Below are 265,948 nucleotides of genomic sequence, written 5' to 3' on the forward strand. Positions count from 1 at the left end.
TCCTTGTGTTTTATTCTGTTTTCCCCAGCCCGTTATGTCTGTGTTCTCCCCGTGCTCTCTCTCCTCCTGTTTGAACCTCTGTACTTCCTGTTTTACTTTGGGACTCCCGCACCTGTATACGTCATGTTATGTTCACCCCGCCCTGTCTCGTTATGATTATCAGTGTCACCTGTGTTCCCCATGTGCTCCCACTTCCCTCGTTAACCCTCGGTGTATTTATGTCTGCGTCTCCCTCAGTTCTGTGTCGCGTTCTCCCTCATGCTGCGTGGATTTCCCTGTGTCTCTCTCCGAGTGTTAGTTTATTGTTCCCAGTTTAAGTTTTGTATTTCCTGTGATCTGCCTTCCAGCATTAAAGCTGTGATTTTGAGTTTATCCCCTGAGTCCGTGAGTTTGCATTTTGGGTCCTCATCCTGCCTGCCACACAGCAAGCCATGACAGCCTTGAGTTTTCAGCAACAGGAGGTGAGTCCTAATGTGCAGCAGGCGACAGGCAACAGTAAGTGTATTACACCATCACCAACCTCTACCTCAGCATCACTTACCGACCTTCATGCAAAACCACCTACTGATCGTCTTGATCATGTGATAGCCCTGTTAGAGAAAGTCCTGGAGGGACAGCTTCGACAAGCAAAGCTGCCTGCTAAAGATGATGTAAGGGTTCCCCGGAACCAAACACACAAAATTGTGCCTTGCGTGATTTGTGTTGACACTGAACATTCTACATATCACCACTGTAGAGCCCATCAGCTATGTTTCATCTGCCATGCTGGCGACCACACACGGGCTCAATGCCCCAGGGCCGTGTCTGTCAGAGTGAGGGGGCCTGAATCAGCCACCCAGCAGCTGGGAAACTAGATGGCCTACATGTGGAGGGGGCAAGTGTTAGGCCTGAAATCGCCCCCAAAGAGGATGATTTTGATGATTTAGAATCTGTATTACACACTGTTTGTGAGGAGCGCCAGCTAGGCCGGAGACCCATTCTTCAGAACACACACAGACTAAAACAGCATGATGAGCTGTTCTATGAAAATGTGACCCTGGGTGGCAAAGTGTCTGTTAAAGCCATGCTTGACAGTGGCTCTATGGCCTGCACCCTCAGCACCAATATGATGCCCCAACTATTACATCATGCAGTGCTGCAGACCCCCACCTTGCAACCCACGGATGTCGTCCTGATTGGCTGTGGTGGTTCGAGGACAGTTCCATCAGGTGTGTGTGACATTACAGTGGAGATATATGGCTGTAAAGTTGTTGTGCCAATGTTGGTGATTGCAGGGCAGAGTGAGGACCTCATTTTGGGCAGTAACCTAATGAGGTATCTGGGTAATCACCTGAGGGAAGAGGGACATTTAGGAGAGGAATGCAGCAAGACTCTGAGTGCGGAAGAACAGCTTAATAAAAATCTGCTGAGTTCAATGTCAGGAGTGGTGGCCCCAGGGCATGTTGGTGATAAGATCAGAACTGTCAAGCTAAAGAGAGCTGTAACATTAGAGCCTTTGACAGAACACCTTGTTTGGGGCAGGCTGCAGCTAATGAATAATGGGGAAGTGGGCAGTGCTGTCGTTGTAGAGCCCACCGGGTCAAAGTCTGGACCGAGGTCAGTTATGGTTGGGAGAACTGTAGCGCATCTAAACAGTGATGGGTGGCTCCCTGTGAAAGTGCTGAACCCCTTTGACAAGCCGATAACACTGAAACGGAACATGAAGTTGGCTGACGTGTCCCCCTGTACAGCAGTGGAGAACTTCAGCCCCACTGGCTCCTACTTGCAACAGAACATGCAACGGTCTACTGGCTCAGCTTGGTGCCATGATGAGCAGAGTCTAGTCACTGATGTTTCCACTTTGCCAGATGTTTCACCCTCACAGGAGGTGACAAGTGGTTGTAGCCCCCTACATGCAGTGCTGCAAAATCTGGGGCTGTCTGATATCGACATTGATTCATGTGCAGTTTCGCCGGCTGGCAAAGAAAAACTGGTTGGCCTCATAGCCCAGTTTGAGTCTATCTTCTCGAGAGACAAGCTGGATTGTGGCAAGGCTGCCTACATCGAATTCGAGTTGTGGACGACAAGCCATTCCGGTTGCCATGCCGACGTGTGCCGCCGACTCATTATGAAAAACTAAGACAGGCTTTGAATGACATGGAGGAACAGGAAATAATTCGGAAGTCTTGCAGTGAGTTTGCATCACCCCTGGTCTTAGTTTGGAACTAGTCCGGTGAGTTGAGAATCTGTAACGACTTTCGCTGGCTTAATGCTAGAACTGTCAAAGATGTTCACCCACTCCCGCATCCGACTGACGCACTGGCTGCTTTGGGAGGGAACGGATTGTTCTCCACAATGGACTTGACTTCGGGTTATTATAATGTGGAGGTGCATGAGGAGGACCGTAAGTACACGGCATTTACGTCTCCATTTGGGTTGTACGAATATAATCGTATGCCACAAGGACTGTGCAACAGTCCGGCCACCTTCATGAGGATGATGCTAGGCATTTTTGGGGATCAGAACTTCCTCAGTGTGCTGTGTTATCTTGACGATGTTCTGGTTTTTGCCCCGACAGAAGAATTGGCACTGGAGCGCTTGCATATGGTGTTCCAGAGACTCCAGGTTCACAACCTTAAGTTGGCTCCAAAGAAGTGCCATTTTCTGAGACAGTCTGTGAAATTCCTGGGGCACATTGTAAATGCTGATGGGATACAGTCAGACCCTGACAAAATAGCATCCATTACATCCCTTGCAGAGGCAGACCTTATGGAAGAGGGTTCGAGTGTCCCATCCCAACAGAAGGTCCGCTCATTTTTGGGGATGGTAATGTTCTACCAACAATTTATTGAGAACTGCTCATCCATCGCAAAACCTCTGTTTCGGCTGACATCTGGGGATAAAGTCCCTTGTGGTTCACGGCGAAAGCACCGGCTGGTGCGTACAAAGCTGTGTGAGGAGGACTGGACGGATGAATGCAGGGCAGCTTTCAATGAGCTGAAGCAGGCCTTGTTGGATCGAGTGCTCCTGGCCCATCCTAATTTTGAGGAGCCCTTTTTGCTCTCTGTTGATGCCTCCAGCAGTGGCCTTGGTGCCGTGTTGTTGCCTTTGCCAGTAAGACACTCAATCATGCACAGTCCAAGTACCCAGCGCATAGGCTGGAGTTCTTTGCATTGAAGTGGGCGGTGTGCGACAAGTTCCATCACTGGTTGAGGGGTCATCAGTTTACCGTATGGACGGATAATAACCCTCTCACTTACATGCTTTCTAAGCCAAGACTGGATGCATGTGAGCAGAGGTGGATCGCAAAGCTAGCGCCTTTCAAGTTTGACATAAAGTACATTCCTGGTCCTAAAAATGTGGTTGCTGACGCGCTGAGCAGGGAGCCCTTCGTGCACCCCAGGGCCTCACACCGTTTGATAAGAGTTCCATATAAGGAACTTCTGGCAGAAGCAGAGGCAGTCGCCACTGGTGGGGTTCAGGAGGCCTTCAGATGGACTGTTCACTCAGCTGATAAGGCCTCAAGCAATGACCAGCCTGTTGTTTCGCAGTGCACGGCTGTTGCACAGACAGGAATGCTGATATCTTCTGAGGTGGGAGCTGTCTTCCAGGCCCATAGTGAACATGAGTCCAGGGTGTGGCCACATGCTCTCCTTCTGCCCCAATGCTCTCAGACTGTGCTTACGCCAAACCAGTCTGACTCTGAACCCTTCTTGCGTGATGACCTAGTGGGACACCAGCGGCGTGATGATGTGCTGTGCAGAGTGATCTCCTATGTGGAAAGGGGACGGAGACCCTCGAGGAGGGAGCGGGCAAGTGAACCGGTTGATACGAAGAGATTTCTAAGGGCTTGGGACAAGTTAACTGTGAGGGATGGTGTGCTGTATCGAGTCTCCAAGAAGCCCGTCTCAAAGACAAAGATTTATCTGTATGTTGTTCTGCCAACCTTGCGGCTCGCTGTACTGAAAGGCGTCCATGATGAAGCCGGTCACCAGGGACAACAACGAACACTTTATCTGGCCAGGCATAGATTCTACTGGCCTGGTATGGCCAAACATGTGTCAGAGTATGTACGGTGCTGCAGAAGGTGTGTTGTTAGCAAGTCGCCTGAGCGAGAGCACCTTTGGAGAATATCAGAACATCAGAGCCTCTTGAACTGGTCTGCATAGATTTTTGGTCTGCAGAGGATTCGGCGAACAAATCACTGAATGTGCTTGTGGTCACAGACCACTTTACTAAGATGGCTCAGGCCTTTCTATGCCCCAATCAGTCTGCTAAGGCGGTGGCACACCAACTCTGGCATAACTACTTCTGCATCTACGGCTTTCCGAAACGCCTTCACTCGGATCAAGGAGCTAATTTTGAGAGTGTGCTCATTGCCGAGCTATTGAATGTGGCAGGTGTCCAGAAGTCTCACACGACCCCATACCATCCAATGGGAAACGGCTCCTGCGAGAGGATGAACCGTACCTTGGGCAACATGATTCGTGCATTACCCCCAAGAGCCAAGCAAAGGTGGCCTGAGGCACTGAAAGCTCTCACATTCGCCTATAACTGCACAGTCCATGAGACAACTGGCTATGCGCCATTTCTGCTGATGTTTGGCAGAGTGCCAAGACTGCCGATTGATGTGATCTTTGGCTCTGTTATTGAGCACCAAGACCTCATGAACTATGATCGATATGTCCAGACATTGAGGAGGGACCTCAAAGAGGCCATGGATTTGGCGCAGGAGGTGGCACGCAAAAATTTGAAGCATCACACGGACCTCTACAACCGGAAAGTGCGGGGAGCCCCAGTAGCGATTGGTGATCACGTCCTTTTGGCCAACAAAAAGGGACGTGGCAAAAGAAAACTTGCTGATCGCTGGGAGAGTGTTGTCTATACAGTTTTTGACAAAAATGATGAGAGTCACACCTTTAAGCTGATGGATGATTCCACAGGGGAAGTGAAAGTTGTGCATCGCAACCTGATAATGCCAGTGAACTTCCTCCCTCTCAGTGGTATTTCAGTTCAGGATGATGGAGATGAGCTTTCTGAGTCTGGCTCGCTGATGGTTGGATGCGACGGAGAAGCTGTCTGCAACTCATCAGTGGGCACGGCTGAATACAGGACGAGAGCTTGGGTGTCTGACTTACCGTCTGCAGTGTCCAGCGACTCGCTGAGGACAGAGGTTACTCAACCAGAAGGCAGCATGGTGGATCGAGAGCTTGCCTGTACCAGTGTCCCCCTTGTTGACACTAAGGAGCAGGTAGATCAGAATCAGAATCAGAATCAGAATGGGTTTATTGCCAGATGTTGAGGTTTACAACATTAGGAATTTGCTGCGGTGCTTCAGTGCAAACAATAAGAATTAAAGTACTATGTAGAAAGAAAGATATGTGCATGATATATACATGAGAATAAGAATTAAGAGTGCTACGTAGAAAGATATATACATGAGTGCAGGTGGTGATCAGTGCCAGACATGAAATGATGCAGTGACACAGCGTAGGGTCATGTGTTAGTGGCGGGGACAGTCATGTGGTTATTGTTCATGTGTCCAACAGCAGAGGGGAACTGTTCTTGTGGTGAGAGGTTCTGGTGCGAATGGACCGGAGCCTCCTGCCTGAGGGGAGCAGGTCAAACAGACTGTGTCCAGGGTGAGAAGGGTCAGCTGAGATCCGGGCTGCACGCCGCAGTGTCCTGGAGGTGTACAGGTCCTGCAGAGATGGGAGTCTGCAGCCAATCACCTTCTCAGCACAGCGCACAACACGCTGCAGTCTCTGTTTGTCCACCTCTGGTGGTCAACATTCTGACCTGCTTATGTCTGTGGCCCCAGTTGCAGCCTCCTCTGTTTCGGAGTTGGCAGCCATTACTGACAGTGACCAGGACAATGAAGCTACGATTGAGGGTCATGTCTCAACCACAGTTGTTCCACCCAACGCAGACCCGATTGATGTTAGCAGGATGGTGGGGACCCGTGCTAGATCGAGAGTGGGACGGTTACTTAAGCCTGTTTCCAGGTTGATTGAAATGATGCATCAGAGACCTGTTAAAGTTTAAATATTGTTGATAACTGTGAGTTGATTCTATTGTTGTTGAAGTGGGACTTTGATCTTTAGAATTGAAACTGATTATTTGTCGTTGATTTTTCTGTGTCGGAGTGGCGTACAGTTATGATGTGATGAAATATGTAACTGGCATATTTTGTTCTTTTTTGGAAGGGGTCTGGCCAACTTCTTCTTCTACTTCCTTTGGGGATAGTCCTCTGACTGAATTTTCTTTGTGACTGTACGACCTGGTATTACTGAACAGATTTATCACATGCTGATAGCTGTGGATTAGCTATTGGATTTTTTTTTTTTATCTTGTTCTTTTTTTTTGAGGATTATTGGGTTTTTGTCCTCTGTTTGTGTTATGGTGACTGTGGTGTACCTGATTTTTTTTTTTAAGGGTGTTTTTTGTTTGTTTGTGGTGTTTGTTTATTTGAGTTTGCAAGTGGAATTCAGCAGGGGGGGAATGTAACAGTGTTTATGTGGTATTATTCCACTTGCCACAAATATCAGTGTAATGGGGAAACAGCGCCCCCCTCTCGGTGTGGCTGGTTAGGTGAGGCTGGCTGCAGTAATCGCTGCCAGTCTGCCGTAGCCATACGAGAGGTGAGTTGTATTGTTCCGCACACGATATAGCTAAGTAGTACAGACACATAAACATGTTTGATTAGCTGACGAGCACCGAGTGTAATAAGTGCTTAGTGGACACATGTCCAACACCAGTTTTATGTACTTTTCATTTGTTTATTAATGTGTGAAACTGTATGCTAAAGCGGAATGCTAATGAGATGTTCTGCCGTAGTGTGCTGTGCGGAGTGGTGTATGGCGAGCCTGTGCACTGATAATACACCGTTGTTTCCATTCAGGTACATCATTTGTTGTTGCTGTTATTTTATTGTATATTAGAAATTGTAATATTGCTGCAGTAATCACTGCCAGTCTGCCGTAGCCATACGAGAGTGTGCTGTGCGGAGTGGTGTATGGCGAGCCTGTGCACTGATAATACACCGTTGTTTCAATTCAGGAAATAAAGTGGCAACGAACGATCAGAGACTCCTTGTCTTTTTAAAAACACTACACAACGCAGAGTCGAGGAGTCTGTTTGGGCCGAACTGTTGCAGCGGGATGAAGCAGAAACCGGTTACATACGCACTCCTTGATACACAGAGCGATACAACCTTTATTCTTGAAGAAACTGCACAAGCTCTGCATATCAAAGGTGAATCGACTCAGCTAAAGTTCACTACCATGTCTTCAAGAAACACAGTTGTGTCCTGTTGCAAGCTCTCAGGTCTACAAGTCAGAGGGTGCTACTCAAGACCATTTCCCTACCAGTAACATATGCCAGAGATTGTATACCTGCAAACCGAGATCACATTCAGACATGGCCTCATCTCAAATGCATTGCAAGTGAGATCGCTCCACTTCAAAGCTGTGATGTTGGTCTGCTGATTGGGTAAAACTGCCCCCAAGCACTTGTTTCTTGTGAGGTTGTGTCTGGAAAGGAAAATCAGCCGTTCGCACAAAGAACTGATCTGGGATGGAGTATTGTGGGTTATGGAAATCCATGTCTCGATTATGGACATGCCTTCGAAGTAAGTCACCAAGTCATTGTGAAGGAAGTGGTGCCTGACATTCAGCCCTCTTCAAACCTCACCAACAAGGTTCACTATGTCTACATAACTCAAATAAAGGAAATGATCTCTTCCACAGAGGTCCTAAAGATGTTGGAGTCTGACTTTGTTGAGAAACAGCAGAAGATACAAAGGTCTCTCAAGAAGATCTCAAATTTTTAACAAAGATAAGACTGCCATTAGGCACAAGGAGGATGGTCATTTTGAGATGCCACTCCCATTCAAGAGTGAAAGGCCTAACCTGCTGAACAACAAGGCATGTGCTATTCATCGTCTCAAATGTTTAGAAAAAAGGCTCAAGAAGAACAAGTAGTACTACATGGACTATAAGAAATTCATGGATGAGATCCTAGCCCATGGAGATGCTGAAAAGGTCCCAGAGCAACACATTGTCAAGACACCAGAGCCCTATTTCAGGAAGCCGGTTTAGAAAACTCAGAGTGAAAAACGATACTCGGGGTTGAGTAACCCCGAACTGTCCAACTCAGAATATTCGGTTTCAGAAAGGCTGATAACAATTAGTTCAGTCAACGTGGAGTTGCTTTAACCCCAACCCAGTAAACACCAGTATGTGGGCCCCACATGGGCTATGGGGGTTCCAAGTGGGGATGGGCTTACAATGGGCATCCAATCTGGGACCCACCTGGGTTAGCCAGGTAGGACCCACCTGAGCCAGCCCAGATGGGCTATGTTCTATGGGCACCATATGGGTAACATATGGGAAGTTGCATGAACAGGCAACTGAGTTTAATGACCTTAGTTAAGTATAATTATTAGTCATGTGTAAGTATAAACATGAATTAAGATGAAATAACTGATAATAAATTATGCCACAGGCAGCATATGTATATTTAATTAATAACAAAATATACATATAAAATATATTAATATAAGTGAAACACAAAGAACAGATATGACTTAAAATTGTAAGACGCTTAATAAAATAAAATAAATGGTTTTACATTTGAGTGGGAAAAAAATTTCACTCCATGTAGGAGGGTTAGGGTTAACCCTTTTTGAAATCTCGCGTTATTTCATGAAATATCACGAGGTTTTCTTGAACCCGTCCCCCCCCCATTCTGGAACATTCTTCATTTCGCGCCCTTGGACAAAGCTGACAGTTAAGCTGACAATTTTTGGATTAAGTGCATCTTTGAGCTATGAACTTATCTGCAGTAAGGGTAAGAACTTTTTTGACTTAATTTGAATCCCTAAGTATAAATGAAATGTTTACAAAGTTATGATGCTGCAAAGTAATGAATGGCACAAGTGCTGGCAAACTTTTTCCTAGCACTCAAGCAATGCTAAGCTAGTTGAAATTTTTACGTAATGTTGGATTTAGCCAATTTTCACAGTTTGAAAGCATTTTCTGGTGTCCTGTATACTGCTTAACTAGCACCAAAATTAATTACTGCGTGTACTTAACATCAAGTTGTACTTAAACGTTATCTTGGTTTTTCTCTATGATTAGTATTAATAAAGGACTGTATTAGACCAATTTAACGAAGTTCTAATTTTTTAAGAGGAATATGGGAGGGTATTTTCACTATCAGAGCAACCAAAATTGCTTTGGTGTTGTCTTTATCAGCTTCATTCCTCACCGCTAAGTGATGAGGGTAGGCCATGGCCATGAGCAACTAGTCCCCAGCTTTTGCCCCTGTGTCAGGAGCATGCACAGCAGTCAGAGAGGCAGATCAGTGAGCACTCTATTTCTGTAGAAGACATCATCATTTTTCTTGCCATTGTTTTCATTTTTCCAGAAAAAGCAAATAAAATATAGGTGTTCTTGATTTGTTTGGGTTTTTTTTTTCATACACATTTCATACACATTCATGCAACTTTATGTGTGTAGTTGTTTTAGTGAGAACTTAATCAGAAATAGTGTACTGACTCTAGAATCTGCCTCTCACTGTTGTGCAAGCTCTGTACATGAGGGAAACTGATTATTTAAGCAGAACTGATCGGTCTTGTTAGGGCCACAGTGCCAACTCCTTTTACTATGATTGCTGTGGCCCTCCTTTTTTCCTTTTGTAATGTATATTTGGCTAGAATCTACACATTTATTTATTTATAAAAAAGAAAAGCAATTGCTCTTTGGATGTGGTTCTAAAGATCTGTGATCTTTAAGTGTTTGTCTGGTGCCTGATTTGTGCATGTGCACTGTTATTTTAATTTGTTTCATTATGGCTTAAATTTGTTTGAATTTTGTGCATGCTCCTTTATCAACCTTCCTTCATGGACAGCTTGTGTGGTTATTGGCCAGGAGGGTTTGCAATGATCTCAAAACTTGAGATGTTTGTTGTTTTGATTATGACTTGGCTGACTATGGCTACTTATAAATTGCATAGTCACACTATTACATTAATATGTTATTAATATCTGTATATTGGTTTGATTTTGCTGTTGGACAGTGGAGTGAATAGTAGCAAGGGTTATGTGTGGTTTATCTCTTTCTTTATTTTTACAGACTTTGACATAAGAAGCAGTGTATATTTCAAAATTCATTTATATTCAAAATTTGATTCATGCCAGAAATATACTAGTAGGAATCTTTTTTTGAGTTTGTAACAATTAGAATTGTTACTTTATAAAGCGATGTCAGGGTCTTTTATTGTAATACAACAGCTTTTAAGGCTGGTGTAAGCATCACAGCAGATGTCTTTATGCCAAAGTAACTGAGGATAAAACACAGAAAAACATGAAGGAGATTTTCCTGGAGTGGCTTTTTAAATCAGATAACCTTAGAAATATTCTGCAGTTGAACAAAAACTGAAGAAAACCATGAATCAATATATGAACATTACCTGATGCTGCTGAAGTAAAGCAGAGCAAAGTTACAGAGGTTTTATTAGAGGTTTTATTAGAGGTTTTATTAGAGAACAAGCTGAGTTTTTTGCAATTTGGCATAATTTGGCACAAAAAAACAACTGACAACAGCGCTAAGCACAACCGTACACTGATGTATAATAAGCAAGGGAATAATGTGGAAAACAGATTTCAGATGGGGAAACTTTTCTCGAAGTACACTACGAGAGAGCTGTGCAGGAAGTGTGATTTTTCTTTTTTTTTCTTTTTTTTTTTAAATTGTGGTGAAAACAAGACAGCAAGAGGGAATTAATGACAGTATTTATCAAATATGAAGCGTAGTTTGGATCTTCTTTTGCTGCTGGTTCAGTTAATTTTGGTTGGAGAGTGATGAAACCTGCATCATCAGAATTAGTGAGCTGTCGGCTTTCAGCCCTGACGGAGTGTCAGTGTACCTGCCCTCGGCGAAAAAGCTGACATCTCACACATTTTGATGCATCGGTTCCGCGCTTTGTGTTTACATCTTTGTTCCTATATTTCTAATACACAAGTGACAGCCAAATGCTAAAGTGAATGAAATTTAAGAAAATGGCTTTATTAACCACGATTAATAACATGTAAATGTGCTTTGGATAGTTGTCAGGCCCCAATAATATTTCTGAGTAAGGACCTGTTGATGTAGTTAGTGTAACCTATCCAAGCTGTTACCCAGGTGACTGAAAAATACTACATTTTATCATTTTTATACATTTTATCTTTCAGAAAGCAATGGAGCAATCTGAGAGGACAAAGAGAAGAAAAATAGCTGCGAAAGTTGTTGAACATTTACGTCTCGTTTCACAGCAGAATGAGTTAGATCATCATCAGGACTTAATTTTTTTTCTCAGATTCTTTTGAGAATAAACCCCTTGTGGAAGAGTACCATGATTGCGATGAACATGCTGGAGTCAGTTCACAAAATGAACAATCTGCAGACATTTTTTATGATGCTTTGGACTTTGACGTGTTTCCTGAAGACTCTGAAAGTGGGGTGTCTGAGTTTAATGAATTTGATCTGGACGATGACTGTTTCGATTCTGATGCTTTTTCAGACACACCAGATGATACAAAAGGACTTGCAGAGTGGGCTGCAGAATACAATGTGTCACATAATGCTTTGTCTGCCCTTCTTAAAATTCTTAGACAGAAAGGTCTTAATGTACCACTAGATGCTCGAACATTGATGTCAACTGCCCGCAAATGTAATGTGATAAATGTGGCTGGGGGATCATACTACCATTTTGGTTTAAAGAATTCAATTGTTGCAGCATTGGAGCTTTTAGATTTTGATTTAAAGAAACTAACAAACAATCTAACACTTAGAATTAATGTTGATGGTCTACCTTTATTCCGCAGCAACAATGTTAGTCTGTGGCCTATTCTGGGTAGAATCAAGGAGATCCCAAATTGTGATGTTTTTGTGATCGGGTTATACTCAGGTACAACCAAACCTTCTAATGTACAGGAGTACTTGAATGACTTTGTACAAGATGTAAGGGCAATTATACAAGATGGAGTTCAGTATAATGGTGTCCATTTCAGTGTTGCTGCTCCAGATGCATTCATTTTTGATGCACCTGCTCGTGCTTTTCTTAAATGTGTGAAGGGACACACTGGCTATTATGCGTGTGAGCGGTGCACTCAAAATAGGGCTGAACGATATATCGCATTTGCGATAATATCGCGACATGATCAAGTGCAATTTTCTAACCGCAAAGGCTGCGATTATACTGCGATTATATTATACAATTCATGGGCTGCATCCTCCTGAGGCCGCATTTGTAGACCGATTACGTCACAGCGACGCGCCGAAGGCTGTCCAAATTACTACCATATCCCAGAATTCATAGCGCGGCCCAGCCAAACTCCAGTTTCCAGCAATGGCGGCCGCTACTAAGTTTTAAAATTACTCATACTAATCTTTCTGGGTCACAAAATAAACTTTTAACATATTTTCAGGCGAGAAAGTAGTTGTGTAAACATCAAATATCTGCTCGGTTTATCAAGATATCCCATATTTGCAAAAGTGCTTCGACGTTTTCAGAGGCGTCTGCTACCCACCAGCTCGACAGCTAGCCGGGAGCTCGAGGGTTACTGATGCGGCCGAGAACGGCACAACTCCCGGCACATCATTTTCAGATCACCGCGGAGTTTCGCTGCTCGGGTTAAACGTAATATATAAGTCACTTAGACAACCTAAAAATGTTATTGTTGGGCTTTTTTCAGTGTTTTGTTTGTTCGTGAGTAAATCGGTTTGGCTGAGATTAAAGTTATTAGATTAGATAAAATAAAACTTTATTAATCCCCCGGGTGGGTTCCTCCTTGGTTTTCACACAGCTGACTAAACATCAAACAGAAAACTTATTAAACAGAAGTATGAGACAGTCGAGAATTTACACCAGTGTCTGGTTATATTTTAGATAGCAAGAAGCAGACGGCCGAGTTTATTAAACTCCACCGAGACAGCGGTGACGCTAATCAGAACTAGCCTTCTGATTAGCTAATCAGAAGGCTAGACCGTCCAATTTCACGCCTTTAAACTTTAAAGGCGTGTTTGTGTGTGTGTTTATACAATTGCTATTATGTTTGCACTTTATGTGTAATGTTACTGACTGCAGAGATCAGTAAGATGTGTGTATTTTTTATTTATTAGTTTTATTTATTTAATATTATTTTTTAATTGAATGACTGTCTAGTAGTTCACAGATGTCGAAAAACTGAGTGTGGTAAAGCCACTGATTTTTTTTTATGTATATTTCTGCAATCTGCACATTGTACTGACTTTCATTTTAATGTTTACACCAGGGTTCCTTGCCAGCACTTTATGCTCAGATGTTTGTAAGCTAAAAATAAACTATTGTGTATGTTCAAATATACTGTTGTGATTGAAGAAGTTAAATAAAAATGTCAGTCATCAATTCATGCATCACCTCATGTCATCATAACAGAGGTCTGTCTTCCAGGAAAGAACAGTTTAAAATTAATGTAATATAGTATTGGCCATACTATATGATGTATTGCTTGTCTTTGTTTAATAATACAGAAGACAAATACCTTAAAAAAATAATCGCATATCGCATCGCAATCGCAATATTGGGGCAAAAAATCGCAATTAGATTATTTTCCATAATCGTTCAGCCCTAACTCAAAAGGGCATGTATGTGAATAGGAGATTGTGTTTTCCTGAAATTTCTGCTGAGAAAAGGACTGATGAGACTTTTCGTGCTATGGCCTACAAAGAGCATCAGGTTGGGGTGTCACCTCTGAATGAGTTGGGTGTGGGACTAGTCTCAGGTTTTGTGCTGGACTATATGCACCTTGTGTGTCTGGGGGTAATGCGAAAACTTATTTATCTTTGGTTAAAAGGTCCCCGAAAATGCAGACAGTCTATGCAAATTCTAACCGTGATTTCAGCATTCATGGTTTCTGTCAGGCAACATTTGCCTAAAAGTTTTGCAAGGAAACCAAGATCTCTCCTTGAAATTAGCATGTGGAAAGCAACTGAATTGAGACAATTTTTGCTTTACACAGGCCCAGTTGTTTTATTTAATAATATACCAAGCCAAATGTATAGACACTTTATACTTTTATCTGTATCTATAAGAATTCTTCTTAGTCCTGATTTGTGTATTGAGAACTGTGATTATGCAGAGGATGTTTTAAAGCAGTTTGTGAAAGATTTTGGTTCGATTTATGGTCTTGAATTTGTTGGTTATAATGTACATAATTTAATACACCTAGCTGAAGATGCGAAAAAGTTTGGACCTTTGGACAGTATTTCCTGCTTCCCATTTGAAACCTTCCTGGGTAAACTGAAAAAGATTGTGCGGAGGCCTCATAAACCTGTGGAACAAATTGTCAAGCGCGTCTATGAGACGCAAAGTATTCAGAAGAAAAGAAAAGAGAGGATGTCTGTTCCCTCTCCTCTTAAACAGCCTCATAACTCTGGACCAATAACAAGTGATCTTGGAACTTTTAAGCAGTACAGAAAATACACTGATGGACAGACATATGTTTCTTGCTCCATGGGAGATAACTGTTTCAATGTAGGGGGAAAAATTCTTATTGTGGCAAACATTTTACAGGATTGCCAAGTTGTCAAAGCACTGTGTCAGGTCTTTGAAAACTGTAATGCCTTTTTCAGCTATCCATTGGACTCAACATGCCTTGGAATTTACTTTGTTTCAAATCTGTCTAAACAAATGAATCTTGTATTACTTGATGAACTAAAACAGAAAATGGTGCTTTTGCCACTGAAGTCTGGATATGTGGCATTGCCACTGCTGTACTAGTTGGCTTCTTTTTGCTTTCTCACCAGCATGCATCCATTTGCAGTTGTTGATTTTCTGGATGGTGGAGGTGTATCCATAATTCCTTGCAAGTGGTTTACAGGACCAGCGGAAGATTCTTGTTTCTGGCCACCAGGGAGAGTCAATATCAATAAGGCTGTAAAGGATGGAGTTACTCCAGATGCAAACTGGTCACAGTACAGAGTTCGCATCTTGGGGAAAGCTGGTAAGAAGCATTTTTGTTTATTGCTACCAAATATTCTGTCATTAAAGACAGAACAAAAAATTTCCCTGTAATTTCACTAACAACATTTTGTTGATGTATGTCAAAAATTTACAGAAAACTATGAAAATGCCAGGGTGAAACTGCGGAGGTCTGAAGCAACCTCTGATCTGCAGACTGAGTCAGATTCTGGAAGCAGATTGGGAAAAGGGAAGCGGAAAAGGAGGTAATTATGTTTCTTTAAAACGCCTTAAAAGCAACAATTTATTGTGGTGATTATAAGAAAAACAAAAACAAGCTGACAGTATCTTTAGCAGACCATTACTGCTCACCAGATTTAGATATGATCTTAAAATAGCACTTTGTAACTTTTTGACTTTTAAAAATCAGTTTTAGACTCCTTTTGATGCCGGACTATACATTAATGTTTTTAGTTTGTAGGACTAACCAGTAACTAAATTGTTTGTGGGGTTTTTTAATATTTTTTTAAATTCATTTTAAGGCCAGTGATCCAGTCAAGCTCGGATGAGGATTGGGACAACGCTGCGGAACAGCCAGAGACCTCATCAACATCAGCAATGGAGAATAGACATTCAAGTGAAACTCCCCACCAGAACGTCACTCATCCATTTGTTCAGCTACCACCACCCTCAACTCCTTCACCTGTGGTTTCACAACCAGTTCCAAGACAACTTGTACAAGCCACCAATACCAGCATGTTTGTACGTGTTCTAACCCTCCTGGAAGACATTAAGGAGACTCAGAGGATCCACAGTCGAATGCTACAGTCTCTCCTCAAACAACGTGATGGACCAGTTGCTGCAGTATTACCCGAGGGTGCTGTTTTTCCTCTCCGGACAGTCGCAGACGTGGAAGCACTGGAACAAAAACTGATAGACCCTGTCTTCCTGAAAGAAGTGGTAAATAATAATGATGTAATGACAATAATTGATTAATGCCTCAATCTGCGTTTTATGCTAGCAGTTATGATTAAGGAAAGTTGGTGTTTGTTCAAACATGGTCAGTGCAATGAAGTGGCGGAAGGTGAGCTCCACAAAAGTTGCTGTTTTTGAAAATAAAATAAGTTGTACTTTACAAGTTGTGCCACGCCAAACCTTAAGAAATTACTTTTGGTGGATCAGTCATTTAGCTCTTTGCATTTACATCAGACAGTGTTTGACTTTGATACTTAACTCTTTCTCAATCAAATAGCATCAAAATTATTAAGCCTAATTACTGTGTAGCTGTGCAGGTTTTCTTTTAGGTGTGACTGATGGTACTACTGTCGGTAAAATTATTGTCCTTGTGTGTCCTAAGGTTGCTGTTGTGGCAGAGATCGGAGGGAGCACTGTTGATGAAGCCACCAGAAGAATGATGGCCTTCATTATGGACAATGCTCTTTCCAGGCAATATAACTTCGTTGGGCGCCATGGAAAGCGGGAATTTCGAGGGCTTAAGATTTTTGAAGTGCTATATGGTAAGCTCATTAGTTGTAAGATATTTTGTTGATGTTTGAATAACAGATGCTCATTTCAGCTGTAGTCAGTCTTCCAATCAATTTATCAGAATCAGAATCAGAATCAGAATACTTTATTGATCCCTGGGGGAAATTATTTTTTGTTACAGTGCTCCATTTTAAACCAACATTAAGACAAGACAGACAATACGCTAACTAAGAATAGTACAATATATACATATACATACATACATACATACATACATACATAAGTCACTTATAAATAAATATTTGGAAAAGAAACATGTGTAGTTGTAGCAGCAAACAGTGTGTTAAGTGGATGCGTTGTACAGGGAGATGGCCACAGGCAGGAATGATTTCCTGTGTCGTTCAGTGGTGCTTTTCGGTAATCTCAGTCTCTCACTGAACGAGCTCACTGATTTAAGGTTTTAATACTTTGGTTCTACATTTATGTGAGATCTTATGCCGTGTCACAGTATAAATATAAGTATGTAACAAAAAAAGAGAATTACAGCTGTGTCTTTAGATTCAGTAATATAGTCTCACTTTCTTGTGGTCAATATCTGTGCTTTACAGGCAGCTTGAAAAAAAATGCTCTTACAAGCCAGATTACCAGAAAAGAGGCAGAAAAGGCAGCATCCAAGTGGTTTATTGGTGCAAGAGATAGAGGAGGAAATCGCATGGCAAGGGCACAGTGTCGCGTGCAGGAGAGGTATACCTTAGTGACTCGGTTTAGATAGACTGTGGAGATTAAATTAATTACAAATACTGTATTATTGAGGGAAATTATGTTTGGGTTTTTTATGGGGGGGGGCATCAGCTCATGTTGTTCTGGAGGGTGATGGCTGCTGCCAGGAATGACCACATATTTCTCTCTGGTTTGCAGCATACTTGAAGACAGCTCTCACGAAACCGTTTTTTGGTTCCTCACTGTGTTACGGTATGTGAACAATTTCCAGTTATGTTTAGCAGTTTGTGCAATATTCTTCTTTGCACAATCAGCTCCAGGAACTCCAGCCAGTCAAACAACTTGATCAGCACAACTTTCAAAACAACTCCAGTAGTATTGCAAATCTGATGTTATTTGTGAAAAAATGCACTTTTTTTTTTTCAGGACCAATGGATCACTGAATGAGTGAGAAGCTGTGTTTCAGTGCATTTCTTTTTCGTTTAAACTGTATAATATTGATTTGTTATTGTTTTGTGTATACTGGGGACCTTTTTTGTCAACATGTTCTCTAAACAAAAAAAAAATTTGTATAGTATATAAAAAATTACTGTTATACTGCATACTGTTAAAATGTCATATTAATCAGTATTAATAAAAAAGATAAACTGACTTTGTTGTACAGGTGATTTAAATTTTAGCTTACTGTAGTATCCAAAATCCCATCTGGGCAAGCACACTTGGGGCCACCATGGAAACTGAGGACAAAAGTAGCTGGGTCCCAGGTGGGTAACCCAGGTGGGCCCCAAATATCAGACCCGCTTCTACCCATCTTGGTCCCACACTTGTTTATTGGCTGGGCCTGATTTGGGGCCCATCCAGAGCCCGTCATTAACCCATCTGGGCAAACACACTTGGGGCCACCATGAAAACTGAGGACAAAAGTAGCTGGGTCCCAGGTGGGTAACCCAAGTGGGCCCCAACTATCAGACCCACTTCTACCCATCTGGGTCCCACACTTGTTTATTGGCTGGGCCTGATTTGGGGCCCATCCAGGGCCCGTCATTAGCCCATCTGGGCAAACACACTTGGGGCCACCATGGAAACTGAGGACAAAATTAGCTGGACCCCAGTTGGGTTTCCCAAGTGGGCCCCAAATATTAGCCCTGATGCTCCCTATTTGGGCCCCACGTATGTGTGTTGACTGGGAAGTTAAGCGCGCGCACGAGGATACATAAAGCCCTGATTAGTGGAGCACAGATTAAGCGAGTCACCATGGAGACGGAGGGAAAGAAGGCGCGGTCAATGTATTTTACAGCGCTTGAGGCCGAAATTCTGATGGCAGCATATGCCGATAACATGCAAATTCCGCAGAAAAAAAGTAACACAGCCTCAGCTGCAAAAGAAAGGGAGGATGCATGGCAAAACATAGCCGACAGAGTCAATGCGTGAGTGTTAATTTAAACATTGATCTAGGGATTTCCACCCATTTAACACGTTATTTTATTATATTTTATTTTATTTTGTATTTTATACATTTTATTTTGTGACGTGATGTGAGCGCAGGTGCAACCCAACAGGCCCCAAACGTTCCTGGCAGCAAGTAAAAATGAAATATAAAAATATAGTCCAAACAGGTAAGGTGTAATTGTATTATGAGCCATAGTGCTTGGTCTGTTTGTCCGATGTAAATCAATTGCAGTTAGAGGCTACATTAATTTTCTTTCTGTAAGCACTTATTGAAATTATCTGAGCACATTACAAGTACATATTTGCTTACTCTGTATGCTCAAATGTGACCCGTTATAGCCAACAGGAAAAAAAAGCGGAGGCCCGAAAAACAGGTGGGGGTCCTCCACCACCACCACTCACAGAGGCTGAGCAGTTGGCTTCCACATTTGTGATAATGTTGGCAGCATCACATATGATCTTCACAGTGCAGAGAACACAAATTAGCATCCATTACTATAATGAAATAATTTGTTAGTTTGAAATGCTACAGGGAACTATGTACCTGTGCATTAATGCTGTGGAAAGACTTCCTGTTCACATAGTCTCCTTCATTTACTGAAGGAGCAATGATTGGAATGTGAGTGCCATCTATACAGCCAATCACGCCTGGGAACCGTGAGAATAAATGTAAAATTTAAGTAGTAGTTCAAGTATCACCACATCATGAATTAAGTTTCGTTCATCCTGATACCTGCAATTTTGTGGAATCCCTCTTTGATAAATCTTGTGGGTCTATGACCGGGGAACACCACAAACGAGTACAGGAGACGTTTCAGTGCAACTGTAACATTCCTGACTGCCCGACAGACGGTAGCCTTGGAAACGTGCTCAGCGTCACCAATATTATACAGAAAGCTCCCGTTTGCAAAAAACCGAAGTACAATACAAATAATATGTACAGAACTGAGAGAATGTCCGTGATGTGTCACATGAGCAATATTAGGCCTGAGGATTTTATTCAAATAAATTATAGATTGTGCTGAAAAACGGTAACGTTCACACAGGAGATCATCAGGAAATGATAAAATGTCCGAACGCGCTCTAATCACTCTCTCCCGGCGGAGAGCTCTGCGGAGAATTTGGGCTTCAACATCTACTGGCTCTTCAAGGAAGGAGCACGCCATGTCTGACACTTCCTACAGTCAGGTTTCTGACAAAGAGGCGGAGAAAGTCAGGGTTAGTTGAAGTAAACCTGCTAGGGGGCAGGTTAGCTTCACGGAGTGTGTCGTCATAGTAACTCACTCAGAATTAATCTAAACTCGCTTTGTGAAACCGAAAACCCAGAGTTTTCATTAACTCAGGGTATACTTACTCAGAGTTTGCACTAAACCGGCTTCCTGAAATAGGGCCCAGCTTAGTACATCCCACACCATGGTGTGTATCATCCACAAAAACCTGGAAAGATTCGTATCGTCTTTGATGCCTCTGCCAAGTTCCAAGGCACTTCACTAAATGACCATCTCCTGACTGGTCCAGAGCTAACAAACACCTTGCTCGGAGTCTTGTGTCGCTTCCAAAGAGGCCCAGGGAACTTTCATGTGTGATATCGTTCTACCAATTCCATGTGCATGCTTGTGACCACGATTACCTATGGTTCTTGTGGTGGTAGACCAGTGACCTTGAAACTCCATTCACTGTCTACGGGATGAAGGTACACTTATTTGGAGCAGCATCTTCTCCAGGTTTTGCCAACTATGGCCTCAAGCATCTTGCAGTTGAAGGAGAAGGAAGTTTTGATGAAGAAACCATCATGTTCATCAAGACCAACTTCTTCATTGAACTCTGACTAGCAAGTGTTGACACTGAAGATCAGGCAATACAGCTTGTTAATGAAGCACGCAAACTCTGCAGCACGGGGAATGTTTGTGTAAACAAGATCCAGCGCATTTTCCCCCTTCATCGCAAATATCATTTTGATGTAGATCCACGTGTCCCATGGAAGCTGGTTCCATAAAAAATGGGCTGGAAAACCGAAGGCTCTGCCAACCATTCTACTTTTAAATACTCTGGGAACAACAAGTAAGCCTGCAGTTCAGAGGCGAGCTGCTCTAATGGGGTGATATGGTACTATAAGGTCAGTAAGATAAGATGGAGCCTGATTATTCCAGAAATTGTATGTGAGGATTTTGAATTCAATTCTGGATTTAACAGGGAGCCAATGAAATGAAGTCAATATAGGAGTTTTTTTTGGATCAACTGAAGACTTTAAATATGAGGTGAATTTACCTAAATTGACTATGTGCACGTTAGCATATGCTACTTCCGGTGCGGAAACTCCTGTGGGGAGCTTTGTTTCCGGTGTCCTATTTGCGCCCTGTTTATGGTCCAAAACAAGTTAAGCAAATGAATGAATTAAGCGGCGATTTACATTTCTATAGATGTCTTGGGCATTTACACAATATATCTGTAAATGATGTTCATCGACTTGTCGATATTTTTTCCCCGCGCCTCAGGGCAAAAGAGAAAATGGATTCAAATGTTATATTTCTCAGCTGTCCCTCGTTTATCGCGGGTGTTATGTTTTAAAAATAACCAGCGATAGGTGAAATCAAGTAGCCAATTTTATTTTTTGACGGTGCAAAACGTTTCGTGGGCATCGTGGACATACAGTACTGCACTTCAGAGTCACACTGCTAGTGATCGATGCAGCGATTCTGTACTGTACAGGAGAGACGGCACGGATGAGATCGTCTGCAGCGATCAGGACGCAGGACACAATGTGACGTAAGAAAAAATAAGCATGCAAACTTGCACTAAAAAATCTGCGAAACAGCGAGGTGAAAGGTGAACCGCGTTATTAGCGAGGGACCACTGTAATTTTTAAGGTAAGTCACAACATACCCTTCGTACATACTAATGTATAGAAACCGTTACCAGCAATCACTCATTTTTGTGTGGCTTTTTTCACGGTTTGTTAACATGCTGTGTAGGTGTGTACTTGACTAGCTGATCTCGACATAATGGGGGAAACATCTGGTTTGACTATTCTTGTCCTGTAGTTTGAATGCTGAACATTTTCCTGTTTAAATCATAAGACCAGTCACTATACAGAGATGTGCTTCTGAATGTGGACGATGTGTCTTCTGCATGCAGTAATGCAGTACTGCTTGTGTTGAGTGATGTAAACAACTGATCGATCTAAACTCTTTAAACGTCAAAATTGATCATTAGATTTTTTATGACGCAACAGTGGTGAGTGTTCCCACCTTCTCCTCTTTGTAACTTAACGCGATCTTTCCGTTTTCGAGTTTTGGACATGATTTTGGAGTATATCTTCGCAGTAGCGATTGACCGCAAAGTAAAGCTACTGGAAATGTACAACCCCACACCCGGTCTCAAACCAGGAAGTTAGCATTTTCTCGAGCACAGGGTCAATTTCCAGAGAAAGAGATCTGGAGGGTGCAAAAATTGTTTGTCACTGTTTAACTGGAAGACGTTATTAGTCATCCAATGTTATTATTTTCAAGACAAACCACAGGGAATTACAAAAAAGACTTGTCATCTACAGTATCAAAAGCAGTACTGAGGTCCAACAGAATCAAGTCTTCACAACTTCCTGAAACTATTTTAAATGACAGATCATTGGTCACATTCAACAAAGCTGTTTTAGGGGCATCAATGCCTCTGAAGTCTGACTAAAATAGTAATTATCATGGTCCTGAGTCTGATGACTCAGTGTTTTGTTTTTCTTTATATTATTCTATGTTCTTGTTTATTCTGTTATATCTTTTGTTAAGGTTTGCCATTTGTTAGGGTTTTGATCTATGCCTGCCTGCTCCCACTTCTCTGTGTTCCCTCTGTCTGTCCATGGTGTCACACTGTCTGCTTGTAAATCTATCTGGTAAGTTCAGTGTCTTGTCTGGTTCTCTGTGTCTGTGAGTTTCCTGTTTTATTCTGAAGGTCTCTGTCTCATGTGAGTGTGTCCAGTTTACGTTTCCCCTGTCTCGTCAGCTCTGATTTCTCCCAGGTGTGTTCCCCTCTTGTCTCTCGTCCCTTGATTACTGCTGTGTGTATTTAAGCCCTGTGTGTTCTCCTGCCTGTTGCCGGTTCATCTGTGTTATTTCCCTGCATCATCCTATGTTGGTTTCCTGATTCTCCCTGCGTCTCCATTTCAGGTCTGCTTGTGTTAGTTTTTCCAGTTTAGTTAATCTTAGGTCAGCACTTGCCACCTCCTTTGCTGTTTGTTCTATCACCGTCACAATACAGCTCACTCTCATCAAAGTCAGTGCTTGCATCTTGGGTGCTACTTCCAACCTCCCCTCATCTGCCACTGCGGATGTGACAGTAATAGTATCTCATTTGAGTTCATGAAAGCAGCAGTAGTGACATGACAACTTTTTCCATTATTTTTCACATGTGTGGTAATTTAGAGATAGGATGGTGTGGGTTTTTATTTATTTTGTTTAAAGGCTGACCTTCTTCAGATACTTGATTGAAACTAGCATCTACACTATCCCGTATGATATGAGAAGACCCAGCATCACAGGGGCAAAAGGGGATTTTCTTGCACAATGTCCCTCAGCTCAGACGAAAATACCTTACAGAACCAGTTGAAGGTGAGTCAGTGCAACACCCAAGGAAGAGAGGCTGTGACCGTTAATCTTATCTTTTCAATTTTATCTATGAAACAAAACCAATAGATGCTTCAGTGACTGTAAATATAAGAGGTTTGACTGAATTGATAATGCTTGACGATATCTTAGATCTGTGAGAATGTGCACTGATGCATCAGCACATTTAATGGAGGTTGCAATGGGATTTTGCCAAAATCTTTCCAAATGCAGTGAGAGGTAATTATGTGTTTGGATATTACACAGAGCAAATAGCGAGCAAAATAAGCTCACAACAGGAGAAGGCAGCAACCGCAATATAAATATTAACTGGGAACCTACAGTGGCTTGCAAAAGTATTCGGGCCCCTTGAACTTTTCCACATGTTGTCACATTACAGCCACAAACATGAATCAATTTTATTGGAATTCCACGTGAAAGACCAATACAAAGTGGTGTACACGAGAGAAGTGGAACGAAAATCATACATGATTCCAAACATTTTTTTAATAAATGTGTGCGTAAATATTCAGCCCCCTGAGTCAATACTTTGTAGAACCACCTTTTGCTGCAATTACAGCTGCCAGTCTTTTAGGGTATGTCTCTACCAGCTTTGCACATCTACAGACTGAAATCCTTTCCCATTCTTCTTTGCAAAACAGCTCCAGCTCAGTCAGATTAGATGGACAGCGTTTGTGAACAGCAGTTGTCAGATCTTGCCACAGATTCTCGATTGGATTTAGATCTGGACTTTGACTGGGCCATTCTAACACATGGATGTGTTTTGTTTTAAACCATTCCATTGTTGCCCTGGCTTTATGTTTAGGGTCGTTGTCCTGCTGGAAGGTGAACCTCCGCCCCAGTCTCAAGTCTTTTGCAGACTCCAACAGGTTTTCTTCCAAGATTGCCCTGTATTTGGCTCCATCCATCTTCCCATCAACTCTCACCAGCTTCCCTGTCCCTGCTGAAGAGAAGTCCCCCCAGAGCATGATGCTGCCACCACCATATTTGACAGAGTGTGTTCAGAGTGATGTGCAGTGTTAGTTTTCCGCCACATATAGTGTTTTGCATTTTGGCCAAAAAGTTCCATTTTGGTCTCATCTGACCAGAGCACCTTCTTCCACACGTTTGCTGTGTCCCCCACATGGCTTGTGGCAAACTGTAAATGGGACTTCTTATGGTTTTCTGTTAACAATGGCTTTCTTCTTGCCACTCTTCCATAAAGGCCAACTTTGTGCAGCGCATGACTAATAGTTGTCCTATGGACAGATTCCCCCACCTGAGCTGTAGATCTCTGCAGCTCGTCCAGAGTCACCATGGGCCTCTTGGCTGCATTTCTGATCAGCGCTCTCCTTGTTCGGCCTGTGAGTTTAGGTGGACGGCTATGTCTTGGTAGGTTTACAGTTGTGCCATACTCCTTCCATTTCAGAATGACTGCTTGAACAGTGCACCGTGAGATGTTCAAGGCTTGGGAAATCTTTTTGTAGCCTAAGCCTGCTTTACATTTCTCAATAACTTTATCCCTGACCTGTCTGGTGTGTTCTTTGGAGTTCATGGTGTTGTTGCTCCCAATATTCGCTTAGACAACCTCTGAGGCCGTCACAGAGCAGCTGTATTTGTACTGACATTAGATTACACATAGGTGCACTCTATTTAGTCATTAGCACTCATCAGGCAATGTCTATGGGCAACTGACTGCACTCAGACCAAAGGGGGCTGAATAATTACGCACACCCCACTTTGCAGTTATTTATTTGTAAAAAATGTTTGGAATCATGTATGATTTTTGTTCCACTTCTCACGTGTACACCACTTTGTATCGGTCTTTCACGTGGAATTCCAATAAGATTGATTCATGTTTGTGGCTGTAATGTGACAAAATTTAGGAAAGTTCAAGTGAGCTGAATACTTTTGCAAGCCACTGTATATGATAGAATAAGGTCAAGAGTATACATGAGTAGCCTCACTTATGTTGGAAGGAATCAAAGCAGTCCATTACATAACAGAACTTGTTGACAATGGGTCTACTAGGGCAAAAAAGTTTAAAGCACTGAAACTTTACCACTTATATACAGAAAATATGTACTCCATCCATCCATCCATCCATCCATCCATCTTCATCCGCTTTATCCGAGGCCGGGTCGCGGGGGCAGCAGCCTAAGCAAAGAGGCCCAGACCTCCCTCTCCCCAGCCACCTCCTCCAGCTTATCCGGGGGAATACCAAGGCGTTCCCAGGCCAGCCGAGAGATATAATCTCTCCAGCGTGTCCTGGGTCTGCCCCGGGGCCTCCTCCCGGTGGGACATGCCTGGAACACCTCACCCAGGAGGCGCCCAGGGGGCATCCTTGTCAGATGCCCGAACCACCTCAGCTGGCTCCTTTCGATGTGGAGCAGCAGCTGTTCTACTCTGAGCCCCTCCCGGATGGCCGAACTTCTCACCCTATCTCTAAGGGAGAGGCCAGCCACCCTTTGGAGGAAGCTCGTTTCTGCCGCTTGTATCCGCGATCTCGTTCTTTCGGTCACTACCCACAGCTCATGGCCATAGGTGAGGGTAGGGACGTAGATCGACCGGTAAATTGAGAGCTTCGCTTTTACACTCAGCTCCCTCTTCACCACGACGGACCGGTGCAGCGTCCGCATCACTGCAGCTGCAGCCCCAATCTGTCTGTCGATCTCCGGCTCCCTTCTCCCATCACTCGCGAACAAGACCCCGAGATACTTGAACTCCTCCACTTGGGGCAGGAACTCATCCCCAACCCGGAGTGGGCACTCCACCCTTTTCCGGCTGAGAACCATGGCCTCAGATTTGGAGGTGCTGATCCTCATTCCCGCTGCTTCACACTCGGCTGCGAACCGTTCCAGTGCGAGCTGGAGGCCCTCACCCGATGAAGCCAACAGAACCACATCATCCGCAAAAATCAGAGATGAGATTCTGAGGCCACCAAAGCGAAAGCCCTCCGCCACTTGGCTGCGCCTAGAAATCCTGTCCATAAAAATTATGAACAGAACCGGAGACAAAGGGCAGCCCTGGCGGAGCCCATCACCCACTGGGAACGAGTCCGACTTATTGCCGGCAATGCGAACCAAGCTCTTGCAACGGTTGTATAGGGATCGAATGGCCCGTAGCAATGGGCCAGACACCCCATACTCCCGCAACACCTCCCACAGGACACCCCGAGGGACACGGTCGAATGCCTTCTCCAAGTCCACAAAACACATGTAGACTGGTTGGGCAAACTCCCATGCACCCTCAGGTATCCTCGAGAGGATAAAGAGCTGGTCCAGTGTTCCGCGACCAGGACGAAAACCGCATTGTTCCTCCTGTACCCGAGGTTCGACTAGCGGACGAACTCTCCTTTTCAGCACCCTGGCATAGACTTTCCCAGGGAGGCTGTGGAGTGTGATCCCCCTGTAGTTGGAACACACCCTCCGGTCCCCCTTCTTAAAGATGGGGACCACCACCCCGGTCTGCCAGTCCACAGGTACTGCCCCTGATCTCCACGCAACATTGCAGAGGCGTGTCAACCAGGACAGCCCTACAACGTCCAGAGCCTTCAGGAACTCGGGGCGGACTTCATCAACACCAGGGGCTCTGCCACCAAGGAGTTGTTTAACTGCCTCAGTGACCTCACCCCCGGAAATTGGCGGGTCATTCCCCTCATCCCCAGACTCTGCTTCCTCCTCGGAAGACGTGTCAGTGGGATTAAGGAGGTCCTTGAAGTATTCCATCCACTGCCTGACAATTTTCTCAGTCGACGTCAGCAGCGCTCCGCCAGCACTATACACAGTGCAGGTAGAGCACCACTTTCCCCTTCTGAGACGCCTGACGGTTTGCCAGAATCTCTTCGAGGCAGTCCGAAAGTCTTTTTCCATGGCCTCTCCGAACTCCTCCCACACCCGAGTTTTTGCTTCAGCCACTGCCCGAGCCGCATTCTGCTTGGCCTGTCGATACCTGTCGGCTGCCTCCGGAGTCCCACAGGCTAACCAAGCCCGATAGGACTCCTTCTTCAGCCTGGTGGCTCCCTTTCTCCTCCTTGAATCGCTACCTTATCGTGGTGGAGGGGTTTGTGTGTCCCAGGGATCCCAGGGGCTATGTTGTCTGGGGGCTTTTGCCCCCTGGTAGGGTCTCCCATGGCAAATTGGTCCTGGGTGAGGGACCAGACAAAGAGCGATTCAGAAGACCCTTATGAAAAGGATATCGAGGGAACAGTTTACCTTGCCCGGGATAGGGTTACCGGGGCCCCGCCCTGGAGCCAGGCCCGGGGAGGGTGCCCGAGGGCGAGCGTCTGGTGGCCGGGCCTTAGTCCATGGGGCCCGGCCGGGCACAGCCCGAAGAGGAGACATGGGCCCATCCTCCCACAGGCCCACCACCCGCAGGAGGCGCCATAGGGGTCGGGTGCATTGTGTGCCAGGTGGCGGCCAGGAGCGGAGGCCCTGGCGGACTGACCCCCGGCTGCCAAGACTGGCAATAGGGACATGGAATGTCACCTCTCTGGTGGGGAAGGAGCCTGAGTTAGTGCGTGAGGTTGAGAGGTACCGGCTAGATATAGTCGGGCTCACCTCTACGCATGGCTTGGGCTCTGGAACCAGTCTCCTGGAGAGGGGCTGGACTCTGTCTCAGTACAAAATATGTACTCATATTGCAATATTTTTGTGTGAAATACAGAAGATGGTCAGAAATTGTTATTGAATAAAGAATTTTATAAATGAACCCATTGTTCCTTCAGTGGGCTGGTTTCAGTCATTATGCAAATGTACTGTTTATAAGATTGGGGAAACCTGCAGTCAGCTGAGACTGAAGAAGTCACTTGGATGAGTGACAAAACGTTTCTCCCACTTAAAAAGCTACGTTGTGATGAACAGAATCAACTTTTGGAGATAAATGAATGTGCTTCTTCTCTGTGAAGACCTGAGGTTTAAAAGGGCTTCTCTCTCTTCTTTGTTCCAGGCTTGTGGACATTACACTTGTCTTTAGGTTACCTTGTCAATGCTGAATCTGTTTGGGGCTTGTGATAGCCTAATTGAAGAGTGGTGTGAGTTTATGGCTTATGCTTCAATTATTTTGTCTGTTGCCTGGTCTCTAACTATGGCTGTTGTCCATAGTGCGGATCAAAAGCCAGAATGATGCTGCTGATATTAATTATTGCTATTTAATATTATTTTGTACTTACAGTGTATGTGTGTGTGTGTGTGTGAGAGAGAGAGAGAGAGAGAGAGAGAGAGAGAGAGAGAGAGAGCGCTATGATGCACTAGATGACTTTGAGTCACCCAGCAGTTTCAGTTCTGTACTGATATAACCTCCCCCGCTAATTCCAAGTAAATGAACACTCTTCATGAACTCCTAACTTCTAATGAACACTAAAAATGTTATTGCTAAAACTTCCAATAAATATATAAGAGCTGAAAGTGTCAGCCTCCTTTAACTGCAAATCACTTTTTCCCTCCATCTTTACTGGATGGTACATTTAGAGGTTAGACTATTAGACCTTGGCAATAAGTCACTTAAAGACCTGTATGGTGATGATTATTTTGTTTTTGTTTTTTGTTCTTTGTCTGGTAAATTTGGATTACCTAAACATTTCTTTGACTCTCTCTGTTTGTATGCTTGCTGCTCTGTGTGTGGTTACCTGCTTTGCAGGGGGGAATCCTCCTGGGATCCCCAGCCTCTCCTGCACACACCTGAATCAATCAAGAACCTGTGTATCACCTGTTGGTATTTAAGGTGGGTCCTGACTTACAAGTCGTGTCCAAATTCATGGGCTGCATCCTCCTGAGGACCCGGCCTTCGCGGTCTACGTGGGTCGTGTCCTCAGAAGGTCGGGTAGGCCGGAAGTAAACGTCTGGGGAAATTGGATGGTCTAGACTTCTGATTAGCGTCACCGCTGTCTCGGTGGAGTTTAATAAACTCGGCCGTCTGCTCCTTGCTATCTAAAATATAACAGGACACTGACGTAAATTCTCGACCGTCTCATACTTCTTTTTTATCAGTTTTCTGTTTGACGTTTAGTGAGCTGTGTGAAAACCAAGGAGGAACCCACCCGGGGGATTAATAAAGTTTTATTTTATCTAATCTAATCTAATAACTTTAATCTCAGCCAAACTGATTGACTCACAAACAAACAAAACAAAACACTGAAAAAAGCCCGACAATAACATTTTTAGGTTGTCTAAGTGACTTATATATTATGTTTAACCTGAGTAGCTTAAGTCCGCGGTGATCTGAAAATGATGTGCCAGGAGTTGTGCCATTCTCGGCGGCTTCAGTGACCCTCGAGCTCCCAGTTAGCTATCGAGCTGGTGGGTAGCAGACGTCTCTGAAAACATCGAAGCACTTTTGCAAATATGCGATATCTTGATAAACCGAGAAGATATTTGATGTTTACATACCCACATTCTCGCCTGAAAATATGTTAAAAGTTTATTTTGTGACCCAGAAAGATTAGTAAGAGTAATTTTAAAACTTAGTAGCGGCCGCCATTGTTGGAAACTGGAGTTTGGCTGTTTCCAACAATGGCCAAACTCCAGTTTGGCCATTGTTGGCCTACCATATTCTGGGATATGGTAGGCCACGAAGGACACACCCGACCCATCCTTCAAATTCGGGGAAAAGGAGGACGCTGTCACTACCCGATCCGTACCGGAAACCCGATCGGTACCCCGCATGCGCGAAAGATGTCTACTTCCGGTCGAAGCGTTTTACGATAGTTACAGGTCAGAGTATCTGTTAAGATGTTAAGAATAATAACTATCTCTTAAAATGTTTCCAATAATGAAACATTTCAATATGATGTAGACAAAAACGAAAAATAAAAAGATAGTTATGGATCAGAACTCACCGATCCTTACTGCGCATGTGCAAAGTCGGACCATACAAATCGGGTCTACCCGATCCGTACCGCGCATGTGCAGGGGTTTTCTTCTTCTGTTCGTTTAATGAGTTTATTCCCCAGTGTACGAGGATACTGCCGCCTGCTGACCGATCGAATGAACCATATTGTAAACTGAATTAGCGTCATTACAAACGTGTGTTAAATTTGATTTAGTGATAGTCGAGTGTGTTTATGCTTGTCTGTGTGGAGAAGATTGATTGGAATAGTGATGGTGATGTCTGCTATCACTGTCAATTGTCAGTAAACACTTCATCTGGCTGATGAATCTTCACGTGACATATTACAAAGTCTGTATTATTAACTCTGTAATTAGGCGCCATTCTTCTTATTTTACGGCGTTGTTCAATCGGGGAACGCTCTCTGTTGAGGAGAAAAGCATAAATTTGTTTGTATACGGATTATCCATTGTTTAAATGTCCTGGTAGTCGAAAAGGAGGCAGAGCTGTTGAGAAATGCTAGGAGCTAACTGGGCACTAACCGTATCATTGAAATATATTGAATGTCGCAATGTTGGCAAAGAGAGGAAGTGACGTAAGATTTGCACATGCGGGGTACCCATGGGTTTCCGGTACGGATCGGGTAGCGACAGTGACAGTCTACAAATTTGGACAGCTTTCGGCGCGTCGCTGTGACGTAATCGGTCTACAAATGCAGCCTCAGGAGGATGCAGCCCATGAATTTGGACACGACCTGAGTGTTGTGTAACTGTGGTAGTCTTTACTGTGCCTGTCTGTAAATCTTTGTTTCCAATTTATTTGGTGAAAATTTCTAATGTGTCTCTTCTTGTGCGTAGGACAGCGCAGCGGAGTTCTGTGAGAGTGCTGCTTGGCCAAGTTAGGCGATTCTGTTCGAGAGACTCAGAGGCTCGGGGACTTGGATTAACTGAACCTTCCTTCCAGTGGATTTTGTACATATGGGACTTTTGAACATAGCACTTTAAGAAAACTTTGCATGTAGCACTATCTGCACCAACACTATAAATAAATTCACTGAACCTTCATTCCTGAGTCCTGGGTTTGAGTCTGGCAAAACAAACCATAACAAAAATAGTCTAAAGTACACAGCAAATCCAGCATGTCCAAATTAACACTGTCGGATTTGATTTCAACACTATTAAAGTGTCTATATGGGTCCACACCAGAAAATGTTAATTTAACTCTTTTTGGAGAGTTGGTACGTTAACTCTGATTTAGTGTTAAACACCAAATCTGTCTGGAGTTGATAATTTAACACTTGGTGTTAAGAGTTTATATATTAACTCTCAAAGAGTATTTTAGTTTAACTACGTAAGAGTTATCTTCTAATTCATTCTAAAAAAGCGGGAATTTTACTGTTCTGAACTTCTAGAAATTTCTTTTGGAAATAAACATTTACTAAAAAGATGCAATGGTTTTTGAAAAACATTTATTCTGAACTGTGCACCACAATTTCAAAACATTTTCTGAAAGATGTAACAGTGTACATGTTCTCACTTTCATTAGAATTGTGTTTATCAAAAGGTCTGACATGGTAAATGCAAATAACAGCATTCTCAACACTTATTGCTTCAATACAATATGCATGTCCTTCATTCATCCCTTTGTGGAACTTCAACGCACTTCTGCTCTCCCCCATATTCCATCTTCACAAGCATATCCTGTGCGGAGATTGAATAAAAATTAGTTGACACTAATTAATGGCACAAATAATCCAGTAAACAATTGCAGCACAGTAGAAAAAAAAGGAATCCTCTTTGAGCCATTACTTGTGTAAAGTATTTTCCCAAAAGACAAAGACACAGGCAACAGGTAATACTGAACTAAATGTAAAACCTCAACCTTTTTCATTTTTACCTAAACCGTGTGCACAAAACTCTGGAGGGATCTAAATGCTAACGTAGAATCCAGTCAGGACGTCTGCTACTGCTGTTTGCTCGGTTTTTTTTATGGGCGATCGTTTTCAGGCTTCAAGTAGCACCATTATACCAACATTTCACATTCTAGACATTGTTTTAGGTGTATTTGACCAAAAATTTGACTGAAAATTCACATGCAAGCTTTTTTTCAAGGCTGTGGTATTTGCCCGCAAACAATACCTTTCAGCTAGCTAAAACAGAATATTATGCTATCACCGAGCAACATGGCTAATGCCTTTCACACAGCTTTGTCTCAACTCCAAAGAGCCACAGAAGTAAAAGCTAATAACAATTGAAACAATCTTTGAAAAAATGACTTACCAAGCATGGCAAACAACTCAAATATGTAGAGCAAAATGTTCTGAAACGGCTTCACTTCAGCTTCGATTGGAGCCGTGCTGGGGGCGGAGTCTGTGAATTTACTCTGTTGGTGTCATAGCCCCTGTAGGAGTTCAGAATTAAGAGGTCAAGAGTTAATGTTTCCATTGTAACACCTCCAGATTTGACAGAGAAACACTCATTTTTAACACTCGATTTTAACTACTATCATTTTACACCTCAGAGTTACATTAAAAGAATGTGACTCTGCTTAGAGTAAAATTAACTCTACTTTTGCAAGGAGACTATTAACACCAAAAAATTTAACACTTTTGAATTTGCTGTGTAGTCAAGTACTGTAGAGCAAGTACTAAGGAAAGTGATAAGTAGACAGAATCAGCAGACTGGTCAAATTTATTTATCTCCTGGCATCTCCACTCTACCATCTCAAAACAACCCCGGTCGTCAAACTCTCACTTGATTTATACAGACTTTATACACACCTGAACATCATTAGTCTCTACCATTAAGAAATAGGTTAGACCAAACAATACAATCTAAACAAAGAAACAGGAGTAAGATTATTTATCCAATTGACAAACTCATTTATGCAGCTAAATGGTTTGAAATGTAAAACACTGCATACAGTACAACTCAAGAGGTTACTTTAAAGTAAATAAACAGTACTATACAAAAGGAAAAACCCTTCATTTGGTTGTACCCAGTGATGCAGTTAATGACATCATGACCCACACACGTTTTGGATATAGGACCAGAACAAAGGAACAATCAATGGTAAGTTTAACCAAAGCAACATAAGCAAACATAATTTACCAGAAAGTTATCTGTCAGCAGAAGAAAATTCAAATCACCTGATGGTTCACTAGTATTTGCTTTAAAAGCATATGCATGGATGTAAACTGTAACATAATGCTACCACAAACAAAGTTACACCAGCAATGTCAAGGTCAAGCCTACCACTTTTTTCCACAAATACCAGCAAGCAATTTGCATATTTTTTGGTTCAGGCCAGCTTTGTAGCCTTCTAGGAAGAAATCTTTAAAATCTTTTTCTACATGAACTGGGAAACAAGTTGTACATAATGCTCTTTTTTTCAGACCATTTCACCAATAGCACAGCTTCATCTAAAGAGTTTACAGTTCAGGACCCTTTAAAGGCCAGACTTGTAATATTTTATTATTATTATTAACCTTTATTTAACCAGGAAAAGTCCCATTGAGATTAAAAACCTCTTTTGCAAGGGAGTCCTGGCCAAGAGGCGACAACACGTTGAAATTACAAAGTTACATACATATTATAAATAACAATTACATTTTAAAAACATTTTTCTCTGGCTCTCTCAATCTGGACTTAAAAGCATTTAATGAAATAAGATCTGCTATCTTCCAGTCTTTTTGCATCATGTTCCATGTGAAAGGGGCAGCATAAGTAAAAGCCCTCTTTCCCAGTTCAGTTCTGGCAAATGGAACATTGAGCAATAAAAGATCGCTTGAACGCAGGCTGTAAGAAACAGTACTTCTCCGTGTGAGCAGATCGCAAATGTAGGTGGGCATTTGTCCAAGCAGGGCCTTATAAATAAAGATGCACCAGTGAGCAAACCTCCTGGAGGACAACGAAGGCCATCCCACTCGAGCGTACAGATCACAACAATGGGTCAAGGCCCTACAGTTTGTAATAAACCGTAAGGAGGCATGATAAACTGAGTCAATCTTATGAAGACACTGGGCGGAAGCATTCATGTACAGCAGATCACCATAATCTAAAACAGATAAAAATGTAGCATTTACAAGACGCTTTTTTGTCTCAAAAGAAAAGCAAAATTTGTTTCGAAAGAAAAATCCCAATTTTAGTTTGAGTTTTTTCACAAGATTGTCTATGTGAGGTTTAAAGGTCAGAGAATCATCAATTAAAAAGCCAAGATATTTATACGTATGCACCACTTCTATGAGGTTTCCCTCAAGAGTGGACACCAAGGGGACAGTTTGAGGAAATCTCTTCATGTTTGAAAAAAACATTAGCTTTGTCTTTTCAGCATTGAGAACCAATTTCAGCTCCAGAAGTGTGTGCTGAACCACGTCAAAAGCTTTCTGCAACGATTCTATTGCCTTTTCAAAGTTTGAGCCAAAGGAATAAATAACTGTGTCATCAGCATAAAAATGCATACTAGCATTGGACACATTTTGTCCCAAATCATTTATATACATGATGAACAGCAGAGGTCCTAAAATTGAACCCTGTGGCACCCCAGTGTGAATATTCAAAAGTTCTGAGCACAGATTTTCACATTTAATGCATTGAGTCCTGTCACTCAAATAATTAGTAAACCAGGAGACAACATGTCTAGACAGCCCCAAAGAAAGAAGCCTATGCTTTAAAATGGCGTGATCCACAGTGTCGAAAGCTTTTGACAGGTCAATAAAGAGAGAAGCACAGTGCTGTTTTTTATCAAGAGCAACAAGTATGTCATTTATCACTTTTGTGGCAGCCGTGACAGCACTATGCTGTTTTCTGAACCCAGATTGTAGTTTTGAAAGAACTTCATTAGAGTACAAGAACTCTTTTAATTGCTCACTGACGAGAGACTCAAGGACTTTTGCCAAAACACACAAGTTTGATATTGGCCTGTAATTAGTCAAAATGGCCGGGTCGCCTCCTTTTAATATTGGCGTAACAAAAGCAGACTTCCAAACAAGTGGAATTTCTTTATTTTGGATTGAAAGATTAAAAAGGATCGTAAGAGGTTGTGCAATGTAATCAGCTGCTATTTTCAGAAAATAGGGCTCTATTAAGTCTGGCCCTGGGGGTTTCCTGTGATCTAAGGCTTTAAGAGCTTTATGCACTTCCTGGACAGAAAAAGGAGAAAAATCAAAAAGCTCCCCAATATATGTTTGGGGTTCTGTGCAGGGAATCATGGGGGCTGCTCCAACAGAGTTAAATAAAAAACCAGTAGCTACAAAGTGCTTGTTAAAGCTGTTTAAGACCTCAGTTCTGTCATAAACTGGGACAGAATCTTTTAAAATGAATTTTGGAAGAGCCTATTGTGCAAATGGAAATCTCCCATTATTCCTATCATGTTTTTTTCGGAAAATATTCTATTAATGCAATGCTTACCTTTGATTACATTTGATTCTTGATGTTATACTGTATATATATTATTTGAAAATTTAATGAAAAGAACAGTCACATTTTGATGAGTACTGAGGTGCAGCTACAGTGGGGCAAACAAGTATTTAGTCAGCCACCGATTGTGCAAGTTCCCCCACCTGAAATGATGACAGAGGTCAGTAATTTGCACCAGAGGTACACTTCAACTGTGAGAGACAGAATGTGGAAAAAAAAAATAAATCCATGAATCCACATGGTAGGATTTGTAAAGAATTTATTCGTAAATCAGGGTGGAAAATAAGTATTTGGTCAATAACAAAAATACAACTCAATACTTTGTAACATAACCTTTGTTTGCAATGACAGAGGTCAAACGTTTACTATAGGTCTTTACCAGGTGTTGCAGCTTTTAGGCAGGGATGACTCCGAGAGTTGCTTTCTCACTGCATATGCTTTATTTCACAATCAGATCGATAACAAAAACATACAGCAGCTCCTCTCCAACTCCTAGCCCTTCGCTGCGGTGGAAAAAAGAACGACTCCAATCCCCTTCAAGGAACATACGTACAAAAGAGTTTTCCTGACACACCAATGGGGCGTTCAATGCCATCTTGTAAATATGAGTACTCTGGCAGAATAACAGTTCAAATGAAAAATACACCAGAACAAACAAGCAAACAAAAAAAGAAGTGTAGGGTACCTTTGAACCAATGACCACCAAAGTATAACAACAATACTTTTTAACATAACCCGGCCCCGTCAATATGTGTATCTCTCACACAGGTTTGCACACACAGTAGCTGGTATTTTGGCCCATTCCTCCATGCAGATCTTCTCGAGAGCAGTGATGTTTTGGGGCTGTCGCCGAGCAACACCGACTTTCAACTCCCGCCACAGATTTTCTATGGGGTTGAGGTCTGGAGACTGGCTAGGCCACTCCAGGACTTTCAAATGCTTCTTACGGAGCCACTCCTTTGTTGCCCGGGCGGTGTGTTTTGGATCATTGTCATGTTGGAAGACCCAGCCTCGTTTCATCTTCAAAGTTCTCACTGATGGAAGGAGGTTTTGGTAGGGGTGGGTTTTTATAATCGATTCATCGATTAAAATCGATTCTGGCTTGGATAACGTAAAATCGATTCATTAAAATCCTGAATCGATTTTTTTAATATAAATTTATTTTGCCCGAAATGCCAGAATCTCTGGTGACATCTCACAAAATTTCAAGAACCACCAAACAGTTAAGACAGTAAATGAGAGCAGGTACACGGATTCTGCACATAGACTTAAACACACAGCGCGACCCGCGGATCAGAATCAGTGAGATGTCGCCTTTCTCACGGTCGGGGCTGAAAGCCGACAGCTCGCTGATTCTGATCTGTCGGCGGGTCCGCGCTTTGTGTTCACGCCCTTTATGAGCCGATTCTAAAGCTGTTAGTTTGATCTCTCTCCAAACAATATTGACCGAACCAGCAGCAGAAGAAGATCCAAACGCTTCACATAAACATCGTCATGAATTCACTCTGACTTTTACTGTTTTGCTTCCACCGCGATGCACAGCTCTCTCCCTCTCTCTCTCTCCCTCTCTCTCTCTCTCTCTCTGTGTACTTCAAGAACAGTTTCGCTTTCTTCATTATTCGCTTGCTTGTTACACAAGTCTACTGTTGTTTACAGCGCTGTCAGCCGCTGTTTTTTTCCCTTTTACATTCTTCCGAAAAGAAAACCTCATTTCTGCTGTTCAATACTGAACAAATTTAAACTTTTTAAAATTATTCAAAATGCAAAACGCTTAGCTGTGTCTCTAATAAAACCGCTGTAACTTCAGAGGTGATGTTCATATGTTGATTAATGGTTTTCTTTCGTTTTTGATGTACTGCAGAATATTTTTATAAAATCCCAGGCCAGGAAAACCACCTTCATGTTTTTCTGTGTTTTATCTTCAGCTACTTTGACACAAAGGCATCTGCTGTGATGCTCACACCTTTGATAAAGTCTTGCGAGTGTCAGCTTCCTTTTTATAGATACAAAAATATGTAAATGTACTGATCTGAATTATAATATTTCTGACTGTCAAAATTTCCCAGATTTAAATCGAATCGAATCGAATTAAATCGAATTAAATCGAATTAAATCGAATTAAATCGAATTGTGGATCGAATCGATTCGGGACCTTGTGAATCGGAATTGAATCGATTCTAGAAATCAGTGACGATACCCAGCCCTAGGTTTTGGCTCAAAATCTCACGATACATGGCCCCATTCATTCTGTCCTTAACACCGGTCAGTCGTCCTGTCCCCTTGGCAGAAAAACAGCCCCATAGCATGATGTTTCCACCCCCATGCTTCACAGTAGGTATGGTGTTCTTGGGATGCAACTCAGTATTCTTCTTCCTCCAAACACGACGAGTTGAGTTTATACCAAAAAGTTCTACTTTGGTTTCATCTGACCACATGACATTCTCCCAATCCTCTGCTGTATCATCCATGTGCTCTCTGGCAAACTTCAGACGGGCCTGGACATGCACTGGCTTCAGCAGCGGAACACGTGTTACTGATGGTGACCTTTGTTACTTTGGTCCCAGCTCTCTGCAGGTCATTCACCAGGTCCCCCCGTGTGGTTCTGGGATCTTTGCTCACCGTTCTCATGATCATTTTGACCCCACGGGATGAGATCTTGCGTGGAGCCCCAGATCGAGGGAGATTATCCGTGGTCTTGTATGTCTTCCATTTTCTGATGATTGCTCCCACAGTTGATTTTTTCACACCAAGCTGCTTGCCTATTGTAGATTCACTCTTCCCAGTCTGGTGCAGGTCTACAATACTTTTCCTGGTGTCCTTCGAAAGCTCTTTGGTCTTGGCCATGGCGGAGTTTGGAGTCTGACTGTTTGAGGCTGTGGACAGGTGTCTTTTATACAGATGATGAGTTCAAACAGGTGCCATTCATACAGGTAACGAGTGGGGGACAGAAAAGCTTCTTACAGAAGACGTTACAGGTCTGTGAGAGCCAGAGACTTTCCTTGTTTGAGGTGACCAAATACTTATTTTCCACCCTAATTTACGAATAAATTCTTTACAAATCCTACCATGTGAATTCATGGATTTTTTTTTCACATTCTGTCTCTCACAGTTGAAGTGTACCTCTGGTGCAAATTACTGACCTCTGTCATCATTTTAAGTGGGGGAACTTGCACAATCGGTGGCTGACTAAATACTTTTTTGCCCCACTGTATATGATGATTTATATCGTGCATGTGATCTACATTTCTTTTTTTCTTTTCTTTTTTCTGTTTTTTACTTTCTAAGCATAATTCAACATAATGGCTGAGAAAACCCATATGGAAAAGATATATAGAAATGTTATAAAGTTTGTATCTGTCTTGTGTGAAACTTGTATGAAAAGCATATAAGAGTGAAAACAGATATAAGATCCCTTGAAAAATTATATAATGAAACTTGTATGTTTTGGATACTTACTAAAACAATGTATGAAAGTAATTAGAAAGTGGCCACTTTCATGAGTAATCACATATAAGTTTTTACTATTTCTTTTTCACATGGGAAGCACTGGGAGACTGAGAACAAGATTGCAACATTATTTACAGTTTGGCAGTAAATCAACATGATATCCCAGTGTGTTAACATTTGCATGTAAGTCAGTGGGAAAAGTAGGAAAACAGGAGTTACAGAACCACAGAGAACAGATCTGAAGGGAGTAGAGAGCAGTGTTGGTCAAGTTACTTGAAAAAAGTAATCAGTAACTAATTACTGATTCCTCCCCCAAAAAAGTAATCCCGTTACTTTACTGATTACTTATTTTCAAAAGTAATTAATTACTTAGTTACTTAGTTACTTTTTAAAAACACGATTTACAACCTGAAGAGGTGATAAAGTGATAGATCTTTCAGCCCAATTCTACTTTTTCTACATAATCCATCATACAAAATGTAATCAAATGGAAAAGTCTCTTTTTTTAACTTGTTTTATCAGTTTTAATCTTTTAACTTTATGCATCAAGCAAAACATTTAATTATATGCAACATTCTCTGACTTGAATAAATTAGTTTAACATTTAAACCTATTTTCTACACATTCCAGCACATAAAATAAAATATTTTTTGTGTTTTCACTCACTCTTTCAAACAGATGCAAGTAAAACACAGCAGAAAATAAATAAAGTCAAAGACTCAGCGGTCCTTTTGCTCTATTTTCACCTGTAAAGCAGGAGCAGGGTAGGCGGAGGGTTACCCTGGTGCAGGTGTGCTGCGGTCAGTTGAAGAATCCGCGCGAGTGTCTCTGTGAGTTTCCCATCACGTCGTAGCTACTCGGTGCTTGCTCGGAAGTTTAGGGGTTTTTTTTCGCTGTAAAAAGAAGTTTTCTTCCCACGCACGATGGACGCTAATGTTTTTGTCACTTTTTATGGAATCAAACTCAAAGTAAGGTCAGTACTTCCACACTTTAAACGCTGCACGCTCATACTCTCTCCCGCACTCGATATATTATCCATTGTTGATCTGCAGACAGCTGCTGTCACCAACGTCGCACTTGCTTACGTCACTGTCTTGAGACATTCTCGCAAAAAAAATCACGGTTTTAGTAACGCAGTAACGCAGCGTTCCTACGGGAAAGTAACGGTAATCTAATTACTGATTTTGCAATAGTAATCCCTTACTTTACTCGTTACTTGAAAAAAGTAATCAGATTACAGTAACGCGTTACAAGTAACGCGTTACTGCCCATCTCTGGTAGAGAGTTAGGGAAAGTCAAAGGGGGAATAAAAAGCAGCTGTGTAACTGGGAAGTGGTGTGACATTCGGTATGTCAGCATAACTTTCATAGGCTAAGATCAAATATCTGTTGTTGCTTTTGAAATCACAGTCCTAAAAAGATGTGACTGTATTTCCTTTATTCATAAGCCTTTATTCAAAGCAGCAGTGATGATACAAAACAAGCACATAGTACATTTTTTTAATTGTTAACTTTGTTACTGTGTTTAAAACTAAAATACTAGTTGTTCTGCAGTCAGCTCAGAAGAAGCATAAATGACTATGGTTATACACCAGCTAAGGATTTTTCTTGAAAAGGGCACAGTAAAAACTGTTTAATTTTGAAAGAACATAATTGCTTTCAGCTGCTATAGAGGTATTCAGTAAATGAGACAATCCTAATGGTATGCATCTTTGTCCAAGAGGTGGCAATCTCCTTCCATTGAAAATATAATCTCACTGTGTGCCATAGTCTACATGACACAATCCAAGAAATTCTCCTTTTTGCTTTACCCTGCAATGGACAATATACCTGAATAGACTGTACCTGTTAACCTCTCACCCTATGACATTTTGGGCAGGATTCCAGCCCCACCATGACTCTGCATTGGATAACCAGTTAAGAAAATGGATGAATAGATTTATTTTTCCACAATTTTTTCCTGACATTTCAAAGGCAGCAAAAATGTCCTTGACAAAATGTATGGTATGTAGCACAGCACATGGAACAGTCATATGTGATATACAAACCATTAAATGCCAACTCTTCTAATAAAGTTTTAAACCCATTTCATGACTTGCTGTTGTGCTCTGTCCTCATTGCCCACTATCTAGTCCCTCCTTACCGTTAGTTAATAAGGTTTATCCCCACAATGTATTAATAAATGAACATGTAATGTATATAAGGATATATTTTTAAGGAAATACAAACACAGATAGTTCACATCAATAATAAGAGAACACAGTTAAGTGCTGTAAAGTGAAAACGGGTATAAACAATCCTGCTTCTACACCTTCAAACAAAACCCAGTTTATGTTCTATAACTGCAGTCTGTGCTTCTATTTTCCATGTGTCTATCCTCTGTCCATCTTAGCCAAATCAGGGAAGGTATATTCTTCAAGGTGTCTGCCTACAGAAAAGAAAATGTTCATGTTTTAAGGGGAATACTATTTCACTTGGCTCACAGAAAAAAATGTAAAAAAAAAAATCAAATTTTTTTTGATTAATTTGAATGCAATAAAATGACCAATTGTATATTTTTTTATTCTTTCATTAGAACCAACAAAAATGTAGGAGCCACTTCCTGTTAACAAAAGCAAAAAATGGAAGTGACACTCCTAGTGACAAGTTAATCATTAATGATTAACTGTTTTCCTGGTATCGTGAATATCTTCCTGTAATTGTATATGTTAAGGGGAAGTGGGTGCTTTTAATTCCTTTTGTAAGAAATTGAACCTTTTCCTGATCCATGACTAAGCATGCAAACGCAATAGCCACACAAGGTTTCCAGTTCACCCTAATGTAAAAAATGAAGGTGGGGTTGTGTTAAAATATGTTTCTCAGTCATTGCAGACATCTTGCTCTCCCTGCTTATCCGGATTCTGAAAAAAGTAATATGCTTCTTGTTTAAATAAGGTTTTATATGCACTGGTATCTACTAACTCCCCCTCCCTTTCCAAACGCCTTCGATGCTTGTTTCCTGCGGGGGAAGACGGCGGGTATGCGTGCCGCGCTGAAATGGTAGCGCTGTGTAGGACGACTGCTGTGTTCCTTCGGATTACCCCCCACCCCCCTATCCACCCCTGTGGCCAGTCACGTGCTCTAATGTTGTGATGTGGACATTAATGTGCTCTCTGTGCAGAGGAGTTTTTTTTGTTTCCTGTTCTCATGCTGTCCTCCCATAGGTGCCCAGCGTGAGAAGAGGTCTCTTTTCTTCCTCTTGTACTTTTTCCCATTGTTGTGTAATTTTTCAGTGTTTTCTCTGCAACGCTGCCGATCTCCGACTGTATTCCCATGTGATATCTTTGTTGTGTGTGTAAGTCGGGGGGGGGGGGGTACTATTCCTCTGCGGGGCAACCTGCATATGGCCAATAAAGCATTCATTCAATTCAATTCAATTCAATTCAATTCAACAGTTACCAAAGTACAGTAAAGTTACACTCACGTAATCTTTTTACTTTTAAGCACTTGTTTGACCCATGGAGCATTGGGGTCCAGACAAATCTTTTGCCCCTCCTTCTTGAGAGTAGCACTGCAGGATCGAAGACAGATACGAGACGGCAGATATATGCATATGGTTCAAGTGTTTTATGAGGGCAAATCAATAGAAATACTTACATAATCTCAGTGCTTTTGCAGTAGGAGTTTGCAGGGTAAATCTCCACGGTGCTTATGAAACGTCCAATTGGCCTTTTCTCCTTAAAGAGGCATTGGCATCTAGGACTGATACCTGAGGCTTTTAGATAAGTTAGAGAATGATTTTAGTGTCTGGAGACAAACAAGGTAAGGCAAGCATCTATTGCAGGTTAAAATTCACATGCACGTGACAAAAATGAAAATTCTGTTGCTGCCATTAGGTGTCAAATGCACATTTCTGAGCAATAAATGTTTTGTATTTTCATCAGTTGTTCAGCTATACTTACCTCCATGGATAGTCAGGAAAACCAGGAGTGCTACAACGATGGTAGACATTTCTTCTGCAACTGACTGTAAACTAAACTATCTAAGAGATACGATATATATCTGAAGAATATGATTAGTGAGTAGACTATCAGCTCAGCCCTCTTCTTTGAAAGATTGTGATGAAGTCTGCTCTGCAGACCCCCTTTCTCTCTTTGCTCCCTCTTTCCAATGAACTCTTTTTTCTCCCCCCCTCAATAAAAAAAAATGAGAGCACAGAATAAGAATCACATAAGAAATACATGCTGCAGCAGCAGGCTTTTGGCAAGGAAATACCTGGACTCTGTCCCAAGATAAGTACATCGCAAGAGAACTGATTTCCATGGAAAAAGGTTTTTTTTTCTTAAACCTCTTAAAGCCTTGTCCCAGTAAATGGTACTAACAAGTTATCTGGAATATGGATATCTGTGCCAAACCAAAGACTTTGTATTTGTCTTTCTTGTCTTTGTATAATTTGTGTTGCATATATGCATAAATAAACATAGATCATAACAGTTTCCCTCTATAAACATAAATAAAACTAGCACAAACCTGTTAATATTCAGCCAGATATATGTGTGAAGGCTTTGCAGATACCAACTTTTCAAACAGAAGGTGCTTATGACAAGCCAGCAGGCTTGCCCTGGCATGACATTAAAGTCAGAGGGATGCGATTTCACATGTGAAATTGTACTTCGGGACCATCCCCCAACAGATATCCAAGATTAAAGTATTCATTGTTTATGGGTGAGAGGTTGTACAATTCTTTATTTGTTAAACATCCTGACGTTTTTCAGACTATCCAGGGGATGTTTACATTTGAGTCTCAATGGAGGCAAGTTATATTGTAAAACTTCATCCCATCAGCTTGCAGAACGCAAACAATGAACAATTGGCCAACAGCAAGGAAATGATTCAGTCCTTGTTTTCCCAGTTCAGGTTTTTAAGTCTTACCATGAACCTCATGGTAATTTGGGGCTTTTAATGATTTCTTTGAACTGTTATTTTTTCAGGGTGGAATGCTTTGGACGCCATATATCTTTAATTACTTTAAAATTCCAGAATTGGGTGTATAGGATTTTAGATTTTTTTTCTTTGGGGGGGAGAGGGGGGGGGGGGGTTCTCTAATCCACACAGGCTCAAATATATACATACACCCCCACTAATAATTGGTTAAATTTTTCCAAGTTGCACCTTACCAGGTGCTTTTGTGTCCAAGTTTTAAACTATCTGGGTTTTGATTTGAGGTGAAGAATCTTGGAGGTAGTCTTTCTCCTTTATTACTTCATCTAGTTTGTTGTACCAGCTTTAAGCCTTGGTGGTTCCTGGGGTGTTTCTGAACATGCTAACTAATCATCTCTTGTATTCTTCCAGACCTTGAAAAAGTGATGACATATCAGAATAACTTGTACTTATGCACTACTGTTTGAACTGATGATGGAGAGATCTGCAGTTGTTGGCTCCAAGAGACCTTCCCAACTTATCCTTTTCCGGTTTTATTCAGTTCTTTTTACTTTCCCAATGTTGTGTTGGTCAACCAAATAGGTCCTGTCAAACAAATCCATTTTTAATGCTGGCAAACAGAAACTACAAGTCGCATTTAATCATAATCACTAATCACAAGTTAATAGGCATTGTCCTTGTCAATTTGAAAGACACTGTTGCACTTTCAGCGCCACTTATTAAAATATTTAAGTGAGTGTATGTATATGTTTGATCCTGAATAATTCTGACTCTGTGTGGACTGGAGAAAATCAGAAAATAAATTCAAACTTGTTCAATCAAAATTTTTTTAGTAATTAAATATGTACACTGTACAATCACTCCACGCTGGAAAAAGAACAGTTCAAAGAAATCCTTGTTGCCATGACATTCATGTCCATGATGCGTGTATATACACACACTGTATATACTGTGTGTATATATCTTTGAGTCTATGAACAGGAAATAGATTTCCTGCATGTTGTCTTGACTTCTTTCCAAAATATTTCATCTTTCTACATTGCTTTAACAGTGAAAAGGTGCAATGTCAGCATCTATGCATTTAATATACATGTCTACTATACTGATAAAATAACAGTTTAACTTTTTACTGTATTACACATTTTCAGCATAAATGGAAATACAGTGTTGACAGTAAAAACAGTCTGCACAATTCTAAAGAACTTAAAAGTCAATATTTGGTTTAGGTAAGGTAAACCTTTATTCTTCACACGACCTCAACTTGCTTAGGCAAGCTTCCTTGCTATTTCTTTTCGTTAATGAAATGACTACAGGCTTCTTGAAGGACATTCAAAGCTCTTCTTTGGATGTTAGCTGCCTTCTTTAAAAGTCTCTGTCAAGGTAATCCCACACTGCTTAAATCATGTTGAAGTCTGGCTTTTCAACCCATGACAGATTATGTTCCATTGTGTGTTTTCTATTCAGTGCCTTTTGTGCATCAATAATGTTTTGACAGTGACGGTGATCACTGACACAGCAATCAGATGAGTTCCAGATGTTAGTGAATGATGGTTTATAATCTGATGTTACTTTTTTGCATTCATAATTAAATGAATTTTGACAAGATTCCCAAACCATGACAAATCTTTCAGCAAGTTTTAGCAGTGGCTGTTGACACTCACTTCACAAGACCTGTTGCCACTGAGTTTGAGTCCGTTCTTGTTTATTTTGGCACAGCATATTAGCCTTTTCTTCCCGGTTCCCCTCCTTAAAAATGGCTTTTTAACTGCCACACTCCCACTGAAACAATTTCTGATGAGACCTCAGGGAATAGAAGGGACAGATATATCTTGCATTCCCTTTGTCTTTTTTTTTTCGTGATTTCTTCCTCTATTTCTTTAGGGCATGGCTTTCAGTTACTGTTTATCTGCAGTAGATATGTGTAGTTTTTTAGACCTGGCATGTTTTGTCCTCCACTTAACAAATTTCCTTAATTTTTTGGTGACACTCTCAGCACACTCTAACAGCACACTGAGATATGCCCCAAACCAACTAAAGTCACAGAGCAGGGTCAGTGGATGCTTAGGTGCATAGTACATGATGAGAGAGTTTGGCGTATGTTACGTTTCGGTGTTGTCAGTGTGTTGTTTTTGGCGTGACTGTTATGTGTTTCCTGTTTTACTTTGAAAGTCTGTGTTATCTTAGTGTTTTCAGTTTACGTTTCCCTGTCTCGTCAGGTCTAATTTGCCCCAGCTGTGTTTCCCTCCCGTGGTCCATTCCCTGATTGCTCCTTCTAGGTATTTAAACCCTGTGTTTCAGTGTGTCATGGTCGCGATTTCCCCCGTGTTGTAAATAGTTTGGTGTTTTGTTGTAAATAAATAGTCTGTTGTAAATAGCTGTGAATGGGTTTGTTAATATTTTCGTTTGAGACACCTTCGTTTTGGGATTTTGGTGGAGAGCTTTAGTTTTTTTCTCGTGTGTCTTTTTCTTATTTTTATTTTCATACGTTGCACGCCGGTTGCCTAGGCCGGGGTGTAACATATGGGGGCTCGTCCGGGATTGCCTTCGCTGGGGGGGTCCGAGGACCGCCCCAGCCTTTGTCGTCTGCTGGAGGGTCCGTGGGACCGCTCCAGCCTTCATTCGCCTTCGCTGGAGGGTCCGAGGGACCGCTCCAGTCTTCATCTGCCTTCACTGGAGGGTCCGAGGGACCGCTCCAGCCTTCGTCGTCTGCTGGAGGGTCAGTGGGACCGCTCCAGCCTTCATCAGCTTCGTCCGTCTTCGCTGGAGGGTCCGTTGGAGGGACCGCTTCAGCCTTCGTTTGTCTTCGCTGGAGGGTCCGAGGCACCGCTCCAGCCTTCGTCTGCCTTCGCTGGAGGGTCCGAGGCACCGCTTCAGCCTTCGTTTGTCTTCGCTGGAGGGTCCGTGGGACCGCTCCAGACTTCATCCGTCTTCGCTGGAGGGTCCGAGGCACCGCTCCAGCCTTCGTCTGCCTTCGCTGGAGGGTCCGAGGGACCGCTCCAGCCTTCGTCGTCTACTGGAGGGTCCGGGGGACCGCTCCAGCCTTCGTCGTCTGCTGGAGGGTCCGTGGGACCGCTCCAGCCTCCACCAGCCTTCATCCGCCTTCGCTGGAGGGTCCGTGGGACCGCTCCAGCCTTCATCCGCCTTCGCTGGAGGGTCCGTGGGACCGCTCCAGCCTTTGTCGTCTGCTGGAGGGTCCGTGGGACCGCTCCAGCCTTCATCGGCTTCGTCTGTCTGGATCAAACTTTTCACTTGGTGTTAAATGTTTGATTTTTGGGTGGGGGGAACTGTTACGTTTCTGTGTTGTTTGATCGGAGGGTGGTCACCTACATCTATGTCATGTTCGAGGACAGTAGTGCGAGACGGAGTGTCAGCGAACAGAGATGGGTAATTATTGATCAGAGAACACACATCGGTCTGGGCAGCCTCATCTAAATGTTTTAGGTGAGATTTCAAATTATCCATTATTTCAGAGTTTCTGAGTCGGGAGCAACCCTCAGCACAAACGAAAGCTAAGCCATCACTTTCTGGGCTATACTGAGACGTGGATGCTGGCACAACTACCGACACGGCAGACAGCGCAGCGGGGGATGAGGAGGAGTTTACACCTGCATCACGAACAAAATAAGGCTTCATCAGATTAACATGACACACACGACGCTTTCTCCTACGGTCTGGGGTACCTATAACATAATCTGTGTCACTCAGTTTCTCTTGGACAGTATAGGGCCCACAGAACTTTGCCTGGAGAGAGGATCCAGGAACGGGTAGGAGAGTCAACACTTTGTCACCCACTTCAAATTTTCTCTGCACGGACTTTTTGTCGAATTTCCTTTTCATTTTTTCCTGAGACGCGGAAAGAGCCTCGCGTGCAATTTCGCATGCTTTATGCAGACGCTCCCTAAAACAACTTACGTAATCTAATACGTTCTGCTCGGGGGTAGCTGTGTCGGACAGATATCTCTCTTTAAGCAGCCGCAGGGGACCACGCACTGTGTGTCCAAACACCAGCTCTGCGGGACTGAAACCCGTGGACTCCTGCACACTCTCCCTCACCGCTAGAAGGAGAAGTGGCAGACCTTCGTCCCACTCTCTTCCTGACTCGAGGCAGAACTTCCTCATCATGGCTTTTAAAGTCTGGTGGAAACGCTCAAGCGCACCCTGTGATTCGGGGTGATATGCACTGGATTTTTGATGCTTGATGGATAGCGATTTTAAGACCTGAGCGAATATCTTGAACATGAAGTTAGACCCTTGGTCTGTTTGAACTGATTTAGGCAAACCGAAAAGGGAGAAAAAGTTTACTAATGCTCTGACAATGGCTTTGACTTTGATAGTGCGTAACGGAATAGCCTCGGGGAAGCGTGTGGCGGCGCACATTAAAGTCAAAAGGTACTGATGTCCTGACTTGGTTTTTGGAAGCGGACCTACACAATCGATGATTATGTGCTCAAATGGTTCGCCTAAGGCTGGGATTGGATGCAATGGAGCAGGAGGAATAACCTGGTTGGGTTTTCCGCTGACCTGGCAAACGTGGCAAGAGCGGCAATATTTGGTCACATCAGTCTTCAAACCTGGCCAGAAAAAGTGACGCAGAATACGAAGGTAGGTTTTCCTAATTCCTAAATGTCCAGAGAAACTGTCATGTGCTAGGCTGAGTACTTGGTGTCGGAAATTTTGCGGTACAACTGCTTGTTGAAATACGTTCCAGCCAAGATCACTAGAGGAGGGAGGATTCCATTTGCGCATTAACACATCATTTTCAATGCTGTAGACACGGGGATTCTGATCGCTTGAATTTGCGGCATACGTTGCACGCCGGTTGCCTAGGCCGGGGTGTAACATATGGGGGCTCGTCCGGGATTGCCTTCGCTGGGGGGGTCCGAGGACCGCCCCAGCCTTTGTCGTCTGCTGGAGGGTCCGTGGGACCGCTCCAGCCTTCATTCGCTTTCGCTGGAGGGTCCGAGGGACCGCTCCAGTCTTCATCTGCCTTCGCTGGAGGGTCCGAGGGACTGCTCCAGCCTTCGTCGTCTGCTGGAGGGTCAGTGGGACCGCTCCAGCCTTCATCAGCTTCGTCCGTCTTCGCTGGAGGGTAAAAGAAGTTGACTTGCCTGCACAGAGTCCTGACCTCAACCTGACTGAACACCTTTTGGATGAATTAAAGAGTGGGAGCCAGGCCTTCTCCTCCAACTTCCTTGTCTGACCTCACAAACGCACTTGTGGAACGATGGTCAAAAATTTTCATAAACACAAATAAATTAAACCTTGTGGAATTAAAAATGGGATGCCTCTCAAGTTCATATGTGTGTGAAGGCAGATGAGTGAATAGTTTTGGCAATATACATTTAGTGAATGTGGAGGTGATTGGAGTTGTTTTAATGTTTGAAAATATCTATTTTTTATTATATACTTCACTTAGAATGTGGTAATCTGTAAATGAAAACACACAATTGGTGGGAAAATCAGTGAGCTACATAAAGTTGAAGGTTTACAGACATTCCTACTATTCATTCTGAGGAAACATGACCATATATGTCATTTTTAAGCACAGTTCATCCCACCCCAGTTGTTGTCAAATCTCAATGAATGTGCCTGCTACCAGCATGCACCAGCATGGCAGCAAGTACTGTAATTCAAGTAGATAGTGAGATGATTCACAAGGACGCAAAAACTGGAATGCTTGCATAAAAGTTAGTAGAGTTTATTCTCACCTCTTAGATACCTACACTAAATGGCACTGCAGTTTCATCCAATATTTGTTTTGTCATTTCAAACCTGGCCATTGTGAGTTGACAGTGTGAGTCATCTTTTAACAATAATTCCAAAATAGGTGTTAAAAATAGTTCATCATTTTCATTATCCACCTAAAATGGTCTGATTTCATTTATTCCATTTAGGGGAATTTCTTTGCTTCAACTTCTAGCTTTAGGTTCAAGATGGGCCAACATGAGGTTGTGGAAGTTTTGTTTTGTGAAACATGCTGTTAGTTTTGTTATACTTCCTCTTAATTAAAAGTCTAGTTCCTGTATTTTGTGTGTGTGTGTGTGTGTGTGTACATGTTTAAACATCTTTGTGATGGCAGAAAATTAAAGTATTATGCCAATGAGATGTCCTCACTAATATACGAAAGTACGCTCCTTAAAATAGGTTTTGCTTTGCAAAATGAAATCTTGCATATAACAGTAGAAATATTTTTTTTCTTTGTTGTGTGCAGGAAATATGAAATACTTTAAATGCACAGAACTCAAACTCAAGCAATAGACAGTGTTTGGTCACTCATATATGTATAAATATTTCTTTAGGGGAATTTCATGGAGCCAGATGATGTAAACTGTCATTTGATTTCTAACATTTGCTGGTGGTCACATGCCGGATATCATCTTTTCTTCACATGTCTCACTACATATGTTAGTTTTAATTTCAGCATCGTAATGGTTAACTTAAAAACTTTCCATTGAGGTCCATCACATGCTCTGTGTTTAACCATAACTGCTTTCCCTTTCTATATAGCGAAGGTGGGTGTGACCACAAAGGGACCATCGGTTAATAGGTTTATAGACCTTTGGTCATTGCATCCAATTTTTCCAAAAATCAATTTTAAAAAACAAAACAAAACAGAAAAAAAATTCATTACAACTAATATGGAAATATCTGTGCCTTTAAATGACAGACTTTTGCCCTCTGAAAGAAAAAAAATCTTTAGTCAGCATTAATTTGTTAAGTGAAGCAACAGTTAAAGTCTTTTTCTCTTGCTCAGACTTCCTTCTGCTTCGTGAGAATGATTGAATCGACGTCATGTCAGCAGACATGTTTGAGCTAGATGAGATTGCATCAGACTCAAGTCCAATAACAACTTTTGGCAGCTCACCCACTGTTGCTTCAGGAACTATCAGTCGCATAAGTAATAAACTGACGATCGTGCCTTCCAAAATGACACCAATGTAATCTAGGGTGCATAAACGCCAAAGGTTCAGTGTCATCAGTTCTGGGAAAGGATTTTCTGTCTCTTTTTAACATATATGCATTTTTTTTTTTACTATAATGCATATATGGCATGTGTACATGATCAACATATTCACAGTATACCCACTGTTGAAATACAGCAGGTAGTTAGCTTTTCTTCTTAAGGACTGAGTGAAATTAAGTTGGCAGTTAATTACTGAGGAGGCAATTACCATCTCATATGGAAAAGAAATGAAATTCTTTAAGAATAAAAAATACTGTAGCTCTTATAAGACTTGATGAGCGAATGTGATACTACATTTTACTTAGGAATTTAGCCACTTTTGCATTTTTCCCCATTTTCACTTTGTTTTCTATGAAAACTATGCAAATAGGTAACTTTCATGATGACTGAGTATGTGAGAGACATGCCAACAAACGGAGGCTAACATTCATCAACCAGTCATTCAAAAATTACATTCAGGTGTAAATTATATTATATCTGTGAATCAGTCACCACTTGGTCAATCTTTAAGCTTCGTGCAAGAGCTGGTGCAATACAGGAATGCAGACGTAGTTGGTTAATGAAAAAAAAAAAAATCTGAAGCATTCCTGTGGCATCAGTCGATTATCACAGAGTTTTAGTCACAGTGTTTTTCCACAAAGGTGATATATGTGACAAATCTTGATAAATCAGACTATTAGAGCTCTCAGTGTGAATTCCCACACCGGGTCTGAAAGTCCACTCTTGCGCAATCTGCAAGAAGTGAGTCATTTTCAGTTGGCTTTAAAAGCTGAGCCTCTTCAGGGATAGAGTCAAACAGCAGAGCAGCTGAACTGAGAGAAGAGAGGGGACCGGGAGCTGAAAGAAAGACAAACAGACTAGAAGAAAAAACAAACAGCTGTTGTAGATTAGCGCTTCAGGCTTCATCAGCTTTCAGAAGAACATTGTTATTTTTCGTTGTTAGTTTTTACAGAATTTCTAAAAGGCAAAATGATAAGCAACAGAATCATTGTCAGCTCCATCGTGGTGCTTTTGACCCTGCTGGCCACCTGTGAAGGTATGTTTTTTTTTGTCATTTAATGGCTTAATTTAGCAGTAACAAGCAATTTTATTCATGCTATTCTTTTTCATTGCATTAAATGTTTTCAGCATGCACTTTGTGACCATGTGCAACTGCTTTCTTCTTACAGGCATGGGAGTGGAACTGCACTGCCGTTGCATTCAGACAGAAAGCAAACCTATTGGCCGCCACATCGAGAAGGTGGAGTTGATTCTTCCCAACTCCCACTGCGAGGAGACGGAGATCATGTAAGAGCCAAAGTCTTCTTTCCATCTCAGTAGTGATAATTTTGCTTGATTTTGTCACTGTGATTTGTTGGCTTCAACACGAGTTCTCTATCTAAACTTTAGTTTTTTTTCACTGATTTGTGTTGCAGTGCCACACTGAAAAGGACAGGTGAAGAGGTTTGCCTTAATCCTGAGGCCCCCTGGGTCAAGAAAGTGATCAACAAGATCATGTCCAGGTAAGATTTTACCTAAAAGTATGCCAACACAGCAGTCTTTCTTTTAATAGGAAATAGAAACTAAGAAATTATCAAACAATGTTAAAATCCACTTTTGACACACAAATTAATTCTTCTTTACTGTTTCTTGTCCAAGCAGCAGACCCTGAGCTGAAGAACTGAAGCGACACAAGAGATGTGCTTCATGAACGAGCTGTTTTTTAACCAACAAAAATCACTGAAATCACCGTGTTCCTTTCACGAGATGAATGTCATCATATGCAACTAGCAGTACCACTCGCCTGAAAACCTGTTAAAAATGACAGAATTTTGATTGAAGTGTTTGTATCAAACACCTTATTTTTTTTACTTCAGTATATGTATTCTCCATGTATTCTCCTGTCGTGAAGAAAGGGAGGCTACCTATTTCCCTGTGTGTATGTATTTATGTATTTATGATTATAAGTGCTTAATTTTTTTTCTGTATTTATGAAATAAAATGTCAAATAAAATGTCAAATTGAAATAGCTTGTTTGCCCTTTCTTACATTTTATATTGCAAAACTGACAATATCAATAATAGGAGCAGCCAGATATTGTAAATATTCTGTATGGAAAAACACCCATTCGATGATATAGTAACATATATGACATACATTACATATTTTAATAGATTGTTATTACTGATGCATATTGTGTCTAAGTAATTATTTACTGTTGTAACTAGTTATAGTGGACCTACATTAAGTAGTCCACTGATTCCCACTTATGGCATAATACATAATAATCAAGTAATTGGCTTTTTGTCAGACCATGACTAGTTTTTCCTCTTTGGTCCTAAAACTGTAATTTTAGAGGGAACATCTATTATTGATGAGAATGTCATGAGGCCATCTGTCATCTGAAATGTGACAAGGAGATCCACCGATACAATTTTTTTTTTTGTTGGGGTCACAAGACAAAATTACCTCAAAAGTTAATTGACTTCACAGGTATATGTGTTATAATCTGCTTTTCAGGGCATGCTCACTTTTGCCAAACCACATTCTTGCTTTTATCTTTGCCTTTCTACTGAACACATGTCCTTGGATTTTTCTTCCTGTTGTTATTATCTCACTGACCCAGAAGTTCCCATTTTTCATCAGCCCCTCCTGGTTTCTAATCTCTGCTGGCCTGCATGGTAAATGGCCTGTATTTGTATAGCGCTTTATTAGTCCTTAAGGACCCCAAAGCACTTTACACATCCAGTCATCCACCCATTCACACACACTGGTGATGGCTACATTGTAGCCACAGCCACCCTGGGGCGCACTGACAGAGGCGAGGCTGCCGGACACTCGCGCCACTGGGCCCTCTGACCACCACCAGTAGGCAGCGGGTGAAGTGTCTTGCCCAAGGACACAACGACCGAGACTGGAAACCTTCCGATTACAAGGTGAACTCCCAACTCTTGAGCCATGATCGCCCCGTGCATAACACTTCCTAATCAGCCCTGATTTCTTATTTTATTTTATTTTTTAATTCAATTTTTAATCAAACAAAGTGCATATTTCCCATAGCCATGTAGCCAATTCCAAAGAAGTGAAGTTGATTCCAAGTGTTGAACTAACACGTGGTATTTTTCACTAGAATTCTCAATAAGAGCAAAACAGATGTGGATGGAAGTGAAGGGCCAATAACAGGCTGAAAAAAGGAAAAGGGGTGGCCAAATCAATACATTCTTTTAAAGAAGGAAAGTACTGGTCACCTCAGTGACACCAAAAGGCCTGAAACCTGGCAGAATACAAATAAAATGGATGCTTTTGGTTATTACATACAAAGCCAGAGAGACTAACAAAGAAGCTGCAGCTAAAAGTGGCTGCAGCAAAGGCCAGGCCTAGCAGAGCATCTCACGGAATGAAACAAAACATCTGGAGATATCCATCTGTTCTAGGCTTCAGGCAAAAAGAGACTGCAAAGAATTTCATTCGAAGCATTGAAAACAATCCGTATATTAGTTTTTCCAGTTTCAGTGTTGGGATAGGCTATCTCTTAGGAGATAGTACAATCCTTGGCTCCTTCATACTTTGTGTTAGCATATACTTTGGAAAGGTAGTGAATATGAGTTGGATAAGTGAGAAGGAATGGTTGAATCAAAATGTGAACATACATAATGAGTACTGTAAAATTTTAGTTTCATATATCAAATACTTTTCATGATTTTTTAAAGATAACAACCCACTTTCAGGTCTCTTTTTCAAACATTGAAATGTCAGGCTATGTTTGAACGCGATTATCTTAAAACTATTAAAGATAAAGGTCTAACATTTTCACTGATGTACAACAAAATTTTGAGTGCTCTACACCAACTGTGCATGGAAAGAAAACATATAAATAACAAGACAGCAAGAATATGTAAAAAAGAGGAATATATATACAAAACAAGAGGAAGCCACACAGCAGAAAGGCATTAGAGGATAGTTTACAAAGTACTTGAAAGTAGTGTAATGGACTCGGTCTGAGTCTGTGTGTGAGTGACCTGAGTGATGAGGGTTACTCAGATCATGGCTCAGATTAGTGAGTGGGTGGCCAGGGGTGGGGTGTGGGGGGATAGTCTTTCCTGACATTATGAGTGGTCCAAGGGAAGAAGCTGTTTTCCAGTGTTGAGGATTGGGACCTGATTGACCTTAGGCGCCATCCAGAGGGCAGCAGGTCAAACAGCTGTTGCGTGGGATGCACGGGGTCACCTGTGATGACCCTGGTTTTCCTGAAACAGCAGCTTCTGGGAGGTGCAGCCAATGACTCTTTTGGGTAGCAGCAGCTTCTGGTCCAGGTTATTCTTCCTCAAGGCACAGAGGAAGTGCAAACGCTGCAGGGCTTTCTTTACCTGGTGTTCTGGGTCCAGATGAGGTTGGTGGAGATGTGAGTACCCAAAAAACTGAAGGTGGAACTTCCACCTGTTTGGTTCTTTGCCTTATCTAACTGAATTTAGACCTTTTGGTGTGTTTATTACCATCTCAATAAACACGCCAAAGATCTAAATTCAGTGAATTTCTGGATTTGTTTGCCTAGTTACCTCTGTGGTTAAATAAATCATTATATTGCATTAGCTCTGCCATCTTTCCCCCATGTACCGTCAAGGCTGCTAGCAGCTAGTAGCATGTTAGCAGCCCTATAAATAGCATCTGTGCAGAGTAAACACAGAAAGCTTCCTTCTGGTTAGTTGTATGATTTGTTTGTGTCTGTTTAATACTAGAAGGCTGTTGCTTATCTTAAATCACAGCATGTGCATCTATCAGGATTGTTTTTGCTACTTGTTGCCCCCCATACTAAGACAGTGACTTCAGCAAATTCCACTTACAATATCTGAATCGAAGAGTGCAGTCCTAGGATCAGCTGTGATACTGTGCAGAACCCTCTAGCTCTGTATGCCTATGCAGGGCTTGTGTGGGATGTAAATAGTAGAGATGGACCGATCCGATATTACGTATCGGTATCGGTCCGATACTGACCTAAATGACTGGATCGGATATCGGAGAAAAATAAAAAATGTAATCCGATCCATTAAATATCACGAAAGCACCTCACAAAACTTGCAACACGCCGTAACTCACCTCAGAACGTTAGCATGTCGGAGCAGTATGCATCACGTGATAGAGCGGCTGTGGCATGCGGGACCTGTGGTCTGGATAGCATTTGGAGCTTCGCTAGCAACCCGGCATTTCATCTCCGACAAAGTTATCCCCGAGAGAAGTAAAGCAAGTGTGTAAGTCCATCTCTGAATGTTTGTAAAGCATTCCTGCGTTAAGCTTAACGAGCGACTGCCTCTCGCTCTCCGGCTGCTACTTCAATCGTGAAACTGCTTAATGATCAGCTGATCGGCTTTTCTGTCGCGAGTCTGTCTTTGTTTTTGGCCCACTTTGCACCAGAAAGAGGAAACCAGCGGCTGAACAACAGCAGCACGTTTAAGCTTGATAAGCTGTTGTTAGAATTTATTTAATATTACTTTCTACTAGTGATGGCCCGCTTGAAGCTGACGCTCCGGAGCGTGTGTCGAAAAAAACAACACACTGGTTCAGAAGCACTGTGTCGAGGCTTGCTTCGTTTGGCAAAAGTCACGTGACCAGTGACGTCCGAAGCTTCATTACGCACGTAACTGCTTCGGTACCTGATTCAAACAGATATAAGGAAGTGAATCATCCACGGGATTCGTGGAGTGTGTTGATGGTGACAGATAGCGACGAGGTGATCATTCCACTGACAGATATGGAGCCAGCGAGGAAGAGAGGACGTTCTGGCGTGTGGAAATATTTTGAGTTGATTTTGCTCAGTTCATTTTATCTGCCGAAGTGAAAAACTTGAAATGTCCAAAATCATGTTTTCATAATGTAAATATCATTACAGCATATGACTTTAGGAACACTTCCATGTGAATTAAAGCTGATGAAGACTACAAAAATGTATTTGACACTATACGTACATGACATTGCTACACAGTTTAGAAAATCATTTTGTTTATTGTTTTTAGGTGATAGTCTGCAGGACCCAGGAATACCTGCATATCTACCAGCTTGCAGTGTGGTTCCTGCACTCCACAGCCTCTTCTGTTCCATGCAAGTGGATTTTCTCCAGGGCAGGAGAAACTATTTCTAAGAAAAGAAACAGACTCAGCCAGCGCACAGTAACACTAATCCTCTTGTTAACTGTAAATAACAAAAGGGCTACCTTACATTGATCATGTTTTTACTTTGCAAGTTCTTGATTAGGGGTGGGTTTTGATTATCGCTTTTCTGATTACAATCCATGCTAAATTGAATAAAGTGATATTGATTCATTAAAATCCTGTGTCGATTTGTAAATTAACGTTATTATGCCTGAAACGCCAGCATCTCAGGTTAAACCTCACAACATGTCGTCAAACACCATGCAGCTAAAACAGTAACTGGGAGCAGGTTTACGGATTCTGCATACAAACGTGAACACAGAGCGCGGACCCGACGCGTCAGAGTCAGATTTTGGTGTGTCGTCGGGTCCGCGCTGTGTTTGCCTCTTTTTTTTTCGCTGGCTTCTGCAGCTGCAGGTTTCATAACTCTCTGTTTACATCTCTAATTAAGTCTCACATGTGTCAGCTTTCTTTTAATAGATACGAAATTATGGATATATACTGTTAAATGATCAGACTTGTAATATTTCTTACTGAGGCAAAACTTTCCAGATTCCAATCAAATTGAATTGGATCCTGTATCGAATCAAAATGATTCTACAAATCAGTGATGATGCAGCCGTACTCAGCTTCCTAAGCATTTTCCCTTTCCAGTTCACAATCAATCCCACCCCTAGGTCAAAAATATGTATAGGACAATTGGCCTAATCTAATATTTTGTATGAACCTGTCCAGCTGTCCAGTGATTAAACGACAAGTAGATGGAGGCAGGACTTCACAGCAGGGGCATACTCCATAATGTGCTGTGCATTATCATATGTATATTATATATATTGCTCACTTATTGTATTTACCAACATCAAGGAGTTATGAGCAAAGAAAGGCCACCATAGTGCATGTTTAAATAGGGAAAGTTTATTGATCAAAATGTATTACGCAAATACGCATTACATTTTTTTCAGCCCCCCAATCGAGAAAACAAAACCAATTACATGTTCAAAGCAACGGAACGGTGGCCCAATATCAGAGAGAACTCCACTCTTGAGTGAGCAGTGATAATTGAGCAGTCCGTTTTATTTTGCAGATTCAAGCTGCTCTTCAAAATTTTCACCACCAGATGTCACCGGAGAGGACTGTGTTGAAAAGCTTCGAGTAATGAACCGTTTTTCAATACAAGCTTCAGTGCTTCGGAAAGCTTCATTTGGCCATCACTACTTTCTACACCAGGATCTTTTTCTACGTAGCTGACGCTGGTAACTGTGCAGGGGCGGATCTAGCAAAGTTTAGCCAGGGGGGCCGATAGGGCATTAACTGGGAAAAGGGGGCACAAAGACATACTTTTCTTTCTTATTCTCATTTAAAATGTCTAGCTTTTAATAAATAATTATCTGACACACAAAGTTTTAATTTGATGTAAAATGAATAGAAGTCAATTACTGTATATAGTGACTATTAAGTCTAATATATATACCCTAGTAAGCTATAGTACTTTTTCCTTTGGGAAGGTACCATCTGTGCAGTCTGCAATTTTGTTGAAGAAAGATGTTGAATCTATTTAATATTTCTTAAAAAATAATTGATTTCTGTGCATTTTTTTTCCACACTGCATCAAATTAAGGTTGATTACGTCGATTAAGCATCATGAGGTGGCGCGTGAGGGGTGGTTCCCTATTTTTTATTTATTTATTTTTGTTGTTGCTGGGAGTTGGAACCCTATTAGTTAGGTTGCTTAATATTTACGCTAAGTACTCTTTAAAATACCAGAATAGGGAGGATGGTGTAGGTCTAAGTTTATTAGATTGATCAGTATTGCTGAACTATGAAATATTTTTTTTGTATACAGGTATAACAGAATAGCTTTAGTGTAGTTGTTGTTTTAAACTTGAGTATGAACTTGCAGACTTGCAAAATGCAGCAAGATATTTTAAAAAACAGTTTTGTTGATTAAAAAACACTATATCGGATTCATATCGGTATCGGCAGATATCCAAATTTATGATATCAGTATCGGTATCGGACATAAAAAAGTGGTATCGTGCCATCTCTAGTAAATAGAAACAAAATGCCAACCAACCATCAGCTTCACTTTCCTATAATCTGCCAGCACTGTCACAACTGTTTTGCCACTGATGCTTCACAATTAATCATCAATAAATCAAGAATGTAAATAAAACAGAAGAAGGGATGATTCAGTTTCTAGCTTATGTATGACCTTACATTTCATTTGCGCGATTTTTTAATTTCAGAAAGGTTTTGCAGACACGCCAAAAATACTCGTGCATCCAAATGCTGTTAATATTTACAACGTTACATTTATTAATGTTGTTATTTTTGTTTGCCAGTGGCTTGCGTGAGGATGCAGGCAAAGGGGCGGGACTGAGCGCACAGCCGGGGGTAGGTGCGGTAGTGCGGCGTACGATGCGTGCAGAAAGACAACACTTACAGCACAGGACACACAAAATGCTGCGTCCACGAGCTGTAACAAGCCGCTGGATGTGAAGAAAATAAAGGACCGGCTGACGATAACGCCTCCAGATTGAGTACGCTCTAGCAGGCTGCGTTTCTGCCGCAGAAATCATTCCACTAAAGCTCTTGTCGATGCGCTTTAGCTCTGCATGAGTCCCTTCGTTTGGTTTGCAGGTTCAGAACAAAACCGGGCGGTGCTGACTGTGTGTGGTTTATACAGTTTGTGAGTGCACCTTATCCGCGTCTCCGCACAGTCCTTGGCACCTCCTTCAGGATGGCGTTAACGATCTGCACGAGATTCACTGACGAATATCAGCTGTTCGAGGAGCTGGGGAAGTAAGGAAACGCGTTCTTCTTCCTTTTTGTTTCAATCATCTGGCATCATCCCTTTTGAAATGTCAGCTTGTTATGTAATAGGCCGCCTTGGTTTAGGGACGCGGATTTCAGGCTGAGTGTGTTTTTGTGAGTGTGCTTGTGCGCGCTGCTGATAAGTGCGGCGATGAAGCCTGATGCAGAGGGGTAAAACACTCTGATGTATATCATGCAGGCCTGTGCGATGGGATCCTATTTGTTTTAATCCAACATCTGAAGCCCTGCTTACGTTTTGTGCTTACGAAAGAAGACGCGTATGGAGCGTGTCGTCATCTGCCTCTATCCTGTGCAGTCTTTGATGCCTCGACCTTAGAGGTTCCACAGCAGGGCGAGGACCTTTTTTTTTCTTTGAAAAGCGAAACCAGGGAAAGATGCATTACTGTGGGTGAAAGCCTGAGATTTGCTAAAACACCCCTCCCTTTCTGCCTCGACCCCCCCCATTCCAAAGCCGCCCTCCTCCTCCTCCTCCTCCTCTTCCCTCGTGACAGAAATACACACTCAGTAATGCGACAGCAGACCATGTAGGCGAGATGGAGATGACACACTCCACAGCCAAGCAACCGAACCGTGATCACTCTTAGACCCAGGCAGGGAATTCCTCACCATTGAGAGAGAGCGAGAGGTGTGAAAGAAAGATCCACGTACCTGCATACTTGTGCACACATATGTATATGTTTTTAAGGTGGCTGGCTTGGTTTATATGAAAATATATGTGTGTGTATGTTTGTGGTCATGCAGCTGACTGACCTGCAGTCTGGTCGGCACCCAGTAGTCAGTGTACACAGTTCAAGATGTCTGAAACCAGCGTTGAATTTTACTGACAGCAAAAACTGTATAAGAATGTCCTCCCAGTAGCTCTCACCGAGTATTTTTACTGGAAGAGTTGATCACTGAAAGGAAACCTGGATTTCAAGTCTCCACCGAAGCCACAGCTCCCTTCAATTATGATCCTCTGCAGTATTCATCTTACACCATCTGGCATTAATAATGCACCCGTATTGCTTTCATATTACCATTTAACTCACTGATACTTTAAGCACAGTTTCACCCACACAGGCATTAGACATCTCTCTACTGTCTGTTTACAATACAATGATAGCGTTCCATTAGACAAGTTAGTAAAGGGAATATGGCAAAAAAACCCCACAACAACTCAGATTTGGCTGTTAAAGGACCACACGTGCCTGTCACAGTTTATCTATTGGACTGCATAAAAAAAAAAAAAAGTATGTATATCCCCTTCCTGTTCAAGCATCTTTTGCTGTGTAAGCCATCACAGAAAGGATTTAAGTTTGCTTTAATGTCTGTTAGTTTTAAGCTGCATATAAAGTATAACAGTCTGTTATTTTACACCCATGAATTGGATTTACATCGATTTTCAGGTAAAGAAAAAAAAAAAATTTTATATAAAAAATGGTGACGTCATTTGCAAAAAAGTGCGTTGTGATTGGGATGATTGGAATGATACATATAAACATTTCAGTTCAATAACAAAAATACATTTTAAATCAAAAGCACTGTCCTGTCATTGATGGTAGAAGTCTTATATCCGTTTACTATCTTCTGTGAACTTCAGTGACATAGAAACTCCTATCTGAGCATTTCTTCACCAAGACAATTTTCATCTTTGTTAAGCATTTTTACATAGTTACACAATAAGATGGTCCATACCAGAGACCAACAGTATATTACATTTATATTTGGAACTATATATTTTGAAGAACCCAAAATATCATGGGAAAGTGTTCAGTGTTTAACCCAGAACCGCATTTCTGCTATTGCCTTTTATTTTCTCTGAATTTAGTAACTGCAGGCAGTTTCACTCTGCAGCTACTGTATATTTTGTCCCACAGGACTGTATAGATGCACTTGACATATGCGTGCAATAGTGCCACGCGACTTAACCATACTGGACAGTCAACTAAAATTCTTATGTAACATGTCATGCTATGATCATTTCCTTCAACAAATCCCTATAAATTAGAGGTAAGCTTTAGTGGCAGGCTGCGCTCTCAAGAGGATGTTAGATAACATGTTTATGGTACACATCACTATATACTCAACAGCCAGTCATTAAACACACCAAAGACAAGAGTCAGCTCTTTCTTGTAAAACTGATTTCATCAAATCACATGATGTACAATTAGCACTAAATTAAGTGAAAGGCCAGAGTTCTTTTGAGATAATGGCTATTCTCAGCATCATCTTGGCAATACTTACTTACTTCTTACTGACTCTTACTGACGTCTCTGATGTTATATGGAATTAGACAGGAGGTTTGGTACGAAGGAGAACATTTTATTGTTAAGAAAAAGCATAGATAGACAGAGAAAAAGCTTGAGTAGCAAAGCCGCAGGCATGGCTGCAGTGCTGAGCAGATCTGAGGCAGGTGGACCACTCCTTGGCTGCATTTACAGATGAGAGATGCAGCACTCTGCTCCTCTCCTTCAAATATAGCTGACCTAGTTTTTTGATCTTCATACATGTGCCTGAAACTCCAGAGCAGCACGTGACTGAAACAAAAGAAGGCTAGTTGGCATGTCTGCAGGTGCTAACGGGTGTGACGGTTTAGGGAACGTGTACTGCAGGTGTGGTGTGTGAGAGTGAGTTACTGCTGCACCTAGACTTAGTACTACTAACTAATTTACATTGAAATTTCACTATTGTTTAATTAACTTAACTATAACGTCAGCTGGATTTTTAATAAAGCAAGATTATTTTAGTCAGATATATTTGCAGCCTTTTTCAGGGTATCTGGCTGACATTCATAGGCTCACTCAAGCTAGTCTTTTAAAATTAAGCTCAATTTTTCTGAACTTGTTTTGTTGTATGTTGACTGGTATGGATTATATCTCTTATTTTTACCTGTTGAGAATAAAAACCCTAAGTATTTTTGTGTGCATGTCCATTTTAGGGGCGCCTTCTCTGTGGTCAGGAGGTGCGTAAAGATCTCATCTGGTCAGGAGTATGCTGCCAAAATCATCAACACTAAGAAGCTATCTGCCAGAGGTAGGAACCACAAACATTTTCAAGCACATACAACAACACAAGCTGAAACATTCCCTGAGTGTTACTGACCTATGAGCTGAGCATTGCTCACTCTGAAACAGGCTTTAGGACACATGTTTGTGTGCATCTGATTAAACTCAGTGAGTGACTGACAGACAGTCACACAGAAGGGAAGAGACTCATCTGCATTTTGGATAGTTATGTTTTCTATGTTTGTAGAAAAAAACAACTGAATACGTGTCAAGTGATGTGTCATGCTGTAATTGTTCTGTTGCACTTTTTGTGATGTACAAATTCATATTTGTCCTCTAGTTTCTATGCAAATGTTTGTCCCATACAACCTTGTGTGTACGTATGTGCGTCCGTGTGAGTGTGTTCCTTATTGATTCAGGGCTCTGGCTGGTCTTGTTGTCCCAGGGGCAGATCTCTTGTGAAGCCGACCCAGTTCTTTCATATCCATCACTGTAATTGTAGCTGCTGGCCTGGTTGCCTCAGGCTTGGGATGCAAACATACACGCTCACAAACGTATGCATGCGCAGCCACATATGTGACCCAGGAGCCATTAAGAGTCTATCTGTGATTACTATCCAGTGATGTGTTGTGCTTTTACAGTTCCATTTCTTCAGCCAATAGATTTTGTTGCAGTGTGCTTGTTTGTGATAATCAGTGACTGCTGTCTACTACAGAAAATGTCAGATTTATGTATATGTGAACCATTCTTTCCAAACTACAATTTAGTTTGCAATAATTTACTTGAAATTAAACTGACTGGAGTGCACATGTTATATTTGTGTATATTTTGACTGTGATGAATCAAATGTGTGGTCTGTTGCTTAGGACCACCCCTAAGTAAGTCAGAAGAGGCACTAAGTTTTGATTGGTTGTTGAAGGATAAAAGCAACTCACTGGAAGTAAACTGCTTGTTGGACACACTTTGGAGCTGACAGCTAGTTACTTTCAGACTTTCCAGATACGGTTGCCTAGGTGCCCCAATGATGTATTTACTGTCATGTGATATGCCAATCAGTGATATCCTGCACTCTCATTGGGGGCTGCCTCAAATTTAAGATAGATGTATCTTGGTGTCTACCCATAACACATATAAACCTGTGTAAACAGTTTTCTGATTTAACCTCTGTAAACACTTTTGTAAATCTTGGTCATACTGTGTTTCAAAATGCAGGATTATCTGTAGTATGGTCACTGGCAGATGACTTATGTAGTAAGTCCCGCTCTTGCTTGTTACATCTAGTTTTCTTAAGCTAAGATGGTGACAGTGAAAACACTCATCTCAAGATTTCAAAACGGGACTAAAGAAACCAGTGGACCAGTGACACCATGGTAACTTTCATTCTGTCTGTGTCACCATATCCATATCACTTACTAAGCAAGCAAGGGAAGTAGCAGTTGTCTAATGAAATCTTAAAAAGGACATGTTTATATATTTATTTTGAGTTCTTTTTTATTTTCATGCCCATTTGCATCTGTCCTCTCTATTACTGCCATCTTGTGGCCACAGTTTGCTATTGTCTCTGGAAGCAGGATTAAGCCCACTTCACTACAATGCTACTAAAATCTGTACAGGGCCAGTGTTTTGAAGACATGGTCTTGTTCTGTTAACAATAGCCTGAGATCGTCAGTTAAGGGCCCAGCAGCTTTTTCTGGTTGCTTGCGCCTACAGAATCAGAACAAGTACAAGTTTTCCTTGCATGTTTGCAAAGGTGGTTATGTAAGGTGTAAGGAGTTATAGTGTAGTGTGAAAAAAGTTTTTCATAACTTCTTTTGCAGAAAGCCTTGATAATGGACAGAGGACATCAGCTGTTGCCATCTCTGGTTTAATAAAACAAGTTTAACAAATTAAGAACCCAGCAGCTCTTTCAGAATAACATGTATGTGAACTCACAGGGTTGACAGAATAAACTTTAATCAGCTGTTTTGCATTTTTAATTAATATTTTGAATCCCTCAGTAGATATTGACGGTTTACCATGTCAGACAGTGCAGACAGCTGTCATTTAAAAAATAAATATATATTTGATATACTGTGTTCCTGAGCTCATTAAAAAACGTTTATTTGAAGATTTGTGGTCCTTATTCACAACCACACTACAAAAATGTGATTTTATATACTATGAATCATTACATTAGATTAAATAGAGAATGAAGTATTGAAAATGAGCTGAGACTTAACCATCTGCAAAAATAATATTGTTCCATAAAACGCGATGGGGAACAATTTCTGGGGAATATGCGCTTTTTCTTTTGGTTGTTTGTTGATTGTATGACAATAATTGTGTTTTATGTCTCGTGAGGTGTTTAGTGTTTGCTACTACCTTTTACTAAAGGAATAGTTCTATAACATTTGCCCGCAAGTCAAACCACTTGTCATCGTTAGCTAATAGTAAATACTTTGATGATGACTACAGAAGTTATATTTTACACTTCTTCGACCAGGAAGGCGTACGGAAAGGTGCAGGATGTTGTTGGTTTACATAAAGGCAGGTAGCAGACAGGCAACACAAAACAGTATTGACACATAATTTTTAATGACAGTTTTGCTGCCATATCATGCTGTCAATATATAACATTTAAAATTGGTGCCTACTGTTATTAGATAGTAATTTCAAAGGAAATCCAAGAATTGTATCATTTCCAGATGACATGCAAACACTACAGACAATCACTTCTCTTCACATTCAGTGACTTAAAACCATACCAGTTTGTATCTCATACATGATGTAAGACTGTCATATTGTAATATCACTGCTAGAGCAACCCCATGCATTTGCATTCCCTAGTGCGCACAAGAATGAGACAACCCCGGGCATGTCTGAGAGCAAGATGCCCTCTGATGATGCTATACTACCTAAAAACCGACCAACCCAAAAAAAAGTAAAAGAAAAAAACACTAGCACCTGGTGTTGTGTAACTCAACTGTAAGCAAATGACTCAACCAACCTGATTTTCTTGAAATATCATAATAACAAGTTGATCTACATATTGCCATTTGAAACATGCCAAAACTAGCCACATAGGTGCTCACTCAGATAGAATATGCTCAATATTAGATAGACAGTCTCCTGGATTGTTGTTGCTACATTTTTCATTATGCATTTACTGGTGCTGTTCATTTCCATAAAATGTACAGTGGGGCAAAAAAGTATTTAGTCAGCCACCGATTGTGCAAGTTCCCCCACTTAAAATGATGACAGAGGTCAGTAATTTGCACCAGAGGTACACTTCAACTGTGAGAGACAGAATGTGAAAAAAAAATCCATGAATTCACATGGTAGGATTTGTAAAGAATTTATTCGTAAATTAGGGTGGAAAATAAGTATTTGGTCACCTCAAACAAGGAAAATCTCTGGCTCTCACAGACCTGTAACGTCTTCTGTAAGAAGCTTTTCTGTCCCCCACTCGTTACCTGTATGAATGGCACCTGTTTGAACTCATCATCTGTATAAAAGACACCTGTCCACAGCCTCAAACCGTCAGACTCCAAACTCCGCCATGGCCAAGACCAAAGAGCTTTCGAAGGACACCAGGAAAAGTATTGTAGACCTGCACCAGACTGGGAAGAGTGAATCTACAATAGACAAGCAGCTTGGTGTGAAAAAATCAACTGTGGGAGCAATCATCAGAAAATGGAAGACATACAAGACCACTGATAATCTCCCTCGATCTGGGGCTCCACGCAAGATCTCATCCCGTGGGGTCAAAATGATCATGAGAACGGTGAGCAAAGATCTCAGAACCACACGGGGGGACCTGGTGAATGACCTGCAGAGAGCTGGGACCAAAGTAACAAAGGTCACCATCAGTAACACACTACAACGGCAGGGAATCAAATCCCGCAGTGCCAGACGTGTTCCGCTGCTGAAGCCAGTGCATGTCCAGGCCCGTCTGAAGTTTGCCAGAGAGCACATGGATGATACAGCAGAGGATTGGGAGAATGTCATGTGGTCAGATGAAACCAAAGTAGAACTTTTTGGTATAAACTCAACTCGTCGTGTTTGGAGGAAGAAGAATACTGAGTTGCATCCCAAGAACACCATACCTACTGTGAAGCATGGGGGTGGAAACATCATGCTATGGGGCTGTTTTTCTGCCAAGGGGACAGGACGACTGATCCGTGTTAAGGACAGAATGAATGGGGCCATGTATCGTGAGATTTTGAGCCAAAACCTCCTTCCATCAGTGAGAACTTTGAAGATGAAACGAGGCTGGGTCTTCCAACATGACAATGATCCAAAACACACCGCCCGGGCAACAAAGGAGTGGCTCCGTAAGAAGCATTTGAAAGTCCTGGAGTGGCCTAGCCAGTCTCCAGACCTCAACCCCATAGAAAATCTGTGGCGGGAGTTGAAAGTCGGTGTTGCTCGGCGACAGCCCCAAAACATCACTGCTCTCGAGAAGATCTGCATGGAGGAATGGGCCAAAATACCAGCTACTGTGTGTGCAAACCTGGTAAAGACCTATAGTAAACGTTTGACCTCTGTTATTGCCAACAAAGGTTATGTTACAAAGTATTGAGTTGTATTTTTGTTATTGACCAAATACTTATTTTCCACCCTGATTTACGAATAAATTCTTTACAAATCCTACCATGTGGATTCATGGATTTTTTTTTCACATTCTGTGTCTCACAGTTGAAGTGTACCTCTGGTGCAAATTACTGACCTCTGTCATCATTTTAGGTGGGGGAACTTGCACAATCGGTGGCTGACTAAATACTTTTTTGCCCCACTGTATATTATATGTTACACAGTGCACATTAAATGTTTAGTGTTATACTCAGTTATTTCTCAGTTCTTAAAGTCTTAAATTAAAATGCTCATCGAATTCTTACCCAAAATGTAATATTTAAATGTGTGAGTACTGACTGAATAGTAACTAAGAAGGTTAGTATGTGCTCTATCTGTCAATCCATCTATCTATTGCAGCATATCTCTATCTTCTCCTCCATATCCTAACAGTCTTTTGCACGTTGCTGAGTGTAGTGTTTGTAATAGACACCTTGGGAGACGGATCAGTGTCTTGACACTTGCGTGGACAGATTTTCCAAAAATACTGCAAAGAATTATCTCACCACTTGTGCATGTGGGTCTCGAAGTGCATACGTACTTGCCCTTCCTCTTTCTTATGTGTGTTCATATAGAGGTTTATATACTCTGCATGCTGGCGTGTCAAATATGGACTTACCCTCTTTCCGCGATAAGCCCTAGCCCTTTGCTGCTTCTAGTTAAGTAGGCACACATGTGGTGGGCCTATTGAACCAGCCAGATTCCTAAAATCTGCAGTCCTGATTATGCAGCATTTGATTTAGAGCAGCAGATGAGTTAGTGAATAAGAGTGGAGAAACAGAATGGAAGAAAAGGAAAGGAAGCAGAGGGAGAGAGACAGAAAATCAGAGTGAGATAGAGAAGATGGTCAGTCAGTATTTAAGTGTGTGTTTGTGCATTCTGTATTTCTCATAGCTAAAAGCTTGCCTAGTTGTGTTGGTTTGTACTTTTAATTTTTAAAAGATGTGCTCTTGGGTTGTCGATACTGATATCCAAGTAAATACTTAATATTCAATGCCAGTTTTGATATCACAGAGGAAAAATGACAAAAAAAATTAAACTAAAAGTTGGTTAAAAAATATATAGATTAGCATAATACAAACAAACAAATTTAAGATTCTTTTAGGTAGTGCAAAAAACCCCAAAGTATTGTCATTGCTGATCAAACAGAGTTGGAAAGGTAGACTGCCTTTGTTTCTACTTGGTGCAGACTTTTCTCACCTTCGTTCTGGTACTTTCAGAGAAACATGACAGTTTTTAGACAAAAGAGAATGTGATCCTGTTAAATTACCAGGAGCCTGTATTAAGGCTACATACTGGCAGGATTGATAATCTTTGATGCCTATTTCTCCATGTTAATGTTATTAATTTATTATTAGTCATAGCAATTAGCCGCTGCCTTAATCATAACTTAACAGACAGCTAATGGTGCTATCAATTAACTGCTAATAGTTAAATTGCAAACATTAAATGTTATGATACTCAATTATCATATTCTTGTTTTAAAACAATAAATTATATATTACAAAATAAGTCCATACTTCCCAGTTGATATATTTTGTTATGTATCTATAACCATTTGCACACTGCCTTGGTCACTGACAATGTCTGTCATGTGACACTGTTTGTGAACGACTGTACTAAATAGTAACGTTATACTATTATTGGTTGTGATTACATACTATTTTTTCAGACATACAATCTCACAAAACGTGTTCTTTAAATGTGCACAGCATGGTGATTTCAAAAGAAGTGTTACTGTAGCCAGTACAAAAATGCTATGTTGCAGAGTCTGTCGTCTGCATTGCATTTTGAAAAGTGTAACCACCCCTGAGATTACTTTTGTCTCCTTGCTGACACCACCATCATTGTACTTGAAAATGTTGTAGGAGTGACATCACACTGTCTCGCTGTCTTTCTTCCTCTAACTCAGATGTTTTGAAATTTGAAACCAATTGATTTAGTGAGAATTGGTACTCATTAATACCAATGCAATTGGTTGGTATCTTTAAAAAATACAGAATTTGGCACTCAAGCTAATCAGGGGTTGTGTGCTTTCAGCTTTGTTGATATAGAAATTTTACAAAATTTTTAAGTATTGATTGATACCCCAGTATGCTCATTGCATTGTTTTGAGCATGGCATGGTGATAAGGAGATGGGCTGTGAATCTGGAAATCATTTCCAGCAAATTAGAGATGGTGGTTTATCTTCTTCTATCTTCTTTCACCTGGCACATGTTTGACGAAAGTCTGTACTATATGTGAGGAGATGACAATAAAGAGACAGCTGAGCCATTTGACAAAAATAATCATAATAATAAAAAAAAGAAATTAATCAATAGGTCTGTAGGACTAAAAACAGAGAGAAAGGGGAGAGGACTGTGGTTAAGATACACAGATATGCACGCAGGAGAGAAGGAAAGGAAGGAGGGATCAGTCAGAAGAAGGGGATCACATGACTCACTGGGTACTCAAAGGCTAAAAATATATTGCTTGTGCTCTCACACCCTGACATACACTCAGTATTGAAAATATTCTTTTTTTCTGTTTTTTGTGAGTGTTTAGCTGTTTGGCAAATTAACAAAGCACTGGACAGCAAATGTGTGTTTGTAGATCCCACTTTAAGTCTTAGTTTTAAAAATATTTTTTCCTGTATAATAATGCATCAAGTTATCAAATTAATTTGATGCATTATGCCAAATTTCTTACAGAGCCGTCTGCCACATACTGTATCATGGACCTTATTATTCAAATGTGTCCTACCACTATGAATAGACATTAGACTGATGGCAGTCATCAGCACAGAGTCTGCTCTAGATTTGCAGGTGTGAAACGTGAACCAACTTTGTCCATTAAATTCAATGTATGCATTCAGTGAAAGTGAAAAATAAGTGATGCAGCTCTCACTCTTTTAAAATCACAAAATTTTGACTTAAGGTTAAAAAAATGTTCAGTACAATGTGTGCAACAAAGCAAGGGTATTCTTAGTTACAGATTAGATTACATTTGAATGCATCGCCTACCTCCCTCCTTTTCTCTGTGCTTTTATATGTTAATTTTTTTTCTTACTTTCTCAGAGTCTTAGAATATTTAGTCTGAACTCCTGCTGCAGGTAAACTGTGTACGGTTCATATTGTTACTGTCCTACTTCCTACAAAGAGCTGTTGTGTGACACTGAACATATTTATGACCATTTAGTCATCGGCCATGTACCAAATGATTTCAACATTGACAAATTGAATATTGATTCGATTGTCACAGACATAAATATATTTAAACAATCTTAGAAGACAAAATTCATAATAAAATATGTAAAAGTGTGCATTGTAGTTCAAAATGATGTCACTTCATAGATGGATTAGCACAGCTGCAAAGTTGCAAATGCATTTTCTACTTTTGGCATAGAAAACTGTACATCTGTCATGAGTGTATTGACACTGCCTCATTGCATAGACAGTTGAGCAGAAGCATCTACTACATCACTTAACCAGCAGTTTCCTTTGAAGTGGCAATTTTAGCCACACTAAATGCTAGCCATGACTGCGTCTGAACTATAGGTCCTGCATTGTTATTGTCTTCAGTAGGCCTCATCAGCAGTGTTGTGTTAAGCCATGCTTAACTTGCAGGTGCTTTTTCAGTTTGAAGTGGAGCACTTCACAGCCTGGAAATACTTATCACCCAGACACAATTAGCATTTCGCTGTGATGATTTTGACATCTCTGGGCTCACTCTTGGAGATAGAGTGAGGAGTTCAGTCAGTGGAAGGTCTCATAGTAGAGGAATTGCTCCTCCACATTGAAAAGGCAGTTCAAGTGGTCCAGACATTGTTGCGAAATCAGTTTTACCCCGGTTCTTTTATTCGTCGAGGCATCCAGAGACGGCACCGGAACTCAGTAGTCATTTCACAAAACCTTTATTCATCTTTATTCATCTTCATTTAAGCATGCACTTCTAGAAGGGAAGACGAGGCCGGTGTGTCCCTCTCCAAATCTTCACTCCTTTGTCTGTGAAACACAGTTTTGTAGGGGCGACGGTGTGCTGCAAACTCTGTGTCTGTGTCTATGTGCACAAGCACATGAATGCCTACATGTGCGTGTTCCCACGTGTCTATGTGAGTGCTCGTGTGTGAGTGTGCGTGTGGATGTGTGTGCGTGACAGTTAAAACACTGTGGGTGTAGGTGACTCCCTAGGTCATAAAACCCATCTCCCTTCCAGACCACAGTTATCCAGTTACAAATGTTGAGACCCCCACCCAAACATTCTCTGGGGAATTTCCACTCAGCATTAACTCCTCTCTGTTTTACTTTCACAGTTCAAGTGGGGGAGGGGTCTCCTACAATCTACTCCTAAGTTCACAACACAATGAGGCCTTTATTACATTGAGGGCAGTGTCAATGTCTCTACAATAGTTCTACATTCTATGTTAACACATTTCTAAACTCTAAAATAAGCTAAACACTCCTACAACTTGTTGCACTTTGTTCCAAAATTAAAACTAGAAAAAAAGACATTCCAGTGTTTTTTCCCCCAGAAAAAAAGTAGCTCCATTAAATTGCTTCTCTTCTACATTAAAACTATTGCTTCCCTAGCTAATAAAAACTGGAAAACTGGATGGTTCAGTCAAGTTCTCTGTGGGTGTATTGGAGGCATTGCAGAGAAATGCAGAATAAATTAGGTCTGGTAGTTGTATTAAAGAATTTTAAGTGTTGACTAATCTTTTTATGCTGTTTCATGGTTCACACAGATTGCACATATGTACCTGCACACCCATTCATGTATTTATATTTACTAATATATTTCTTACAAAGCTTGATCATATGACATGCATTGCAAATGGAGAGCTGCAACTTTTCTGTTTAATTTGTATTTTATAAAATGTATAATTTTTTTCCATGGGGCTTTTCTGTTTCTTAAATAACAGGTCAGGTTATATTATTCCTGTTCTTGTTGCAAAAATTAAATTCTCAAGTTGAATCTTTTGTACTGTGTATTTTGGTACCTTGGTGCTGCCAGTTCTCCTGAGCTGCAGGACACAATTCCTACCGCAGTACTGTAGCTGTAATCAAAATAAAGAATGTGCAGCACAGTAGGGCTTGATTGCTGCAATAAAATGGGGTCTTTGTCTGTGATTATAACTAGTATTTTGAGAGTCTCTCCTTGTTGAGGTGTTTTCAGAAAATGCAGCTCAGATTAAACCACTTTTACACATCAGTCTAATGTGTGTGTGGTATATCTCTGCATTACAGTGTATAAGATAAATGCAGACATTACCGTATGTTACAAGACTCTTGGGGCAGTTTTATCTCTTGACACCAGCCACCTTTTGTTTCTCTTCAGAAGAGAAAGCCAGGGAGTTATCAGTTTCTTAATTCTTCCTCTATTGCAAACTAACAGAGGGTGACGGTGTCTCAGCATCCTGGATGGTTTCATTAGATCCCTGGGAACGGTATGGAAGAGGACTACTTAGCCGCTGGCAGCAGAGGATGTTACATTCACTCCACTACATCTTTTTAATTAAAACTCTTAATTAAATGGAGCAGCGCAATTCCAGGACCCCGTTGCGGTGTGTCGCTGTCTGTGTGTGTACATTTGTGTGTGGTTTGAACATTTGCGTCTGTATCAGCGTTAAGACTTCAGAAAACGTTTGTCGTCGTTGGTGGTTAAACTATTGATTGTTTAATAGGGTTAATTGAATATGTATTGGCATTTCCAGAGGATGGTTTCAGCTGCTCATTTTTCTGACCAACACTCAAAACATCCAAAGAGCTATAACCAACAAAATTTGGAATTTTTACTTAATTGATTACCTAAGTTTTTAATTGATTATCAGAATTTGTTATTGTTGACTGGTATATAGAATTAGCATATTTTATACTGGTAACAGCAATATTTTTAGCCAGTAAGGCAGGACATATGTATAAATTCCCCAGATATTTGTAATGATCATTGCAAATATAAGAAATTAGTCTTAAGGATGTTATTTCCATTATAAACTGGCATATTATCATCGATAACTGCATCACTACTTATTCATGACTCTTTTTTTGGTACAAAGCTAGAGTTAGCTAGTATTGGTTCTTTTTTTAGCTTAGGAGCCATTTTCTGTTCAACCCACTTCCAAAAATATTTTGATATTAGCTCCCCTGATGACTGGCAATATATACTTTGGAAAGAACGGGTCAGCCAGTGTGCTGCTTTTCATACTTGCCCTATCAGCTACTGATAAAGTTGGAGAGTCACCATGCAAAACTGGAGTCTGAGTCACATTTGATGAAAGACCACTCAAGTGACCTTTTAGCTTCCCAAACATGCATGATACCTAATTTAAACAGAAAATGTGTTTTCACATATCAGTTTTGTTTGTTTGTTTGGTTTTTTACATAAAAGCGCCTACAATAATTTATTTTGAAGGATAAAATGTAAAAAAAAAAACAAAAAAAACATAACAATTGTCATGGATGCCTTCCATTATTTTTTTCCTCATTTGCATTTTGCACTCTTACACAGGCACACTATACTGGAAATATTCTTTGTAGGCCAAAACTATGTATGAGCCAAATGTTAAATAAGTCTTTTCTTTTCTTTTCCTCCCTTGTAATAGATACTACACTCTTTACATGTAGCTACTAGTGCTGTGGTTTTACTATGACATAAAGGTCAGACTGTCAATACTAGCCTGTTAATTAAGTCACCGCTTAACACTGAAGTCAGTAGTAACATTAACTACAGATCTACATGTAATGAAAGTAAAATTACCTCATACTTTATACAGAAAACAGAAATGTTACATATCAAGAAGTAATAGTTCATCATTTGGAAATTGAAATTGTAGTTGTTGTCACCATGGATGCAAAAACATCGAGGATGTAAAAAACTAAAAAAAAAAACCAATAATAATAAAACTAAGCACAGAATGATTTCACTTAAAGATTCATGCCATGTTCTCAGTCTGCTTCTGTTGCTGTGAAGATGGCTCTATTTAGCTTTTTAGTTTCAAAGCTGACCTCTTTACCTTGTTCTTTTTAAAATGTTTTTATTTATTTATTTAGTTTTAATAAAAATGTTTGGATGTGTTATGTTGTCCCAAAATTTGCTTGTGTTGGACTTGCAGGATATCAAACTATAAAGACACTCACAGAGAGAGCACTATACTGCTGCAGTGCGGTTGCAGATGTGACACTTCAGACACAGACTGAAAAAGAAAGAAGCAGCAGTGGAAAGAAACAAAGTGGGGTAGAGGTGGAGGTTCACTGGGGTCTGCAGCTGGGTGAACTGAAGATGGGCTTGCTGTTGCAAATGTTTTTGTGCCTTTACTGTAGGTTCAGTGGGATTTTTACTAATCACTTTGGAAACAATTCATCAAATGATACTTGCTAACCTGTCGATCGTATTTACCCCAGCAACCCACTGCAACCTACTGCTAACGGTTGGTTCTTTCCAACTTGCAACTGTGTCCATTTAACGTAAGGAATAATAATACACAACTCAAGCAACTGAAGTGTACAGGTAATGGAACAGAAAGAACAACTCAGAATGAAAGAACACATGGCGACCGTGGCTCAGGGGGTTGGGAATCGCATCTGTAACCGGAAGGTCGCCGGTTCGATCCCTGGGCTCTCTGTCCGGGTCGTTGTGTCCTTGGGCAAGACACTTTACCCTACTTGCCTACTGGTGTTGGCCAGAGGGGCCGATGGCGCGATATGGCAGCCTCGCTTCTGTCAGTCTGCCCCAGGGCAGCTGTGGCTACAACTGTAGCTGCCTCCACCAGTGAGTGAATGAATAGTGGAATTGTAAAGCGCTTTGAGGTTCTCGAAAAGCGCTATATAAATGCAATCCATTATTATTATTATTATTATAACTCTTTGGTTTACAGTCATACCCTTTACTAATAGAAACCTGGAGATTACAGAAAATGAGCAAATGCACAACACAGCAGACAAACTGGTTATCAGCCAGTCCCCACTTTGTCCAGGTTGAAGAGCTGTGTTTCTGTACATTCCCTAGTAACAAATTAGCATATTTATACATTCACTTGGCAGCACGGTGGCACCGTGGTTTGCACTGTTGGCGCACAGCATCAGGCCGGGGTCTTTCTGTGTGGAGTTTGCATGTTCTCCCCGTGTTTGCATGGGTTCCCTCCAGGTACTCCGGCTTCCTCCCACAGTCCAAAGACATGCAGTTTGTGGGGATAGGTTAATTGATAATTCCAAATTGCCCATAGGTGTGAATGCGAGCGCGAATGATTGTCTGTCTCTGTGTGTTGGCCTTGCGACAGACTGGCGAGCTGTCCAGGGTGTACCCCGCCTCTCGCCCTATGACAGCTGGGATACGCTCCAGCACCCCCCGCGACCCTGAAAAGGAGAAGCAAATGGATGGATGGACTTTTGAAAGAAGTAACTTGTGATCTGTTCTAAAATGGTGCAAAGCGTAGGAGGCCTAATCTGAGCAGCATACTTGGAATGCTAATGATAGAAAATTGATTATTTACGACATTAAGATTTATGAAGTGACTAATACAACAAGTCAGTATTTTTCTGTAGACTGAAAAGGAGCTGACTGAAAGTCTCCTTGCATCACTCTACATTTGGGGAGATTAAATCTATACCTATAGCAATACATACTCACCACAAACTTTTAAGATACTGTTTCTGTTGTAAATACCTTAAATAGATATTTCAATCTTTTTGTGGCTATTGCACTGTGCCATGGAAAAATATAACAAATTTGTTGGATTGTTTTATGAGACAAAGAAGTGCATTTGGTATTGAAGAGGAACACGGCTACTTTTCAGCCATTACAAACAAAGTAGCTGTATTTTTTTCTCACACCACAGCTAATTAAAGACAAATTATGACAGTTAAAATAATAAAAGTAAAAGAGAACAAAAAAGAATAGGTATGTTTTTGTATACTTTAAATGAAGTTATCAATCATCGTGGTCTTTATTGTGCCAGACAGAGAAGCACTCATACTTGGACACTTAGAGACGGTCAGCCCAGATCAAGCCAAGAAAAGGTCCAGACAGGGTTGAATGAAAACAGCTGACCGCACATTCACATTTGTTGGCACAGTTGCTTCAGTTTTAACCACATAAGCAAAATTACTCTCACTAGTGTCTGTGACAGCAGGACTCAAGCTTGCGCAAGCAGAGTTGAGTATTGTGAGGCTTTGCAGCCAGTCATAACTGATTGTTTGCGACATTTTGAGAGTCAGCTTTTTTTGCAGCTACAGTCTGAAGAGTGAATGGGTAAAATGCGATTTACTCATGCATTAAAAAATAAAAACACGCTGTTATGCCAGTGCAGGCAGTCACACCTGTGCTCGTGCACTTTTGTGCTCCAATCCTGTTAACTTGTATGAAGCTTGCAAAAATGAGAAACAAGCTCTCAAAGGAAAACCAAGTAATCTTGTGGACTGTCTCATTCTACAGTTACTGTCTGCAGTCCCTCAACACTGAAGATGTTTGACATTAAGGTTTGATTTTCTGCTAAAATCAACAGCATACTACAGTACAGTACAATGCAATACAATTTTATTTATATAGCACATTTAAAACCAGGGGGTACACCAAAGTGCTTCACAGTAAAAATAACGGTAAATGATTACACTGAACAGTAAGTCATTAAAACAAGGTAAAATAGAGAAAGTATAGAAAACAAACAAAAAGCAGTAAGTAGAGATAGGGAGAGATCATGATAATTCAGAGAAATGAGTAGCGATACAGCAATTAATGTGCGTTGAGAATTAGTGAACCGGAAAAAGCCAGGTTGAATAGGTAAGTTTTCAAGCGTGCTTTAAAGAATTGAATGGAGTCAGAGGCACGAACGGTAGCAGGAAGACTATTCCAGAGGTTTGGTGCTATAGAGGCAAAAGCACGATCACCCCTAGTCTTCAAACGGTGCCTGGGCTGGGCCAGAAGTAACTGACTGGAAGATCGTAAAGAACAGTTGGGAGTATAGAGACTGAGGAGGTCGGTGAGATAGTCAGGGGTAAGGTTGTTTAGGCATTTGAAAGTAAGCAGCAGAACTTTAATAGGCAGCCAATGGAAGTCAGAGAGCACTGGAGTAATAGAGCCAAACTTTCTAGTTCCGGTTAGGAGACGAGTCGCAGCATTCTGAACGAGCTATAATCTTTGGAGGTGAGCAAGTTGGAGTCCAGAGTACAGCGAGTTACAATAATCTAATCTGGAAGTCACAAATTCATGTATCACTTTTTCAGAACGAACAGAACTTTGTTATGCTTAAGCTCTTTTGCATGTGTTTGTTGTTGCATTTTTCTCTAATCTTGTAGCTGCTGAGGTTTCCAATAAAAAGCTACAGTTTTAATATTATCAAAAAAATATATTATCTAAATGAACGCATCCTTTGCAGACAAATGTTCACTACTCATCAATCCTTAGACTATCTGCACTTTTTCTGTGTACATAAGCATCTTGAGACTCAACTGTTGCATTACAGAATCTGTAAAGCTCAATTTCTGACTTTCCATCCTCATCTACAAGACTAGACGTGTTTAAGTTAGGAAATAAGCATACGTAGCTCTAACTGTATTTCTGCAGAGATTTAAAGTTGTGTGTGAACTCTCAATATCTGCTATTTGCATTCAAGGCTGGTTCCACTGCAGAGGAGAGGAGAGGCCTGACGCTCTGATTGGTGCGTGAGTTGCTAGACAACAGATGTCCAGCCGACTAGGAGGTGGACTACCTGTGGAGGAGGGAGAGAGAGGAGAGAGACAGAAAGAAAAGTGGAGGTGGAAAATGATGAAAAAAGGGAGCGAGGCTGTCATATAACAGAGTACAGTCGATGAATACTGCAAATAAAAAAAATAAAAAAAATACAACCACCCTGGCACAGCCAAACATGACCACCTATTATGGAGCATTATGGAAGAATGGTTCAAATCATTTTCAGAGTTTGATTTTTTTTTGAGGTCTGAAAACGTGCTGCAGTCTTTCCTAAACCATGTCCTCAGTATTGCTACTAGGTATGGTATAATTAGGTCAGATAACTTTATTGCTTAGTGTACAAAGAATAACACTAGATTGTGTGTTAATTGTAATATAATGGTTACATAATGGCATTAATGCATTGTGCATACTATCATTTTAACAAAAGTTCTGCAAACATACTTAAAACTATGGGTATTGTTTTATTTTACTGGAATTTAACAATGTTGATAAAGCAAAGTACAATGAAAAGTAGTCCGTTAAATTCCTTAAGAACAGCAAATTGGCTGTTGTACCAGTGTAAAATACGCTATGATGCTAGTAGACTTAAGTGATGTACTGTAAACACAGGTGTATTATAAAAAACTAAAAATGCAAATGTGAAAATTAGATATTTGTGAGTAATGATTCTCTCAATATTGGCAAAGGGAAGACAAAATGTGTTTTGTGTTATACTGACACAAAAGGATGTGCCATTCAGCAACATAATAAGGCAAAGACAGAGATGGAGAGATTAGTGACCTTGCTCAGAGAATCCTGCTAATCATGCAGTAATGGCTAGGCTGCCCTTGTTTCTGGCGCTGTTTGTGGGCTTCTGTGCTGTTATGCTTGTCTCTACAGCCGGCAGTATGCTTCAGCAAAATTGAAATTGGCATGTTCTCAGGGGCATTATGGCAGACTTGGAGCCACACAGAAGAGCTGCAGGAAATTCTGCATGCAGGAAGGCATGCAAGTCCTTTCGGAAGTTTTTACACAGTTTCATCACCGCCTCTGGAGCCAATATGACTGTTGAAAGAAAAGAAACAGCATTTTTTAAGTTAATGAAGTTAATTGTGGCTGTTCTTGGTAATTAATGCTTGGGCTGATGGACGAGAAAGCTTTTTTGCAACAGTAATCAGATCAATTCATTGTAGACCTTTTTGTAGTTTCATCATTTTATCTCTTCTTCTTTTGCCTTTAAACATTCTTTTTTTTGTAGTTTTGTCTGTTCATGCTATATATTTTATTCTGGATTAAACTTTGTCACTAGGGCTGACAAACATCTTTGTCACCTTTCTTTGGGGATAAGTACTTTTCTGTCATAATATGTTTTATATTGGCATTTTGCTGCATATTTGAGTGCACGCCAAGGTCCGTCTCATTTAAAGCTCACTAGCTTTGTTGTTGTGCTTGCCTATTGTTTTCCTATAGGTGCGTTACACTGACACGAAACAAACAGATACCTGGACCTATAATGAGAACAAGCAGCCTAGTGTTCTTTGCTGGTCTTGCCTCTGTGCTGCACTGAGCCCACAGTTTCCATAGCACCAAGAAGAGAAGAAGAAGGAGGCAGATGAGAGTGAAAAATAGGCGTCCTATTTTATTTTGGAAAAATGTAGAACCTCCTGCTCTCTCTCTCTCTCCCTCCTGTCCTGAGGCAAAGCTGAAATGGGTCGCCTCAGCACCGGATTGTCTTACTCATTGCAATGACTCACTTATTCTGAATCAGAGTCACTGGACATTGGGTTTCTTCTGACAGAGAGATTTGAGTGTCACTTCATGTTTGCTAAGTCAGATAAAATCAGTCTGAGCCTCAACGAGGAGAGATATGTTATGCTGTCTGGGTTGCCATATTGCCTGTCTGGGATTTTTGTTGCAGTACAGTTAGATTGCAGTATCTAATACCTGCTGCTGTTCTATTCTTTGCTTCCCAAAAACCGTCTTTTCCCCCCCGCATAAAATTTGGTGGATTTCATGTAAAGAAGCATGTACATGTTCTCCCAGCATCAGTTAAGGGTCCACTATTAAAACAAGCTCACCAAAAGCTGATGTTGTATTTAGGTGGAACATTATAGTCACTGCCGTAGAGCATATACTTCTTTAAGGTTTCGGAATATGAGTGAAATCGTTTTATAGTATGCATAATATTACTGTGTGTGTGGAAAAAAAAAAGAGTCACAGTTTATTTTAACCTAAAGCACTTCATTACAGTGATGTAGAAATCTACAAATATCATAAAGTTTCTGATTAAATCTCATCATTGGTGTAATACAGAATTACATAGCTGTTTTTGTATTACTGATTATATATTATTTCAAAATACCCTTTGTCTGAAAAAAGGGGGTAGAAAATAAATAATTTTAACATATTCTATCCAGATTAATTGTTTAACACAAATTTTAATTAAAAACATGAAGAAAAAAACGGTATGAGATTTTCTTTTAAACATTCAAAAGGATTACTGTATAAATCTATTGTATGATACATCTGCAAAACTGCAGCACAGTGTATATTTTGGGAATACAGATTTCAGATTTCCCTCAGGGCACCAAAGAGGACCTAAAAGTACATTGGAGGAGCTTATGCTGAGCCCGACGCGAGAGGTCAATATGAATCCTCTGTGGCCGTTCACTGTGTTTGTTGTTCACTGCCGCCTGCCTGTTTGTGGCATATTACCGAGCACATATCAGGTCACATTATTTTTGTCAAGCATTTCAGTTCTGATAAGGAAAAGAGCCGGCTGACACCATGCCAGCACACACACACACACACACACACACACACACACACACACACACACACACACACACACACACACACACACAGACAGACAGACGCTAACAACCAAATACTGCAATGTGTCCTCCACTGAGTCAAAACTAAGTTGCATCCAACTTCACGTTCTATTATTTATAAAGCCAATCACAGGAGGGAATCATGAGTAGCATTAAAATAACCCATCTCTGTGTTTGTGTCTCCTCTATTTTTCTTTTAGATCATCAAAAGCTGGAGAGAGAGGCGAGGATTTGTCGTTTATTGAAGCACCCCAACATCGGTGAGCTGTGTCCTAAATCTCGGAATACACACACACACACACACACACACACACACACACACACACACACACACACACACACTTGTGCAAATTAAAACAGGTCTTTTCAGGTCTCTACTGATTTCTGCTAGGGATATTCATGTTCTAGACACAGTTACGAGAGAGAAAGGAGGAGAGACCACGAAACCAAGTGTGTTTGTGTGTGTGTGTGTGTGTGTGTGTGTGTGTGTATGTGTTCTAGTACGGTATGTAATGATTATGCTGCACCTGTGTGCTCTTGCAGCTGAGTCATCAAAAAGATACACCAGCCGTACACCTGCTCTCTAAACCTTTACACCCCTCTCATTAAACCTCTGAAAGAAGTGGTCTCTCCTCCTTTGTTTTCACATTTATAGACACATGCTCTTTCTTCCCTTCACTGCTGTTGTTTCATATTTCTCTAATAATTTCTTTGTAGTTTTCTGAGATGTACTTGCTATTTGAAATTTTGAGAGCAACAATGGCGTTAGGTTTTTGATCCTGTGGCTTTGAAATCAAGACAATAATATATAATATAAGTCAAACTCTTCTAATTTCCTAATATTGAAACGCAGTGTAGTAATGCTTTACTTTCTAACAGTAACAGTTTACCTCCGGCAAAACCAGGCTCAGAGAAGGGGTGGTTGTCTGCCGTGACTGGTTGAGGAGAGTGAAGGAAGACAGGATAAAAGTATGATTCTATGCAGAGAGGTCTACTGAGGCCATAGTGAGTGAGAAAGGTGACTGAAGAAGAAATACTCAGTACATCATGGGAAACCACCAGCAGCCTACGCCTATTGCAGCATAACCAAGGGAGGATTCAGGGTCACCTGGTCCAGCCCTAACTATATGCTTTAGCAAAAAGGAAAGTTTTAAGCCTAATCTTAAAAGTAGAGATAGTGTCTGTCTCTCGAATCCAAACTGGAAGCTGGTTCCATAGAAGAGGGGCTTGAAAACTGAAGGCTCTCCCTCCCATTCTACTTTTAAATACTCTAGGAACAACAAGTAAACCTGCAGTGCGAGAATGAGCTGCTCTAATGGGGTGATATGGTACTACAAGGTCATTAAGATAAGATGGGGACCGACTGCGGCTGCAGTGATGCGGATGCTGCACCGGTCCGTCGTGGTGAAGAGGGAGCTGAGTGTAAAAGCGAAGCTCTCAATTTACCGGTCGATCTACGTCCCTACCCTCACCTATGGCCACGAGCTGTGGGTAGTGACCGAAAGAACGAGATCGCGGATACAAGCGGCAGAAATGAGCTTCCTCCGAAGGGTGGCTGGCCTCTCCCTTAGAGATAGGGTGAGAAATTCGGCCATCCAGGAGGGGCTCAGAGCAGAGCTGCTGCTCCTCCACATTGAAAGGAGCCAGCTGAGGTGGTTCGGGCATCTGACAAGGATGCCTCCTGGGCGCCTCCTGGGTGAGCTGGCATGTCCCACCGGGAGGAGGCCCCGGGGCAGACCCACGACACGCTGGAGAGATTATATCTCTCGGCTGGCCTGGGAACGCCTTGGTGTTCCCCCGGATAAGCTGGAGGAGGTGGCTGGGGAGAGGGAGGTCTGGGCCTCTCTGCTTAGGCTGCTGCCCCCGCGACCCGGCCTCGGATAAAGCGGATGAAGATGGATGATGGATGGATGGGGACTGACTATTTAAGACCTTGTATGTGAGGAGCAGGATTGTGAATTCAATTCTGGATTTAACAGGGAGCCAATGAAGGGAAGCCAATATAGGAGAAATATGCTCTCTCTTTCTAGTCCCTGTCAGTACTCTTGCTGTAGCATTTTGGATTAACTGAAGGCTTTTCAGGAAGTTTTTAGGACATCCTGATAATAATGAATTACAGTAGTCCAGCCTAGAGGTAATAAATGTATGAACTAGTTTTTCAGGGTCACTCTGAGACAGGATATTTCTAATTTTAGAGATATTGCGCAAATGGAAGAAAGCAGTTCTACATATTTGTTTAATATATGCATTGAAGGACATGTCCTGGTCAAAAATGACTCCAGAGTTCCTCACAGTGTTACTGGAGGCCAAGGTAATGCCATCCAGAGTAAGTATCTGGTTACATACCATATTCCTAAGATTTTCAGGGCCGAGTAAAATAACCTCAGTTTTATCTGAATTTAAAAGCAAAAATTTGAGGACATCCAGATATGTATGTCTTTAAGACATTCCTGCAGTTTAAAATAATTGGTGTGTGTTATCTGACTTCATTGATAGATAAAGTTGTGTGTCATCTGCATAGCAGTGAAAATGTGGATACTGTATTGTTCTTTCTTTGTCATTTTTTTGTGTTAAGTCATTTTTTGCTCCTTTTTAGAGTTTGTTTTTTTTACTGTTTGGGAGTTGACACACTCTCTAAAGAGATGGTATTTTCAGGGGGGGGTGGGATGGGAGGAGAGAAGCTGCAGAGAGGCATGTAACAGTGCAACTCTGCTTCCTGGTCCCAACTCTGGATAGTCACGACTTAGGGGGTTTAATAAATTTGGCCAGATTTCTAGAAATGAGAGCTGCTCCATCCAAAGTGGGATGGATGCCGTCTCTCCTACCAAGAACAGGTTTCCTGCCAGCAATTTAAGGAGAACATGTGGTCCCAACTACAGAGTCTGACATTGTTTTGGCAAAGTTGCACATGATTCAATATTAGTTCTAGTAACCTTCAATTGACGTAACTGGGTGTCATAATTGCCGTGATGTGAATTATAATTTTACTGAATTTATTTTTAGTATTGTAAAGATTTTCATAGACATATAGCTACTTCCAAAATAATTTAGGTTTTATTATGGGAAAGCGAGATTTCATCAAACGACAGCCATCACTATTGACAGCTTTACTATGAAAACTTAGAAGTCATCTATTATTAGTAACATGTTCTGAGATGTTTTAAGTGTTATATTGTAACTTTGTTGACACCGCTGCACACTGCTGGTCTGTTTCTGTTGGCTGATTTTTCTTTTCTCTGTCACACTTTTCTCTCCTTTTTTTTATTTGCGCTCCTCCACAGTAAGACTCCATGACAGCATATCAGAAGAGGGTTTCCACTATCTGGTGTTTGATCTGTGAGTAACACTCATTCACACATTCTGTCAATTCTCTTCACCATACCAATTTTTATATACTATCTCTTATTAATGTTAACACCCTGTATAGAAGAAGCTCAGTTTTTACTCTGAAAGCCATGACCACTGGAGGGGAAAAAAATTCAGGGTTAAACACATTCAAACAAGATATCTGTAAATACCCAATTATATTAGAGTCCACTATGTTAAAGAATTATTATGGCAATTATTATGGCACCCTTTTGTTAGAATGCTAATAGCCAGTTACTGTAATTTGGTGAGTTACTTGCAAACATTTTTTTTCTTATTTTCGTTTGGAACGTTCCACATTCCAGTATAGCATTATTCAGCTGTCTGTGAAGGTTCTCAGTCATCCAGGTCATCGTAGTCAAAGGAGCTTTCAAAGAATAGTGTCTGGACTTCTTTAAGTTGCTTGAAGATGTTTCACCTCTCATCTGAGAAGCTTCTTCAGTTCTGAAGAAGCTTCTCAGATTGTTCAGCTGCTTGTTAATGCAAAGGTCTGAAAGATGATTCAAGTGGCTTTCAACATGGCACAGTTATTGATCTTAGAATTTCAGAAACTGCTGAGATCTTGCCACAAAACCATCTATTGGGTTTACAGAGAATGGTCCGAAAAAGAGAAGCTATCCCTTGAGCAGCATCAGCAAGGCCCCCCGAGTATCAACTGATATAAATGCGAAACCCAGCTAAGTATCTTTGCTAAACAATTTATCCATTTATGACCACAATGTGTCCATCCTCTGATGGCTGCTTCCAACAGGATAACACACCCTGTTAATATAATCTCAAACTCGTTTCTTGAACTTGACAATGAAGGGCGTTCACTGTCACCAGGTCCAGTAAAACACCACTGGTATTTGGTGGAATGGGATATTCACATGATGATTGTACAGCTGACAGAATTAAGGCAGCACTGATGGCAAAAAGGGGTACAGAGTCGATACTACCGAGGTGTAATAGTTGAAGTTGCCAGTGATTTTTGTAATTGAGTCCATAGAAAAAATGACAAGTCTGTTTCAGTTTTCATGACAGCCAGAATCATGAATACACTAAATAATGATCTCATTCTCTCTTCCCAGGGTGACAGGAGGGGAGTTGTTTGAAGATATAGTAGCCCGGGAGTACTACAGTGAGGCTGATGCCAGGTAACACATACACACACACGCTGCTGAGCAAAGCAGCCATTATGCATCTCTGTCTGTTACCCGAGAGAACAACTGTGTGTGCCTATATGTGTGTTTGTGTGTCTCACATATGGTTGTCTCAGAGGTGTGATATAGTTACCTTGTCTCAGGGATCTCGGAGTTATTTATAAAGATGATTAATGACATAAAGCCTGCAATATTAATCATACACAACCTACCTAACACTGCCAGCTTTATGCTGAAAAGCTGCATCTCGAGGGAGAAAGAAAGGGGTGTGTGTGTATATCTATGTCTTTATGTTATGCATGTCTTTAACTTTAACTTTTTGCAGAAATAAGTTCCCATCATGAGGCTTAATATCACATAAATCTCACATAAAAAGTTTGATGACGAGAACAGTGTTATGAATTAGGTTATTCTTCTCTTCTCGGTTATTTTCCCTAGTATCCTCTTTTAAAATATATTTTTTCTTGATTTTTCCCCCCTCTCTCTCCTTTTAATTTGATCCATCTCATTCCTCCACTTTCCCACCCTCAGCCACTGCATACAGCAGATCCTGGAGAGTGTCCATCACTGCCACGTTAATGGAATCGTTCACAGGGACCTGAAGGTTTGTATGACCACAGACATTGCTGCAACCTTGTTGACCAAACAGACAGACAAAAAGTCCTGACTTGGTAGCAACAGAGAGAAAATTCCACTTTGTCCTTTACATATTTTTTTTTGCTTCTTTTATGTTTTGTTTTATAAAATAAATAAATTAAATTCTCCATTATCAACCTTCTTAATTATTACATTGTTCATTCTTTCTTTTGAAGGCAATAAAAGTAATAAAAGGCAATATATTGCAAATATTTGATTCGAGCCTACCAGATTCCGACACTTCTTCTTGCCTGCTTGTCTTCTTCTATGTTAAGTTAGTATGCGTGGCTAGTACCCCCCTGCCTGCTCGTGTAGAGAATGAGGAACCTCTTCTAATACCTCTAATATGTTGAAGACAGATTGAAAGTATGTTGACGTTATCATGGCAGTAATTTTGTGAGATGTATGACTGTGTAATGTAATGCAGTGCTGGTTAAAAATAGAGGCAATCACAAGACAGACACTCAGAAATGATCCCCATTCGCATAGTTATGTAAAAAATTATGTTGAGATGTGAAAATTTTTTTTAAGGTCATGACTATTCCAGTGGTAGCCCGTATTCTCACAACTTTCCATTAGCATTTTGATGTTAAGCAAAGAGGCAGGAGAATGCTAAAAAAAAGCTGTTTTCAATGTGACTAAATGGATTGTGAGCTTGTGCCTGCAAAAACACCCCAGAAAGAATAACCAAGTTTGAGATTTCCATTCTGTGACTAGGATTTCCTTTGCTGAAGCAATTTCAGGTTTTTACATGCTTCAAAATTAGGACGATTTATTCATCGTTATGTTAATCGTTATGTAGCTGTGTCTAGTTGTCAGTTACTGTCTATGTCCTGTTGAGTCATACGTCTGCCATAAAGTGACTGCTCACAGGCTGCCTGTGTTTTGAGTCTCTAAATGTTAGGAAATGCATTATTCATTAGAGCACACTGTCTAACTGGCCTTAGGTTAGCAAAGACCTTTCTGCACCTGCGCCTTTGTTAGTGCATATGTGTTTAAATGTGTGTGCATATATGTGCATGCTGTTGGCTTTCATAAATTTATGATGGTGCTAAATTGTCTTAGTGTGCAGTGTGTGTCATTATACATATGTGGCTGAGAGTCACTTGTTTTTACACCCACGTCTCCTGTTCCACCACAGCTGCCCCCTGTATCCTTCTCCCTGCAGTGTGCACTTTGTTCCTGCTCATGGATTCTAATAGTAGAGTGTTTTTTTAATTTACACATCACCTCTACTCCCTTTGAATCCATGAGGCTGGGGGAGCAAGTCCACAGCTCCAGTGTGAAACATGTCCGTGGTCACGTAGAGATCTGGTCCCGTGCACATTTTTGTTCTCTGTCATTGATGTGGCAGAAAGGGAGTTGCCTCAGACACTGATTTAAGAGCAGCTTAGTGTCACTGACCTCTAATGGCTTTGATTGGGATTGCTATGGCTAATCTGATCTTAGATCTGTGTCTGTGGGCAGCTTGTTCCCAGAGCGTGTGACCTCTCACCTCTAACCTGTTTGACTCCGCCCCCCCCAGCCTGAGAACCTTCTATTGGCCAGTAAGCTGAAGGGGGCGGCGGTCAAGTTGGCTGACTTTGGGCTGGCTATCGAGGTACAGGGGGACCAGCAGGCATGGTTTGGTGAGTATTCATCCATCCATTTTCCAACTTGAAATAGCTGATTGGTCAAGCAAGCAATCAGTAATGATAAATAATATTAAGTCAGCCATATAGATGTTTGACAATGTTAGGGAAGTTTTGGGGCAATACTAATAAAGGGGGATTTAGTGTTAATCTGTTGAGAATCTCTTTAATCTCGACAAGTAGGGGCACATACACCAATTGGTTTAAATGTCCCATAGAAACCTTTCGTAGGCTTCTTTTTGTTCATGAACTGGACAGCATCCTGGCCAAAGCACAACGTGATAATAGATTTCATGTGACATATTGGAGTTATTCAGTTTTCCAAAGAACACTGTCAACAAAATATTTGGCAGGAATAAAGAGTTTCACACGAACCACCCTAAATCCACAGAGGGTAAATGGCAGCCAAAGCCTTGACTCCTTGTGAATAAAAATGTTACAACAGATGTCTCTTAGCAGAGTCTCTTATTCAAAATAAGAAAAAGTGAAATTTCAAAAATCAGCATAAGACAACACTCATTGTCTCACAGTCATTTTACGGCCTGCACCAACCTGCCTTTCCAAATATTCTTTCATATTACTCCTCCAGGTTTTGCAGGCACCCCAGGCTACTTATCTCCAGAAGTTCTGAGGAAAGACCCATATGGGAAACCAGTGGACATGTGGGCCTGTGGTAAATAACATTCAAATTGTCTCACTGTAGCTGCTTGGATCTAATACTGGGTCCAAAGACATCTGTTTTTTTTTTTTTTTTACAAGGACTGAAACTTTAAGTTGTTCTGAGTGTTTTGTGGAGTGCTAAATAAAGAAACCTCATGTTGTTTTTTTAAAATAAACAAATAGTATCTGAGTATAAAGATCTAAAATGCATGGGTTTGTGTGCATGTCACTTTGTTCTAGGTGTTATTTTGTACATCCTGCTGGTTGGCTACCCTCCCTTCTGGGATGAGGATCAACATCGCCTCTATCAACAAATCAAGGCTGGGGCCTATGATGTAAGCATATATACATCATCCAAAACTGAAAAAACTAAATGGTAAATAAAGTCAGACAAAACAAAAAGTGACATTTTATTTTAGTTAATTTGCACATAGGATCATTTCATCATCTGGCCATCTGCTCAGTTTTCCTGTAGCATCATTGGGAGCTCAGGACACAGCCACTGTGATTTTTGAATTGGTATAGGCCTTTAAAGATTTTTCTCTCCACTAATATAACATCTGAAACCTGAAATTGAAAATTGGATAATAATTCTGATGTTATCTCCTCTCTTCCTGGCTTGCTACAAATACAGAATCCTCAGAGCTCTGTAGTTTTGTATTTGTATATATGCTGTATATATGACACACTTTTTTTTTTTTTTTTTTTTACAGTTCCCATCACCGGAGTGGGACACTGTAACTCCTGAGGCCAAAGATCTAATTAACAAGATGCTAACCATCAACCCCAGTAAACGCATCACTGCTGCAGAGGCCCTAAAACACCCCTGGATCTGCGTATGTGGCAAACACACTCCCAGATGTTGGAATATTTGCACAAACACACACACACACAGATGCACACAGAAATTAAAAAAAAAAGCATGAACACACACAAAAGGTGACAGTTGCACTGCCCACAAAATCGCAGCCATACATTCTTCTCACCCATTGTTTCCATTCCTTCAAATCCTCTCATCTTCTCCCTGCAGCAACGGTCCACTGTCGCTTCCATGATGCACAGGCAGGAGACTGTGGAATGCCTGAAGAAATTCAATGCCAGGAGGAAACTCAAGGTGAGACTTCTGGCAGTCCTTCATGCTTCTGTTTATATAGAACAATCCATCCAGCCATTTTTTCCTCTCCTTTTCTGTTTTCCTTGCTCAAGACTTCTCACTATAACTTAAAATGATTGCTTGTTCTGTAAAGCCTTCGAGTTGTCCTTTTGCTATGCTGCTCTTTCTTGCTACAACCTTTTAATCAATCTTTCTTTCTTTCTCTTCCTTCCTTTCGCCCATCATCATTTCCTTCTTCTTTCCTTCTTTTCTGTCAATGCAGGGAGCAATATTGACCACTTTGCTAGTCACAAGAAACTTCTCAGGTATGTCTTTCTCAGCATGGTGTCCAAAACCTGGTTTTCCCAAACATATTATGTTAAAAATTACAAGCATTTGTCCTAAAAAACAAAAAAAGAAGAAGGAAAAAACAAAACTGGAAGCTAAAAAGGCGTTACAGCTGTTAAAGAGATCTTTAAAAAAGTGGGAATTTATGAACTTATCCATCAGTGTAATACCTGCAGTAGAGGATGCGGACATGAGTACTGGCAAATTAAAACTATTATGGATGAGATTAACAAATTACTGAGGTGATATAAAGCTATTATACTGCTTTTTTTTAATAAGCTAGTAAAGTTTGATTAAAAACAGTAATGAGCAGAACCTGCCTCAACTTTAAAACTTTAAGGGTTTAAAGGGTTAGATTCAATCTAAGGCATTAAAACACCAAATTCACACATTAGTATATATTAACCAGTGAAGACAGTGGTAGACCAACGAATCAAGAGGTAGATACATAGAGTATAAATGGTTGTAACCAGCCTTGTCTACAGCAGGATATTGGTGATGGTATCGGAAGTACTAGGGGAATAAACTATGAATGTTGTAGGTAGTACACTGACTATGGATAACTATTTCAAGCCCACTTAAACTAACCTGAATTATTAAACCTTAATAACTGATAATAATTTGGTTAAGTACTCTCTGAAAAGTGAATCTTCTGCTGCTTACACCATAAAAAGGTAAAATATGGAGAAACTCTAAGTTTTAAAATGAAATAAAATTGAATTTTAGAAGACTTTAAAAAAAGAAACTAGGCATAAGAATGCCATTGCTAAACACGAGTCATTTATATTTTTCAAGCTGTTTTTCTACCATTCTCTCTCTATTTTGACGCCAAACTTTTTTTTAAATATACATTTCTTTTGACCTATCTCATATTCTTCATGCTCTTATTAGACTACTTTTGCTTTTCATTCTACAGTGAAATGCATTTGTTCATTTGTGTCTCTTTTTATTTATCAGTTTCTTCCTTTTTCAATTTTCTTTCCTTTTTTGTTTGAATTGTGGTAACCATTTGAGGTAAGGATTTTTGGAATGACAGTGAAATGTATGAGGTTGAGCCCAACCAATAAGCACTGGCATTTAGGTCTTATTTTTCATTTAGAGTCATGTTTCCAAAAATGTTGGGACACTGTGTAAAATGCAAATAACATTTTTTTATATATATAACTGACAGTAGTGTAAAGATGTATAAAATGTTAAAGGTGAAAAATGTTGTGTTTTAGAGAAACGCATCCAGATCACATTGTTTTCAGGAAAGTTCTTGCTTATTTCAGAAAGACAGCATCTATTACAACACCTTCCACTTGCTTAGCTGAGCTGCCTGCACTCCTGACATGTTATCCACTGAAAACCTCTGGCATATAATCACATAAGAATTCAACACAAGAAGCCAGAAACTGATGAGAAGCTGAACTCATACATTAAGCAACAAATAGGAAAACATTTCACCTTCAAAGCTACATAACGTCTCACTCCTCCTCAGTTCCCAACTGACATCAAATTCCAAATAAGCATATGCTTGTAATAAATGAAAAGCAATTTAAAAAAAATTGTCAAATTGCCTTGGTATTATTTTCAGTTACATGTGTAGTCTAAATGATTTGTTGATAATTTAATTCTGGTTGTATTTTCTGTTTATACTGTGCCCCTACATTTTTGGAAATAGTGTGGAATAGCCAATCGCGCATGCATGAAAGTATGACATTTGGCATTTTAAAGTGTACTACAGAATCTCATCCTTGCATAAGTGCTAATTTACAATCTCAGAGAAATTTAGAGAAAGATGCAGCCTGGATTATTGTAATGCAGTTTAGTGTTAAGTTTCTATGTAACATCGGAAAATAAAGTTAAGGAATAGTGGTGGGAGCATATGCGTAGGTGCAAATATACAAGTGCATGGGTATGTGGGCAAATGTCGACTTAGGAATGTTGTGTGTGAGCCTGTTGGAGATAGTTGGTTAGATTAACCTTTTCATCACCTGCTATATATACACCCAATTAACCACCCACCCTTCAGCCCTGACATGTGAGTAAGTATGTAGTAGGATAACAGCCTTGCAGAAGTTATGTTATTTGGAGCTTCAGTTGGATTGCATTATGGATCTTGCAGTTGGATCTTGCACCTGGAGTTTGGAGATAAGCACAAATTGATATGCTTGCTGCATGTTTGTGTAGCCTCTGGCACAGGACTCTCTTGAACCTCATACTGAAATGTTGTCTCTGTCTTTCCTTCTACAGCAGCTAAGACTTTGCTCAACAAGAAGCCAGATGGCGTTAAGGTGAGCTGCTTTGCACAATGAAGAAAATGCTTTGTTTCTTGCATTATTTTTGTTGGAATGTTTAGTGTCTGAGAAGCCATATTGATTATTATTACTACTGTTATTATGCATTTTGCACTTAACAACATTATCATTCAGGGACAGTCACTCAAAGATGTGGGAAATGGGTATTATTTTCTTAGCTTTCCTAGTTTTCTTAGCTTGTTCGTAGCTTATGTTTCTGGTCTCATCATCCTCTTTTTAAATTATTGATCTTTTTAGTTTTTGTATTTATTGAATTTACCTAAACTCATGTTTTCCATAGTCATTTATAGTGTTTCTTTAGAGTAACATGATGCTCTAGCATACGTGGTTTATCAGTGTGCTTGGTATCAGAGCACATTAGGTCAAAGGTCAATAACAGTCTCCCTTGTTGTATCATGTGATCTAAGGCCGTATGTCTTGGACACAAAAAGCACAAAAAGGAGCACAGCTGTCAACTGATCACCACCTAGGAGTGAGCCAGATCAGATGGTGAGGAAGGTTCTCAGACAGACCTGGAAAAACCCAAACGACTAGTGAGGGTGAACTGGGAACATCTGGTTGAAAGCCCCTGTGTGTAGTGCGTTTAAATCTGGAAGGATTCCTCTTGCTTCCCAGAGAGTCTGGAGACACAGAGTCCGAATGAGCCTTGTTAAAGATTGGAGGCGGAGTGTAAGACAGCAGGAGGCGGGGTTTCCATTTTCAAAATGAGGCACCGGAAATTGTTCTCCAGTTATTGGGGTATCACACTGCCCAGTCTCCTGGAGAAAGTCTATAACAGGGTGCTGAACAGGAGGCTCCGGCTGATTGCTGATTCCATTCTTCACCTTTGCAAAACTTTCAAGAAGGATCATGGGAGTTTGACCATCTTGCGTACATGGGATATTTTGGAATGTATATGTACATTGTGGAAACTTTGAAAAGGTTTACAACCAGGCCATCTGGTATTTGTATGAACAAAGGATGCGCTGTCCCCGCATTCTTCACATAAAGTCAAGAATGATCTCAGCTTTTGTTGGGCTCTAGGGTTGCCCCCTGGCTCCAGTCCTGTTTTTGATTTTCACGAATAGGATTTCAAGGCACACAATCACAAGCATTTGCTCTGGGAATCTCTAATCTAATCTGTTTGCTCTGTTGGCTTCATCAGAGTGTGACCTTTAGGACACATTAGAGTTTGTTTGTTTTTTTTTTCCAGCTGCCTCTGATGTCTCACATGTCATTATGTTAAATCCTTTTTTTTATCATCTCCATAATTTAGTTTTGCATGGTAACATATAATAGGAACTGAAATTAGAGCTTTCAAACAGAAGAGTTGGGATGATCACTTTGGTCTGTAGCCGATGTGAGAGAGTGTGTGTGTCTGAGAAGTGTGTATGTGTCATGTCCCTCCCCCCTACACTGCCCCCCTGCAGGTCAACAACAAAGCCAACACAGTGACCAGTCCTAAAGACACTGGCCCTGCCCCTGCACTGGTATACACACACATTCTCATCTACACTCACAGCTTCTTTCACAAAACTTCTATATGTACCTGCCTCACATCCTGTGGAGGAGGTTCAGGTTCACCCTTTCCACATTGTAAGATCATATTCTTTTTGATCTCAACCTTTGATAAGAAGATTTCAACTTTTAAAAAAGACATGTAAGGATATTGTAGTAACGTGGGGTGAAATACATGTCTAGCACCAATAATAGACTATCCCTGAATGAAATAGTGCATATAGACCTTTGTAACTGTGCAGCATGTCCCAGCTCCAGATTTTTTCATCAAGCTATCTATGAAAGATATTTATAATTCAGATTGATGTATTTATGAATTCATTCATCTGAATTAGCAGTGCATGCATGGGATATATACCGCTTGGCCAGTTTGGATTTGCTGAATTTATGCACCGTTAATGTTGGGTTAAAGCAAGTTAAGTCTTTATATACACACGCACACACACACACGTTTGGATTAAGCTCTAATGAACATGAAGTTCTGTGGTTAGGGTAACCTCTACCTCAACCCCCCCACTTCTTGTGTTCTTGTATTTCTTAAGAAACTCTTCTTCTTTTCTTGCTCTTTTCATTTGTACCATGCATGAAGTCCTTTCATGTCATTGTACTGTACATCTGTTAGATATGCAATTAAAAGTAAAATTGCTGACAGTAATCCACATGTGCATTTTGTAGGATTTGTTACTGGCATAGTTGGTCTGTGCATGACTGTAAGGATTGTGAGGATAGTTGTTCTTTGGGCATGGTGTCTGCTGTCTACGTCAGGCCACATGACTGCCACTATGCATGATGTCAAAGACTTTCTGTCCTCCCATTTGCTGTCAAGTTGATTACGCATGAACACATGCACATGACATCTGTCTTTCCTCTCTTTCTCACTCCATCATCACACACACACGCCCACCCCCAACACACAAACACACATACACACTCACACAAGGCCGCTGATGTTATAATCTTATGTAATCTGGGTGAGTGATTAGAAAGACTGAGCTGGTCACCAGGATCAATTCTACAAAAACCCAGACATGTGATTACCAAGTGAGGGCACTGGCTAGGGCTGCTGAGAGAAAATCAGATGCAAAAAAGACCACACAATACAGAAAGAGTGGAAAGAATGAGAAATACAATAAACAAGAAATTGACGCACACATTTGAATTTGGTCTCAGATACATTGTGATGAATAGATTTACAGATAGACAAAGTTAAAGATTGTAATGAGTAATTGATGTAAGTGGTTGGCCATCTTCTTGACCGTCAGTTTTAGAAAATACACAAAATACATTTTCTTCAGAGGTATCTGCCCAATCATAACTTTTCTTGCATTGTTGAAGTATTTGCTCCCACAAGTGCCTATTATATGTTTTTCTTAGGAACCACAGACAACTGTGATACACAACCCTGTGGATGGAAACAAGGTATAACATAAACAAAGTTCACTTTCACTGATGGCTACATTTAATATTAAGTCTGTTTGCTCCTGTACTATAGACTTTCTTAGTAAGAGCTAACAGGAATGTTTTCCAATTTACCAACAAGAATAAAGCAAATTTGCTCATAAATCAGAGTTTATGAGACCATTTAGCTTTTAAAACTCTCCATTTAAGACTTAATTGTATTACAAATGCATGTTGCATGATATCATTAAAGAAGCATGTATTATGTGTCCATAATCTTTTTGTCATTTTTGTCAGGAGTCAATTGAGAGTGCCAACACCACCATTGAAGATGAAGATGTGAAAGGTAGTAAAAACTGTATGGTTTACAGACTTGCAGATCTCTGCTACACTGGTAATGTTAGTCAGTCCTCATGATTTCCAGTCAGACTGGTCACTCCCATCTGTGTTTTTCTACATCCTGCTTTGTTACGCAGTTAACAGCAGGTTAACTACTCCTGCTCCCATTTAGCTTTTAACTCTTGCAAAATGGAAATTGTTCTGTTCTTTCGTTGTCTTCTCCTCCAACTGCATCCATGTACTCCTAGGTTAATACAAAAATGGGAACACATGCTGCTTTTGTGCCCACCATTTTATGTTTTTATTATTAAATGTTTCCACTCAGCATTTTTTTTTACTCTCCTTTTATGTGTTTTTGTTGAGAAAATCTTTTTTTCGCTATGTCTCTCACCATACATGATTATCTTTGTTACGTCTTCTGCCCTTTATACACACTGGACACCCAATCATTCAATCATTCAATCATCCCATCTCAGCCCTTCGTCTGGGCAGCTTAGTGAGTGGTATCTTGAGTTCTAAGAGCCGTTCCTCACAGATGTCTGACTCAAGACAGACTCCCAACTCCTCAATTCAGAGTAAGTCCTCCACAATGGGGAAGATGCCCTATTTTGCTTACCCAGTCATCCCTGTGAGGTAGTGTTCCTTATATATAAAGTGTCTCAAATGCCATGCTCGTGATGTTCAGATCATATCCTTTTCTTAGACCACTGGGTGTTTGCAGTAGTCTGTGATTTAAGAAAGTTACTCCTCAGTGACTATCCCTTCTTCAATAAAATGAAACCTCTGTTTATGACCCTATTTGCTCCTTTCGTCTGAAGGTGAAGGACTTCTTACAGTTTTTAAAAAAAAATATTATTTAACATGTCTGTTGTTTCACAAATTGAGTAATTTTTTCAATATCCCCCAGCCTGCACCAATAACAATAAAGGTAACTGTCAATATTACTTAGTTTAAATCGCTTTTACAGCAAATACTTGCATCTGACATTGGTTTGTCTTGATTCATTTGAGCTTTGTTGGGTGAAATATATTGTCATCCTGCATTTTTCCTGCCTGATATCACTATTAGTCATGGGAGGCTTTCTTCCAGCTTTTTTTTTTTTGGACTCAGACATGAATGATCAAAAATGTTGTGAAATCCTTTCTTGAGCGCCTTCCATTTCTAATAACCTTAAAATCCTGCAAATCCGTAGAGTAGAACTCATCTGAAGCTGATTTGTAGCTGCACTCTGAACATTTGCCTGAAATATAGTAACAACACATTTATTATGCCAGTTTAGCTGATGATTTTCTGTGATCTTGTGTTTTAGCTCGAAAACAAGAAATCATCAAAGTTACTGAGCAGTTAATTGAATCTATCAACAATGGAGACTTTGAGGCCTACGCGTAAGTTCCCTTCTGTTCACGTTTTCCCAGTAACATAACTATAATGTGTATATAATGTGGCCTAATAAACACAGACTCTCTTCCCGCATTTAAGTCACAGCTCAAAACACATCTGTTCAAACTGGCTTATTCGCTTTAGTGCTGATTTTATCTGTTGTCAAGTTCTGCTTTGCAATTTTAACTTATTGTATGTATTCTATGACTATTGCTTCTTTTATTAATTCTGTTCTTTTGTAAGGTGACCTTGGGTTTTTGAAAGGCGCCCTCAAATAATATATATATATATATATATATATATTTATATATTTATTAGGGGTGCAACCATACACAAAATTCACGGTTCGGTTCGATACTTTGGTGTCACGGTTCGATATTTTTTCGATACAAAAAAAATGTTCATGCCTTTTTAATTTGTCATTTATTAAATTTTCACGGCACATTCCGCACCACATCTCTGTGCGTTCATCATTTGTTTGAAGCCAGCTCACCTCCTGCAACTACTTTTCCGAGAATACGCGCTTCTTTTGTGGTTCGGACTCCTTCTGACATTTCTTTGGAGGTGGAGGAACACCAAAGTAATTGCTTAAAGGAGCTTCTTCGACATCTTTAAAATAGTTCTAAACAAATGTCTGTCCTCCTCCTGAAAATCGGATGTATGCAAACACGCTTTGCAACTTCTTATCTTGTGCCTGTTTTTTATTTTGACAGCGAATGCACACCTGCGGACCACTTATGTGCAGCCCTGGTTATATAGCTCGTCATATTGCAGCCACAGAAATTATTTTGTCCATGAAACCATAAAGCTGCACTTTCTTTTTGCCTTATAGTCTGATTTGTCATAACTTTTCCGTTTTGTGGTAAGCTTTTCTTTGGCTCTCACTTCTTCACCCTGACCTGTCTTATTTGGCTCAGCAGAACTAAAATATTGTGGCGAGCTCAGACAAGGAGGAGACGGAGGTATCGTTTGGTCTTGCTTCCCGTGAGCTAGCCAGGGAGCACAGCCGTTTATTGACATCTGCAGAAGAACACTGCCGCTAGCTAACTGCTCAGCGCGGCAACAGCACAGCAACAACAACAACACACAGGGCGCCCTCTGACCCCGGAAGGACACACTGTCGCAGCGAGAGGGCGTCACCCGTCACTATGGCAACATAAACAAAACATAACTGTACAAACAGAACCCCGAACAGCCCTGACCCACTACAATATATATCCTGCTCCTTTTACACACGCACTAACATAACGCTCAGCGATTCTCTGCGCGATCAACCTCTCACATGTTTAAGCTTGCTGCGGGAGATTTCACTTGTCATGTTTGCATAGTAAGCTAACGATTGATAAGACATGTCAGAGAAATTGGTGCGCAAATTGTCATCACTCACCAATCAGTGCTGTCGCTCTCTATACACAGTTTGCGCGATTGCAAAGTGAAAGCAAAAAACAAGCGCAAATTCAAACGCGATTTCAATATGTCACATATTGACAGTGGCTCACTGATGCCAATGACATAATTACCCAGCTACATTTCCGAAAGAATGCAAAAGCATTGACATATATTTTTCCTTCCTACGATAGGCCGACGGACAGGGCAGAGATAGATTTTGGTAGCCCGACTGGAAAAATCGCTAGCCCCAGGACGTCGGGCATTCGATTTTGCGAGCCCTGTATCTGATTGAGGAATCACTCATCTTTGGAAAAGAGAGTTTATTACAGAGAAATGTCTCTTTCCAAAATAAAAGCTATACTATACGCTTCTTCTGGGCTATATTCTCAGCAGCATATTAAACATATCAGGTCCCCATAAGGAGAATCATGTGCTAACGGCTGTCTAAATGACTCGGGTAAAGTTTGTAGCATGCGTGCTTGTTGTTTTTGTCTGCTTCCACTTGTCTTTGCACTAGGATGATGTCGGCGTAAATGTGCAGTCATATTTGTTGTGTTCCCACTAGTGCTGTCAGCGTAAATCTCGTTGAAATGACGTTAACGCCACAACACGGCAAATCTCCGTTAACGAGCTACCACGGATCGCCCTTGCATGGGGCTGGACGGCCAACACGTTAACGAGCTAACTGTGCTAACACACTAGCTCCCACCCATGTAATTGAGCATTGCCTGGCACATCCAACATACTGTTTTACTTTAGTCCATGACGCGCTTACCTTCAGGGTCATACGTCACATGAAAACCAAAATAGTTCCAAACGCCAGATCTGAATGAGGGTGGGGGAGGTTCAATTTGCCATGTTGCAAGGAGAGCTTAACTTCTGTCTGCTAGCTTGCCCTGCACTCAGTGAATCTGCGTTTGACTACTCCGCCTAGGCTGCACTGTCGAGCGCTGATCCACTGAGCGCTCAACACAGACAGCATCGTCAGAAGGAAAGTTGATAAAATAAATTAAAATTTTATTTTGTATTGTTCGATACATATGTGTACTGAACCGAAAGCACTGTATTGAACGGTTCAATATCGATACGAGTATCGTTGCACCCCTAATAAATAAATAAATATATATATATATATATATATATATATATATATATATATATATAATTTCATAGACTTATTTGCTTGTCTTCTTTGCTGATGCTACATTATGTTTCTGGTGGAACAGGAAAATTTGTGATCCTGGTTTGACTTCCTTTGAGCCTGAGGCCCTGGGCAACCTCGTGGAAGGACATGACTTCCATCGCTTTTATTTTGAAAATGGTAGGTTCAAGACGATTAATTCTAACTTTAGAAAAAAAGCTGCTCTAGCAGTATCTTGAGGACTCATATGGAGAATTGCCTGCAATTTCTGCATTTCAAAAGAAAATCGATAAACTACTAACAACCTGGGTAACATTTGACAAATTAAAATGGAATTAGAAAGAGAATTTGCAGAATTAAAAAGAGAATTTGAAGAGAACTTTTGCTTATGCAAAAGATATCTGCAACTAAAATCTACCAGCTTTTAGTGTAAGAGTTAGAAACAGCTGGCTGACCTCGAATCAGCATTTGATACTAGGAGTAATTAAGGATTATGTTTAAGTAACAGTACTGGAGTCTTTAACCTCCTAGGACCTGGTGTCCACATATGTGGACATCACATTTTGGGTTGTCTAGACCAAAATACAAAATTTTGCTCTACCAGGGCCTGATATCCACGTACGAGGCCATTCTACTGCCACTGTTCTATCAAAATTTAAAACGAATGTCCTCATATGTTGATCTCATTTTTCTCAGAAACAAAAGTCAGGTAAAAAAAATCTGGTAATTCTTTGTTTTTACATTCATCAGGTCCCAATCAGCCCAAATAGCAAAGAGAAATTAAAAATGCATACCATGAAAGAGTTCGGGTCTTAGGAGGTTAAACACAGAGAGTTAGTATAAATATGTTTGCTTACATTGGTATGACAAGATGAATGAACTAATGCACAAGTCGTTTATCTCAGTCACAGTCTGGAGAACTGTTGATTTTTCAGCAGGGGAGAACTTGCATGTTTACATTAAATGTTCTGATGAAAACATATGGTTGAAGAGACCAAACACAATCAATATACTACACTGGAGGAACAAAAAATTTCATTTTGTAGTTTGTTTTAATACAAAGTCGAACATTAAGACTGCTAACTAATTTTTTTGAATCTGCATTCTCCATCTGGTGGTTACTTTGCTGCTGGAACAGCTAAATTTCACCAATGAGGGACAATAAAGGATATTTCTATTCTAAATAACTGCAACTACTAATCTGAGCTGTCAATAGAAATCCCTCTTTAGGGAGCTGATAAAACAGAAACAAGCCAAATAAAAAAAGACCTTGAGGAAAACAAATGTATGACATATTAATCTTCTTTTCAACATTCACACTATCAAGTACATCTATGCATGTCAACACCAGTTCATAAATTTGTAAATAGTTGACTTAAGCTTGTCAAAATGATAAATGTGTGCACAGAGCTATGGAAACTTTTATTTGGAGGACATAATGCACAAAAAAGGGATAATATGATTAAGATACCTAAAATAACAAAGTCCAGTTCACAACCAAGGAGTTATTCGGATTGTTGAAAGACAATATTATAGGAACATTACTGGAGTTGGACTGGATTGTTTGTCCTATATCAATATTTAGTTCAGTTTGTTCATATTTGCTGCTAAACTACAAGGGCATTGACTAACCTTGGAGCAAAAAAAAAAAAATCACTCATGAATAATGACTGCTATAAATGGCAGAATGTCCTCAGTCTGGGTAAAAATAGTTCAGATAAACCAGATATGCCCCAGAAACCTCAATCACTTGGCAACCCCATGCTTGTCCACTATCCAGCATCAACATATGGAGACTTCACTTGCTCTGATTTCATATCAGTTAATACTCCAAAGAAGAATCAGCATTTTGTTTTTGATGCAACTGTATCTGCTGTATAATATTAACATAAAAAGGAGCAATTCTTAGCCAACTCTGTGTGGAAAGTGGGGAAATACTACCCATAACATTCACATATTGTGTGGCATCTTTCTCTGTTTCATTTGCAGCATTGTCCAAAGGGAATAAGCCAGTTCACACCATCCTATTGAACCCACATGTGCACCTTATTGGGGAAAATGCAGCATGCATTGCCTATATTCGGCTGACCCAATACATGGATGGCAGTGGCATGCCTCGCACCATGCAGTCTGAGGAGACCCGAGTTTGGCACCGCCGTGATGGAAAGTGGCAGAACATTCACTTTCATCGCTCTGGCTCGCCCAGCATCCCCCAGTAAGAGACAGTAAGAACTGCAAAGCTGAAAATGTGTTTTAGGAAAATAGATGTACCACCTGACTAATGTAATGCAGCTGTGGGCTCCGGGGTATGATCACTGTTGGCTGTTGCACCTAATCAATAGAGGGCACACTCTCTGTGCTTAACCAGCCGCATAGCTTATTTCAGTCAGTAATTATAATTATCTGTTTAAACACTTAAACATCTGTTTGACATTGAATTTATTTTTTAATTATCAAACATTATTCAGATGAAGTTGTAGGAAATGATATTACAGAATATAACCAACAACGATCGTGGAATTATGCTTAGAAAAATGATTCTGTTTATCTGCACCTATATTCTTCTACTCTTTTAAAAATTAAGGTATGAGGTTTCATATACATACTACCATTGTGTGGAATTCGAGCTCAACATATTCAACTTCAATTCATGTTTTGATCAAGCTGTAGTACATTGGTATAAAACTTGCCGTTGTCCAATGTAGTGGATGAGACAAAGAAACAGAAAAGGGGCAGTCAGAAAACCTTGAAGACTGTTTTACATATGCACTATTGCATATATAGTATTACAACAGAAACGGCGAGAATGGAATTATTAAGTAGAATATGAAAACGAAGCTGTCGTAGTACTTTAAGCAGGAAGCATTCTTTATATTTCTAGATGTTAAATGCTTACCTCTAGAGAAACATTCTTGCTTCTGCTTGGTGAAAAAAGGGAGGTAACCAGGATGAGCTGTTCGATGAAGTGTGCGTTCTTTTGTGATTCAGCGACATCCTTTTATTGTTAGAGCAAAAATAATTATACCAGGCTTGGCATTGTCGCTCTTGAATTTCCCCGAAGTTTCCTTACTCCTACTAAGATAAAAAATAAGTACCAGCTATCACTTCACTATTGAGAAAGCAGGGAATTTCTGTATTACGGTATGATGTAATATTAATTTAACCACAACCCCCCTCTATGTCCTGGGCTTCCTACTCTATCACTTTATCAAAGCTTCAAAGCCAATATTTGGTGTGACCACCTTTATTCTCCAACACAATCTGAACTGTCTTAGCTAGCTTTCTTCTAATATCTTTAAGTGGTCTTCAGGAACTGTTTTTCCACAAGGCTCTCAGTAACAAAGTGCCTAAAGATACAAAAGTTAGTTCTTTGTTCATTTCTCTGTTATATGTAGACAAACACTGGTTAGTTAATTCTGTCAGCAAGGTACCTTTTTATGAATGAACAATTCATAGTCTCATTTGTGTGGCCTAATAAGTAAACACAAATCAAAATAAACCACAGCAACAACAACAACAAATCATCTTCTGAAAGTGGCCAGGTCGAATAACTGTGCAAAGAAAACAACTGAAAAAACTTCAGAAAGCCAGGAGAATTATTGCTAAAGACCAATTTGGAAAGAAAGAAAATCTGGCTCCATGGAAGCAAAATATTATAAATGCATGGTGGCTCTATATGTTTGGACGGTATTGTAGCTAGATTATGTAAACCAGTGCTACGAGCACCGGTAGCTAAAAAGTTTCTGAATGATTTTTGATGATTTTTTTCTTTCTTTCTATCTGGGAAGATTAGAATAGTTTATAAATCCATAAATCCATAAAGCCTGTTTCAGTTTAACCGTTGTTTTTAATTAATTGCATGCTCAAAAAAACGTTTTGTCTCACTACCATTTCTTCTTGTTGCATGTTGAAGCTCTACTTGGAACCTTGTTAAGATCCAACCATGCAAAATATGATTTTTTGCCATTTTCAAGTGTTCTTAAACTTTTGATCGGGGCTGTTTAATGCGCTGAAACTGTAGTTGTATAACATAAAATATCACCTTAAGCATTCCGTGCAGACTTTCTTTAAAAGTGAAAGAACTCCTGCTGATTTGTTTTGAATTGAGAGCCTGGGAAATGTTCACTTGGCATGGCATGATCATAATATCGTGTATAAACTGTTTGCTTTGCAAAGGTTAAGTATAAATATTGGCATTATATTTGAACACACCTGTGCAAGTGTCTTGTTGGCATTTCTGGGATATTACCAGTAAACAGTATCGCAGAGCTGTTTGCATGCCAGTACCATGCCAGTACTTTTCACTTTCACTGATGTGTGCTTTTTATTTCATGCCATTACATGGCTTAATATGTTTTCTCAAAAGAGCCTTTTTATGCTGTCTTGTCAGCAAAGATTCACATGGTTGCTCTCTGTCTTTTCAGTTAATGGAACATCAACATGTGGTCACATAAAAAAAAAGAAAAAGAAAAAAGAACCCTCATCAGCAAATCTAGTGGAGTTCATGACTGCTCTTTGACCCCTCCATAAGGATATGACATACCACAGGAAACAAGTATTACTACATTTTACTGTTATGGCATTTTATTAATGGACATCATTCGAAACCACCACTGGGTGGCTGCACACCGTATTTGGACATTATGAAACAAGCATATTGAGAAAAAAATCTTTTTTGTTTGTTTTTTTAAGATGTTTTGGTATGCATTTTAAATATAAAATAGAGATGTTTAAAGATCTACAACTGTAACCTCTCCCCAAAAAATAGTTATGTATTTTTATGTGTATTTATGTGTGTGCAATTCAAAAACATTTGGAAGATCAGAATGTTAAAAATTGAGCTTGCTTTAGTTCTGGTGATGTATATACATTGTGATTGTTGGTTTAAAAACACAAAACACAACAAAAACAAATACTGAAATTGCTATTCTTGCTATCAGAGGACTTAAGAGTTTACGTAAAATCCAGTTTATGAGCTACATTTATGTTTGCTATGAGCTAAGTCATACTGTTTAAATTGTCAGATTTCAATCTATAGTACTAATTTAAATGTAAAGAAAAGCAGAGCAGCTTACACTTGCGTTGAGATATGTTTGCCTTTATATAAGTGAAATAAGAAATAAGAGAATGTAGCATATATGTAATATATGAAAATCCAAGACTATTGTGTAGTGCATGGTGGGGGGAGGGGGGTGTTATCGTGCTAAGATCATATGAAACTATTATATCTTCTGTTTGATTTGTCAGTCACTGACTTGTTTGTTTGTATTTGTTAATGTTGTGCATCAGTCCTGTCCAAATGTTTCTAATGTCCTCCAGCATCATGGAACTGTTGTAAAAACAATAACATTGTTATTGTTACCATCCAAATATCGGAATCTCATATCTAAGAGGAGGAGAATAAACTCCGGGTTGCCGAAGCACCACTTACATTTTGTACAAAAAATAAGACGAAAACAAGCTCATTTTTCATAACGTTTGTACTTGTATTGTATAACTGTATGTAGGGTTTCTTTTGTCATTTTATTCTTGTCATATCAGTGTGTTATTTTGCCAATTGCATAGAGGTGGTGCAGATGATGAAGATGGCACAAAAGCACTAGAAGGTTTGCCTTCTGTCAAGTCAAGTGATACAAACTGGTGGTCGGACTAATAGGTCTGGAAGCACTGTAATGAAAAAGTTGCACCAAGGCAAGAGGATGGTATCAGAAAATTGAAGGAGAGAAAGTGCAATGGACTGTAATAAATGTTGGGATGTCTTCCTTGGCGATCAGTGCTTCTGCTAGCCAGTGGTCTTACCACTGCAGGACAATGGCAGTGTCTTTGTCATCCCTACTGTTTGCTCTTTTCGACTGATTTGTCTCTTCTTTTTTAAAAGGGAAAATATGATAAACATTTCTTTCGACAAAACGTATGATGTCAATGCAATGCACCACTCCTTATCTGGTGTGTAACTGTTGCCAGCATGGCAATGGATGGCTTAACATGTTTAAGAAATAAATAAATCAGCTAAAATATGTGATAATTGATGTGTTTTAATTTTATTTTGTGTTATTTTGGTATTGATTTTTCATGCATTTGTGTCCTGTGGTTTGGTCACTGTGTGATTAGATTGCTGTGCTTCAGAAATGCTAAGCCCAGACCAGGCTATATTGTTGTGCCTGATTATTTGGATATTTAAAGACTTATATTACATTTTCATGTTTAAACATACTCTGAAATACAACATGTACAACCTGGGCTCTGGGGAGGCCAATCCATGACTGATAGTGTGCATACGTATCTTTTTTCTACGCAGGTATGCTTTTACTGCATTAGCAGTGTGTTTGGGATGATTTTCCGGCTGAAAATGATGCTGTTATTAATCAGATGCTTTCCAGATGGTATTGCATGGTGGACCAAAATATGATTGTTCACAATTCCATCAATTTTGACAAGATCTCCAACAACACTGACTAAAATACAGCCCCAAACCATGACAGAGCCTCAGCTGTGTTTTATAGTATGACTGTAGACAATCACTGTTATGACGTCTTCTTTTGTCCTGATTCCTCAAATTTTTTAAGGATACATTGTACACGATGTCGAAATATGCCAAGTGTTGAGTTGATGGCGCTTTGGGAATCACCTTGTTGTTGCAAAATTACCATTTACTCCTCAAAGTGTTATCTTTGGCTATTTTTTGTATTCAACTAAAGAAATGGAAAAGAATTATGTGCTTTTGCTAGTAACAAACTGTCTAAAGATGCAGTTAAAAATATGTTCTTTGCTAATTTGCCTGTTTTGTGTAGATACAACACTGGTTGATCCTTGTAGTTAGATGCCTTTTTGTGCATGAATGATTGATTAAAAAAATATTCCCCTGAAAATGGTCAGGTGTGAGGACTGGACTGAAAATGTGTGAGAAAGCATTTAAATATTTAAGCTACCAGGTGAAACATGTGTTTATGATCAATAAAGTTGGATTCTACTTACCTTGGTAGTATGGAGGTAAAGTGTATTAAATAAGCAGTTCAACCTTAAATGACCTCCTTGGATGAAGATTTGTTAACCTTTCAACCCTCTTACCATCAACAAGTTCTTGAATTCACTAGCTTTGTCGGGCTATTGCACAAGGACAACTGCAGGGTGCTAAACCAAGGAAAGGATCTTTAGATCACATCTCCAGAAGAGTGCATTTCACACAGACCTGAACATGTGTCAATTAGGCAAATCAATTTCTTAACCCACTGTGATGAAAGCTGTCCTGTTTATAAACCATTTCTTCCCAAGTAGCTGATTTGACTCTTAGTACACATGGGTGCAGATTTATGGATCATTTGTAATACTTTTTAAAGACTGGAACTGTGTCTTTGAAAATGTGTAGTGTGAGGTAAAATTCATGCAACCCATTTATCTTGAGTTTAAATGGAAATCTGTTTCTTCTGGGTTACCCCTGATGCCCAGCAGGAGGCAGTACAAACTCTACTAAGTACATGTGCCTAACATATCTTTATTATAAAACTGATGGGACTGGATGTAGCAGGAATTAAAAAAGACAATTTTTAAGAAAATTTTTCCTTTGTCACAGTAGAAAAAGTGTAGTGTATTAGACATTTTCCCAACAAACAAAAGCTCCCCAGTTCAGTTCTGAGACATAAATCCTTTTGGAGTTAAGTCAGGAAGAAAATCCAGCATGATATTCATGGTCAAATATGCAGACAAGGCGCCCTCTTGCAAATAAAGAAGCAGAGTAAAGTAGTTTCTAGAAAAGCACAGATGGAATTAATAATTCTCAGTTCCAGTAAGCTCTGAACTTGGTTATGCAAGACCTCCCCTGAGACACAACCATCAACAATACACCCAAGCTACTATTTTGGCATGTCAAAATGGCCCATTTTACAGTTAAAAGATGTAATCAGATACAACACTGCACATTTGTAGATTTTTATTCTCAGCTATAGATACACTGCAGCCATTTTCTTTTCTGCATTCTTGACTTTTGATACAGTAATACATGCCTTTATAGATATTTATTTATATATGCATTGTATATGTATATAACGGGTCATCATCACAGAGAAGGGATGCTGAGTCTTCAAATTAAAAGCATATCTGTCACAGTGAATCTCCACTAATTTGCATTTTTTTCTCTAAATCACAAAATAAACAGTGAGAGTGAGAGTAAATACATTGCATGTTGTAAATACAAACAGTAGCGATGCTCCGAGCTGTGGATAATCATATATTTAAGCTCTCAACCTGCTTTGTTACAGCAATCCCTCCACAATGAGTATATCCCTGTGGCTGATATATTCTGTACCTTGTATTGCAGTGCACAGAAAGCATGGAGGTTTCCTCTTCTGAAATTCAGGAGTGCAAATGCTAATTGTGTAAAATAAACATTTCTTTTCTTTGCTGACAGAAACTGCTACACATCCTTTAACTACATACGCCGAATCATTCACTCACACACATAACACAAAACCGCCTTTATCTACTTCAACAATCGGATTCAAAAGATAAACTAACAAATCTTTACATAAATAAAACACTGAGTGTCATCATCTTACCGCAAATGTAATATTAGAAAACTGGGATTATTTCATTTCCCAGTGCCAAATCCTGAGGGGCTGAATTATTAAATTAAATAACTTCTCTACACGAAAATGAAAAAACAAACAAACGTCAGCAAACAAGTTAAAATCACCTACAGAAACTTTTGACCAGCGTTCAGTGTGGTATTTAACTCATCAAATGCACAGACAAAATCAAACCTAAAGCAAGTACAGTTACACCTGCACTCATCACATCCATACTTTAAAAGTGGAGGTCAACAATGATTAGTTGAAACATAATAATAAAGAATGAAAGACAGACACACACACACACACACACACACACACACACACACACACACACACACACACACACACACACAAGGTAAAGAAAAGCAGAAGGGCAATCCACACAACGACAAAGCAGTCAAAGCTAGGATCAAACTGACAGATGTTGATTAGTCATGCCTGTTAAGTTCACATGAGTGATTATTCATTCCTAGGCTACAGATGTCAGTAATGTTGAGATTAAATAGAATATATAATTCCCAAAGACAGAGTACACATAGTCAACACGAAACACAACAGCAGCAGTTAAATTCAGTGTCAGTACAGTCTGATTTTCTGTTTGTGATATCTTGACCATCTGAATCAAAAAAGCAGAGGCTAGTACAGTGAGTGAGAAGTTGTTTTTTTTCATAAAGGATTATCTGTGAAAGTTGTGAGAGGCAGTGCAATGTGAAATATCGTCTTTCAGTCCAAGCACCTACTCCAAGAGCAGTACCAGTGTTTTTAAGTAAAATGTACTTCGGAGGTTTGTGAGTTATTTGATGGGGATAGTGTCGCTCTGTTTTCTTTGAGTGTTCTGTTGCTCTACCACAGGATAAGACAAACCTATCAGACAACTTAAATCAGAAAGTAAAACAATCAGGAGATCAACAAAAGGCTTTCTTTGGTCACAAAAGGCAAAAAGATAAAAAAAATAAAATAAAGAAACTCAGAAGTACTTTGAAACCACACAGGGAAAAAACTCCAAATCAAGAACTAAAGATCATCTTCCAGGTCCTAAAGGGGAAGACTGTGGTAGCTTTGAGGTGTGTTTGTGCACACTAGGATTGCATGTGACTAATGCATAGGACTAGCAGGGATTTTAGCATGGGCACAACGAGGGAGTTGGGCAGAGTGTTACTCAATCATTTACTCTTCCTTCCTCCTCATCATTGTTCTTTTCTTCTTCGTAGTAGTAGCGGTGAAAGAGCTGGTGGAGATGCTGTTGGAGATCACGGGTTTTTGATCCTTTTCTGGGGTGGTCCACTTTCTCTTGAATGACCTGTTTGCGCTGCCCAGCTCCCTCAACCACTGTTCGTGTGAGAGTGCAACCTTTACGCAGATGGGCCCTGGACAGGTAGCAAGAGGCAGGGAGGGGAAATAGATAAAGAAAGATAAATATCTTTGAAAAAATTCACCTGTGGAAAATAAAGTAAAGGAAGAGCTATAGTTACAGATATGTTATAGGAGAAAAAAAAACCCCACACAGATTAGACCGTGTAAATCCAACATTACATTTTTGGATTTACACAGTTGAATTGAATTCAGGTTTACTTATAAAGTGCCAAATCCCAACAACGATCACCTCAGGACACTTGATACTGTAAAGTAAAGACCCTATAGTATTCTGGAGAAAACCCCAATAATCAAGTGACTCTATATCACCCACATGGGGGACGAAATGTGAAAGCTTTTTTAGAAACTCTAGAAACCACAAATAAACCTGCCGTCTGAAAGCAGAAGTGCTCTGTTGGGATAATATAAAACTGTCTGATGACGGTATGATGAAGCCTGATTACTCAAGATTTTGTATGTAAAGAGAAGGACTTTAAATTCAGTTGTGGACAGTGAGCCTGAGAAGCAGTTATGGGAGAAATTGATCTCTCTTTCTCATCTCTATTAATACTCGCTGCACACATGCACAGCAACTTCATGGTCTTGATGCATGCTCGATCGTCCAGGTAAGGAAATCCCCACAACTTGATTCTGTTCATCTGGACCTGAAATCACTATGACTAGATGAAAGGAATCAATTTTTTGTGAGCAACTTCATAGCTATTTTCTTAGTGGAGAAAGCTTAAGATTGTGTTGCAAAACTCATACTGTTAAGGCTGAAAACATGTCGTCCCCTGCGTGGAACCTGAATTCAGGTTCCTCAAACCAAGGAATTTCTTTTGAGCCAGTTTTTCCTGAATTAAACTTGTTTGTAAAATACCACCATTAGGAAACCTACGGAATTCTACTCAAAACTCATTTGTGTCAAAATGTATCTTTTTCCTTTTCATTTTTGTGTCTTTTGCTTGTTAATTACTTGGAATATTTAAGGCTATTCAACTTCTATACTACTCAAAAGCAGCAACACAAAGTAATCACTAAAACTATGATTTACTAAAAACAACTAAATAGTGCATGAATAATAATTTTAATGTAGTGCACGGGACAACATTTTCTTGCAGTTGTTCACAAGAGTTAAAAAATTATAAACTCACATCTCACTGGTTTATTTACACGTTTGACTTTGAATTGGTTAAGAATACAAAAAATTTGTTTGCCAGCACAAATGAACATGCGCAAACATTAGTCAATAATAGTAAGCTTCACACACACACACGTGCACTCCAGTAGGCACACCTCCTGACCACTGTTCCATCCTCTTTGATAGTCTCTCTTTCTACCACCAGAGGGAGCTCTGTTCCGCTAAAACCACTCAAATAACCGAATGCCTGGTGGCATGAAAAGCAGAGAACACAGTCTCTTAATTCAAAGTGATTAAATAATAAAAAACATACATTTGAAACTCGAAACATCTTCACAATGTGCTGTTTGTTTATTTTTTTTTTTAAACCTAAGGTGCTAAGACATGAAGAATGTTGATGTATAAGTATTATGTTAATATGTGGTTATGTGGTTGGGGAATAACGGTGACAAAGTGTTTAAAAACCTTCTTGAAGTCGTCCTGGGCTGTAGGCAGATCAGAGGTCAAAGACTGATCACCATGGTGTGTCACTGTCCTTTCACCCTCCAACACGGTTGTCCTTTCCGTGTGACTGATCTTGCGGCCATCAGCCGTCTCCTGCCTTGATGATGACGAATGCTCACGTTCGGTAAAAGTCACCTAGGTCAAAAAGTTTATTTAGCTGTACTTTATATATTAATGTCAGTATAGATGTTACACCTTCCATTTTTTGGTAAAAAACAAAACAAAAAACAACCCCAAAACAAAACAGAACAAAACACTATGAAGAAGGACATCTGCAACGAACATACCTCTGTGTGGTCTCCCTCACTTTTCACGACTGTCCGCTTCACAACCTTAGAGTAGCCATCTCCCTCCGCTGCAGGGACAAACCCCTGAGGAGCTCCTTCTAAGGTCGTCTCTTCATGCTCCGCACCATCCGCGGAAACACACTTACGTATAATTTTACGGGTAACCTGAGCAAGATAATGCATTTAACGACTATATATAGGATTAACTTATACTTGCATATAATGCATATAGTGCATTTTTTCTCCACCTTTTTGACAACTATGTGTCCATTTTCATCCTTGTACCTTTCTTCTGACACCGACTGGGCAGGGAGGTCTGGCATTTCATCAGCCTATGAGGAAAACAAGACAACTAATAATCATACAGGCTCATTTGGGTCAGTGAAATATTCACTTCTTTAACTGACAAATTAGTGCAACTGTATGTTCGAGTATAATAATGCACACAACTTTTAAGCAGTAATTCAGTGAGAAAACAGAGACTTCGGGACACAGGAAACAAACTTGCATTTTCAGATGTATTTTGTTAAATAAACCAAGAAAAAAAGTGCTCACAGCAGCACAAAACTCTCAGGTTAGGCTCATACATGTTAATCAAGGGGTGTGTTATCTAATTTGAACCCATTTTAATCCTTTCTGTTAAGACTTAAGGTTGTTAGAAAATAAACATTTGTAACTTGACAGTGAAAGTTTTTAGCTTTCATTTAGTTGCCACACTGGTTTAAAACGTCATCAGTCATGCTAAATCAGATACCTGAATGACAACTCTTCTTTGTACTATTCTGGCAGTCAAAAATTCATCATCTGAACTTTCTGACATTGATCCAAGCTCAGCGTTGATCTCCTGACCAAGCAACACAAATCCATTGACATTTAATAATGAATGACAGCATGAATGCTAGGTTTGCAGGAAAGCAAGCAAGAAGCAGAGTGATATGTTGCACTTTCAGATGATTGCATGTCGTTTTGTACATTACACTGAAAGTACAACATGGCAGTCTATAATTAAACAAAAAAAGAAAATACACCATGCTCTTACCTAGATGACAATAAATGTGCCTACTGATGAAAAAAAAAGTAACTCATGTTATCACTGTGAGTGATCCTACTAGTTACAGGCAGCAAAGTGACATGCTAAGTTAGGATTAGTCAAATGTGAAATCAAAACAAATTAAGGGTTAGAAGGAGTTTTAGCTCCCATTCACGTGTCTACAGGGTTACCAGCAGTCATTCCTCTCTGAAGCAAATATAGTCATTTGGCCAAGCTCAGCTCTGGGGAAAACACTTGCAGTTTTTTTTTACCAACTCTCATCTTACCCTTGTCAGAGATTTATCAGTATCATGATATGCTGCAGTTTCACAGACAGGTGGTGGTTGTGAAGTCTCACACAAGGTGAATTCTTCATCTGATGTTTCTTGCATTTCTTCTCTCTTTACATCTACACGATAAATAGGCTCATGGACAAAAGAAGCGTCTTCGTAATCTTCACTTCCAGAAGACAACAGTACTTTTTGATTCAACTTTTCCTGCACTCTAGAGTGATCCTGGGCTTGACCTCCACTTGACCTAGCTCTTGTCTCAGATTCATCAGGATCAGGCTCTGAGAAATCGGATGAACCCTGTTTGCAGTCAAAGTAAGGCTCTGGGTCAGAATATTCATTGGTTGGACTGTCTGCACCACTATGCACTATAGGACTGTATCCTGAAGGTATCTGAGTATAGGTAGATGAAATAGAGGAGGCCTCTGCATAGCCAGGTGGCAAGTTGTACTCTTCATCAGAGGCTGAAGAAGAATAAGTTTTGGGTTTGACTGAAGAAGACTCAGAGTCAAAACATTCATCGTCTACTGAAGTCAGAGATCCTTCTGAATGGTGTTCACTGGTCCTGTCCTCATCTGAAGATATTTTTAAGTTCCTTGATGAGGAATTGGGCACCAGTTCTTCAAAGCTGAAATTTCTTGCAGATATCACTGTCTCAGGAGTCAAATCAGAAAGAGACTGTGAAGACAAATCTTCATTATGTATACTGTCAACAGAGTTTGCTGCCCATAACTGAAGTCTATCTGGGTTAGTCTGTGATTCTGTCACACCTTTAAAGTCATTAGATGGCATAGCTAATTCATGTGCTTCTTGACTCTGAAGAATGTCAGTTGTAGCATCTTCCCAACAAATATCTTTCTCAGGTATGTCAGACTTGCTCTTTGTAGCAACTGAAGGAAATTTCTGAGTATTATTTAGACCATGTGTGCTTAACTGAAATGCATCCACATGAAAGCTTGGTTGTTCCATTTCTTCACAAAGTCTTTGGGAAGATTCTGGGCTCGAAAGGGATTCATTAGAGGACTCAGAACTGTCTTTATGAAGACCAGAGCTTGATGGTACGCTTATGACAAGTTTTGTTACATCGGGAATGACTGAGACCATTTCATGTTCAAGCTGAATGGATGTCTGGAAATGTGGATGCTCTGTAATGGGAATATCTGGGTTATCTACTGCAAGCTGTGCAGCAGATGATAGATTGACTTTTAGCATATCACTATATTCTGCAGGGCTGTGATCCTGAAGGAAAATATCTTGGAACTCATACATTTGGTCAACTGCAGGGATCTCGTTGGTGGATTCAGATGAATGTGGTTTAAGTGCCTCTGGTCTAAACTTAAGTTTCATCTCCTCCAGATCTGACAGAAGCTGGTCAAGCTGAGGGGACCCAGACCCTGGTGGTGTTGGTGTGGATTCTGAGGACATGACAGTTGCAGCATCTGGGCTATCTTGAGCTGTTTGAGAGACTGATTCTAGAGTCATGAAGCTTGGTTTAACTAAGCCATAATCTTCACTTGTGGGAGATGACATTTTGTCTTTTTCCTGTGGTGCACTAATTTGATTGTTCACTGTGGTGTCAAATTGTGCTTTACTCAAGTCAAAGTTAGCTGGAATTGGTAATTCTAGTTTTTTAGTGAAAACTGTATTTGAATCACATGGTAAGGATGGGGATTCTGCTGGAAAGACCTGCCTCTGTCCTAATTCAAGATTTTTTTGTTGTGAATCTTGTGAAATATTTGTCTTGGAAGATGCAGGTGACACCTGAAAGAAATGGTACAATGAAGTGGGAATTAAAAATAAATATCATGGGTGGTTTTGTTGTTGATTTAAGGAAGACTCCAATGACGCATGCATTTTCCAAGATTTTTCAAGGACAAGTTGGTGTTTTAAATACAAGAACAGTGAGCAATATTTTAAATAATTAAGTTCACTTGTAGTGCACATGCATATAAAACAGAATTAACATATTAAGAAATATGTTAATACATGTATTTAACAAGCAGCATGAGGTTTAAAAAGCATGGCATGACCTATTAAGATGCCCATCGATATTTTTGAAATATTCTTCATAGCAGTACATAATTGACAAGACATTATATTACAACTATGATAGACTTGCAAAAATGAATAACAAAAGATTTGATTTACTGTGAAGATGAACATGCATAAGTATAGTATAAAGTCACTTCCATGTCATATAAAGTCAGCCATCCAGCAGTTTATAAAATTTGCTAGTGCATTTTGCTGAGCTGCATTACTGCAATAATAATAACACTGTTTCAAAAAACCTGCCCAAATGACACAGCATTATAAGGAAAGGTTACAAAAACACATCAGGTGAAAATTTGAATCAACGCAACCAACCCAAGGTGTTGCGCCCCTGCCAATACATTTGGGAAAGCAAAATGTGTGGGTTTTAAATGTAAAAATTCTTTGGCGGAGGATGTACTTTCAAAGAGGAAGAAAAATATCAGCTGTGGCAAATTTAGAATTCTGTGTTTTTTAACTGAACAGCTAAATATTGCAAAAGATTTGCTGCAACTACAGTAAATAAAAAATACATTTCTATTGGTAATCTCTATTAGTTTTGCTTCAGAGAAAGGGCATTCTACCTGTTCTAATGCAAACATGCCATGGTCAGAGAGCCATTGCTTGTTATTGGGGGAAGCTACTACTTATAAAAATCAACACTGCATTCACTGATATGCAACAGCCTTTGCTGCCTTACCAATGCCATGGAAATTTTTCTCTTGAACTTGATCGTGGATTTTCTTTTCATGGGCTTTTCATGTACTTGGGAAGATCAGTCTTGGACATGTGATATTGTTGTGTCCATTTTTGTTCATACACAAGTTGTATTCACTTCAGGGATTCTTTTTTCCTTGAGGTTGTTCATTGGAAAGCCTCCTCCAGCCAGGTACCATGATGAAAACCACTGTTTTCTACAGATGGCTTGTGACTCAAATGATGAAAACTAGCTGTGGTTTATTGTGATCTAATATAGACTTTTTGGCATTTAGGCTTTATTAAAAAACAAACTGAAAAACGATTATTTATATCTTAGTAAAGAGTTATAGGTTCGTTTTCAGATGTTTCATTTTGTGTAGTCTTTGTTTCAAGATATGTATCTGTGACTGTAACTAATGTAGAGTGAAATCAGAATTTTGTAATCTATTTGAATGCTCTTCTATTTTTTCTTCTTACTTGCCAAAACCAACAGCAACAGATCCTCTGTCTGAACTAGCCTGCATGCCAGATATACTTGGGCAAGATAGTAACCCCAAGTTGCTCTTCGATGCATCCACTGGAGTGTGAATTTTAGACAGAAAGCAATTGCATAGAAAAAGAAAAAAAAAGTGCTTGTATGAGTGGGTGAATAAGGCAAGTTGTAGCGCTCCGAGTGCCTTGTCAGAGTAGAAAAGTGCTATATAAGAACCAGTCCATTTACTACTGCTTGAGCATAGGGCTTTGTCTGATTGTTGGGGAGTTTCACTCTAATCTGAATTTTAAATAATTTTAGTGATTGCAGGCAACAAATCATCAACAACTGACTGTGTACACCTTTTTTTGTACAGTACATTTATGGGGGACCCGTAGGATTGAATATTAAACTCTAAAGTATAGAGTGTACAATACACATTGTATACAATAAAAACTAGTGTATACAATCGATAATATGGTCATATCACATAAAAGAAAAATAGCAAAACATAAATAATTACAGTGTCTCTCCAGATTAGATAGATAGGTAATTTTATTATCTGAGCTGTGAATATACAATGTTATGCCTATAATGTCTATTCTCTGAAAGACAGAATTGAGTTGGTGGAAGACAGATGATCTGTGACAAAGCACAACACCTGTCAACTCCCTCTGGTGGCTCATCTGCACCATGTGATGACAATTCATTTGCTAACTTTTTATTTATCCAGGGAACATAGTGACAGATATAGCATTTCATTTCCTTTCTAAATTATTTGTTGCACCAAATATTATAATGTCTTAAAATCAGAGTCAAATACCTCAGCACTCCTGAACAAAACTGTTTTGACCAGATGGTGACCCTTTAATTTATAATTTATGTTGTCACGCCTCCATTTGAATGTGCCCCTACAGCATCAGATAGGCGTTTCTGCTGGTGTAACTCTACTAACTAATGCAAAAGCTTGTTTGGACAGAATAAAACAGATAAACAACTGGTCACACTGCATTCTGAGTATGAGCAGTAGGTCAGCCACAACATTGAAACTACCTGATATTTGGTAGACACCCAGCAAAACACCTATGGTCCACTTATGCATGCACATAGGATGTTACATGCAGGTTACACTATACAAGACTAGACCTTGACTAGACCTTACTCCAAAATGTGGCCTGGATTTCCAGCATTACAGCCTGTGACAAAATCAGCAGACTTGAGCTTAATAAAACTTGACAAGCGTTAGGGGTGGGCGGTAGAAACGGTATACGATAGAAACAATATAAATTTGGCCAACGGTAGAGATTTTGACTTATACCGCTCTACCGTGATAGCGCATGTTGACGGCGTCATCAAGCTGTGCCTGTTTTGGTCGAAAGCATTGCAGCAGCTGCAAACAACATCATCTGCAAATTATGCCGGGCGACAGTAATAGCAAAGAGACGAAGCACTTTTCGAATATGGGGAAAGCTAAAAACTGCGCTTCCTCCACTTCCGTACCATTGATTCAATAATGATGAATTCTCTCGCAGCTGTTCTATTCCCATGTTGTTGCAGTATATTAATGACTAACCTCGTATTGTGGATTACCTCAGTTGTTCTCCTGACTGAAGTTTTGTCCGTTTACAGCATCCTGCCATGCAATTGCATTTGTCCCTAACCACCAGAAATCCTCACGTTAACTTTTATCGAGTGGAAAAAGGTTAGCGTTCATCCTTCAGCTTCACTGTGCTAATGTTATGCTAACATAGCTGTTTTGCTAGCGATCACGTAGCACATCATTATATACCAGCTAGTCCAACTTCAGTAACCCTACAAAAATCACTGCTGTTTAGTTTTCTGTCTGTTTTCATTTATGTTGGAAGTCATAGCAGACCTGTACATTTTAATTTTTCAGAAATCTCTCAGTCAGAACATGCTATATCATGTTTAAGTGGAAACTAGCGAGCTAACTTCCTGCTAACTTCTAACTCCATTAAATTTAATAAATTCTGTTTTCATGGATGCCTGGATGTTAAACTTAATTGTTACACCTGGTAAAGCAGCAACGCTGATTATTTTATTAAGGATGAAAGAATTTAGACAGTTTTTCGTTTGACTTTGGGACCTGAAGCAGACGGAGTTTTGGACCCGGATTACTCCGCGAAGCTCCTGACTACGGCAGCCGTAACGCTCTGGCAATCCATCAAGCTGTGCGCCTTCATAGCTTACCAAAATCATACTAAAACATTTTTTGACAGATTTCTACCACATAAAATCGGTTCGAGGTGAGTAAGCACAACCAGAATTCAGACATAAGGCACACTGTCGATTTCTGAGAAAATGAAAGTATTTTATGCCTTATAGCGGGGGGTAGACAACCTTTCTGATGATGAGTACCATCTAAAATTTCTTCAGAAGTCAATGTGCCATATGATTGCATTAGCAATAAATTTAATAACTCTATATTGACAGTTACACACTATATAGAACAACTTTATAGAATTATATTTGTTCGCAGATGTTTGCAGCTATCAGCGAATAGTTATCAGCTGTTTTGAAACAAAAAAATACACTTTTTATCCATAACAAGAACTCCATAACAGCAAATGAACTGTACAACAGAAAATGCAAATGCTCTTTATGGTCTCCTCACAACAATGATAAGAAAAATAAACTGAGCCAATATGACATGTTTGTTAATACAGGGATACACATGTTAATGTGATCTCTGGTCTCCCACTCAGAGACACAGGTCTACGAGTGTCCAGCATGCAGACCGCTACCTGAGGACACTCTTCGTGTGAGAGAAAATCTGCTTACACAGATATGTAGAGCCAAATACTGTCAATAATGCCTCTGCAATGTTCTGAAGACAGTTAAACTTGTCAGGTAGTGATGTCCAGCAGGTGAAAATGCAAGCTCCATGAACACGCACAGCTATGGATTCCAGCTTCGTTCGTAGTTCTGCAAACTTTCACCCCCACAAAGTTGAGGTTTTCAGTTCAATCAGCTGCATTTCAATGTCGCATTAACTGGCATTAACTCAGCCAGTTAATGCGAGACAAATCCAGCTGCTCATTAAAGCCTTCTGGTTTGATCAGTCTCGAGTCTACGGATGTATCCGTGTATTTCTGTGGTGCTGATGCTGCGCTGAGCGGAGAGCTCCTGAAGCATCTGAAGTGTCGGAATGTGGAAATTTCAACATCGCTTGAAAAAACTGTCAGCTAGCAACGTCCCTCTCACTGGTAAGCTAAGTTATTTTTAGCCAATTACAAGTTGAATCTGGTCGTTGTGGTTGTTAGCTAAGATACCGTCATTAAGAAGCGGCACAACTAGTGTGTCTATGTGAGCTAATTTGTGATGTGCACCGCTGGCCCAGCCATTTATTTTTTAATACACCTTCTCAGATTAACTCACTGCGTGTCGTGCCCAGGGCTGGACTGTGACAAAAGATCGGCCCGGGCATTTTGACTAGAGACCGGCCCACCAGGTATTAAAGATATAAAGCCTTTGAATGAAAACAAACGCCTTGGTGACAGTGATGTACACTGTCTTGTTGGTATATGTATGATTTCTATACATTTTACGTCAGATAAAAACTTTGGTTATAAGATTCAGATAATTATTTAATAAAAGCTAGATATTTTTAAATGAGAATAAGAAAGAAACATATTTCTTTGTGCCCCCCTTTCCCTGTTAATGCCCTACCTGGCCCCCTGGCAAAACTTTGCTAGATGATGTTGCTGTTTTCCTGTTTCCGCTGGTTTCCTGTTTCTGGTGCAAAGTGGGCGATAAACAAGCATAGCCGATCAGCTGATCATTGATCAGTTTCATGACTGAAGTAGCAACAGGAGAGGGAGGGGGAGAGAGTGAGAGAAGAAGAAACAGCTGTGCAGCGTAAAGACGCAGAAAAACTCCAGCTTTGCTTGTGAAGCTCGCACACAAGAATTTCACTCACATGTGCTGTACCAATGTACCTGCACATGTGATGTGACAATAAAAGTGATTTGATTTGATTTGATTTGCTTTGTGTCTTTTTCCATTTTAGCTGAAGTACGGGACAAACTGTGTTCCTTTTCAGCTCAATACGAAACGCGTAATATTTTCTCTGAATATGGGATTATTCCGTTTTTTACAGGACGGTTGGCAACTCTACTAACTAACCTTATGAATAAAATAAAGTTCGCTATCAGTAACATCATAGCACCTGCCCAGCTGTATAGAAACTCCGCCAGCTAGTACGCAGTACGGGTTATTGTAACTGACTGTAAAAAGTCAGCACAACGAAAATAAACTACACCTAAACTTGGTTTTTCTATGACCCAGATAGACTGCAGGTCATAACGTCTTACCTGAAGTTCAGTTCACCTGACACTGGGACCAGCGGCTGCCTCGGGTCTCTCCTCCTGCCCCCCCTTTCCCTCATCCACCCGCTGGCCTCTGGTGGTGGCTATGGCGGAGCTTCCACAAACAACTGAGTTATTTTTACACATCGACCAGTATCTGGCCAATCCACCACCTTTCATTGTTTATACCGTTACAAAAATAAATAAATAAATACATAATCAGCCCATAAAAACGAAAAATCACCCGGTATGCCAGATGGCCAGTCCAGATACGGTCGTGCCATCAGTTAACCCTTGGCACGCGTGCCCAGGGTTGTCGACCCCTGCCTTATAGTGTGTAAAGTATGTTATACAGAAGAAAAGAATATATCGCGATATATATCGTTACCGCACATGCTTCAAATTATACCATGATATGGATTTTAGGCCATATTGACCAGCCCTAACTGGCGTGGATAATCATTAAACATTACACATTAGGGAACATGAAAGGCTTGGTCAAACAAAAAAACAAACCCCCCTCAAAATTAGGGCTCAAAATACAACCACATTCACTAAAAAAGGCAACAGTTGAAAACACATAAGGGAACATTAAGCTCATTTTGAGTTAATCCCATGATCCTAGTAGTACCTAGAAGCCCTAGCAGTAACTAGTTGGCCTTACTTGCATTGAGGAAAAGAGCATAAGGACTAAGGAATAAAGGAATAAAGGATAAATAGAATATATGTGTAGGGGAATCACACAGTTTATCATAAATTAACGTCATAAATCAAGATTACGGGTGTCTTCAGCATTGCAATAGAGATGCTTGAAGATCTAATAACACAATAGTTGTTATGCAAAAAAAGATGACTGGTGACTGGTGAAATACTAGAGAAAAAAAACTGAACCATTTTAGTTACTATTGTGTCAGGATATTTTTTGTGATGTTCAACTGACTTGACTAAATAGGTGGATGGTTTCAGAAAATCTAATATCACAACAAGGACATTTTCCTTTATACATTGGATCAGAAAGATGTGACATTAGTTTGGGAAAACAAACTTTGTTTTGTATGCTAGAATCACTAACATATCTCATTTCATATGACTGTGGCAAGGAATGCAAAGATGAAGTGTGTACCTGGGTATGGTTTTTATTAACTAATAGGTTTTGAGAAGATAGAGGTTCAAAATCTGATGAAAAAGCCTTGGCTGAAGTTGATTTTTCTCTGAAAGCATGACTTGATTTTCGGGACGAAGTTGTGTCGCGTTCATTTTCTGGGGACGAAGGACTATTATTTGATAAAGAATCGGGACCAAAATCAGATGAATGTGACTGAGAGGACACTGGTCTGATCTCATCAAACATAATTTCCAGACGCAAATCAGAATCTTCCCAGTCTGAAAATGCTGATTCTGGTGTAACCGACCTTTGCCCTAACAATTCCGCATTACATTCATTATGGGGACATCTGAACTGAGGAACAGGTGAGTCCGGAGAGAGTGGCCTAAATTCACCTTCAGACTCCAGCGATTCAGGAGACTGGGGCCTTAATTCCGCCACCCACTCGTCTAGAAGATAAAGGGTATGTTCTGTATCAGATGCTTCTGATGGCGAAGATGCAGAAGGCATAGTTCTCAAGTCACTACTTTGGAAGTCAAATAAAGTGTCACATTCATTGTCATGTGTAAAGCCTCGCACAACCTGTGCATAGGTCAAAGATCTTGAAGCAGGCAGCAAAGGCGATGATTTTACAGTAAGAGCTGAGTGTTTAACTTCAACATTTGAAGAGTAGGAATCTGGTGAATCTGGTCTGTTGTCTTCAAACATTTGTGCAAGACAAGATTCTAAATCATCATTATCGGACATTGTTGAAAGAGGTGACGTGGGCCTATTTTCAGAATATTGCAAGTAGTAGTTACAATGTTGACTGATTGTTGGACTTAACATCATGGAAGAAGAATGAGGACATTGATGAACTGACACCAAAGATTCTGGGGAGGATGCTCTAAAGTCTGCCAGCCAACTGTTCAAGAGTGAAAAGTCCAAACCAGGAGACACAAACTCTGGAGACAATGCTCTATTATCTGACAACAGATCCAGACTAAAATCAGATGAATGTGACTGAGAGGACACTGGTCTGATCTCATCAAACATAATTTCCAGACACAAATGAGAATCTTCCCAGTCTGAAAATGCTGATTCTGGTGTAACCGACCTTTGCCCTAACAATTCCGCATTACATTCATTATGGGGACATCTGAACTGAGGAACAGGTGAGTCCGGAGAGAGCGGCCTAAATTCACCTTCAGACTCCAGCGATTCAGGAGACTGTGGCCTTAATTCCGCCACCCACTCGTCTAGAAGATAAAGGGTATGTTCTGTATCAGATGCTTCTGATAGCGAAGACGCAGAAGGCATAGTTCTCAAGTCACTACTTTGGAAGTCAAATAAAGTGTCACATTCGTTGTCATGTGTAAAGCCTCGCACAACCTGTGCATAGGTCAAAGTTCTTGAAGCAGGCAGCAAAGGCGAAGATTTTACAGTAAGAGCTGAGTGTTTAACTTCAACATTTGAAGAGTAGGAATCTGGTGAATCTGGTCTGTTGTCTTCAAACATTTGTGCAAGACAAGATTCTAAATCATCATTATCGGACATTGTTGAAAGAGGTGACGTGGGCCTATTTTCAGAATATTGCAAGTAGTAGTTACAATGTTGACTGATTGTTGGACTTAACATCATGGAAGAAGAATGAGGACATTGATGAACTGACACCACAGATTCTGGGGAGGATGCTCTAAAGTCTGCCAGCCAACTGTTCAAGAGTGAAAAGTCCAAACCAGGAGACACAAACTCTGGAGACAATGCTCTATTATCTGACAAGAGATCCAGACTAAAATCAGATGAATGTGACTGAGAAGACACTGGTCTGATCTCATCAAACATAATTTCCAGACGCAAATCAGAATCTTCCCAGTCTGAAAATGCTGATTCTGGTGTAACCGACCTTTGCCCTAACAATTCCGCATTACATTCATTATGGGGACATCTGAACTGAGGAACAGGTGAGTCCGGAGAGAGCGGCCTAAATTCACCTTCAGACTCCAGCGATTCAGGAGACTGTGGCCTTAATTCCGCCACCCACTCGTCTAGAAGATAAAGGGTATATTCTGTATCAGATGCTTCTGATAGCGAAGATGCAGAAGGCATAGTTCTCAAGTCACTACTTTGGAAGTCAAATAAAGTGTCACATTCGTTGTCATGTGTAAAGCCTCGCACAACCTGTGCATAGGTCAAAGTTCTTGAAGCAGGCAGCAAAGGCGATGATTTTACAGTAAGAGCTGAGTGTTTAACTTCAACATTTGAAGAGTAGGAATCTGGTGAATCTGGTTTGTTGTCTTCAAACATTTGTGCAAGACAAGATTCTAAATCATCATTATCGGACATTGTTGAAAGAGGTGACGTGGGCCTATTTTCAGAATATTGCAAGTAGTAGTTACAATGTTGACTGATTGTTGGACTTAACATCAGGGAAGAAGAATGAGGACATTGATGAACTGACACCACAGATTCTGGGGAGGATGCTCTAAAGTCTGCCAGCCAACTGTTCAAGAGTGAAAAGTCCAAACCAGGAGACACAAACTCTGGAGACAATGCTCTATTATCTGACAACAGATCCAGACTAAAATCAGATGAATGTGACTGAGAGGACACTGGTCTGATCTCATCAAACATAATTTCCAGACGCAAATCAGAATCTTCCCAGTCTGAAAATGCTGATTCTGGTGTAACCGACCTTTGCCCTAACAATTCCGCATTACATTCATTATGGGGACATCTGAACTGAGGAACAGGTGAGTCCAGAGAGAGCGGCCTAAATTCACCTTCAGACTCCAGCGATTCAGGAGACTGTGGCCTTAATTCCGCCACCCACTCGTCTAGAAGATAAAGGGTATATTCTGTATCAGATGCTTCTGATAGCGAAGATGCAGAAGGCATAGTTCTCAAGTCACTACTTTGGAAGTCAAATAAAGTGTCACATTCGTTGTCATGTGTAAAGCCTCGCACAAACTGTGCATAGGTCAAAGTTCTTGAAGCAGGCAGCAAAGGCGATGATTTTACAGTAAGAGCTGAGTGTTTAACTTCAACATTTGAAGAGTAGGAATCTGGTGAATCTGGTCTGTTGTCTTCAAACATTTGTGCAAGACAAGATTCTAAATCATCATTATCGGACATTGTTGAAAGAGGTGACGTGGGCCTATTTTCAGAATATTGCAAGTAGTAGTTACAATGTTGACTGATTGTTGGACTTAACATCAGGGAAGAAGAATGAGGACATTGATGAACTGACACCACAGATTCTGGGGAGGATGCTCTAAAGTCTGCCAGCCAACTGTTCAAGAGTGAAAAGTCCAAACCAGGAGACACAAACTCTGGAGACAATGCTCTATTATCTGACAACAGATCCAGACTAAAATCAGATGAATGTGACTGAGAGGACACTGGTCTGATCTCATCAAACATAATTTCCAGACGCAAATCAGAATCTTCCCAGTCTGAAAATGCTGATTCTGGTGTAACCGACCTTTGCCCTAACAATTCCGCATTACATTCATTATGGGGACATCTGAACTGAGGAACAGGTGAGTCCGGAGAGAGCGGCCTAAATTCACCTTCAGACTCCAGCGATTCAGGAGACTGTGGCCTTAATTCCGCCACCCACTCGTCTAGAAGATAAAGGGTATGTTCTGTATCAGATGCTTCTGATGGCGAAGATGCAGAAGGCATAGTTCTCAAGTCACTACTTTGGAAGTCAAATAAAGTGTCACATTCGTTGTCATGTGTAAAGCCTCGCACAACCTGTGCATAGGTCAAAGTTCTTGAAGCAGGCAGCAAAGGCGATGATTTTACAGTAAGAGCTGAGTGTTTAACTTCAACATTTGAAGAGTAGGAATCTGGTGAATCTGGTCTGTTGTCTTCAAACATTTGTGCAAGACAAGATTCTAAATCATCATTATTGGAAATTGTTGAAAGAGGTGACGTGCGCCTTTTTTCAGAATATTGCAAGTAGTAGTTACAATGTTGACTGATTGTTGGACTTAACATCATGGAAGAAGAATGAGGACATTGATGAACTGACACCACAGATTCTGGGGAGGATGCTCTAAAGTCTGCCAGCCAACTGTTCAAGAATGAAAAGTCCAAACCAGGAGACACAAACTCTGGAGACAACGCTCTATTATCTGACAACAGATCCAGACTAAAATCAGATGAATGTGACTGAGAGGACACTGGTCTGATCTCATCAAACATAATTTCCAGACGCAAATCAGAATCTTCCCAGTCCGAAAATGCTGATTCTGGTGTAACCGACCTTTGCCCTAACAATTCCGCATTACATTCATTATGGGGACATCTGAACTGAGGAACAGGTGAGTCCGGAGAGAGCGGCCTAAATTCACCTTCAGACTCCAGCGATTCAGGAGACTGTGGCCTTAATTCCGCCACCCACTCGTCTAGAAGATAAAGGGTATGTTCTGTATCAGATGCTTCTGATAGCGAAGACGCAGAAGGCATAGTTCTCAAGTCACTACTTTGGAAGTCAAATAAAGTGTCACATTCGTTGTCATGTGTAAAGCCTCGCACAACCTGTGCATAGGTCAAAGTTCTTGAAGCAGGCAGCAAAGGCGAAGATTTTACAGTAAGAGCTGAGTGTTTAACTTCAACATTTGAAGAGTAGGAATCTGGTGAATCTGGTCTGTTGTCTTCAAACATTTGTGCAAGACAAGATTCTAAATCATCATTATCGGACATTGTTGAAAGAGGTGACGTGGGCCTATTTTCAGAATATTGCAAGTAGTAGTTACAATGTTGACTGATTGTTGGACTTAACATCATGGAAGAAGAATGAGGACATTGATGAACTGACACCACAGATTCTGGGGAGGATGCTCTAAAGTCTGCCAGCCAACTGTTCAAGAGTGAAAAGTCCAAACCAGGAGACACAAACTCTGGAGACAATGCTCTATTATCTGACAAGAGATCCAGACTAAAATCAGATGAATGTGACTGAGAAGACACTGGTCTGATCTCATCAAACATAATTTCCAGACGCAAATCAGAATCTTCCCAGTCTGAAAATGCTGATTCTGGTGTAACCGACCTTTGCCCTAACAATTCCGCATTACATTCATTATGGGGACATCTGAACTGAGGAACAGGTGAGTCCGGAGAGAGCGGCCTAAATTCACCTTCAGACTCCAGCGATTCAGGAGACTGTGGCCTTAATTCCGCCACCCACTCGTCTAGAAGATAAAGGGTATGTTCTGTATCAGATGCTTCTGATAGCGAAGATGCAGAAGGCATAGTTCTCAAGTCACTACTTTGGAAGTCAAATAAAGTGTCACATTCGTTGTCATGTGTAAAGCCTCGCACAACCTGTGCATAGGTCAAAGTTCTTGAAGCAGGCAGCAAAGGCGATGATTTTACAGTAAGAGCTGAGTGTTTAACTTCAACATTTGAAGAGTAGGAATCTGGTGAATCTGGTTTGTTGTCTTCAAACATTTGTGCAAGACAAGATTCTAAATCATCATTATCGGACATTGTTGAAAGAGGTGACGTGGGCCTATTTTCAGAATATTGCAAGTAGTAGTTACAATGTTGACTGATTGTTGGACTTAACATCAGGGAAGAAGAATGAGGACATTGATGAACTGACACCACAGATTCTGGGGAGGATGCTCTAAAGTCTGCCAGCCAACTGTTCAAGAGTGAAAAGTCCAAACCAGGAGACACAAACTCTGGAGACAATGCTCTATTATCTGACAACAGATCCAGACTAAAATCAGATGAATGTGACTGAGAGGACACTGGTCTGATCTCATCAAACATAATTTCCAGATGCAAATCAGAATCTTCCCAGTCTGAAAATGCTGATTCTGGTGTAACCGACCGTTGCCCTAACAATTCCGCATTACATTCATTATGGGGACATCTGAACTGAGGAACAGGTGAGTCCGGAGAGAGCGGCCTAAATTCACCTTCAGACTCCAGCGATTCAGGAGACTGTGGCCTTAATTCCGCCACCCACTCGTCTAGAAGATAAAGGGTATGTTCTGTATCAGATGCTTCTGATGGCGAAGATGCAGAAGGCATAGTTCTCAAGTCATTACTTTGGAAGTCAAATAAAGTGTCACATTCGTTGTCATGTGTAAAGCCTCGCACAACCTGTGCATAGGTCAAAGTTCTTGAAGCAGGCAGCAAAGGCGATGATTTTACAGTAAGAGCTGAGTGTTTAACTTCAACATTTGAAGAGTAGGAATCTGGTGAATCTGGTCTGTTGTCTTCAAACATTTGTGCAAGACAAGATTCTAAATCATCATTATTGGAAATTGTTGAAAGAGGTGACGTGCGCCTTTTTTCAGAATATTGCAAGTAGTAGTTACAATGTTGACTGATTGTTGGACTTAACATCATGGAAGAAGAATGAGGACATTGATGAACTGACACCACAGATTCTGGGGAGGATGCTCTAAAGTCTGCCAGCCAACTGTTCAAGAATGAAAAGTCCAAACCAGGAGACACAAACTCTGGAGACAACGCTCTATTATCTGACAACAGATCCAGACTAAAATCAGATGAATGTGACTGAGAGGACACTGGTCTGATCTCATCAAACATAATTTCCAGACGCAAATCAGAATCTTCCCAGTCCGAAAATGCTGATTCTGGTGTAACCGACCTTTGCCCTAACAATTCCGCATTACATTCATTATGGGGACATCTGAACTGAGGAACAGGTGAGTCCGGAGAGAGCGGCCTAAATTCACCTTCAGACTCCAGCGATTCAGGAGACTGTGGCCTTAATTCCGCCACCCACTCGTCTAGAAGATAAAGGGTATGTTCTGTATCAGATGCTTCTGATAGCGAAGACGCAGAAGGCATAGTTCTCAAGTCACTACTTTGGAAGTCAAATAAAGTGTCACATTCGTTGTCATGTGTAAAGCCTCGCACAACCTGTGCATAGGTCAAAGTTCTTGAAGCAGGCAGCAAAGGCGAAGATTTTACAGTAAGAGCTGAGTGTTTAACTTCAACATTTGAAGAGTAGGAATCTGGTGAATCTGGTCTGTTGTCTTCAAACATTTGTGCAAGACAAGATTCTAAATCATCATTATCGGACATTGTTGAAAGAGGTGACGTGGGCCTATTTTCAGAATATTGCAAGTAGTAGTTACAATGTTGACTGATTGTTGGACTTAACATCATGGAAGAAGAATGAGGACATTGATGAACTGACACCACAGATTCTGGGGAGGATGCTCTAAAGTCTGCCAGCCAACTGTTCAAGAGTGAAAAGTCCAAACCAGGAGACACAAACTCTGGAGACAATGCTCTATTATCTGACAAGAGATCCAGACTAAAATCAGATGAATGTGACTGAGAAGACACTGGTCTGATCTCATCAAACATAATTTCCAGACGCAAATCAGAATCTTCCCAGTCTGAAAATGCTGATTCTGGTGTAACCGACCTTTGCCCTAACAATTCCGCATTACATTCATTATGGGGACATCTGAACTGAGGAACAGGTGAGTCCGGAGAGAGCGGCCTAAATTCACCTTCAGACTCCAGCGATTCAGGAGACTGTGGCCTTAATTCCGCCACCCACTCGTCTAGAAGATAAAGGGTATGTTCTGTATCAGATGCTTCTGATAGCGAAGATGCAGAAGGCATAGTTCTCAAGTCACTACTTTGGAAGTCAAATAAAGTGTCACATTCGTTGTCATGTGTAAAGCCTCGCACAACCTGTGCATAGGTCAAAGTTCTTGAAGCAGGCAGCAAAGGCGATGATTTTACAGTAAGAGCTGAGTGTTTAACTTCAACATTTGAAGAGTAGGAATCTGGTGAATCTGGTTTGTTGTCTTCAAACATTTGTGCAAGACAAGATTCTAAATCATCATTATCGGACATTGTTGAAAGAGGTGACGTGGGCCTATTTTCAGAATATTGCAAGTAGTAGTTACAATGTTGACTGATTGTTGGACTTAACATCAGGGAAGAAGAATGAGGACATTGATGAACTGACACCACAGATTCTGGGGAGGATGCTCTAAAGTCTGCCAGCCAACTGTTCAAGAGTGAAAAGTCCAAACCAGGAGACACAAACTCTGGAGACAATGCTCTATTATCTGACAACAGATCCAGACTAAAATCAGATGAATGTGACTGAGAGGACACTGGTCTGATCTCATCAAACATAATTTCCAGACGCAAATCAGAATCTTCCCAGTCTGAAAATGCTGATTCTGGTGTAACCGACCTTTGCCCTAACAATTCCGCATTACATTCATTATGGGGACATCTGAACTGAGGAACAGGTGAGTCCGGAGAGAGCGGCCTAAATTCACCTTCAGACTCCAGCGATTCAGGAGACTGTGGCCTTAATTCCGCCACCCACTCGTCTAGAAGATAAAGGGTATATTCTGTATCAGATGCTTCTGATAGCGAAGATGCAGAAGGCATAGTTCTCAAGTCACTACTTTGGAAGTCAAATAAAGTGTCACATTTGTTGTCATGTGTAAAGCCTCGCACAACCTGTGCATAGGTCAAAGTTCTTGAAGCAGGCAGCAAAGGCGATGATTTTACAGTAAGAGCTGAGTGTTTAACTTCAACATTTGAAGAGTAGGAATCTGGTGAATCTGGTCTGTTGTCTTCAAACATTTGTGCAAGACAAGATTCTAAATCATCATTATCGGACATTGTTGAAAGAGGTGACGTGGGCCTTTTTTCAGAATATTGCAAGTAGTAGTTACAATGTTGACTGATTGTTGGACTTAACATCATGGAAGAAGAATGAGGACATTGATGAACTGACACCACAGATTCTGGGGAGGATGCTCTAAAGTCTGCCAGCCAACTGTTCAAGAATGAAAAGTCCAAACCAGGAGACACAAACTCTGGAGACAACGCTCTATTATCTGACAACAGATCCAGACTAAAATCAGATGAATGTGACTGAGAAGACACTGGTCTGATCTCATCAAACATAATTTCCAGACGCAAATCAGAATCTTCCCAGTCTGAAAATGCTGATTCTGGTGTAACCGACCTTTGCCCTAACAATTCCGCATTACATTCATTATGGGGACATCTGAACTGAGGAACAGGTGAGTCCGGAGAGAGCGGCCTAAATTCACCTTCAGACTCCAGCGATTCAGGAGACTGTGGCCTTAATTCCGCCACCCACTCGTCTAGAAGATAAAGGGTATGTTCTGTATCAGATGCTTCTGATAGCGAAGACGCAGAAGGCATAGTTCTCAAGTCACTACTTTGGAAGTCAAATAAAGTGTCACATTCGTTGTCATGTGTAAAGCCTCGCACAACCTGTGCATAGGTCAAAGTTCTTGAAGCAGGCAGCAAAGGCGAAGATTTTACAGTAAGAGCTGAGTGTTTAACTTCAACATTTGAAGAGTAGGAATCTGGTGAATCTGGTCTGTTGTCTTCAAACATTTGTGCAAGACAAGATTCTAAATCATCATTATCGGACATTGTTGAAAGAGGTGACGTGGGCCTATTTTCAGAATATTGCAAGTAGTAGTTACAATGTTGACTGATTGTTGGACTTAACATCATGGAAGAAGAATGAGGACATTGATGAACTGACACCACAGATTCTGGGGAGGATGCTCTAAAGTCTGCCAGCCAACTGTTCAAGAGTGAAAAGTCCAAACCAGGAGACACAAACTCTGGAGACAATGCTCTATTATCTGACAAGAGATCCAGACTAAAATCAGATGAATGTGACTGAGAAGACACTGGTCTGATCTCATCAAACATAATTTCCAGACGCAAATCAGAATCTTCCCAGTCTGAAAATGCTGATTCTGGTGTAACCGACCTTTGCCCTAACAATTCCGCATTACATTCATTATGGGGACATCTGAACTGAGGAACAGGTGAGTCCGGAGAGAGCGGCCTAAATTCACCTTCAGACTCCAGCGATTCAGGAGACTGTGGCCTTAATTCCGCCACCCACTCGTCTAGAAGATAAAGGGTATGTTCTGTATCAGATGCTTCTGATAGCGAAGATGCAGAAGGCATAGTTCTCAAGTCACTACTTTGGAAGTCAAATAAAGTGTCACATTCGTTGTCATGTGTAAAGCCTCGCACAACCTGTGCATAGGTCAAAGTTCTTGAAGCAGGCAGCAAAGGCGATGATTTTACAGTAAGAGCTGAGTGTTTAACTTCAACATTTGAAGAGTAGGAATCTGGTGAATCTGGTTTGTTGTCTTCAAACATTTGTGCAAGACAAGATTCTAAATCATCATTATCGGACATTGTTGAAAGAGGTGACGTGGGCCTATTTTCAGAATATTGCAAGTAGTAGTTACAATGTTGACTGATTGTTGGACTTAACATCAGGGAAGAAGAATGAGGACATTGATGAACTGACACCACAGATTCTGGGGAGGATGCTCTAAAGTCTGCCAGCCAACTGTTCAAGAGTGAAAAGTCCAAACCAGGAGACACAAACTCTGGAGACAATGCTCTATTATCTGACAACAGATCCAGACTAAAATCAGATGAATGTGACTGAGAGGACACTGGTCTGATCTCATCAAACATAATTTCCAGACGCAAATCAGAATCTTCCCAGTCTGAAAATGCTGATTCTGGTGTAACCGACCTTTGCCCTAACAATTCCGCATTACATTCATTATGGGGACATCTGAACTGAGGAACAGGTGAGTCCGGAGAGAGCGGCCTAAATTCACCTTCAGACTCCAGCGATTCAGGAGACTGTGGCCTTAATTCCGCCACCCACTCGTCTAGAAGATAAAGGGTATATTCTGTATCAGATGCTTCTGATAGCGAAGATGCAGAAGGCATAGTTCTCAAGTCACTACTTTGGAAGTCAAATAAAGTGTCACATTTGTTGTCATGTGTAAAGCCTCGCACAACCTGTGCATAGGTCAAAGTTCTTGAAGCAGGCAGCAAAGGCGATGATTTTACAGTAAGAGCTGAGTGTTTAACTTCAACATTTGAAGAGTAGGAATCTGGTGAATCTGGTCTGTTGTCTTCAAACATTTGTGCAAGACAAGATTCTAAATCATCATTATCGGACATTGTTGAAAGAGGTGACGTGGGCCTTTTTTCAGAATATTGCAAGTAGTAGTTACAATGTTGACTGATTGTTGGACTTAACATCATGGAAGAAGAATGAGGACATTGATGAACTGACACCACAGATTCTGGGGAGGATGCTCTAAAGTCTGCCAGCCAACTGTTCAAGAATGAAAAGTCCAAACCAGGAGACACAAACTCTGGAGACAACGCTCTATTATCTGACAACAGATCCAGACTAAAATCAGATGAATGTGACTGAGAAGACACTGGTCTGATCTCATCAAACATAATTTCCAGACGCAAATCAGAATCTTCCCAGTCTGAAAATGCTGATTCTGGTGTAACCGACCTTTGCCCTAACAATTCCGCATTACATTCATTATGGGGACATCTGAACTGAGGAACAGGTGAGTCCGGAGAGAGTGGCCTAAATTCACCTTCAGACTCCAGCGATTCAGGAGACTGTGGCCTTAATTCCGCCACCCACTCGTCTAGAAGATAAAGGGTATATTCTGTATCAGATGCTTCTGATAGCGAAGATGCAGAAGGCATAGTTCTCAAGTCACTACTTTGGAAGTCAAATAAAGTGTCACATTCGTTGTCATGTGTAAAGCCTCGCACAAACTGTGCATAGGTCAAAGTTCTTGAAGCAGGCAGCAAAGGCGATGATTTTACAGTAAGAGCTGAGTGTTTAACTTCAACATTTGAAGAGTAGGAATCTGGTGAATCTGGTCTGTTGTCTTCAAACATTTGTGCAAGACAAGATTCTAAATCATCATTATCGGACATTGTTGAAAGAGGTGACGTGGGCCTTTTTTCAGAATATTGCAAGTAGTAGTTACAATGTTGACTGATTGTTGGACTTAACATCAGGGAAGAAGAATGAGGACATTGATGAACTGACACCACAGATTCTGGGGAGGATGCTCTAAAGTCTGCCAGCCAACTGTTCAAGAGTGAAAAGTCCAAACCAGGAGACACAAACTCTGGAGACAACGCTCTATTATCTGACAACAGATCCAAACTAAAATCAGATGAATGTGACTGAGAGGACACTGGTCTGATCTCATCAAACATAATTTCCAGACGCAAATCAGAATCTTCCCAGTCTGAAAATGCTGATTCTGGTGTAACCGACCTTTGCCCTAACAATTCCGCATTACATTCATTATGGGGACATCTGAACTGAGGAACAGGTGAGTCCGGAGAGAGTGGCCTAAATTCACCTTCAGACTCCAGCGATTCAGGAGACTGTGGCCTTAATTCCGCCACCCACTCGTCTAGAAGATAAAGGGTATGTTCTGTATCAGATGCTTCTGATAGCGAAGATGCAGAAGGCATAGTTCTCAAGTCACTACTTTGGAAGTCAAATAAAGTGTCACATTCGTTGTCATGTGTAAAGCCTCGCACAACCTGTGCATAGGTCAAAGTTCTTGAAGCAGGCAGCAAAGGCGATGATTTTACAGTAAGAGCTGAGTGTTTAACTTCAACATTTGAAGAGTAGGAATCTGGTGAATCTGGTCTGTTGTCTTCAAACATTTGTGCAAGACAAGATTCTAAATCATCATTATCGGACATTGTTGAAAGAGGTGACGTGGGCCTTTTTTCAGAATATTGCAAGTAGTAGTTACAATGTTGACTGATTGTTGGACTTAACATCATGGAAGAAGAATGAGGACATTGATGAACTGACACCACAGATTCTGGGGAGGATGCTCTAAAGTCTGCCAGCCAACTGTTCAAGAGTGAAAAGTCCAAACCAGGAGACACAAACTCTGGAGACAACGCTCTATTATCTGACAACAGATCCAGACTAAAATCAGATGAATGTGACTGAGAGGACACTGGTCTGATCTCATCAAACATAATTTCCAGACGCAAATCAGAATCTTCCCAGTCTGAAAATGCTGATTCTGGTGTAACCGACCTTTGCCCTAACAATTCCGCATTACATTCATTATGGGGACATCTGAACTGAGGAACAGGTGAGTCCGGAGAGAGCGGCCTAAATTCACCTTCAGACTCCAGCGATTCAGGAGACTGTGGCCTTAATTCCGCCACCCACTCGTCTAGAAGATAAAGGGTATGTTCTGTATCAGATGCTTCTGATGGCGAAGATGCAGAAGGCATAGTTCTCAAGTCACTACTTTGGAAGTCAAATAAAGTGTCACATTCGTTGTCATGTGTAAAGCCTCGCACAACCTGTGCATAGGTCAAAGTTCTTGAAGCAGGCAGCAAAGGCGATGATTTTACAGTAAGAGCTGAGTGTTTAACTTCAACATTTGAAGAGTAGGAATCTGGTGAATCTGGTCTGTTGTCTTCAAACATTTGTGCAAGACAAGATTCTAAATCATCATTATCGGACATTGTTGAAAGAGGTGACGTGGGCCTTTTTTCAGAATATTGCAAGTAGTAGTTACAATGTTGACTGATTGTTGGACTTAACATCATGGAAGAAGAATGAGGACATTGATGAACTGACACCACAGATTCTGGGGAGGATGCTCTAAAGTCTGCCAGCCAACTGTTCAAGAGTGAAAAGTCCAAACCAGGAGACACAAACTCTGGAGACAACGCTCTATTATCTGACAACAGATCCAGACTAAAATCAGATGAATGTGACTGAGAGGACACTGGTCTGATCTCATCAAACATAATTTCCAGACACAAATGAGAATCTTCCCAGTCCGAAAATGCTGATTCTGGTGTAACCGACCTTTGCCCTAACAATTCCGCATTACATTCATTATGGGGACATCTGAACTGAGGAACAGGTGAGTCCGGAGAGAGTGGCCTAAATTCACCTTCAGACTCCAGCGATTCAGGAGACTGTGGCCTTAATTCCACCACCCACTCGTCTAGAAGATAAAGGGTATGTTCTGTATCAGATGCTTCTGATGGCGAAGATGCAGAAGGCATAGTTCTCAAGTCACTACTTTGGAAGTCAAATAAAGTGTCACATTCGTTGTCATGTGTAAAGCCTCGCACAACCTGTGCATAGGTCAAAGTTCTTGAAGCAGGCAGCAAAGGCGATGATTTTACAGTAAGAGCTGAGTGTTTAACTTCAACATTTAAAGAATAGGAATCTGGTGAATCTGGTCTGTTGTCTTCAAACATTTGTGCAAGACAAGATTCTAAATCATCATTATCGGACATTGTTGAAAGAGGTGACGTGGGCCTTTTTTCAGAATATTGCAAGTAATAGTTACAATGTTGACTGATTGTTGGACTTAACATCAGGGAAGAAGAATGAGGACATTGATGAACTGACACCACAGATTCTGGGGAGGATGCTCTAAAGTCTGCCAGCCAACTGTTCAAGAGTGAAAAGTCCAAACCAGGAGACACAAACTCTGGAGACAATGCTCTATTATCTGACAACAGATCCAAACTAAAATCAGATGAATGTGACTGAGAGGACACTGGTCTGATCTCATCAAACATAATTTCCAGACGCAAATCAGAATCTTCCCAGTCTGAAAATGCTGATTCTGGTGTAACCGACCTTTGCCCTAACAATTCCGCATTACATTCATTATGGGGACATCTGAACTGAGGAACAGGTGAGTCCGGAGAGAGCGGCCTAAATTCACCTTCAGACTCCAGCGATTCAGGAGACTGTGGCCTTAATTCCGCCACCCACTCGTCTAGAAGATAAAGGGTATGTTCTGTATCAGATGCTTCTGATAGCGAAGATGCAGAAGGCATAGTTCTCAAGTCACTACTTTGGAAGTCAAATAAAGTGTCACATTCGTTGTCATGTGTAAAGCCTCGCACAACCTGTGCATAGGTCAAAGTTCTTGAAGCAGGCAGCAAAGGCGATGATTTTACAGTAAGAGCTGAGTGTTTAACTTCAACATTTGAAGAGTAGGAATCTGGTGAATCTGGTCTGTTGTCTTCAAACATTTGTGCAAGACAAGATTCTAAATCATCATTATCGGACATTGTTGAAAGAGGTGATGTGGGCCTATTTTCAGAATATTGCAAGTAGTAGTTACAATGTTGACTGATTGTTGGACTTAACATCAGGGAAGAAGAATGAGGACATTGATGAACTGACACCAAAGATTCTGGGGAGGATGATCTAAAGTCTGCCAGCCAACTGTTCAAGAGTGAAAAGTCCAAACCAGGAGACACAAACTCTGGAGACAATGCTCTATTATCTGACAACAGATCCAGACTAAAATCAGATGAATGTGACTGAGAGGACACTGGTCTGATCTCATCAAACATAATTTCCAGACGCAAATCAGAATCTTCCCAGTCTGAAAATGCTGATTCTGGTGTAACTGACCGTTGCCCTAACAATTCCGCATTACATTCATTATGGGGACATCTGAACTGAGGAACAGGTGAGTCCGGAGAGAGCGGCCTAAATTCACCTTCAGACTCTAGTGATTCAGGAGACTGGGGCTTTAATTCCACCACCCACTCGTCTAGAAAACAAAGGGTATGTTCTGTATCAGATGCTTCTGATGGCGAAGACGCAGAAGGCATAGTTCTCAAGTCACTAATTTGGAAGTCAAATAAAGTGTCACATTCGTTGTCATGTGTAAAGCCTCGCACAACCTGTGCATAGGTCAAAGGTCTTGAAGCAGGCCTTAGCAATTCTTCATTGTACTCATTATGGGGACATCTGAACTGAGTAACAGGTGAGTCAGGAGAGAGAGGACTAAATTCATCATCAGACTCCAATGATTCAGGAGATTTTGGCCGCAATCTTAGGCATGATTTTACATTAAAAGCTGAGCGTGTAAGTTCAATATCTGAAGAATAGAAATCTTTTGAATTTTTTTTGTTATCCTCAAAAACTTGTGTAGGTACTGTTCTCAAGTCACTGATAAGGGTTAACTCCTTTTCAGTTAGAGTGCATACGGTCCCCAAACTTTTTGTATCTTCAGGAAATACATAATCCCTCTGTTTTCCTAGCGATGTATGTGAAATTTTCAAACATGGCCTTAGTGCTTCCTTCTCAGTTGTGAATAATGCATACTGACAGTCTTTGTTTACAGTTTCATTTAAGGGTTTTTTTGTGTTAGAGAATTGAGTTATCGTTGGAAAGTCCAAAATGTATTTTGGTCTCTCCACTAAGTCAAACACAAGTGGTTGGGCTAAAGATATTTTTTGCAAGTTGTCACAAGTTTCAAGTTTTTGGTGTTGGTCTTTGGTAGGTGATAATTCTTTCACCGAAGTCAAATTTATAGTCTCTTTCATTTCATTGTATTCTGGAGCCAATTTTGGCTTTGTTGTTAAATCTTCAACTGACTTCCCTGGTAATGAATTATTTTCTAAAGATTCTGCTTCCAGCTTTGAAAACCAGTAATCAAGGTAAGATTGACTCCTTTCCTCTCTTAATTTTTGGACTCCAGAAACTAGTGGCTTAAATTGAAATGACTCTTCTTCTTTAGCTGAACAGCCCAAGTCTTCAGTGTCAATGATTTTGACTTCTACACATGTAAGAGTAGATGAATCCATAATTGGTATTTCTCGTCCTTTCATGTGACATATCAATGAATCTGATGCATCTGTGGTTTTATCATCTCGCCATTGATTAAGATGAGATGAGCAATTCTTTATAGTATATTGCTTGACATCACATGCATTATGTTGGTGCTGTGAAGCAGAAAAATGTGGTGGAAGATAAACTGATGTGGCAGATTGCTGGGGGATAGACTGAGGGCAATCACAATCTACATAGTCCTCCATCAAAGGGCTACTTTGACCTGCTTCCTTTACACTGAATTTTTGGTAAGAAGTTGGCATCAGGGATGGTGAGGATGGATTTTCTCCTGAATACTGTAAATAATAATGACAGTGTTGATTCATTAGCTGTGTGCGAATTGGCTGTGACAGCAATAGTTCAAGAAATGAAAAACTGCACTGAGAAGTTTGCGATTGTGGGGAAGATGGTCGGCAATCCCTATCTGTAGATAAATAGTCATGAATAGCTGCACACAAGTCAGGTGAAGATATTCCTTTGTGAACTGAAAGATCATATTCATTTTCTACTATCACAGGTGAGAATGTTCTGGATTCTTTCTTTAAATGTTCACCCTCATGTCTTGGACTATATTTAGAGATTAGATAGTCATTCGATACTGGTCTAGAGTGTGAAATTACAGGAACAAAAGCCTTTGACCCAAAAAGCAGTTTGTGGTCGTAACTACATGACTCACAGGTGTTATATTCATTTTCAGTGAAGTTGTTTGTAACTTCTGGAGAACTACATCTCTCAGACATAACAGAGAGTGCATAGGTCTCATCAAATATACTTGAAAAGTCTGGAGGTAATACTCTTTCCCCACCCTGAGGAGAGTCAGGTGACATTGCTCTATAATCACTAACTGACATGACAGATTCGGGGGATGACAATCTAGGTACAGATTCATTTAACATCCATGCATCTGGAAGGAAGTGACCACTTTCATTAGCGGGAGAAAGGGAGCCACACTGCTCTTCAGATGCTAAAGAATCAGGGGTCAATCGGCTGCAGTCTATAAAAGTGGAAGGTAATGTGATACCACACTCAGGTGTTTGTAGTGTGAGATAAGTGACAGGCTGGAAATAGTGGAAAGACAAATTCTCTGGCTCAGTAATGCAGGACCTGTTTGCTGCTGCTACAACATTGTTACTGTTTGGAGTAGTAGAATAACAATTACAGATCATCTCAGTTGAGTCACAAGCCATACAATGAGGGCGACAGGTTGTCTGACTGCATGGCATCATTGTCTGTATGCCATTTTTAAATGGATTCACGTTGCTGGACTTAGCTGTTGCAATATTGAGTTCAGTTGCCTGCATATCAGCATTGTCATCAATGAAGGGCAAGTTTTCCAGAATGACTTCACTATATACATTGCACTTTGTTATTTCTTCTTTGCTTAACTTGAAGGGTTTGGTGTCCATGTCCACACCTGAAACCTGTGTGGTCTTGTCATGACTATAGAGTACTCTCTTGAACTGGGCTGTGATCTCACTAGAACTGGCTGGATCTCTACTGCAAAACAAGGGTGCACAATGTAATTCATTACAAAGCTTACTGATATCAGTTTCAATTTTGTCTGACTCTGACAGCCTCAGAGTAAAGTCTCTGACAGAAAAAGATGAGTGAGATGAGTGAATTTCACAGGATTGACCTTGCTTGTCTTCATAACCACAGTGCTCTAGGCTTTGACCATCTTTGACTTGAGCTCCACCTTGGAAAGAGCTGATGAAATGAGCTTCCTGGTCTTTCACTTTGGGGTCATAAACCTGAGTTGCTTGGCTCCCAAATGCAGCTTCTTTTGAAGTAGGCTGCATACTTACTTGCTCATCTAAGTTGTCTTGACTTGATTCACGTGTAATTACATTCTCAGAGGTCCACAAGTTAGGATTCAACTCACTGCAGAACAAAAAGAAAGATAGGTCACAAAATCTGACTTTGATGATAAATGTGCATCTCAGAGTCCTAATCTGACAAGCTAAAAGGGAAACACACCCAAAGAACTGCACCCACTATATGACACAAAGAACAGCCTGAAGCAGGATAGGACACTGTTCTGTTTCCTGAGGACAACTTGGTGGGAAACATTAGGCTTGAGAAAAGGAGTAGTTTGATCTGACATTGTGTTGCACTGCCAGTGCATTTTGCAGAGTCAGGAATATTTTCAAATGAATAACTTACTGCGGGATTTCAAGCTCCTCCAATAGGTCACCATGCATGCTCTCCGAATGGATCTGTCCAGCAGGCTCTGCCCACGAAGGAATATCCAGTAGGGAAGCGACTGAGAGGTCCTCTTCTGAAACAGCTGGGGGTGGTCTGCGATCTGACTCCCCTTTTCTCACGACTCTGGGGCTATCTGCATCCTCTTGGACTGAAGATAAGGCTACTGACACTAAAAATAACATATATATGTATATATATGAATGAACGTAAACACACAGGGAGCTTGGTGTAAGGTAGGGTGTTCAGTGTGCTAAGAAGTACAACTACCTTCACTGTGATCCAGTGTCTTCTCTATCTCTGCATAAGTTCTAGATGTTTGCTCTTGAACTGACTTGTTCATCTGGGTTTCAATAAGATGAACAATGTCCATGCGGTTGATCTTAGTCAGCCTCTTAATCAGACAGTCCTCTGTGGAAGAATCAATAATTTATTAATAGATGACTAGAAGACATTCATTTCTATTACGTAAAAACTGAAAATAAAACATTTGTATTCAATCAGCGATTTGAATATGGGTCTACCAAATGCACAAATAATTTCATAAAGGCATATCTGGCAGGACAAAATGTTATGGACCTGTGGCGTGTTTTCCCTCACGTTCAACCCAGCGCTGCAGTAAAGCATGGCTCTGCTCTTGCAGGGAATTAGGATTCTCTGTTCTCACTAGCTGAATATCATCTTCACTGAATTCCAGTTCTCTTGCAAGTTCTTGAGAGGTGGAGAACAAATCAAATAACAAAAGGGTTGAATTATGTATAATATCATCTAATCCTGATGATGAATAGTTGAGTTAAAGTTAAAATAACATTTGAAAAATGCAGTAAATACAGCCTCTACCTAAAATACAGCCTCTTCCTAAAGTACATTGCGTATTTAAAATTTAAAATATAAAACTTAAAATTAATTGCATAATTTGACAGCTTACCAGTCCAGCTGAAGCCAAGAAGATCTGAAATGATAGCTAATGTCTCCTCTTTCCTGTCAGCATCTTCCTGCCAATCGACTAAAAAAAATGCCAACATAGCCAAACATTAAATGTTAACAACTCCTGAAGTGAAAATATACCGAGTAAAATTTTATTTTACATATTGCAAGTATATGTTATGTGAATGTGTACGTGTAAAATAATATTTCACGAGGATTCTATGCTATAGGCTGTAAAATAAATGTAGATCTGTAATAATGACGTAGATGATAACATAAAGGCTGAAATTTGATACGAATTAATGTTTTCTTACAAATGACTAGTCACGGTCAGCACATCATGCTTTTCAGTCATTAGTGTAAGTAATGTTATAGATCTGCTTTTCCTTATTTTGATAATAGTAAAGCTGGATTATTAGTACAGACAATACTCTCATATAATAATCATTCATTCATCTATAATCAATAAGTCTTCATTGAAACTACTTAGACTATTTCTTTAGCCAACATGGCCATTCAATCTTGAGACTGCATATTCACAAACACAGATGGGAAAGTAACTTACATGCACAACACAAAAATATACACATAGGGGCACACATACTCACATACAAAATACACTAAGCTGTGCAAGGTGGGACCAGACAAGTCACAACATATGAAAGCAATGCAAAATGAGTAATGTTGATATTGTTCTTAGGAGGAGGGAAAAGGCTCTTGCAGCTGAGAGGAAGAGATAAGAATGTAAAAACCCACTTTGAGTCTGGCCATACCTGCCGTACATTCTGAAGTTTGGTCATCGATGACTCTCTGCATCTGAGTTTCCACTGTTTCATTCCAGGCAGGCCTGGATTCAAATACATCCACTGTCTCACAAGACAAATGCTCTGTTGGCTCTACTCTACTGCCATCAGAACCTGAACTATGCGAAGCAGGAATGTCATATGTGAAGATAACAGAATCTGGGCTCTTGTGACTAGCGCTACTTATATCATCGGTATCCAAAGAAGGCCTAACAGATGTTTCTATAGTCATGGACAGTTGGCTGTCTTTCCTTGGAGAAGAGCATGTCGAGATCATATGAGGTAAAGCTTTTTCTTGTGTCATTACAGTAAGTTTGGAAGGGGAAAGGTCAGTTGTATTAGTGGGCTGACTACCATCAGAATAACTCCTGCTGTCTTTTACAGAGGATTTATTTATGTCACTAGCCTCAGATCTAGTCCTACGGGCCAAGGTGGAACTTTTTTCTTCTCCATGAACTTGAGATATCTGTGTGTCTTTCTTGGCTTTTTTATAATGACCATCTCCCTTAACTGCCGTGGCTGGTTTTGTCAAAGGTGTGGGTGAGTCCTGATTATATGCTGGCATGCTAGGCTGACCAGATGAAAAGGCCATCTCTATGACTGAGCACTGGTCTTCTTCCTCCTCAACGTCATCATCATCATCATCATCATCATCTGAGAAATCATGGCTCTGGTCTGAGTAGAATGAATGAGCGACTGTGGATATGTCTGATTGAAGATCGGCTATGGTAGAGTCTAGATAGCTTAGACCGAGACTTTCAAGGCTTTTATTGTCTAAAGCAGAGCTAGAGCTGGCACATTGAACTTTAGTAAGTGGCTTCTCAAGTTGTGATTTTCCACTTGTAGCTACGATGACAGTTTCAGAATTGGGACTAGATGCTTTGTCACTGGTACCCTGAGTCAAATATGAATTTGGGGTTTCTTGATGGGTTACATCTGAGACATAATCATTCATCTGTAAAGTTAAAGACTTTGATTGAGAGTGTTCAGTCTCTTCTGGGACAACTTCATCAACTGGATGTTTCCCAATATGAAAAAATGCATATGCTTCCCTTTCTTCATCGAGGCTTCTTGTCATGTCAATAGCTCCACCTCTGGTCATTTCAAATAGCTTTCCCTCTTGAAACTGAAATGGATCAGGGGTTTTTTCATCACCTGGTGTTTTATCTGGTGTTTTTCTGTCCTCTGAAATGCAAAGACCCTCACACTCTACAACAAATTCTCCTTCTTTAGTACACACCGTAGTCTGAGGTTGGCTGACTGAAGCTGAACCGATTGTAAATGGTGATCCAACTTCTTTGTCATCATTTAAATGATGTTCATCTGAGCCAGAAAAAGGAATGTCAGTGACTGCACCTCCAATAGTGTCTTTATCTTTGTGTGGCACAGAGTACTCACATTCTTGTTCAGGTTCATCTGGAGTTGCAGTTAAACACAGTGAACTGTCAACTGAGTGAGTACTTTTAGGATCTGACTGAGTTTCTTCCTTCTTATTAAAAGTAATATTCAGTGCCTCCTTTTGTCTGTGAATGCTTTCTGTCACACATTTCTCTGTTATTTTCTCTATTGCATCTTGTGGGACAGACTGTGAAACCGGGCCAGATTTAAGATCAACCTCACCATTTTCATGACCATTTGTTTCTGATAGTACAATAGCATCAAAAGATTTTTCTATCCGCAGTTTAGACTCCTGTTCCATCTCCTCAAATGTTTTGATCTTTGCAGCCATTTTAAACATCTCCTCTTCTGGTGTTAACTGTTTATTGGTGCCATCAACCGCCCTTTCTTCTGTGTCAAAACAGCCTTGCCTTACAAACATGTGAAGACTCTCACCATGAGCTACTCTCTTTGTGGATTCAGAATATTTGTCTTCTTTATTTTCACTGTGTATTTCAGTTGTCTCAAGATTGTTATCATGCTCAACATGCTCACATTCATCTGAGTAAATATTTTTCTCATAAGCAAAACATGCTCTGAGCTGGGAAGCATAATCTTCATATACAGCAGTCTTTGCTGGGATCTTAACATCTGCATTGTTTGACTGAGTAGGACTTCCCTCAAGAGAGTCTGGACAAGGAGATTCTTTGGTAGGGCTTGGTTCAATTGAATCAGGGGATTTCTGTGACGATTTATCCTCCACAAGAGGGCTAGCTTCTAGTGAATCTCGATGACATGACTCATTAGCTGGGTCATCAAATACAACAGTGTTTAGATTTTCTAAATCAGCCGGTCGCTGTAGTGTGTTAAAACTACTTGGTACTTGAAAAAGAACAGAATCAGAGACAGCAACACTAACATCTTCATGGTCACTTTTATAGTCATGTGCATCCACCATCCATTCCGTTTTAATTTCCTCAGATGAAAAACTCTTCAGGCCTTCATCTTCTTTAGAACATGTGTGCCAACCACTTTCTAAAGGTTGTTTTTTAGTGATATCCAGGCTGTCAAAAATTGTATCTCCTGGTGACATCATTTTATGTTCAGGAGATAAGGCATGAGTTTCTTGTTTGAAATCCTTTATTGCTATAACTTGCTTGTAGCTCTCATGGACTAGTTCCTCTTCTGGTTCAGATTGCACTACTGCTGACTTTTCCTGAAGATGCTGATCTAAGTCATGACTAAGAACTGATAGCATGCCAGACATATTTTTCCCAGTTGTAGATGGCTGGTGGTGCGCCTTTCTCTCTATGCAAATTTCTTGGAATGGAGTTTCTACCACTGAACTTAGTATTTCTCTGCCTACCATTACATCAGTCTGCAGCTCTTCGATTTCTTCTTCTGCTATTTTGACCTGTAAATCATTACTTTTTATGGTAGTTTGTTCACATCTCTCATGGACTACATCCTCTTCTGGTTCAGATTGCACTACCACAGACTTTTCCTCAAGATGTTGATCTAAGTCACTGCTAAGAAGTGACAACATGCCAGACATATTTTTTTCAGATGTAGATTGCTGGTGGTGTGCCTTTGTCTCTATGCAAACTTCTTGGAATGGAGTTTCCAACACTGATTCTCTGTCTCCAATTACATTTGTCTGAAGCTCTTCATTTGCCTCTTCTGCTATTTTGACCTGTAAATCATTATTTTTCACAGTAGTTTGTTCACATCTCTCATGGACTACAACCTCTTCTGGTTCAGATTGCACTACCACAGACTTTTCCTCAAGATGTTGATCTAAGTCACTGCTAAGAAGTGACAACATGCCAGACATATTTTTTTCAGATGTAGATTGCTGGTGGTGTGCCTTTGTCTCTATGCAAACTTCTTGGAATGGAGTTTCCAACACTGATTCTCTGTCTCCAATTACATTTGTCTGAAGCTCTTCATTTGCCTCTTCTGCTATTTTGACCTGTAAATCATTATTTTTCACAGTAGTTTGTTCACATCTCTCATGGACTACAACCTCTTCTGGTTCAGATTGCACTACCACAGACTTTTCCTGAAGATGCTGATCTAAGTCATGACTAAGAAGTGACAACATGCCAGACATATTTTTTTCAGATGTAGATTGCTGGTGATGCACATTTGTCTCTATGCAAACGTCTTGGAATGACGTTTCCAAAGCTGATTCTCTGTTTCCAATTACATCTGTCTGAAGCTCTTCCTTTGATTCTCCCTCTATTTTGCCCCCCAAATTATCACGTGTCAATATGACTTGTTGAAACCTCTCATGGACTAGCTCTTCCTGTGGCTGGGATTGTATTGTCACTGACTTTTCGTTGAGATGCTGAACTAGGTCACTGCTAAGAAGTGATACCATACCTGACATATTCTTCTCAGTAGTAGACTTTGGTTGTTCTAAATTTCTCTCAATGCAAGTTTCTTGAAATGGAGTCTCTGATATAGAACATGGTGTTAGTTCTTTTACTTCAGCCACATCAATCTGTGTCTGGTCATGCATCTGTGCACCTATCTCATCCTCCATATCAGCACTCGAAGACTGATGTATTTTGGTTTGAATAACTTGCTGAAAATTCTCCTGAACAACAACCTCCTCTGTAGGCTCACTTTTCACTGGCTTGTCCTTGAGGTACTGATCCAAGTCACTGTTCAGCAGGGATAGCATGCCTGACATCTCCTTTGGTTCTGTAGATGGATCGTATGATTGTTGATATTGTACCTTTTTTTCAAGGCAAACTTCCTGGAATGGAGTCTCACTTGCCAAAGTTGGCATGATTTCTTTCTCTCTAATTACATCAGTGTGCAGGTTTTTATTTGCCTCACCGTCTATTTTGTCCTGTAAATCATTACTGGACAATATAATTTGTTCACATCTCTCGTGGACTAGATGTTCTTCTGGTTCAGATTGCATTGCCACAGACTTTTCCTCAAGATGTTGATCTAAGTCATGACTCAGAAGTGATAGCATGCCAGACATATTTTTCTCAGATGCAGATGGCTGGTGCTGTGACTTTCTCTCTATGTAAATTTCTTGGATTGAAGTTTCCACCATTGAACTTGGTGTTAGTTCTCTGCCTCCACTTACATCTGTCTGAAGGTCTTCACTTGGTTCTCCCCTTATCATGTCTATTGAAATATCACTTGTCAATATGACTTGTTGGAACCTCTCATGGACTAGCTCTTCCTGTGGCTGGGATTGTATTGTCACTGACTTTTCGTTGAGATGTTGAACTAGGTCACTGCTAAGAAGTGATACCATACCTGACATATTCTTCTCAGTTGTAAACTGTTGTTGGTTTAAGTTTCTCTGAATGCAAGTTTCTTGAAATGGAGTCTCTGATATAGAACATGGTGTTAGTTCTTTTACTTCAGCCACATTAATCGGTGTCTGTTCATCTGTCTGTGCATTCATCTCATCCTCCATATCAGCACTAGAAGACTGATGTATTTTGGTGTGAATAACTTGTTCAAAGTTTTCCTGAACAACAACCTCCTCTGCATGCTCACTTTTCACTGGCTTGTCCTTGAGGTACTGATCCAGGTCACTGTTCAGCAGGGATAGCATGCCTGCCATCTCTTTTGGTTTTACGGATTGCTCATATGATTGTTGATGTGCCCTTTTGTCAATGCAAACCTCCTGGAATGGAGTCTCAGTTACTGAAGTTGGCATGAGCTCTTTCTTTCTAATTTCATCAGTCTGTGGGTCTTCAGTTGGCTCCTCCCCTATTTTGACCTGTAAATCATTACTTTTTATTATAATTTGTTCCCATCTCTCACAGACTAGATCTCCTCCTGGTTCAGACTGCATTGCCATTGGCTTTTCCTTCAGGTGTTGATCTAAGTCATGACTCAGAAGTGACAACATGCCAGACATATTTTTCTCAGACGTAGATTGCTGGTGGTGTGCCTTTCTCTCTGTGCAAACCTCCTGGAATGGAGTGTCACTTACCAAAGTTGCTGTGAATTTTTCCTTTCTAATTAAATCAGTCAGCAGCTCTTCATTTGTTTCTTCCCCTATTTTGACCTGTAAATCATTGCTTTTCACTATAGTTTGTTCACATCTCTCATGGACTACATCCTCTTCTGGTTCAGATTGCACTACCACAGACTTTTCCTCAAGATGTTGATATAAGTCACTGCTAAGAAGTGACAACATGCCAGACATATTTTTCTCAGATGTAGATGGCTGGTGGTGTGCCTTTGTCTCTATGCAAACTTCTTGGAATGGAGTTTCCAACACTGAACTTGGTATTTCTCTGTCTCCAATTACATCTGTCTGAAGCTCTTCATTTGGCTCTCCCTTTATTTTGCCCTCCGAATCATCACGTGTCAATATGACTTGTTGGAACCTCTCATGGACTAGCTCTTCTTGTGGTTGGGATTGTATTGTCACTGGCTTTTCTTTGAGATGTTGAACTAGGTCACTGCTAAGAAGTGATATCAGGCCTGACATATTCTTTTCACTTGCAGATTCTTGTTGTTTTATGTTTCTCTCAGTGCAATTTTCTTGAAATGGAGTCTCGCTCACAGGAGTTGGTGTGAGTCCTTTCTCTGTAATTACATTAGTCTGCAGGACTTCATTTTCCTCACCACCTAGTTTGTCCTGTAAATCATTACTTGACAATACAGTTTCTTCATAACTTTCATGGACTAGATCTTCTTCTGGTTCAGATTGTACTGCCATTGGCCTTTCCTGAAGATGTTGATTTAAGTCATTATTGAGAAGTGACAACATGCCAGACATATTTTTCTCAGATGTAGATTGCTTTTCCGTTGAAGACTGTTGTAGGCTTAAGCTTTTCTGAATGCAAGTTTCTTGAAATGGAGTCTCTGATATAGAACATGGTGTTAGTTCTTTTACTTTAGCCACATCAATCTGTGTCTCTTCATCATTAATATCATCCTTCATATCAGCACTAGAAGAATGATGTATTTTGGTGTGAATAACTTGTTCAAAGTTTTCCTGAACAACAACCTCCTCTGCATGCTCACTTTTCACTGGCTTGTCCTTGAGGTACTGATCCAGGTCACTGTTCAGCAGGGATAGCATCCCTGCCATCTCTTTTGGTTTTGCAGATTGCTCATATGATTGCTGATGTACCTTTTTGTCAATGCAAACCTCCTGGAGTGAAGTCTCAGTTACTGAAGTTGGCATGAGTTCTTTCTCTCTAATTACATCAGCCTGACTAGATGTTTTTATCTCTACTTGGATTTGATCTTCCTCTGATGGTATAATGTACATTCCATCTTCTTTAGTAGAGTACGAATGGATTTCATTGCTCAGTCCTGACATGAGTCCTTCAGAACTGTCTCTCTCACCAGTGCTGGAGTGATATGTTGTAATAACACTAGTCTCTGAGGATTTATCAATGCCTTTATGTTTGTGACTCTCAAGATACTTGGGACTTATGTCTTCCTCAAAATAAGTATCAGAATCCTGAGCAAAGCTCTCCTCTTCAGGTGTCTCAAGTTGATGTCTGACATCTGAAGCTGTTTGCTTGAACTGCTGGTACTTTGGACATTCCTCCAGCTCAGCTTTTATGTCTGCACTAAAGTCCTCAGAAGGTCTGCGATCAGGGCTAATCTGTGAATCATCAGATATACTCTTTCTAATAGCCGGTTCTTCGAGTTGCATTATCCTTCTTGATAACTCTGAATCATCACTCCAAGAGCTAACCCTTCCGTCATCTAACTGAATTCCATAAGGATTTTTTACTGTTTCTCCAAAATAAGAAATATCTAACATTTGTTGTGAACTCTCAGGATTCTGTAGAGGGCCAGTTTGGGCCTCTAAATCCTTCATATCTCTCTGCGGTTGGAAAGTTGTGATATTCTGCATTTGGGTTTGCAATTTTGGCTCATTTCTGGGACTGTGTTCACTCCACTTAATGCCTGACTCTGACTCTAGTGCTCCAACTTTACTCTTCAAAGGGTCTTTCTGAGACTCAAATGTTTTCCTCAGCTCCTTCACAGACATGGCATCTTTATGTAACATCTTTGGCCCCTTATTAAGACACAATTGATCACCCTGAAGTGTATCTACAAATATTAGTGACTTTCCATAAGGAATATCTGAAATTATCTGTGATTCCTTTTTGATTAAGGTTACTGGTTGATCAACCAATTCTGCCTGGTCATATTGCTTGGCATCACTCTGTTGATGTACATTTGTGAGGTTCTGACTTTGGATTTGAGTATTTATCTGTTTTGTAGGACTTTGTTCAGTACTCTGTATCTCTGCAGAATCTCCTGAATGGGATATTAATGTTGAAATAGAGGAAGCCACAGGTTTGTGTTCAAAAAGTTCCACTTTAGTTTTTGAGGGGTCTTTTACAGACTGGAATGTTTTCATCAGCTCCTTAACAGACACATTTTGCTTTTCTGAAAACTCTTGCACATCTTGCTGTGGGCTAACAGCATCATACTGAACTGTGTCAGCAAACGTAACTGTCTTTCTCAACAGGGAAATGTCTGAAATTAACTGTGGTTCCGTTTTGATTAAACTTTGTGATTGATCATCTGTGTCTGTCTTTATGATGCCGTGTACATCAGCGTCACTCTTTGAATGGAAAACCGTGGGTCTCTGAGATTGGCTTTGTGATTCTGGCTCCTGTGTAGGACTTTGTTCAGTTGTCTCTCTCTCTTCAGAATCATTAGAATCTAATATCAGTGTTGAATGAGGTCCCACTTTACTTTTTTGATCTTCTTGCCCAGTCTGGAATGTTTTTATCAGATGTTTCACAGAGATTCCCTCCTTCTCTGACAAGTTTGATACTTCTCGCAATGGGCTAACACTTTCATCATCTCGTTGAACAGTATCACTAAATGTAACCATCTTTTCAATATAAACACTGTCTGAAGTGAACTGGGATTCTTTACAGCTGATTAGGTTTGCTGGTTCATCCTTGATGTCTGTTTGATCACCTTTCTTGACACTACTCTGTTGATGGAAAATCGTGGGCCTTTGAGTTTGGATTTGTGATTTTGGCTCCTGTGTAGGTCTTTGTTCTATATCATGCACTGTTTCCGAACCTGGTGATTCAGAAATCCATGTGGAAATACAAGAAGACTGCAAGGATTGGTGTTCAAAAAGCCCAGATTTACTTTTTGACGGGTCCTCCCCAGTTTGGAAAGCTTTCATAAGGTCCTTCACTGACATAGTTTCCTCTAATCTTTCTGTCTGAGATCTAGGTGACTTAGGAACTCTGGGAAGTTCTGGCATAGCTTCCTCCATTTTCTTTGCGGTAATAGAAGATTTTCCATCGTATGTAAAGACTTTAGTATCTTTTTGCACTTCTTCCTCTTCAACTTTGTTCTGTAAAGCTTTTACCCTGTCCTTTATTGATCCTATAGGTGTCTCAACCACCAAAGGAGAAGCTGGTGGCTCGACAACTTGGGTGGATAAAAGGCTACTCTCTTTAAGAATAGTATCACCATCTAAAGACTCCTCAGAGCTCATCCTTTCCAACTCTCCCTCAGAACTGCTACATCCAGAACGCGATCTGTCTCTAAGTTTTTTCCGAATAGGTTTCTTGATATCTGGGGGGTGTTTTTTGTTTGCATGCTTCTCAATGACCTGTTCAAATCCATCTTGGACAAGATCTTCTTGAGAACCACATGTCCTAGCAGATTTCTGGCCAAGGCATTTTTCTGTCTGTGTGGTAGGGGGGGAGAACAATGTGATGTCTCTAACATCTGTGTAAGATCTACTTAAACTTTGTTTCTCAATGTTCTTTATGACTGGCTCTTCAAGGGTATTGGCCCCATAGAGTGAAAATTTATCTTTGATATCATCAATTTGTTGTCCTCTCAGTTTACTAACATTCGTCCGATCGTTAATTTCACCAGCCTTTTCTACTCTGTCTTTGAACTGTTCTACAGTGGCCACAGATTCTCTTTCTTCCGATTTATTAGTTTCAGCTCTTTCTTCATAGATATCTGGAGTAAAGGTAGCAGACATTCTGACATCTTGTGTGTCTGACAGGAGATCTGGGCTCGCAAGGGTTGCAGGGTCAAGAGGTTGATTAGTTCTTAAGGAGAATGTCTCCGTTGATTCAGATTCATCGTCTTCAGTGAAAAATATTTCAGAACCAAAAAGGGTACAGAACATAAGGGACAAATGAAGTGGGGGAGAGAGACATCAGAAAATTGTCATCAAGATAATGCCATCAAAAATCCATCTTCAGTTCACAGAGTTAGAAGATGACAAGGCAGAGAATAAGGAAGTCTCAAAAAGAAGACCAAAGAAGACAAAGTAGTTCCCAGACACTTGAAGAGCGGTAGAGCAGCAACAGCATAAGCAAAGCCAAGAGGTGTAACAAAATGAATAGAATGTAAATAAGTACCATAATAATCTAAATTGTTTGACTATGCATTAAAAATGAATTGCAAGATATACCAAAAACAAGATGAAACAGATAAACCTACATATGGAACAAAGGTACAAGAAGGACTGAAAACAGACAAACAAAACTTCTCAAGATTGTTGCTATTATAGTCATGTTTGCCAACAAATAAACATTTTTTTTAAATAATAAACTTTGAATTAAAAAAATTATAAGGTATTTGAGTGAGTGAAAATATGAGGTAAGCAAAGTAAGAGAATCACTGTTACTTGACTGTTTTAGTCTCTTTTCAATACCTACTAACTGTAAGCAACACAATATATAGAACTGTTAGTTAGTATAAAATACTGTTATATTTAGCATTTACACTCTATTTGATGTGTTCACTATTATTAAATATTATAGCTTACAAGTTGTTACTGCTAGAATCCTATAGTTTTGTGACATGATAGCATATATAGAAAATAAAAATAGTGAGGTAAAACAGTGTAAACCAAATTTAAAATTTGTGTGAATGAGTGAATGAAAGTAACTTAGTACAAAAAAATAATAATAATTTAAAGAAATAAAACAACAAAGGAGAAAGCAGTGGCTAAAGAAAATCATAGAACATGAATTATGTAATAATAAATTGGCTAGTAATCAAGCACAAACAACATGATATTGTTTGTTTTTCTGTGAATAACAATTTTTACACGCAACTCGTACAACTGCTGAGGTTTAACATGAGAAAATATTATGTCAAAAAAATACTTGTTACATAATAAATGTTATTATCATAAAACATAATTATCTGTAAGTTAAGATTAATGTCAAGTACAAATATCTAGAGAATCAAACAATTTTGAGAAGATATATATAAAAAATACTATTTTGACCTTTGTATGAAATTAATAAAAACAAATATAGTGGAAAATTGAAATGATAGGAAAGTCAGTGGAGTTTGGAGTGAGAACATAAAGTATAGCAGCCATAGCATTTCCTCCAGTTACAAACATGTAACTGCATACAATGTTAGTAGTAGTAATTAGTAGTTAGTATATATAACAGGCAAATCTTTTAACTTAATACTTCAAAATATTTATGACCAGCAATCTCAAGTTAATCTTGTGATGCATAAATGCATAACTATCATATAATATACAGGCCCATTACTATTGAAAATAGTTTTTACAATGTCTCAATACATGAATTTCTATCATGCATTTTAGATACTTGGTCTATTGTGACAATATATATAAGAAAACTAACTTCTAATAGAGCACAAATACTAAAATAACAACTTACATTTCTTGTCACTCTTCTCACTCTGAAAAAAAAAAAAAGAAGTCAAATCACAGTAAGCTGCAACCTAATTATACCATCAAGGTTTTTTGCTATAGACTGAAATCAAACAAACTTTATTTACCTCATCATCTCCATCTTGGTCTGAATCAGACTCCTAAATAAAAGAATAAAAATGAGGAGAAATCAGCAATGCGGCAGTTTCAAAGTTAAAGTTAAAATCACCTAGCATACATGATAAAATATTTAAAAGCTGACCTTTGAGTATGATGGAAGGGTGATGTTTAGGTTGCAGATTGCATTGAGATTAAGACTACGGTACGTGCGCGGTTCCTTGGTAAAAGACAATCGACCACATGGCTCCTGTGCTGTGTCTCGAATCTGCTCATATTTGGGGGAAAAATATGTCTCTGACTTGCATATATTTAGATTTGTGAATTTCTGAGTAAAAAAGTAAACATTTTATATATTTTAATAGATTTAAAGTCATACTTTAATAAAGAGGGCCAGTCTGTTCTCTTTGAAGGCATAGAAACTGAACACATGGTGCTGCCCACTCTTGGTAAGAGGCACCAGGTTTCCAAAGCAGTCAGCAAATATAGGTTTCCCCTCTAGTACCTGTATCAGGATATGACAAATCTAAATGTTTCCATGGCTCAAAAGAAACAAAAATTCTTGGACAATATTATTCAATTTCTTTCCAGAAATGAAAAAGAACCAATATTAATAAGAATCAGTCAGTAATAACCTGCGTCTGATTTAAAATCTTTAAATACCCACTTAACCATCATTAATTGACATCGACCTACTTTTCTCAATTACTGTTTAACCCTCGTTAGATAAACCTGTGCACACAATTTGATTTGATTTGCCTTATTTATTCCCCAGTATTACACTGCACCTCAACATCTCGGCTGCGGGCGACTTCAGTGAAGTTTTCTTGCTGTTCCAAGGTTTTGTCCATCTTGTCATCTGTCATGCAAAAACACCGTAGGCGAGCCTCAATGGGGTCAAGTGTCTTAGCAAAAATGACAAACTTAGCCATGTATGGGACACAGATGATTTCTCTGTAGACCTGAGTGCCAAAACCAACAGACTCCTGGATCTGTCTGCAGTCTATCAGCCAGAATCTACAAATGAACGACACTTTTAGGTAAGTATCAACAGGTAAAAATTTAAGCATAAACGTTTATAACCTTCAATCGTAAGACTGCAACTGTGCATCGTCATTTACCAACAAATAAAGGATTTACCTTGCTGACACATTCGTGGTGAAGGAAACACATTGGTTAACAAAAGTGAGAGGCGTGGAGCCGGTGATGTCCTCCCATTGTGCAGGAGTGGTACCACCTGAAAGGTAAACCGATGATTTGTTACTCAACCTCTGAAAACAGTTCACGCAATATTTTTTAATCTTCACACAGCATTTGTCTTTTTATTGGACTTAAGATAAGATACATCCACCACCACGAAGTTCTGATAAATTACGTCCATTAAATCAGGTCATTTCTTTTAATAGCACACAAAGAAAAATATCAAAGATTGACTAAAGAGCTTTATATTAAGATTTTAAACATAGAAATCTTAATAAAATTATGAAAAAAAACAGCAATTGCACAAGCAACAAATACAACATGAACAATAAATTAGGATGTTCACGGGAGCATTTCAATATGTCATCCAATGAGATGTGCCTGAAAGCCATCCAAGATGTTTTCTTTCTAAAACAAAGGGTTTTATTTATAGATACTTACCTGTAATACTACAAAGCAAACGTAAAGTCGGGGTCTCCCCACTGAATGTGGTGTCACTATTGGAGGTCTTGGGAATTGGGATTGTCATTGTGATGGGTTTGTGGAACTTTCTTCTCCTTGGCTCCAATGTGACAATTGGGCTGAACGTTGCTTTATTACCAAGAATCTTTCTCACCATGTCAACATCAATAGGCTGAGCCTGGGGCAAGATATGTGGTAATATGTATTCATATTTTTTTTCTTCATAGCCATAATTTGGATATTCTGTTGGTATACCAGTCAAGGAATGTACACACCTGAAGCCCAACTCTAATCTTCTTAGTAAGGGCTCCTTCAGGGAATACAGCCTGGACCTGGGGCACGAGAGTACTACTGAGGACCCCGCCCTCTGGACCAATCAAATGACTGTCCTGCTTTATCCTTGACACAACAGCAAAATACTGTGGGAAGTCTCTGGTGATGATGCGACATATTCTTTTCTTTTCAAGTTCCTCAGGGGAATCAAGTTCTGTGAAAGAAAGCATAAAGTCAGTGCTTTGTTTTTTCCCTTTATTATTTACGTACTGTGCTTCACATTATTATACTAGCATTTTAAAATCTATAAGACAACTCTCTCCTGCTCTAGTGTTGCTTGTTTTATGGCATTCATGTATTGTTTTACATAAAATGCTTTGAGATATCAACCTATCGATCACAGTTATACATCACAGGCCACTTCAGATCCCTTACTTTCATCCATGCCATTAAGTATCTGGTTCAGTTCCTCTTCAGTGAAGTCACAGTGGTGTTCCTTCCAGCTCTCTCCTGTTTCACTCCTTAAGATCACTAGCTCCCGCTCTGTTCCCCGCAGAGCAGCAAAATGGGGGATCTCTACAATCACAGGCCTAAAAGGTGTGACAAGGTAAAAGCAAATACAAATTGGACTAATGCTAATTAATGCTTTTCAGCGCTAACTCCAGAGAAAAATCAATGATAGCATAGTGTTTAGGTTGACATGTGAATGAATTTACGAAGAAAGAAAACAATAAAAACTCAGTTAAAATTAATTTCAAAACACAAACTATGAACATAAAAATAAATAAACATCTATTTCACATCAGGACCAGAATCCAACTAGAAACATGATTGGGGAGATAGGTGCTTGTGGGAAGCATGAAGAAAACTCAACAGGTTAAGGTAACAGGTCAGGTGGTAAAGCTGTCCTTCTCTTCAAAGAAAGAAAAGAAGCACCACAAAAATAAATTATAAAAATTAATATATATATATCATGAAAAACTAAAAAAAAAATTCAAATTTCAGGACAAGGGAAAAACACGGGTGGGCGTGTAACCAGGATTTGAGGGTGGTTGGGTATCACCCTCACATGGTCCTACCCGAGGAACTTGGTTCCTGGAGGACCCAGCTGCAGGATGCGACTGACCAAGCTCTCACCCTCATTCAGAGGGGGTGGAGCTGTAGGTAGGTGGAGCTTACTGATCCATACGCAGCACAGAGGGGGAGTGAAGAAGAAAGTATGAACACACCACACAACTACTGAAACACACTTATACCAGATAGTACAAAGCCACCAGCAAGTACACAAACTGTTAGTAGATGCGCGCAGACACACACAAACACACGCACACTCAACCAAATTTACCCCAAGAACTGGGCTCCAGTGGGTCCCACTTCTATAATGCGACCAGCCAGCCCTTCACCCTCTACCATAGGTGGCATAGAGGCCAGACGATGCCTCTTCACCAGCCTGCAAGTCACCCGTGTCGGGGCAGAGCACTTTCTTGGTGGGACAATAATTCGCAAACCATTGTGACGGCAACCACGCATAGCTCCACCTCTGGCATCTACCATAAAGCTGACCAGGAAGCTAAAGAAAAGGCACCAGAAATGGATGAATTGGTTTCTAGACATTCAAACAAATAAAGATGCAAAATCTCCATGCTCACAAGGCAACTGAATCAAGTAAAGGTAAAAGAAAAGGCTATTTTTGTAACCTGAGAAGAGACATTAATAACAAATAGGTCTCAATAAATATCACTTTATCCTGGAGAAACACTTTTTCGGTTTTATTCTGCTTTAATTTTTTAACTTGCAAGATTCTGGTCAGGACACAGGTTGTATTATGAACTGATATAATTAAATTGCATTAAAAACAGGGCAAAGCCAGCTAGAGCTGCACTAAGGATAAAAAAAAATCTGGTTATTTCAGGTTATTTCAGGTAATGTAAGGGCATTCATTATGAAATAAAGCAGAGAAACAGGATGGAAATGAGAAAATCATTCAAAAGTGACAAAGAAAAAGAAGTAAAGGCACAAAGGAGATAAGAAAATAGACAAAATAAAGACTTCACCTGCTGTTGTCATGGTCTAGGCATGGTGAGGAACGGCTAGAAGCAGAATACAAAAACAACACACACACACACACACAGAGTCACAAACACAGAGAAGATAAGAGAATGCACATCGAAGCAACAACAAAATAAATAAAAGAGAAAGAGAGAAAAAAGAATGAGTAAAAGTGAGAAAACCTGACCAGACAGATAATTACACAGCAGGAAAAATAAAAGGAGTAGAAAAGACACATGAGAAAGTATGAAAAATACACCAAAAGTACACCAGAAAAAAATAAGGGCATGTAAAAGATGGAATATCTATTTCAGAATATAATGATAACCCTTGAAGTAGTGCATTAGCCAGCACAAGCAGCAGAACAGTCAGTAATTTGTTGCAGGAGGTATATAAGCTGAAGGACAGCTGCAAACAGGAGAAAGATTTACTGAAATAAAGGCTTGCAAAGCACCGAGATGCCATTTTGTGTCTTAAACTTTGGTGACTTTATCAGCAAGTAAACTAAAATAGAACCAGAAAATACACAACAATGGCAGAATAATGCTTTGAGTATAAGTAAATCATTAAAAAAAAAAATCAATATCAGCTGATCCTTTGACATGCTGCTGCACATACTGTACACAAAGCAAAATGCAAATGAGAAGATCCAGTTAGAAATGCCCACATAGCCTGTTTATCCAAGATGTACACCTTTGTGTATAAAGATGGAGCCTTTAGTCTGAATTCTAATGTCCAAGCTCACTCTGAAATTAAAATGCTACAAGTGTAAAAAAAAATTGATTTTACTTTGAAGTCAATGTGCCTTTAGAGGGCACTGCTACCATAAACAGGTTGGTAGAATTTCCAAAGATGGGCTTAATGTATTTATTTCTATAAGAGACGCCATGCAAAATGAAACTGTACCTGAGTGTAGTGACAATAAAGACAATTCTGCTTTTGGTTGTGGATAATTTACTAAAGAAATTTGGATAAAGTGTGCACCCTAAGCTGATTTAATGCAAGTCCACAAAAAGTTTATGGCATCTTGTGGATTTTACAAATTGTGGGTTTAAAAAAACCCCTCAGTATTTCCAGACATAATGGGAATGTGTATGTTAAGTTTGCAACTGGGTTAAGTCCCAACATTTGGATTTTCTCTGAAAGAAAGGAGTGTGAGTTTTTCTCTGTGTGTGTTTGTGTGTGTTTATACCCAGAATGTAGCAGACTGGAGGACAGCACAACATTATCAAGATGTTCAGCACCCCAGCTCAGACGGAATGAGTCCTTTTCATGCTCTCTAGACAGTGTTGACACCTAAAGAACAACAAGCATCAGCAGGCTGGTTAAACTCACCTCGAGTGTCTAAAGATACTTTATTGAAGGTTAGACTACGGATACTACGCTTACCTGGTGACTTGTAAGCAGATCTTCAATGAGAACTTCTCTTTGATGGAAACTTTGGTGAATGGGAGTGTGTTGGGGCCTGATGAAAAACCAAGGTGAATCTTCTCAGACCTTTTCTGTATATATCTGCATTACTTAGGTATTCCTTATGATGATGAACTTGGCTAACAGCAGATCTGGAAGGTTTGCTGTGAGCAAATTTAGATGTTTGTCAAATACAATATGTGTGTGCTGTTTCTGACCTGTCCAAGTTGTGGCTCATGTAATTGAAGCCATCTAGATAATGTCCTGGCAGAGAGTCATCTCCCAGCTCACGGAGGTCCTCTGCTCTTAGATACTCTCCCCCATCACCTGTCATTGTGTCCTCGCCTGGAAAACAGATACAACAAAAATGCCAAACCTTGTTATGACCAATGAAAAAATTAATAACACTCTCTCTCTCATGTATATATATATATATATATATGTAATATATGTTGCATTGACTATGCAAGTAATATGGGGATCGAAAAGATGAGTTCCACAGACATCTCAGATAATGGCTCTTCTTCAACCCTTCGAGCACTTTTTCAGATCCAAAACTACATCACCTACAATACACTTTTTTACAACTTTTGAACAATGAGGTATAATTTTTTAATGAAGCTCAGTCATGACTTATTGTGTCTCATGACTGGAGTAGTTTTTTCCTATAAAAAAATTAGCTTGATATCGATGAGCAGCACACTAAATTCTTGTTTTCTACATTTAAGTAACTTACCCTCTTCATCAGACACATCGAGAATCTCAGTCATGGTCTCTGGAACATTCAGTTTGTGTTTCTCTGTAACCGTCTAATGTAACACCATTCAGAGTCATGGAAAACAGACAACCAAAACAGAGAAAGGTTATAGTTTAAGTTAAAAAAAATTTCCTGGCTCCATTTCCAGAGGCTAAAGCAATCATGAGCTTACAGTTGTGGTTGTGATGACCTCCTCAGTGACGACTTTCAGTGTGTCTACCACAGAAATGTAACCCAAACGTTTCGCAATCGACAGAGCGGTATTTCCATTCTAACAGAGAGAAGGATATACGATAGCGTACCAGCAGAACTTTTTCCACAACATATTTCACATGTTAAAAGTAAATGCTTGGACTCTATTGTGTCTTACCACTGTAGTAGTATTGGGCTTGGCCCCATGTTGTAATAAAACATTAATTATGTGTGTATTCCCTTGTTGTGCCGCTTGATGAAGTGGCGTGTAACCATTCTGCAGGGCAAAAGTTTAAAAAGAAGACAACAAAATTTTGTTAAGTCACAGTAGAAACTAAAACGAAAGGGATGCTATATTTGAGTTTTGCTTCATGCTGTGTCTGCAGTTTAAGTTAAATAGAGCTTGCATGCTTCAAATTTAAGATTTAAATATAACCTTGGTTTTGGAGTTGACGCTGGCTCCTTGTTGTAACAGGAAGTTAACCATCTTGGCATTTCCATAATGACAGGCGACAATCAGAGGGGTATATCCAAGCTGTAGCGAGGAGGGAGAGGGTGAGAGATGAACACTGATCTTCTGTAAGCAAGCACTAAACTCAATCTTAATGCTTCCTGAATATATGATGTATATGAAGACTTTGTTATGTTTTTAAAAAGCCTCTGGATGGCAGGTATTTACATGCACGTCCATATGATACACTTAAATATTAACATGTAAACATAAAGCGAATAAACAGAAAGTAAGCAAGACATACTGTCATTCACACAGGAAAATTCTTGTAGATTAGCATACTGTTAGGTTTTCATTACTAGTAACAATTTTCTTTTGCGTATACTTGTTAAATTTGTCATGCACATGCATGTCTGTACTTTGGTTTGCTGGTCCAAGTTGGCATCATGTTTGGCTAGTACTTCTGTTACAGTGACTTTGTCCTCTTGGGCAGCAAGATGCAGAGGAGTTAGTCCACTCTGTAAAACACAAAGCAATGTCACATTACCATCCTTCACACTTTTTTATTTTATTAATTCCATGAAGCAATTTATTAACATAGTAATAAATTGCTTCATGGAACAAATTAGACAAAACTGTTGTTATAGAGCACTCAGCTTAAGAACTAAAGAGTTTTATACAGCTGTATGTAGAGTGCATGTGTTTCTTGTTTCCACTTCAAATTATTTTAATAAATAAAAATGTCATAAAGATTGTGCTTCTGTGTGACCTTTGTCGCTGTGTTCACATGGGCTCCTTTTCCCAGCAGGAGGCTGGCCATCTCTGCATGTCCTTCCTGAGCTGCCAGATGCAGAGGGCTGACTCCCTGTTTCGTTAAAGCATTGGTCTCTGCTCCATACTGCAGTAGCGCTAAAGCAATGTTTGTCTGGTTCTTTTTGGCTGCAATGTGGAGAGGAGTGTAGCCATTCTAAAACAGAGGAACGAAAGAAGATATACACTGTGATAGAAATACAGTACATGCAAACAAGTGTGAGCTTCTCATGGACCTTTATTTTTCTTTAAAACTCAGCCTAACCTTTGCAGTAGCATGAGGTGATGCACCTTTATCCAGGAGCAGCAGCGCCACCTCTTGGTTGTCATAATGAGCTGCCACATGTAGTGGAGTTAAGCCATTCTGTGAAAAGAAGCATTTGATTTAATGAAACTTTTTGCAAGCCTTTGTGATATTTTTGTGTGTGTGTTTTTGTGTGTGTTTTTTTTGTTTCAAGTCAGTTTTATTCCATAATTTGTGTTTCAGAGAAAACAATCAGATGCTCAAAGATTAAGTGTAATGTGTCTCTCTCTGAAATTAAGACAATTACCCTCAGTGCTGGGTTTTGTTTCAGAACCTGCTTCTACAACTTCAGCTCACCTTGCCAGCATCATCAGTAAGAGCTCTGCGCTGAAGGAGAAGTTTTGCTACGTCGAGGCTTCCATATTTTGCTGCTACATGTAATGGAGTGAATCCTTTCTGTAGATGTAAAAGGGATTAATTAAAATTCCACTGATTTAACTTATCACATGTTATTTATCTGTCTACGTGCATTCATCCTCTGTTCACCTTGGTGGCCATTGAGTGTGAAGCTCCAGCCTCCAGGAGCACAGCAGCTGTCTCCACCTGCCCCTCTCTGGCTGAAATGTGGAGAGGAGTGTAGCCATTTGTGGTGGCAGCATCCGGGTAGGCCATGTGCTGTAATAGTAGCTGGACAATGTCTGTTTTTCCCAGACGGGATGCAATGTGCAGGGGAGTCTGGTCCTCCTGTAGTTGAGGGGAAAAGAGGTAGTACATGTTATAGAAGAAAAGGATAAACGGAAATGATGCAGTCATTTAAAAGCAGTAAAATTAGAATGAACGGTGATGTTGTAGGCAGAGCTGGGACAGGTGACATCAGGCATTCAAACCAGTGCTTGAAATATAAAAATTTACTGTAAACAGAAGGAAAGAGTGATTAATGTTTACAGCTGACTCACCCTGGCCATGGCATCCACCAACGCTCCATTTCTCAGCAAACAGCGAACCACTTCCATCTGTCCTGCTCGTGCTGCCATATGGAGAGCTGTCTCACCGCGCTGACAATCAAAGGCAGAAGATTTTTAAGCTTTAGGACACTGTGCTAAACACAAAAAGTACACCAGAACGGGGTACATTTTTTCACGTGTTTGCACTGAAACAAATGAAATGTGTGTTTACTTTGTGATGTGTATTTCCGACTGCTGATCGCTGACCTGATAAAAGAAATTACTACTTACAATGTTACGAACATCAGGAGAAGCTCCATTCTGCAGTAGAAGTAAAACGATGTTGAGGTGACCCATGAAAGCAGCTACGTGCATGGGAGTCAGACCAGACTGCAATAATGAAAAAAGAGACAGTAACAGTAGCAGTAACAACAAGGAGAAGCATTAAATGCAAATTTAGAACAATGTTAGCAACAAAGTATACTGTGCTAATCCATGAAATCCTGACACACCAAAACAATCTCACCTCAGTAATTGCCTGTATGGAGGCACCGTATTTGACCAGCAGCTCCATCACCTTCACTCTGTTTTTCTTACAAGCAATGTGGAGAGGAGTAAAACCATTCTGGTAGAGACAGTAAGAGAAAAATTAGCAGGAATATGCATGTCTCTATAGTAAAAAGGTAGCATTGGAGTATTTAAATTTTATAACCTTATTTTATATTTCAGGAGTTATTAAACTTTTTGGGTCAACTGACCCCTGATAATCTGATTAACCCTATGCTTACTACTGTTGGGACTCTTATATATCATTAAAACTAACTGTATTCTGACCATTTCCAAACCAAAGAGGCATTTAATTTGAAGGTGAAAAGTCAGAATATACGTGTTCCCAGTCAGAATTTTTTAACTGTATCTGCCCCTCAAGTCAGATTTCCAACTCAGACCATCAATGCTGACTTCACAATCCAAGTTGGCAGTTTGAAATTCCTCAGGAACATTTTATATGAAAGAATATGGAAATATATAAATATATATATAAATAAGCATACTAGTAAATCGCAAGATATTCACGATCCATAGTGTCACTCTTTTTATCTTAATATGTGCATCAGTAAATATCATGATAATTTCTGTTAATACCAGTTTTGGTGCTTCTCTTATTGTTTCTTTGAACCCTTACCAGTGCTCTTGCATTGGGATTGGCCTTCTTGTCCAGGAGGAGCTTAGTTACTCTGTAGTGGCCACAGTGAGCTGCGACGTGCAGCGCGGTAAGGTAGTCGAGTGTGACATCATCAACAGGCGCCTTGTGTTGCAGCAATAGTTTTACACACTCTATGTGGTCTCCCTGGGCTGACATGTGCAGTGGAGACAGTCCATTCTATATGGAGGCAAAAAATTTAAAGAATAGCAGCCGAGATAAAAACCAAAGGCATATAAAAAGGAACAATAGTACTCATATTGTATAAATTCTAAATGATATACTAGTGCAAATATGCTAACCTTGGTTCTAGCTAGGATGGGGGCTCCTCTTTCCAGCAAAAGCTCAACTGCAGGATCATGTCCACTCCTGGCTGCACAGTGCAGGGGCGTCAAACCATCCTTCGGAACAATCACATATGCACAAGCAAACGCACACATTAATCCAGTTTAAAGATTTTGAGAAAGAGGACGTGGAAAGTTGTTGATTCCACTTATTTATTGTTCACTATGGTTTTAATAAAATCTGAGTCTTACTCTTGTTTTAGCATCTATCTGAGAACCTCGGTCCAATAACAGGGCCACCATGTTGGTGTTGCCCCTCTTAGAGGCAACATGTAGAGGTGTTATTCCATTCTGACAAGGCAGATACAGAAACAAAGGTACATCAAAAACTACAGCATGTAAAACATACAGAAAGAAATGTAACGTTTAATGGGCTAGAGGTAAATGTATTAATAAAGGCTTATTAGAAGTGAACACTACGATGGTAAATAACATGCCCTTCTGTAATGATCAAAATCAAAAACAGCCACACAGCAGGAATTTGGCTGTACCCTGGCTGTGAAGTCAACAGCAGCTCCTCTGTTCAGCAACAGGGTGGAGACATTCACGTTACCATAGTGAGCCGCAATGTGCAGAGGGGTGAAACCACTCTGATAGGAAAGGAGAGAATAGAGAGGGACAGAGTGAAAGGAAAAGAGGTTAGAGAGTGCAGAACAGCTCATCACGAAAAGGAAAAAGTAAAATGAAAGTGAACAAAAGAAAGTAAGAAAGACTTTTCATTGTTAGATACAGGAATAGACTCTACTGAAGCAGACTCTGCTGAAGTAGTAATATGATGAAAGAGCGTGCTGAAAGAAAAACATTGTGTAAGAAGGAGCATAAAAATGAGCAAATCCCAAAATAGCACATTCAATAGATAATACATGCAAAACTGCTCAAGTTCAGCCATGCTTACTAAAAAAAACTACGGGTGAATCAACTTGGTTTTTTGGATACATAAATATATTGAAATAAAGGACAAAACATAACTCATAAGCACCAAGCAACACTATGGACGCTCGCAAGTATGTGTTTCTACTTGGGTGGACAAATGAACATTTATATATTAGCTATATATATAAATTTTCATAGTACACAATTGCAGGTCGGTTCACTCCTTACCTTCCCATTCTGATAGACATGGTGCAATTTAATTAAGAAACAAAGTTTACTTAAAGATCAGAGATCAAAGTGTTTCAGAGAAGTAAATCAACATGCACAAGGACACACATGCGCTGAGTTACGCGTAGAAAGATAGGAGTAAAAGAAAAAGCTGATTTTACTTTCAGGTTATCAGTTCAGTATAAAATTCGTAAACATAATACATTTCAATGACCTATCAATTAAAAATAAAAACAAAAATCTATAAAATAAATGATCAGTAATTAACTGACATTCTCTGGGGATTATCAATAAAACACATTGTGTTTTACTGTCAGCCATGCAGTGTCTAATACAGCAAACTCTGGCATGCAGGGTATCCCTATGTCACAAAAGTCCTCAATAAGTAAGGACAAGATCAAAACAAAAGAGCTGAAAAAAATGGTCAGAAGTAGGGATGGGTACCGGTGTCCGGTGCCATGATGGCACCGGTTCTGACATAAACGGTAGTAACCAGACCGAAAAGCAGCGCACATTTCGGTGCTTTTTTTTTCCTGAGCTGTGATACACTTCTAGCCAATCATTTTACGTTTCCGAGGATAGTAGGCGGGGCCAGGTACGGGCGTTCTTTTAGAGCAGAGCTACAGATTAAAATGTCCAAGGCGAAGCGGTCAAAAGTCTGGCTGTACTTCACAGCAAAATATGCAAACTCAGCAGCAACAAGTGCTTTAAGGTGATACTGTGATACTGTCAAAGGAGGTAACTCCTCAAATCCGATGAGACACCTGGCGACGCATAGCGTTTTTTTTTAAAAGCCCAGAAATGCGTCGTATGATAGCTTGCTGCGAGACCTCACACCGAGCGCATCTACTGCGGGTGGGTTGCCTGTTATCTGACCCGGAGTTAGCAATATCCCCCAAAAACCCCGAAGAGGAGAGTCCTGGCCCCTAGCCCTGCCAGTGTAGCAGAAATGATGAGGATGATGATGCAGCAGCAGCCGTTCTTCTCCGCGTGAGTAGCTTAATGTTGTTCGTGTAATTTACGTTGAGTAGGCTAACCACGTTATTACATTAATGCATGTAAGGTGAACTAGCAAACATCATCATAGCTACATGCAGCTGTCTTCTTGTTTGATGGCAGATACTGGACAAAAAGGCTAAAATGACCAAAGAAAAAGTGGAAAACAGTTAAACATGAGAGGTTTAGGACAAAGTTTGTGTTTTTTCCATTGTTTAAGCACTGCTTCCAGCCAAGAGTGATGCCATATATGCCCCATAGCTGCAGAAAAGGCTAACATTGTTATCTTTTTACAAAAAACCAGCTGAACATGAGAGGTTTTTGGACCAATTTTGTGTTCTCCATTCTTTAAGCACCGGTTTGAGCACCGTTTGAGCACCGGCACCGTTTCAAAAGTACCGATTTGGCACCGGTATCGGATAAAACCTAAACGATACCCATCCCTAGTCAGAAGTGACAAAATTCAGAATCAAAGGAGGAGGTGATAAGTCTGTATACCTCTGTGGTTCTATTGACCATCATCTGGTTATGATGCATAGAGAGAGAAAAGGGGAATAGGGTGAAGGGCTGTTAGGGGAAACACTCAGTATTTTTTTTTAATTTAAAACACTGAGTATGTTTATAAGTTTGCACAGTTTGAAAATAAAAAATAAGGACCTGTACAATACAGCATTTTCAGAGAGGCCTGGTCTGTCCGTTTTATTATTGTTCCCTAAGGAACCCACAAACAATAAAATGTAACTTGTCCCTGTTGCCCTCCCTCACCTTAGACTGGACATCAGCGTTGTGGTCATTCTGAAGCAGCAGTGCAGCAGACTTTGTGTCGTCTTTGCGGGCAGCAATGTGCAGGGCTGGAAGGCGTACCTTACCCTTAGTGTCATGCTCCAACAACAAGGAGACAACTGAGTTGTGCCCCTGCTGAAGAGCAATAGCAAGTGGAGTAAAGCCATCCTGGAGGAGCACAGGGGAAAAAAAGTTAAATGGTTACACGCTTCATAGAGAAAAGAAAAGAAAATAGGCAAGATATTACATATTGTTTTTACCTTCAATAATTGTATATATAACAATATGAAAGATAAACATACCTCTGTTGCAATGCTTTGATTTCCTTCATTTTCCAAGAGGTATCGCACGACCTCCAAGTGATTCTCCTGAGCCGCCATGTAGAGTGGCGTGAAGCCATTCTGAAGAGATATACAGACAAAAACAAAACCACATCATATACTTGTTGCTTGTGTTGCATGCTGATGCATTTTGTAAAAGTTCTTGTTAATTCTCACCTGTGACTGAGAATTGACATCTGCTCCTCTTGACACCAACAATTTGACTACTTCTTTTTGTCCAGCCAAAGAGGCAATATGGAGGGCAGTGTTTCCTTTCTGCAAAGAGAAAACAGGGTTAAGATCACCAACCAAATATCTGTCGTCTCTTACCTCCCTCAGTCTTAACCCTGAAAATTCCAGAAAATTTTGATTTTTGAAAATGAATGTTTATTGAAATGTTTGACACATATAAAAAAATATACATACACTTGGTGTTACAGGGCTAAAATCACATTATGCAAACATTTCATTTCTGCTTTAATGTTTAGGATGTAAAAGTTGGGTTTAATTCCAAGAAACGTATTCAAGTCACTCGAAGGACACAAACAGCAGAGTGATAGATTCTGTGTCAGCTGTTCACTGCTGCTAGCTGTTGAGCCTGAGTCACGAGGCAGTCACAGACTCACATAACAAGCAGCTTGCCAAAAAGCGCACTACACATTCACTCTCGCCTTCTCTTACTCCTTCCGACTGAATGGTACAATATCTAAACTTAGCACAAAAAGTAAGGATTTCTTTGTTGTAACAATGCTTCTTGGCAATAAATCTTATACTGTTGGAAAGGGTTGAGCAGCAGAGTTGAGTATACAAAACATATTGGCCATATAATAATAATAATAATAATTTAACAACAGAGGCACAAAGCACAAGTCATTAGTAGAAGAAGCTGTTTGGGATTGGCAGAGAGGTTTTTCATGGGCGCAACCGACACACTCAACTCTGCTGCTCAACCCACAAATGCAATTTCCTTACCAATGTGGCACCATTTAATGGAAAAAAATTAAACAGGGCTTCCAACATTTACTGCCAAGAAACATTCTTACAACAAACAAGTCATCAGCCAATCAAAAATTTCCTGACTCATTGTGCTAAGTTTATATATGATACAATTATTAATATTTTATTAATTAATAAAACTGAATGTCTGAAGAAACAAACAATCAAACTCTCATAATCATCTTAAATCACCCTCATATCCACCCCAATGGCTCCTTAATTCACTAAAGAAGGAATGATTTTTATGGTATTTTACAACTTATTTAATTCCTTTCCATCATCTCCTTCTTTCTCCTTTGGTTAAAATAATTTTCTTATCTTTTTTTCCCTCTTTTAAAAATTTAGCTTTATCTTTAAAAAGTTATCTTTGCCAATGCAAGCCAAAGAAAAACCCATTAGATATATAGTGAGCGATTAAAGCAACAATTATATTAACTGAAATATATCAATTAAAGACCCTATAAAGCTAAATCATGTGTGTACCTTGGTGGAAGAGTCAACAGATGCTCCTCTCTGTAGCAGTTCCTCCACCAATTCCTTGTGCCCCTCCTTAGCCGCCAGGTGTAACGCATTGAGACCATTCTAAACAGAAAAGAAGAGAAGATTTCAAGAAAACACGTGAAGAAAAAATGAAACTGCGTGGTGCTCAGGGAATCATATTACAACCCCCCTGTATCAAAGATAAGGCATACCAACATTACAGGACATAAAGCGATATCTACTGGAAATTGGCTCAATAACAATCTAATGGAATCATGTATACTCCTGCAAAAAAGGAAAACTATAGTACAAGTGTGAATTTTTGTAAAATTGGCAACAATAAAAAATCTTGATTAAGTTTATAGTCACTTATGAAGGTATAATCCAACTTGACATTGCATTATACTGTACATGATTTATGGCATTCATTTCATTCACAGTTGGAGAGATTGACATTTAAGAATGGAAACAGAAGAAAAACTATTTGGGTTAAAAAAACTGGCTGATTTTTCACAGTTCAATTCGCTCATAACAAAGGCCTCACCTCAGATTTATCAACAGGAACTATAGCAGCACAAGAGGAGAGCAGACCTCAAATGTTGCACTCCAACAAGCCCTTACAACACAACTGATTTATCCCCACTCGAAAACTCACAGTACCTCTTCTGACGCTGACATTTACACACAGAAACAAACTCTAAACAAAACAAAAACCATTCACCTCGTCCTCCTTTTCTTCCATCCTGTGCTTTGGATCTTTGAAATTTTGCTCTTTTTTTATCTTTCAAAATGCCCGCTCCTTTGGGTATTCTGTGCCTTCATGAATCCTTTGCTCTGTTTTCTTTTGTCTTTGGTGATGGAACTCCAACCAGTCCTCCACCTCCTGCTTCCTCTATACTGGTTTAGAACCAGCTTTCTAGGTTTATGTGCTCTGTCCTCTTCCTGCAGGCTAATTCAGATGAATGACAGCGAGGAAATGTGCCTCTAAGCTCTGGATGCTTTTTGGGCAGTGATATAAAAGAGGAGCTGTTGCTAACCCCTCTATCATTGCCTTTTCCCCTCCATAGCACATGTACATCATGCATATACATTCACACACAAATAGAAACACGCCCTCTCTTTCTTTCTCGCGAGTTGCTAAATGCCAAACAGCCAAAGAGGGTGTCATATTTCTGCACAGTCATAGAGGGAACCCAAACACACATCCAAACATAGATAATCATATTTAGAAGCAACTGAAAATGTCAGCCTTTAAAATAAAAAGGGGGGCATTCCTCAAAGGCCAAAGTATATCAGTGACTGTCTGGCTGAGTGATTTATAACATGACTTTAAAAAGAGTGAAAAATGACACATAGTTCGTATCACTATGGTACATCCATAAAACCTAAGAAGGCATAAATGCCTTCAGTTTGTGCAAACGGTTTCTAATGAGCTACGAGTAAAGTGGCACAAATGGCACTAGACCAGTGTCTGTTATGTGTCTTAATCAAATCTGCAGAGATCCACCGATCGACAGTCTATGACACATTCTCAATCAGTTTCATGTATGTCAGATTATGAGTTGGTCACACTGCATCACGCTAAAATAGTCACACATGCTCTCACAGCACAGTCGCTTAAAGTGTGAAAGCTCCTCATGGTCTAATCAAGTCTAATCAAACACTTAAATCATCATCACGCAGGTCTGCAAGGTCTGCAACTGACTCATCATAGCAAGCACTCACTTTTGATAAGTAAAGACTTTAAATTTTAATATATGTTTTTGCTGATTTTTTTTAAATTGTCATTATCACTTCCACAATGATCACACTGCATATCATGTTTGTCCGGTCGCATGGCCAAACCTTCTAATATCATCATCACTTCAGTATATTTTAAATCAGTATGCAGTTAGTCCATCTGTGACTTTTTCCACTGAACTGGCAACGAATGAAAAGAGAAAAAAATAGTCTAGGCTATATCAGATGCTCTTTGCTGACATTTGAGAAGCAGAAAGTCCAGCCTCAGTTATACTTCAGTTCTGAAATGATAGACTCACTGACACGGCACAAAATAATCATACTTTCAGCCACATTTCAGCCATTATGTATTTCAGGAGAGACAAGAAAACCCTACAAAACACACACACAGTCACACAAACCGATCTAAATCTCCTTTCCCTCTGAGCTCAGTTGTTCCTAAAAGCTTCATTTAGCTAATGGACATCGTGATCCCTGGCACTTTGTTGCTTCCCCTAGCAGGAGACAAAATGTTGAGCTTCATCCAGCGCAGATTGTCATTCAAGCTGCTTTGACCGCTGACCTTTGTTATAAGCACACATGGTATAAACAACCATGCTTACTTGGTGCCGTTTTATTGTCTCAAATGTCACAGGGGAAAGATGTTGGAGGAAATAATGTAAATGTCATAAATGTCACAGTGGGATAGATTTTGGAGCAAATAATGTAAATGCATGCGGATTAAAGTAAAGAGTAATATTACTCACCAAGGATTAAAATTTTAAGTAGATTAGAAGGGAAATCTGGCCTTTAATTGTGAAGAGCGAAACAGTTCTTATACACACTCCTAACACGCAAATACAAGCACATAGGCATATTGTATTAAAAATGCAGAATAAGCTGTAGTGACTCATTCTCTTTTGAAATCCTAAAACTCAAACACACCATGCTTAAAAACTGGAAGAACAAACATCATCTGTAAAAAACATTACAACTTTATTTATACATCTCATTCATAAAATCTGTGCAATGGAGAATCATAGTATGACAGTGGCTTTGGCAAGCTAGGAATATACCCCTCACTCTCTCTTCTACTAACTTGGGCAGCCTTCTGCCCTTGGCGCCAGTTTCTGGCCCTTGCCACTCTCTTCGTGCTTTCTAGGTTTTTACTCTTCAGTTATTAATGAATATAGCACCAAGGGCGATACTCAAAATATGTGCATGACTTAGTGTGTGACATTTGCAGCTTCTTGTGGTGTTTTGTGGATGGATAGACTTTTTAAAGAAACCATGAATAACATTAAACATGATAAAATACTAAGATACAGTTCCTGTATTTGATTGCATTGTGAACGGTAATCGGAAACGCATTAAAACAAGCAAAAGGAAATTGGGTCATTCAACTGCAATGTCACATTATCCGGCTCTTGTCAATAGACTACTAACTCTAATGACTCATTATCGGACATTATTTCAGATAATGGCTTTGTGATAATGATGCTTTTCCGTGATTCGTTCAAGTCTTTGGAGAAAATTTGCATTTATGCACAGAATTATTGTGATTTTTTTTTTTTTTTTTTATCTTACTGCAGTAATCAAAAGCATTAATCCTGGGCTCATGCCATCACTTCCAGTACGGTCATGTCACTGCCTGTTGTGCTTTGACTTAACAAAATCATTCTAGAGACATCACTCATCAGCTGTCATACACATTCAGCACAAATTAAGACCAGTGATGTGTGCTTTAACTTAACCATACTGTCAATGTCTTTCCTCTTAAAATTTGTGAGTAAAAAGGTAAAGACACAACAGACTTCCCTGCCTGTAACACAGCATATATCTGTAGGTGGAAAAAGTGTAGAAATGATCTGTGAATCTGTGAATGTATGATTATGTATTTAAGCACGTGCAATCAGAATTAGAGACAAATACACACGTGGGAAGATGCACACATTATTTTATATTATTTTACATTTGGCTATTGAAAACACTAAGAGAAAAAAAGTAATGCATTTATGTGCATGTTATAACTTTAATTTGGTTTACTTACACATCACTGGAATAAAATAAAGTCTATAGCTTATGTTCATATGTGCTGGGAGATATTTAACGTGCTTAGGTCCAAAATTACATTCACTGCACATTATACTGGCCTCTACACACACAATAATGAGGGAATAACTGGGATATGTATAAAAATGTCCCTTACATTTTTTGGTCACTTGACAAGGTCTCAAATTTGATCATCTGACCACCGAGAAATCCTATTAGGGCAAGGCTCTCCTGTTGCAGGACAGGAGGTGTGTGTGCCTATGTACATGTCTGTGTGTATGTGTATGTGAAGATTAGTGTGTGCACAGCTTTCTATATTCAGGCTTCCCTCTCGGGGCACAAAACAGAGCCCATGGTGCCCATGATAACAAACAGCAGAGCTACGGGTTGGCTTTTTATAGCTGCAAACCAGCTATAACAGTCAAGCAATGACACAGTAAAAAATAACGATATGCACGCACACACACAACACATACGCTCACGTAGCCTCACTCCTTTAGGCTGTCTTGTGACTTCTGTAAATCACATTGACGTAGACAGGAGAGAGGAGTAGGGGGAAATATTTTAACCTCTCCAATCCCTCCCCTTCGGCGGAATGTGGGACAGGGCGAGTATGGGGAGGGGACGAGAACAGCTGTCACGGAGACAGACCTTTTCAAAAGCTGCTGAGATTGGGGGGAAGAATGGGTGGGGGGGGGAGTAATTGTAGCTATGAGGTAGGGCTGGGCGATATGACCCAAAATTCATATCTCGATATTTTTTAGCTGGATGGCGATATAAGATATATATCTCGATATTTTTTTTTTAAAGCCATAAGTTAAGAACAAAAAGAGAGTTCTTAGTCACACTGTGTCCCAGATGTCACACGGGCACTTTTATTTACATACAGCGTAGATGTACATGAAGAAATTACTCAAAAATTAATTATCAGCATTTATTAAATAATCATGGTCCATAAATAAAAGAAAACAACGTTGTTTTTGTGCATAACAAAAAGCTCACAATTGTGCAGTCAAAATGTAAACTAATAGACGCTGAGCTTAATAACAAAGAGACAGATTTCACAGCTGCACCACGTCTCTGAACAGGTGCCATTTGTGGTCCTTATACACACACAGTACGTATCACTCCGCAAGGCTCCTCCTCGGTAGCCGTAATCCTCCGACAATCCATCAAGCGGTGCAGCTCCGTAGCTTAGCAAAGTTATATTAAAACATTTGACAGATTGCTGAGCGCTGTGTACCACATAAAATCGGTTCGCGGTCAGTAAGCACAACCAGAATTCATACATAAGGTGCACTGTCGATTTTTGAGAAAATGAAAGGATTTTAGGCCGTGCAGCCCCTCCGGGCTGCATGTCGTTAGCGCGGTTAGCTCGTTAGCGCGGTTAGCTCGCTAACACGTTGACGCCGCCCAGCCCCACGCACGGTAACTCGCTAACGGAGATTTTCCGCTTTCATCTTGTCATTGCCTGCAGGTGAAGCTATGGGGGAGGCGGAGTTGTGTTCAGTGAAGGAGAGGCGAGGCCGAGTAACGTTGCGTAGAGACAAAAGTGGACGAAAGAGAGGCAAACCTGCGGCTCCACAAGTATAATTATAACGTAACATAGACTATATCGATATAAACGATATTGTCACATCTTATATCTCGTATGAAAATATATCGATATTTTTAAAAAACTCGATATATCGCCCAGCCCTACTATGAGGGTAGCTGTGAGTATGTAAAGGGATATGGCAGGTTAAGGTACTCGCTGTGTGATGCCATCATGACACGGCAGGGCAAAGGTTAGCTTGAGCAGGTTTGACAGTAGCTTGCATTGAAGCACTAAACAGCAGATTTTAGATATTATTTCACACAATTGCTATATCAGTTCTGGAAAGTTGTAATAAATATTTAGATTTAAAAAAAAACTAAAAACTTAAAAAGTATTATTTAAAATTAAAAACACAAAGATGGAGTTTTGAAAAATATAACTCCATAAAACCTGAAAATTTGTCACAGTTTTTATTTTTATCGCCTCTCTTCAAATTAATGTAACTGCATACAAGAATTCAAACAAAATCCGATGTTGTTTAAGTTTTCTTACCTGGTTACATGTGCTGATGTCAACCCCGTTCTTCAGGAATTCAAGGACTTTGTCAATGTTTCCAGCTCTGGCAGCCCGGAGGAAACTGGTGTTACTGTCCGACTACAGAGATAAAACAGAAATTAGGGTAATATTAATAACAGGTAAATAAGCAAATGTTTCTAATTTATTTTGTTACTGTGTCATTCTGATAAAAGTGCCACATATATGCAATATTATAGTAACAACATTAAAGGCCACATTCCATTTATCAGCCAAAACAGTATTTTTCTCTCTCACACACACACACACACACACACACACACACACACACACACACACGATGGGTTTGTTCCTTAAAGCTCTTTTAATGTGAAAACATAAAATAAAGGGTCAATCATGTGTTTTTATATGGCTAAATAGCTGCTTGTACAGTATCAGTGGCCTACTAGGCTACTCTAAATGTAACCATCACAAAGCAGCTGCGCACGCGTGCACACACACACATGCACACACAGAGTCACGTTTCCACATTGCCAGAGGACATTATGTTGACTTACATTCATTTCATGGAGATTCTAACCTTGATCCCTACATCATGTTGTCATACAAAATTTGCATTTTGATGTCGTGGTTTTTTTTTTGTTCAGGCTTAAGTTTATTTGTTTTATTTAGCCATTCCTGGTGTCTTTTTTTTAGTTTTACTTGTGTCTTTACTATTTTTTCCTCCATTTTTGTCTGTCCTGCACTGATAAATATCACCTGCGTTAAACTGCCGCACTTGTTCCCAATCTGTTACTGTTTGATCTCAAGCCTTCCAGCATTTCTTGTTCTCCTGGTGTAAGACTTGTTTTCATTTTATTCAAAATGTGTTCATTTTTTGTTAGAATTGTTCGTTACTGCCTGATCAACAGTTAATGACAGACTGTCTTTATGTGCATGTACACAGCAAATTTAAGTTTTAAATGTAAATTGTGTTTTCCTCTTGCTCTTTAAAAAAAATGTAAGAGGAATAGCACTCTTTTCTGAGTTGGATTAAATATAAATCTTACCAAATAGTGTTATATTTTTAAGGCAGTATCAGAATTAAAAGAAAAATCTTATATTAATAAAACATCTAACATTTGTTTACTGCAGACAATCATAATCACTGCAGCTTAATGAACAGAAATTTAACAACCAATTTTAACAGCAAACAAAAAAACAAAACAAAGTCAAAGGAAGTGATGACTTTCTGACGATGGCCTGTCATTACCTCTGTAATGATTTTGGCCCAAAATAGAATTTTTCATTGCATGACATCTGATATTTGAATAATCAAAATATACCGATGTATCGCTTTATTTGCTGAATATCACAGTATGTGAACATTAGTAGTGTCTTCATTATCTTGAGAGTGTCAACGAGTTTCTAACCTCTTTTTAGCAAGGTTAAAGTGTTAAAGTGTCAGTCAATCACCACTGGAAGTTAACTTGTAAGGTCATCAAACTTCGCAATACATGTCAACAATCATACCACACCCCCTATGTGGATTACCCTTCACGTGCAATGTCGCACAATCCCAAGCAAACCATCAGACATTAACATGTTTGTTTCTTCTTTTTTTTTTGCCTGTCCCGTTTGGTTCTTTTGCCATCAGAATTGTTGTCTAAAGGCAAAGAAAGATGCCCAACGGATTTACTTTACCAAATTGACCATCCCAGCCTTGCTGTATTGGTCTATTTGATTCACCTTTGCTTTTATTGTTTATTTTATTTTCATTTGCTGAACACGGGACAAACAAACATGTTTGTTTCTGACAAAAAAGGACATTAGCAGAAAAAGAAATTATAACAACCCAAGTCTGCTTTTTCCATCTCTTACCAGTAAATCATCAACGTTAGATCCAGTGTCAGCAGCCTTGTAGTAATCAGTATGTTGATTTGAGGCATAGTCAATCCCAACGGTCTTTGAAGCTTTATCTGATCCACATATCTTACATGTTGCTGCATTTCCCATGGTTACCATTCAAACAGGAAAAGAATTCACAGCTTTACCTGAATATTGTGGCCTTTCTTTACTCTCTTTGGCCACTTTGTCAAATTCTTGCAGTTTCTCACTTTGCATCTCTCAGTACACTCCTGATTACTGGCATCCTTTAATCCTACAGTCCAATAAATTTGTACATATCTTTGGTTCAAACATATTTAATAAATTACCAAATCTTGCTTCCTTTTCTAATTAATTCTACTACATTTCCTTGTTGTTCCCTTTTATCACAGTGCAAGCTGAGGATCAGCCTCTAGCTCTGACTTAATGTACGATGTACTGTGGTCAAGGCCCAGTCCTGCCTACTCTTCCGCTGCCTCTCCTCTCTCGCAGTAAGATAACAACTGCAGCCATAAACATTTAACCCTTACTGTTTCTCCTGTCTTAGCTATTTTTACCATTCTAGACCTTCAGTTCCACAGACACAACCCACTGATGGGTGTGTGTGTGTTCATGGTAGGGTGCATAACAGCTGGGTTTCACTCAGAATGTAGACCACATGGCCTACGGTGCTTTCAGGAACACCAAGGGTCAGGATTCTGAGACAAAATTAAAAATGGAACACAGCAATAAAAAGATTTAAATAAGAAATGCACTAATTGAGATTTCTTTGGCCAATTCCATGTTTTTTTGCAAGTCTGACATGGTAATACATATTTTTGATGATTCTGACTCTCTTCTTTCTAAGAACTATAACTGTTCTTCAAAGCAAAATTAGCTGAAGCATAAATAGTTAACTGAAATGTCTGATATATTTTTCCTTACCAAACAAAAGCAACAGATTTATATAACAACAACAACAAAAAACCTTTCATCTTTTTTCAGCATGTTCATAACAGGCTTTCAGCCCTTCCTTCATTTTTACTCATCTCTATAATTGTCTACATAACTCCTCCGATCCTTTGCTCATACCGAGGCTGCTGGCTTGGATTGGCTCTGAGCTCTGGACGGCTTTAGCTTTAGTCCCTTTGCCTTGGTTACTTTCTTATAAATGTTCATGGTGGTGATTTAAGTGTTTGATTAGGTTTGCTGTTACAAAGGTTTTTCATGGTAGTGAACAGTGAGACTTTACCTCCAAAAGTTGACAGTACTGTTTATCCCCAACCTTATAAACAGTACTGTTTATAAGCTCGGGGAAACCTGCAGTCAGCTGAGACTGAAGAAGTCACTTGGATGAGTGACGAAACGTCCAGATGAACAGAATCAACCTTTGGAGATTTACTTACCTGGATGATTGAGAATGCATCAAGAAGTGAGTCTTTACAACACTAATGACATGTTAGTGTGTGGCTGTGAGTGTGTATGCAACTGTTTGGCTGTGCTGCTGTACATGTGTTGCTCATGCATAACGGGACATATGGGAGGCTGACAGAAACCACTGAAAAATGGACCAAGTCAGATCCGGTTAGTACAAGCAATCTAATTTCAACCTTACATAGAATTTTTCACTACACAGAACTCGTTTTGTGTGTGTGTGTATTCTTCAGTCTCCACTTTTTGAGTTTTTACTCGTCTGCCTGCCTGATTCAGCTGTTTGCCAAACTCCACATGCAGAGATTGGATTGATTGAGATCCAGCTGTAATCTCTGTATCCGTACAGGATTTGCACAGATTCGCCTGGAGTCAGTCATGTAATGAAGGACAACACAAGTATGCTTACACTGGATGAAAATCAAAACTCTACTTATTATCACGAATGTCTCATTAACAGCTGCTTTGTGTACACGAGGTCACTTATGAACATATGTGCACTAGTATTGCTAGGGGCTTTAGCTTTAGTCCCTTTGCCTTGGTTACTTTCTTATAAATGTTCATGGTGGTGATTTAAGTGTTTGATTAGGTTAACCTCATGGTTAACCTTGTTTTAACCATGAAGGTTAAAACAAAAACGGTGAAAATCTTTTTAAAAAATTATACTATTTATGGTAGACAGTGGTACAGTACTATTTCTTTGACTTTATCCGTTACCTAGTGCGATTTCAACCACCTCCACATCTGTGCAAATCCCACAGCCCCTTTTCATGTTGTCCTACAGTAACACCAAAGCGTACGATAAGGCCACCACAGAATGTGGTAATGAAATTGTCATGATACACACCACGTGTGACAGATTTTACCTGACGCTTTCGTTCAGCTCTTTCCCGCTGCCGTCTCCTCTTCTCCCTGGCTTTCTGCAAAGCCCTGTAGTCTGGGTGTTGCTCAAGCTCGCGAGCTTTCTTAAGATGGGCTGCAGCGTGGGCCATGACTTCACCCTTCTACTTTTCTGTGTTTTCTCCTTGGTGCTAAAGTTTATAAATTCTGCCTAAAGCAAACTAAACACCTTCACTTTTTATATTTGTCAAAAAAAATGCCATACTATATAAATTATAAAAAGTTATTAGGCCTTGTTTTGCATCAGCATTATGCTAATACTAAAAGAAAAAACAGAGAAATATTGACTAATTACTCCGAAATGACTGAAAAAAAGACTTTAAAGAAGCGTTAACCCAAATTCAGTGAAAAATAAAATATTTTTAAAAAACTGTTGCATATTCCTCTTTTTCCTTTCTTCAGTTTTCTTTTCTTCCACCTTGTACAGCAGTTAGATTTCAGTCCTCACACAAAAACACAGGCATACACACACCTACAGGTGCTCAAAAAATGAATCCCTCCCCTCGTATGGTCCTATCAAACACGAACAAGAGGGATGATGACTGAAAAGGGCTGATGAAAAATGAACATAAGAACCACTCACACTCTCATCCTCATCACATATTTCAACACACAAACAGGGAATTACCCATCCCAGATGTACATGAAAACCCTCCATGTGAACAGATGTGGCTACAAAAGGCTCTGAGTGTGTACGAGCGTGTCCTTGCATGAGTGTTAATGTGCATGTGAGCCAGAGTCACAGGAAATTTTTCATTGTGTAAGGGATTTAAGGAGGCTGTGTGCTAACAGCCAGCTGACTGCTGCAGACACAGCTACTTCCTCTGCTGCTGTGAAAATGCTCTCCATCCTTAGCGAATGAGGTAAATGTGTAGTGAAGATTTAATAGGTCAGAAAGGACCATGAGACGGATTACAATGGTCGAAATACGGTAAATATTCTAGTCATGGTATGGTTAACCCCCAATTTACAAGTTCATAAATCTATAAAGTCTGTAAGGACTTTTTATTTTGTCGCAGTTTAAATGATGTATGCGTTTAGTTTCTTTTATTACATACTACAGACTTTTCCAAATAAAAATGGAAAAGAATGATGCAAAAAGTGTTCAAATAAAAATGAGACAAGACCATGAAAAGGGTGAACTTGGGTACAGGCTGTCCTACTGTGAGCCAGCAGAGCAAATGGGACACACCACTCTGTCCAGAGGGGGACCAGTGAGCAGAGAACAGTGGCTTCCAACCACCAAGTTACAGGCTTCCCCCTAAACGGGAGAAAGTGGGTCAGTCTGAATCTTAACTGCATTGCACCCTCCATAGTGGTGGCTGATAGAATTGAAGTTGACAGCTCCTGCATGTGAGTGTGCGCGCCCACTCCAAGCAGACGGGTGTCAAGGTCTCTCTCTGTCAATGCCGCTAATGTTAGGAGTTTGAAATTTCAGCACAAGTGACAGGGACACAATCTCACACCTCTATTTCTGTTCACACATTCTGCCTGATCGGTTTCACTGACTCAGTCAGCTACAGCAGCATCAGCAGCATTTATTTCTTCTAGTAATCATGAATGGGACAGATTTGCTGAATCACTCCACAACTGCAATAATGTTGTTTTCCTTTTTTTTTTTTAACACTGGTGCACTGAACCTGACTGCTTCATTTAGTTCCATGACAATGCTGCCTTTAGAGAGACTGCACATTTCTTTTTCCTTTGCTGCTCTCTGCTGGTGATGAAGGGAATAAGAGAATCTTTTTTTTAAGGAAACAGCGTATGGATCTTAGAACCCAATCTGACCTAACAACAGTGTTTATATTGGAAGAAAAAACAACTGGCAGTAAACACAAGTAAAAAGAACACTCGACATTTTTGCATCATTAATCCATTATACTAATATTCAAAACAAAATAATACTACTCTGATCTAGGTTTTTGGAACAAGGAACCTTGAACAGAAATTTAAGGCTCCTTGTTAATTTATTCACTTGAATAAAAATAATACAGCTGTAATAATTGTAATAAACTGAAATTGTAATGTACATTTTTTTCTGGTTTCTTTTCAAGCATAAACTTGTTTTTAACTGAAATTACAAGCACATGCTATTCACTAGGTCACCTATTCAAACCATTTATGGTCATAAAATTAAAACAGTTTATGGTTACAGATACTTTAGAATGTGGCTGGTTACTATATTCTCAGTGCCTGATTATGAATTTATTGTTTGATTTTACGCTCAGTAAAAACATACTCTCAAAGCCTCAGATGAGATTTTCCTCAATCATTGTATCTTAAAAGAAAAGGTGGGCTGGTCTTCCTTAACAAGGGAATGAAACAGATGCAAAATGTTTATTTTTATTGTATTTTTCATAAATTTGCAATTACCTTTGTTTATTTGTAACAGGCGGGCATAGTACATAAAGTCTGAGTTTTCAGGAAATGGATTCAACCAAAATCTTTTTATTTCACGAGAGATAATTTCGCCATTAACTACATTAACTTTTACATAGCAATATAGTTGGTACTGTCCAGTCACAGGACATCCTAACAGGACATAAGAAATTGTGGAGTCTCAAATGGAATGGAACTGCTGCACAATACAATTTTACTTTTTGGTTTGCTATTGTAATTTTAAATATATATGCATCGTTACTTGAAATGTATCACATACTGAAATACTTACTGGATGGGGGTTATTTACAACTAGTAGCATTTTGTTACAGTGAGCTATTGTAAAATTACTAACAAGTTCTGTTTGGATTGCCGAAGATGTGCAGTCTTTTGGAGGTGTACCTTCATTGGGTACACCTTCCCTTCCCTAAGTACACTAAAGCCAACTCTGTTTTACAAGTAAAAACCTTGGCATTACCCGAGTTCTTGAATTTCACATTAAACAGACAAAAATCTATAATTATTGATCATCATGTTAGCTGATCCAGAAACAGTGTCCTCAGTAATAAGTTATAATGCTATCATTGCTTGTCTGCAAATGCACGTGTATATGAGGAAGTGTGTGTGTGTGTGTGTGTGTGTGTGGTGGCGGTTATCCATTTGAGATTCAGGTTACACTGATGGGCGATCTGAAAGAAGGATGACGTGAGCTCTCGTTTCTGTTGGTCCAGTGGACCTGGTACATGGGGAGGGGTTAATGGTCTGCTTTCCTTTTTATAGATCCAAAGGCTTTTATTTGGCCCATTAGCATTCTTTGATAGACAGAGAGCACACACGCATGTTTCAAACTGTAAATGTGTGTGTATTCGCAGAATTGTACAACTCCTTTGTCAAATGAACACACACTCATTTTTATATGAAAAGGGGGGTTATAAACAACCAAATTCACACTTTACATCTATGTTTCAATTTGTTCCTGTTTATTTTTCGACTTTTGTGCTTAATTTTCAAGCTGATTTTTTTATTTAATAATGAATTTGACAGTTTTAAAAGGCAACAGGGCTTTAAAAAGATAGTTGCCTTCCATGGACTTCGATCTGTCCATCCATCCAATCTCTTCTGCTTATCCTTATCGTGGGGGGGCTCATGTTATGAAACACAAGCAAACATTAGGAGCAAGAGCAAAGGAATAAGCCATTATGTTTTTGATCACTTTCTTTAAATTGTGAGATAGGCCATTATCCTTGATGGAAGACGTGGCCTTCAAGTTGATAACGATTATTCTACCTGCTAATGGAGCTACAGTGCTGACTAGTAGAGTTCTCCCAGAGAAGAGTGTCTAACAGCATATAATGCATCTGAGATTTAATGGAGATATGATCTTTCTGTTTGAAAAAACTCATATAGACTTCTTAACGCGTTTAAATATTTCATAACCACAATTTTTATCTCCTCCCTGAAATTTGTAACAGCGATCGGGGATGGCTACCAGATTCTTTTTTTTGCCAACCCCTTTGAACCTTTGTTAGCTTTGAATAACTTGACCATTTTCAGGCCCGGGACTAATATAAAGACTCATGATGTCAATAACCACTATATTGTATTTTCCAATATATTTAATTTAGTAAAATATCCTTCATTATCAGATGACATCATTCCATAAGAAAGATTGGAGAAAAAACTAAATTTAAGTTAAGGCTTTACCATGCTTTAAAAGATTATGTATAGCAGAGTTTCACTTCTTAACTGTCCAAAGACCAAAAATAGCCAATTTACAGCATCGACTGAGGCCGATGACCAGTCAGTCAGCCTCACTTATTTCAAATTACAAGCCGGTCTGTTTCATGCATGTACAACACACACACAGTGATGTAGGCAAATCGTTGCATGCAAACCACATGATACTATGTGGTTAGCTTTAAGGCTTCTTATTGTGAGTGAAGACACGATGTTTGCCAAAATCACAGGGGGACCACCACAAATGTTTAGAACAAAAAAAATCTAAAGAGACATTTAAACCACCTCCACCTAGCGAAACATGGAAACGTGGATTTTAAAGAAACTAACAAAGGCAAAGTGGCTAAAGCTATAGAGTTCAGAGCCAGTCACAAACAAGCAACCTTGGCATGAGCAAAGTCACTAATAGTTATTTTGTTTCATAAATCTGTTGCATCTGTGGGTGCACAGCAACTACACTTGAGTTCTAAATACTTCTTTCAATAGCAGAGCACTTTATTTTTACTTGTGAGAGAGGATCCTGTAAAACATACAGTTTGGGGGGAAAATTTTTGAGGGCAGTTTTTTTAAAAAATGATCAAAATATGATTTTGCATTGAAGAGAAGTTGATTTTTTTTTTTTTTTGCTTTGATATGCTGACTTTCCACTTAAAAGGTTGATATTTCTATTTTTTATGTCTAATAGCTAAATTGTTAGCCTGTTTATGTTTGTGTAACAGAATTAATAAAATACATGGCTGAAGCAGTAATGGACTGCCTCAGAGACAGTTCCTAAATGCCATGTCTTTTTGAAAGCCTCTTTTAGTGCTTAAGAAAGGTCAGCACCATAAAATACACAGCACACATGCTTGCTCTCCATCACCGTCCCTGTTTTTTCCAAAACCAAATCATACAGAGTCAAATTTAATAGCAAGCAAACAAAGCAGGCAGTTAAGACTCCAGATCATGCCACACCCAAACACACACTAAGAAATAAAACTCGGATGCTTGGTGGGAGGGGCTGAAATGAGATGAGATTGAATAGAAGGGCACATTGTAGACATGACATAACCTTGATACATTATTATATAAAGAGAAAGTCAAATGAAGAAAGAGGAAGTCAAAAGGACCACACCCTGTTGCAAATGAAGCACAAAATGGAAAAATCTCATTAGTCACTCAGCTCATTTACACGTAACATGACTTGCTCCATTTGTTTGTTAGTGTTGTGCAACCGCACTAAAGCCCCCAATACACACACCCTCACAGACAGGCAGCAACACTAAAGGCAAACAGCAGTGCTACATTAACTGATTGCTTAAGCTTTTATTTTTTGTTACACAATGCCACAACCTTCAACTTCTTTCTTTTCCCAAATAAGTTATGAACACTTTAAGAAAAGCTAGATGGCCAGTAATGCAGTGTAAGCAACTGCTCACGTCAATAAATTCATTATTCACTTCCCGTAACTGATGCCAGGTTTTATGAAGTGTTATATGTAAAAGCCATCAGTACAATGCAATGCCTCCAGCTACAACCAACATTCACTGCCTCCCTGTGATAGATGAGGGTTGGTAAGATAGCCGCTACAGTACCTTGCAAATGGCCAGTACCTGAATTTATAGCTTTCCCCTTTTCCCCTCTTTGAAGTTCTACCCAAGTCCCTTGGGAACACATGATGTCATCTTGCTTTTCATTTTAATTAAAAAGAGGCCTTGAGGCAAATGGAAAATAAATACTTGAAAGAGACTCCCATCCTATTATAGGATGTTATCAATGTTAAGTAGTACAATATACCAGTTATCACAACAAAAGTCTGTAGTTTTGTATACTAAATACTGAAGTATAAGTTCAAGCCATAGAGTCCCTAGCTATGTGTGGCTCCACAGCCTAGTGGTTCACACATTTACCTAACAAATGACATCACCTAACAAGATACCTGGTTTCAGCACCGTATTGCACAAAGTAACAATGCAACATCATATCAGCTGGGATAATGTTGGGGATAACCTGTGTAATTTTTTTACGTGATATAAAAGTATAAATGGTCTGGTTCTTATATACCGCTTTTCTACTCAGTCTGAGCATTCCAAGTGCTTTACAACTTGCCTCATTCACCCATAGAAAACACTTACGACTAGAGCTGGGCGATATGAGATTTTTTCATATCACGATATGTTTTTTTCATTTCAGGCGATAACGATATCTATCACGATATAAGCCAAATAACTATATTTGTAAGATTTAAATGTGCCATTGCTCACAAGTAAAATGTGAAATAATCAGCAGCTTGTTTTTATTTAAATATTTATTTCCCATAATAAGTTCAACAGGGTAGATGTACTTAAGGAACATGAGACTTTTTCAGATAAATAAAGGCAAATATTGCAAACTACACAAAAGGCAGCCGCTAAAGCGTTTAAGTTTCAAAATAGAACAAACGAAACAGACTAAATTGTCAATTCCACTTAGAAACAAAATATTAATTCTAAAAATAAATCTTAGTTTGTTTTACAGAAGAACAGACAAAACTGACTAACTTTTATCAATATCAAATAAACTGAGAACTAAAAGGAAATTCTCAATCTCTCCTTGTTGTATAGCTTAGGTTTTCAAACAGTTTTAACAGTTACTTTAGTCTGACAAAAGCTGAATGACGAATTAGCGCTTCCAGTCAGAGACTGAGGCTACGTCCACGCGTACACGGGTATTTTTGAAAACGGAGATTTTCCTTTTTCGTTTTAAAAAATAATCCCGTCCACACATAAAGGCAGAAATGAAGGAAAACGCTGCTATGAACATGCCAAAGCAGCAGGTGGCGCTAGATTCCTAACCGTGCAGAAATGTTGGCCAATCAGAAGTCTAGAAGCCTCGGTGGGTAAAAGTAAACAAAGCTGCGGCATAGAAGCAGAACCGAGTCGTATGTGTGGAGGGACAGTAACTGTGTGTATATGTAAGCATTTAAACACTGCAGAGAGTAGAATTAACAGTATTGTAGAAATTCTTTTCACCGAAACAATAACGTGGCGCACAGTGTGACGCATGCACCAGTTTATTGTATTTCCAGACTTGCTTTCGGCACAATTTACAGTGCATGCTACTCTGTTTTTTGTCAGACTTGAAATAGCCGAAATACCTTCACACTACGGAACTTCTATGGCTCTTCCGTTCGACAATCTCTCCGGCGTTGGAACCATCATCTGTTTTCTCTTCGGTCACGCTCGGTTGATTTTTCTAGTCGGCACACTCATTTCCTCCATTACCCGCTGGCTGCTTCCCAAACAAACACACGTGCGGCTTGGCACTTGTGCTGTACGTAACAAGTCACGCAACGTGACGCTGCGGCTGTGATTGGTTCGGCTCTGCGCTACTTAGTTTGGATTGGCTGTTCTTTTTTTTCTTTTTTTTTAAGAGGACAAGAGCGGCGAAGTCTATCGCGATAGCTTAATTTCTCTATCGAGTAAAAGTTATATCGCGGTACATATCGTTATCGTTCTATCGCCCAGCTCTACTTACGACGTAAGTGCTTTCTATCTAACATTCACACACATTTATTCTCCAATGAGAGCACCTCGGGGTTAGTATCCTGCTCAAGGATATTTGGCATGCAACCTGAAGCAGCCAGGAATTAAACCATCAACCCACTCCTGCGTTACAACCACAAGTGTCACAGCATGACATGTCATTGCTATAGTAACGCCTAGTACAAGCGTTACTTTAGATTCCCTAGTACACACAACAAAACAAGCCCGGACATCTCTGACAGTAAGAGTATGTGTCAGCTACTGGAACAACCACCAACAAACTCTGGAAAAATATGCAAAACATTTGTTCCTAAAGGTGGAACTAAAGGTTCCACCTTTTGCTAAAGGTGCTAAACATGGAAATGACAAACATGTTTTGCCACTTAAGGCAGAATCACAGTCAAGAACAATGAGGAGATACTAGCAGCTGGTGATGTGCAACCCAAATATAATCAAATGGCCTCACCGGGAGTTGATGGAGTACTGACTAGTTGCACACCATATGAAAGGACGCACAAACAGTGAAGGAAAATTCCTGATGCAGTTATAGAATAAAAAAAGCACGGCTGGCTAAAAACCTTCCAACGAGAAAATATTTTTCTTTTTTATTATGTGACAATATTGTGCAGCTCCTGATAAATTACAAGGTTGGGTTAGTTTAGTTATTTTTGAAATCAAAGTGTTTAGCTGTTATTTTACCTGCTATTTAAAATTTCTCAGGTAACATTACATAGGCTTACATTTGAACTTACATTTAACATCTGCTGTGTCACTGGATATTATGCTGTATGATCTCTAATGCAGTATAATGCTTCTGCAGCTGGCACCTTGTTTCAGTAGGTTCACACTTCAAATTACGTGGTGTGTCATCAATGACAGCAGCTCACTGAAAAAGAAGGATGAAAAATGACCTTCAATAATTTAAATGCGGCTGCCTGCAATCATCAATAACACATCTTTCTGTATCTTTCTTTCTGTATGTCTTGATATGAGTCAAAACTGACTCAAAATTGGACACAATAAACATCCAAGCATCCACTTATTTTCTTAACTGCTTATCCAATTCACGGTCTCAGGGGTGGGTTGGGGGGGGTTGAAGCCTATCCTAGCTGTTACAGGTCAAGGGGAAGGGCACACCCTTTACAGATTGCCTATCAATTGCAGGGCTTACACATAGAGAAAGACATGCATTCATGCTCACATTCACCCCTACAGCTAATATAGAATTGGAAAATTATCTGTATTGTAAATTTTCTGCACCTTTTCTTTAAAGTTCACTGATTTCTTGATATGCTAGAATAACAAAATGATGACAGAGTGCTGTGTCAGATGACAAAGGGTATTGAGGCAGAAACTGATTTCACCTCCAATCTGAATGTGTTATGAATAATGAAGCGTGTGACCTAAAATCCGCTGCAGCGCACAGTCATGCAGGAATGCTGAGTGATGCCGTGATGCCATCACACAGAGAAAAAGAACAATGCAGACAATTAGTAAGACAGACATAAAAAACAAAACTGTGAGATGGCGACAAAGAAAACAAAACAAATGGGGGAAGAATTCACTTTATTGTATCGCCACTTTTTTCAGCCGCTTTTTAGATCTATAACCATACCAGTTCAGAAAGGAAAATGTTAGACCTAAGTGACACATAATAAAAGCACAAATGTCAGACTTAACTCTAATGTAACTGCTGCATGAGTTAGAAGGTGGGTCACAGGTTGTGTCATCTTCCTCGGTTTGTGAAAAAAAAGCAACATGCTGCTGTGCGTATGTACACGTACATGATTGTGCGTGTGAACATTCAGTTCGATCAGCAAACTATTCTCAGCAACACAGTCAAAAGCTTTGATGCGTTTCCTATGAGAAAACCTTTGCTTACCCAACTTAAATTTGATGCAAGAGAAGTGGAGAGAAGGAGCATTAGGAAGGAGCTGACGGCTGGGGAGAGTGCACATTTACATAGATATGTCTGAGCTTCTGAGAAGTCCATTGATCACTAACCACACCCTGCTCTTGCCCCCGCCTTCTATTTCTCTCTAACGGGAATCAGCCTTATAAGGTCATTATAAATAATTAACTTCTAAATGCTTCTCACTGCCTTGGTCCAAAAACACCTGTCCTCTATGAAGCAGAGGACACATTTCAAGGGATACAATATTTACATAGTGTTGTTAGCTTTTCTTATACTCGGGCTGATATTCTCTCAAGTTTTCTCCTTATAATTTCATCTGTTTCAGTCTGCAACATTTTGTAAAAATGATGGTGAGGTATTACACATCAAGTGATGCTATCTCTCTCCTTGAAACATCTATAAGGAAAAAACATGCCAGGAAAAGATGGTGTCAGACGTAAATAGGGCACCCAAGCTAGCTGTGAGGTTGAGTCAGGGTGTTGTTTGTACCCCAGTATAGACATGCTCATGTGCTCTTTGGATTTTGGATCTTGGACAGGAATACCAATGGATTTCTCTACACAGTATCACCATTACCTAGTACTGAAACACAACACTCATGTGTATTGCTTGTACATTGCATCAGAGCTCACCAGCAATGTGGCTCATCTGTATTTGGAGAACATTTTTCTAATTACTTGCTCTTTGACAATAATTGACTAAAGCTAGGTGTCAGTATTTAAAAATAATTGGTACTAGTAAAATGTTTCAATTAACAATTAACCAGTTGGCAAAAATAAATTATTCAGAATATAAGTAGTGAAAATTACAATAAGCATTCTGTATTCTATTGTTGTGTTGTGTTGGTCCAAAAGCTCCAAACTACAAAAACATAAATCATTTTCCTTGTATTATATCAACAAATTACAAGAAAAAAGCAGCTTTACATTTTTTGTTAAAAAACAAAACACTTTACTAATTCTCAAAATCTCAAAATTAACATTTGACAGACTGAGTGACGAACTGGTTAATCCGAAAGATGATGCAGTAATGTGCCATTTTGCTGATGGTATAGTATATGAATAGTGAGAAAGTGTAATTGACAGCTGTATCCTGCTGAATCATATCTATACAGAAATAATCTGGAAGCATTAAGCCCACATTATAAATTGTTAATGGCATTTGACAACCATAGGGTACTGGAGTTGTTGACCTGCAGTCATTTACAGGTTTTTGCATGAATTTATAATCAGGAATGTGCTGTTAAGCCTCTGGTAAATACTAATATACAGTTTAATGCTTTACCTACATGTGCGTTTAGCAATTTGAATGAATATAGAGTATTTGACCCCAAACGTTTCCAGTGGTTATATGTGGGTGTACATTGATGTAGCTGTTCTGAAGTAATGTAATGAAGATCTTGGCTCCATTAGGACTCCCTTCCTGCAGAGTCCCATCATGAGACTCCCAGTGGGAAAAGACAGACAGATAGACAGGCAGGCAAAAACAGAAAGGCATAAAAGCAACAGACAGAGAGGCGGAAAAGAGAAAGCTGAAAATGTCAAAGGCTGCAGTGTAATCTGACCTCCTTGCACATCAGGACATGAGTGTAGGAACTAGTGGAGAGGAGTGCAGGGCAAAAACAGTGTGTGTGTGTGTGTGTGGGGGGGGGGTATTTTGCTGGGAAATGAGAGATGGGTAGGGAAGGCAGCCAAAAACACAAGGAGAAAACGAACCTAAAGAGTCAAACCCCTTTAAAGAGGAAAGAACGAGAAAGCAAGGCTCTCGAGGAGAAAAGACAACTGGCAACCAGAAAAGAAAGTGGAGAGGGAACGCAGCGCAAGAAAAGGTGTCAAAAGAAAGGAGCATGCAGCGACAGGGCTTGACACTTGAAATAGGACCTTCATATCAAGTCCTGAATAAAAAACAGGTCAAGCTGCCTAAACCCATCATCGTTGGATATAAAATGAAGGCATTACGCTTTTCTGGGTTTTATATCTGTATCTACATGGGGAGCAGCATTTTTCCACCAAAGCAAAAAGGTTCAAATAGCTCCTTGACTTGTCTTAGACTGCAATGAACATAAAATCTAGTAGAATCAATCTCTGTTCCTAAGAATCTACTATTCGAGCCCAGGAAAGTAGTTTACATATTTTGACGCACTCCACATATCTTTCAGATAGAGGAGGGAGTACACTGCAGAAAGCAATCATTTAACAACAGCTCAGAGTAGCGTGCAAATGAACAGTGACATTGGTCCATTGCAGTGAGCGCAGAGACATGGACACAAAGCCATTTGGCTGGGAAAAAGCGATTTCTCTCCAGGACAATCACGAGAGAGACAGGAGTATTTTTAGACCTGAAAATAAGATCTTCACATCCCAGTCTCCCTTAGTCATGTTCTCCTTTTGTGTCAGAGCTGTTTTAGTGAACTCCAGCTCAACGATAAGATTTCGATTATTCATAAGATTAAACATTAAAGTGCTGTAATATATTACATTTATTCATGTCAACTTGCTTTTTTTAAAGTTTTGCGCATATTGTCTATCTGTGGTTTGGAAAGTACACTGGAGATGAAACAAAGTTTGGTTGCAGGATTAAAATCTTTGAAAGTTCAGTTTAGAAAAACACAAGAATCGTTCCTGCAGTCAATCCTGTTTCTTCTGACACCTTAAAGTCCTCCATAAACCAAGGTATCGTTATTAGAAAGACATTTTCTGATGTATTTAACAGATAAAATCAAGAGTATCCACTCAGCTAGATGCTTTTTCACACTTGCAAGACAACAAGACAAGACAAGTGTACTCTTTGTGCCAAAAGCCTATTAATTGGACAGTATCCCTTTGATGTGCCATAGTCTTTCTTGCAAGTTAAAGTGATGTATCCCAAGAGGCCAAAATGTGCTATTTTTTATACTCACGGTGAGTAAAATTATCACACGTATCACATGATTTGCCTTCACATAAGAACTCGCTCTGTACCTCTCCTTGCTGGCCCATGCGCATTTAGGATACTTAATTTTCACTGTGCTCATTAAAGCCATTTCCAGCAACAGCAGATATAAAAAGGCTTTGATAAAACCAGTGTGCCCTAACAAAATGGCAGACAAAGAAAGCAGAAGCTTGCTGGTGAAGAGAGTCCAACATAAAGCAAGAACAAGACTCAGGAGTTAGATGGGACCAAAGCAGGGGGTGAAGAAAGTGAATATCAGAGTCATTCATAACGATACACAGAAACCTGAATCAACTTCCAACACAAGTTTTCAAAGATTTGTAATATCTTTTTGTGTTTTGGGCATACTGACTATATAAAGTATTTTGATTTTGCACCACTGTTTGCTCAGCTGTGGTGCATTATGCACCCAGTGCACTCTACTGAACAATTCGTTACTCATCATTGCCTCAGGCATCTTTTCCTACATTTTTCTCTGTAAAAAAAAATAATAAAAAAGTAATATACAGTCATGTGAAAAACTGTTTTAACAGGACTCCATGCAGTCCTGTTATGATTCACTAACTTGTGGAACCACCTTAAGGAGCAAAAAGTTAAAGTAATCTTTTAGCAGTATATTGTTGTGAAAGATCTCCACTCTTCTTTGCTTTGCTGAGGCTTGCAAGCTCTTCTTTATACAGCGCTCTCTCACCACATCATTTCCATCAGATGGAGGTTTGTACTTTGGCCCATTGCAACACCTTGATTCATTTATTTTTTTGTAGATTTGATCCTCAGAGACCTGTGAAAACTTGTTTTTCAAATGATTGTACGTACACAGTGCTAATCAAATTTATTAGACCACCTAAAACTGTAAAAATTCATATTTTAGCATTAAAAATATATGAGTTAAAGGGCTTGCACATACTGGTGTATTAATGATTACATGTATGTGAAATTAGTTTTAGTCATTACCAGTTCCAATGATTTAGTGCAACTGTGGTGTAAAATGTAAAGTGGGTGATGGTCTAATAAATTTGTTAAGCACTATATATTGGAAATCAATAGGTCAGTGTCATACAGCCTCAAGCTGTAAGGTGTGGCTTATTGTACCAGTTTAGCCTCTAAACAAGCTTTGAGTGTCACAGCCTGTTTAGAGGCCTAAACGTGAATCCAGTTTGTTATCTGAAAATTAAGAAATCTATTTTCTGCTTTCATTGTGGAGCACATCAACATAAGTATGCAAATTGCATTTTTTTTAAAACTAACTATAGTAAACCTGTAGACGATGTGATTAGTTGACCACGAACAAGCAAGCACACGGATGAGCAGTGCGGCGTTTGATATTTCAGTGCCATTTAATTATAAAAAAAACAAAACCTCCGGGGTAATTCAAGTATCTGAGCTCAAAGGCCCCACCCCAAAAGAAGGGTCTAAGTGTGTGTCTGTGTGTGCAAGTGTACATGTAGCACCACAGTCCATTACTGAAATCACATTAGCCTCAGAGAGTGCACTGAGACAGGAAACAACCCTCTGCCATCTCCTGACTCACTTCCACCGAGCAGCCAAACACACATTGCATGATCAGGCCTAGATGGTAACGCTTTACATCCATTTTCTTGTTCATACTGAAAATTTATGAAAATTGACTTTTGGATATAGATAAAGGGACTCTATATATTACTAGCATGTGTACTCATAAAAGTAAATCTAGAACTTAGTGATAAATAAACAGTACTGTTAGTCTGTAAGTCTTGAGCCATCCCCTCATTTCTTAATATTTTGTTTTCAAGGAGCCATGTAATTTTTAAAGTGGTCCTGGGCAATAGTTCTGCAGGCTTCCTGGAGGTTTTTCAGTGTTTTTCTTGGATATTGGCTTCTTTTTCCATCCAGTCCAGTCCTTATACCTGACCATTTTCATACAAATGTTTAAAAGGAATTTTTTTTTTTTTAGTATTAAGCCATTTAACAAAAACACTGAACTATAAAGCACTCAAACATAAGCAAAGTGCCTTACTATAACATGTTCTATTTCTTTACCTGAATCTACAAAAAATACCAATGACCAAACAGTTTGACACACATAAAATCCACCATGCAATACCATCTGCACAGCATCTGATTGGAAATGACTTCATTTTCCAGCATGACAAGGATCCCAAACACACTGACATACAGTATTTTACTGTATGCCAGTGTGTACACCTGGGTAGAATAACATACAATGGAAGAGAATCAATCCTGGATTGACCTCCCCAGGGCCCAGACCTCAATTATTGAAATAGTGCGGATCTTGACAGAGAACAGAGCAAAAAGCAGCCAACGTCTAAAAACGAAGATTTGAATGTCCTTCATGAAGCCTGGAAAACTATTCCTGAAGACTACTTAGAAATGATCAGAAAGCTGCCTAAGAGAGTTCAGGCTTTATGGAAGAATAAAGGTGCCCATGCCAAAATTGACATTCAAGCTCACTACCTCTGTCTGTTTGCATGTTTCAATAAATTGCTGAGCTTACTGTATTTCCCATCTTTTTAGTGAAATGTAAAGAAATGAGTGGAGACTTTTGCACAGCACTCTATGTGAGGTTGTTGCAGATATCACATACAGTGTATGCGTGTCATTTCAAGAGCTTGAGAGTCTCAGACACAAGTCTATGGACCTACAAATATTTGGGAAAAAAAAAAATCACATCTGAAGTTCAAACTAATCAAGCAAATATTCAGAACTATAAACAACTTGCAGTGTGTCATGATATGGCCGATCCAGACAGTAAACTTTCAGTGGTAAATGATAACATGTAAACATTCTTCACTGAAGCCCCTCGACCAGAGCAGACCTGGTGGTGTTTATTTTGACGGCCATAACAACTGGCACAGTTGGCCTGTTATCACACAATGCTGAAGCACGTCCCTCTACGTCGCTTATCAAAACAGATGGTTGAGGAGCTTTTCTATTATTAACAGCTAATTTAAACACAGTTTATGCAGCATCATAGGAAAATCTGTCTTCTCGGCAGCGCCGATGTGATAAAGCACGGCAACGCCTATGACCGCTCTGCCTAGGCGCACAGCATCATCAGCAGCATCAGCATCAGCGCTTTGGACTGCTCGTTACACGGCTGACTGGGCCAGCTAGTGCAGAGAGCAGGCTGCGGACAGACACCCACCTGGCGTATACGGTTTTGGTGCAGCGGTGGTGGATTTCCATCCTCGAGGGACGTGCTGCTCGAAGAGGCCGTCTTTAAGTCACGGTTGGAGCCGCCGCCCCTGGAGTGACTTTCTTCGGGGCTACTTGACATTCCGTCTCGGGCTTGCTGCTTCTGCTGGAGGAGACACGGGGGTCCTTTACCCGACCCACTGTGGATTTCTGTGCACGCCTCAGCATCCACGGCGCCCGGCAGAGCCCGGGATCATTATGCGTCGTCAGAGAAAGTCTTTAATCAAGCTCGACAGAAGCTAATACAGCGATTCTTCCAGATGGTAAACCAAAACGAGCGCTCCCTCCTCTCAGGGACGCTCCCGGTGTGCTGCTATGGCCTGCGCGCGTGTTTGTGTGTATGGAAACGTGAACGCGCTTCAGATGCGCTTCCCCGAACCTCCGCAGGACCAGTGTTGCCTTCGTGGACAACCGGAAACCTCGACAGTAGACCTTGGCAGTGATGACCACCCTGAATGCGACCAGAAGTAGCCTCAGAGCACCTTTTAAAGGGGCGCACTGTGCGCAGACATTTTTTTTAACACATCGCATCACTTAAAGCATACATTGTCACCATATAGTGCTTTACTGCATAGTAAAGCACTAATTCAAAACAAAACATTTACAATTAGACAATTCCCAGTGGCACTTGAATACACCGACGCCCTGTGCAGCAGTTTGCTTCAGAGATCAAAGTTCCCAGTATGGAGCATGTTGTCCCATGGTTGAATAAAAACTGTGAGATTACTTACACACTCATGTGAAATTAGACACTTTGGGTTGGGTTTAACTAATCTAATCTCCTTCTTCGTGTTCTTACGCCCCCGCCATGGCCTGGCCTTCTTCACTAGATGACAAATTTAATATAGGCTGACAGGGCAAAAATCAATAACAATGTCTTGGAGACATTTTAAAAAACAGACAGCATCTTGGGCAGAGGAGGGCCAAGTACGGGAAGAGATGTAAGAAATCATGTTAGCAAAATGTCATCGTTTGAGATGCAGTCTTCAGAGCCAGTAGGGCATAGAATAATATGCCCTAGGCCAAATCTATGAGTTTACAAAAAAGACAGAGGTAATTTTTTTTTCTTTAAAACATGCGTGAAACAATTACTAGATAAGAACACCTTTTAGATGTGACTTAACCCTTTGTCAGAAATCAGCTCTAAAGAATGCAACAAATGGTTTAGTTAAATAAAGTAAATAAACTATGAATGGTTGCCAACACACATGCAATTTCTGAGTGAAGGGAATGGATGTGAGAAATGCCCTGGGCTCCAGCTGCCCAGGTCAGATGTCAGGTCAGCTCCACCCACTAATTACCTGGGGGATATGATACAGGCAACAAGGACAACAAGGGTGGCCGTCATACTGCAGTATTATTGTGTCTGTGCCTAACACACCCCCCCAGCTCAGAATACTAATAAAATACTAGTATTATCAATGAGGAATAGAAAATAAATCAAATCAATTTTATTTATATAGCACTTTTAAAAAACAACAACTGTTGGCCAAAGTACTGTACAATAGAATAATCAGATAAATAAGATAAGAAAATAATAAGAATAAAATAATGACAGACTCATACAGAATAGTAATTTTTTTAAAAAAAGCCAAAGAGTAAAAATGGGTCTTTGAACAAGTTTTAAAAGTATCTAGTGTTGGAGAGGTCCTGATATGTTTATTCCACAGTTTCGGGGTAGTCACAGTAAAAGCCCGATCTCCTCTGTGTTGTAATCTAGACCTAGGGACAGCTAGAAGCATTTGGTCCGCGGACCTCAAAGATCTCGCTGGAGTGTACCAATTTAAAAGATCAGAAAGATATATAGGAGCTAGTCCATGCAATGTTTTAAAAGTGTCAAGATTTTAAAATTAATTTGAAAACTTACTGGCAGCCAGTGTAGCGAGGCAAGTATATAGGGGATATGTGCTCTCACTTCCGCTTGCCAGTCAGAAGCCTTGCCACAGCATTTTGAACCAGCTGTAGTTGGCCAATAGATGACGAAGTAACACCAGAGTAGAGGCTGTTGCAGAAGTCAAGGCGAGATGAAATAAAGGCATGGGATGCTTTCTCAAAGTATCTGAAGCAGAGAAATGGCTTCACCTTTGCAAGTACGCGGAGTTGAAAGAAGCTGGTCTTGATCACATTATTTATCTGTTTATCGAATGTTAAATTACTATCAGAAACTTAGTTATTTACAAATAAATAACTGCAAAGTGGGGTGTGCGTAATTATTCAGCCCCCTCTGGTCTGAGTGCAGTCAGTTGCCCATAGACATTGCCTGATGAGTGCTAATGACTAAATAGAGTGCACCTGTGTGTAATCTAATGTCAGTACAAATACAGCTGCTCTGTGACGGCCTCAGAGGTTGTCTAAGCGAATATTGGGAGCAACAACACCATGAAGTCCAAAGAACACACCAGACAGGTCAGGGATAAAGTTATTGAGAAATTTACTGTAGCGATGCCTCTTTGGACTTCAAAATTGAACAACTGCTCAATACAAGTCCAAAAGTTGGAATCAGCTCCAGATCTTCCATCTGCTTAGTTTTTCAGGAATTAACAAATAAGGAAACACACCCTGTGCATTATATGTATGCCTCTAAAAATGTCTCTGATGGACAGGGGGCAAATTACAAAATCATGCTGGTGTCAAAATATTTACAAACTGTAAATATGTCTGTTTACAGTCTGACTGTAGGTCCTTAAATCCAAATTAATGAATGCTCATTCCAAAAAGAGTTTTTATAAGTCTAGTGTACCAATGAAGCTTCACGACAAGAAAAAACATCAAAGCAGGAAGACGACAATGACACAGCCACCATAACCTTTGTAATGCACTTTAGATTTTGAAGATGTAACATACTCAGTGTAAGCTTGCCCAATTATTGACAAGTGAAATAAATGTTTTGAAATGTCTTGAAACAAAACAGCAACAGAGCAGTCTGTGCAGTCATCCAAATTTTTAATAAAGGCTGCGTTACTGTGGATGCAACCATTCCAATGCAACCACATGGGCTTCTTGTTGCATATTACTCTGCTGTAAAACTTTGTTTGTAGAAAGGCTCTTGATATAATAGAGGCTTAAATAAAATATATCCAAATACCAGCCATTTTATGAACTGCATCTAATCAGAAATGGGAAATGAATGAGGTGGCTCAGGCCTGGTTTTAGGGGGTTTTCTGGTGTTTCCAGTATGCTAAAACTGGAAACTTTCTTATTGTTACAGTTTTTCTCCTCATATCCTGAAAGACTAATGAAAAGACAGGAAAGGATCAATCCCTTTCTATATGCCAAAACATTCATCAACAGAAATGTCAGTTACCAAATACATCCTATGTACAGTATGGAAAATGATGACTCAATATATGAATGATGGGAAGTCGTTCCCAGAATCTTACCGTGCTGCTCATTTATGAACTCCCATACACAACACTGCCCTCTATTTCCACTCTATGGTATTACACCACCTTAAACGCATTGTTCCATCAGATTGCCTGCAGTCTGATCAACACCAGTCCACCTTGATGATCTAAACTCAAGGCAAAAATTATGATGACTGCACAATTCAACTGTAAAGTGAGGTGGACTTTGGCTCAGATTAGGCTGGACACAAAAATCAAACAGGTTAAAAAAAAGAAAAAGAAAAAGAAAAAAGTAGAAATATATATTTAAAAAAAGCTTTATTGAACAGCTACCTTTTACAAACAAGACATCACTAAACTGTTTCCAGTTAGTGACAGCAGCACAAATCCACCAAAAATATCAGCAATGACAAACAACAGAAGACAAGAACACATGGTGGGAAAGCTTATAAAGAGCCAGAACAGAAATGTACTTCTGAATAATTTTTTTTGTTTTAATGTGGAGAGAGTTGGTCTATGTTGTCATGGATACGACTTGACAGATGGGTCTCCAAAATTTCCCCAAACAAGTTCCTTTTCAGTAAGTTGTAAGCCATGGGCAAAAGTTGCTTGATAACCTTGTGGAAGTACTGTAAGAGAGAGAGAGAAAATCAAAGAGAAATGATTTATATCCCCAAAAACCCAGTCCTTAAAAAGTTTTGAAAATTCAGTTCTTTGTATGGACCAAAGCATTAGTTCCCAACTTATGTTTATTCTATTTAACTTAAATGTATGTGCAACATTAAACCACTAATAGTTCTAGTATAGCCACTGTTGTGTTTTGTTTTAAATATGTCAAAGAATTAAAACTATCCCATTTTAAATAAGAAATAAGTCGAAAAGAAAAGTTCTTTTTATTTCATAAGTCATCTCAGAAATCACATCAAATCCAAGAAAGATGATTGCTGAAGAAGCAGTGACTTAGTATACTCACATGAGATCCATAACAGAAGAGGTCTATTCCCAGTTCATAACCCATGCCATAATCGCACTCGTCATTAGCAAACTGAACAAATGTTATCATTTCCTGGATCGGTCCAAAAGCTTTGACGCGTTCTTCATCAGTCCGTGCTTCAACAATGGCTTTACAAATTTTCTTGAGACCAGCTGGGACACAAGGGAAAAAACAAATTTGTTAAGGAGCGGAGACTATAAAAAAAAAAAAAAAAATCTCTGCAATCTCCAAAAGTTGATTCTGTTCATCTGGAGGTAGCGTTTTCAGTGGGAGAAACGTTTTGTCACTCATCCAAGTGACTTCTTCAGTCTCAGCTGACTGCAGGTTTCCCCAATCTTATAATCGTATGAGTTCCGGTCAATAGCATTGTCTCTTCACTTGCATCCCAGTCACGGAAGCGTTGGAGGTAGTTCGTAAGAGATTACAGGATGACCCCAACCTCAGCAACAGGACCACTCTCAGCACTAACCAAGTGTGTTTGCTGTTGGAACTGTATCTTCATTCCACCTATTTCACATACAAGGGTCAGTTCTACAGGCAGAAACATGGGTGTGCCATGGGCTCCCCAATTTCACCCATCGTGGCCAATTTGTACACGGAAGAAGTGGAAAAGAGGGCTTTGTTATCCTACCCTGGAACACCACCAAGTCATTGGTTCAGGTATGTGGATGACACCTGGACGAAAATCAAATCTCAGGACGTACCACAACTCACGAATCACATTAACTTGGTGGACCGACACATCAAATTTACCAGGGAGGATATGAAAAGTGGCAGGTTAGCCTTCTTAGACTGTGAGATTTCCATCAGTAATGGGGAACATCTAAAAGCTGAAACCTACGCATACAGATCAGTATTTAAGGTTTGACGCTCATCATCCACTGGAGCATAAACTGGTTGTCATCAGGACGCCAACACCATCCCCACAGACACAACGGACAGGGAAGCAGAAGAACATCACATCAAGAAGGCCCTGAGTAAATGGGGTTATCCCAGCTGGACTTTTGTCAAAGCTGGAAAGGCGCCTAAAGAAAGTTCCAGCCGATCCAGGAGAGAAGGACAACCGCTGACTAAGCAAAAACCTGTAGTGATCCCATGTGTCAGGAGTTGAGACACATTTTTTCTAAACATCGTGTCTCTGTGGCTTTTAAACCCCAAAACATGCTGCGCCAAAAATTGGTCCACCCCAAGGATCTGGTCGCTCGACACAAACAGAGTAACATAGTGTACGCTGTTAAGTGCCAGGAGGATTGCCAGGATTTATACATCAGGGAAACCAAACAACCTTTGGCAAAGCGGATGGCACAACACAGAAGAGCCACCTCATTAGACCAGGACTGCAGTATTCCCACCTACAGGGTGGACACTCTTTCAATGATGAGGATGTACACATCCTGGAAAGGGAAGAACGCTGGTTTGAGCGCAGAGTCAATGAGGCCATTTACATGAAAAGGGAAAGACCATCTCTGAATAGAGGAGGGTGCTTAAGGGTACATCTTTCGCCATCTTACAATGCTGTGATTGCAGCCATTCCCCAACTCTGTGTGAATGGTACTCATGGCCATTGATCAGTGATCTTTGATCAGTGGTTGTTGATCAATGGTCATGAGAATTTGCATAATCAAGATGAAGGAACTGACCTCCCAGTCCATTTTTCCTTCAGTGGGCTGGTTTCAGTGATTATGCAAATGTACTAGTTACAGTATAAGATTGGGGAAACTTGCAGTCAGTTGAGACTGAAGAAGTCACTTGGATGAGTGACGAAACGTTTCTCCCACTGAAAACGTTACATCCACATGAACAGAATCAACTTTTGGAGATTTACTTACCTGGATGATTGAGAATGCATCAAGACATCTCTGCAATCTATATAACCAGCTTATTTCACAGAAGCTAAATTCCTTTATCAAAATCTGTTTACCTCACCAATGAATAAACAAAAGACAAATGGAAAAAACTGGTGTTAAAACAACTTTAAATTTGTAAACTCACCATCTGTTTCTGGAAGTTCCCTGTATCCAACATCATTCTTGTCTACAGGTACAACAATGCCCGCGCCGTGGAATGTCTTTGTTACGACCTATAGTGTGTAAAACGTTTTCAAGCATCAACTTTAAGAACACTTTTTTTTTTCATATCTATACATTTAATGCTTTTCAAGCAGCATTACTGTCTTGTAAATGTGGAACAGTCAGAGCTACCAGAACTTTTTCTGTAAATAAAATTGGACTTGATCTTTTATTAAGATGTCTCGGGGATTAAATGTGTACATCAATGTCTTTAAAGAAGAAAGTGCAGTTTCACTCATCCGGTCCACTTAAGATCAAAGTCGGCTATATGCGACCCTAAATGCAAAATGAGTTTGACATCCCTGATTTAATGGGTATTACAAGAGAGGTCTTGGTAATTTTTTTTGTTGGCGTGTCCATTTTACCTTCTTGTCTCTCTGCTTCATGTCTTTGGTCTTCTGCTCCAGAGAAAAGCCCAGAGTCTGTGCTTTGTCTCTCAGCTTTGCCTCCAAGGTTTCCAATGCCTCATCCCCAGTTTTCTTACTGCCCCTCTCTTTCCTCTTCCTCAGCAGATACAGGCTGATGGAAGTAAGAACAGCAAATTACAAGACAAAAAGAAGTGATGACAGAAAATTTCATGCAGTAATGTACCTCCACTCTCACACATGAAATAAAAGGAGGAAGGACAAGAGGGCATATTATGAAAAGTTAAGGATCACCCAATTTGACTGTTTATTTCTGTAAGCATCAAGTTATTGATGGAATTTTAAGTGGCCAACAAACAAATAAACCACAACATTAAAGCCACCACTTTAATACTCTACAATTTCCCCTTGTGCTGAGACCACACCTCAGTGGGTCAGAGCTGTTGAGGGGTGGACTCAACACAAGACCTCAGAAGGCGTTTTGTGGTATCAAGCATCAACAGATTAGCACGACTTCCTTTAAGTCTCCATGCACTCGAGTTTTTTCCCAACACATTCAGATGCTCAATCAGGCAGACACAGAAACTCAGCAAGTCAACTTAAAACCTTAAAGCTTTTTTCATATTCCTCAAAACATTCCTGAACAGTTTTTGCAGTTAAATGTGGTGCATTATTCTACTATTGTTCCCATGAAAGTTTATTTGTGGTCTGAAGGTTTAGGTGGGTGATATGCATCAAAATAACAACATCCACATAAATACGCAAAGGTACCCTGACTGATCTACAGCTACAAAACCCAAACACAACAGGATGCAACGCACTGATGATTCTTTTAACTTTCTGATAGTGCTGGATGATAAAACGATTACAATATTATTTCGAGAAAATTTTTTTTTAAGACCATGATAATAAATGTAGGCTTTACAATTTGATCAGACAGACAATACAAGTAGCTTGTTTAATAATAATAAATAAATAATAGCTTGTTTATATTATGCTAACGTAGCTGTGTCGCTAGCGGTCACACAGCACATCATTATATACCAGCTAGCCCAACTTCAGTAACCCTACAAACGTTACTGCTGTTTAGTTTTCTGTCTTCATTTATGCTGGAAGTAATAACAGAGCTGTACGTTTTAATTTGTTTCCAAAACCCCGCAGTCAGGACATGCTATATTGTATTTAGATAGAAGCTAGCGAGCTAACTCCCTGCTAACTTCTAACTCCTTTAAATGTCATAAATTCCGTTTTCATGGATGCCTGGATGTTAAACTCAATAGTTACACCTGGTAGAGCAGAACGCTGATCATTTTATTAAAGATGAAAGACTTTAGACAGTTTTTCAACTCTCAGTAATGCCATAGTGATCGTTTGATATATGGACCTGCAGCGGAGTTTAGACCCAGACACGGCTAGTGACGTCAGACTGAACAACCGGATAGCCTATCAGACAGTATTGTAGAGTTGGCATAACGCCACAGCAGTCAATCATAGTCAAATCAAATTCAAATTCAAATTTTATTTGTCACGTACACAGTCATACACAGTACGATATGTAGTGAAATGCTTGGACAACTGCTCGTGACCTAAAGAAAACAAAAAAAGGAAAGGCTATGAATAAGATAGGAAATAAATATGAAAAATTAAAAAGGGTAAATTTAACTAGGAAGGAATAAAATATAAATTAAGGTTAAAAATGAAATAACTGTACAACACAAATTAGAATGAAGGGTAAATTTAACTGGGAAGAATAAGATAAAATATATAAATTAAAGTTGAAAATAAAATAACTGTACAACAAAATACACAATACACAATATAGAACTATATAAGAATGTATGAAGAAATCTAAATATAAATAAATATATACACAATAACAGCAGCTGTACAAGTATTAACTGGAAATGAAGAATATAGTGACCAGTGTTGTGCAAAAACAATGTCCAGAAAGTCCAGTGTGTGTGTAAGAACCATATGTGTGGGTCAGTACTGTGTGGTGGTGTGATTGAGAGACCGTATCGCCTGCGGGAAGAAGCTCCTCCTCAGTCTCTCTGTGTTGGTCTTCAGGGAGCGGAATCGCTTTCCTGACCTCAACAGAGAGAACAGTCTGTTGTTGGGATGGCTGAGGTCCTTCACGATCTTCCTGGCCTTGGTCCGGCACCGCCTGCTGTAGATTGAGTGCAGGTCAGGGAGCTCGGAGCGGATGGTGCGCTCAGCTGACCGCACAATCCTCTGTAGAGCTCGTCTGTCCTGCATGGTGCTGTTCCCGAACCAGGTTAAGATGTTTCCCGCCAGGATGCTCTCTATGGTGCACGAGTAAAAGTTCCTGAGCACCTTGGAGGGCAGTTGGAAGTCTCTCAAGCGTCTGAGGTGGTAGAGACGCTGTCGGGCCTTTTTCACCACGGTGTTGATGTGACAGGACCATGACAGGTCCTGCGTGATGTGAACTCCGAGGTATTTGAAGCTGTCCACTCTCTCCACTGGGCACTCGTTGATGACGGGGGTCTGGTAGTTCCTCTCCTGCTTAGTGCTGAAGTCCACTATCAGCTCCTTTGTCTTACTGACGTTTAGAAGGAGGTTGTTCCTCTGGCACCAGTTCTCCAGATTCCTAATCTCCTTCACGTAGGCCGTCTCGTTGTTATCAGAGATCAGGCCCACCACGACGGTGTCGTCAGCAAACTTGATGATGGTGGTGGAGCTGGTAGTGGCCACACAGTCATATGTGTACAAAGAGTACAGCAGGGGGCTCAGAACACACCCCTGGGGGGCTCCAGTGCTGAGAGTGGTGGAGGCTGAGACATGTCCGCCCATCCTTACTGCCTGTGGTCTGCCAGTTAGGAAGTTGGAGATCCACTGACACATAGATGAGCTGAGTCCCAGATGCTCCAGCTTGGTGGTGAGTGTGGAGGGAATTATGGTATTAAATGCAGAGCTGTAGTCTATGAAGAGCATTTTAACATAATTCCCCCTTCTAGTGTCCAAGTGAGTGAGTGATGTGTGGAGGAGATGAGAGATGGCATCGTCTGTGGAACGATTTGGACGGTAAGCGAACTGTAGTGGGTCCAGTGTGACTGGTAGTGAAGAAATGATGAAGTCTCTGACCAGGCGTTCAAAGCACTTCATCACTACTGAGGTGACGGCTACAGGGCGATAGTCATTGAGAGAAGCAGGGTGGGGTTTCTTCGGGACAGGAACAATGATGGACTCTTTGAAGCATGTGGGGATCACCGACTGAGATAAAGAGATGTTGAATATCTCAGTGAACACAGGAGCTAGCTGGTATGCGCAGTCTCTTAGGATACGACCTACGGCATCGTCTGGTCCTGCTGCTTTCCTGGTGTTCACTCTCTTGAAGGCTCTCCTTACTTCATGCTCGGAGATGACGAGCACGTTTCCGGTGCTGGCAGTATCTTCCTGTCTGCAGCCGTTAGCGCCGCTAACACTAGCATTGTTGGAGACCTTAGCTGCAGCCTCGAAGCGAGCATAGAAAGTGTTCAGCTCGTCTGCCAAAGTCACGGCCGCGTTCGTCATACCGGTTGTTGGTGCTTTATAGTCCGTTATTGTCCTTAGTCCCCGCCACAGGCTCCTAGAGTCACTCTGTTGAAGTTGTGACTCTAGTTTCCTCCCGTAGCGCTGCTTCGCCTCTTTCACCGCCCTCCGCACATTATATGACGCGGCTTTGTACGGGTCCATGTCCCCCGTCATGAGTCCCGTGTTGTAGGCAGCGGTGCGGGATCTCAGAGCGTCGCGGATGGTTTTATCCACCCACGGCTTCTGGTTGGGAAACGTTGTGATAGTCTTTGTCTCCACGGTATCATCCGCTAGTTTCCCGATGAATCCCACAACCGCTTCCGTAAACACGTTGACGTCATCGTCGGAGCTGTTTCTGAACATGCCCCAGTCTGCGTCATCGAGTGCGTCCTGTAACGCGGCCACCGATTGATCCGTCCAGCGCGCGACCTTCCTCTGAACCGGAACTTCCTGTTTCAGCCTTTGTTTGTATTTTGGCATGAGGAAGATGGCGGCGTGATCAGATTTGCCAAACGGGGGGCGGGATTGTGCCTTGTAGCCGTCCTTGACCGTAGTGTAGCAGTGGTCCAGTGTCCTTTCACCCCTGGTGGGGCAGGTGATGTGTTGATAAAAGTTCGGCGCTGCGCGTTTGAGGTTGGCGCTATTAAAGTCCCCCGTCACAATAAGCGCAGCGTCCCGGTGTTGTGTCTGGTGCTGTGTGAGTGCCTCATGCAGCTCGCATAAGGCGGTGACCGTGTCCGCTTGTGGTGGAATATAAACGGCACTTACAATGACCGATGTAAATTCCCGAGGTAGATAAAAAGGACGACACATGATGGACAGTAGTTCCAGATTTGGTGTGCAGGAGCGTGTGAGAGGAACAACGTTCGCACTGTTGCACCAGTTGTTGTTCACCATTAAACACACGCCGCCTCCCCTTGACTTCCCCGAGTCCCGTGTCCTGTCCATGCGGTGAACCGAGAAGAACTCGGCCGGCTGGATGGCGTGGTCCGGCACCGCTGGGTTCAGCCATGTCTCGGTGAAGCAGAGGAGATTGCAGTCCCGAATGTCTCTCTGGAACTTTATCCTGGCCCTGAGGTCGTCAAGCTTGTTCTCCAGTGACTGGACGTTGGTGAGCAGGATGCTAGGCAGAGGTGTGCGGTGTGCACGAGCTCTCAGCCTGTTCCTGACGCCGGCTCGCTTCCCTCTAGGCCGCCACCGCTTCCCTTTGTTCTCCCTCGAGATCTCACTCGGCCAGCTCGGATCCGGAGTTAAAAACTTCGAATTGTGAGTACATTGTATACCAATAGAAACAAGAGTGTCACTGTCATACCTAATGTACCCAATGGTGATGATTTTGCCGATTTAGAAACGCTGAAAACTAACTTAAAAAACAAAGACAAAGAAAAAGTGGTCAATCATAGTCAACATGTTGCCCATTCCCTCAGAAGACGAAAAAAATAATGTAAACATTACTTGCAAGGACTTGTGAAAAACATGTCAGGCAACTAAGATGTCCTTGTGAGCAGTAAATAAAGACGACGATTGTACCGCATTTTGATCCGGGACGTAATCTGCATGAAAACAAGCGCTCACTCTTCCTGCTCAACAAATGACAAGGGCGGAGCCTTATACCACGTGATACAGAAGCTGGCTGCTAAAATTAGCAGGGAAAAAACAACGGAGAGCACATGAGAAAGTGACAGGAGAAAATCCGTCCCGGTCAACCACCCAAACATCAATAACGGGAACCTTATACAGCGCTTCACGTCGAACTCCCGCAGGCACAAAGAAATTACGGAGGCTATCACTTATCACCTGACCAAAGATATGGCTCCCATCAACACTGTGCAAAACGAGGGATTTAGGAAAATGATCAACACCCTAGACAAACGCTACACAGTGCCGTCCTGCAACTATTTTTCTATTGTTGCACTACCTGCTCTATACCAGTGTTGCCAACTCCTCAGTAAGGAAAGTCGCTATTGGCTGTCCTAAAAGTCGCTAGAAGTCGTTAAATGACGTCATCGCCTAATTTGCATAATTGGTCATGCTAATATAACTGTAACCTACATTGTTGGAGAGAGAAATAACATCATGGAAGAGACATAAAGTGAGTAAAGAACGTTCTAAATGCATTTAGAATTTATTTATAACTACAAATTAAATTTATTTTAGCAATTATTGTTTTTTTTTAATGTCACAATTCCAACCCTGTTCCTTTATCCGGGCTTGTACCGGCAAAAGTGACCCGAAATAGGCACTCTGGTGGAGTTACTGTGTGTGTGTGTGTGTGTGTGTGTGTGTGTGTGTGTGTGTATAAGTAGTTTTAAACCTCGTGATCCACAAAAAAGCACAACAGTAAAAGAAGAACTGACTGCGTTACAGTCAGTGCGAGAGCAGCGGCTTCGCTCATGCGCTATTCATTTGCAGTTCGGACGCACAGGTGTGAACATCTTCTGCCCTGATAGAAGCTGGGGGGGCCTATTCTCCGCCCGTGAGCGCTTTGGAACGGGTGAGATGCCCACGGCAGCACCCGCTGCTTGTTGAGAGTAAAAGCGATACGCGCTTTCACTTCAAAAAGTCGTCATAAATAGGTCTCCAATAACACCAGAAAAAGTCGCCAGATTTGTCGCTAGTCGCTTTTTAGAAAAAAAGTCGCCAAGGGGGTCTGAAAACTCGCTAAATATAGCGACAAAGTCGCTAATGCTGGGCTTACACTGTGCGATTTTTGGCCCATTTTGAGCAGATTTTTGAGTCGTGCGACCGTTTTGGCGATCGGCCCGATTTTGGCCTTCATCGTGCGTCGTGCATCGTGTAGTATACGTGGGGTAACGAGAAGCGATTGACACCTCACGACCAGCTCCCGATCATCAATCGCTTGGTCGAGAGGATTTCAAACCTGTTTGAAATCCTCGCGACCGTCGTGAGGGTGTCACCGCAGTTTCTCACACTGCGCACGCGCAAACACAAATGTCAGCGAAAAAGACGGCGCAGCACGGCAGTGCAGCGTGTGATCTGGACACAAGCGATGGAGGCACAACTTGTAGAACTATGGCAAGCTCATCCGAGCCTTTTCGATGTGGCCTCACAAAATTATCACGACCACAACAACCGTGAAAATAGTTGGATCTACACTGCTGCTCAATCACAGCTGCCTGGTCAATGTTTTTCATTAGCAATTTAGCAAAGTTGATGGTGGTGGTGTGCGTGTCTGTGTGAGTGAAAGACAGAGAGGGAGAGCGAGCAACAGAATTTCTCTTATAACCTTCATTTTATGGACGCACAGTGTGAGCACTCGGGTCGCATCAGAGCATCGGGCCGTATAGTGTGAGACCCTGCATCGTGACCTATGAACTTCTAACCCCTGCGAGTCAACCGTACAGTTTGAGCAGGAGCTGAATCGCGCGACTGAAAAAAAAAATCGCAGTGTCTGCCCAGCTTAAGTTGGCAACACTGCTCTATACACGCAGTGTCGAGCAACGGTGGAGACGGAATTTCAAGCAGTACAACATTTTGCAGCAACAACAAAATGTGAGACATTTGTTGTTTTTATGTTTATTTATTGTTTTTATGTTCAGTCTCAACTGTTGCGAAGTTGATGTGCAGTTAATAAGTGCAATAAATATTTATACTGGAAAAGAAAATCGTGAGATAATCGTGATCTCAATTCTAAGCCAAAATAATCGTGATTCTCATTTTATGCAAAATCGTGCAGCCCTAAATAATACCATTCAAACAAGCATGATGGAATAGTGGAAAGTCCACGCAACAGGTTTTCCTACAAAGAGTCTTCTTGCTTAGCGTTAAATCTGTATCCCTGCCATCAGTTCACCAGAAACTGAAATTGTTCAGTAAAGAAAAAAAAAAATTTGTGATTGTTTTTTTTTTTTAATCCATATTGCCCAGATCTACCTTCCAGTACAGCTGATACTAAGCTCTTCCTGATTTTCCTGAACATAAAAAAACAGTTTTCATTTCTCCTGCTTTGGAGGCTGTGACCTTGTTGCTTTTTCAGCATTTGTCCCCCTTCAGATCACTTTTAGAACCTGTTAAACAGTACATACCTAAACACTACATTTAAAAAAACAAAACAGTTTATTGTGAAATGTGATGTGGGAAATAAAACCACCACCATCAGTGGTCACTAATGCACAAGGACTTTTTTTGTTCTTGTGCCAAGAATTTGTTTCTTAAGCTGGAAGTTGGATTATATAAAGTGATATAAGGTGAGTTTGTGGTGGTTAACACTCACTGGACTGCAGCAAACACGTTGTCCCCCATCTGTGTTATAGTACAGCCCTTCTTGGCTTCATTTTCCCCAACAAACGAAGGGAGGGAGTCTGGAGTATCTCTGGCGGAACAATGAAATTCAGTAAAACAAAGCAACAACAAAATCAGAACCACTTGTGCTCATGTACATATTGTTATCACTATTTTCATATTATTACACACGATGCTCTCTATCTTCTCGGTAGAGCAAATGTTGGAAGCAGCCTTTGGTGGAAGCTACAAGATTCTAATAAAAGCCGATAGTCACACACTTCAGATCTTATGTTCTATACCTGTAGTAACCAATGTGATGCTGGCTGTTCTCACACCCTGCGAGTATGGTCTGAAACTCTGGTGGGTCATAAAAATATCGCCAGTGAAGGTGGAAGTTCGGCTGGGAATTCTTGGAGTTTTTGTGAGCTCCTGCCAAAATATCAAATGGTCCAACTAGCTGCAATCCCAGCGAGTCTTTCAGAGCACCTACAGAGAGTGACAATATATTGATACAGAAACGAGCTGACACAGAAGCATTACTTAAGTGCAAATTATTGATGAAATATTTTACTAAATAGACACACTGTTTTGTAGCACATATCTTATACACCACATAAGTATCTGAGATGGAGATTTTTCACTTAATGATAAAATGAATCATCTGCACTGCTCAAAAAAACCTTGATAAATGAAATAAACTTAAATCTGAGAACAAAACAACACTCAGTGGAAACAAATCATCCACTGTTTTAGGGCTGGATTCAAAAATAACAAAAAAAAATAAAAAATCAAAGATAAAATTGTTCAGGTGTTCAGTATATTTGACATTTTATAGATGAAATGATCATTGACTGTCAGCTGCTGTACTCTACTGCAGTGTGTACACTACCACTCACCGCAGCACCTTCAAGAACATCTGCTTTTAGCTAGCTGTTACACTGGCCTTTAAAGCACCGTACAGTACTACAGTATTACAGACGTGATGCTTCTGTCTTCTACTGTGTCATCTGTTTCACACCTGTATTACAGCTCCTAAGTTCATTACAACGATTGAGCATCTAATAGCTAAAAAACAGGTTCTGAATTTCATGTTTAAGTATAATAGGAGATCTGTTCATTTTGAAGTCCTTAACCACCGACTGTCACGTGGAATTTTTTTTTGCTTTGAATTACCTCGTCTTTAATGTTCTATTAGACTGAAATACTAAGCAGTATTAAATTCAGCGGTTCCACCCTATGAAGTCTAGTACCACATCATCATACCACAGGGGTTGTCAGTGCAAAGCTCGCTGCAGAATTCCCAGAAGTGGTACAGATCTTCTGGCATTTGAAAACTGTATAACTGCATCAGCTCATCACGTTGCTCCGATTTCACTCCCGATGGCAGCACATCATTGGATTCTTCACTTCGAGCTCTCTTCACCTCTCCATTATTTGTGCCTTTTTCCTAAAGACATGAAAAGCAGGGGAACTCCTCAGCAATACTGCATAGTAAGTTGCCTATTTATGTATTATATCAAGCTCCAAATATCTCATTTTGATTCAGCAGGTTGACAGTAAAACATATCGTGGATACATTGAACCAACCACTATATTATTATAAAAAGAAGCCATCCATCCAAAAAAAAAAAAAATATATCGATAAAGGTTATTCAAAACACTTCTATAATAATCATTGAGCATCATGGTCTCCACAGAAGTAGGTCAATATTTACTGCGTGAGAAATAATGCATCGACCTCGCATCAGCACTAGTGTACAATAAGTACAGCTGTGTCCACTGCCTTGGACTCTGTACCCTGCAGTGGCGTGTACAATACGAGTAGGGATCGAAATCTTTTCCAATAGTTGCTCGCAACCTTAGCAAAACGATTTTATGGGGCCATTTATTGGTGTTTAATGGATAAAGGCACCAATCAATGAAGACACCCACAGTGCGCTTGCTGATGCCACACTACACAATCAGTGAATGGGAACGACGCACGGATATTTCCTAGCTAGCATAAAGGTCCAGTTATGGTGCAGTGCTTTCCATTTAATCAAAGCCCAAGACCCCATTCAGGTATGTGCTGTTAGCATCGCTGAACAAGCTGCTTTGTGGGACCAGCCTGCAGAGCTGCTGCCATGTTGTCCACTGCTGCTCGGTCAGGCTGCTAAACACTTCTTCACACCGACTTTAACGGCAGCTGCTCTGCTGCACACAGAGCACGGCGTCTCGTTTGGTAAGGCTGCTGTTTTAAACGCATATTCCTGCACCAAACACAGCAGGTCAAAACAAAGCGTATTTACCTGAACGGCTTTGTGTTTTCTTTTTGCGCGCCCTGTCATTTTATCCCTCTTTTTCTCCGTTGAAGTCTTCTTCTGCCAGTCAGCGTCGAGCCGTCGGCAGCAACAGCGCCCTGTTTAAGAGCACCAGTGCCACCCACAGGCCTGGAATGCAAACGTCCATTCCCCTAAATAATCCAGGTAACAATAAAACAACGCTACTACTACTACTACTACTACTACTATTACTACTACTACTACTACTAATAATAATAAATTGGCTTACTATACACTCATCTGCCCCTTTTGCCTCTACAGTTCAGCTAAATAACTACTTACTATTAACAAGGTTATGCAAATCATATAGAAGGTATGTGACAATACTTTGAACATTTTAGGCTGGATAATTATTTAAAATGCATGCTGTATATGTGTGGTGAACAATATCTTTATTGCTCAGTTTCAGATGGTGGAAATAACATTAGTTGTTATCAGTTCTGCTAAATTTCAAGATAACCTTGTAAGTCAGAGCCAATAAAGGGGAACAATTAATAGAATTAGCACAGGGTCAAAGTGCTCCAAAGAGCCATTATGGAAAGAAAGTCAAATCAGATAAAAAAAAAAAATGTAGATGTCAGTAATCTAATAAAATAAATAGTTGAATACAAGTTCACAAAATTGATTATGTTATAGATCACTGTACTAATTTGATGGTATGTGGAAAGGAAGCAGTACATTTAAAATACTTATGCATTTGAAAATCTGGATACAGGTCTTACGAAACTCAGTGTAGCACAGATAAAAATACAAATACAGATATGGTGTGCAAATAATCAAAGTCATTTTTCAGACTTTCAAAGCTTCACTGCTAAATAAACAGATTAATGTAGGCTCAATGTGAAGGCAGAGCAGTCCATCCCCTAACCTAACACTCCATACAGAGAGAACATAAATGTGAATGTAGCTTTTAATGTAAAGTACTTTGAGAAGCTATTTAGTACATCTTTACATACAGTAAATGCATTTAATTTGCTATTATATATGTGGCACAATAAGTTGTTTGCAATACAAGTGCAGGAATAATCATAACCGTGAGGGCCACTGCATAACATATTAACCAGTTTGCTCATCAAAGTTCTGATGTGTGAGCAATAGGTCAGTCTTCACTTAGAAGAATGAAGATAGAACATATGGGCAAGCCTCCTTTTAGCCTCTGAAGCCACGTGTCTTCATCTTCTCTCCAGTCCGCTGTTCATTGGTCTGTCTGTGTCTCTCCCTTAAAGTCTTCATGCAGTGAAGTTTTCATTGTTTTCTTTTTCTTGTTCATCAGCAAGTTGCAGCCAGTTTTCTCTGTTCTTCTTACACCCATTTAGCAAAGGAGAGCAGGAGTCAAACAGTCTCGATACAGTCTGAGGAAGGCAAAGACAGAGATGGGATTGTTGATAGAACAGTGGAAATTACAACTGATCTTAAGGGAACAAGATGACAACAAGGTGAATTCTGTGATGAAATGTATAAGGACACATGCATGCAAGTAGAATATACAGTTATCTACACATTGCTTACACAATACCAATAGTAATAACACACCTTGTAGAGTGGATAGCAGACCTCATCAATGTATTCAACTTGCATATACGGCAGTCGAGTGCTGTTTTCTCTGTTCATTATGTCCTAGTGAAAAGTAAGCATAAAGTGGCTGTTAAAAAGCACTTAAAGCACTTACAGAAGATCAGATAGAATTGTAAAAGTATGCAGTACTTGAATATGAACATTTATATATGAAGATTGATTCAACCCCAAACACTGCAAGCTACATTAAATTTACTTCACTCTGAATGGGGAAAAATGCATCAGAAATACACAACAGGCTTTATAAAGCTTTATGTATTCAAAGATATTGTTATTTTTGTTATAGTGTAGACAGAGTAACAGTAACATTTTATGAAAACCCTTTTTTGAATCTGTGTAAACAAAATAAGAAATTTTTTTAAACCACAGTGACAAAAATGTGAAGATATTCTGAGACATACCAGTGTTTGTGGTTATGTATTTTTTCAAAGAACAGTCTTTGGCACCGTGATACTGTTATACGACGGGGTAGATGCAATTGTAGCGCAACAAGAAATAGGACAACAGCATGCCTTTTAAACTTAAAAACATTTATCATCAGACTGAAACAAGATATTCACAAATGATTGGATTCTTGTTTGATTCCAATCATGAAAAAATAATATTGATTTAAATTCCTTTTTATGTGCGCACACTTTTTTATCCGGATGTGAGTTCCACTCAACATTTTCAGAATCCTTGGCACACTACAAATCCTGCAAGCTCCACTTACAATGGGTTTGATTTTGAACTCTTCCCTCTCTTTGTCCCCCTGTGCAAAGAACTCCATGGCAACCAAACTGGCAATCTGTTAGGCGGAAGAGTGAGGTTAAGGTTGCAGTGAAAAAGGATTGAGAGATGAAGCATGAAGTGTTTTATTTTTCATTCAGAGCTACTTTGTGAGACCTACTCTTTTTTGTTCAGGCCAAGGCTTTGTGATAGCAGAGAGGTCACTGGCTGTCATCAGCATTGACCTGTGGGGTAAAGTAATAGCTTACAACACAGCGCATTCTCTTGGTTTACCGAGCACAACAATATAATATGCCTCTGATTCTAATTTATGTGATTCTCACGTGAGCAAGTCTCTTTGTTTCTCACTTTTCCAGCTCACTCCGCTTTTGTTAGCAAGAGAAAAGAACTCCTTTCTTCTTCTGAAAAAAAAATTTTAAAAACAGCCAGAAGAAACATGGGTTAAAATAAGACTGACTTAATGTGTAATCTACGTCTTCTATGACATTTTTAATGTTTCAGACGTACTCCATGTAGACAGTCAGGTCTGTGGCAAGGATTGCCCTTTTGATTAAGTGTAATAGAGCTTTGTGCTCTTCAGCAGACAGACCGCTAAGAATCTGACTGCCCTGGAAGATGAGAGAGAGAAAGAAAGTAAATTAAATTGAAGACTACAAGTTCACACACAGAGATCAAAATAATCTAATTATTTCACAAGTGGAATGATTGCAGAATAATAGATATAGTATATGAGCTTCATTTGAACGTCCTGTTGTGTGCATGCAAACATAACTTATTTCTTGCATCTTACAGTGTTGTTTAGGATGAAGACACACAGGTTGTAGTGGTGGTTCTCAAGAGAGGAGTGTCCATATAACTGAGCTAAAGGCTGATGAGTCCTGAGAGAAAAAAGAAAGAAAGAATCAGGACTGAATATAAGTAGGCAGTGACTAATAAGTGTTATAGATAGTACAAATCAAAATAAATACAAATAATTATGGTCTAGATAATTTAGAGTAAAAATAAGTAATGGAGTAAATGTGAGAGATGAAGAAGTAACATTTACCTTTCTATGAAGGAATTATTAACTCCTCTGTGATCAACATCATGATTCAGAGTGGCTATCATCAACGCTAAGATCTCCAGACGAGAAAAAATGGTCTAACATATGAACAGAAAGAAACAGGTTGTAATAATGAAGAAAATTATTTTTCTGCATTTTATAATTGAACGCTTTATAGGAAAAAAATAATAAGTGAGAAAATAATCATCTGCACATGTATATATTGCACATGTGCTACACAAAATAAAAGAAAGTTTGTATCAATAGGTGGCTCATGTGCTGTCAAAAGTCGATAATAAAAGTTTCTAACAGATAAGATGATAAAGGACCAACCCCAATTGGAGCTGAAGTCTATGGATCCCTACACACGAGTATATGTAAGGGTAAAAAACAGGAAGCAGGAATTTATGGATAGTTGATGATGCAAAATCTCTAAATCATTTTTCATTTGTTTTTTGTATTTTAATTGTATTTAAATAATCTCTAATTTAAAAGAATTAAGTGATAAGACAGTAAAATGTTAGATAGTAATGTCATTTTCTATCTGAACAAATACTGAAAAAAAAGTGTAACTGTAATTCTACTATTCAATGTTTGATGTTAAAGAAATGAAGTACGACAAATGATACTTCCATTTTAGTGTTACTAATACCAGTCAGTGTCTTCATTGAATATCCCACATAATTAAGCTCCAGACTATAACAGATACAAATATGCATAACAGATACAGCTTGGTCCTGGTACAGAGACCCCCAGGGTGGCCATACACCTGGATCTCCAAAAAGCTTAGAACACTGGTGAGTGAATGGCAGAAGTCACTTGAGTTGAGGCGTAGGCATGTGTCTGATTGTTACAGACAGCAGTTAAGAGGTTTTGGCAAGATCTAAAATTAATCCTCTTCCAAACAGTTAAGAGCGCTGAGTATGGAAGGACAACCCTGGCAGTCCTCAACTGACTCCTCCCAAAACTTCTGAGCTACAGGACAGATGAAACTCCGGCGGCATTATGCAAATGTCACAGTGTGACTGTCACATGGACACATAGAATTGATTGTAAATAAAATTATAATAATAGCAACTACAGACCCACTCTGCTTTTACCACAAACTAACCTGGAGTTGGTCTGTTGCCATGAGCATTGCAAACATGCTTTGAGCAGTGCTCACTGCATGGTGCCAGTTGTGGTAGGGCACGTTGTTCCTGTAGCCACGTTTCACAGTCAAAACCCACTGGCAAAGACTCTGGAAGGATGAGATATGTAAAATTGATAAATAATAGAAATTGAGAATATTTAAGGTATTAGGTGATTCTATTGTGCTTTTCTAGTTTGTCAGTAGTGAAATTCCTGTAACTCAAAGAGACATATTGAACTACATATTGTCAAATGTAAGAGCTAATAAGATAACACTAAAATATCCATTATGAACTCATATTCTCCTCTCTCAAAGGTCCTTTTCCCACTAACGTGATTCCTGTTTTGGTGCCTTAGATAAGATGGAGTTAATGAAATGAAAAAAAGACCAATGCCAGTGAAACAAGCTTGAACCACCACAGAACCCCAGGGTTTCACAGTCCTTAACATCAGTAGCTACACAACAGGATTTTACCAAGAAATTCACAGATAACTTGCAGATGCAGCTTGCAGATTTTGACAGAGAAGCTTTTCTTCTTACCAAAATCTCTTTACCCCAACTTTTAAAATGGAACATTGTGAAATGCTTAGTTATTAAACTTTGAATTTTGTGCTTGTTCAAAAGGCACAAACGCCAAACTGGCTTCACACTAACACTGATACAAGCACTATCCTGTATCCTGATTGGAAAAAAGATGTAAAAGAAGCATGATGTGTATGAAAAAGGATTTTTGAATTCATAAATACTTATGAAACAAGCCTATTAATGTCATTTTGTTCTAAAACAAACAAACAAACAAACAAACAAACAAACAAACAAAAATTAACTGTTTCCTCATTTATATGATAAAGAAAATGACGCTACTAATATTAATAGAAGCTGAGCTACCTTGTAGTCTATGTTAAAATCCTGCACCAAATTGAGATCCAGGAACATGCGAATCGTGGATTGTGTTGTCGCGTCTTCTGGCACGCCGAAACCAGAGAAATGGAAGTCTAGAATATTCAGCAATTCAGCAGAAGGAATGGTGGCCTCCTAAAAACACAACCAATAAAAGAAATTGAAATGTACTCTTCAGGACGTTCAAGCACAAACACACACAAACAAAATAGAACTTGAGCTCTTTTCCTCAGTTTACCTAGGTGTGTAAACACAGAAAACCCATCTAGCTTTAACATGGGTGAGGAGGTTACCTTAACACTCACATTCAGTGATAGCAGCTGATCAAGAGCTTTAAGTTGTTAGGGCATTAGTTCTACAATAGCATTAAAGCCTGTAAATCTGGCCTCTTGGAACAAAGCAAGGGTTGATTGCTTGACTACTGCCATAGTGATTAAAAAAATAGGAAGAGTGGAGAAGGAAGGCATTTAACAGAAAGAACAAGGTATATGAAAGAAAAGGGAACAAATGTGTGCGCTATTTACTTTAAATCACTATTTACATGCACGATGCCACGCTGTAACAGGGATAAACTGGATAAAAAGAGAAAGGCTGATTTCTTCCAAAGAAAGCCTCACCTGCAATGCCTGGATTTCCTGCTCTGCTGCAGTGATGTGGTAGGCAAGGACCTGCACAATTACAATAAACAAAGAAAACTCAGAAACAAAACTTTAAGATTTGTTAATGTATGAATTATTTTTCTGACTCTTCTCTAACTTACTAATTGGGCGAAATAGTGTTCTCACCTCCTGTGTGACCTCTATACTGGCCCTCCGCTCCTCAGTGATCTGGACTGCCTGAGCATACTGTAGAGCCAGGCCACAATACACTGCCAGGTCTTCCAGAAGGCGCTCGTCATATCGGTTAAAGACTTCCATTTCATCTGAGGCTCTGCTTTGTTTGTTCATCAGCTGGCACACAGCTAAATGACATTAAAAGACAGATGGTTGTGTAGCTTGAGCACAAAGTTCTTCAAATTATGTTTTTGTTTTTAACACATAGTCTAGTTGCTTTCTGTGGTAAAGCTGAGATGGGCAACTTGTTTTTGGAATCACTGGGGAAAAAAATCACAATAATAATCTCGGCATCTAAATATTCAAGTGGCTAGAAAAGATAACTGGATTAAAAACTGAAACAATTTTATAAAATGTCCAGATCTGGTCTTCTCAGAGCAGATCACAGTAAGTAGTATAAAGACTGAAAAGGTCTAAACAGTAAGTAAGGATTTCTAGCTGTGAAAGGTCACTGCAAATCATCTGTGAAACCTATTATTTTATATTATTTGATACTATTTTATTTTCTACTTTAATAAGAGAGCTTTGTATGCTGTGCTTCATTTGTGCTTGTCTGGTAACAGAGGTGTGAAAGATTTATTTTCAAATTCTATCCTGTTTACAATGTTTACTGCCATTCAAGAAAAGAACTTACCGATAACATTTTCAGATCTCTCATTTCTAACTGGGCAGCAGATGAGACTCCTTTTCAGTTCATCAGAACTCTTCGACATATTAAGTGTTTCCATAGAAGTCAGGGTTCGAAAGGCATATGACGGATCTATATTCCTGAGGTCACGCTCCCTGAAAAATTATACTTTCAAATTACAAAACCCCCCAAATATCCCATATTTGTTTTAAAAGTAAATCACACTCAAGGACTTGCAAAGTCTCCGGACAATACCTTCTGTAGATCTGGCAGGTTGATCCGAGCTCCTCACATTCCAAATGTATAACTCTTGAGAATAAAGTCTGTAATCAAAAGACAAAAATGAAAAACAAAACAAAACAAAACAAAAAAAATGAAAACATTGTGTATGGCTAAAAATATTGTACTATATTCTAAACAGACAAAGTAATGGAAAACAAGGAAATTGAGCAGGATGTCAAGATAATGTACCTTTTCTTCAGTGTCTGAAGTTTGCTCACTGGGGATAAAGATGGTGCAGTATTGAGCGTGTGTAAAGGGCATGATGGTGGCAGCCATCTTACTCAGCATAACTTCAAGGGAATGGTGCTCCTTTGATAGTACTTGTGCCATCTCTATCAAAGCCTGGACCACACATACACACATATGCATGAAGATATTACTTAGATATACATGTTACAAGGCATAAAACGATTTTAAACTGTTCTCTGGCTTTACCTTACTGCGTTTAGCCTCTTGTCTCGCACCTTCATACAGCTGGACATTATCCAGGACAGTCCCCAACACATCCATGTGATTTGACAACACCTTAAAACAAAATCAAACGCGTATTTATGGTTGGTAAGCATTAAGACAAGGCAAATATCTGACATTATAAATAATGTTTATAATAGAAAAAAATCTCCATACTAAAGTCCAATCCCTCACCTTTTCATCAACGTTTGTGAAAACAGAACGTGATCCATCGCAACTATTTCTTTTGTTGATCATTAGCAGGACACCTAAAACCTGTTCAAAAAAAGAAAACGTTTTATTTACATCCAATCTATATTTAAAATTCTGTTATGACAATGAACAATATGCCACTGAAAAATCCACAGGACATTTACATTAGTTAAAGGTATTTGCAACGGCACACATACCTCTCCCCTATGGTTGCTGATAGGAACACTCAGAACCGTCCTGATCTTTGATGTTTGATCATTGGCTAAGTCGAATCTGGGGTCCTGTTGGGACAAATAAGGAAAACATAAGTGCATGTAAGAGGATCACTTAATATTAATTACTTAACAGCAACATGTTTTAAACATATCCTATCCAACAGTCTTATGTATGTTAGATATTTGTGGCAACTGAGTAGCAACAGACTTTAATACCTAAACTAACTTTAATCTCTTCATAACCCTTTGTTGTTAAGCTATTGGGTCAGCGCTGTTCATCAGCTTTAGCCACATCTGACCAAAAATACCCACACTTCTCAGGATGCTTGGCATCTACCTAGTTATTAGGGACAACCCATGCACACCCACGCTGACTGGGTTTACCTGGTGTTCAACTCTTCCAGGCACACATTCCAAATCACCTTACTTGTGAGGGCAAGAAGAGCTGCTGTGACCACCACCTGTAAGCCTTTTAGACAGCTTTGGCATGAATCTACTTTTGTGGGGGTGTATGTGTGGGCATGTGCGAGGAAAGGACAGTAATCCAAGGTTTATCACTGGAAGCAGTCACGAAAAGGATTAAAAGAAACTGCGTCATCAGGGATTCCCTATCAGGCTTCTTCAAATAGCCATGTCATCATCTCAAAACAGACTTTCAGGAAATGGGTGACTCATTAAACATGCAGTCCTCATTTCTGATTTTTAATCCCTCGTCTGTGCCCTGGAACATGGGAGTTAAGCTTACATGTAAAATCATGACATCAACATTTACCTCAGATGCATCTCTTAGATTTATTGGTGAAGCTGTAGCCATTACGCATCCCATGATCCCTTTTACCAGTTCTAGATGAGCTTGGCTGTATGGGTTTCCCTCATTCAAGTGCCCCAGTGATGTTAGGGCTATCACGTCTTCCAAGCTACTCCTTCCACCACAGTGTTTCCGTACAAGAGAGAGCGAACCACCCTCTGCTCCCAGTAGCTCCCCAACATGGATCACAGTCCCCTGGCAGAGCTCTGCTAAAGAACCCATACAGCTTAGGCCTTCTCCTAGGAGCCCCATCATCCAAGGGCAGCCGTCACCATGGCCACATGATGTGGGTGGAAAAAACTGTGGAGGGTGGGGTAAGCTAGATGAGCAGGGGCAAACGGGAGCTCGTGGTTGACAGGGAGAAAACTGAAAACGGGAACAACGAGGTAAGCAGAGACAGCATGGTGAATGGCTTTCTTTAACATCTGGACCAAAGTGGTCCATCCATTCAGGGACACTGAGATTTGAAGCGAGGCGTCTGTCTGTCAAAGTTAAAACGTTCAGGTCTGAGCTTCTCAATGGGGAAGAATTTCTCCGATAAGGTGCCTTCATGAGCGCCTCGGAATGGTCAGAGCTCCTCCTTTGAAACCTTGACAGAAGTGGGGACATTTCTGTCTGTGGACAACTGACCCTGAAATCATACACAAATTACACGATTTATTTAAAAGCAAAACTAAAATAAAGTACTTAAAATTTGTATAAAAAGTATTAAACGTATATGTGGAAACATAATTTTATCTAATGCAGCTTATATTTTCATTACTAATAAAGTGTTCACCTTTACAAGCGTTTTATTCAACAAAAGTTTGTTAAAAACGTTTTAATCGCACATTATAATTTTGAGGGATCTGAGTAATTTGAGTTTCAGCTAAAACTGTAGAGGTATAAAATGTAAACTCTTACGCTGAGGTTCTGCGTAAAAAGTAAGCCCTTGTGAAGTCGGAGTGGTCATCCAACCATGCGTCCTCTTGGTAGCTTGTCGTACCATCTCCAAACTTCCTGCTATGCAACCTGGACCTTGGACTCCACAGTGGGGAGAAGAACCAGCCCGTGCCTTGCACCATCGGCGAGTCGCTCACGATTCCCCTGCGCATCGACTCCGCGCCAGCGTCCGGAGATGCCCCAGGACTCACACTGCCAGGCTCCATGGACTCTAGCGCTTCAGAGTGAAGGCAGGGCATCCCCTCGCTCAGGTAAATCGAGAAAAGATCGGTTAAACTCAGTTTTTACGCCCAGTGAGCTATCTAAGAGAAACACCTCGAACGCGAGGAGGCAGAAAGTAAGACAGACTAACGACTTGCCAGAGAGCAGAGCATAAAGAGCCCGTGAAAACGATTGCGTCAAGGTAATCCCTTGACCTTTATTTAGCCGATATCCACTAAAGGAACCTGATTAAATGGATTTGCTCTAACCCCCGGCTCGTACATGTTATGAACTCGTCATTTAAATTTAACACCTGTGTCCAAGTGTCCAAAAAAGTAAATATCTTAGAACTAGGAAAACCAACCTATTGTGATATTTATTTGTACAATAACAAAAAAGCACCAACATGTCCTCATTTAAATAGTAAATAATAGGTTAATCCTAATTATTTGGCTTGGTGTAAACTGAATGCCAACTGTATACCAGTCAAGTACATTTCATTTAGCCAGATTCTGTTAAATACATTTATACGTGCAACATAAGTACAACATAACATAAATTGTACTCCTTGCAAAGAAAAGAAAAGAAAAGAAAAGAAAAGCCGAAGATCATAAAAGCAAGGTGACCAGAACAATGTTTATTTAGTTTTTAGGGAATATCACACAGTGCTGTAATAAGAAAGGGCTTTTCAAACATTCTTTGACTGATATCTTGTTTATCCTTTTCTTATCATGTTTTATTTTCTGGAGACAAATAACTGAAATTGTAGCGACATACCATCAATTGGTGTGTGAGGTTTTAAAAGTTTCTTTTAAAGAATTTTTCTTTCATCTGTTTAAATTGCTCTGCAGTCCTCAATATTATTTTTTACTTTGGACAGAAAACTGCATGCTGGTATGTGCCACTCAGTATTTAAGGGCTCCCTCTGTTGGTCTTGGGTACTTCTCATCACCTGCAGTGGGTGGATCCTCCAGTGACAGCTATACTGTGATTGGCTGCTCCAGTAGGAGGCTGCCATGACACATTGGATGCTGCACAGATCCACAGCATCAGCAGGCAACGGACCTCCATCCTCCTCGTTATCCCTCTCTCTTTCTCTTTTTTCTCCTCCTTTGCCTCTCCTCCTCTCACTACTACCCCTGCTCTCTCTTCTCTGTCCCTTCTCCTCCCACTTGGAAAGACACGCAGGCCTGTTTGAGTACACTGCAGCAGAGGTCCATTAACACAACAGCAGCAGGAATAGCAGCAGCAGCGACAGCAGCAGGCGGACTGGTAGGTGTGCTGAGGCCTGTCTCCCTCCTTATTGCAGCACAGGCAAGACATCGCATTCTCCTCTGATCACTGTCAAGGACTATCTTTTTGAGAAGTGTGCGTGCATGTGAGAGCAGGAATCTGGCAAGTAGTCAAAGAGGACTACCACACCCTGGGAACATTATTACCAGTGGTAGGGCTGAATGTAGCAGCTGATATTTTCATTCTCATGCTATGTTCATTATATACTTATTTCTGAGCTTAAACACAAGGATTCATCTTTTGCTTTTCTCTGCTCTAGTTGTTTGTTGCTTTTCCTTCATTCTACAGCACTGTGATTTGATTCAGCACCCACTAGGCCTTGTTCGTCTACACACGTGTCTTTGCTAATGAATGCATTGAATGTCTAACTAAGGTCACATCATTTGCCATGCTGTGCGCACATATTGTCAGCCTACCTAATGACAGCCTTCGTCTTTCCTTTCCAAAGCTGTCTTCATCACCAGCCTCTCCATCCACCGTTCTCTCTTCTGTCCTCCTGCATCTTAATTTCCTCTCACTCCCATTCCTCTTTCCTAAAACCCTGTTCCTCCTTCCCCCGCCCCTTGCATTCCAGTCTCAATCTCTTCGACGTGCCTTTTCTTCTTCCTGCCGGCTGGTTTCCCAGGATGCCTTTTTCCAGGCCGCTCCGTTAGGCCCTACCAGCATGGGCGGAGACTGGGTGGGGAGAGACATTACGGATTGGACCCTTCCCCTCAGGACGGGCGCACTGGCGGGTCACCCTCCCTCAGCTTCAGATGGGCGAGGACGCTGAGAGCCCCAAAATCAACCACACCTTCCTGCGAGACTACGTCACTGAAGGTAGAGCGGACGATGTCTCGCTGCCATCTCTGTGGTGTCAGATAACATACTGGTATAATTGAACAGATTAATTTCAGCTTCCTGCATTGCACAGTAGAAGGAATGTATGATGACACTGCCTGACTCAGCAACAGACACTTTCATAATTTAAATTTTCCTTAGGCATCATAGACATAAATGGTTGATTTATGGTTTAGAGTAACTGAAATAATATGTGATTTTATTAATTTTTCTTTCATTGCCAGCCTTTTCTACATTGTTATGGTCACTTAATCATCTGTGCTTTTTTTGCCATGTCTGCCTAACGTTCTCGCTACTCTATCATTGCTGCGGTTTTCTTTTCTTCTTTCTATACTTTTGTTTAATTGCCTCCAATGTTCCTATCTTCCTTACAGCTGATGTCATCTCTACAGTGGAGTTTAACCAGACAGGGGACCTTCTGGCCACGGGGGACAAAGGTGGCCGGGTGGTCATCTTTCAGAGAGAGACTGAGGTTAGTTTACAATGCAAAACCACCACTTTCTGTACACATGCTTTTTTTTAAAAAAAATAGCTTCGTACACATACTGTAAATGCATGCTGAAAGCCGTGTTTTCCTCACTGTCTGCCCTGGGCAGCCGAAAGGTGAATCAGAGGAGGTGGGCGAGACAGGGGACTCTGGGGAGTACAATGTCTACAGCACGTTTCAGAGCCACGAGCCTGACTTTGACTACCTGAAGAGTGTGGAGATAGAAGAAAAAATTAACAAGATCAGATGGCTGCCACAGCAGAACGCAGCACATTTCCTCCTCTCCACCAATGGTGAGAAATCAGTGACTTCTCAGTCTCTATCAGAACATCATATTGATTGTTGGTTGTCGTAAAATGAAGTACAGGAAGTATACATGCATATAGGTTTTATCTATCTATCTATCTATCTATCTATCTATCTATCTATCTATCTATCTATCTATCTATCTATCTATATATTGAGAGATAGTGAGAGAGAGAGATTTGTTATAAATAGCAGTTGTTTTTGCTTGATATGGCACAGGTATCGCTTACACACTTTGGTTTCAAACTACCTCCAATTTCCAAAATTATGGCAGCCTTGTGTCATCTTTTATTACCTACATAGAATTAAATAACATCAAGATAGTCTTTGGAGTCTCACTTACGGCTGCAATAATGGCACAGAAAAAAAAATCTAAATTTGGTGCATGAATTAAGTATTATGTTTTAAATTAGCTGCAAATGTGATTTTTGTTGTGCTTTGCAATTTTCAATGAATGTAATCATCGTCAAAGGAGCTTGCAAAGAAAAGCGTCTGGACTTCTTTAAGTTCTAGCAACTCAAAGAAGTCCAGACGCTTTTCTTTGCAAGCTCCTTTGACTACGATGACCTGGATGACTGAGAACCTTCACAGACGAATGTAATCATCATTTTCTGGCACGCAAATCCCGATGCCTGTCACAGATAAGACTATTAAACTGTGGAAGGTAAGCGAGAGAGACAAGAGACCAGAAGGATACAACCTGAAAGATGAGGAGGGACGGCTCAAGGACATCTCTACCATCACCTCTCTACAGGTACTCGGACACACACATACAACTGCACACTTTCATTTTGTTGGGTATGCCTGATACAAGTATTTATCAGGCTAACATTTAATCATCAAATCAAGTGTCTGTCTTTTTGCTCCTGTCCTTAAATGATCCATGGCTCTACTGTCCTCCAATTATGTCCTTTCTCATTGTTGTCATTCTTTTTGCCCTATGATTTACTCCTCCTGTTCTTATCACCTCCTCCCTTCCGCCTTAAATCTTTTATCTCTCACCATTTAAGGTGCCAGTGCTGAAACCTACAGATCTAATGGTGGAGGTCCGTCCCAGAAGAGTATTCGCTAATGGACATACCTACCATGTCAACTCCATCTCAGTCAACAGCGATGGGGAAACCTACCTGTCTGCTGACGACCTCCGCATCAACATGTGGCACCTGGGCATCACAGACCGCAGTTTCAGTATCCTTACTGTCTTTTTTTTGTATTATAACACACTATTTTCAGTTTAACCAACCATGACCATTTGCTTTAAATAATTCTATAGCTCCTCTCAGACTTTTGTGTGGTGGAAACTCCTTCAATTTTACAGAGAATTCAGCGGTATGAATTAGATCACTGTTCATTGTTAAAGTATAACTGTATCCTTATGGTAATTGTAAAACAGCAATGAGAACAATATACCTAAACAGGTAAAGATTCCTGTCTACACCAAAAGGGAAAAAAAAAGAAAAAGTTTAATATACGTCAGTAAGCTTTTTTTGTGTTTGATTTTATGGTGAAGTGTCCATAAAGGATAAAATCTCATTTTAATTGTGTTAAGGTACACTGTAAAACAATTCATGCTACTATGTTAGTGTGCATGATTTTAGTTATCAGTATTGATCATTATGTATGTAGTTTCCTTACTAAAGAAAAAGAAATTGAGCAGTGTTGGGAACGCATCCCATATGCTTCTAATCTGTGTTTGTATTTCATCCACTGTTATCTAAATTTATGCCTAAAATATCACGGAGCCAATTCCAGGTTATGTACAGTAATCATAACCAATCATCCAAATTCATCTTCTGATTTATACTTAATGTAAACAACGTGACTCTGATTGGATTTGTGTTTCCATTATAATGCTGAGTAGTCAGTGCAGGTGGTAGCATGTGGGACTGGCTGCATGTTGTGATTTCCCCATTCAAATGGAAGCTGACCTAGAAAATCATAGAGGCATCTATGGAAGACGAGTTTAAATAATTCACATGGCAGTACACTTTCTTCTGAGCCACACAGGACTACCACAAATAGAACAGAGAGGAACAGCCTGTGCATGCATATTGGGGATAGGATGGGGTGCAGTTTTTTTTTTTTCCGGGATGTCTTTATGAATTTAGGTTGTGAACGTGTAGATCATCTGAAAATAAAAAGACTGCATGAATGAATATAAGTGATTTGTTTGCATGTCTGCTGCCTCAATTGACAAAATGTAAACATAGTCATGGAATTCGGTGTGGCTGTGGTAGAAACCCAGCTCGCCAGATTTATGTGGTGCTTAATGTCTGCGCTGTTTGTTCCTTGATGGCTCTGCTTCTCAGATATTGTAGACATCAAACCAGCAAACATGGAGGATCTGACGGAGGTGATAACAGCGGCAGAGTTCCACCCTCACCACTGCCACTTGTTCGTGTACAGCAGCAGCAAGGGAACGCTGCGCCTCTGTGACATGAGAGCCTCGGCTCTCTGCGACAAACATACCAAACGTGAGGAAACATTTTAAAGAGTTTACTGCAAGCTGTGCATGAGGAATCCTGCTCTCACGAAAGCAATGCAATTATATTTCTGTCTGATTAGTTTTTGAGGAGCCTGAGGATCCAGGGAACCGCTCCTTCTTCTCAGAGATTATTTCCTCTGTGTCGGATGTTAAGTTCAGCCATAGCGGACGTTACCTGCTGACCAGAGACTACCTCACCGCTAAGGTGTGGGATATCAATATGGATAAAGGCCCAGTGGAGACCTTTCAGGTAGAGGATTTTACCTGCACCTATTTGGAAATTGTATTCATTATTTGTCTGACATAAAATCTGTCTGAATCAAATTTGAAAATTTTGGGTGTTTGTTATGCTTTTCAAATTCAAAATACATATATTTTTACATTCATACACAATTCATTCAGTTGATCAGCATAATTCAGCAGCATCAACTTGATCCCAAAGAAAATCTGGAAGCCTTTTCTCATTTTTACTGCCGGTGTATTATACATGAGAGCAAAGTACAAGAAAGAAGATTAAAATGCCAAAATGTGAGCGTCCTGAGCAGGATAATGCTACCTTCCCCAAAACTTAAGCTGACTGTTTGCATCATCCCCAGGTCCATGAATACCTGAGGAGTAAGCTGTGTTCCCTCTATGAAAACGACTGCATCTTTGACAAGTTTGAGTGTGTTTGGAACAGCTCAGACAGGTAAGAGGCGGTGGGGGGACAGACAAAGTACAGCTTAAGTAGATTTGGAAGCAAAAACAGACTGCTGTGTCAGTGTGTTACTGCTTACAGTGATTTCCTAAATGCCCGGCCTCCTGCTTTATCCGACGTTTAAATCAATCCCAGAGACAAGCTTTACAGACATCAAATCAATCCTCATGTATTCAGTTTGCTTTTTCCTCTTTTCCTCCCCCTCATTCTACCATGAACACCGCTTGTCTCTTCCCGCTCTTTACTTCCTTTCGCCTCTCCTTTCCTCCATGATCCAGCGTGATTATGACAGGGGCGTACAACAGCTTCTTCCGGATGTTCGACAGGGAGACAGGCCGAGGCGTAACCCTGGAGGCCTGGCGAGAGAGCAGCAAGCCCCGGGCTGTACTGCGAACCCGCCGTGTGTACACTGGCGGTAAACGTCGCAGGGGCGATGTGGGCGTCGATAGCTTGGACTTCACCAAGAAAATCCTGCACATGGCTTGGCACCCATCTGAAAATATAATTGCCATAGCAGCCACCAACAATCTGTACATCTTCCAGGATCGTGTCAACCCAGAAACGCAGGCACAGTGACAAGAATGGAAATATGAACAGAAGCAGACACAGTACTTTTTATCAAAGTGTCACAGAAATGCAAAGAGTGACTGGAATATATTTGGATGTTCTATCGAGGGCATGGAGAGTGGCATGTTTGATGACATGCTTTGATGCAGAGTCTGTACATAATTGGAATAATCATAAAATAACAAGACTCTTTATTCAGTTCATTTTATTTAAAGGTGTTTAATCTAATCACCGAACTGAACTGATCTAGTACCCATCGGGACATTTGATTGATTGATTTATTTTTGGCTGCACTCTACTTCCACTTTTTGAAGATGTTTGTCTAACTGCCCCACTGTTGGGGCAGTCAATGAGGTGCAGGGACACCTCTCGATCTGCAGTGACTCAGTGCTGTTCCTCACACCGTGTTGCACTTCCCATTAATGTTCTGGTTACCTTTCACATAAAAATGGAAGATATGTGCTAGCTAGCATTTGAGAGGTAATTTCTAAATGCTACAGAATATACCGATAGAATGGCTGGAAAACTTTACCAGGCATTTAATCCAAATCTAATTGTTTTCACTAGGGTGAGGTATCAGGAATGGTGTTATTGTATAGTTCACAACAGTCTCCTAAAAGTTTTTTCTTCTTTGTCGTGTGACAACAGTAATTCAGTCTCTCCTTCAGAGCAGTGCTCTGGGGGAACGCACGAATAACTGTCCCGTAATCTTTTCCCTGTTCACGTTGCAATAATAACACTAACAAAACACAGTGCAGCACCATTCCTGCTTTAATACATGAGCTCTTCTTCTACAGGTAACAAAAAAATGTACACACTCTTTTTACTGTTTGCTGTAAATAGTCTGTGTTTTTTTTTAAAGGCGGTACCAATTTTCAGTTCCAGAGAGCTAAGAAAAAAAAGCATTTTGTCAAGGACACTCTAAATCGGTGTGAGATCTCATTTATAATAAGGTTTGTGGAATCACACTTTATCAGATATTTTCTCGTAGCAGTATATAGGTAGTTGTCGCTGGCTGTAGAGAGGACGGGGTAAAATTGTGCACAAAAAACACTAACTGTTTGGTTGTGTATATTAAGCCCTTATTGTGTTTTGATTGCTGTATCATGGTAATCTCATGTAAAAAAGAAAAAAAAAGAAAAAGAGGAAAGAAACAAATCCACATGCTTATATGAGAAAACATAGCAGTTGAAGGAGGCAGTGTGTGTATTGATGGGGGAATCTTGCAGTTTGGACAAACTTGAATTCTAAGCACATCGTTTATCGTTGAGACTCCCAAATTTAAATCAAAGTTGACTTTGTGTCCAGTGTGCTTGGAGGTTAGAGGTTATCATCAGTGCAATAGCTCATCACAGCAGTAATGTCATGTGAATTCATACTATCACAAGATCTTAATGTCATTACACCGTATACCTCACAGCGCCACATGCTACTCTGCGGTGCGACTCTGAAAGCCTGGGATGTACAGCAGTACAGTAAGGTGATGTCCGTGTTGGATCGCGTGAGACTTGTTTGTTTACAGTGAAGTACTTTATTTTCAAGTGACCTTGGCCCTGATGGGATTATTGTAAGTGGTTTAAATGTGTACTGTAGTGGGTGGGGTAACATAACCAGTGCAAAGGTAGAGAATATCAAGTCCCTTTGCACATTTTCAAAATCTGAAGAATCAACAGTGTAAAGAAATAACTGCTGTCACACCTGCTTCCTCCTCTCTCCCTCATGCCCGTTTGGTTTTCCAAGTTGCTGTTCACACACATCTGTGTTATCTGCCTGTAGCTAAGATGGTTTTCTTATGGGCATATATATTTTTTGTCTTCACTACCAGCCAGTGTTATCATGTGCAGGTACAGTTTTTCACTTATTGATTTAACATGTACAACACAGCAAAATCCATGATGACGACAACCCACAAGAAAACGGTTTTACATAGTGAAGGGCCTTGTGAAGCATTATGTAAGCTCCGAGGTTCATCCCTGCAGTGGCGAAATGTAGTTTAGAACAAGTCAGTTGTAATCGCATCATAACCACCAACACATACAACCAGTGAGACGATTTGTGTTCGGGAGCACAGCAGCAGCAGCATGTCGCCATTACTCAATGCTACTAGCGTGTATATCTATCATGCTTTAAAAATCTAACAGTACGAAAACATAACTCATATGAGGTGAATGAAAGGAATGTGCATTAATAAAATAACATAAAATCTAACAAAAATGTGTTGGATTTCATTTTAATGTCTGTCCTCATTTAATAGATTCTGCTTTTTGTCTCATCACCAAAAAAGAAATATATATATAAAAAAATATATTAATCTGAATAAAACCTTTCACAAGAGATTTTTCCCCCCCAATTCAAGCATTTTAATAGACACCCCATTTAACTCCACCAGTGGAAAAAAAAAAGGCACTCACATTTACAGTGTCGAGGCTCAACGTCAGCAATTGTAAACCACACGAGCATTGAGGTTACAGATTGATAGTGTTTATGTGTAAAGCTTTTCATACACCACCACTGCATTACTGTACTGTGTAAACCAGATAGCTAGGAAAACCCCCATTTCAAAAATAAATTAATCATTCATTACTGTTATTTTAACTATCCGTCCATCCATCTTCTTCCACGTATCCAATTCAGGGCTGCTGGAGCTTATGGAGCTTAGGGTTGAGAGGTGGCGATACACTCTGGGCACATCGCCAATCTTTCACAGGGCTTATTTTAATTATGTGTACAATATTTTCTTTAGTACCTCTTTCTTCAGTCAAATTCCAAACTGGCAAATTTTGAGATAAAAACTGTTTTTCTTTAAAGGTTCGGATTCTGTAAACAAAATGGTCTCTTAACTTGAACCAATATTGTGTTCAACTCAGTGAAACAACACGTTTTAAACATTCCTGGTAATTCTTAATTGTTATGGAATGAACATGGTGTGTCTTAAATTTGTCATTTGCATACATTTGAGAAATACCATAAAAGGAGGTCTAGTGTGTGTTAATGTGATAACGAAAGTTTTCACAGAACTGCACAAAGTTCAACCTTATTTGCGTCTGGTTATTGATCATCAGCAAGTGAGCACTTCTATAAAAGCAGAGGTTTTGGCAGTTTTCTGGGCTGGAGCATTCTCATGTGTGTTAACAAAATGCCACAATCTTCCAATGAGGGGATGCCCCAGCAAATTCACTCCAAAGTCACACTGTGTAACTCTCAGATCACCTACAAGAACAACAAGCACTATATCTTAGCCTCTATAGGCCTGAATATGTTAAAGTTCATGATAGTAAATTTATAAAAAGTACAACTTGGGTAGAAGGGGTTCCAGGAGAAAGGCTCTTCCTCTAAAAACAAGATGTCAGCACAGTTTAAGTTTGCAGATCTGCATCTGGGCAAACCACAAGACTTCTGGAACGATGTCTTGATGAGAAACAGATCAGACCAAAGTGTAGATATCTGTGTATAATCCACAGCACCACATTTGATGCATTTTGATATGTGTAATACAAAAATCTGCAAGTTTACTGCAACCCCCCCTTGATGAAAGTTTTATGCTGGCTTTTCAAAATGACTGCATGTGCATCATAGCTTGAGAGACAGGAAAATCTGATGCTAAAATTAAAGTTAAGACCAGGAAGTTTAAAGACAACATCATAAAATATTGCCTAACAGAGGAAGCCAGAAATGCATATATATTATCACTAAATTTGTGTCATATATTTCCATAAAAATATTTAAATATGCATTTGAAAATGCACAAATATAAACAGAATACAAATGCAAATATCTTAACCATACACTATATTTCTAGATAAATTTCTAAATACAAAGGCAGATATAAAATCTACTCAGTCGCTATTTTGTTTTCAACAAATGTGCAGTTTTCTAGGTATTCAAAGGAGAACAGCACCCAGCATTAACCTTCTTGCATACAGCTGGATACCATCAAATTACAGCAATCTTCCAGTTCTTTATAACTATATTATAACATATTATTATATATTAAGTTGTGTGTGTATAAGTTTAACTCTAGCTAGACATAAAATGGATTTGAAAATAAAACAGATCATGAGTCTTGCCAAAGTTGGTGTCTGACGATTCTTGAACTGCTGTAGATGAAGTAAAAGTAGGATCTGCATAAACTAATGCACAGGAACACAAACTTTATAGATCCATCCAATTAAAAAAATACTATTTTAATTGCATCAGTGCTTCTAGACTAACATCATAAGAAACAAGATGATGTTCTGGAGAGACTCAAATAGGTTATTTTATTTCTACTTTTAATTACTAGTTTTAAATTTTTGCTGACAAAAATGGGGAAAAGAAAAAATCAAATGCAAACTTCAGGGCTTTCATTGTGGTATGTCTCCAGTTTCTCTCTATTTTCACCTGCCTGCCTCCAGTGAGCACTGAAGAAGGACAGTCAAGACAGTGGATAGCTTTCAACTCAAAGGCTGGAGCTCTGGCTCCTAGACGTCCCTCCAGTTTGGTGCTAAACTCCACCTTATTACCAGGGCTCAGATTTAGAAGCACCTGTCTGAACTCATGACTCGCCATTAGGACTATATCTCTGGCTGGGTCCTCTCTCTCTCCACGTTCATCCTGGATCATTCCCACTGTCACTTCAAAGCGGTAGCTGTCGAAACGCTTGACATGGCAGGTATGTTTAGCCAGAGCCTTGAGCTGACACAGTTCTTCCTCATCTTGCGATAGAAGGAGGATTGGCAGTGAAACAGGCCCTGATGCAGAACTGGCTGTCAAATCTGCAGCTGTCAGATTTGCAACTGCGGCATTCTTTGGCTCACATTTGGGATAGGTCTCACCGTACAAGCAGCGCAGCCAATCTCCCACAAACACCGGCAACATGTTGATCACAGACTGTGCCCCATTCTCTGTTTCAGCCACACGGACTTGCTTGAAGCACCCAGTCCAGGTGACTCTGTGTCCATTCAGGTGGCTACAGAAGATTTGTGTCTGGGCTATGCCTTTGGTTTCCCAAGCAGGAGGCCCACAAACCTGGCCATACTGACTCCAAGTAAGGGTGGAGTTGTACACCTTCTCACCTTCTGCATGGTACACATAGACAGAGAAGAATAGAAGGACCATGGAGATGCAGAGTAAAATGAGTTTGACTGGACCCCGATGAGTCAGTGAGCGAAAGACATCCAGAATGGACGTGCTGAACCGCGTCCACAGCCGCAAGGTGACAGGGATCGCACATATTACCAGAGTCACAATCATCTTTGTCAGTTCTAGCTCGAGGAACCACTTAAACACTTGGATGAAGAGCATGGTGGCGAGACCAAATGCCAGAACAGGCAAGGCAAACAGGAAGAGAAAGTAAGCCACACAAGTGCGGATTAGACCCACAACAGTGGAATTCTGGAGGAGGACCATTGAGAACTCGCACCACATGAAGCACACAAGATACGGAACCAGGAAGCAGTAAGTTCCCCGGAAACCACGCAACCTCGCCATGCTAAGGAAGGAGAAACAAAAAGGAGGGGGTAAAAAGTTCTGAGATTACTTTAAGTGTCTGAAGAGTAAATCTGTCATTTTAACATAGAATAAAACAACACGGCAGACAGGAGTAAGACCAGTTTGAGAATTTTACTAATATAAGTAATCAATATTTCAGTTTGTCCAAATCTTTCTTACCTGAAGAACAGATAGAACAGGTAAACATAAAGCAAGCAGGGGAGACTGAGCTTCAGCACCACAGACTCCCCCAGTGGCAGAGTGGCGAAGGTGCGTCCCAGTAAATGAAGCGCCGTCATGTTCTGTGGCAAGAACTGCGTCAGGCAACAGAGAGATGATGCCATCTGGATTAAACCAAATGCAAGGACACAACAGAGGTTTTGATTAACTTGGAGAAGGCTGTTTTATTTCACTGTCATAAAAACATTAAGATTATAAATAGGAAAGAGATTTTTGTCGACATTTGTTAAAACCTTGCACAACAGCATTGCATGTTTTCCATTCATAAAACTGAGGTTAAGTACACATAAAAACCCTTTAACCCATTCTATGGTTTAGTTTATATCCGTAGTTCTGGTTCTTTTAGTTGTTTTTCTGTTTTGTGTAATACTTGTAGTTTCTGGCCTTAGTTTTGCCATCTAGTCTTCAGGTTCTGTTTCCATGCCTCTCCTATGTTCCACAGACTGTTTTATCAGACTTGTCTTCATGTTTGTTTTACTCTTATCTCCGTGTTTAGTATTTCTTTTCTGTCTCCTCAGTCAGTTTTGTTCCCATGTCTGTTTCTCCCCTGGTCCCAGTGTCAAACACTTGTTTCTTAGTCTTTGTCTGTGTGGTTATTGTACTTCCTGTTTTATTTTGACAGTCTCTCGTAGTGTGTACAGTTTGTTAAGTTTTGCTTCTCTTGTCCTGTTTGTCTGTATTAGTTCTCATTGTGTCCCATCCTCTTGTTATCATGTGTGTATTTAAGTCCTCTCTCTTCCACTGCACATTGTCGTGTTGTCCCTGTTTGCCATGTGTGCCATGTTTTACTTGTTAATTCCTAGTTTTAATCTCCTAGTTGTTTGTTACCAGTTTATAGTTCCTAGTTGCTAATTTCTGAGTTTTTGGTTGTTAGTACCCTTGTGGTTAAATAGTCTCAGCTGCGTCTTTCAGTTGATCCCTTTGTGTCTGAGTCCTGCTTTTGGGTCCTACCTCTGCCTGCCACACAGCGTACACAACAACGAGTGAATGAAAGCATGTGGTCACTATCAGGCTAATTATGCAACTTATGCCTAAAAAAGGCATTACTAGAAAATTATGTCAAACTCTGGTTTTACAAGGCAAAATAAAACTTCAACTCCCAAATCTGAGATTTCCCAGTATTTACAAAAATATTTTTTCTCTGTTATCAATGTCATGTTGCTGCTACACGTTTTTATGACAGAAGGCAAACAAGTGGTTTCCTAGAAATTCCAAATCATTTCATTAAGAATGAAATGATTAATTAAGCAGCAATATTATTAGTGTAAATTATACTTAGCAACAGGCAAGACAGTAATTCTGATCATTCAATCACTCAGTCAATTGACCTCTATAACCATTGCCCGGCGTGCATATGCTGTGGCATTTGGGCTGAGGCTGTGGTAGCTGACAGCAGTAAAGAAGATGGCCACAGTCGAGAGCTCAGAGCAGGGGATCCAATTCTTGTCTGCTACAGGGAAGGAGAAAATTACAAAGAAGACGGAGAAGATAAAATAGAGGTACGGTTCAAGGTTGTTCCAGCCAAAGTTTGTCTCTGCTTGCTCCACATCAAGGCCAGGTTCAAACCGTGTCAGCAGAGATGTCAGGGCACTAAAGTTCTCCCAGGTCTAGAAAAAGGGGGAAAGTTTACAAGTGAAAGGAAGCAAAGCACTCCAAAGAAATTTAAATGCAGGGTATTTAGACTGAAATTCAATATCAAACAAATTAAAGAAAAAAAAACAACAACAACAGAAAACATATTCTCACCTATCCCATTTAGCATTAGCTGACTTTTTTGTACAAAAATGTCGTCCGCAAAGTTTACATTCATGCTATAAATATTTTCTGATTTATAGGCATTCAAAGTGGATTGAGGTTGGTTGAATTTTTTTAATGTGCTGCAAATTTTAAATCTGAGATTGTGTCCCTTTTTTGTATCTTTGGGGTCAGAAATACTAAGTTTGCAGAATAAAAAGCATTTAGCATAAAAAGCAACTTTTAGCAACACAGTAAATTTGAAACAATAATTATATTTTTGCATTAAAAATACTGATTGTGGTATTTTTTTTTTACTGGTAATTTGATAATTACCAGTACTGTTAATGTAGGGCAGATTTAGCATAAACCTTACATTGGTTGTGGTGTAATAAATTGGTTGAGCACTACATAATTTCATTGATTAAGGAGAAATGCAAAAATAAATGCACATTTACAGTAGAAATTACTTTGTTTCATAAACTTTCATGTAAACTTTCAGGGTTCTGACAGTCCTGCTAACTGTGTGAAAATTACTAAATGAAACTGAAAGGAAATGCTCACCTTTGTCCTCTGGAAAATACGCAGCGTGCAAATGATCATGGCGATGAAGGAGAGGTAGAAGACAAGCAGAGGGATAACAAAAGCAAACAGATCCACCGTCAAGTTGCTGATGATGAAGAAGAAAATGAGAGCATTGACGTGTTGCGTTGGAATGATTGTGCTCAGCCACTGGACACCGGCCCGTGATGCCCAATCAACAAGATGCTCCTTTATCTCAACAACTGCATGCAGTGGGTACTGCAGCATCTGAGGAGAAGAGAGACGGATATGAAGATGAACAGAGAATATCAACACATTTAAAAGACTATTAAAATGTGAAATAATAATGAGGTAACAGGTACTATTAATTGTGACTTCATGTCCATGGCCCTTCTAAAGGCTCCGGTCTCACTAGTGTGCAGCATCATCCCACTTCGGCCAAAACTCCAGGCACTCTTGTTTGACTTCTTGCATCCTGATGAGACTGACTCAGCCTTGTGCTTTAAAAACACAGTTGCAAACACAAACACATTCACAGCCATGCTGTATCAAATAAACTATGTTCAAGTAACAGTTTATTTCTGCTTATGTAAAGTGTAAACCTTTTTTTTCTTTTCTTTTCTTTTCTTTTTTTTTTTTTGTTACCCCTGTACGACTGTCATGAAGTGCAGGGCTTTCAGTTGTGGCTGAGACTTGGCTGCCATTCTTGGGAGTAGCCGGGGCAATACCCTGTGCATAGTTCTTAGTCATCTCAACAAACTCATCCAGGTCCACCATCTGACTGGCTAAGAGATAAAGAGAGATATAATTACAGGTGGAGATGCAATATAGTTTCTGGTCCGCTCCTCCACCCTCTCTGGATACCTACATTCTTTGCTGACCATGCTCCCCAACACTTTCTGGGCTTGATTCGAAGTTGGGACAGGAACCTTGCTGCTTGCAGTGCCACCTGTTGGTGAGAAATGACCACACCACCATTGAGCTGGATGAAAGCTGGTAACATGAAACTATTCATTGTAACAGCTGCAAATATTAAAATCACACAGGGGCATCTCATATTTCCAGCAGTAGTGACAGCTATTGCATAACAGCATACTAAATCCTTCTAGGTATAGCCACTAGTACATCATGCAGCATTATTTTCACCATTCAAAAATAGTTAATACTTTTTAATGATGAATTTATCAAAATATCTGTGGCTGAGTTTGTCTCTCCTACCTGGAACTGCATTCACCTGGTTGACATTTTCCAGCATCTCAGATACAGTCACCTTCTTCTTCCTGTCTGGGTTTAGCTTCCAGTACATCAGCATGGCTGCTTTGCGTACTGCCAGCTCAAACTTACTCTCTGTCGACAACCTGCGGACATCAGCCTCATTCTCTGGAGTGATTCCTAGTGGAAGTGAGCTTAAGTTATAGAACAGAAACATAAAGACTTTAACACATGTGATACTTGTGTTAAATGAACCTTTTTTCTGGATCCAGCAGCGCTGCAGGGCTTTTGCTGCACCCCTTCTTCCCTGTTTCGCTGCTTTAACAAGCCAGTTAACAGCCAGCAGATTATTTGTTTCACTATCCTTCTCTTTAGCAAGACCCAAGTAGTGCTGACCAAGCTGAAAGACAGAGGAGAGGTAAAAGGGCCAGATTATTTCAGCTTACTTAATGTACTGCATGCATGGATATGTATTTAAGCAAGCTTGTTATACTGTGGTGTTAAAGGCAAAACTACAAAAAATCGTGTATGTCCAAAACTGTATGTCTACTACAATCTTTTTCCTAGCTCCCAAGATACAGCAGTGAACAATGCCCCAAAAAGTGTTATCATAAAACATTATGCCATAGTGAAATCATAGCTGAGCTTCTTTTGTATTTTGGACAGAAACAGAATCGCATATTAATTTTATCCCATTAAAAATGTATGTGAAGTGTTTTGGTCATAATTGGTGTATGCATGTTATGGCCAAAAATGTGTTACGTGAGGTCACACTGACCTCTGAATTTTAGTAACCAAATAATAATAATTTCATTTTTGAGATCAAGTGAACGTTTGTGCTAAAGCTTAAGAACTTCCCTGAGGGTATTCCTAAAATATTAATATTATGAAAAAAATGGGAGAGACAGATGAAAAAAAAGCAACACCTCCAGCTACGACATTCACTGTCATCAAAATTAATCTGCAGTGGCACAAAAATGTAATTAAACAGGAACTTGTATTTCCAGTAGCTCTCTTGTTATTTTGAACAATCCTCAAGGATTATTGGATTTACACTTGTTTGTGAGCTCCATTCAAAACAGTTCATAGTAAAGTTCATATAATGCACCAAGAACACATGACTTCAGAATGTATTATTTTCTGTTTCTGTAGCCGTCGGGGCATTCGTCATGTCTAACTAACAGGGGCAGCAGTGGCCCCTGTGGCATATCAAGTGACTGCTTTCTAATATTAACTGTCATTTCATAAACTTCCCTCTCACTCAGTTATTATTAAATGTCCCTATTTGTGTGGAATCAGATGTGTCTTCGTTTTTAATGGTTCTGCAGTTGTGTATTCCTGTGTCTATCAGACAAACAAAGAAAATACCATCATAAAACTTATTTTAATTGCTAGAGTGACAAAATGTTTTTAAAATAAAATAAAGCTTTGAATTGGAGTATTGGACAGTACTGTAAATATTATAATGTGTATCTTGCCTATTGGGATACCATAATGCACAAATGGAAAGCCTACCAATGCTTCTCAGCATCCAGCTGCTGTACTGATATGGTCTCAGGTTTGCATGTGTTCTCTTAGATATGCACACCCTCTCCTTATTTAGACAGTGGGTATGTGCAAATACATGACATCTGGCAAGAGAATGTTGAACCAAATGTTGACAAGACACTTGGGAATGTCACTTCTACCACCCTTGAATTTGTTTGCGCTGGCAGACAACATGGAGTAAACAGAGTGTGAATTTTGCATTGTTATTTATACAGCAGCAGTACATGCTACAGTATGCTTTAACTTTTACACTTCTTAATGATTTGTAAGTATGACAGTATATTAGTGTGTCACACTGAAATTGTGGGATCATCTTCCAAGTGGCCCAAAATAGGCACATGCTGAAAACCAGACTGAGTCAGCTTGCAGGACTGAAAACAATGCCAAGAGCCTGTCTGTGCATGTCTGTGCATGTGCTTTCACTTACACGGGCCTGAGCTCTGGCATCACCGCCTATGGCCTTCTCCTCAAGCTGCTCCACAGACACGTCTTCCTCTGGTTCTTCATCTGCAGGAGAGGACACAATATGTCTTAATAAAAAAAAAAATCATGTATATCAATTTTAATTAACTGCCAATAACTTTTTGACAAAACCTCAAAGCTTCCAGCAACACCGTGCCCAGTTTTTACCTCACAGCACTTGTCAGCTGTAAAAGTTTCATAACTGTCCCCCCGCTGTCCATTAAGAAAAGGGCTTGACACTCTTCAACTTTAGCCCTTACTGCATTTCAAATGTCACAGCTTATCACGCATAGCAGATCTCCAACTGGTGAAGCCAGGATCTTGTTTTCAATTCCAACAGCTATGGAATATATTGAAATACCACAAAATGTCAATGAGACAAGAGTGTCGGTTTTCTAAAGTACTTAAGGAAAATGTACATTATGAACAGTTTTATTATTATACATAAAAATCTGATTATACAGTCTGATCTACTGGGACTTTCCCACACAGTCATCTCTAGGGTTTCCTATGAATGGTCTGAAAAAGAGTAAATATCCAGTGAGCAGCAGTTCTTTTGGCAAAAATGCCTTGTTGTTACCAGAGGTCTGAGAAAGATGGCCATACTGCTTTAAGCTGACAGTTAGGAGACAGGAGACAGTTAGGAGACTCAATATTTACTTTCACAAACAAGGTATGCAAGGGAGAGTATCTCTGAGAACACATTAAACCCTGAAGCAGATGGATTACCACAGCAGAAGACCACAATAGGTGCCACTTCTGTCAGCTAAGAACAGGAAACTGAGGCTATAATTCCCACATACTTACCAAAACCAGACAACACAAAAATTGGAAAAACATTGCGTGGTCTGAGGAGTCTTGACTTCTGCTATGACATTTGGATAGTGGGGTCAGATTTTGATATATGCAACATGAAAGTACAATGCATTTTTTATTGTACCAAGGTTTAGGGAGGATATTTTCTTGACACACTGTAGACTCCTTAGTATCAACTGAGCATAGTTTAAACACCACAGGCTACCTGAGTGTTGTTGCTAACAATGTTAGCCATCTTCTTGTAGGGTTAAAAAAAAAAAAATGCTGCTTCCAGCAGGATAAAACACCATGTCAGGAAACTCAAACGGGTGGTGTCTTGAACATGACAATAAGTTCAGTGTATCCAAATGGGCCCCACAGTCACCAGGTCTACATCCAGCAGAGCAGTTATGGGATGTGATGGGGCAGGAAATTCACTTTATTGTTATGCTGCCAACAAATCCGCATCACCTTCATGATGCTGTCATTTTAAAATGGACCAAAATTTTTGTAGAATGTTTCCAGCACCTTGTTGAATCTGTGCCAGAGAGAATTAATGAACGCGAGTGTTAATTTTTGAGTGTACAATGACACAATCAAATTCTTTTTGTGCTTTGTTTTTTTATAGAATAAACTTTAAATAGTAATACTTTTTTGCATATTTAAACTTTCAGAGAGTGCTGAATCCTTCCTATTGTTACTCTTGGCAGACATTTTTAAACCAGTGATGCTGCTAACCAACCAAATTTAGGCTGTAAAATTGACTTATTAAACAATGAGCAACTTCTGTTTAACTTTTCTGTTGCAAAATTCATATTTTTTCAATGACAATACAATTTCTTCAGTTTCAGCATTTTACAGATTGCCTTTGTATATTTTTCCACGAAATATGGAGTTTATGTGATTTGGAAATCATTGCATTCTTCTTAAAACTGCATTTACACCTTCCCAACTTTTGGAAGTGAGGTTATAAAATTAGTGCACTTGACAGATAAAATATTTATTGTGATACATGAAACATATCATGATGTACAATGAAAAAGGTGTATTATTTCTATCAATGAGGGGACATGACTTTGTGCACAAAATTCCACGGCAACGCAACTAATATTGTTTCATAGATTTGAACCTCATATTGGAGTTTTAGACTACCAAAGTCATAATGTCCCTGTGTAATGCCCTACAGATTTAAATGCAAGCCATAACAAGTTGCTGAGATATTTAAGTAAAAGCCTTTTGCATTATTTCGATTATTGTGTTTAATTCACTGGGAAAAAAAGCATCCCAAAATGTTTTACAGCACGGTATTCAAATGAGTAAACAAAGGAAGCCAAAGTGGATCTGCATTCTGGATTCTTGACAAGAGTTGTGTTTTCCTCGGGACAGGGTTACATGAAAAGACATTCCAAAGCATGCAGAAGGCTTATCACCTTAACACAGCAACTGGTCTATGACATCCTCTCAGCAGCACTGAACCTTCAAAATCTGTCATTTAATCCCTCAATTTGAATGAAACTATTCTTACCATCCTCTTCATCAAAGGCATCCTCTTCCTCAGCTTTTCTAAGTCTTTCCTGTATGATTACCCGTTTGGCCATGGAAGCAAAAGTGCGTTTTGCGGAGGCCATGGATGAAGATGTGGAAGCCGTGGTGGAAGTAGCTGTTGAGGAGGCAGATGTGAGGTCGGAAGTGAGTGAAATTGTGGAAGTTTGAGGGTCAGCAAGGGTGAGAGAAGCTGGTAGGGGTGTTCTGATCGGAGCACTAAGGGAGGGATTAGTAGAAACGGTTTTACATGTAGAGCTAGGAGACACAGCAGGAGATAAGGGCTTTGACTTGTCTAAGGAAAGGGGGGGATCCATCTGTTTAGCGGTAGTATGTGTAGATGGTGGCGAAGAACTGGGTAATTTTCTGGGTTCCAGAGAGGTTGGTGATTTTTCATGCTGAGTGGGAGAAGCAGAGAGGTTACTGGAGATGGGTGTAAGAGGAATTTGCATGGGGGATGGACAAGAGGGCATATCCAGGACAGGGCTCGACCCCTGGACGTTGACACTAGTTGGTGTTGATGACAAATCCTTCTCCATCTCTCCTAAAATAAAAACAGGGTGAGAGAAAATGTATATTTTAGCTGGGTAGTGAACTTTCTGAACTCCCTGTTACAGAATTTGATGGATTCACCTACAGACATTTTACGTCCATAACAACAGATCTTCTCATTGAAGTTTTGAACTTAACAAATTCTTACATAAAGCAGGCTAAAAGTGCAAAGCAAGAAAAAGGCTAATTAAAAAAATATACAACAGCATAAAAATTTGAGAAAACGCAAGGTAAATGAGAGGTGCTTTGGGAAAGTACTGTAATTACTCCGCATTAAAGCATCAGAGCAGCAAGCAGGGACTGACATGAAGTAATAGGCAACAGGAGAACTCGGAACGTCAGTAACTAGAGCAAATCTTCAACATTAAAACTGCGCTATGATGACATACAGTAAAGCAATAATCATTACCTGTTTACTAAATGAGCAGATTTCTTTAGGATTCAAGACAATCACCCTCCTGGATTTGAATGTTGAGTGTGTATTCCATGTTCCAGATTAATCCTCACCAAACAGCCCCGAGTAACCAGAGACGCACACTTGCTCGCTGCCGTCAAACTCTGGGCTATAAACGACGCCACAACTTTGTGGCCCGCCCTCTTAAAACAGGCTCTCGCACTGCAAGGACTGCAAATGTCCGTCAAAGGAACAGCTTACCTGATTGGTTTTTAGCTTTTTAAACCTGTGACAGATGCTTTGCGGATGTTTTATGGCGATTCTTTAAACATTTCCCCAATGCACTTCCAATTTTAAAAAGAAAAAACAAACAAACTTGAGGTCTTGCTTTAAAGTTCAAGCCTGGACGTACAGTTATTTTAGCTATAGCTAGAGCAGTAGACACATGTAAGTAGATTACGGGGTCCCAGATCAAACGCTACGGGCCTACACTTAATCGATTGTGTCTTTTCCATATGGCAGAGGACAGCGATCCTGCACCCTGAGATGCTGTGAAAGTAAAATAGAAATCATTAAAATGACTAATAAATAAAACCAAGATAATTATATAAGTCACAATTGCTGTAATCATCAGATACAAACACAATCGCATATGAATTAAAATAGGAGATTCTTATGTATACCTGTTTACCATCTCTCGGTTACTTCAAAAGTAAATGTCGTATTGTTATTAATACCCGATGTTCTATTAGACGAGGATTTATGATCCTTTCATTATTTCATTAAGGAGAGACAGGATTTTACATCAGTGTAGTTGATCATTATGAGGCATGTAGTAGAGAAACACTTGTATCAGTATACTAAAGAGGACAAATACATAATAATAATAATAATAATAATAATAATAATAATAATAATAATTGTTAGGTATTTTAGTACCATGGTAGCATTTACTGGATATTGTTTTATAGTGACATTATGCAGGAAAACTCTGTCATTCAATAAGGCCCCTTTGTTTCAGTGTTTTTCTCTTTGACCCAAGAATTGATGTGTGAGAATCACAGGCTGGTACAAGGTTGAAATACCACAGAGATCACTCCCTCAGCTACATTAGTTTCTTAATCTTTTAGACGCCTGTTGAAGGCCAAATGGTTTGTTTCAGATTTCACTAATGTAAGAACTCTTTGTTTTGTGCCTTGAAAATATGTCGCTGAGATAATCACAATTGTAGCTGAACTGATACACTACACAAAGGATGCTTCTTCACCCAAGGGCAGGAAGACGCTGCCTTATCTTGGTCTGTACTGGTTTAAACTGATAATCTGCTGTCTCATGAATTTTACCATATAAACTGTTGTACTTGTGAATAAAGTTGAGTCACTTTGGGAAGACAATCTAAAGCAGTCTCTGTTTTCTTGTTCTCCCAAGCTGCTCCCGAGCTCGTACTAACACGCTGAATGGCATGCTTGAATATTACTTGAGAATATATTTGACTGTGTTACAGACTAAGGGACATTCTCTGCTGATAGGTGAAGGTACATTCTCTGCTGATAGACGTCCACGCCTCGAAGGAAGTCGATCCACGGATTAGGCCCTGGAAACCGTTTCCTTCAATAATAATAATAATAATAATAATAATAATAATAATAATAATAATAATGCGTGTGCACGTATTATTGCTGTGTTAATGTTTGTAGCGGTCCACCTGTCCAAGTGCTGAGGGACAGCCGCCGCCCACCCTCATCCCGTTTCCGAGAGTACATATGGAGCGCCCTGGGAAGGGCAGGCCTCCATAATTGAAGATGAAGGAACTAGAAAGGCTAGCTCTCGTTTAGCTCGCATGGTCTTTGATGTAAAGCAGGTCTTTGTGTGACAACCGCAGTTAAGCCCCTAAGGCACATGGACTTTGTGGATGATCCCCCCCAGATGTGGATGGAAAGATGATGCTGATTTAATCCGATGATAATGATGTGTCTTGCTCAGACACAACCCCCCACATTAAAACACGAGAAAGGGGCACACTGGAGAGAGACAAAGAGGTCCTCCACAAAGAGGCCAAAACACCGAATCTAAATTTATCGGGGTAAGTTGTAGATGTGCTTACTTATTCTTTCAGCACGAATGCTTCACTTTAAAACTAGTTCACACTGACACGCCACCAGTCCTGTCAAAACGGGAGCACTGCACCATGTGTGTATGAAGAGGAAGGATTCTAGGTTGCCCGAAGAGAGCTGCTTTTCCAGTTCACATCATCGAATGAGTGCGCTTGCCTGGAGAGGCGGGACTGTGACCCGGTTAGACGTAAAATAAGCAAAGCCGTCTCCATCCTTTCAGACTTGGGGGGGGAAGTGTGCGTCTCCCACTGTAGCCAATATGTCTGACTGCAGAAGACAGTGGAACCGGGAGGATGAGCTACCTGTCTACCTAGCAGGGCCGATCACCACCGGGCCGAACCAGCGGAAGACCTATGGTATGTTCAGCTCCGTCGAGGGGGCGTTTGAGAGCAAGACCATAGACTTCGAAAACTACGCGGTGGGGAGAAAAGGTAGCCGCACCCCGAGAAGCGGGAGCCGGGAACGACTCTTAGACACCGGTGACCCCATTAGCAAGACGCCCAGCGAGGCCCGGGAGTCGTCGCTGAACGGCTCGCCCGGAGAGAGAAACGAAGCACGCAGTGGTGCTGAGGTCAGATTTTCATCGGGGACGGAAAGTCCTAATGGCAAGGTAGGACTGACAGCTTCAATCTGTGGCTTTTTGTTGACATATGTTGATAGTGCAATGGCTCCGTCGTTCCCTAACTATAATTTATTAATGAAGTGCACCAGTAAGTGCCACTAGACTTTAACCTTTGGTTAAACCTTTGGCCTACGCAGAGGATAAAATTAATTTTTACTCATAAACCACCAAAAAAAGCTATGCTGGTTTCGTTTTGGGACACCAGGAACCAGGAGTTATTTTCCTGACAAAGGCGTCAGTTTGCATAAATTATGAACTTTTTATGGTGCATTGCAGTTTGGCTATTATGGATTGCGTTAAGCTTAAATTCTCAATAAAAGGCGCAAAACGCGCGCAACAAAGCAACACATATTTTTTGCTTGCCGTGGTGCTGAATCGGACAGCGACAGACAACATGCACCCCCACCCAACCTCCACGCTGCATTGTTTATGCTTTGAAGTAAGATGTGTGTGTGTGTAGTGGGTGTGAGGGTGCTCGTGTCTTCACATACGGCCTATAGCTGTCTTTCCCCCCCCGTGTCGTGAACGTCGTCAGGCAATACGGTGACTGTGAGTTTTTCCTCACGCGCGCGCCCACAGGAACGTCAGCTTTCTTCCACTGTGCGCGCGCCACGCAGCCTGACGCAGCCGTACGGCGGCGGATTCATCGCTCGCTTTCTGTCACACACGGAAACAAAACCCACATCACATCAGTGGAGACAAAGGGGAGCAGGAAGCCGCGCAGGGGCGCCGGAGTCGGTATAATTCGCTTCTGAGTTAACTGCCAGGGGGCAGAGCGACGGAAAGAGCATGTCTGGGTCCAAGAACAGCATCCCCCATCTGACGGTAAGCGAGCCGGCCTGCTCAGCAGCGACCAGCAGTCATGTATGCATGAATACGGATTAAATTCCTACTGAAAGTTACCTCACTTAAGGCTTTCTCATGCTGCCCCTACGAGAAACTGCACGCCAAAGAAAGGTGACAGTGCGTTGTGTTTGAGCGCGTTTTCTCGCTCCTGGTTGGATAATGTTGTATAATCTCGCTGCCTGTCAGAGAGATTAACTCGGTTGACGTGTGCGATCGAAACTGGAGTCGAGCAAGTGACAATTGCTTGCTTAAAAGCAACGAAATGTGAAGCTAGATTTTAACAAACGACGTGCATCCTTTTCAGTCTGTGTTCAAGCGTGGATTTTACACATTTGGCACGTCTGTTATTTGAGAATTATCCAGTGTCTAATGGATCTTAAGCCTAGAGTTACACATTGAATTTGAAGGTTAAGACACAAATAATGTCTGCATATTCTTCCCCCCTTTTGCCTTCTCATTGGTCAAAGACGTTGATTTTTTGGCAAGCCGTCAGCTGTCGTCATGCCAAACTCTGCTTGATCACTGGTTACCATGGAGACGTAACATCTTCCTAATGCTGTTGCCAGGCACCATCCGTAGTAGTAGAAGGTGTGGACACGTGGTGGTCTCACAAAAAACGTGCTGGTTTCAACACCCTGTTTGTGAATGTTCAGTATTTGATTGCACACATAATTGAAATAACAGAAAGATACTTTTTTTTGGCGCCCCATTCAGGTACAGCTCTTGTGTGGCCATGCATTTCTGTCCACACTACACCACATCATGTTATATTGCTATAAAGCCATGGATTACATAACTGATTGTGCAATATATCAAAATGTCAGGACTAAGTTCAACCTCTCCCTCCCTGATCTCCCTTTCTGTGCTTTTCCCCTGCAGAGTGAAAGGCTGCTGATCAAAGGAGGGCGAGTTGTTAATGATGACCAGTCTTTCTATGCAGATGTCTACATTGAAGACGGGCTCATCAAGTGCGTATTTGGGGACATTGTATGAGCGTGTTGTTTTAAGCACTACACAGGCTGTTTTCTACATTTCTTTGCTCTTCCTTTCTTTTTGTGTTCTTTTCCATCTTCTCAACCCTTTTGCATTCCCATGTGTATTTTGCCATGACAAATCTTTTCCATAATCTTCACACCTCCATAATTTGGCTTCCTTTTCCCTTTCATCAATTCATCTGTTTTTGCACATCTTATCCTGGGTAGGCAGGTGGGGGAGAACCTGGTTGTCCCTGAGGGAGTCAAGGTGATCGAGGCCAATGGCCGCATGGTGATACCAGGTGGAATAGATGTTAACACCTGCCTGATGAAGTCCTATCTGGGCACACAGCCTGTTGATGACTTCTTTCAGGGCACCAAGGCTGCACTTGCTGGGGGCACCACTATGATCAGTGAGTGTGAATGCTTAGACTTAGTCAGCAAGTGTCAGCTACAGTATAGCACATACCATATCTACATTTGTCTTTAAGTGTTTCAAAATACTGATTACGCTCTTTCTTTTTTCTATGCCTTGTGCCCTTCCTAATTTTCAGTTGACCATGTAGCCCCTCAGCCTGGTGACAGTTTGCTGGAGGCGTTTGAGCGCTGGCAGGAGGCCGCAGACAAGAAAGCCTGCTGTGATTACTCTCTGCACGTAGACATCCCCCAGTGGAATGAAAATGTTAAAGATGAGTTGGAGCTTCTGGTGCAGGACAAAGGTACGTCCATTTTTAATTATTTTATGATATTTTAGAGATGTGGCCTTTCTTGCAGTTCTTGTTTCAATCCCTAGTTTGGGCACATTTCACAAGAACAATAGGGACAGATTTAGAAACAATTTGGCTAAAGTGCTGAATCCTCTTAGAGTCAAGACACTATAGAGAGCCATTGTTCTCACTGCTGTCATTGTGGCCATGTGCAAATTTCACTTGTAATCTGTTTGAGTAGAAAAATTAGCATTTTCTTCTGGGGCAGCTTTAAAAGTCACCATACGAGATAAACCAGCTGCTTGTGTGTCCAGCTTCCTTCTAGGAGTTGTATTATTTGGCTAGACACAAACACGCACTGCTTCCCATTCCTACTCACTCACAGTTTGTCTTTATTATCCACGCTCCTGAGTATTTACTTTCTCATTATGAAGCCGTTCATTGTTTCTTCTGTTGCCAGGTATCAACTCCTTTCAAGTATACATGGCTTATAAGGATGTGTACCAGATGACCGATTCAGAGGTATGTTTTATACTCATAAATTCCACGAATCTGTACTGTACGAATCTTCTGGCTTCTGTTTTTAACAGTAGAAATCTGAAAATTGGTGTTCTTGTCTTTTAGCTGTATGAGGCATTCTCATTTCTGAAGCAGCTGGGTGCTGTGGTGTTAGTTCACGCTGAAAATGGTGATCTTATTGCTCAGGTAAGTGCTACTGCCTGCTGAAAAAGGATATCTTATTATGTAGGTAAGTGCTGCTGCCTTTTTTTTTGCTCTCTCCAGCATGCACCACAGCTTAGAGATATTCTTGTTACATAATGCTGCATCTCTCAGAAAGAGAAAGCAAGGATTAATACGCCTGCAACTGCAGCTGCAGTTGAGAATGACATGTTTATCTTAGGCCACCATTAAAGTTGACCATTATTATTCTAATGAGGATGATGATTATGTAATGGTGATTAAGTTGGTGAGGGTGAAGGTGCTGATATAGCTAGCAGAAGTGATGGCAAGTATTAGTTGTGGTCATGGAAATGATGGCCCAGATTAATGAGACAATTATGGCAAAAACTTTGATGTATGTGAAGATGAATCAGGGTAATGGAAGATAATTGCAGTGCTGATGAATGATCATGACACGCTTGTTAAACTAACTGTAAGAGAAATAGGGAGATAGGTGATGAAAATTCATATCAACCCCATAGAGAACAAACAAACACTAAAAAGGGAGCAGGGTGGGGATCTGGTTGTCATCCAGGTTTTCAGAGAAACTGAAATGTGCTTAATCTTCCAGCTGTGCGCTGGCTTTCGAAGATTACACTGCATATTTATTTTAGCTTGACAGGCCAAAAGATTTGTTATTTCTAATTCCTGAAATCTCATCAGAGGCATTCAAACATGGCTGTACAGTTACTGTATGTACAGCTGTCAGTGATTGCATTGCATGTGAAGATAATTCTGACATTCTTTTGTTATTCTTATAAAAATTTTTTTTTTGCAGGAACAGCAAAAAATACTTGGAATGGGAATTACTGGCCCAGAAGGCCATCCTCTTAGTCGTCCCGAAGAGGTGATTTTTTTTCCCCCATAGCTTCACTGTTAATCAATTCACCTGCCACTGTATAGGTTCTTGGCTCTAGTTTATTCCCTTCCTGTGCAGTTGGAGGCTGAGGCGGTGTTCCGTGCCATCACTCTTGGCAATCGTGTGAACTGTCCTGTTTACATCACAAAGGTGATGAGCAAGAGTGCAGCTGACACTATCACCCAGGCCCGGAGGAAAGGTAGTTCTTAATCATATAATGTCCTTTTCTGTCTTTATTAAGGATGAAATTAACCATTCTACTATTCTTCTCAGGTTCGGTGGTTTTCGGAGAGCCAATTACAGCTAGCCTGGCCACTGATGGTTCGCACTACTGGAGCAAAAACTGGGCCAAGGCTGCTGCCTACGTGACCTCTCCACCTTTAAGTCCTGACCAGACAACCCCGGACCATCTTCACACCCTGCTGGCCTGGTACGTCTCACTTTTTCTTTTTAAACAGTGAATGGATATTGCTAAAAACTGTAGTAATTTAATTTATAGAAGACTCCAGAGTTTTACAACAAGTAGTTTGTATGAAGTCTGAGAAAATGTGCAGTGTCAAGAGTGTTTCATAAACCCTAAAACAGGCAAAAACTTTTAGTATTTATGTAAAGGCAGACAAAAGCTTAATTTAGCTACAGTATGACCTCTGCTCAATGTGAAATGCAAATAGGATCGAAGACACAAAAGGAGACTCTTACGTTTTACCCCTACACACTCTTTGGTATTCATGCCACAAACAGCTGCTAGTGTTATGCAGAATTTTAGATCAAACTTCAGTGAAACAGAAGAACAGATGGAGAGAAGGTGAAGGTGTGAGGAGAGGCAGAAGAGAAGAGAGACTTAATTACAGACTAAGGACTACATAATCATTTGGAAGCCACTTTACTGTATATTCAGTCAAGCACACGATAATGGTTGGTTAACTTGTACCTATGCATAAGTGCAAGTCAAGGCCAAACTCACCTCAGGTATTACCTCAGACACAGTACTCGCACCCGTCACACATATCACACACACACAATGCGGAGAACTTCCAGCTGCACATTTTAAAATGCCCCCGATTCCACAAATAGCACTGAAACCTCTATTATCTGTTGCCTTGGCTACCGAGTGCCTCCCTCCTCCTTCTCCTCCTCCTCTATCTTCCTCTGTTTCTCCACCCTTCGTCTGAAGCTCCTACTTCTCAAGGCGGGTCCATGCTGTCAAGCCGGTGGTGTGATACTGCTGTTTTCTTTGAGCCACTCCTGAAACAACGGGGTGTATCCTTAGGTTCTTTTCGGAGACATGAACACAAGAACAGCTTTTTTTCCTCCTCAGATTTCAGTGAAGCCCATTATTTACATAATAAGCACTTTCTTGGCATTAAGGTGACGATCCCACAGCTCACTAACACGGAGTAATCACTGTAATTAACAAATAAATTAAAGGTCTTATAACTGAACCGTGACAATCACAATTCTTTATCAGCCGGATTCAGCCTTATTTATTCAGAGCTAAAGCGAGCATAAGTCTTGTTGGCTTTCTTTAATGATGCAGACCAGACTGAGCATTAATCTAGTTAATGTTTAAAGGACTGATACTGCAGCTGTGTTGCACCATTCTCTGTAGTTCAGTTGGCTGTTTTTCTGCAATAGGCCACTGCATGACTTGACATACTTTACCTTACATGCTCAGTGAGGACACCTGGTGGCTAGTGGTTAAAAAATAACTTCTCTGTATGTGTCTTCTTCATTCTGTCTTTTTTTTTTAACGTAAACATTTTTATTTTATTGATTTGTTGCTATTTCTACAGACTGAGCTCTCTGAGGGGTTTAAAACTTTTAGCAATTTGTCAGGGAACCTTTTAACATTAGACAAGTCAATGACTGCATCCTTAAGTGTTTGCTGATGATTTCACTTCATTTTGTTGCCTTGATACAGTGGGGACCTCCAGGTGGTGGGCAGTTCTCACTGCGCTTACAGCACCTCCCAGAAAGCTATTGGTAAAGATGACTTCACCTTGATCCCCGAAGGAATCAACGGCGTCGAGGAGAGAATGGGCTTTGTCTGGGAAAAGGCAGTGGTGAGCAATGAGGGCATGTTTTCGTTGTTTCTTTTGTGTAGGTGTGAGGTTTTTGTGTAGCACTCTAAACATCCACTTCTTTTTCCCTTAGGCCATGGGGAAGATGGATGAAAACCAGTTTGTGGCAGTCACATCCACCAACGCTGCTAAAATCTTCAATCTGTACCCACGTAAGGGTCGGATAGCTGCGGGCTCTGATGCAGACATTGTCATCTGGGACCCTGACAGCGTCAAAACCATCACTGCCAAACTCCAGCAGTCGGTGAGGACAAAAAGAAAAGAAAGATGATGAGGGAAAAGAGAGGGTGGGTAAATCGGAGAGAGGGAGAAGAACTAATAAAATAAGGGGGGAGGTCTAGACAGAGGCTGCACAACAGAAGGTTTCATGGGAGACTGCAGAGTGTAAAATAGGATAAGAACCATGTGGAAGATCACAGGAGGGGAACAGAAACCTGAATAATAATATGCAGTCAAGTCTAGCTTTATTTTACTCAGTATATATCATATATGTGTGCTAGAACCAAAATAGTAAGCCTCAATGTTTTAAAAGTTTTTTCCTAAATTAATTAAAATAATATTTCGTAAAGGCAGATGAGACAGAGTTTACACATGAATAGCTGTTCATTCTTATTGTGTTCGGGTCTGAGCAAATGTGCGGTCAAATGTGCATTTTGTACATTTCTCTCTCAAAATCAGAGATGGCAAGTGAAATTTCGTATTGTGAAACCGACACCGAGTCTACTGAAAATGACACGGAACAATAACCATGCTCCCGAGTTCACGCTGTGGACCGTGGATTATCAGGACATTGTTGTTTTAATCCTTTAAGCATCACAGATGAAGCCTTTTCACCTTTTTCAACAGCAGCAGCTATCACACAGACAGCTGTGTCTGTGTGAAGGATAAGACTAAATCTATCTGCAAAACAAAATGAGCTATAGGCAAATGGTAAAACAAAATTGCTTTCAAAAATGTAACTCAATACACAGTAGTTCATTTATTGGTCCGTTCTGCCACTCCCAAAGACCCTAATCCAGACTGAAGCCAGATTTAAATTATAATCTCCCTTCACCCCTCACCCATTTTGTTATATCTCCGCCCATCCCCCTGAATTTATACAGTCACCCCCCGTATCCCCTTGCCCCCCACTTATTTATCCCCCATCTTCTCATATGCTGCATTTTGCTGCATCTATTAAACCCTATGATAAAAAACAAGCTTGCCCTGACTGCATAGAGAGGCTAAACACTGTACAGTATTTGGAAAAATCAAATAATCCTCTGTTTTCTGTACTTCTTTGTCTCATATTTTCTCTCTGCACAGGCTGCAGAGTACAACATCTTCGAGGGTCTGGAATGTCGCGGAGGTCCAGTGCTGGTGCTGATTCAAGGCCAGGTGGTGTATGAAGAAGGAAAGCTGCATGCTCAGCAGGGCACCGGTCGATTTATTCCACGCAAACCCTTCCCAGATTATGCTTACCAGCGTGTAAAGTTCAGGAATGAGGTAGAGTATTTAGAAGATTTTAAAAATACTTAAAAAACAGTGTTATAAATGTCACATTGAAAAATTTCATTGAAAGATTAATTGGATAGTAGATGTTTGAGGATTTCTTTTCCTTATCTTGCTGCAAGTCCTCATAAAAAGGTAAAAATTTAAATATGCCCCCAAAATGAGGCAAATAAAGATTTGAAGAAGACTCTGTAAATTAAATAATTGTACAACCTAACCTTGGTTGGAGGAATTTGGGATGTTTATTTTTACCTTTTGTACAGATTATTATGTTATGATAATGAAAAAGAAAAAAAACAAAACAAAACAGGAGCTGAATTGATTAGAAACATGATCATTATTCTCTCTTTTTTCACCAGTAGGTGATTCAGGCAAAATACAAATGAGCCAATTAGTCCCGCATTATGGAGACTAATGTGCTGCAGGCCATTCGCTTCTAAAGAATGAATAATAGGTTGGCTTGTTTGTGTCTCTGTCTGTTTTCTGCCCAGGTAAAGCGTAAGCAGGGTGTAACTCGGGGGATATATGATGGCCCTGTATATGATGTTGCTCCGACTCCCAAATACATTACTCCTTCACCGTCAGCCAAAACCTCTCCCACCTCTCACCAGCCACCACCAATACGTAATCTTCACCAGTCCAACTTCAGCCTTTCAGGTAAGAAAAGTAATATATTTTCAAACAGAATGTACTCTAAATACACAGTTATGCAAAATTGATTTCTTTTGCAATTAGAGCCATCTAATATATAAATTTTGTCCTCATTTTAGGTGCACAGATTGATGACAATATCCCACGTCGCTCTGGCCACCGCATTGTAGCACCCCCGGGTGGTCGCTCCAACATCACCAGCCTTGGCTGAATACTTGAATACATATGAAGCACGGCTGGTGCGACGCTTCACCTACTGAGTGTGTGCGAGTGTATGTGTACGACTGAATGAATACCTTTGCATTTTTTTGGCATAACGTGACCGTTTCTGTTATATCGGTTTGTCATGGTCACTCAGAACAAAAAAAGCACATTTCTACTTCTAATCCAAAAAAGGTGTGTGAGTTACAATCAGCTAAATAATTCAAATCAATAAAAAGTCACGTTCCAGGCACACACACACAAACACACACACACACACACACAGATTCAGTGTTGGACCCCCTCCAACCAACCCGTCGCCCAAGTGTTATGTCATAAACTTATTTCCTGTGAGCATGACTTCCTTCTTATTCTTCCTCACCTCCCACATCTTACCGTGTGGGTCTGACATGGTGCTCCTTTCCACCCACATGGTGGACAGCTCAAGAATTGTCAGATTTTTTTCTGCATCTGGTTCTAATATCTTGGCAATATTTGTTTCATTGTGGCTCAAGCGGATCAGTTACACTGCATGGACGCGTCTTTAGATGTTACACTACTTGTGGTTTATTGTTGCAATGGAGGAACACTTTAAAATGAACTCAAAGCACATTTGTATTCAACAGCACAAGCATATTCTTATATTGGTATATGTATGGTTTGAAAACCCTAACGACATCCACTGTGGGCAGAGGCAGTTGTTACCTAGTTAAAAACATATTCATGCAATTTAAATTACTGTAAATTTCGAAAGGAATGCATTTTTTTCTCCACCACCAGATACTATATGCAAATGTGTCAGTACTCTCTTACACTCTGTGTGAAAGTAGATAAGCAGTCAAAGTGAAAACAGAAACAAGTGAACTAAATTAAGTTCTAGATTGATGTACCTACATAATGTAGACTTCTCAGTGTGCGTGCTTAGTTTGCTGCCAATCACTCCCACCAGAATAAGAACTTTGTTGTAATGACATGCTAAACTCACTGCAGAAAAAGAACTTCTGAACAGGTTTTTTTATTTTTATTTTTTAAATCTTTTATTGTTTCAGTTATTTATTTCTGGGCATTTTCCTCATTATAGTACATTTAGTGTTTCTCTGTTTTGTTTACTCTTGTCTGTTGTCACCAATGGAACCACTTAATAAAGACTGGACTGTTGTCAAAAATGATGGTAAGACAAACACACTGTGAGTTATTAGTAATATCATTTGTTATTCTGATCGTAATCAAAATTCAGATGATTGAATATAATTTTTCACGATCTGTCTCTGTCTTTTCTAAATTTAGAATTACTGAATGCATTTTCTCAGGTTAAATCAAAGGCCTTATTTATTGTAATACACCTTGAAAGGAAACTTTAGAACAGCCAGTTTTGATAGGTTGTAATGGTTACAAACTAAAGCACAATTATAATTCTTTCACTTTATTGTATTTTGTTTAAGATTGGAGATACATTTCCTTTTATAGAGGCTCAGTTAAATACTGTGTTATGCATATAAAAATAATCTAATAATCTTCAGAGTCACTGTTATACAGGAAAGTCGCTGCCAACATAAACTGCATGTAGTTAATCAGAAAGATTTAGGTAACGTTGCTGTTAAAAGCATTAGATACAATCCCCCCCAAAAAGGTTTACACATGCAAAAGGTTGAAAAACTGATTTATAAATATAATTATATAATTTATTATTACAATTTATAAATCACAGTAGAAAAAGTTGCTAAACTGAAAAGAAATGAGTACAGGAATGAGAACACTACATTTTTTATAGATCAAGACTGAATGAAAACCAATCTGATGCAGGACTAACATGGAGAGACAAACAACCATTCACATGGAAATTTAGATACACCGATTAACCCAACCCCACTAACTGCATGTGTTTGGATTGTGCAAAGAAGTACCTGGAGAGAACCCACGCAGACACGGGGAGAACATGCAAACTCCACACAGAAAGACCCCGGCCAGTTGGCAGAGTCGAACTCAGGGCCCTCTTGCTGTGAACCAACAGTGCTAACCTTTTTAGCATATTGTGAAATTTGGCACATTACAAAAACGTTTGGTATAACAGGATGTAGTAGAAAGAATCTAAAAAAGTCTGATTTAGGTTTCTTTTTTCAAAATTTAGAGAAGCTGTATTTTAACATTGGATTTCTTCTGTATCTGTGTGCAATATGGAAAAGGTCAGCAGAGGGCGTTCTGGATGTTTTTTTGTCAGTACACATGGCTCTTGCTGCTTTACAGCCTATCCAGTTTACAGTCAATAGTGACAGCAGGCACACAGTGGGGTTCCATGTCTGACAAAAAAGCCTTTCATGTCTATGATGGCAGAATGTTGGGTTGTGCTGGAAAGCTGTGCTACTTCAGAGTAGTCTGAGTAAAAGTGTATTTCTAAAAGATGTCCTTTCACTTTATGATGGAGTAGATCAGTACCAATGAGGTTTTTTAGCAGTATTTTTATGCACATCTGAGGCATCATTTCCCAGAGTTAATTTAAGTGTATCCTTAACTGTCATCCCACTAACTGGGCTCTATGAAGCCCCAGGAGTTATATTTTTGTTATATCTCTTTTTTCAATCTTTTTTTTAAATACAGATGTTTTAAAAAGAACCCAATTCTGCCGTTGCAGTTTTAGCAAACTGATTTATTCAGTTATTGTTTGTCCTAAGTTAAAGTATCACATAATATCAAGGGAGGCAGGGGTACCTGTCATGTGTCAACTTAGATGCTATTACTGCATTCATCATCTTGATGGGGAACTTCCCAGACTGGAAGTCATCAGAACATTGGAGACATTGCCAGATCTACTTGAGACAGATAGATGCCCTGGTTATGCCACACATGAAAAGGACAGCTGATGCTGTTATATTGCAAGCCACAATCCCTCCTGGGAGTGAAGAAAATTCCATCTGCCGATGTGACTGTCCAATATTTGGCTGGACAATCTACTTGACAAAGGTGTCACCTTTATCTGACGGAAGAGTGGAGTGCCCAGAATGAGGTGCTGTCCCGAGTGGAGGAGTTTAAGTACCTCGGTGTTTGTTCACGGGTGAAAGCAGAGTGAAGCAGGAGATTGACAGACAGACTGGTACAGTCTTGGCAGTGATGTGGATGCTACACCAGTCTGCTGTGGTGAAAAGAGAGCTGAGAGAATCAGTCAATTTGACGGCTAATGTGACCATACCGTCCCATATGGTCAGGAGCTCTGTGTAGTGACTGAAAGAATAAGATCACAGATGCAAGCATCTGTGATGAGTTTCCTATGAAGGGGGTCTGTGTGCAGCCTTAGAGATATTCATTTGGATGCCGCTACTCCTTCACATAGAAAGGCACCAATTGAGGTAGTTTGGGTGACTGACTGGGATGCCCTGTCTGTGCCTTCAAGGTGAGGTGTTTTGGACATGTAAAGAAGGCCCCAGGGCAGACAGAGGACATGGTGGAGAGGTTATGTCTCTGGGCTGGCTGGTTTTTGTGTTATTTCAAGTATTTTATATCAGTTTCATCACAAAAATACAACACAAATAATGTTTACTTTATATCAAAATCAAAATATTGTTAAATAAGCTGTTAAATAACAATTTGCATTGTATTTGGAATAAAGTTACAAGTTGAATCAAAGAAAGCTATTGATTTTAATTTTTTACAAAATATGTAAATTAATTGTAAGTTTGAAAAAATAATAATAATGAAAATCATTTTTTTCTTAAGATTATATTAATTATGTAACTAATAATGCATTAAGTAGAAATAAGGTTTGTTTCTGCCACCAAGGAGGTTACATTTTTTGGTAGTGTCTGTAAACATGATATTTCAAGCATGGGGTCAACAATCCATTAAAATTTACCTCACATACGCCGAGGTCAGCTTATAAAAAAGCCTTATAACATAGAAACTATAATTTTTACAAGTGTGGTCTAACATATAGTATAAAGGTGATTGAGATTGAGAACCTTCACAGAGATATGGCATAGAGATTCAACATATCATGTAAAATTTGACCTCTAACCTCTCCTTCAAACTCGATTGATCTGAAGGACAAAGTGATAATAATGCTAAATATCTACTAAAAACTATGTTACTTAAGATATAGAGACTGATCTACAACGCTAAATATCTTGTTTCTTTGGACCTCTGATCTCATCTTATAAGGTTAAACTTTCACAAAGTGTCTTTTATCTTTAAAGCTGTGCTTAAAAGTCTACTGCCTTTGTTTGTATTGGCAACATTTAGAAAACAGTACTGTTATATGGGGATTTTGAATATCATGTTATAGTTTGTATCCAAATATCATGTCACATTTGACCTCTCATCATATTTCTCCATATTTCTCCATTTTACATTTACAAATTACCTGTTATCGATTAGCTACTCCCATATAATGGTTGTATAATCAAAGTAAACATCCTTCATATATAGTCATTGATTAATTGTTGTTTAATAAAGATGATTTATTATTATTACCTTCAAGTAAAAGGTGCATGTGATTAAACAGTATGATGATCCTATTTCTAACAAGATGGAGCACTGTTTAAAAAACAAACAAAAACAGAACTCTGACTCTGAATAACTTTACATTTAATTAAAAGTAGAACAAAGGTAACATATCAAATATGCAAACTATCAGTGTTTGTTGTTTGTAAAACAAATATCTAGTACTGTTTAAAAGTCTCAAGCTGCTGCTCATTTCTTTATGTTTTGCTGGGTAAATGGGAAATAGGTGCAAGGATTAAGTGAAATAGATAGATGGACATATAGTGTATATGGTAAAAACATAGCTTGTAAAATTTTAATGAGCCTGAAAGTTAATATTTGGTATGACTGCCTTTATTCTTCAACAAAGAATAAACTCTGTTAGGCAAGCTGCCTTGTAATTTTTTTTATATAGTCTTCAGGAATAGTTCTCCAGGCTATCTGAAGAAGATCCAAGGCTCTTCTTTGGATGTTGTTCTGTTCTCTGTCAAGACGAACCCACATAGCTTCAATAATGCTGAGGTCCGGGCTCTGGGGAAACCAATCCATGACTGATAGTGTTCTGCTGGCATACCTCACTCTTTTCTTCCTTCTTCCCTTCCTTAAGAACTGCTTCTTGACAGCCATCACTTCCAGTGAACAATTTCGGATGAGCTTTTGGTGAATAGAATACGGGTCAGATGCATGTCTCAGATCCTGTCTCAGGTCTTTCAGGAACTGTCCCCCGGTTTCTTAAGGACATAACTTTCAGATATGTTAGATGTTATTTAGGTCTGCACGCTTCCTCTTTTACCTTCAACTTGAATATTTTCCTAAAACTTGAAAATGAAAGAAGGGATGGCTAAAGAACATATAAATGCTATATTTAAAATTTCACCACAGCATCACATTTCAAAAAGTTGTGACAGGCGGCATTTTTATCATTGTATTGCATCCCCTATTACCTCTTCTTTTAAAAGTGCCCACTTAGTATTGGGGAACATAGAGCAATTAGCTTTGAAAGAGCGATCTTTTCAAATGCCTGTTTAGGATTTCAGCTGCTCAACAGTTTGGGGGCCTCATTTGTTGTTTTTCATTTCTTAATGTGCCAAATGTTTTCAAAGGGTGACATGTCTGGACTTCAGGCAGGGTGGATTTTCATCTGGACTCCTTTAATATTGTGCCATGCATGCTGGTGTTATTCATTCTGAATGTGGTTTAGCATTGTTTTGCCAGATCACAATAAGCGAGGCCTTTCCCTGGAAAGGACTTCATCTGGATGGCAGCGTGTGCTCCTTCACAACTTTTATATTATAGCTGGCAGGCTCTTAACAGTGACAAATACTCATGAAAGAGAGGCTATAGATGGGCCACAATTGAAAAGAAAAGCCCGCATAAAGTCCCTTAGTTTGTTGTTGGGTGACCACGCAATGCCAGAACAGCCTGAACGTGCCCTGGCAATAACATCCATCCACCCATTTTCTTAACAGCTTACCCATTTCAGGGTGGTGGAGACAGCTTTCATCAGGAGACAAGTGCAGTACACCCCAGACAGTTTCCCAGCCTATGTGAGGGCCCCTGGCAATAAAAATGTCTGAAACTCCATTGGAGGGATAGAGCACCGTTTTACCAGAAGATATTTCCTCATTTAGTGTTTTGATGATAGCGATGGAGAGTGCTGTCTAACAAGGCGGTCCAAAATCTCTAACAGGGGTTTGAGCGGAGAGTGACTGGTGACTGCGAAGGAGATAGCATATCACTGACAATATATTTTTTACACATTGGGGACCATGGATTGGAGCAGTGTGATCCTGGAAAAGAGCACTAACACTGAGATAGATATGTCAGGATAAAGGTTATCACTCAGAACAACTTTGCATTGACTGGCAGTGATCCACTGTGAGTCTGTTTTAAACATCACTTATCCCGATGCATGAGTGTAGTGAACTACACAGTAAGCAGCCATTATGTAGTTTTCTCCTGCTCCATTAACATGGAACAGCATGGACCGCAGACTGTCTCATATTAGTTTCACACAGCATTAGTCAGCGAACTTTCACAGATGTCACATGATATCTTAAAGTAAGCAATAAATGCTACGCAAAACATATCAACTAGCACGACAAAAAGCCATGTACATCCAAACGCTACATACGATTAATTATGCTGCATCTGTATAATATCTACACCCATCTGTGTTTCCTTGGAGGCTCATTTCCCTTTATTGTGGTCCTCAACAATACCAGCTACTTCTACTTCACTTAATTTCCACGTTTCATCTGGAGACTGATATCACTTGTTCTCAAGTGTTTTCTCAAAGGAAGCGCTGTTTAGTGAGTTTGCTTTATTGGGGTTGCTTTTGCACTCTCTGTGCATCAGTTGCATTCGTTATAGTGTCCCAGAGTTTATTTGTGTTTGCCTTCTAAAGTCCTAAAACACCATGTTGTGTTTTAGGGAGACCAGGTGTGAAAGTGATAAATGAATAAACAGTTTTTAAATGCTGCAGGGAGAGCAGTGCTGGGGCTTGCTTTAGAAACAGTGGAGCCACTTACCCTTTCTATGATCATAAAAAATGTAAAGGTCAGAAAGATGTTCATCATATGCAATCTGAAATGTCAAAGATTTTAATTTTATGTCGCATGTAACAGATAGGGGTATTTTGTAAAAGCAATAAAGCAGACTAGTAATAGCACATAGTTTGACATTTATTTGATCTTCGCACTAAAACTTTATTTGCTTGGAGATTTTTAATTTACATCATGCAGACTATATATATATATATTTGAAAAGAACATTTTCTAGCTTCTAGTACAGATGAACTGAATCCAGACAACATCACCTTCACAGAGACCAACAGAGACCTGCATGCTGCTGCTGCCATCTGCTCTGGGAGTAAACCAAAGGGATGTAATATTGAGCTTCTGAGGCTGAAATTATGCATGTCTTCCGATTTTCTGCTGCAGGCGATGAAATCACAGAAATGTAAAACAGTGGCTGTGTGTACGTGGAGTTTACACAAGTCTGAACAGGTGCCATAACAATGCAATGACTTCCCATCCCTTGAAAGAGTACAGACCGCTTCTTGGGCATAACAGAGGATTGACTGCATCCAGGCAAATTACTGAGCCAGCTGTGCTTTCGTCCTACTACTGATAGTCACATAGGCCCCTGCAGTGCATATTTGAGCTGCATCCAGCATCCGTGCAATAAACAAAAAAGTCTGCTAGTTCTCTTTAGAACGTGACGATATTTTGAGTGACATCCAAAAACAAAAGATAATACGCGGTAATGAATGGTCCATTATTCGTAGCTCTAAAACAGACATGTTTGCAGAGATAGTATGGATCATAACTATAGTCCTAATTTCAACAACAAAATTATCAAGACCACAAAAATGATGATTGCCTTCTGAGGAGGAAGTAGAGGGATGCAGTTTGATTATTAATGGCATTACCACTTGACATTATTACACATCCCCATGTTAAATGTGTCATCATCAAATGCTTTTAACAGCAGTAAATCACATCTGCCTGAGAAAGACAAAAGTTTCTTTAAATAAGATGCTGTCCATGCTGAACTTTGGGGAAAATGGTCTAGACTCTCGAGGCATTCAGAATCTGAAATGGATGTAGATTGATTTAAACTTGAGCAACAATGTTTGGTGTCCTCTTTACTTGAGTAACAGACGAGACTGCATTTGCTATATGGATGAACTTTTTAAATAAAGCTTTAGGGCAGCAGTTTTTACAGTACTTTTTTATCCCCCAAATGAAAACAGTCAAAGCGAATTACTGGAAATAGAAATGAAGTGTATAACGTATCTATCTGTCACTCCTTTGGCACTGCTTATCCCACTTAGGCTTTCACAGGGTGGCTCTGGAGCCTATCTCACGGTGCAAGAGACCAGAGAGTGGGGGTGTTATTTACTAACATGCAAACTTAACCACATGTAGTAAAATTTCGACACTGGGCAGCTGTCACAACTTTGATTCTGAATTAGCTACACAAGTGAACCCCCCCCCCCCCCCCCCAAACCTTCTTTTGTGAGGATAAAGACAAAAACAACAAAAAAACAACAAAGGACTGAAGAAACATTTGGAAACCCAAAGAAATGGTCAATCAGGAGATGCAATGGCATCCCTGCAATCACTTGAAACAGAAAATCACATGTCACCACCTGCAGGTCATCAGCCACACACACACACACACACACACACACACACACACACACACACACACACACACACACACACACACACACACAACCACGCACACACAGAGGGTTTTTATTACTTCCTACGGATTATGAGCTCAGACTTATCTGTGAGGAAATGGCACAAACAAAGTAAACACATTTGAGGAGACCCATGGGGTAAATTAAAAACACTGAAAAGTGGTCTCGCCTTGAGACCATTACACCAATCTAAGCAGTGCGGTCCTGCAAGTATGGAAATAACGTTACTCTGTGAGTGTCAAAGTGAGTTCTCTGAAAATCACATGATTGTTACATAAAAGTAGAGCAGAGGCTGTGAAAGGTTCTGTTAGATTTCATCAGTATGCAGTGAGGAAATCCTAAGTTCACTTTTAAACGTGTGTATAAATGAATCCTTAATTTAAAAGTCCTTTAAAAAGAATGGACAGAATATAAATGTGTTCATTCAGGATGTATAACTGCAAAACCTTAACAACATGTACCAATGAATTTAAATGCTGTTTTAGCTGTTTCTCTTTTATCTTTATGAAAAACTGTTCCACCTGTTCCGCTTTGCCACAAATACTGCATTGCGTATTTTTCTTCCCTGCTGAAACCTATTCATCATAACAAGTCCTGGTATAGTGACCATTGTGACATCGCACATTTGGTACGGCATGGCTCTGCAATGTGATCGCTTCATTTTCTGCATATATTTTTATTTTTCGTTCAAGACCGTTCTTGCAGCCTTCCATCGGCATGGAAACCCCTTCATCTAAAACATGAAGAAGCCGTTAATGCATTTTACAGTAATGACTATTCTCACTTGTTTGGATTTACTTTGACAGCAGAAACCAAACTGACATTGATACTGTGCAAATTAGCCTTAAAACATACCATGCAGTCTTCATACATTACAGCAAGTGCAAAGCTAAGCACAGCAGAGGACTGTCAAATATATTACATATTTCATAGAAATATATAATTGGCATATTTATCCTGCTTCATAAACATTTAGGAACATTTGAATAACCCACTTTTCATCTGAAAAGTAACTTTTATCGTGCAGGTATAGGCAGATGCCATCATGCTAAAAGATGCGCTTTTATATAAAATGTGCTGTATATGTGTTATTTCCTGCTTCCTTGTTCCTACCAAGAATGCTGATGGCACAGCTTTGATGAGCTGAGGCTGGTGTGACCATGAAAAGATGAAAAGACATAAATGACAGCCTATCGAGGAAGACGGGGAGGATCAAATCTCACATCATCTGTCTGGCATATTGGCGAGAAATAGTGTTTACAGCTCTGCTGCAAGGCTCCCCTTAACATAGGAACATTGCACTGACAGAATTTATCGCATCCTTAATGCTTTATCTTCACTTCTACCAATCCTGAATGTTGTGTATGTGTGTGTGTGGATAAGTTGCAGAACTTTTTACATCTTCTACTCTTACACCTTCTGATAGGATCTGAAAATAAACCCCTCTCATTGGAAAGCACAAACGAATAAGACAGGCGAATTTCAACATATTACACGAATATGTCTTTTCACTTTGAAGCAATGAGCCCAAGGTTCTCTGTGCATGTAAAGCCAATTCAAAGGCAATTCAATCTAGCTTTCTGTCACTCAGAAGAAGAGTGAGCTTAAGCTCTTGAAAACACCTGACAACTCCAAAGACCACTTGATATACTGCTGGGCAGTGTGTGAGGAGGTTAACATGCTGGGATTTACTTCACCGGGCGCAATCGCAACACTTTCTTCTATCTTTATAAAATCAATAAAATGAACATCCATCAGATGTATCCCTTGAATTTAATGAAGAGTTTAACTTTAACACTTTTTCTGGATGACAGACAATTTCTTATTCAATTATCATTTACAAAACCTTTTATGGCTAGTGCTTATTATATGAGTAAAAGTTGATTGATATGATGGTTCTGATGTTTCAAAGAAGGTTTTTAATATTTTTAAATGATTTAATCAATGTGTGCTTTTATTACTTTATTACCAGCTACATAAGAATTTGTCCTCTGTGGAATGCAAATACATCTAGGTGGCTATTTCCTGAAAACTTAAAACTGAGGTCAGCACTTCATAATGTTTTTCCAGGTGAAAACAGCCTTTTATTGAATGGGTGACACACTTGCATAGTAATACAAGCGATTATTCTAATTGATGATAATAAGGACACACAATTATATGACTTTAGAGTCCATCAATTGACATTTTTTTCACTGAACCTTAAATCAAATGTGAGATTATTATAAGCCATCACCCGAGGAAAAAATAAAACAAGATGCATTTGAATTGAATTTTGTCAAACAGCAAAAGTAATTTAGTAATTAGTTGGAATTGTTTGAAAATCTAATTGTGAAACAGGAACGCATTAAATTCTGAGTGCTGTAACCAGCTCAAAGTTCAGGAGAAAACATGCTGTTCTGTGACAATGGAAAACAGAGTAGAGTGCAGGATTCAACTTTTAATTGCTGCGATGCCCCTGATAATGGGTACTCAAATATTAAAATGTGCTTGTTTTCTGAAATTATCAATTCCTTTCAAGAACAATAAAGTAATGTTTAAATAGTTATCGTAGCTATCATGTAAAATATATTGTGTATCACATAAATTCGAAGAACCTTCTTTTCTTAAAGGATCATTTCCAAGATTCAGGGACATCATATTTTGATATTTTATTACATCTAAATCTTTAGCAAATATTTTTGGTTCAGTGAAAAGAGTCATTTGAATTAAAATGACATGTTTTTTAATGTAAAGTTAATGCCTTTAATTGCTTAAAAATATTACTGTACTTCACTTCTGCATGTTTAAAGGGGTTATGACACAGAGAAAAAGCTCTACCAGGAAACTGACGTACCACGCATGACCATCTGGTGTCAGCGTTGCATACTCAAACCAAACACAGATTCTCATTTTTCTTTTCCTTTCTTTTTCGTTTTGACATTTTAAAGTCCTTCACGCTAATCTTTGTAGCAGTTAACACCTGTGAAGCATTTTCAGATAAGTCCAAATCCAAATTGCTTCTACATTTTAAACTTTTCTAGTAACAAGGTCCAGTGCAGAATATTTCAAAGTTGATAGATTGTTCCACCTTTTAGTGATAAACTTATTTTTTTGTGATAATCTAATTTTCAGATATCAGCCAGCTGCAAAAATGACATATAATTGCGTGACAGTGGTGCTGTTGGTTCAACAGGAAGGCAGACAAAAGCTAAACTTCACTGGGCGTTCTTGACTTTGGAAGATGTAAATGGGAGAATGACCTCCACACTTCAGCCTGCTTAGAAAATTGTTCTGAAGTTTTTAACTGCAGCTTGCTGTTATGAAACTGAGATTTTGGACCAAGCTGACCTTGAATAAAGATGGCCTTGTCTCCAGTTTTGTACCACTTTCAAGTAAGGCTTCCATTTGCTGTAAGTAATGACTTTATTGATGAATAAATTTGCCAACATTTGGCTCAGTTCTTGATAAAAAAAAAATATTGCAAGTTATTTTGCTTGGTGTCATTACAAGTGTCACACCTGCTGTTGCTCTCATTGTTACTGTGCGAAATAATCTGAGAACAGAGTGAAAGTGCTAACAGCCAATGGGTATGTCTGAAGTTTTTAATGTCAAAGTCAAACTTTTACATGATTAATCTTCATACCAAACCATTCGTCAAGAGCTCTTCTTCTTCTTCCACATCATAGCAAATGCAATTAGTTCATTATGTAATTACAGGGGGGAATTGGCAAAGAAACAGAGCCAATTCCTAAAGGTAAAGAAAACAAAGAAGAGGAAAACAAAAATAACATTTTTTTCCTTTTTTTTATCAAGTGCAGATTTGAACCTTAAGCATGCCATCGTTTGTTATGGTTTCCGGTTGTCTGTTCTACAGTGTACTTTATTTGTACATGGCTAGGGTAACAGCACAAGGGGGATGACAGGTACATGGCGTCCACTGAAGTGTCTCTTCTCAAAAGTGTCTTGATTAGTAGGTGGCAGATCTCAGACATGATGCCTTTCTCTGTCTCTCTCCCCTCTTCATTTTCGCAGTAGACTGAAACATCTTCATGTTTAAACGTGCAGTATAAAAAAAAGAGACACACCCACACAGATTCATTTACATAAAGTTCCCTTAAATCCACTCTTAAGTGTTTGAAAGGTGCCATCATGGAACTGCCATAAAACAGCAGTTTGAAGAAATATTTGCCACTTTTAAAAGGCAGGGCTGTCTCAAGAGTCTCTTTGCAAAACTCACAAACTGGTTTCTCCACGGGTTCTTGATGCCCTTTAAGGGTCTGAAAACCATTTATCTCAACTCATTCTCCCAGAGAATGAGCACGTGTCCTTTTGTCTCTCAGAACATACCATGCAGGATATTATGATTGTTTTCAATCCCCATGAAGTCTCCAAGAAGCGAAAAATCCCAAATGTTAGGCTTTGAATTTTGTTACATCCTTAGCACAGTCCATCAAAAACAGAGCTCAGTAAACAGCCATATTGGGGTATATGGGAGTAATGAAGGCTTTGGGAGTAAATACATCAGTGGACCTGAAGCTAAAGAGTGAACTGAAGTTAAAGATATATACAGGTATACAAAGTGTATCCACACACACGGAGCTGTTCTTATCCTTGTAAAATCTAAGGAGGTGTCACAATGATTCCTGCTTCATTTCCAGTCCAGTTATCTTTCAGTGAGGTGACAGTCAAGCCGCGACTCTGTGAGTAAGCTGAACCTTACTACACATTTTTTTTAAAATGTCTTAGTTCACTCTTATGTTCCGAAAACAACCAGAAAAATTAAGAGACACACTAGCAATTTTCCAGCAGTGCTACATTCCTCTAT

General features: G+C 40.0%; 13 protein-coding genes across 34 annotated transcripts; 6 read left to right on the forward strand and 7 right to left on the reverse strand.

Moving 5' to 3' along the window:
- The first annotated feature begins 8,743 nt into the window (after positions 1 to 8,743).
- LOC146707854 (uncharacterized) lies at positions 8,744 to 17,821 on the forward strand. Of its 4 annotated transcripts, none has more exons than XM_085459415.1 (7): positions 8,744 to 8,829; positions 14,811 to 15,007; positions 15,122 to 15,230; positions 15,507 to 15,924; positions 16,322 to 16,481; positions 17,058 to 17,193; positions 17,368 to 17,821. In XM_085459415.1, exons 2-7 carry the CDS (start codon positions 14,812 to 14,814, stop codon positions 17,513 to 17,515), a joined length of 1,167 nt encoding a protein of 388 aa, XP_085315541.1. In that variant the 5' UTR covers positions 8,744 to 8,829; position 14,811; the 3' UTR covers positions 17,516 to 17,821. The 4 variants fall into 4 exon arrangements, with proteins under 4 accessions (XP_085315541.1, XP_085315542.1, XP_085315540.1 ...); XM_085459416.1 differs by lacking the exon at positions 8,744 to 8,829 and having other exon boundaries at positions 14,752 to 15,007; positions 17,368 to 17,421; positions 17,596 to 17,821; XM_085459414.1 differs by lacking the exon at positions 8,744 to 8,829 and having other exon boundaries at positions 14,752 to 15,007.
- Positions 13,643 to 14,784, forward strand: LOC146707855 (uncharacterized). The gene has a single exon (XM_085459419.1). It carries the CDS (start codon positions 13,648 to 13,650, stop codon positions 14,782 to 14,784), a length of 1,137 nt encoding a protein of 378 aa, XP_085315545.1. The 5' UTR covers positions 13,643 to 13,647.
- Positions 17,822 to 31,486: 13,665 nt separating the features above from the next.
- Positions 31,487 to 43,940, reverse strand: LOC146707856 (C-X-C motif chemokine 10-like). 4 transcript variants are annotated; one of them, XM_085459421.1, is made up of 5 exons: positions 42,840 to 43,940; positions 42,535 to 42,652; positions 42,362 to 42,448; positions 32,315 to 32,435; positions 31,487 to 31,735 (listed from the first exon to the last, which is right to left on the reverse strand). In XM_085459421.1, the coding sequence occupies exons 1-4, from the start codon at positions 42,886 to 42,888 to the stop codon at positions 32,366 to 32,368; spliced, it is 324 nt and encodes a 107-aa protein (XP_085315547.1). In that variant the 5' UTR covers positions 42,889 to 43,940; the 3' UTR covers positions 31,487 to 31,735; positions 32,315 to 32,365. The 4 variants fall into 4 exon arrangements, with proteins under 4 accessions (XP_085315547.1, XP_085315548.1, XP_085315546.1 ...); XM_085459422.1 differs by lacking the exons at positions 31,487 to 31,735; positions 32,315 to 32,435 and adding an exon at positions 40,104 to 41,326; XM_085459420.1 differs by lacking the exons at positions 31,487 to 31,735; positions 32,315 to 32,435 and adding an exon at positions 41,336 to 42,274.
- A 7,622-nt stretch (positions 43,941 to 51,562) lies between these two features.
- Positions 51,563 to 52,788, forward strand: LOC146707857 (permeability factor 2-like). Of its 3 annotated transcripts, none has more exons than XM_085459424.1 (4): positions 51,563 to 51,818; positions 51,952 to 52,069; positions 52,198 to 52,284; positions 52,421 to 52,788. In XM_085459424.1, exons 1-4 carry the CDS (start codon positions 51,752 to 51,754, stop codon positions 52,431 to 52,433), a joined length of 285 nt encoding a protein of 94 aa, XP_085315550.1. In that variant the 5' UTR covers positions 51,563 to 51,751; the 3' UTR covers positions 52,434 to 52,788. The 3 variants fall into 3 exon arrangements, with proteins under 3 accessions (XP_085315550.1, XP_085315552.1, XP_085315551.1); XM_085459425.1 differs by having other exon boundaries at positions 51,565 to 51,818; positions 52,424 to 52,788; XM_085459426.1 differs by lacking the exon at positions 52,421 to 52,788 and having other exon boundaries at positions 52,198 to 52,288.
- A 6,499-nt stretch (positions 52,789 to 59,287) lies between these two features.
- camk2d2 (calcium/calmodulin-dependent protein kinase (CaM kinase) II delta 2) lies at positions 59,288 to 105,158 on the forward strand. 10 transcript variants are annotated; one of them, XM_085459429.1, is made up of 21 exons: positions 59,288 to 59,706; positions 62,657 to 62,751; positions 81,014 to 81,073; positions 84,095 to 84,149; positions 85,250 to 85,315; positions 85,853 to 85,925; positions 87,483 to 87,585; positions 88,178 to 88,261; positions 88,489 to 88,583; positions 88,962 to 89,084; positions 89,279 to 89,362; positions 89,625 to 89,667; positions 91,925 to 91,965; positions 93,399 to 93,458; positions 94,861 to 94,905; positions 95,182 to 95,230; positions 96,131 to 96,151; positions 96,533 to 96,608; positions 99,219 to 99,313; positions 101,123 to 101,358; positions 103,558 to 105,158. In XM_085459429.1, the coding sequence occupies exons 1-20, from the start codon at positions 59,645 to 59,647 to the stop codon at positions 101,350 to 101,352; spliced, it is 1,560 nt and encodes a 519-aa protein (XP_085315555.1). In that variant the 5' UTR covers positions 59,288 to 59,644; the 3' UTR covers positions 101,353 to 101,358; positions 103,558 to 105,158. The 10 variants fall into 10 exon arrangements, with proteins under 10 accessions (XP_085315555.1, XP_085315553.1, XP_085315556.1 ...); XM_085459427.1 differs by having other exon boundaries at positions 101,123 to 101,348; XM_085459430.1 differs by having other exon boundaries at positions 91,928 to 91,965; positions 101,123 to 101,348.
- Positions 105,159 to 107,045: 1,887 nt separating this feature from the next.
- On the reverse strand, positions 107,046 to 193,587 carry LOC146707859 (uncharacterized). Its single transcript, XM_085459438.1, has 48 exons — positions 193,158 to 193,587; positions 173,390 to 173,491; positions 167,533 to 167,631; positions 166,231 to 166,329; positions 166,036 to 166,134; positions 165,716 to 165,901; positions 163,345 to 163,443; positions 163,046 to 163,144; positions 162,812 to 162,910; positions 162,492 to 162,689; positions 161,835 to 161,933; positions 161,600 to 161,698; positions 161,321 to 161,419; positions 160,911 to 161,108; positions 160,722 to 160,820; positions 160,386 to 160,484; positions 160,080 to 160,277; positions 159,730 to 159,828; positions 159,296 to 159,394; positions 159,038 to 159,136; positions 158,840 to 158,938; positions 158,647 to 158,719; positions 158,129 to 158,255; positions 157,890 to 157,965; positions 157,693 to 157,796; positions 156,506 to 156,541; positions 155,797 to 156,021; positions 155,531 to 155,629; positions 154,887 to 155,041; positions 154,454 to 154,665; positions 154,158 to 154,356; positions 153,657 to 153,753; positions 153,305 to 153,533; positions 152,896 to 153,021; positions 152,662 to 152,784; positions 152,528 to 152,560; positions 152,407 to 152,428; positions 141,344 to 150,841; positions 140,572 to 140,649; positions 140,223 to 140,354; positions 139,914 to 140,054; positions 139,605 to 139,815; positions 139,247 to 139,322; positions 111,234 to 111,317; positions 110,986 to 111,150; positions 110,660 to 110,833; positions 110,350 to 110,441; positions 107,046 to 109,067 (listed from the first exon to the last, which is right to left on the reverse strand). The coding sequence occupies exons 1-48, from the start codon at positions 193,287 to 193,289 to the stop codon at positions 108,860 to 108,862; spliced, it is 15,294 nt and encodes a 5,097-aa protein (XP_085315564.1). The 5' UTR covers positions 193,290 to 193,587; the 3' UTR covers positions 107,046 to 108,859.
- Positions 112,294 to 131,737, reverse strand: LOC146707860 (uncharacterized). Its single transcript, XM_085460699.1, has 3 exons — positions 121,333 to 131,737; positions 113,389 to 113,720; positions 112,294 to 112,983 (listed from the first exon to the last, which is right to left on the reverse strand). The coding sequence occupies exons 1-3, from the start codon at positions 131,702 to 131,704 to the stop codon at positions 112,294 to 112,296; spliced, it is 11,394 nt and encodes a 3,797-aa protein (XP_085316825.1). The 5' UTR covers positions 131,705 to 131,737.
- Positions 134,389 to 139,240, reverse strand: LOC146707861 (uncharacterized). The gene is made up of 2 exons (XM_085460700.1): positions 134,746 to 139,240; positions 134,389 to 134,465 (listed from the first exon to the last, which is right to left on the reverse strand). Exons 1-2 carry the CDS (start codon positions 139,238 to 139,240, stop codon positions 134,389 to 134,391), a joined length of 4,572 nt encoding a protein of 1,523 aa, XP_085316826.1.
- Positions 193,588 to 196,852: 3,265 nt separating the features above from the next.
- hpf1 (histone PARylation factor 1) lies at positions 196,853 to 210,135 on the reverse strand. Its single transcript, XM_085459439.1, has 8 exons — positions 210,044 to 210,135; positions 209,019 to 209,202; positions 208,055 to 208,241; positions 207,745 to 207,843; positions 199,980 to 200,133; positions 199,538 to 199,625; positions 197,525 to 197,697; positions 196,853 to 197,180 (listed from the first exon to the last, which is right to left on the reverse strand). Exons 1-8 carry the CDS (start codon positions 210,080 to 210,082, stop codon positions 197,046 to 197,048), a joined length of 1,059 nt encoding a protein of 352 aa, XP_085315565.1. The 5' UTR covers positions 210,083 to 210,135; the 3' UTR covers positions 196,853 to 197,045.
- An 833-nt stretch (positions 210,136 to 210,968) lies between these two features.
- pde5aa (phosphodiesterase 5A, cGMP-specific, a) lies at positions 210,969 to 220,299 on the reverse strand. The gene is made up of 20 exons (XM_085459446.1): positions 219,787 to 220,299; positions 218,848 to 219,514; positions 218,058 to 218,141; positions 217,843 to 217,923; positions 217,633 to 217,722; positions 217,387 to 217,539; positions 217,171 to 217,238; positions 216,922 to 217,070; positions 216,240 to 216,415; positions 216,072 to 216,122; positions 215,443 to 215,589; positions 214,534 to 214,662; positions 213,426 to 213,520; positions 213,171 to 213,258; positions 212,888 to 212,988; positions 212,704 to 212,781; positions 212,541 to 212,604; positions 212,364 to 212,438; positions 211,610 to 211,693; positions 210,969 to 211,428 (listed from the first exon to the last, which is right to left on the reverse strand). The coding sequence occupies exons 1-20, from the start codon at positions 220,062 to 220,064 to the stop codon at positions 211,306 to 211,308; spliced, it is 2,781 nt and encodes a 926-aa protein (XP_085315572.1). The 5' UTR covers positions 220,065 to 220,299; the 3' UTR covers positions 210,969 to 211,305.
- Positions 220,300 to 220,992: 693 nt separating this feature from the next.
- ppp2r2ca (protein phosphatase 2, regulatory subunit B, gamma a) lies at positions 220,993 to 229,251 on the forward strand. Of its 3 annotated transcripts, none has more exons than XM_085459444.1 (10): positions 220,993 to 221,298; positions 221,768 to 222,138; positions 222,534 to 222,631; positions 222,756 to 222,939; positions 223,594 to 223,706; positions 223,963 to 224,140; positions 225,262 to 225,426; positions 225,518 to 225,687; positions 226,034 to 226,125; positions 226,413 to 229,251. In XM_085459444.1, exons 2-10 carry the CDS (start codon positions 222,075 to 222,077, stop codon positions 226,708 to 226,710), a joined length of 1,362 nt encoding a protein of 453 aa, XP_085315570.1. In that variant the 5' UTR covers positions 220,993 to 221,298; positions 221,768 to 222,074; the 3' UTR covers positions 226,711 to 229,251. The 3 variants fall into 3 exon arrangements, with proteins under 3 accessions (XP_085315570.1, XP_085315569.1, XP_085315571.1); XM_085459443.1 differs by having other exon boundaries at positions 221,894 to 222,138; XM_085459445.1 differs by having other exon boundaries at positions 221,945 to 222,138.
- Positions 229,252 to 230,864: 1,613 nt separating this feature from the next.
- On the reverse strand, positions 230,865 to 241,360 carry wfs1a (Wolfram syndrome 1a (wolframin)). Of its 2 annotated transcripts, none has more exons than XM_085459440.1 (12): positions 241,208 to 241,360; positions 240,230 to 240,790; positions 237,875 to 237,954; positions 236,155 to 236,299; positions 235,906 to 236,079; positions 235,556 to 235,636; positions 235,333 to 235,472; positions 235,050 to 235,187; positions 234,709 to 234,954; positions 233,739 to 234,017; positions 232,351 to 232,514; positions 230,865 to 232,171 (listed from the first exon to the last, which is right to left on the reverse strand). In XM_085459440.1, the coding sequence occupies exons 2-12, from the start codon at positions 240,783 to 240,785 to the stop codon at positions 230,986 to 230,988; spliced, it is 3,189 nt and encodes a 1,062-aa protein (XP_085315566.1). In that variant the 5' UTR covers positions 240,786 to 240,790; positions 241,208 to 241,360; the 3' UTR covers positions 230,865 to 230,985. The 2 variants fall into 2 exon arrangements, with proteins under 2 accessions (XP_085315566.1, XP_085315567.1); XM_085459441.1 differs by having other exon boundaries at positions 241,306 to 241,325.
- A 1,197-nt stretch (positions 241,361 to 242,557) lies between these two features.
- Positions 242,558 to 253,627, forward strand: crmp1 (collapsin response mediator protein 1). 2 transcript variants are annotated; one of them, XM_085459447.1, is made up of 14 exons: positions 242,558 to 243,916; positions 245,654 to 245,742; positions 245,977 to 246,161; positions 246,303 to 246,467; positions 246,916 to 246,977; positions 247,080 to 247,160; positions 247,954 to 248,022; positions 248,113 to 248,233; positions 248,308 to 248,464; positions 249,956 to 250,097; positions 250,189 to 250,359; positions 251,421 to 251,600; positions 252,098 to 252,263; positions 252,377 to 253,627. In XM_085459447.1, exons 1-14 carry the CDS (start codon positions 243,566 to 243,568, stop codon positions 252,466 to 252,468), a joined length of 2,031 nt encoding a protein of 676 aa, XP_085315573.1. In that variant the 5' UTR covers positions 242,558 to 243,565; the 3' UTR covers positions 252,469 to 253,627. The 2 variants fall into 2 exon arrangements, with proteins under 2 accessions (XP_085315573.1, XP_085315574.1); XM_085459448.1 differs by lacking the exon at positions 242,558 to 243,916 and adding an exon at positions 243,930 to 244,753.
- Positions 253,628 to 265,948: the final 12,321 nt, after the last annotated feature.

This window comes from Copadichromis virginalis, linkage group LG6, assembly GCF_057382275.1.
Source record: "Copadichromis virginalis isolate Kocher_CV1m ecotype Utaka linkage group LG6, C_Virginalis_male_GT1.1, whole genome shotgun sequence".
Taxonomy (NCBI): Eukaryota; Metazoa; Chordata; class Actinopteri; order Cichliformes; family Cichlidae; genus Copadichromis; species Copadichromis virginalis.

Coding starts and splice junctions, on each gene's coding strand:
- LOC146707855 (XM_085459419.1), top strand. CDS start 13,648: ATGTATGTGAATAGGAGATTGTGTTTTCCTGAAATTTCTGCTGAGAAA.
- LOC146707854 (XM_085459415.1), top strand. CDS start 14,812: ATGCATCCATTTGCAGTTGTTGATTTTCTGGATGGTGGAGGTGTATCC. Junction 15,231..15,506: donor AAAGGGAAGCGGAAAAGGAG/GTAATTATGTTT, acceptor ATTCATTTTAAG/GCCAGTGATCCAGTCAAGCT. Junction 15,925..16,321: donor CTGTCTTCCTGAAAGAAGTG/GTAAATAATAAT, acceptor GTGTGTCCTAAG/GTTGCTGTTGTGGCAGAGAT.
- LOC146707856 (XM_085459420.1), bottom strand. CDS start 42,888: ATGTCTACCATCGTTGTAGCACTCCTGGTTTTCCTGACTATCCATGGA. Junction 42,653..42,839: donor TTTCCTGACTATCCATGGAG/GTAAGTATAGCT, acceptor CTTATCTAAAAG/CCTCAGGTATCAGTCCTAGA. Junction 42,449..42,534: donor TGCAAAAGCACTGAGATTAT/GTAAGTATTTCT, acceptor TCGATCCTGCAG/TGCTACTCTCAAGAAGGAGG.
- LOC146707857 (XM_085459424.1), top strand. CDS start 51,752: ATGATAAGCAACAGAATCATTGTCAGCTCCATCGTGGTGCTTTTGACC. Junction 51,819..51,951: donor CCTGCTGGCCACCTGTGAAG/GTATGTTTTTTT, acceptor TTCTTCTTACAG/GCATGGGAGTGGAACTGCAC. Junction 52,070..52,197: donor TGCGAGGAGACGGAGATCAT/GTAAGAGCCAAA, acceptor TTTGTGTTGCAG/TGCCACACTGAAAAGGACAG.
- camk2d2 (XM_085459429.1), top strand. CDS start 59,645: ATGGCGTTAACGATCTGCACGAGATTCACTGACGAATATCAGCTGTTC. Junction 94,906..95,181: donor ACCCTGTGGATGGAAACAAG/GTATAACATAAA, acceptor CATTTTTGTCAG/GAGTCAATTGAGAGTGCCAA. Junction 96,152..96,532: donor CTGCACCAATAACAATAAAG/GTAACTGTCAAT, acceptor CTTGTGTTTTAG/CTCGAAAACAAGAAATCATC.
- LOC146707860 (XM_085460699.1), bottom strand. CDS start 131,704: ATGCCTTCTGCATCTTCGCTATCAGAAGCATCTGATACAGAATATACC. Junction 113,721..121,332: donor TGAATCGCTGGAGTCTGAAG/GTGAATTTAGGC, acceptor TCATGTCCTCAG/AATCCACACCAACACCACCA. Junction 112,984..113,388: donor TGGTCTCAGTCATTCCCGAT/GTAACAAAACTT, acceptor TTGTCTTCACAG/TCTCTTTCTGATTTGACTCC.
- LOC146707861 (XM_085460700.1), bottom strand. CDS start 139,240: ATGCAGCCTACTTCAAAAGAAGCTGCATTTGGGAGCCAAGCAACTCAG. Junction 134,466..134,745: donor TGAATCGCTGGAGTCTGAAG/GTGAATTTAGGC, acceptor ACTCTTGAACAG/TTGGCTGGCAGACTTTAGAG.
- LOC146707859 (XM_085459438.1), bottom strand. CDS start 193,289: ATGTCAAGTAGCCCCGAAGAAAGTCACTCCAGGGGCGGCGGCTCCAAC. Junction 166,330..167,532: donor CTGTTGACTCTTCCACCAAG/GTACACACATGA, acceptor TTCTCTTTGCAG/AAAGGAAACACTGCCCTCCA. Junction 153,022..153,304: donor CCCGCAGCCGAGATGTTGAG/GTGCAGTGTAAT, acceptor ATCCTGATACAG/GTACTAGAGGGGAAACCTAT.
- hpf1 (XM_085459439.1), bottom strand. CDS start 210,082: ATGACAGGGCGCGCAAAAAGAAAACACAAAGCCGTTCAG. Junction 200,134..207,744: donor AACGTGTTTGCTGCAGTCCA/GTGAGTGTTAAC, acceptor TACTTCCATCAG/CCTGTATCTGCTGAGGAAGA. Junction 197,698..199,537: donor GGAACTTCCAGAAACAGATG/GTGAGTTTACAA, acceptor CTTGTGTCCCAG/CTGGTCTCAAGAAAATTTGT.
- pde5aa (XM_085459446.1), bottom strand. CDS start 220,064: ATGCCCTGCCTTCACTCTGAAGCGCTAGAGTCCATGGAGCCTGGCAGT. Junction 218,142..218,847: donor ATCTAAGAGATGCATCTGAG/GTAAATGTTGAT, acceptor TTGTCCCAACAG/GACCCCAGATTCGACTTAGC. Junction 217,071..217,170: donor ACCTGCCAGATCTACAGAAG/GTATTGTCCGGA, acceptor ATAATTTTTCAG/GGAGCGTGACCTCAGGAATA.
- ppp2r2ca (XM_085459444.1), top strand. CDS start 222,075: ATGGGCGAGGACGCTGAGAGCCCCAAAATCAACCACACCTTCCTGCGA. Junction 222,139..222,533: donor GCGAGACTACGTCACTGAAG/GTAGAGCGGACG, acceptor TCTTCCTTACAG/CTGATGTCATCTCTACAGTG. Junction 226,126..226,412: donor GTTTGGAACAGCTCAGACAG/GTAAGAGGCGGT, acceptor TCCATGATCCAG/CGTGATTATGACAGGGGCGT.
- wfs1a (XM_085459440.1), bottom strand. CDS start 240,785: ATGGAGAAGGATTTGTCATCAACACCAACTAGTGTCAACGTCCAGGGG. Junction 235,473..235,555: donor GAGCATGGTCAGCAAAGAAT/GTAGGTATCCAG, acceptor TTTATCTCTTAG/CCAGTCAGATGGTGGACCTG. Junction 232,172..232,350: donor CTGTTCTATCTGTTCTTCAG/GTAAGAAAGATT, acceptor CTCCTTCCTTAG/CATGGCGAGGTTGCGTGGTT.
- crmp1 (XM_085459447.1), top strand. CDS start 243,566: ATGTCTGACTGCAGAAGACAGTGGAACCGGGAGGATGAGCTACCTGTC. Junction 246,468..246,915: donor GCTTCTGGTGCAGGACAAAG/GTACGTCCATTT, acceptor TTCTGTTGCCAG/GTATCAACTCCTTTCAAGTA. Junction 248,465..249,955: donor CTTCACACCCTGCTGGCCTG/GTACGTCTCACT, acceptor GCCTTGATACAG/TGGGGACCTCCAGGTGGTGG.